General features: G+C 50.1%; 1 protein-coding gene across 4 annotated transcripts; it reads left to right on the top strand.

The window, feature by feature from the left end:
* Window positions 1-57,726: 57,726 nt before the first annotated feature.
* On the top strand, window positions 57,727-195,694 carry LOC140395290 (tropomyosin alpha-1 chain). Of its 4 annotated transcripts, none has more exons than XM_072482869.1 (9): window positions 57,727-57,977; window positions 87,948-88,073; window positions 135,208-135,341; window positions 146,499-146,616; window positions 147,671-147,741; window positions 149,295-149,370; window positions 150,647-150,709; window positions 157,005-157,074; window positions 165,101-165,387. In XM_072482869.1, exons 1-9 carry the CDS (start codon window positions 57,864-57,866, stop codon window positions 165,181-165,183), a joined length of 855 nt encoding a protein of 284 aa, XP_072338970.1. In that variant the 5' UTR covers window positions 57,727-57,863; the 3' UTR covers window positions 165,184-165,387. The 4 variants fall into 4 exon arrangements, with proteins under 4 accessions (XP_072338970.1, XP_072338969.1, XP_072338972.1 ...); XM_072482868.1 differs by lacking the exon at window positions 165,101-165,387 and adding an exon at window positions 193,711-195,694 and having other exon boundaries at window positions 57,735-57,977; XM_072482871.1 differs by lacking the exons at window positions 57,727-57,977; window positions 87,948-88,073 and adding an exon at window positions 97,197-97,429.
* Window positions 195,695-288,358: the final 92,664 nt, after the last annotated feature.

Below are 288,358 nucleotides of genomic sequence, written 5' to 3'. Positions count from 1 at the left end.
ACCCCAGCTTCAGGAGAGTCAGGGCGGTGTGATAGACCACTGCGTCATAACATCCACTTCCACTGCAGCACTGTAACTACATCCAAAACTGTTACGACATGGGAATGAAGTGTCCAGCACACTCCCAGCCTACACCCAGAGCAGCTCAGAGGAATCTCACAGCCTTTCGGTTCTTTTGGGACTGGTGGCACAATGGCGCAGTGGTTAGCACTGTTGCCTCGCAGCGCTGAGGATCCGGGTTTGATCCCGGCCCCGGGTCACTGTCCGTGTGCAGTTTTCACATTCTCCCAGCGTCTGCCTGGGTCTCACCTCCACAACCCAAAAGATGTGCAGGGTAGGTGGATTGGCCACATAAAATTGACCCTTAATTGGAGAAAAAAGAATTGGGTACTTTAAAGAAAGAAAATAGAGTATTTTGAGAATAAAAATCGTTAAAACCTTCTTTAAAAGACATTGATCAGCTTAAGTAAACATTTCTCATTCCCACCCACACTCAATGTTGCACAGTTGAACGACCAAATGACTCATCACCTTGGAATTCAAAAATAAAACCAACAATCGCTGCTGCCAATAGTCAAAGTTCAAAGGTTAGCAGATCGGCTCATTTTCCTGTCACCTTAAAAAGGCCAAGGGTTCTTGTGGTTAGTGAGGAGTTATTCACTCTGCATAGTTAGAGGATGTTGTCATTGTGAGACCTGGATTGTGAACAGCACGTCACATTGCACAGCCTGACTGCACTCGGAAGAATACATTCTCACGCAGCCCAGTCCCTCTCCAGAGCTGGAAGGTGGAATTAGACAGAATAATTATTTCTTACAACATAAGAATTAGGCGCAGGAGTAGGTAATTTAGCCTCTCGAGCCTGCTCCATCGTTCAATACGATCATGGCTGATCTCACCATGGCCTCAACTCCACCGTCCTGGCCGTAACCCTTCAACCCATTATTAATTAGAAATCTGTCTAACTTCACCTTAAAAATACTCACGGTTCCAGGTTCCACTGGAGTCTGGGGCAGCGAATTCCACTGGTTCACCGAATGGGCAACGATTCAAAAATAAACAAGAAAGGAGCCAGACAAACGCTTTACGCTGGATTGGGAACGAGGGAAATACTTTCATTTACATTAGTCATACATGGAGGGAAAACAAAAATTAATACGGAATGTAATCAAACAATGGAAAAATAATACACTGAAATACACAGAGACAAACCAGCTGGAGTCAGTTAGAATGAGAGGAGAGGTCAAGAAGGAGGGAGGGAGTGGGAGAAGCAAGAAAGGGTGAATGTGAGAGAGAGAGGGAGCAAATTGTAAGAGGGAGTGTGTGAGAGGGAGACTGAGATTAAGGGCAGGATTCTCTCAGCCCACGCCGGGTCAGAGAATCGCCGGGCCGGGCGCGATACACGCACCGCCGCCCCGACGCCGGTCCGCCGATTCTCTGGCGACCGGTGAATCGGCGCCGGCGCGGTCAGCGCGGTGCTGGTCGGGGGCTGCTCTACGCGGCACCCCCCCCCCCCGACGATTCTCTGCCCGGGATGGGCCGAGTGGCCGCCCAAAAAAGCCCGCGTCCCGCCGGCGCCGTTCCCATCTGGTCTTACCCGGCGGGACCTCGGTATCCATCCTGCGGGAGGGGCGGCCTGGTGGGGGGGGGGGGGTGGGGGGTCCGACCCCGGGGGGGTCGCTCCACCCTGGCCTGGCCCGCGATCGGGGCCTACCGATCGGCGGGACGGCCTTTTGTGGTGGGGGCCTCTTTTGCTCCGCGCCGGCCCCTGTAGCCCTACACCATGTTGCGTCAAGGCCGGCGCGGAGGACGCGACCGTGCATGCGCGCATTCGCGACAGTCGCAGCACGCATGCGCAGACCCGCGGCGCCCATTTGACACCGGTATCAGCAGCTGGAGCGGCCTGAGTCACTCCAGTGCCATGCTGGCCTCCTGTAGGGCAGAGGATCGCTACACATAGCGGTCCGACGCCACCGTCGTTAAACTCTCCAGTTTTTACAAAGGCATCAACACTCTGCTTTCAGATGGGAGAATCCCACCTAAGTGCTTGGAGTGAGAGAAGGAAGCAAGAGAGAGTGAGATGTAGTAACGGAGAGGTGGGCTGCAAGAGAGACTGAAATGGGGTGGGAAAATAGAAAGAGAGAGGATGATAGATAGTGCAAGGAGAGAGGGACAAAAAAGGCCCCAAACCCTCAACCCTAAAAGATATCTCCCCTCCTCCTATTCTGGTCTCATACACATTCCGACTTTAATAACTTCACTACCATTGGTTATGCTTTCAACTGGCAGGGTTGTGAGTGAGTTTTAAAATTCTCTCTCTGAAACTTTCTGCCTCCTCCCCCCTCCACCCCACCCCCGCCCCCATCACACCCGCAAGATACGTCTTTAAATCTTCCTCTTTGAGCAAGTGTTTTGATAAAGTGTATTTGAAAAGCTTTGCGATAGGCATCCAAATGGTGTGGGAATGGGAACGGCTGCACAAGCTAAATTTGGCCCGACTAGTAGACCAAATGAAGGACGATTTCGGAGGTGGGACGCGCTCCCGCTGTCACTAGCTGGGAGGGTGTAGACGGTGAAGATGACAGTCCTCCCGAGATTCCTGTTTGTTCTCCAGTGCCTCCCCATCTTTATTCCGCGGTCCTTTTTTAAACAGCTCAACAAAGTGATCTCTGGCTTTGTTTGGGCGGGCGAGACCCCGCGAGTAAGGAAGGTAATGCTTGAGTGGAGCCGGGGAGAGTGCGGGCTGGTGCTACCAAACTTCAGTAACTGCTATTGGGCGGCGAATATAGCCATGATCAGGAAGTGGGTGGTGGGGGAGGGGTCGGCATGGGAGCACATGGATGCGGCTTCATGTAAGGGCACCAGCTTCGGGGCGTTGATAACGGCGCCTCTGCCGTTTCCGCCAGCACGGTACTCCACCAGCCCCATGTTGGTGGCAGCCCTGAGAGTCTGGGGGCAATGGAGGAGGCATGTGGGAGCAGAGGGAGCATCGGTTTGGTCTCCAATTTGTAATAATCACCGGTTTGCCCCGGGAAGGATGGACAGGGGGTTCCGGAGATAGCAGAGAACAGGGATTGAGAGGATGAGGGGATATGTTTATAGAGGGGAGCTTTCCTAGCTTGAGGGAGCTGGAGGAGAAATTTAGATTGGCGAGGGGAAACAAATTCAGGTACCTGCAGGTGCGAGGCTTACTACGTCGGCAGGTTTCAACCTTCCCGCTCCTACCGCCAAGGGGGACACAGGACAGGGTAGTTTCCAGAGGGTGGGTGGGAGAAGGGAGGGTCTCTGGCATTTACAAGGAACTTATGGGGTCAGAGGAGACGCAGACTGGGGAGCTGAAGGGCAAGTGGGAAGAGGAGTTGGGAGGAGAGATAGAGGGTGGTCTATGGGCGGACACGTTGAGTAGAGTCAACGCGTCCACAACATGTGTCAGACTCAGCCTAATACTGGTCGTAATCAAGGTCGTTCATCGGGCTCACATGACAGTGGCCCGGATGAGCAGGTTCTTTGGGGTGGAAGACAGGTGTGCAAAATGTTCGGGAGGGCCAGCGAACCATGTCCACATGTTCTGGACATGTCCGAAGCTTAGGGGATTTTGGCAGGGGTTTGCTGATGTCATGTCCACGGTGGTAAAAACAAGGGTGGCACCGAGTCCAGAGGTGGCGATTTTCGGGGTGTCGGAAGATCCAGGAATCCAGGAGGAGAAAGAGGCAGACGTTCTGGCCTTTGCTTCCCTGGTAGCCCGGAGACGGAAACTATTAGCTTGGAGGGACTCAAAGTCCCCGAAGTCGGAGACCTGGCTATCGGACATGGCTAGCTTTCTCTGTTTGGAGACAATCAAGTTCGCCTTGAGAGGGTCACTGTTCAGGTTCGCCCGGAGGTGGCAACCGTTCGTCGACTTCTTCGCGGAAAATTAATCGTCAGCAGAAGGGGGGGGGGGTTAGTTTAGCTTAGAGTAGGGGGTTAATAAAGGTGGGACCTGTAAGGGAGGGAGATGGCTTTTGCACTATGTTTATAGATTCATGTGTATTGTTTATTTTGTTGGCGCTGTAAAACCAAAAAATACCTCAATAAAATGTTTTTTTTTAAAAAAGAAAAGCCTTGCTATTTTCTCAGTGTCAAATTTTGTTTGAGATGATGCCAGTGTTGGATAAAAGTTCATCATATTTCTTTCTTTTATATTCTGTACTTCTATTTCTCAAGCCCAGGATCTTGTTTGCTTCATTAAGCGCCCTCTCAATCTGTCCTAACAACTTCAATAATTTGTGCAGAAGTCAGGAAAGCAGAGGTTTAAGACTGACGTAAAGGCCCTGAAGCCTCTGAAAAGGTTGGACTGAGGAGAACGTTTAGAAAGACTGGTGGACTGGGTGGGCAGATGGCAGATCAACTTTCATAGAGAGAAGGGTGAAGTGATCCATTGCGAAGAGTAAAGAAAGGCAATATATAATGGAGGGTACAACTGTAAACGCACTGCAAGGGTGGTGGGACTTCAGTTCTGAGGATAGATGGGAGATGTTGGGACTGTTTCCCTCGGAGAAGAGAGGGCTGAGAGGAGTTTTCATGGAAGTGTTCAAAATCATGAGGGGTCTGGACAGAATAGACAAGCGAGAACGTTGTTCCCATTGGTGGAAGGTTCAAGAACAAGACACCAATTTCAGGTCATTGGCAAAACAAAGGAACAACAACATGAGGTAAATGTTTTACACAACCAGTGGTTAGGGTCTGGTTTGCATTGAGAAGTGCAACAATGTTATTCTTGCAAAGAGCCAACACAAATACACAACACAAAGTCAGAATGGCCTCTTTCTGTGTTATGTTAAGCGATGTTTAATAAAACAACAAAAAGCAAAAGCCACAACACGGCATATAGTTCGAAGGTTCAAACTACCAATCACGCCGGTTCCAGTCCAGCTGGCTTTTATAAGGTGAATGTGCGAGCCCGAGCTGGGCGGGGTACACCTATTAGAGGGGAAGCTCATTTTCCATGAGTCCCATGCTGAGGGGGTGCTGTCGGAGGCCCATCGGAGCACTGAGGATTCTGTGTCCATATCTGGTGCCAAGTTGTCCGTGTCCTGCTGGCCCAGGCATCGGTCTCTGGTGGGAAGTTCTCCTTGGCTAAAGGACGGCAGATAGGGTGGTCAAGGTACAGATTCATCCAATGTGGCTTCCACTGGGGCAGGCCCCGGCCAAGCGACAACAAAAAATTGCGAAGCGTTTCGGACCGCAGGAGACGCCACCGAACGGACGGGAGAGGAGCAGGATGGACCAGCATACACCTCGTTGAACATTACGTCTGGCCCCGCACCTGCACCGGGCACACACAAAGGGTGAAGGCCACATACTTTCTCAAGGTCTGTTCTCTTGTCCTGATCGTGTATGAAACTGGTCCCGTTCTTTCCACTATAGTCCCTGGACCCACTGGCTGACGTCCTCGAAATTCCAAACGTGAAGAACGTACCCTGGTTTAAAACCTCTGTCGCTCATCCTGTGATCATGATCCCTCTTCTGGAGAGCCTGCTTCCTTTCCAGCTTCCCGCCAAGGCTCATATAGTAATGACAAGGGGAGTCAGACGAGTTCACAGTGAGATGTTTATTCAGCTTTACAGTGGCACTCACGGGAGCGGAATACTCTGCGATCATTATCTCTGACCACGCTCCACACTATATGGATGTGAGGTTGGAGACAGGCCGCGCCTAGCACCCCACATGGAGACTGGACACAGACCTCCTGGCCGACAAGGCCTTCTGCCGAAAAACATCGCGGGCCATAGGCGATTACGTTAGTAACACCAAAATGGGGAGGTCTCACCCTCCACGTTTTGGGAGGCACTGAAGGCCGTGATTAGAGGAGAGATCATAGCCGACAAGGTAAGCAGAGATAGGGAAGAGAGGGTGGCCAGGCAGCAACTGGTGGACTCCATTCTGGAAGTCGACAGAAAATACTCTGAGGCCCCGACTGTAGAGCTGCCGGTGGAGAGAAAAAAGCTGTAAATGGACTTTAACCTGCTATCCACTAGGAAAGCAGTGTACCAACTCTGCCCGGCACGGGGGACCTTCTATGAACACGGAGACCAGGCTGGCTGCCTATTGGCTCACCAGCTGAGAAAGCAGGCAGCCACAAGGGAAATAGCACAGGTAAAGGAGAGGCAGACTGGTAACAGAACCATTGGACATTTGAGACCTTCTACCAGGCACTGTACACCTCCGAACCCCCCAATGGGGACACGGGGATGAAACAGTTCCTAGACAGACTGGAACTACTAGTTGTGGGGGAAGACAGAAGGAAGCACCAATAGATCTGGGAGAAATTATGGAGAGCATCAGCTGCATGCAGGCGGGGAAGCACCGGGACCAAACGCGTTCCCAGCGGACTTCTACACATAATTTGTGCCAGTCCTGGCCCCACATCTAAGGGTCATGTTTGCGAACTCACTGGCAAGGGGCACCCTGCCCCCCACGCTAGTGCAGGCCACAATTTCACTGATACCCAAAAAAGATAAAGACCTGACGGAATGCGGATCATACAGACCCATTTCACTGCTGAACGTGGATGCGAAAATACTCGCAAGGTCCTGGCCAAAAGGCTGGAGGGCTGTGCACCAGAGGTGGTCGCAGAGGACCAAACCGGCTTTGTCAAGGGTAGGCAGCTCACAGCGAACATCAGGCAGCTGCTGAACGTAATAATGACCCCCTCTGGGGAGAGAACACCAGAGGTGAGTCTCCCTGGATGCAGAAAAGGCCTTCGACAAAGTCAAATGGAACTACCTCCTCAAGGTACTGGAACGGTTTGGGCTAGGAGCGGGGTTCACCGCCTGGGTGAGGCTCCTGTACAACGCTCCCAAAGCGAGTGTCCGAACTAACACCACCAGCTCTAAATACTTCCAGCTGCAGAGAGTAACAAGACAGGGCTGCCTCCTGTCCCCACTCTTGTTCGCGTTAGCCATCGAACCCCTGGCGATAGCCCTGCAGGATGCAAAAAGCTGGAAGAGAATCCAGAGAGGAGACAGAGAGCACAGAGTCTCACTCTATGCAGATGACCTGCTTCTCTATGTCTCAAAGCATAGGAGGGACTGAAGGCAATACTGCAGACCCTGAAAGAGTTTGGAATCTTTCCGGGCTACAAACCTAACCTGGGCAAAAGTGAAGCATTCCCAGTGAACCCAATTGGGGAGGGGCAGAGCTGGAGAGGCTCCCATTTAAAACGGCCCAGAATAGATTCCGTTACTTGGGAATCCAGATAGCCAGGGACTGGACACAGAGCCACAAGTGGAACCTGACCAGCCTGGTGGAGGAAGTAAAAAAGGACCTAGAAAGGTGAGTCTCACTCCCACTCTCCCTGGCGGGAAGAGTGCAGACGATCAAGATGAACGTACTGCCGAGGTTCCTCTTCCTGTTTAGATCCATACCGATCTTCATCCCCAAGGCCTTTTTCCAGAATGTAGACAGTCTAATCATGGTGTTTGTGTGGGGGGGGGGGGGGTAAGAATCCGAGAATTTCCAAACCAACACTACAAAGAAGGAAAATCAAAGGGGGCTTGGCCTTACCAAACCTACAATACTACCACTGGGCAGCAACGGCAGAAAGAGTGAGGGGATGGGTACACGAACCCGGCACAGATTGGGTACAAATGGAGGAGGCATCCTGTAAAGAACGACCCTCCGGACCCTGGCTACAGCAGCACTCCCATCCCCCTCAACAAGATACACAACAAGCCCAGTGGTAGCGGCCATGCTGAGAACATGGACCCAGCTCAGACAACACTTCGCGATAACTAAAATGTCACAGATTTCCCCAGCCATGCTAGATACCACCTTCAAAAGATGGAGGCGGAATAGGGGCACACTGACGGTTGGGGACTTCTACGTAGGGCACAGACTGGCGACATTGGACGAACTGACGAGAAAGTGGAAACTAGCAAAAGGACAGGAAATGAGACACCTCCACATAAAACACTTTCTCCGCAAAGAGACAGTAGGGTACCCCGGGGGCCCAGAAACCACACTCCTAGAGGATCTGATAGCTCCCCTCCTTGCTGCCTGTGCCTATGTGGGAAAATATACGGACAGTTACTGGACAGAGCTTGAACACCATTGGACGAGACCAGACAAAAAGAGGAGGACGAACTGGGGACCGAGGTAGGGTGGGGTAGAGATAGGGTAGCGACGGAAGGAAAGTAGAGAGACCACAAAAAGAAGAGAAGAGGAGGGGGGTAACCCCCCCTTGAAAATAAAAACAAAGCACAGCTGAAGCCAACAGGGGGAGGGGGAAGGGACAGAGGGAGTACGCAAGGGATGGGAGGGGGGGGAACGGGATTGGGGAGGGACCATAAACCGACCCAGAGGGCAGCGAAATGTATATAGGACCAATTGAAAGAAAGACAAAATAAACCTCTTCTGTACAATAAAGTAAATTAATGTGGGTAAGAAAAATGTGATGTCTATATATACAATTGTTTATAAATATGAGAAATGCCAATAAAAAGATAAATATGGCACACACCTCCGGCCCGGTTACACATTACCGGGTCCTTACTCCTTTCTCCCGGCTACTACAGAGACCGACCTATTGTACAAATGCTGGTTAATTCCCGGTCCAATCAGGACGAGGGAACAATCATTCCCAGCTGGATGAACCTCATGCATGTCGCATACAAGTTATTACAGCTTGGGAACGATAAGGTCAGGCAGATCCTGAGGCGTCAGCCCTTCAGTTATTCTTCAGGCGTTAACCTAGTTTTGGTATGTGGCGTTGTTCGGTATTTGAACAAAAACCCTGCCAGTTTTATTTTGATGGACTCTTCAGCCTGTTTCTTCATGCCCTGTTTAAACATCTAGACTGCCCGCTCAGCCACTCCATTAGACGATGGGTGATATGGGGTGGTTCGGACATGTTTCACCCCATTGGCGCACTTAAAGCCTTTTAAAGGATCCAGAGGAGGTTCGCAAGAATGATCCCTGGAATGAAGAGCTTGTCATATGAGGAACGATTGAGGACTCTGGGTCTGTACTCGCTGGAGTTTAGAAGGATGAGGGGGGATCTTATTGAAACTTACAGAATACTGTGAGGCCTGAATAGAGTGGGCATGGAGAGGATGTTTCCACTTGTTGGAAAAACTAGAACCAGAGGACACAATCTCAGACTAAAGGGACGATCCTTTAAAACAGAGATGAGGAGGAATTTCTTCAGCCAGAGGGTGGTGAATCTGTGGCACTCTTTGCTGCAGAAGACTGTGGAGGCCAAATCACTGAGTGTCTTTAAGACAGAGATAGATAGGTTTTTGATCAATAAGGGGATCAGGGGCTATGGGGAGAAGGCAGGAGAATGGGGATGAGAAAAATATCTGCCATGATTGAATGGCAGAGCAGACTCGATGGGCCGAGTGGCCTAATTCTGCTCCTATGTCTTATGGTCTTATAAACAGCTGGAATTCCTCGCTGGTAAAGGGGATAACGTTGTCAGTGACAATCACCTCTGGAATCCCATGGACGCTGAAGGACAGGCAAAACTTGCCCATGATGATTTGTGAGGTGGTGGACGACATTTAGTGCATGTCATTCCACTCTGAGTGGGCGTTGATCAGCAGAAACATTGACCCCCCATTAAAGGCATGCAAGTGCAACCAGGGCATCCTGGCATTCCCAAGCGTGGAGCGAGGCTGAAAGAGGGAGCATCTGGTGTTCCTGGAAAGCCCAATGTTGCCACCAAACCCTGGTCACCACACGTAACTCCTGGAGAGCACCTTTACCTTGGAAACACCCGGGTGTCTGCCATGCACGTCCTGCTAGATGGTTCACTGACCTGACCATGGGATGACCATGCGGGCTCCCCACAGGAGGATGCCGTTCTCCAAGCTGAGTTCCTGCTGTTTTGCCAGATAGGCCCATAATTCCTCTGGGGGGTTCCCTTGTGGCCACCGTGTAGGACAACATGGCACAGTTTCACCAATGTAGGGTCCTTTTGGGTCCACGTGTGGATTTGTGTGGTCATCATGTTTAGGGTGTACATGAAGTTCAATGTCAACATGACCTTGTCCACAACTGGCGAGTACGGGGGTCTTAAAGACAGCAGGACTCAGATGAGGGCATCTGCATGGGCTCCTGGGTGATGTTCAAAGGTATTCCCGTACCCTGCCAACAGCAGGGCCCATCATTGGATTCTGGCCGCATCATCTTGTTTTCCTTAAAAGTCCAAGTAAGGGATTATGGTCCGTGAACTCTGTAAAGTGACGCCCATAGGCGTACTGGTGGAATTTTGTTACTGCAAATATCATGGCCTGCCCTTCCTTCTCAATTTGCGCATAACGGCATTCTGCATCGACCAGGGTTCTGGACGTGTAAGCTATTAGTCGTTCCGTCCCAGCGTCCCGGCAATGGACAACATTGTCCCAGTGCTGTATGGGGAGGCATCACATGTGAGGATGAGTGGCTTTGATGGATTGGGGTGCGTCAACAATTTGGATAACATTAATAATAATAATAATAATCACTTATTGTGATGAGTAGGCTTCAATGACATTTCTGTGAAAAGCCCCTCGTCGCCACATACCGTCTCCTGTTCGGGGAGGCCGCTTCACTCTGGTGAATGCTTCCACCTGAGGTGCTTTCCAACCCCATTTCTGGTTCTTCTTAATTGCACCTGCGGGGCGCCAGCAAGGTAGCCTGCTTTGGGATGAACTGTAATAATTGACGAGCCCCAGGAACGACCTCAGCTCTGTCGCATTCTCAGGTATCACGGCTTCCTTTATAGCCCGGATGTTTTCTTCCACTGGAGTGCAACCCGGCCTTCTCAATCTGGTATCCAAGATGGTGACCTCTTTCACCTGAAAAACTCCTTTACCCCTCTTCAGGCGGAGACCCACCTCGGAGAACCATCGGAGGATCTCTTCCGGGTTTCCCAGGTGTTCCTTCTCGATGGCTCCTGTAATGAGCATATCGTCCAGGTAGACAGCCACCCTGGGAAGCCCTTGGAGGATGTTTTCCATTACCCACTGGGAAACCGCACAGGATGATGACACCCTAATGGAAGCCGGGTCTACTCAAACAATCCCTGTGGGTGTTGATGGTGATGTGTTTTCATAGCTCCGTGTCTAACTCTAACTGCAGGTATGCATGGCTCATGTCAAGCTTCATGATCTAGTGATCCCCAACCAAGTTTGTGTACAGATCTTCTACCCGTGGCATGGGGTAGCTGTCCAAGTGGGAGGCCCTGTTTACTGTCATCTTATAGTCGCCACACAGACAAACAGACTTGTCTGGTTTCAGCACTGGAACCACTGACGCTGCCAACTCCATGGACCGCTCCAGCCAGCTCAATTCTTCATCCACTTTCATAAGCAAGGCGTATGGAACCAGCTGGGCCCTGAAATAGTTGGGCTGAGCCTCTGGGTCAACGCAGACTTTTGCTTTGGCCCCCTTTATTTTTCCCCAACCACTCCTGGAATACTTCTGGGTACTTTCTGAGGGCTTCGTACAAACCGCCAGTGCTCATGCAGAAGATTTGTTACCAGTCCAGGTGGAATCTTTCTAACCAGTCACAGCCTCGGAGACTGGGCCTGAGTCCTTGCACCACTACTAGCGGGAGCTAACTGACTGTGTCCATGGATAACCAGGATCATTGTGGTACCGATGGTGGTCAATGGTTCGCCAGTGTATGTTGCCAGCCGGGCCTTAGTATCACTCAAGCCCAGGTGCTGGATTCCCAAACAGAACCTATGGAATGTTAGTTGTCGGATAATAGAGACAGCAGCCTCCTTGTCAATTTACATGTCAAAGGGGTGATCATTAACTTGGAATGTTATTCTAATTGGGGCCAGTTTGGGGGCCGTAATGCAATTTACCTGCATTAACTGCATTAGGACAGCACAGTAGCATTGTGGATAGCACAATTGCTTCACAGCTCCAGGGTCCCAGGTTCGATTCTGGCTTGGATCACTGTCTGTGCGGAGTCTGCACATCCTCCCCGTGTGTGCGTGGGTTTCCTCCGGGTGCTCCGGTTTCCTCCCACAGTCCAAAGATGTGCAGGTTAGGTGGATTGGCCATGATAAATTGCCCTTAGTGTCCAAAATCGCCCTTAGTGTTGGGTGGGGTTACTGGGTTATGGGGATAGGGTGGAGGTGTTGACCCTGAGTAGGGTGCAGACTCGATGGGCCGAATGGCCTCCTTCTGCAAATTCTATGATAATCTATGATAACTCTTCTTCCTCAGGTGGGGCAATGTGCAAAGCCCTGGTACAGGGCACTTTGTCACCTGGCGAGGGCAATGCATTCGCTGTCGACTCTGGTACCTCGACGACCACAGTTCCTACGATCGCAAGTACAGCGGTGTTGTGGGTCCTCCTCATCATCCTCTAGGGAGTTGTCCTGGTGGGTGGTGGTGCCCTTGGCCATTGGGTCTGAACACGATGTTGTTTTCATGGTGGCTGCGCTATGTAAGTCCTAACTCGGTAGGGGGGGTGCTCATCAGAATGGGAGCCAGTCAACACCCGGTATCCATGGAACTCCTGAACCTCTTTTCCGTATTCTCGTGGGAGAGTGACAACTCTATGGTCCTTTTCACATTCAAGGCCGGCTCTGCTAACAGCTTCCTTTGAGTTGCCATATTGTTAATGCCACACACGAAATGATCTCTTGACATCTCAGGGAGGGATGGACCAGTCACACAGTCACAATGCTCAGCTAATTTGTGAAGGTGTGTCAGAAATTCCGTATCCGATTCCCCAGGAGTTTGCCCGGCCATATTTCATAGAATTTACAGTGCAGAAGGAGGCCGTTCGGCCCATCGAGTCTGCACCGGCTCCTGGAAAGAGCACCCTACCCAAGGTCAACTTGAACCAGTACCTCTGCAAAATCACCGACAGCTTAGTGATTCATGACAAGTTTGATGATTTCACTAAAGGTCCTCGAGTCCGGGGCTGCCGGTAGATGAGGCTCTTGATTAAGCTAAATGTCGGGGTCTCGCAGGCAGTCATGAGTATTATCATCTGTCGGTCATCTCCAACGATACCGTTTGCCTGGAAGGAGTCTGCATCCGATCGGTATCCTGGACCGATTCTACGTCTGAGCCTCGAGCTTTGCAAAAAGTGACATTTTCAAAATCCCGCTGACCCCACTCTTGTGCTGGGGTCAGGACGTCCAGAATCACAGCCGCTGTTTTCCTCCTTACCAGAATAAAAGCTCAGGATGCCTGAGAAGGTAAGTTCAATGATGTTTAATAAATCAACAAAAAGCAAAGGCCACAGCACAGCTTACAGTTCAAAGATCCCAACCGGGGCTACTGATCAGGATGGGCCCAGTCCGGGCCGGCTTTTATAAGGCAAATCTATGAGCCCCACAACTCACGCTCCCCATCCCCTCACACTCTCCACCCCACACACTACTTTTATAAGGCCACAATGGAGTCCACACCAAGTAGTCCATGGAAACTTTGTTTATTTACAATCACTATTATATACACTACATGGTAGATCACGACTGGGTCGCCTTGCTGGTGCCTAACTGCCCGGCTTTATATACCCTTATCGAGGGAGCTCATATTCTGCAAGGTTCACGGGGAAGTTAATTGTTCCGACCCCATAAGGTACTTACGAGTTATAACAACTCCCCATCCCTCTCGCACCCCCATCCCCCCAACACTCCCCATCCCTCTCACACTCTCCATCCCTCTCACACTCTCCATCCCTCTCACACTCCCCATCCCCCCAACACTCCCCATCCCTCTCACACTCCCCATCCCCCCCAACACTCCCCATCCCTCTCACACTCCCCATCCCTCTCACACTCCCCATCCCCCCAACACTCCCCATTCCTCTCACACTCCCCATCCCCCCACACTCCCCACCCACCTCACACTCCCCGTCCCCCCAACACTCCTCATCCTCATACCTCCTCACCCCCCCCCAGCTCTCCTTACTCCCTACCCCTCACACTCCCCACCGGCTCTCACCCCCCCCCCAGCACTCCTCATTGCCCAAACCCTCACACTCTCCACCCCCACACTCCCCATCACTCTTCACACTCCCCGTCCCCCTCATGCTCCCCATCCCCCTCACACTCCCCATCCCTCACTCCCCATCCCCCTCATGCTCCCCGACCCTCTCATGTTCCCCACCCCCTCACACTCCCCACCCCCTCACACTCCCCATCTCCCTCATGCTCCCCAACCCGTTCACACTCCCCATCTCCCTCATGCTCTCCAACCCCCTCACACTCCCCATCCCCCTCATGCTCCCCGCGCCCACATGCTCCCCATCCCCCACAGTCCCCTCTGTCATATCCCACACGGGACTATGGAGTTGGAGTGATATCTTCCCTGTGGTTCCCGCGGAGTACGCGCTCCCCCGCTGAGAGGCGGGGAACTCCATTCGGCCATGTATAAAAGGTCAGCCAGTGAGGCACTGATCAGAGAGAGACCCGGAAGGGATAGACCAGGGGGTGTATATAACGTAAATGTAAACAAACCAAAGTTCTTTATTCTTACTCAGTGTGGACTCCCCATGTCCTTACTAAACACACTTTACACTCCTCCCCCTTTACACTCCCACCTCCCCCTTCACACTCCCTATACCCTCATACACCCCTCCCCTTGGCACAGAGCTATCACAGGGAGATAGGTTGAAGGTCTTGCAATACCATCCTGCACCATGAGACGGAAGAACACATGAACAATACTGACCTCCCCATTGAACCCATCAAATTATAACATTCATTCTGGGAAAAAGCGACTGCTGCAGGCAGCCAATATTATTCAGATGGACAGGACTGAACATGCAGCATAAGGACAGAGTCAGCAGCAAAGATCCCTGGCTCTGACCTCCCCTGAAAGCAATGGGCAGTGTTCAATCGAATCCAGCTGGGACATGGACCAGCTCCATAAATGGAAGAATCTGAAGTACAATTGTGGCCTTGAATCTCAGACCCAGCAACCCTCCCACTAAACTCTGCCGAGAGAGTCACTTCACATTTCCACTCAGACAGCCGTGGAAAACATAGTCAAACTAGACATCCCGACTTCCGGTGACGGCTATGAGGGAGTAGGTCGCACATTTGGTGGCTCCCGTTTCGGTCGGACTATTGGACCTTTTCCCCCGACTTTTTTGCGTTTTTGAGCGCGGAACTGGAAAGCAACAGTACTCAGGCACTGGACCCATACAGAATTGTATGGACTTAAGAAGCCGGAGGGACCTAAACAGCAGAAGAAGTGGTCGAGTAAGGTCACAGTGGAGGCTGTGAGAGAGACCAGCATGGCTGGTGTTCAGAGCAAGGCACCGACAGCCCAGCCCACAATGGAGCAGTTGCTGCAGACTATGCAGGAGGGCTTTTTGGCTCTGAAGCGTGACAACTTGAGCCGCTACAGAAGTCGATTGACCGGATGGGAAAAAGGCTGGATGATCAGGCTGAGAAGCTCCAGCAGTTTCTCCAGTACGGGAGGGTTTAAACTAGTATGGCAGGGGGGTGGGAACGGGAGCAATAGGTCAGAAGGTGAGAGCATTGAGGGAGAACTAGGGAATAGGGACAGTGGGGCTCTGAGGCAGAGCAGACAGGGAGAAGTTGCTGAACACAGCGGGTCTGGTGGCCTGAAGTGCATATGTTTTAATGCAAGAAGTATTACGGGTAAGGCAGATGAACTTAGAGCTTGGAATAGTACTTAGAACTATGATGTTGTTGCCATTACAGAGACCTGGTTGAGGGAAGGGCAGGATTGGCAGCTAAACGTTCCAGGATTTAGATGTTTCAGGCGGGATAGAGGGGGATGTAAAAGGGGAGGCGGAGTTGCGCTACTGGTTAGGGAGAATATCACAGCTGTACTACGGGAGGACACCTCAGAGGGCAGTGAGGCTATATGGGTAGAGATCAGGAATAAGAAGGGTGCAGTCACAATGTTGGGGGTTTACTACAGGCCTCCCAACAGCCAGTGGGAGATAGAGGAGCAGATAGGTAGACAGATTTTGGAAAAGAGTAAAAACAACAGGGTTGTGGTGATGTGAGACTTCAACTTCCCCAATATTGACTGGGACTCACTTAGTGCCAGGGGCTTAGACGGGGCGGAGTTTGTAAGGAGCATCCAGGAGGGCTCCTTAAAACAATATGTAGATAGTTCAATTAGGGAAGGGGCGGTACTGGACCTGGTATTGGGGAATAAGCCCGGCCAGGTGGTAGATGTTTCAGTAGGGGAGCATTTCGGTAACAGTGACCACAATTCAGTACGTTTTAAAGTACTGGTGGACAAGGATAAGAGTGGTCCTAGGATGAATGTGTTAAATTGGGGGAAGGCTAATTATAACAATATTAGGCGGGAATTGAAGAACATAGATTGGGGGCGGATGTTTGAGGGCAAATCAACATCTGACATGTGGGAGGCTTTCAAGTGTCAGTTGAAAGGAATTCAGGACCGGCATGTTCCTGTGAGGAAGAAGGATAAATACGGCAATTTTCGGGAACCTTGGATAACGAGAGATAATGTAGGCCTCGTCAAAAAGAAAAAGGAGGCATTTGTCAGGGCTAAAAGGCTGGGAACAGACGAAGCCTGCGTGGAATATAAGGAAAGTAGGAAGGAACATAAGCAAGGAGTCAGGAGGGCTAGAAGGGGTCACGAAAAGTCATTGGCAAATAGGGTTAAGGAAAATCCCAAGGCTTTTTACACGTACATAAAAAGCAAGAGGGTAGCCAGGGAAAGGGTTGGCCCACTGAAGGATAGGCAAGGTAATCTATGTGTGGAGCCAGAGGAAATGGGCGAGGTACTAAATGAATACTTTGCATCAGTATTCACCAAAGAGAAGAAATTGGTAGATGTTGAGTCTGGAGAAGGGTGTGTAGATAGCCTGGGTCACATTGAGATCCAAAAAGACGAGGTGTTGGGTGTCTTAAAAAATATTAAGGTAGATAAGTCCCAAGGGCCTGATGGGATCTCCCCCAGAATACTGAAGGAGGCTGGAGAGGAAATTGCTGAGGCCTTGACAGAAATCTTTGGATCCTCACTGTCTTCAGGGGATGTCCCGGAGGACTGGAGAATAGCCAATGTTGTTCCTCTGTTTAAGAAGGGTAGCAAGGATAATCCAGGGAACTACAGGCCGGTGAGCCTTACTTCAGTGGTAGGGAAATTACTGGAGAGAATTCTTCGAGACAGGATCTACTCCCATTTGGAAGCAAATGGACGTATTAGTGAGAGGCAGCATGGTTTTGTGAAGGGGAGGTCGTGTCTCACTAACTTGATAGAGTTTTTCGAGGTCACTAAGATGATTGATGCAGGTAGGGCAGTGGATGTTGTCTATATGGACTTCAGTAAGGCCTTTGACAAGGTCCCTCATGGTAGACCAGTACAAAAGGTGAAGTCACACGGGATCAGGGGTGAGCTGGCAAGGTGGATACAGAACTGGCTAGGTCATAGAAGGCAGAGAGTAGCAATGGAAGGATGCTTTTCTAATTGGAGGGCTGTGACCAGTGTTGTTCCACAGGGATCAGTGCTGGGACCTTTGCTGTTTGTAGTATATATAAATGATTTGGAGGAAAATGTAACTGGTCTGATTAGTAAGTTTGCAGATGACACAAAAGTTGGTGGAATTGCGGATAGCGATGAGGACTGTCAGAGGATACAGCAGGATTTAGGTTGTTTGGAGACTTGGGCGGAGAGATGGCAGATGGAGTTTAATCCGGACAAATCTGAGGTAATGCATTTTGGAAGGTCTAATGCAGGTTGGGAATATACAGTGAATGGTAGAACCCTCAAGAGTATTGAAAGTCAAAGAGATCTAGGAGTACAGGTCCACAGGTCACTGAAAGGGGCAACACAGGTGGAGAAGGTAGTCAAGAAGGCATACGGCATGCTTGCCTTCATTGGCCGGGGCAATGAGTATAAGAATTGGCAAGTCATGTTGCCAATATAGAACCTTAGTTAGGCCACACTTGGAGTATAGTGTTCAATTCTGGTCGCCACACTACCAGAAGGATGTGGAGGCTTTAGAGAGGGTGCAGAAGAGATTTACCAGAATGTTGCCTGGTATGGAGGGCATTAGCTATGAGGAGCGGTTGAATAAACCCGGTTTGTTCTCACTGGAACGAAGGAGGTTGAGGGGCGACCTGATAGAGGTCTACAAGATTATGAGGGGCATAGATAGAGTGGATAGTCAGAGGCTTTTCCCCGGGGTAGAGGGGTCAATTATTAGGGGGCATAGGTTTAAGGTGAGAGGGGCAAGGTTTAGAGTAGATGTACGAGGCAAGTTTTTTACGCAGAGGGTAGTGGGTGCCTGGAACTCGCTACCGGAGGAGGTGGTGGAAGCAGGGACTATAGTTACATTTAAGGGGCATCTTGACAAATACAGGAATAGGATGGGAATAGAGGGATACGGACCCAGGTAGTGTAGAAGATTGTAGTTTAGTCAGGCAGCATGGTCGGCACGGGCTTGGAGGGCCGAAGGGCCTGTTCCTGTGCTGTACATTTCTTTGTTCTTTGTTCAGTTGGAGAAGTCAGTGGAGGAGCAGGCTGAATTTCAAACGGTGGCGGATGTGGAGATTCGGAGGCTGAGGGTTCAGCAGAAAGTGCTTCTGGAAAGGCTGGAGGATCTGGACAACAGATCTCGCCGGCAGAACATGAGAATCGTGGGCGTCCCGGAGGGGGCAGGGGGCTAAACGCTGCCGCATATGTAGAGGGTATGTTTCAGAAGTTGCTGGGGAACGAGGTGTTCCCGCGCCCGCCGGTGGTGGACAGGGCACACAGAGTGCAGGTGAGGCAGCTGCGATGAGGGGGTCCCCCACGAGCGATGGTGGTACGCTTTCACAGGTACCTGGACAAGGAACGGGTGCTGCAATGGGCAAAGAGCACACAAAGCTGTACTTGGGACAAGACCACCCTGCGTGTTTACCAAGATTTGAGTGCTGAGGTGGCCAGGAGGAGGGGAGGCTACAGGCAGGTGAAGGAGTTACTCTATAAAAAGGTGATATTTTGGCTGCTTTTTCCGGCATGACTGAGGGTTACATCTGAGGGTCAGCACCACTATTTTGAGGAACCCGAAGAGGTGATGTGGTTTACCTGAATGTTTCCTGTTTGGGCTCTTTGATTAGTTGGAGTTTGGCTGGGGGGAAAATAATAAAGAAAACAGTTAAATGGGTTGGGTTAAAATGGATGCTTCAGGGGAACTTTGTGCAATCTTTTTCTGTGTCTGTATGGGAAGGACTGAGAGTGCCTGTTATTTCTTATCTCCTTTTTTTTCTTGTTTAACTTGAATGGTGCTATTGTGGGGGTTGTTTATGACTTGTATAGAGTGTTTGCTTAAGTAGGGCTGATCTGGGGAAGTGGCATGGATGGGTCGGGGGAGAGGTGACTGGGAACAATGGGTGGGAGATGTGCTGGCGCCGAGGCTGGAAGCCCCAGGCTAGCTGAGTGGGGCTAGTCAACGGTAGCCAAGGTGGGGTGTGTGCATATAGTTAGATTAGAGCAGGGGTTAGGTGATAGGATGGTTTTGCTAGGGGGGAGGGGGGGAGTTGCTCTGCTGACGGGGATGGAAACTGGGCATGGCAACAGTGAGGAGGTCATGGGTGGAGCCGGTCAGGAGGCGGGCCAGATGAAGTGGGACACATGGCTGCGGGGCTGGCCAAGGAAAGGGGATGGCTGATCGGCAAAGTGGGGGGGGGTGAAGTGCTCCCCAACCAGGCTGATCACCTGGAATGTTAGAGGGTTAAATGGGCCAGTGTGTTTGCGCATCTGCGGGTTCTGAAGGTGGACATAGTCTTGCTGCAGGAGACGCACCTGAAAGTGGCAGACCAGGTTACATTAAGGAAGGGCTGGGTCAGTCAGGTCTTTTATTCGGGGCTTGATTCTAAGACGAGGGGGGTTACGATCCTGATTGATAAAAGGGTACAATTTGAGGCGGAGGGCACAGTCGCGGATGGGGGTCGCAGGTTCGTCATGGTGACGGGTGAGCTCGAAAGGGTGAGAGTAGTCCTGGTCAGTGTGTATGCCCCTAATTGGGACGATGTGGATTTTATTAGGAGGATGCTAGGGAAGATCACCGACTTGGACTTGCGAAGGTGATCATGGGCGGGGGCTTTAATACAGTCCTGGACCCGAGCCTCGACCGGTCATGTTCAAGAATGGGCAGGTTGCCAGCGATGGCAAAGGAACTGAGAGGGTTCATGGAGCAAACGGGGGGAGCAGATCCGTGGAGATTTAGCTGGCCGACGGCGAGGGAGTTCTCGTACTACTCCCATGTCCACAAGGTGTATTCCCGAATTGACTACTTTGTTGTGAGTAGGGACCTGCTGGCCAGAATGGTGGGGGCAGAATATTCAGTAATTGCCATATCGGACCATGCTCCGCACTGGGTAGACCTGCAGTTTTGTAAGGACAGCTTTCAGCGCCCACCATGGAGGCTGGAAGTTGGACTACTCACGGACAGAGGAGAAGGGGGGCTGGCGTTGCCGAACTTCAGCAACTATTACTGGGTGGCCAACATAGCGATGATAAGGAAATGGATGGTGGGTTGGGGGTCGGTTTGGGAGCGGATGGAAGCTGCTTCGTGCAGGGGCACTAGCTTAGCAGCCCTGGTTCGGTGTCTCTGCCACTTCCGCCGGCGCGGTACTCCACCGATAGTGGTGGCGGCTCTTCGGATCTGGGGCCAGTGGAACAAAGAACACAGAACAAAGAAAATTACAGCACAGGAACAGGCCCTTCGGCCCTCCCAGCCTGCACCGATCCAGATCCTTTATCTAAACCTGTCTTCTATTTTCCAAGGATCTACTTCCCTCTGTTCCCCGGCCGTTCATAAATCTGTCTAGATGCATCTTAAATGATGCTATCGTGCCCGCCTCTACTACCTCTGCTCGCAAAGTGTTCCAGGCACCCACCACCCTCTGCGTAAAAAACCTTCCACGCACATCTCCCTTAAACTTTCCCCCTCTCACCTTGAAATCGTGACCCTGTGTAATTGACACCCCTACTCTTGGAAAAGGCTTCTTGCTATCCACCCTGTCCATACCTATCATAATTTTGTAGACCTCAATCAGGTCCCCCCTCAACCTCCGTCTTTCCAACGAAAACAATCCTAATCTACTCAACCTTTCTTCATAGCTAGCACCCTCCATACCAGGCAACATCCTGGTGAACCTCCTCTGCACCCTCTCTAAAGCATCCACATCCTTCTGGTAATGTGGCGACCCGAACTGCACGCAGTATTCCAAATGTGGCCTAACCAAAGTCCGATACAACTGTAACATGACCTGCTGACTCTTGTACTCAATACCCTGTCCGATGAAGGCAAGCATGCTGTATGCCTTCTTGACCACTCTATCGACCTGCATTGCCACCTTCAGGGTACAATGGACCTGAACTCCCAGATCTCTCTGTACATCAATTTTCCCCAGGACTCTTCCATTGACCGTATAGTCCACTCTTGAATTAGATCTTCCAAAATGCATCACCTCGCATTTGCCTGGATTGAACTCCATCTGCCATTTCTCCTCCCAACTCTCCAATCTATCTATATTTTGCTGTATTCTCTGACAGTCCTCCTCGCTATCTGCAACTCCACCAATCTTAGTATCATCTGCAAACTTGCTAATCAGACCACCTATACCTTCGTCCAGATCATTTATGTATATCACAAACAACAGTGGTCCGAGCACGGATCCCTGTGGAACACCCCTAGTCACCTTTCTCCATTTTGAGACACTCCCTTCCACCACTACTCTCTGTCTCCTGTTGCCCAGCCAGTTCTTTATCCATCTAGCTAGTACACCCTGAACCCCATACGACTTCACTTTTTCCATCAACCTGCAATGGGAAACTTTATCAAACGCCTTACTGAAGTCCATGATTATGACATCTACAGCCCTTCCCTCATCAATTAACTTTGTCACTGCCTCAAAGAATTCTATTAGGTTTGTAAGATATGACCTTCCCTGCAGAAAACCATGCTGCCTATCACTGATAAGTCTATTTTCTTCCAAATGTGAATAGATCCTATCCCTCAGTATCTTCTCCAACAGTTTGCCTATCACTGACGTCAAGCTCACAGGTCTATAATTCCCTGGATTATCCCTGCTACCCTTCTTAAACAAAGGGATCTCCAGTCCTCCGGGACCTCACCCGTGCGCAAGGATGCTGCGAAAATATCTGTTAAGGCCCCAGCTATTTTGTCCCTCGCTTCCCTCAGTAACCTGGGATAGATCCCATCCGGACCTGGGGACTTGTCCACCTTAATGCCTTTTAGAATACCCAAAACTTCCCCTTTCCTTATGCCGACTTGACTTGGAGTATTTAAACATCCATCCCTAGCCTCAACATCTGTCATGTCCCTCTCCTTGGTGAATACCGATGCAAAGTACTCATTAAGAATCTCACCCATTTCCTCTGACTCCACGCATAAATTCCCTCTTTTGTCTTTGAGTGGGCCAATCCTTTCTCTAGTTATCCTCTTGCTCCTTATATACGAATAAAAGGCTTTGGGATTTTCCTTAACCCTGTTAGCCAAAGATATTTCATGACCCCTTTTCGCCCTCTTTATTGCGGGTTTGAGATTTGTCCTACTTTCCCAATATTCCTCCAAACCTTCATCAGTTTTAAGTCGCCTAGATCTTATGTATGCTTCCTTTTTCATCTTAGCTAGTCTCACAATTCCACCCGTCATCCATGGTTCCCTAATCTTGCCATTTCTATCCCTCATTTTCACAGGGACATGTCTGTCCTGCACTCTAATCAACCTTTCCTTAAAAATCCACATTTCAAATGTGGATTTACCCTTAAACAGCTGCTCCCAATCCACATTCCCTAGCTCTGCCGAATTTTGTTATACTTGGCCTTTCCCCAATTTAGCACTCTTCCTTTTGGACCACTCTCGTCTTTGTCCATGGGTATTCTAAAACTTACGGAATTGTGATCGCTATTCCCAAAGTAATCACCGACTGAAACTTCAACCACCTGGCCGGGATCATTCCCCAATACCAGGTCCAGTATGGCCACTTCCCGCGTTGGACTATTTGCATACTGCTGTGGAGGAGGCATGTAGGGGAGGTAAGAGCATCGGTGTGGACCCCAATCGGCGGCAACCACCAATTTGCCCTGGGGAACATGGACGGGGGGGTGTCGACTGTGGAGGAGGGGGGGGGGGGGGGAGATTGTGAGGATGGGGGATCTGTTCCTGGAAGGGACCTTTCCGAGCATGAGGGCGCTGGAGGAGAAGTTTGGGCTGGCGAGAGGGAACAACTTTAGATAGTTACAGGTGTGGGATTTTGTACGCAGACTGGTGCCGTCCTTCCCATGTCTCCCACAGAAGGGGAGGCAGGACAGGGTAGTTTCTAGGGGAGAGGTGGGAGAAGGTAGAGTCTCAGACATCTACAAGGAGCTAATGGGAGCTGAGGATACGCAGATCGAGGACCTGAAGCTTAAGTGGGAATAGGAGCTCGGGGGGGGAGATGGAAGACGGTGTCTGGGCAGAAGCCCTGAGCAGAGTAAACACGACCGCAACATGCACCAGGCTCAGCCTGATCCAGTTTAAGGTCGTGCACCGGGCCCACATGACGGTGGCCCGGATGAGCAAATTCTTCGGGTTGGAGGACAAGTGTGCTAGATGCGCCAGAGGGCCGGCTAACCATGTACACATGTTCTGGTCGTGCCCTAAACTCAGGGGGTATTGGCAGGGATTCGCAGATGTCATGTCCCGGGTATTGATAACTGGGGTGGTAATGAGCCCTGAGGTGGCAATCTTTGGGGTTTCGGAGGACCGGGAGTCCAGGAAGAGAGAGAGGCCGACGTTCTGGCCTTTGCTTCCCTGGTAGCCCAGCGACGAATACTGTTAGCATGGAGGGACTCAAAGCCCCCGAGGGCTGAGGCATGGCTATCGGACATGGCGAGCTTTCTTGGCCTAGAGAAAGTCAAGTTCGCCTTGAGAGGTTCGCTATTAGGGTTCGCCCGAAGGTGGCAGCCATTTATTGACTTCTTCGCAGAGGAGAAAGCGTCAGCAGGGGGCGGGGGGCTAGGGTAGAGTAGAGTAGAGTAGGAGGATATTGAGGCAGGTCCGTGCGTGAACAGAGCCGTGGTTTGCACTGTGTTTAATTTGTGTCTTGACTTCTTTTATTTTTGTACTGTACAATGTCACTTTTTCTATATGCCTAAAATACCTCAATAAAATTGTTTGTTAAAAAAAAACTAGACAACCCATTCTAAGCATTTCCCATCACATGAAGGCAATAGTTAGTACTCCAGGATATCCTTCTCAGCTAACAGCAGTGCACCATTCCAGTCAGGAGATGCACCAATCAGGAACACTAACAAGAAGGGTTGCCTTAAAGACTCCATTTTATGATTTGTGGTAAACACCACTAGTGTTATATTGTATCTATTACGGCACTCTCCGTATATTACAGGTGCGGCGGTAAATCCCTGCCTGCTGGCTCTGCCCAGCAGGCGGTGTATAAAAATGTACGCTCTCCTGCACTGCTTCCATTCAGGTTCCAGCTGTGGGAGGTACAACATCTTGTGCAATAAAGCCTCGATTGTTTCACCATTCTCGTCACGTGGTAATTGACGGTAGATCAATGTATTGCACAATGTTTTAAAAGATGGATCTCCAAATCAAGCCTGATCGCCTGCAGCTGAGCCCTCACGCAGCCAGCGCCACGTCTACCTTCAAGCACTGGCTAGCCTGCTTCGAAGGCTACCTCAGAGCAGCCACTGAAGAACCCTCGGACTCGCAGAAGCTCCAAGTCCTCTACTCGCGGGTGAGCCCTGAAATTTTCCCCCTCATCCGGGATGCGCCCACCTACTCAGAAGCGATGACGCTCCTAAAGGGACATTACGCTAAACCGGTGAATCAAATGTACGCCAGGCACCTCCTGGCCATGAGACGGCAACTCCCCGGGGAGACTCTGGACGATTTCTTGCGGGCCCTACAGATCCTCGGTAGGAACTGTGACTGCCAGGCAGTTTCGGCTGTCCAGCACACCGAACTGTTAATTAGAGACGCTTATGTCACGGGCATGAAGTCTACGTACGTCCGCCAGCGACTATTGGAAGGGGGTACGTTCGATCTTGCGGAGACTAGGCAGCTTGCTAATTTGCTAGACGTGGCCTCCCGTAACCTGGAGTCCTCCACCCCCGACCACGCTTGTGGGCATCGTGGGCCCCACCAGCTGCCGACTCCAGCTCACCGCAAGCCTGCGCCGCGCGGCAGCCAGCCAGCTCGGGGGGGCCCCCAAGTGCTATTTTTGTGGACAAAGCAAACACCCAAGGCAGCGCTGTCCGGCGCAGAGCACGGCCTGCAAGGGGTGTGGGAAGAAAGGACACTTTGTTACTGTCTGCCAGGCCCGGTCGGTCGCCGCTGTTTCCAGGCCTGGCATTTCTTTACCCCCCACATGCGACCCAGGGGCGCCGCCATCTTCCCCACCGCAAGCCACCTGCGGCACGTGGGCACCGCCATCTTTGATGCCGCCCGCCATGTGCGCCCTGTGGGCGCCGCCACCTTCTGCGCTATTTTGGACCGCGCCTCAGGAACCCTGCTCGTCTGGCCATTCGCCGCCTACTGCCACCTCTGCCACCGCTGATCAGCCTGGGACCTCCCAACATTTTCAGCAGCTCACCTCCATCACCCTGGATCAGTCTCGGCCCCGCAACCTCGCGACCGCTACGACGACGGTGAAGATCAACAGGCACTGAACATATATGATCCGAACTGATACAATGCTGACTTTATTAAAGAGTGCTGGGAAAGATCCCAGACTTAGACTCACGCAAGTTCATGATGGTGGGGGGGACTTTAATACGGTCCTCGACCCGGGGCTAGACCGGTCATGTCTCAGAACGGGTAGGCTCCCAGCAATGGCAAGGGAGCTGAAAGGGTTCATGGAGCAAATGGGGGCAGTGGACCCATGGAGAGCCAGAGAGCCAACGGGAAGGGGCTACTCGTTCTACTCGCATGTTCATAAAGTATACTCTAGGATTGATTTCTTTATGTTGAGCAGGGACTGTGTAGGGGAGGTAAAGAATATGGAATACTCGGCAATCACTATTTCGGACCTTGCCCCGCACTGGGTGGACCTGCAGGTCGATGGGGCGAATTACCAACGCCCGCAATGGAGGTTAGACATAGAATTGTGTTTTTCAAAAAATATGTTTATTCAGAATTTTCCACAATTTTCAACCAAACACTCCAGAAAGAAAGAAAAACAAAATTGTACATAGGAAACCAAACAAGGATACATTAATCCCATTTAACCAATAAATACAAAAGTGGGGAAAATGCCCCTTTTAACAAAAACATAAACCAACCCCCCCCCCCCCCCCCGGGTTGCTGCTGTTTCGACCTCCACCTAACGTTCCGCGAGAAAGCCTAGGAACGATTGCCACCGCCTGAAGAACCCCTGCACAGACCCTCGCAAGGCAAGCCTTATCCTCTCCAACTTAATGAACCCTGCCATGTCATTGAGCCAAGCTTCCACGCTCGGGGGCTTTGCATCTCTCCACATTAGTAGGATCCTCCACCGGGCTACCAGGGACGCAAAGGCCAGAATTCCGGACTCTTTCGGCTCGTGCACTCCTGGCTCGTCCGGTACCCCAAATAATGCTATCCCCCAGCTCGGCTTGACCCAGGTGTTCACAACTTTGGACATAGTCCTCGCAAAGCCCCTCCAAAACCAGGCATGTCCAGAACATATGGGCGTGATTCGCTGGGCTCCCCGAACATCTCAAACATCTGTCCTCCACCCCAAAAAACCTACTCATCCTCGCCCCTGTCATATGTGCCCGATGTACTACTTTGAACTGTATTCGACTGAGCCTGGCGCATGAGGAGGAGGAATTGACCCTGCCCAGGGCATCAGCCCACAGCTCCTCCTCCCACTTGCCCTTCACCTCCTCCACCGAGACCTCCTCCGCTTCCTGCAGCTCCTGATAAATCGCCGAGACCTTGCCTTTTCCAACCCATACACCCGAAATCACCCTGTCCTGAATCCTTCGTGCTGGAAGCAGCGGAAATTCCCTCACCTGCCGTCTCACAAACGCCCTCACTTGCATATATCTAAAAGCGTTTCCCGGGAGGCAACTCAAATTTCTCCTCCAGCGCCCCCAGGCTAGCAAAATTCCCAAAGTCCCATCTATAAACCGATCCCCCATCCTTTTAATTCCTGCCCAATGCCAACTTAGGAACCCCCCATCCATCCTGCCCGGCACAAACCTATGATTATCCCGTATCGGGGACCAAATTGAGGCCCCCACCTCACCCCTAAGTCGCCTCCACTGCCCCCAGGTCTTCAATGTCGCCGCCACCAACGGGCTCGTGGTGTACCTCGTCGGCGGTAGCGGCAACGGTGCCGTCACCAGCGCCCCCAAGCTAGTACCCACACAAGACGCTGCCTCTAGCCTCTTCCACGCTGCCCCCTCCCTCTCCATTACCCATTTACGGATCATCGCCACATTAGCTGCCCAAAAATAGCCACACAGATTCGGCTGCGCTCCAGAAACACCCTCTTCACCCTCGGGGTATTGCTCGCCCATACAAACCCCATAATACTCCTGCTTACCCGCTTGAAAAAAGCCTTGGGGGTTAGGATGGGCAGGCACTGGAACACGAACAAGAACTTCGGGAGGACCGTCATCTTGACCGACTGCACCCTACCCGCCAGGGAAAATGGCAACACATCCCATCTCCTAAAGTCTTCCTCCATCTGGTCCACCAACCGTGTCAAATTAAGCTTATGCAGAGCCCCCCAGCTTCTAGCTACCTGGATACCCAGGTACCGAAAGCTCCTCTCCGCCCTCTTCAACGGCAGCTCCTCTAGCCCCCTTTCCCGCATGCACTACAAAGAGCTCACTTTTCCCCACGTTGAGCTTGTAGCCCGAGAAGTCCCCAAACTCCATAAGGATCCGCATGACCTCCGCCAACCCCTCCACTGGATCTGCAATATATAACAACAGGTCATCAGCATACAACGACACCCGGTGTTCCTCCCCTCCAGGGACCAACCCCCTCCAGTTCCTAGACTCCCTTAATACCATGGCCAGCAGCTCAATTGCCAGCGCGAACAGCAAAGGGGACAGGGGACACCCCTGTCTCGTCCCCTGGTACAATCTGAAATATTCCGATCTCCGCCGGTTTGTAGACACGCTCGCCACCGGGGCCCTGTATAACCTGACCCACCCTATGAACCCTTCCCCGAACCAAACCTGCTAAGCACTTCCCATAGGTACTCCCACTCCACCCGATCAAAGGCCTTCTCCGTGTCCATAGCCGCCACCTCCTCCGCTTCCCCCCCCCACCGAGGGCATCATAATCACGTTCAGGAGCCTCCGCACATTCGCATTTAACTGCCTGCCCTTCACGAACACCGTCTGATCCTCATGTATCACTCCCGGGACACAATCCTCAATCCTCGTAGCGAGGACCTTCGCCAGCAACTTGGCATCTACGTTAAGGAGCGAGATCGGCCTATATGAACCGCACTGCAGTGGGTCCTTATCCCGCTTGAGAATCAGCGCCCAAGACATTGTCGGGGGCAGTCCCTTCCTCCCTCATCTCATTGAAGGTTCTCACCAGCAACGGGCCCAACAGATCCACATACTTCCTATAAAATTCAACCGGGAACCCATCCTGTCCTGGGGCCTTGCCCTCCTGCATGCTCCCTAATCCCTTAAGCAGCTCCTCCAGCCCCATCGGGGCCCCCAAGCCAGCCACCTACTCTTCCTCCACCCTCGGGAACCTCAGTTGATCTAATAACGGCCGCATCTCCTCTCCCCCCTCCGGGGGCTCTGACTTGTACAGGTCCCCATAGAAATCCCTAAATACCTCATTTATTTTAACCGCAATCCGCACCGTATTCCCCCCTATCCCTGATTCCTCCAATCTCCCTCGCCGCCTCCTCTTACGTAGCTGATGCGCCAGCATCCGACTCGCCTTCTCCCCATACTCATACACTGCCCCCTACATTTTCCTCCACTGAGCCTCTGCCTTCCCCGTGGTCAATAATTCAAATTCCGTTTGGAGGTTCCGTCGCTCCCTCAGCAGCCCCTCTTCGGGGGCCTCTGCAGAGCTCCTGTCCACCCTATCTCCCCCACCAACCTCTCCCTCTCCATCTTCCCTCTCCTCTCCCTGTGAGCCCTCTTTGAAATTAGCTGTCCCCTAACCACCGCCTTCAGAGCCTCCCAAACCACACCCACCTGCACCTCCCCATTATCATTGGCCTCTATGTATGTCTGAATGCACCCCCGGACCCGCCTACAAACCTCCTCATCCGGCAACAGTCCCACATCCAGGCGCCACAGCGGGTGCTGGTCCCTCTCCTCCCCCAACCCCAACTCCACCCAGTGCGGGGCGTGGTCCGAAATCGCTATAGCCGAATATTCCGTTCCCCCCACTCTTGGGATCAGTGCCCTACTCATCACAAAGAAGTCTATCCGTGAATAGGCCTTATGTACATGGGAGAAAAAAGAGAACTCTCTGGCCCCCGGCCTGGCAAACCTCCACGGATCCACTCCCCCCATCTGGTCCATAAAACCCCTTAGCACCTTGGCCGCAGCTGGCCTCTTACCCGTCCTTCATCTGGATCGGTCCAATGCTGGGTCCAGTAGCGTATTAAAGTCCCCCCCCCCCCCCATTATCAAGCTCCCCGCTTCCAGATTCGGGATCCGACTCAACATGCGCTTCATAAACCCTGCATCGTCCCAATTCGGGGCATACACATTCACCAGTACCACCCGGGTCCCCAGCAACCTGCCACTCACCATCACGTATAGACCCCCATTATCCGCCACAATATTCAGCGCCTCGAACGACACCCGCTTCCCCACCAGTATTGCAACCCCTCTGTTCTTCGCATCTAGCCCTGAATGAAAGTCCTGCCCTACCCATCCCTTTCTCAGCCTGATCTGATCTGCCACCTTCAAGTGCGTCTCCTGAAGCATAACAACGTCTGCCTTCAGTCTCTTTAAGTGCGTGAACACCCGCGCCCTCTTAACCGGCCCATTTAGGCCCCTCACATTCCATGTTATCAGCCGGATCAGGGGGTTACTCCCCCCCCCCCCCTCCTGCCGACTAGCCATCCCCTTTCTTAGGTCAGCCACGTACCCACGCCTCCCGCACACTCCAGTCTCCCAGACAGCAAACTCCCACCCCGACTCTCCCTTTTACCTCCAGCTCCCCTTCGGCCAGTACAGCAGCAACCCAGTTCCCCCCCCACCCACCCCCCCCCGCCCCCCGCCCCCCAGCTAGACCACCATCTAGCCCCCTTGCTCCCCCCATTGCACTCCCGTAAGTCAGCTGACTCCTGCTGACCCCGGCCGCTCCCGCCTTTGCCAACTGCCCCCTGTTTAGAATCCCCATCCCATCCCCCCCCTCAGGCCCCCCCGGGGCCCCCCTTCCTCAGCGCTGGAAAAAGCCCGCGTTTTCCACCTGGGCCGGCCCCGCCCGCTATGGCGCAGCTCCTTTCTCCTACAACCTCACCCCAGTTCCCCACGACCCAGGGCCTCCTGCCTCCCCTCCCCCCTTCGCTCACGGGGACCGGCCCCTGCAAAACAGTACCAATGCCCACAGACCCACAAAACCCACATATCACATCCACTCACCCCTTCCCACTCCCCAGCTTTCCCACACAACGAAAAAAATAAACCCAACCCCACATCAAACTCTTAGTTCGGGTATAAAGGTCCAGGCCTCATCCGGCGTATCAGAATAATGGTGGCGATCTTGAAACGTGACCCACAATTGCGCTGGCTGCAACAGCCCGAACTTCACGCCCTTTCGGTGGAGCACCGCCTTGGCACAGTTGAATCCAGCCCTCTTCTTAGCCAGCTCTGCACGCTAGTCTTGATAAATACGGATCTCCGTATTCTCCCACCTGCTGCTCCGTTCCTTCTTCGCCCATCTCAGGACGCACTCCCTGTCCATGAAGCGGTCACCACTACAGCCCTTGGCGGCTCATTGGGTTTAGGCCCCCTTGCCAGGACTCTGTGAGCCCCATCCAGCTCCAAGGGCCGCGGGAAGGCTCCCGCGCCATTAACGTGATCAGCATTGTGGCTACATATGCCCCCACGTCGGACCCCTCCACCCCTTCAGGGAGATCCAGAATCCGGAGATTCTTCCTCCTCGACCATTCTCCAGGTCCTCAAACTTTTCCTGCCACTTCTTGTGCAGCGCCTCGTGCGCCTCCACTTTCACCGCCAGGCCCAGAATCTCGTCCTCGTTTTCAGAGGCTTTCTGCTGCACCTCTCGGATCACCGCCCGTTGGGCCTTCTGGGTCTCCACCAGCTGTTCTATTGACGCCTTCATTGGGGCCAGCATTTCTGCTTTCAGCCCCGCAAAGCAGCTTTTCAGGAACTCCTGCTACTCCCGCGACCATTGCGCCCACGCTGCCTGGTCTCCACACGCCGCCAACTTACTTTTCCACACCCGCTCTCCTCTCTGCTCCAAAATCACTTTTTTTAATCGCTCCACTCCTAGTCCACTCCATACAATGCTGGGGGAACCTTACTGCTGCCTTCCCACACCGGGAATCATCGTCCAAGTGCCGCTGGGGCTCCACAAAAGGCCCCAAAAGTCCGTTCTTGGCGGGAGCTGCCGAACGTGCAACCTACCCAGCAAATGGAAGTCTAGACGTTGTTATGGGCGAGGCATTTTCAGAACCCCAAAATGTATCATGGAGTTCAACCAACCTCCCCCTTTAATGTATTTGTTGCTTTTCCTAGCACACGCCTTGTTCCCTAGGTATGGGATTACAATTATGGACACGTGGGTTTTTAAACACAAAACACTGTTTATTCCATGAACTCAACTTAACATCTTAAATAAACATTGGATTTCTTAACACCCCTGACTTCAAAGATAACTCAGAAAATATTGCAACAGTAAATAATTCCTCAAAATGTTCCTTCAAACATCCAAGAGACTTAACACCTTTAAACAGAATCACATCAGGTTAAAGGCTTTACTATTATGAGTTTAAATCACCCAAATGATCCAGAGATAGTCTTTATTGGCAGAGATCCAGCTCACTGCAAACACAGACACTCCCAAGCTCTTTTCAAACTGCAGTTCTCTGGAAACACACAGACACACACAAGCTCTTTTTCAAACTGAAACTAAAAACTGCAAAATGGCTGATCTAAAGCCCAGCTCCACCCACTCTCTGACAGCACTGTTTTCTTAAAGGTACATTGCTTAAACATCCATGCCTTATAGGTACTCTCACATGACAGACGTAGGATCGTTGTCGGAGGAGGGGATATGTGGGAGACTGCAGAAGTGTATGCAAAATTACTTGCAGGTGAATGATACGGGGGAGGTTTCAGCAGCGACCCTGTGGGAGGCGCTGAAGGCAGTAGTGAGGGGGGAGCTGATCTCAATTCGGGCTCACAGGGATAGGGCGGACAGAACAGAAATGGATAGATTGGTTAAGGAGATTCACCGGATAGACAAGGAGCATGCGGGGTCCCCGGGGGAGGACCTACTCAGGGGGAGACAGAGACTGCAGGCGGAACTGGGGGTTCTATCCACGAGTAGGGCCGTGGAACAACTTAGGAAGGCAAGGGGAGTGGTGTATGAGCATGGGGAGAAGGCCAGCAGATTGCTAGCGCAGCAACTCAGGAAGAGGGAGGCGGCCAGGGAAATAAATAGAGTGGCTGATGGGGAGGGGAGCAGAGTGGAGGACCCGTCAGGACTGAATAAGGTATTTCGGGACTTTTATAGTAAGCTTTACACTTCAGAACCCCCGGAGGAGCCGGAGGAGATGAAACGGTTCCTGGACGGACTAACCTTTCAAAAGTAGGCGGGGGACTAGTGGACGGGCTGGGGGCCCCTATTAGAGCGGAGGAGGTATTGGGGGGCCTAAAGACCATGCAGTCGGGGAAAGCCCCGGGACCGGGTGGATACCCAGTATAGTTTTACAAAACGTTCTCGGAGATAGTGGGACCGGTCCTGACTCGGGTTTTTAATGAGGCGAGGGACAGAGGGACCCTGCCACCGACGATGTTGCAAGCCACCATCTCGCTGGTATTAAAGCGGGACAAGGACCCGGATTCCTGCGGATCATACAGGCCAATCTCCCTGATCAATGTGGACGCCAAGCTCCTGTCCAAGGTCCTGGCGATTACAATTGAGGACTGCGTACCGGAGGTGATTGGGGACGATCAGACAGGGTTTGTGAAAGGCAGGCAGCTGACAGCCAACTTGAGAAGATTGCTTAATGTGATTATGATGCCCCCGACGGGCAAGGAGGTGGAGGTAGTGGTGGCAATGGATGCTGAGAAGGCCTTTGACCGGGTGGAGTGGGACTATTTGTGGGAGGCACTCGGACGGTTTGGGTTCGGGGAGGGACTGGTTAATTAGGTCAAACTATTGTACCAGGCCCCAAAAGCTAGCGTAAGGACAAACAGGATAATGTCAGATTACTTCAGACTACATCGCAGGACTAGACAGGGATGCCCACTCTCCCGGTTGCTATTCGCGCTGGCCATAGAGCCGTTGGCGATTGCGCTGAGAGCTGCAAAGGGGTGGAAGGGAATGACTAGGTGGGGGGTGGAGCACAGGGCCTCTCTCTACGCGGATGACCTGCTCCTGTACGTGTCGGACCCACTGGCCGGGATGGAAAATATACTGGAAACATTGAGGAAGTTTGGCCGGTTCTCAGGGTACAAATTAAATATGGCCAAGAGTGAGATGTTTGTGGTGCAGGCAAGGGGCCAGGAGAATAGACTGAAGGAGCTGCCATTTAGGCTGGAGGAGGAAAGTTTCCGGTACTTGGGGATACAGGTGGCACGAGACTGGGGCAGGTTACATAAGTTAAATTTGACTAGGGTGGTGGAACAAATGAAGAGGGAGTTTCGGAGATGGGATGCACTCCCGCTGTCACTTGCGGGGAGGGTGCAGATGGTAAAGATGACAATCCTCCCTAGATTCTTGTTCATCCAGTGCCTCCCGATCTTTACCCCATGGTCCTTCTTCAAAAGGACCGGCAAAATCATCATGAGCTTTGCCTGGGCGGGAAAATCCCCGCGGGTGAGGAAGGCGATGCTTGAAAGGGGCCGCAGCGAGGGGGGACTGGCATTGCCGAATCTGATCAACTACTACTGGGCGGCTAACATAGCCATCATAAGGAAGTGGCTGGTGGATACGGGGTCTATCTGGGAGCGGGTGGAGGCGGCTTCATGCAGGGGCACCAGTTTGGCAGCCCTGATCACGGCTCCCCTACCGCTGTCGCCGGCCAGGTACTCCACCAGCCTGGTAGTGGGGGTGGCCCTGCGGATTTGGGGCCAGTGGAGAATGCATGCAGGGAAGGTGGGTGCGTCGGTCTGGGCTCCAATTTGTAATCACCATCGATTTGCCTCCGGGAACATGGATGGAGGGTTTCGAACATGGCGGCGGGTGGGGGTGGGGAGGGTGGGCGATATGTTCCTGGAGGGGAACTTTCCGAGTTTGAGGGGCTTGGAGGAGAAATTTGGGCTGGAAAGGGGAAATTACTTTAGGTACTTACAGGTGCGGGACTTTGTATGCAGACAGGTCCCATCCTTCCCACACCTCCCGCCAATCGGGATCCAGGACAGAATAGTCTCTAGAGGAGAAGGAGGAGAGGGTAGAGTCTCGGATATTTACAAGGTGCTCATGAAGGGGGAAGAGCCCCAGACGGAGGAACTGAAACTCAAATGGGAGGAGGGGCTCGGCGGGGAGATGGAGGACGGGGTATTTGCGGAAGCCCTGAGTAGGGTAAACTCAACCGCAACATGTGCCAGGCTCGGCCTGATTCAGTTTAAGGTCGTTCACCGGGCTCACATGACGGTGGCTCGGATGAGCAAATTCTTTGGGGTAGAGGACAAGTGCGCTAGATGTGCGGGGGGACCAGCGAACCACGTTCACATGTTTTGGGCATGCCCTAAGCTTAGGGGGTACTGGGAGGGATTTGCGGGGGTCATGTCCCGGGTGCTGAAAACAAGGGTGGTGATGAGTCCAGAGGTGGCAATTTTCGGGGTTTCGGAAGACCCGGGAGTCCAGGGGGAGATAGAGGCCGATGTTCTGGCCTTTGCTTCCCTAATAGTCCGGCGGCGAATACTGCTGGCATGGAGGGACTCAAAACCCCCGAAGACCGAACTATGGCTTTCGGACATGGCGAGCTTTCTGGGTATGGAAAAAAATCAAGTTCGCCTTGAGGGGATCTGTACTGGGGTTCGCCCGAAGGTGGCAACCATTCATCGACTTCTTCGCGGGAGAATGAACGTCAGCAGGGGGGGGGGAGATTAGATTAGAGTAGGAGGGATAAATAGGCGGGTAGTGTCTGTGGGAGAGGAGCAGGTATGTGCATTATGGTTTGGTTGAAATGTTGGTTTTCTGTTGATGTTTGCATATTTCTGTAATCTGTAACTGTTTACAATGCCAAAAAATACCTCAATAAAATTGTTTGTTAAAAAAAAAAGATCAACGGGCACGAGACAACACGCTCCCGGTGTCGCAGGTGACCACATCGGCGCCCACATCACCACCAGGACTGAGGCGATCGCGGCGGAGGGTCAAAGCCCCCGACAGACTTAATTTGTAATGTTTTTGTCACCCCTGCCAGACTCTTTTTTAAAATAAATTTAGAGTACCCAATTAATGTTTTCTAATTAAGAGGCAATTTAGCGTGGCCAATCCACCTATTCTGCACATCTTTGGGTTGTGGGGGCGAAACCCATGCAGATACGGGGAGAATGTGCAAACTCCACACGGACAGTGACCCAGAGCCGGGATCGAACCTGGGACCTCGGTGCCGTGAGGCAGCAGGGCTAACCCACAGCGCCACCGTGCTGCCCCCGGACTCTTTTTTAACAGGGGGTGAATGTGGTAAACACCACTAGTGTTATATTGTATGTATTACGGCACTGCCCGTATATTACAGGTACGACGGTAAATCCCTGCCTGCTGGCTCTGTCCAGCAGGCGGTGTATAAAAGTGTACGCTCTCCTGCGCTGCTTCCATTCTGGTTCCAGCTGCGGGAGGCACAACATTTTGTGCAACAAAGCCTCGATTGTTTCACCATTCTCGTCTCATGGTAATTGACGGTACATCATGATTAAAGAGTCTCCAGAATGAGGCAGTTTGTGCAAAATATCAGCAAGGTGGCCCCCAATCTGTGAGGCACCCTTGTGATTCTGATACGGACTTTTGTCATTTAAGATTGATTCTGATCCTTGTATAGTCCTGACCTCCTGGGAGATAAATTATGCTGTTTGAGGAATATATGTTTACCTTTCTGTTTAGTTAAGGAGATAAGTTGGCTGTTGTCCTGAGACCCATTCTGGAATGATCACTCACTGACACCAAATCTGTGGAATGTTCAGATCATTGTAGTTTGTGTAAAGCAAGGGTAAAGGCCACAGAACTTAGGCCGTGATGTAATAACCTTTTGACTGAGGGATACAAATGCTGAATTGTAAAGTTAAGAAGAGTCCAGGAGTGGTCACTTTGTGACTGAGCTCAGTAAACAGACAGCATCGCTGTCTGTATCGCCTGTGAGTATCATCACTTACAAATGAAAGACTGTGTTTAGAACTCTTCTCTCTGATGTGCACCTCTCTGAGCTTACCTCTCTGGTGCTTTTAAACACACCCAAACTCAGGTCCGTGCGGAAAGATGCAGGGGAGGATAGCATTGTTCGGTAGGACTACTCCTTAGAATCCCTACAGTACAGAAGGAGGCCATTCAGCCCATCGAGTTTGCACCGACCCTTTGAAAGAGCTCTCCACCTAGGCCCACTGCCCCGCCCTATCCCCATAACCCATGCATTCATCATGACTCAATAGTACCGTGTATGAGATGAACATGGTGTTAAGGAGACATGGTGGCGCTGTGGCACTCTCACTGGACTGGTATCCCAGGCTAACGGGGGACAAGGTTCAAATCCATGGCCACGACCTGCATGTGCTTCCAGACCCACAGCAATGTGGTTGACTCTTCAATGCCCTCCACAATGGTGTGGCAATTCGGGATGAGTAACAAAATGTTGTGACACCCACATCTCATGAAAGAATTTTAAAAATTGTCCAAACATCTCCACCTCTTTAAGCTCTTGAATTGAATCTTATGCACATCCAACAGGTGACCTACTCTTGCTTCGAGTTCTGTTGTTCGTATGGGCAGGACACAAATTCAGAACACAATTTAAAATTGAAATTCTTGGGGTGGGATTCTCCGCGTTGACCCTAACACAGAATTTGTGGACTTTCACAAATCTGGCGCCACACCTGGACCCATTCTGCTACTGTTTAGAGGCTACACCATCGCCAAGTGTACACAATTGATTCCAATGAGAAACTCCACTGGATTCACCGGTTTCGCGATTGGCACTCAGGAGGCTGACATGCTGCAGCCGCATCTGCACACTGCACTCCCCACACACACCAACCAAGGTTCGCGGACGCAGAGCTCGAGACTCTCTTGGGCGTTGTGGAGGAGAGTAGAATGACCCTGTACCCCAGCACGGGAAGGCTGCCAGCCGCCGCCGTCCACTGTGCCTGGGCACAGGTGGCAGAAGCGGTCAGCGTAGTGGGCAACGTCATCCGGACCGGCCTGCAGTGCCGTATAAAACTGCACAATCTCCTCAGGGTGGCCAGGGTGAGTAGGCAGCACCGTGCCCCTGGCACCAACCCCCGTCCCACACACCCATTACACCCCCCCCTCCCCCACCTGGAGAACGGCCAACCCCCAATCTGCACACATGCCGGCACCCATGGCTGGGTGCCCTGGCCACTGAGGCCACCAGCTACCCACCCCCTGAGCTGCATGCTTTGGTCTGTCGAACACTGTTATCTGCTTCCTCCCCCCCCGCCCCCCCCCCCCCACCAACCCAGGAGAAGACCGCACACAAACCCCGGGAGTGTGAGAAGACAGGAGGGGAACCGCCGGACCTGCAGCCCTCGCCGCGGCTCAGCAGATGGCCCTGGACATGGTCGGCGGCCTGGAGGAAAAGTGGAAATCGGCCGCAGACGAGGAAGTGAGACCCTGCTTAGTTGTGGTTCCCCATGACACATGTGTCAACCATCTCCCAATACTAGCCCCACACCACCCTCACCTGCATTCGCAACCCCACATCACCCTCACACCATGCTCACCTTACACCACCCCCACACCAGCACCCCCACCCAACGTACTCACCGCCACTCCCCACCGGTCCGCAGTCTAATTATGCACCTTGTCTTGTGTCGTACACAGGTGGTACGGATCCATCTGGCGTCCCCCACCCCAATCCAGTGCTGTGAGCCAAGCAGTGATGGGAGCAGCTCGGACACCAGCCCTCCCATCAAGACTCAGGAGATCCTGGAGCTCGAGATGGAGAATGACACTGACTTTCCATCACAACTATCTCCAACACCCTCCATTATCCCAGAGACACTCATCTCGGTTGGGCATATTAGTGAAGAGGCTCCTGGGACACTATCTGGTGCTCACTACGCAGCTGATCCGGTACAGCATGCGGAACATAGAACATAGAACATTACAGCGCAGTACAGGTCCTTCAGCCTTCGATGTTGCGCCGACCTGTGAAACCACTCTAAAGCCCATTTACACTATTCCCTTTTCGTCCATATGTCTATCCAATGACCATTTGAATACCCTTAGTGTTGACGAGTCCACTACTGTTGCAGGCAGGGCATTCCACACCCTTACTACTCTCTGAGTAAAGAACCTACCTCTGACGTCTGTCTTATATCTATCTCCCCTCAATTTAAAGCTATGTCCCCTCGTGCTAGACATCACCATCCGAGGAAAAAGGCTCGCACTGTCCACCCTATCCAATCCTTTGATCATCTTGTATGCCTCAATTAAGTCACCTCTTAACCTTCTTCTCTCTAACGAAAACAGCCTCAAGTCCCTCAGCCTTTCCTCATAAGATCTTCCCTCCATACCAGGCAACATTCTGGTAAATCTCCTCTGCACCCTTTCCAATGCTTCCACATCCTTCCTATAATGTGGTGACCAGAATTGCATGCAATACTCTAAATGCGGCCGCACCAGAGTTTTGTACAGCTGCAACATGACCTCATGGCTCCAAAACTCAATCCCTCTACCAATAAAAGCTTACACACCGTACGCCTTCTTAACAACCCTCTCAACCTGAGTGGCAACTTTCAGGGATCTATGTACATGGACACCGAGATCTCTCTGCTCATCCACACTGCCAAGAATCTTACCATTAGCCCAGTACTCAGTCTTCCTGTTATTCCTTCCAAAATGAATCACCTCACACAGAGATTCTTTGGGAAGGAGAGAGACTCGCGGTTGGTGTGTTGCCTCCCAGGTGCCAGGGTGCGTGATGTCTCGGATCGTTTTCAGGATCCTTAAGGGGGAGGGGGAGCAGCCCCAAGTCGTGGTCCACATAGGTACCAACGACATAGGTAGGAAAAGGCATAGGGATGTAAGGCAGGAATTCAGGGAGCTAGGGTGGAAACTTAGATCTAGGACAAACAGAGTTATTATCTCTGGGTTGTTACCCGTGCCACGTGATAGCGAGTTGAAGAATAGGGAAAGAGAGGAGTTCAACGCGTGGCTACAGGGATGGTGCAGGTGGGAGGGTATCAGATTTCTGGATAACTGGGGCTCATTCTGGGGTCGGTAGGACCTCTACAAACGGGATGGTCTACACCTGGACCAGAGGGGTACCAATTTCCTGGGGGGGAAATTTGCTAATGCTCTTCGGGAGGGTTTAAACTAGTTCAGCAGGGGCTTGGGAACCTGAATTGTAGCTCCAGTATACAGGAGGTTGAGAGTAGTGAGGACATGAGTAAGGTTTTAAAGTTGCAGGAGTGTACCTGCAGGCAGGAAGGTGGTTTAAAGTGTGTCTTCTTCAATGCCAGGAGCATCCGGAATAAGGTGGGTGAACTTGCGGCATGGGTTGGTACCTGGGACTTCGATGTTGTGGCCATTTCAGAGACATGGATAGAGCAGGGTCAGGAATGGTTGTTGCAGGTGCCGGGGTTTAGATATTTCAGGAAGCTCAGGGAAGGTGGTAAAAGAGGGGGAGGGGTGGCATTGTTAGTCAAGGACAGTATTATGGTGGCAGAAAGGATGTTTGATGAGGACTCGTCAATTGAGGTAGTATGGGTTGAGGTTAGAAACAGGAAAGGAGAGTTCACCGTGTTAGGGGTTTTCTATAGGCCTCCGAAAAGTTCCTGATATGTAGAGGAAAGGATTGCAAAGATGATTCTGGATAGGAGCGAAAGCAACAGGGTAGTTGTTATGGGGGACTTTAACTTTCCAAATATTGACTGGAAACACTATAGTTCGAGTACTTTAGATGGGTCCGTTTTTGTCCAATGTGTGCAGGAGGGTTTCCTGACACAGTATGTAGATAGGCCAACGAGAGGCGAGGCCGTATTGGATTTGGTACTGGGTAATGAACCAGGACAGGTGTTAGATTTAGAGGTAGGTGAGCACTTTGGTGATAGTGACCACAATTCGATTATGTTTACTTTAGTGATGGAAAGGGATAGGTATATACTGCAGGGCAAGAGTTATATCTGGGGGAAAGGCAATTATGATGCGATAAGGCAAGACTTAGGATGCATCGGATTGAGAGGAAAACTGCAGGGGATGGGCACAATAGAAACGTGGAGCTTGTTCAAGGAACAGCTACTGCGTGTCCTTGATAAGTATGTGCCTGTCAGGCAGGGAGGAAGTGGTCGAGCAAGGGAACCGTGGTTTACTAAGGCAGTCGAAACACTTGTCAAGAGGAAGAAGGAGACTTATGTAAAGATGAGACATGAAGGTTCAGTAAGGGCGCTCGAGAGTTACAAGTTAGCTAGGTAGACCTAAAGAGAGAGCTAAGAAGAGCCAGGAGGGGACATGAGAAGTCTTTGGCAGGTAGGATCAAGGATAACCCGAAAGCTTTCTATAGATATGTCAGGAATAAAAGAATGACTAGGGTAAGAGTAGGGCCAGTCAAGGACAGTAGTGGGAAGTTGTGCTAGGAGTCCGAGGAGATAGGAGAGGTGCTAAATGAATATTTTTCGTCAATATTCACACAGGAAAAAGACAATGTTGTCGAGGAGAATACTGAGATTCAGGCTACTAGAGTAGAAGGGCTTGAGGTTCATAAGGAGGAGGTGTTAACAATTCTGGAAAGGGTGAAAATAGATAAGTCCCCTGGGCTGGATGGGATTTATCCTAGGATTCTTTGGGAAGCAAGGGAGGAGATTGCTGAGCCTTTGGCTTTGATCTTTAAGTCATCTTTGTCAACAGGAATAGTGCCAGAAGACTGGAGGATAGCAAATGTTGTCCCCTTGTTCAAGAAGGGGAGTAGAGACAACCCCGGTAACTATAGACCAGTGAGCCTTACTTCTGTTGTGGGCAAAATCTTGGAAAGGTTTATAAGAGATAGGGTGTACAATCATCTGGAAAGGAATAATTTGATTAGACATAGTCAACACGGTTTCGTGAAGGGTAGGTCGTGCCTCACAAACCTTATTGAGTTCTTTGAGAAGGTGACCGAACAGGTGGATGAGGGTAAAGCAGTTGATGTGGTGTACATGGATTTCAGTAAAGCGTTTGATAAGGTTCCCCACGGTAGGCTACTGCAGAAAATATGGAAGCATGGGATTCAGGGAGATTTAGCAGTTTGGATCAGAAATTGGCTAGCTGGAAGAAGACAAAGGGTGGTGGTTGATGGGAAGTGTTCAGACTGGAGTCCAGTTACTAGTGGTGTACCACAAGGATCTGTTTTGGGGCCACTGCTGTTTGTCATTTTTATAAATGACCTGGAGGAGGGCGTAGAAGGATGGGTGAGTAAATTTGCAGATGACCCTAAAGTCGGTGGAGTTGTGGACAGTGCGGAAGGATGTTACAAGTTACAGAGGGACATAGATAAGCTGCAGTGCTGGGCTGAGAGGTGGCAAATGGAGTTTAATGGAAATAGGAACACCCATGATGGGGGAGAGTCAGAGGACAGGCCAACCCCAGCGACTAGCTGATGTCCCAGACGGGCTTCTGGAACGGACAGTCCCATCGATTGTGGAGATGCAGTCGCAGAGCCAGGGGCTACCATGAGGGGTTGTCGGCGAGCATCCATGGGGGTGCGGGTGCAGTTGGAGGAGTCCATGGTTGGCATGGTACCGACCATGCGTAGCACCCAGACCAACATCGTACGGGTGGCGTCTGCAGTAGAGGCATTGGGGGCGACGGTTTTGGCTATGGATCAACATGGCCAAGGCCTGGGGCATTCTGTGCAGGCACTAGCCAAGGCCCAGGACAGGGTTGCCGGGCAGGAATCACAGCAGGCCGCCTCCACTCCTGCTGTACCATCTGGGGACCCACCGAGGCGTAGCGTTAGGGCCCGTAAGGCCAGAAAGTTAGACACCAGTTAAGTTAGCGCGGGTACAGTTTAAGTATAGGGGCTAGGGCACAAATCTGTAAGTATTCGTTCACATTAAACACCTGTTACCATTGTTACAACCTGCCTCAGTGATCCATCAGATGGATATGAGGGGTGGGCTGGTCTTGGCTGGCTACTGGCGGGGTGCGGTGGATGTGCGGGTGTTTTGGGTGGGCCCGGCTCCCAAACCCCCTATCCCCCCATGACCGTCCCCATCACCGTCAGCCGAGGGAATCGATGGGACCGTGTGATGAAATGGCCAGCTTGCATGCAGGGATCACCCAGGTAGACGGTGGAAAGTGTTACCATGGGCAGGAGTCAGACATTGTCAGACGATGTGGAGCACCACAGCTCATTGCAGAGCGGGTTGTCATCATCCTCCGTCCCATGGATCAGACCCACTGTCACTGCGAACTCAGGACCCCCAGCTCGTAGTGCGGCAGGTATGTATCATGGAGGGGGTGTGAGGCCCCAGGCCAGTACCCCCTCCAGTCGGTGAACCTGCAGGCGATCAGAACGTCCCATGCACGATGACCCTGGAGCACAGGTGCGGCCTCCCATGTCTGCCGAGGCCCCATGTCCTGCCCATCCTCCCCCTCCCCCACATCCTCCTCATTGGATGAGGACTGGCGTTCATCCTCCTCCTCCAGCACGTCGCCCCTCTGCTGCGCAATGTTGTGGGGGACGCAACAGGCCACCATGATGCGGGCAACCCTCTCAGCGTCATACTGGAGGGCCCCACCAGAGCGGTCCAGGCACCTGAACCACATCTTGAGGAGGCCGAAGCACCACTCGATCACGGACCTGGTCACTGTATGGGCGTCATTGTAGTGGATCTTGGCACTGGTCTGTGCCCTCTGGATAGGTGGCATCAGCAGCGGATAATCCCGGTCGGCCAAGAGCCAACCCCCCCCCCCACCTTCACCCCAGCCGGGCGTCTTGAACATGTCAGGAATCGTCGAGTGTGCCAGGATGAAGAAGTCCTTGCACACTGCGGGGGTATCGGGTGCAGAAGTGAATGAAGCGCAGCTGCACGTTCACTGAGTGGTACCCCTTTCGGTTTGTGTAGAGCAGCCTGTCATCTACAGGTGCTCGTCGGCGGACATGCATCCTGTCGATCACCCCCTGGATCCGGGGCATCCTGGCGATGGCAGCAAACCTTGCCGCCCGAGCATCCTGGTGGGCTCAGTTCACATTGAAGTGGATGTATTGTGTTGCCTGGGCATTTGGGCCTCCGTGACAGCGCGGACGCACCTATGCACCGAGGTCTGTGAGATCCCAGACATGTCCCCACTCGGTGCCTGGAAGGACCCTGTGGCGTAAAGGTTCAGTGTGACAGTCACCTTTACGGCCACTGGGAGCGGTGTCCTCCCCCATACTCCCGCAGTGCCAGGTGTGCCATCATCCAGCAGATGTTTCGCACTGTCTCTCTGCTCAGCTGGAGTCTTCGACGGCATGCCCGGTCCGGCAGGTCCTCGAATGACAGGCGCTGCTGGTACACATGGGGCCTCATGCGGTGCCTCCTTGGCACCTCCTCCTCAGCCTGTTGGGCGGCTCGCTCTCCATCCTGGGTCGCTGCCACCTGTTCCTCTGTGGTATGCTCCTCTGCTGCAGCTTCCTCCTCTTCAAGCAACTCCAGCTCGTCGATTTGGCTGAGGGAACAAAATATAACATCTCAAAGTTTGCAGATGCTACCAAGTTGGGTGGGAGGGTGAACTGTGACGAGGATGCAGGGATCCTACAGCATGATCTGGACAGGTTGGGCGAATGGGCAAATCAATGGCAGATGCAGTATAATTTGGATAAGTGTGAGGTTATTCACTTTGGAAGCAAAAACAGGAAGGCAGATTACTACCTGAATGGTTGTAAATTGGGAGAGGGGAGTGTGCAGCAGGACCTGGGTGTCCTTGTGCACCATTCGCTGAAGGTAAGCATGCAGGTGCAGCAGGCGGTAAAGGCAGCTCATGGTATGTTGGCCTTCATTGCGAGAGGTTTCGAGTATAGAAGCAGGGATGTGTTGATGCAATTGTACAGGGCCTTGGTGAGGCCACAACTAGAATATTGTGTGCAGTTTTGGTCTCCTTTTCTGAGGAAGGATGTTCTTGTTCTCGAGGGAGTGCAGCGAAGGTTTACCAGACTGATTCCAGGGATAGCGGGATTGTCATATGAGGAGAGATTGACTAAGTTGGGATTGTTCTCGCTGAAGTTCAGAAGAATGAGGGGGATCTCACAGAGACTTATAAAATTCTAACAGGACTAGACAGGGTAGATGCAGGGAAGATGTTACCAATGGTCAATATGTCCAGAACCAGGAGTCACAGTCTGAGGATTCAGGGTAAACCATTTCAGACAGAGATGAGGAGTCATTTCTTCACACAAAGAGTTGTGAGCCTGTGGAATTCATTACCACAGGAAGTTGTTGATGCTAAAACATTGAATATATTCATGAGGCGGCTAGATATAGCACTTGGGAAGAATGGGATCAAAACCTGAGTGAGTGAGACACATCCAGAGTGGGAATTGAAACTTGGTAATTTGATGCAGTGAGGTAATTCGGTGCAGAGTGGGAGAAGGTGCTTTTTCCCTACCATTTTGTTCTCTTTCTTCTGGCCTGTAACTGTTAATCTGCAGGGAGAGAACCAGAGAGCAGCCTGAGAAGGTAAGTGATTTTTTATTACCGTTTCAAATTGTGTGTCTGTGTGGGGGGTCGGGGGGGGACTGTAAGTGACATCACAGTAAAGCTGTGACCTGATTGGCTGGTTGGGAATCTGTTAAATTTGGAAAAAAAAATATTGCAAAAAAAATCTAATTGATTAACTAGATAGTGGAGTAACTAAACCTGAGGGCAGAGATTGGTATTTAGCATTTAATTTTACGGTAAAAGTCATCTAGCGTCAGGGCCATATAGTTAATTATAACTCAATCTAACAATAATTCAAGTGCTTATTTTAAATTAATTAATTAGTGCTTAAATGTCACTCAGCGGGGTGCAGTGCTCCAACTGTGAGATGTGGCAGATCTGTGACGCTTCCAGCGTTCCGGTCGACCACATCTGCAGCAAATATAACCAATGGCAGCTCCTCTGGAGCAGCAATTGGATGCACTTAGGAGCATGCAGGTGGCGGAAAGCGTCATAGATAGGAGTTATAGAGATGTGGTCACACCCAAGGTGCAGGCAGAGAGATGGGTGACCATCAGAAGGGGCAGGCAGTCAGTGCAGGAATCCCCTGTGGTTGTCCCCCTCTCGAACAGGTATACCGCTTTGGATACTGTCGGGGGGGATAGCCTATCAGGGGAGTACAGCAGCAGCCAGAGCAGTGGCACCACGCTGGCTCTGATGTTCAGGAGGAAGGGTCAATAGGTCAGAAGGTGAAAACATTGAGGGAGAACTATGGAATAGGGCCAGTATGGATCTGAGAAAGAGCAGACAGGGAGATGTTGCTGAAAACAGTGGGACTAGTGGCCTGAAGTGCATATGTTTTAATGCAAGAAATATAACAGGTAAGGCAGATGAACTTAGAGCTTGGATTAGTACATGGAACTATGATTTTGTTGCCATTACAGAGACCTGGTTGAGGGAAGGACAGAATTGACAGCTAAATGTTCCAGGATTTAGATGTTTCAGGCGGGATAGAGGGGGATGTAAAAGGGGTGGAGGAGTTAAGCTACTGGTTAGGGAGAATATCACAGCTGTACTGCGGGAGGACACCTCAGAGGACAGCGAGGCTATATGGGTAGAGATCAGGAATATGAAGGGTACAGTCACAATGTTGGGGCTTTACTACAGGCATCCCAACAGCCAGTGGGAGATAGAGGAGCAGATAGGTAGACAGATTTTGGAAAGGAGTAAAAGCAACAGGGTTGTTGTGATGGGAGACTTTAGCTTCCCCAATATTGACTGGGACTCACTTAGTGCTAGGGGCTTGGACAGGGCAGAGTTTGTTAAGAGCATCCAGGACAGCTCCTTAAAATAATATGTAGATAGTCCAACTAGGGAAGGGGCTGTACTGGACCTGGTATTGGAGAATGAGCCCGGCCAGGTGGTAGACGTTTCAGTCGGGGAGCATTTCGGGAACAGTGACCACAATTCAGTAAGTTTTAAAGTGCTGGTGGACAAGGATAAAAGTGGTCCAAGGGTAAATGTGCTAAATTGGGGGAAGGCTAATTACAACAATATTAGGCGGGAACTGAAGAACCTAGATTGGGGGTGGATGTTTGAGGGCAAATCAACATCTGACATGTGGGAGGCTTTCAAATGTCAGTGCGGAAGAAGGATAAATACGGCAAATTTCGGGAACCTTGGATAACAAGAGATATTGTAGGCCTCGTCAAAAAGAAAAAGGAGGCATTTGTCAGGCTAAAAGGCTGGGAACAGACGACGCCTGTGTGAAATATAAGGAAAGTAGGAAGGAACTATAGCAAGGAGTCAGGAGGGCTAGAAGGGGTCACGAAAAGTCATTGGCAAATAGGGTTAAGGAAAATCCCAAGGATTTTTACACTTACATAAAAAGCAAGAGGGTAGCCAAGGAAAGGGTTGGCCCACTGAAGGACAGGCGAGGGAATCTATGTGTGGAGCCAGAGGAAATGGGTGAGGTACTAAATGAATACTTTGCATCAGTATTCACCAAAGAGGACTTGATGGATGTTGAGTCTGGAGAAGGGTGTGGAGATAGCCTGGGTCACATTGAGATCCAAAAAGACGAGGTATTGGGCATCTTGAAAAATAGTAAGGTAGATAAGTCCCAAGGGCCTTATGGGATCTACCCCAGAATCCTGAAAGAGGCTAGAGAGGAAATTGCTAAGGCCTTGACAGAAATCTTTGGATCCTCACTGTCTTCAGGTGATGTCCTGGAGGACTTGAGAATAGCCAATGTTGTTCCTTTAAGAAGGGTAGCAAGGATAATCCAGGGAACTACAGGCCGGTGAACCTTACGTCAGTGGTAGGGAAATTACTGGAGAGAATTCTTCGAGACAGGATCTACTCCCATTTGGAAGCAAATAGACGTATTAGCGAGAGGCAGCATGGTTTTGTGAAGGGGAGGCCGTGTCTCACTAACTTGATGGAGTTGATAAGAGTTTTTCGAGGAGGTCACAAAGATGATTGATGCAGGTAGGGCAGTGAATGTTGTCTATATGGACTTCAGTAAGGCCTTTGACAAGGTCCCTCATGGCAGACTGGTACAAAAGGTGAAGTCACACAGGATCGGGGTGAGCTGGCAAGATGGATACAGAAATGGCTAGGTCATAGAAGGCAGAGAGTAGCAATGGAAGGGTGCTTTTCTGATTGGAGGGCTGTGACTAGTGGTGTTCCGCAGGGATCAGTGCTGGTATTTTTGCTGTTCGTAGTATATATAAATGATTTGGAGGAAAATGTAACTGGTCTGATTAGTAAGTTTGCAGACGACACAAAGGTTGATGGAATTGCGGATAGCGATGAGGACTGTCAGAAGGTACAGCAGGATTTAGATCGTTTGGAGACTTGGGCGGAGAGATGGCAGGTGGAGTTTAATCCAGACAAATGTGAGGTAATGCATTTTGGAAGTCTAATACAGGTAGGGAATACACAGTGAATGGTAGAACCCTCAAGTGTATTGACAGTCAGAGAGATCTAGGTGTACATGTCCACATTTCACTGAAAGGGGCAAGACAGATGGAGAAGGTAGTCAAGAAGGCATACGGCATGCTTGTCTTCATTGGCCGGGGCATTGAGTGTAAAAATTGGCAAGTCATGTTGCCGCTGTAACCTTAGTTAGGCCACACTTGGAGTATAGTGTTCAATTCTGGTCGCCACACTACCAGAAGGATGTGGAGGCGATTTACCAGGATGTTGCCTGGTATGGAGGGCATTAGCTATGAGGAGCAGTTGAATAAACTCGGTTTGTTCTCACTGGAACGACGGAGGTTGAGGGGCGACCTGATAGAGGTCTCCAAAATTAGGAGGGTCATAGACAGAGTGGATAGTCATAGGCTTTTTCCCAGGGTAGAGGGGTCAATTACTAGGGGGCATAGGTTTAAGGTGCGAGGGGCAAGATTTAGAGGAGATGTACGAGGTTTTTTTTTTACACAGAGGGTAGTGGGTGCCTGGAACTCGCTGCCGGAGGAGGTGGTGGAAGCAAGGACGATAGTGACGTTTAAGGGGCATCTTGACAAATACATGAAGAGGATGGGAATAGAGGGATACGGACACGGGAAGTGCAGATTTTAGTTTAGATGGGCAGCATGGTCGGCACAGGCTTGGAGGGCCAAAAGGCCTGTTCCTGTGCTGTACCTTTCTTTGTTCTTTGTTTGTTCTTTTGCTATGGGGAGAAAGCAGGATTAGGCTATTGTGTTGGATGATCTGAATGTTGGGAAAAACGAGGTATTCCCGCTCAATGAGCTGGGACAGGGGGGATGCCATTTACGGTAGCGAGGGATAGGTTTAGGTATTTGGGGATTCAGGTAGCGAGGGAATGGAAAGGACTCCAGAAGTGGAACTTAACGAAGCTGGTGGAGGAGGCCAGGGAGGATCTTAAGAGGTGGGATACACTGCACTTAATGTTGGCAGGGAGGATCCAAGTGGTGAAAATGAATATTCTGCTGAGGTTCTTGTTTATCTTTCAAGCTCTCCCGATCTTTATACCAAAGACCTTTTTTCGGAAAGTGAACACGATCATTTCAGATTTTGCATGGGCGGGGAAGGTGCCGAGGGTGGGGAGGACCCTGCTGCAGAGACAGAGGCAGCAGGGGGGGTTGGCGTTGCCAAACCTGCTTCATTATTACTGGGCGGAGAATGTGGACAAGGTGCGGCGGTAGTGGGAAGGAGAAGGGGTAGAGTGTGTTAGGATGGAGGAGGAATCTTGTGAGGGGTCTAGTTTGAGGGCTATGGTGATGACAACATTACCAATGGCTCCAAGTAGGTATTGAGGGAGCCTGATGGTGCAGTCCATGGTGAAGATATGGGACTGCATTCTCTGCAGCCCCGCGCCAAAATTGCGTTCGGCGCAGGGGCGGAGAATCCACTTTCATGCTGAAAATGGGCCCTGCGATTCTCCGGGTCCCGAGATTCGATGTGATCGTGGAGTACGCCGCGCGTCTGGGGGCCCATGAACAGAGGTCTGCCCAGCGATCCTCCGCTCCTGATCGGCTGAGTTCCTTACAGCGTGGAACTAACCTGCTATTGCCGGTCAGGTGCTAGCGTGGCAGCTGCGGACTCAGTCCGCGACCACCCTGGTGGGGGGCGGGGAGAACGGACACCAGGGGGTGGGGGGGGGCCTTAAAGGCAGCCAGGGGTTAGATCTGCGCGGTTAGATGCTCGGGCGCGCGGCCGATTGGGGGGGTCTCATTTTTGCATCTGGCTCCGCGGTCCGAGTCCGCCGTGGAGCTCGGCGCGGCCGCCGCCGTCCATATGTGCAGACTCCAAACCAGAAGTGTGGGGCCCCTATCCGCAGCTAAAGCTGCGGGAATCATTCCGGGTCCCTGCTAGCCCCCTGTAGGGCATTGAATTCGCTCATCTTTTTTACAAGAACCTCTGGAGCAAAACTCCAGCGTTTGTACGCCGGCGTGGGGCCATGGTACCATTTTCGGGGAATCCAGCCCATGGTATCAGTTGAGGAGGCATTTTAGGAGGGAGGGATGTTGGTGCTAATGCCACTGTGTGAGAATCATGGGTTTGAGTCGAGGGGGGATGGATAGTGTATACAGTGTTGTGTTATGCTGCTTCGGATAACACAGGCTGCTACTTGATGCAGTCTTAACTAAAGGATGCTCCAGACTCTGAAATGAGTTCAACGTGTTTATTGAACTATTAACACAGTTCACAAATGAGTTTGACTGTCTGCTAATCTAACTGTAGTAACTCAGTCTAACTGTACCAGCTTGCTCTAAGCCACGTGCTGGGGTGTGATGCTGCTGATCAACCCTGTCTAACTCTCTAGATGTCTGTCTGTGGAAAGAGGCAGGGTGTGAGTGCTCATCCCTTTGATAGTGTTTATGTCATGCCCCCTTGTGGTGATGCCATCTCTGAGTGTCCTGACTGCCCATTGGTTGTGTCCTATTCTGAATGTTCATTGGTTGCATGTTTGCATATCATGTCATACAGGAGGTGGAGGGAAGTGGGACTGGTCAAGGTGAGGGATTTGTATTTGGAGGAAGGGTTCGCCAGTCTGGAGGAGCTAAGGGAGAAGGTAGAGCTGCCGAGGGGGAGTGAGTTCAGGTATCTGCAGGTTAGGGACTTTGCACAAAAGGTCTGGAGGGGGTTCCCGAGGTTGCCGGGGTACACCCTGCTGGAGCGACTGCTGCTTCCGAATGTGGAAGGGGAGGGAGGAATTGGGGATATATACAAGTAGCTGGGTGTAGTGGCTTGGTTGGGTGACCTGTACAACTTCCTGTGGTTAGAGAAATAAAGTATGAGTTAAGGGGCTCAACAGAAGGGTTTGAGAAAAGGTGGGGAATGTTTGTGACCATGTTTGAAGAGCTCTTTGTCGCAGGGGGTGTGGGGAGGCGGGAGGATGAAAAAGGGGAAAAATCTGTACAGACAGTATAAAATACAGTTAATTGTTGGGAAGTATGTTTCCTGGGGTGTTTATTTGCTGTAACCTGTTTTGATGCATGTTTGTAATAAAATACATTTTTTTTAAAAATGGAGAGCAGGCAGGACTGTGGAGTTGAGGCCAGGATAGAATCAGCCATGATCACATTGAGGGTGTTAGGAGGCTAAATTGCCCACTCCTGTCCTAGGTCATGTGTTCTAAGGAGGAGGTGCTCTGGCTGATTTCGCAATCCAGCTCTTGGTCTATAACATTGTAGGTAGCAGCTGAGGAACATATCAGCCATGATAGAATGGTGGAGCAGACTCGATGGGCTGAATGGCCTAATTCTGCTCCTACACTTTTTGAACTTATGATGATGGCAGACGTAAACTCCCATGGAAGGTAGTATGGGCGGCACTTCACAGTCAGGTATTCTAGGTCCAGAGAGCAGTAGTTCACCCAGGGTCACCATGTCAGAGCACCAGGAGGAGTTGATGAAGAGGCAAGCCCCTCCACCCTTTACTTTGCCCGATGTCGCCGTGCGGTCATTTCAGTGTATTGAGAAGCCGACAAGTTGGATGGCACAGTCCGGTGAGGCAGGAGTGAGCTATGTCTCTGTGAAACAGAGCACACAGCAGTCTCTCACTTCCCTCTGAGAGGTAAGTCTAGCGTTAAGTTCATCCAGCTTGTTTTCGATCGCTTGGACGTTTGCCAGGAGTATGCTAGGGAGAGGAGACTTGAAACCGTGTTGTTGTAGTCTCACCTGCAGACCGCCACGTTTCCCTTACTTCCTTAGTCAGCGGCTGCTTCTGGATGGTCCCGGGAATCGATGGGAGAAGTCTGACGTTGTGGAAGGTAAGTGGTTGCATCTGGCGGGATCCCGGGCACTGATTTACTGATTTGGGGGTTGCCGGGGGGGAGGGGAGGGAGGGGGGGAAAGAGGGCAGGGCAGAGGCATGTTTGCGATCCGGCCGGGCCCCAGGGTTCCACGAGTACGGGTCTACCTTTCGCCGGACCTACCTTTCGGTCCTTGTGCGAGGTCTTCACCGTTTTGGGGGTGTTTAGGCCGGGTTTGGGTCACTGGCAGGCTCTTCCTGGGTCAAGTTGGGCCGTGTCACATGTTCGGTTCCAGCGTTGGTGGGCTAGTCAGGCCATCCTGGAATCGAGCATTGGAGTAGGCCCGGTCGGACCTCCACATCGATTCTCCTCTTCTCCATTTGCCGGTATGTCGGGGCGCTGGGCAGGCCTCTCTGGGTCGGGTCTCGTGGTCGGGGGCCGCTTCCTAGGCCGGGTTGGGCATTCCGGGAGCCGGGTCATTTTCCATGCAAGGTCGGGGTCAGGCTTCTGCGTCGGGCCTCTTCCGCTTCAGGAACATTCATTCATTAATTTTAGGAAGGACGAAGCCAGCCAGGTTGAACAAGCCTAAGATTTTGTGGCGATTACTGGGTTCCCCGTATCTAGGTGCCATCGACTTTACTCATGAGGTACTTCCAGCAACGACCATGGTACACTTGGTGCTCCCGCTTGAGGTGAAATTGCTTGGTCCTTTTTCACTCAATTTAATGGGGTGTTTGCTGGTGTGAGGTGCATGAGCACGGAGAAATCGTCCTGCTCCATTGGTGTGGCCGGTTTATGGCTTTACCAGATGGGAAATGTGACGAAAAAGAGGCAGCAGCCTGACCGAGAGGTTACTCGAGGTATGACAGAGGGGAAGATGGTGGAGGGATTTGGGCGCCGCTGCCCGTCCAGTGGCGCAAGGTTCTGGGGTGGCAGTGCCCGTCCAGTAGTCTACTGAGCAACTGGTGGACTTTCTGAATGAAAAATTCAAGCAGCAGAGGCAGGAGGCCTCAGAGAACAAAGAACAAAGAAAAGTACAGCACAGGAACAGGCCGATCTAAAGTAAAATCTTCTGCACTTCCGGGGTCCGTATCCCGCTATACCCATCCTCTTCATGTATTTGACAAGATGCCCCTTAAATGTCACTATCGTCCCTGCTTCCACCACCTCCTCCGGCAGTGAGTTCCAGGCACCCACTACTCTCTGTGTAAAAAAACTTACTTCGTACATCTCCTCTAAACCTTGCCCCTCGCACCTTAAAACTATGCCCCCTAGTAATTGACCCCTCTACCCTGGGAAAAAGCCTCTGACTATCCACTCTGTCTATGCCCCTCATAATTTTGTAGACCTCTATCAGGTCACCCGTCATCCTCCTTCATTCTAGTGAGAACAAACCGAGTTTATTCAACCTCTCCTCATAGCCAATGCCCTTCATACCAGGCAACATCCTGGTAAATCTCTTCTGCACCCTCTCTAAAGCCTCCACATCCTTCTGGTAGTGTGGCGACCAGAATTGAACACTATACTCCAAGTGTGGCCTAACTAAGGTTTTATACAGCTGCAACATGACTTGCCAATTCTTATACTCAATGCCAGGGCCAATGAAGGCAAGCATGCCGTATGCCTTCTTGATCAGTGACCTGTGGACCTGTACACCAAGATCTCTCTGACTGTCAATACTTTTGAGGGTTCTACCATTCACTGTATATTCCCTATATATTCCGGATTAAACTCCATCTGCCATCTCGCCACCCAAGTCTCCAAACGATCTAAATCCTGCTGTATCCTCTGACAGTCCTCGTCACCATCTGCAATTCCACCAACCTTTGTGTCGTCCGCAAACTTACTAATCAGACCAGTTACATTTTCCTCCAAATCATTTATATATACTACGAACAGCAAAGGTCCCAGCACTGATCCATGTGGAACACCACTGGTCACAGCCCTCCAATTAGAAAAGCATCCTTCCATTGCTACTCTCTGCCTTCTATGACCTAGCCAGTTCTGTATCCACCTTGCCAGCTCACCCCTGATCCCGTGTGACTTCACCTTTTGTACCAGTCTGCCATGAGGGACCTTGTCAAACACCTTACTGAAGTCCATAAAGACAACATCCACTGCCCTACCTGCATCAATCAACTTTGTGACCTCTGCGAAAAACTCTGACAAGTTAGTGAGACACGACCGCCCCTTCACAAACCGTGCTGCCTCTCGCTAATACGACCACTTGCTTCCAAACGGGAGTAGATCCTGTCTCGAAGAATTCTCTCCAGTAATTTCCCTACCACTGACGTAAGGCTCACCGGCCTGTAGTTCCCTGGATTATCCTTGCTACCCTTCTTAAACAAAGGAACAACATTGGTATTCTCCAGTCCTCCGGATCCAAAGATTTCTGTCAAGGTCTCAGCAATTTCCTCTCTTGCCTCCTTCAGTATTCTGGGGTAGATCCCATCAGGCCCTGGGGACTTATCCACCTGAATATTTTTCAAGACGCGCGACACCTCGTCTTTTTGGATCTCAATGTGACCCAGGCTATCTACACACCCTTCTCCAGACTCAACATCCACCAACTCCTTCTCTTTGGTGAATACTGATGCAAAGTATTCATTTAGTACCTCTGGCTCCACATATAGATTCCCTCCTCTGTCCTTCAGTGGGCCAACCCTTTCCCTGGCTACCCCCTTGCTTTTTATGTACCTGTAAAAAGTCTTGGGATTTTCCTTAACTCTATTTGCCAATGGCTTTTTGTGACCCCTTTTAGCCCTCCTGACTCCTTGCTATAGTTCTTTCCTACTTTCCTTATATTCCACATAGATTTGTCTGTTCCCAGCCTTTTAGCCCTGACAAATGCCTCCTTTTCCTTTTTGACGAGGCCTACAATATCTCTCGTTCTCCAAGGATCCCAAAATTTGCCATATTTATTCTTCTTCCTCACAGGAACATGCCGATCCTGAATTCCTTTCAATTGACAGAGGACCTGGCAATGGTGGCGGAGCCGCTTAGGGAAGCTATTGAGAGAGTTTGAGCAGAGGCTGGAGGTGCAGGATCTGATGCTCCAAAAGGTGGAGGAGTCGATGGAGGAGCATGAGGACTGGCTGGCCTCCTTAGAGGCAGATGGTGGGGGAACCGCCGAGAGAAATGGTGGTGCGGCTGCACCACTTTCCCGAAAAGGAGAAGATACTGAGGTGGACGAAGGATACGGGAAAGTGCACCAGGGAAGGAAACGTGCTGAGGAACTACCAGGACCTGGGTGGGGAGTTGGCCAAGCGGCGGGCCAGTTTCAATCGGATCAAGGCTGTCCTCTACAAGGAAGGATTGAAGTTTGGGGTGCTGTATCCTGTGGGACACACACCAGCATCGAGAGTTTTATTTTGACCCGCCGGAGGAGGCGAGACAGTTTATGAGGGACCATGGACTGGAAGGTGTGTGAGGACATTGAACTTTGGAGATGCTAATGTAAGGAATTTGGGTCTGCACGCTGGGCGGTTTGGTGTATTTAATGTGTCTGGGTGTGGAGTGGGTAAGTATGTTTTACTGTTCTTGGAGGAATTGCGGGTGAAGGGCGGCTGGAGGGGGGGGGGAAGAGGGGTAGGCGGCCGTCTCGTGTCGGGGGCCACGATGCTTGCTGATTGGGTAATTAATGGGAGTGAAGTGATGGGGTCGACCTGTGGAGGGAGAGGGGGGAGGAAGCTGACATGAATAGAGTTGATTAAGGAGAGATGGCGGCGGACATCTTGGGGAGGGCCCGAGGGTGAGCGAGGCATGGACCTAGGGAGCTGGTTAAAGAAGTGCTGTGGCAGATCAGCGAGGTGGGGCGGGGAGACACCCCTGACCCGATTGATTACGTGGAACGTTCGGGGTTTGAATGGCCCAGTTAAAAGTTCTTGCGTTTTGGCTCATTTAAGGGGTTTGAAGACGTGGTGTTTGTTCAGGAGACGCATCTGAAGCTGGGGGACCAGACAAGGCTGAGGAAGGGTTGGGTGGGGCAGGTGTTCCATTCGCGGTTGGATATGAAGGCAAGGGGGGTGGTGGTGCTGACCAAAAAGAGGGTGGCTTTTGAGGTGGGAGGTATTGTAAGTGACTTGGGGGTAGGTTTGTGATGGTGAGTGTGAAGCTGGAGGAGACACTGGTGGTGCTCGTGAATGTATATGCCCCAAATATAAGAAGTTCAGGTTGGAGCTGTCGCCTCTGCTAGTGGAGATGCATAATGAGTTGATGGTGAAGGGGAGCTTTCAGAGATTGGAAGCTCTCCAAATTGGACATGTTTTGGAGTACCTGAATCCTGAGGCCTGAGGCCTGTCCTAGAATCTTTCCCACCCACTATTAAGTGGACTAACCTTCCGTTAGGTAAATATTCAAGGACAAATGAGGAACTCTAGAGGAATTAAAACTATTCCCCACAAAGAGTTACTGTTGTAACTTACCCAAGACCCATGGGGCCAGGCTGATAAGGCTCACCTGAGTCTTGTGGAATACGAGCTACCCTGCTGAGGGCAGCGAGAGGGCAAACCGCAATATAAAAACCCCAGCCCAGGTGTGGGCAGGTAGTCCCTTCTGGAAATAGTGTACATAGAATCTTCATTCTTCTCCAAATAAATCTTTTGTTCCTTATGCTCCCTGTGTGGCCGCTTCTGTGAACTCAACAGATACAAAACCTTTTCGTCTCAAACTCCAACACAGTCTAATTAAACAAACCCGTTAATATTCTTGCCAAATAATTTGTGGAAAAAATTTACTTAAGCCAATGAAATCTGATGAAAACAAGATCAACCAATGCTGCAGATACTCGACAGGATGAGCATGGTCTGTGGATGGAGAAACAGTAGAGTAAATGTTTCAGGATGCTAACCTTTCATCAGAAGTGGTCGTTATTAGATATTTCAAGTGCTAAACAAATTATCGAGCCAGGGAAAAGTAGGATATAGGGGACAGAACAATTAATGAGAACTAACAGATTGGAAGGGTCATTGGGAAATCTTGCCACAAGGAGAATGCTCCAATTGCCCAGGAATGTAATAGACAAAGGTGGGAAATCTCTGGGTGTGTTGAGCAGCCTTTGTCTGTGTTTGTGGAACCCATTTCTTCATTCACCTGAGGAAGGAGCTGTGCTCCGGAAGCTAGTGATTCGAAACAAACCTGTTGTAAGACAGGTGTTGTAAGACTTCTTACTGGGCTCACCCCAGTCCAATGCCAGCATCTCGTTTAAACGAGCCTAATTGCTCATTTTAATACCCAGGATGCATTTCAGCTCACCAGCAGGAAATCCCTCTAAGTGTGGCCTTGGCAGGGAGAATTTCTCCGAGGCCAAAATAAATGGCAAAGTGCTTTTGGATAGCGGGATGTCTCTCGGTGCTGCAGCCGCTGGGAAACACCCCGCTCAACGCGCCGTGCAGCGGACTTCAACTTCAGTCTGCTGAATCGCACCCAATACTGCATTATGTAGCCATCAGTGTCTAAACCCATTCTCTAATTCCTTGTAGCAGTTTGATACAACTAATTGACCTGCTAAGACATTTCAGAGGGCAGTTAGCAGTTTGCTAACATCGGTGTGGGGCTGAAGTCACAGAAATCTAGACTGGCAAGTTTAATGTTTGGCTGCTGCCTAATGTTCTTACTTCCAGATGTTTTCCAAACGTTGATCATCATTACGTGAGCAAAAACGCAACGTGGGCCCTCAAAGGGTTAATGAAACATTAGCAAGTAACAAAAGTATTTGAGAGACAGCCGGCTTAATCTCACCGGCTAAACGTTGTCAATGCTCCTGAAGGAGCTGGGAGGTGTTCACTTCAAATCGCTTGGGAGGTGCTAATGAAGTTTGTCAAAGGAGATTGTGTAGATGTCAACACGTTCTCCCCTCTCAGAACCTGTTGGTGGGTTTTAAATACAGCAACATGACCTTCTTCAGAATAAACATAGCCCCAAATAAGGGCATTGACCAAGAACAGCTGATTACACCAGCTCATTCCAAAGTCAGTCATCAAATCGAAGGATCAGAAGCCAACAGGGAGAAAAGGGAACCTTTCCAAAAATGTGATTCCTTTCCGTTAAGGAATTTAAAGCAGAGTGAGTAGAGCCTGGGAGGTTCAGTACCTCTCACTCTCTCGCTCTGAGCCCTGCTCCACACAGGCTCTGCCGCCGCCACAAACTTTCTGAGAGAAACCTGCTCCTTTTTCGAAAGTCCTTCTTCCACCTGCACTTTTCCGGCCCTGCAGCAGCCATGGAAGCCATCAAGAAAAAGATGCAGATGCTTAAGCTCGATAAGGAGAATGCCATTGACCGAGCGGAGCAGGCAGAAGCAGACAAGAAAGCGGCAGAAGAAAAGTTCAAACAGGTGGGTTTAAGAAAAGGATTTGTGAAGAAAAAGATAGTGAGGGCACCGAGAGGAGAAGATAGTGAGGGCACCAAGAGGAGAAGATAGTGAGGGCACCAAGAGGAAAAGATAGTGAGGGCACAGAAAGGAGAAGATAGTAAGGGCACCAAGTGGAGAAGATAATGAGGACACCGAGGGAAGAAGATAGTGAGGTCACTGAGAGGAATAGATAGTGAGGGCACCGAGAGGAATAGATAGTGAGGGCACTGAGAAGGATAGATAGTGAGGTCACCGAGAGGAATAGATAGTGAGGGCACTGAGAGGAATAGATAGTGAGGTCACCGAGAGGAATAGATAGTGAGGGCACCGAGAGGAATAGATAGTGAGGGCACCGAGAGGAATAGATAGTGAGGGCACTGAGAGGAATAGATAGTGAGGGCACCGAGAGGAATAGATAGTGAGGGCACCGAGAGGAATAGATAGTGAGGGCACCGAGAGGAATAGACAGTGAGGGCACTAAGAGGAGATGATGGTGCGGGCACCGAGAGGAATAGATAGTGAGGGCACTGAGAGGAATAGATAGTGATGGCACCGAGGGGAATAGATAATGAGGGCATTGAGGGGAGAAGATAGTGAGGGCACTGAGAGGAATAAATCATGAGGGCACCGAGAGGAGAAGATCGTGAGGGCACCGAGAGGAATAGATCGTGAGGACACAGAGGGGAAAAGATAGTGAGGGCACCGAGAGGAGTAGATAGTGAGGGCACCGAGAGGAATAGACCGTGAGGGCACCGAGGGGAGAAGATAGTGAGGGCACCGAGAGCAATAGATAGTGAGGGCACCGAGAGGAATAGATAGTGAGGGCACTGAGAGGAAAAGATCGTGAGGGCACCGAGAGGAATAGACAGTGAGGGCACCGAGGGGAATAGATAGTGAGGGCACCGAGAGGAATAGATATTGAGGGCACTGATGGGACTAGATAGTGAGGGCACCGAGAGGAATAGATAGTGAGGGCACCGAGAGGAGAAGATAGTGAGGGCACCGAGAGGAGAAGATAGTGAGGGCACCGAGAGGAATAGATAGTGAGGACACTGAGAGGAATAGATAGTGAGGGCACCGAGGGGAATAGATAGTGAGGGCATCGAGAGGAATAGATAGTGAGGGCACTGATGGGAATAGTGAGGGCACCGAGGGGAATAGATAGTGAGGGCACCGAGAGGCATAGATAATGAGAGCACCGAGAGGAATAGATAGTGAGGGCACTGAGAGGAGAAGATAGTGAGGGTACCGAGAGGAATAGATAGTGAGGGCACCGAGAGGAATAGATAGTGAGGACACTGAGAGGAATAGATAGTGAGGACACTGAGAGGAATAGATAGCGAGGGCACCGAGAGGAATAGATAGTGAGGTCACCGAGAGGAATAGATAGTGAGGGCACCGAGAGAAATAGATAGTGAGGACACTGAGAGGAATAGATAGCGAGGGCACCGAGAGGAATAGATAGCGAGGGCACTGAGAGGAATAGATAGTGAGGGCACCGAGAGGAATAGATAGTGAGGGCACCGAGAGAAATAGATAGTGAGGACACTGAGAGGAATAGATAGCGAGGGCACCGAGAGGAATAGATAGTGAGGACACTGAGAGGAATAGATAGTGAGGACACTGAGAGGAATAGATAGTGAGGGCACTGAGAGGAATAGATAGTGAGGGCACTGAGAGAAATAGATAGTGAGGGCACCAAGGGGAATAGGTAGTGAGGGCACTGAGAGAAATAGATAGTGAGGGCACTGAGGGGAATACATAGTGAGGGCATCGAGGGGAATACATAGTGAGGGCATCGAGGGGAGAAGGTAGTGAGGACACCGAGAGGAGAAGATAGTGAGCGCACAGAGGGGAGAAGATAGTGAGGGCACCAAGGGCAAATTTAAATTAATAAATGAGTGATGAATAGGCTCCACACTCTGTCTCTGCTGTGTGCTCAGGTTGTCTATTCCCATGGTCAGCCACAGCTGGAATACTGGATTCACTGCAGTATGAGGGAAATGATTACATTCTTGGAGTTCTGCAGAGAATGGGCCACTAAACTGGTCATAATTTCAAAGGGACTGACTTGTGTGGTCAGCTGTGAAAAGCCTGTCAGTATTCAGGCTTACAGAGAGGTAAATGAGAGAGAACCTTGTTAATAGATATCAAATACTAAATGAAGAAGGAATGATTAATGTTGAACATATTTTATATGACTGTCAAGCAAGGGGACAAGAAGACGGAGCAGGTGCAGGACCAATGTGGAGAAACACACTGAGGATCGTTTGACATTCCCATAGAGAGATAAAGAAAGGAATCAAATAAGAGAAAAGACAAAATGGATCAAATCCGCAGGGGTGTTGACCATAATCCTGAGCTGGGTATGGTAGAGATGCTACATTTTGAACATTAAGGTTTCTGTGCTTACCCCTGGTACGAAAGTGAAAAAATGAAATATTTGCTTAATCTAATCAAAGGTACAGAGGCACTGTCGGTGAGAGGAGAGGGAAAGATGAAGGGGAATGGAAAACTGGAGAGAGAGAGAGAAATAACAGAGCAAGGGCGATAGAGAGAATGTGGATGGATGAGGAATAGAGCGTGAGAGAGTGAGAGAGAAAGTGAATAATGAAGAATACAAGACTAGGTCCTTCCCGCTCTTCACTGCACCATGAAGATGCCACAAATATCTAAAATGTTAGAAAAAGTTGCAAGAGTCCAAGTTTCAGGAATAGTGATACCCCGGTGTATGAAACAGACCGAGAGACGTTACTGAGAGACGTTACTGAGAGACGTTACTGAGTGACAGTGTGAGGGAGCTGGATTAACATCAGTAGAAATACAGTCAGTAACAAAGGGAACTGGGGGAAGAGGGGTTACAGAGTGACAGTGTGAGGGAGCTGGATTAACAACAGTAGAGACACAGTCAGGGCAGCACGGTGGCGCAGTGGGTTAGCCCTGCTGTCACACGGCGCCGAGGTCCCAGGTTCGATCCCGGCTCTGGGTCACTGTCCGTGTGGAACAAAGAACAAAGAACAAAGCAATGTACAGCACAGGAACAGGCCCTTCGGCTCCCAAGCCCGTGCCGACCATGCTGCCCGACTAAACTACAATCTTCTACACTTCCTGGGTCCGTATCCCTCTATTCCCATCCTATTCATGTATTTGTCAAGATGCCCCTTAAATGTCACTATCGTCCCTGCTTCCACCACCTCCTCCGGTAGCGAGTTCCAGGCACCCACTACCCTCTGTGTAAAAAACTTGCCTTGTACATCTACTCTAAACCTTGCCCCTCACACCTTAAACCTATGCCCCCTAGTAATTGACCCCTCTACCCTGGGGAAAAGCCTCTGACTATCCACTCTGTCTATGCCCCTCATAATTTTGTAGACCTCTATCAGCTCGCCCCTCAACCTCCGTCGTTTCAGTGAGAACAAACCGCTCCTCATAGCAAATGCCCTCCATACCAGGCAACAATCTGGTAAATCTCTTCTGCACCCTCTCTAAAGCCTCCACATCCTTCTGGTAGTGTGGCGACCAGAATTGAACACTATACTCCAAGTGTGGCCTAACTAAGGTTCTATACAGCTGCAACATGACCTGCCAATTCTTATACTCAATGTCCCGGCCAATGAAGGCAAGCATGCCGTATGCCTTCTTTTTTTTAAAATATGTTTTATTGAAATTTTTTTCCCAAACAACAATTTTTCCCCTCTTACAAAGCAAACGCAACAATAATACAGAAATTTTTAACAATACACAAGTAACAAAACCCCTTTATCTTTGACCTAAACTAAACTAAACCCCCCCTCCCCCTCCCCCCTCCCCTCCCTTCCCCCTGGGTTGCTGCTGCTGGTCATCTGTCTTCCCTCTAACGTTCCCCTAGGTAGTCGAGAAATGGCTGCCACCGCCTGGTGAACCCTTGAGCCGATCCTCTCAGGGCAAACTTTATCTGCTCCAGTTTAATGAACCCCGCCATATCATTTACCCAGGCCTCCAGACCGGGGGGTTTCGCCTCCTTCCACATGAGTAGGATCCTGCGCCGGGCTACTAGGGACGCAAAGGCCACAACGTCGGCCTCTTTCGCCTCCTGCACTCCCGGCTCTTCCGCAACTCCAAATAGAGCTAACCCCCAGCCTGGTTTGACCCGGGCCTTCACCACCCGCGAAATCACTCCCGTCACTCCCTTCCAATACCCTTCCAGTGCCGGGCACGCCCAAAACATATGTGCGTGGTTTGCCGGGCTCCCGCCACACCTCCCACATTTGTCCTCCACTCCAACGAACCTGCTCAATCTTGCTCCCGTTATGTGTGCTCTATGTAGCACCTTAAATTGAATCAGGCTAAGCCTGGCGCATGAGGAAGAGGAATTTACCCTGCTTAGGGCATCAGCCCACATACCCTCCTCTATCTCCTCCCCTAGTTCTTCTTCCCACTTTCCTTTTAGTTCGCCCACCGACTCCTCCCCCTCTTCCCTCATCTCTCGGTAAATCTCTGACACCTTGCCCTCTCCGACCCACACCCCTGAAAGCACCCTGTCCGCCGTATGCCTTCTTGACCACCTTCTCCACCTGTGTTGCCCCTTTCAGTGACCTGTGGACCTGTACACCTAGATCTCTCTGACTTTCAATACTCTTGAGGGTTCTACCATTCACTGTATATTCCCTACCTGCATTAGACCTTCCAAAATGCATTACCTCACATTTGTCCGGATTAAACTCCATCTGCCATCTCTCCGCCCAAGTCTCCAAACAATCTAAATCCTGCTGTATCCTCTGACAGTCCTCATCGCTATCCGCAATTCCACCAACCTTTGTGTCGTCTGCAAACTTACTAATCACATTTTGCACATTCCCCCGTGTTTGCGTGGGTTTCGCCCCCACAATCCAAAGATGTGCAGGGTAGGTGGATTGGAAACACTAAATTGCCTCTTAATTGGAAAAAATGAATTGGGTACTCTAAATTTTTTTTTAAAAGAGACACAGTCAGTAACGCAGGGTGCTGGAGGAGATGGGTTACTGAGTGACAGTTTGAGGGAGTTGGGTTAACATCAGTAGAGACACAGTCAGTAACACAGGGTGTTGGGGGAGAGGGGTTACTGAGTAACAGTGTGAGGGAGCTGGATTAACATCCGTGGAGACACAGTCAGTAACACAGGGTACTGGGGAGAGGGGTTACTGAGTGACAGCGTGAGGGAACTGGATTAACATCAGTAAAGACACAGTCAGTAAGTAACACAGGGTGCTGGGGGAGAGGGGTTACTGAGTGACAGTGTGAGGGAACAGGATTGACATGAGTACAGATACAGTTAGTAACATAGAATTTACAGTGCCATTCGGCCCATCGAGCCAACACCGGCCCTTGGAAAGAGCACCCTATCCCCATAACCCAGTAACCCCACCTAATCTTTTTGGACACAAAGGGCAATTTAGCAAGGCCAATCTACCTATCCTGCACATCTTTGGACTGTGAGAGGAAACCGGAGCACCTGGAGGAAACCCACGCACACACGGGGAGGATGTGCAAATGCCACACAGACAGTGACCCAAGCCGGGAATCGAACCTGGGACCTTGGAGCTGTGAAGCAACTGTGCTAGCCACTGTGCTACCATGCTGCCCCACAGAGCATTGGCGAGAGGGGTTACTGTGCGACATTGAGGGAGCTGGATTAACATCAGTCGAGTTAGTCAGTAACAGACAGCGCTGGGGTGAGAGCTTACTGAAAGACAGTGAGAGGGAGCTTGATTAACATCAGTAAAGATACAGTCAGTGACACAGGGTTCTGGGGAATGAGGTTAGAACATGGAATCCCTCTAGTGCAGAACAAGGCCATTTGGCCCATCAGGTTTACACCAACCCTCTGAAAGAGCAGTCCATCAACTCCTCCGCCCTATCCCCCCCACGTAATGATCATTAAGATCATTCTCTTCACTTTGGACAGGACTAGATCAAGCTGCATCCAGTTCTTGATGTGCCTTGTCGAGGCTGGCAGCGTGCCCAGGAAGTTTATTGCCAGCACAATTTCTTGAGGCACAGGCGGTGGTGCCAGATTCTTTAGAAGTGGGAGCCAACTCAGCACATTGGCTTTTGAGGTCTGTGTGCCTGGTCGATGCTGAAAGCTGTAGGCTGCCAACAACAAGGCCCACCACTATTCCTGGTGGAAGTGATTTGAGGTTTTGGCTTGTCTTCACAGAGGAGCCCCAAAAATGGGTTGTGGTCAGTTATTATGGTGAAGTGTTTCCCAAAGACATACTGGTGAAACTCCTTGACGACGTAAATTACGGCGAGGCCTTCTTTCTTGATCTATGCGTATTTCCGCTCGGCATCGGAGTTCTTGAGGCGAAGGTGATGGGCCTTTCTGAGCCGTCTTTCATTGTATGGGGTAGGACTGTCCCTGTTCCATATGGCGATGCATCGTACACTAGGATAATTCAGATCAAAGTGAACGAACAGTCTCGATGACTGCAGAGCCTACTTAACATGATGGAAGGCCTGCTCCTGTGGTTCCTTCCACTGCCAACACTGGTGCTTCTTTATGAGAAAGCGTGGTGGCACCAACGTGGTTGCCATGTTGGGTGTAAACCGACCATAGTAATTTACATTGGAAGGATTTCGGTACCGCCATGTTCTTTGGTGCCAGGACTTCTCATGGCTCTCACCTTGCCTTCAAGTGGATGCAGGCCTTTTGAGTCCACTTTGAACCCTAGGTACGTGACCTCACTAGTTTAGAATGTGCACTTCTCGCACTCCAATCGAATTCCAACATTGCTCAATCATTTCAGCACCTCTTCTAGGCCTCCTAGATGCTCCTCATCTGATGTTCCTGTCACTAAAATGTTATCCAGGTAGCCCCCAACCTTCAGGATGCCCTGGAGCAGATTCTCCATTGTGCAGTGGAATATTACACAGGCCAAGGAGATTCCAAAGGCCAATCTACTTTATTGAGCACAGCAAGAAGTCTTACAACACCAGGTTAAAGTCCAACAGGTTTGTTTCAAACATTAGCTTTCAGAGCACTACTCCTTTTTCAGGGGAATGAAGAGGTATGTTCCAGAAACATATATATAGACAAAGTCAAAGATGCAAGACAATGCGACCACAACACCACACAACCCTGCCATGGCAATCTCTGCATGACGTGCCAGATCATCGACATGGGTATCACCATTACATATGAGAACACCACCCACCAGCTACGTGGTACATACTCGTGCGACTCGGCCAATGTTGTCTACCTCATACGCTGCAGCAAAGGATGTCCCGAAGCGTGGTACATTGGCGAGACCATGCAGATGTTGCGACAACGGATGAACGGACATTGCGCGACAATCGGCTGGCAGGAATGTTCCCTTCCAATCGGGGAACACTTCAGCAGTCAAGGGCATTCAGCCTCTGATCTCCGGGTAAGCGTTCTCCAAGGCGGCCTTCAGGAAGCGAGACAACGCAAAATCACCGAGCAGAAACTTATAGCCAAGTTCCGCACACATGAGTACGGCCTCAACCGGGACCTTGGATTCATGTCGCACTACATTCATCCCCCACCATCTGGCCTGGGCTTGGGAAATCCTACAAACTGTCCTGGCTTGAGACAATTCACACCTCCTTAACCTGGGGTTACCCCTATCTCTGGATCTGTAAAGACTTAATTACATGCAAATGCTCACATTCTAAGCATTGTCTTGCATCTTTGACTTTGTCTATGTATATGTTTCTGGAACAGACCTCTTCATTCACCTGAGGAAGGAGTAGTGCTCCGAAAGCTAGTGTTTAAATCAAACCTGTTGGACTTTAACCTGGTGTTGTAAGATTTCTTGCTGTACTCACCCCAATCCAGCGCCGGCATCTCCACATCATGGCTACTTTATTGAATCAGGCCTTTAAGTGTGTTAATGGTCACATTCTTGAAAAAAGCCTCATCTAATTCTAATTGCAAATTGCTAATTGCTTGTGTACGTGAGGCTCCCTGCCGACTTCGCATAAAGGTCTTCAATTTGTGGAATTGATATTTGTCCTCTTGGACTGCCAGGTTTACAGTAAATTGTAGTCCCTGCAGAATCTGACTGAGCAGTCCGGTTTTAATACAGGGACGGTGGGGGCTGCCCATTCCGAAAACTGCATGGGTTTGATAATCCCCAATTCTTCCAGGCATTTAAGCTCGGCTTCCACTTTTTGGAGCAAGGCATAAGGGCTGGGTCTCGCCCTGAAGAACTTCCTTTTAGAATCAGTGTTGATGTAAATCTTGGCCTTACTCCTCGTCTGCAATCCAACTCGTTTTGGAAATACATCTTTTTAATTACACAAGACTTCCTGGAAAACACTGTCCGATATCTTGAAGATCTCCAAACAGTTCAACTTGATATGGTGCAGCCAATCTCGAAGCATGAGACTTGGCTGATGTCCCTCAACCATGATCATAGATAACTGGACATCTTGTTGTTGGTACGACACTGGTATCGTTGTTGCCCCCAAACGTTTCACATTTTCCCCTGTGTATGTTGTCAACTTGGCCATTGTGCTACTTATGTTTAAAGACTGTGCTCCTTCTTGAAGACATTTGATTGTTTGTTCGCTCACAACTCTGGCCGGTGCCCGGTGTCAACATCCATCTTTAGTGGTCTTCCATCTACCATGAGGACTAACTCAACTAGGGCTGTTTTATTCACTTACACCATTTTTAATCTGTACAATTCTGGATTTTCATTAGGATTCTTCTTCACTTTGTTCATTAGTCATTATTTATTTATTTTTTATTTGGCGTGCTCTGCCTGAGGCAGCAACATGTCTGGATGTGGCCCTTCCTATTGCACCGAAAGCAAATAGATTTTCTGCAGTGACACACTTGTTGAATCATAGAATCCTTAGTGCAGAAGGAGGCCATTCGGCGCATCAGTCTGCACTGACCCTCCGAAATAGCACCCTACATAGCCCCACTCCCAGCCCAATCACTGTAACCCCACCTAACCTGCACATCTTTGGACACTACGGGGAAATTTAGCAGTCAATCCACCTAACCTGCATGGCTTTGGACTGTGGGAGGAAACCGGAACACCCGGCGGAAACCCACACAGACACAGGGAGCATGTGCAAACTCCCCACATACAGTCACCCAAGGCCAGAATTGAACCAGGGTCCCTGATGCTGTGAGGCAGCCGCGCTAACCACTGTGTCAACATGCCACCTTTTATTTTGAGGGTGATCGCCACCACTTCTGTAGCATTCATCATAATGTTTGAGTTGACGGACCATTTTCTGTCCTGACCGCTGACTACGATCCTGCTCCTGGGATCATGGCTGAATTTCATCTGTGCCCGTTGACCTGGCTGCAAGCTTTGCAGCCATACCACCACAAAGCGCCTTGCCCTCTTGCACGCTTTGAAGCTTTGGCGCAAACTTCTCAGCAATTTGGTTGCCTTGGTTATTTCAATTGCCTTGTCTAGGGAAATCTTTGTCTCAGTCAGTAACTTCTGCTGCACGTTTATGTCGTTAATGCCGCATACTAAGCGATCGTTCAGTATGTCTCTCAGTGCTGAGCCGAACTCACAATGCTCAGCCATTTGCTGGAGTCTGGCATGAAGGCAGAGATCATCTATCCTGGGTCCCTGACAGCCAGGTTTAGCTTGTATCACTGTACCATGACGGAGGGTCTGGGGTTGAAGTGCTCCCTCACAAGCGTCACCAACTGGTCAATGATTTTGTGTTAGGAGCCACAGGGGACGTCAGATTTTTTATCAGATATTAGGTTTGAGGCCCACAAACTGTTAACATAATAACCTTTGTTTATCTTCCCCTGTGATTTCATTTGCTGGAAGGAAGTAACAGAGCCGCTCGATATATTGGCTCCAGTCTTTGGCCTCTTGGTCAAATGGGTCGGGATTCCCAATCATGGACATTTTTAACTCAGTTTTATGATGGCCTCAATGCTTATCGATTTTGCTGTTCTTTTTGAAGGCTACTCCCTTCCCCCTTAAATTCTGAACTAATGAAGACTTAGGATCGGGAATCGAACCCGGGTCCTTGGCTGTGAAGCAACAGTGCTAACCACTGTGCTACCATGCCGCCCTAGTAAATAGTGGGGCCAAATTTGACTTTGCTTAATCTACTGTGCGTATTACAAACTCTAGATTTTCATTTTTGGGGAGACAGTAACAGAGTGGTGATGTTACTGGTCTAGTATTCCAGAGGCCCAGCCTAATGCTCTGGGGACATCTGTTCAAATCCCACCAGGGCAGCCAGGGAATTTAAATTTAATTATTAAGTCTGGAACTGAAAACTAGTGTCAGTAATGGTGACCATGAAACCATCATCAATTGTAAAAATCCATCAGATTCACTAATGTCCATTAGGGAGGGAAATCTGCCATCCTTACCCGATCTTTCCTACCTGCTGGGTCACTGTCTGCGCGGAGTCTGCATGTTCTCCCCGTGCTTGTGTGGGTTTCCTCCGGGTGCTCCGGTTTCCTCGCACAGTCCAAAAGGTGTGCAGGTTAGGTGGATTGGCCATGCTAAATTGCCCTTTGTGTCCAAAATGGTTAGGAAGGGTTATTGGGTTAAGGGGATAGGGTTGAAGTGAGGGCTTAAGTGGGTCGGTACAGACTCGATGGGCCAAATGGCCTCCTTCTGCACTGTATGTTCTATGTCCTATGTACATGTGCTCCATACCCGCAGCAATGTGGTTGACACTTAACTGCCCCCTGAAATGGCCGAGCGAGAGACACTTGGTTCAAGGACAATGAGCAATGGGTAACACTTGCTGGCCTTGCCAGTGATACTCACATCCCATGAAAGAAAAGAATAAACAAAATGAATTACAACGTCTTCAATCTCTCTGATCCCCTTCCTGTTTTTGGGGGAGTGTGGGGAATGGTTCGGTTTAATTGGGGAAAGGTCATCACTCCACTCCCATTGGGCCTGATGTCAGCTCAGTATTCTGAAACGAAAGCTCTCACCTCCTGTTCAATCAGGACTGTGTATCAAACCCGTAACCTTCTGACTCTGGGGTCGGAATGCTATCAACTGAACCGAGGATGAATCCATTAACTCAATTAGCATTTACTTACTGTTCCCGTGAGACATTCCTGTCATTTCCTCGTGTTATAGAGCTGATCTGTTGAGCCCTTATTTGGTGCTGCCTGCCCGGTTAAATATGAGCCGGTCTCTTCCTGGGGCGGGGGGGGATTTTCTCGGCACTGACTGCGTGGTGCGGGGACCAATCTGCTCAATCAACCCAGGCAGTATTAATGAAAGGGAGATTCACAAAGTGAAACCATTCCAGACATTCCAATGTGAATTCCTGACTCAGGTTTTCCCAGATCAGAGACTAAAACACATCAGTCACCCAGCAGTTCTCAGCCCTCCAAGAAGTACATTGTGTATCCTATATTCTGTATGAGTGTGTGTGGGGGGGTATACATCTGTGCGTCTGTGTCTGAACTGACTGTTTGCATAACCTGCCGTTAAAGAGAGTTTTACGGACAAGTGGGAGACACATAATGACCTCAAACCCTCAGACAATTATTGAATCATATCGCAGAGGGTGGCTGTTCGGCCCACTTCATCTGTGCTAGCTCTGTGAATGATACCCAATTAGCCTCACTCCCTGCCACGGTCCTGCATTTCTTTCTAAAGCCCTCTTCTCTGGAAAAGGGAAGGCTGAAGTGGCATGATTGAGATCTTCAAGACTATGGAGGTGTTTGATAGGCTGGACATAGCAGAACAGGAACGGAAGGAAACCATTTAGCTCCTCGAGCTTTGTCCACACGATTCAATGAGATCCTGGCTGATCTGTGACGTGACTCCATATACCAGCACTTGCCTCAAATCCATTAACATCTTTGGTCAATAAAACTCCATCAGGCTCGGTTTTAAAATTGACAATTTATCTATCATTTATAGCTGATTGCGAAGGGAATTTCAAACTTCTACCATCGTTTGTGTGTCAAAGTGTTTCCTAATTCCACTGCTCAATAGCCTGGCTCTAATTCCTTGAATCTGTCGCCCAGTCCCAGACTCCAGAACCAACGGGAATAGTTTCTCTCTATCTATCCTATCTGTTCCCCAGAATATCTTGGAAGCTTTGATTAACCTTCTAAATTCCATTTTGTGTAATCTCTCCTCGTAATTTAACCCTTGGAATCCCAGTGTCATTCTGACAAATCTACATCCCATTCTCTCCAAGCTCAATATATCCTTCCTAAGGTGTGGTATCCTGAACTGCTCACAGTGACTCCAGGTGTGGTCTAACCAGGGATGTTCACAGCTGAGGCATGACTTCTAACCTCTCATATTCTAGTCCTCTAGATAAAAAGGCCAACATTCCAATAGCCTTTTGGATTTTCCGCTGTAGGGGAGGCAGTGGTACAGTGGTTCTGTCACTGGGCCAGTAATCCAGAGATCCAGGGTGATACCCTGGAGACCCGGGTTCAAATCCCACCACAGCAGATGGTGAAATGTAAAGTTAATGTCCAATGGCGACGATGAAACGATTGTCGATTGCTGTAAAAACTCATCTGGTTCAACAGAAAATAGGAGTCGGAGTAGACTTCGGGCCTGCTCTGCCATTCATTGTGATCATGGCTGATCATCCAACTCAGTAACCTGTTCCCGCTTTCCCCCCATATCCTTTGATACTTTTAGTCCCAAGAGCTATATCTAACTGCTTCTTGAAATGTTTTGGCCTCAACACGGGGAAAACAGGTAAACTCCACACAGTCACCCAAGGCTGGAATCAAACCCGGGGCTCTGGTGCCGTGAGGCAGCAGTGCTAACCAAATGGTCTACCTTGTATCCTCAGATTGCAACCCTTGGTTCTGGAGTGCCCCACCACGGGAACATCCTTCTTACATCTACCCTGTCTAGCTAGTCCTGTTAGAATTTTATAGGTTTCTATGAGATCCCCCCACTATTCTTCTGAATATTCAGCGAATATAATCCAAACCGATTCAATCTCTCCTCATAGGTCGGTCCTACCATCTCAGGGATTGGTCTGGTAATCCTTCTCTGCACTCCCTCTGGAGCAAGAACATCCTTCCTCCAATAAGGAGGCCAAAACTGCACACAATATTCCAGATGTGGTCTCACCAAGCTCCTGTATAATAGCAGCAAGACATCCCTGCTCCTCTCGCAATGCAGGCCAGCATACCATGTGCCTTCTTTTCTGCCTGCTGCACCTGCATGCTTACCTTCAGCGGCTGGTGTACGGGGACACCCAAATCTCATTGTACATTCCCCTATCTCAATTTATAGTCTTTCAGATCATAATCAGCCTTTCTCTTTTTGCTACCAAAGTGGATAACCTTACATTTCTCCAAATTCTACTGCATCTGCCATGCATTTGCTCACCCACTCAATTTTTCCAAATCAACCTGAAGCACCTCTACATCCTCCTCATGGCTCACCCTCCCACCTGGCTTTGTGTCATGTGTGAATAATGTTCTTTCGGGAAGGAAATCTGCCATCCTTACCTGGTCTGGCCTACATGTGATTCCAGGTCCACAGGAATGTGGTTGATGCTTAAATGTCCCCCCAAATGGCCTAATAAGCCACTGAGTTCAATGGCAATTAGTGATGAGCAACAAATGTTGACCCAGGCAGTGATGCCCACGTCCAATAAATTTAAAAGAAAATCTGTTCATGACATTTTAATGATCTGGATCTTTGGACTTTTCACCATTTAGAAAGTTCTATCCTTTTTAGTTCCAGATTTGACAACCATATGTTTACCTGCATTGCAATCTATCTGCCGCAGTTTTGCCCATTCGCTCGAAGCTATCATTATTTTTTCCATCTACACGACATTGTCAAATTTGGATATGTTAGACATAGAGAGCATGTTTCTACTTGTGAGGGAGGGATGAATATCAGATTGTCAGTATTCCAGTGAGAATGTGGAACTTGCTACCCCACGGTGTGGTTGAGGTGAATAAATGCATTTAAGGAGAAGCTGGGTAAATACATGAGGGAGAAAGGAATAGAGGACTTTTTAAAAAGTTAGATGAAGAAAGGTAGTTGGAGGCTTGCGTGAAGCATAAAGACAGGCATGAATCTTTCTGTGTTATAAATTCGACACAATTTAACACCAGGGAAAGTCTGACTATCACTTCCATTAGGTCTTCTTCCTGACTGTCGTCCACAGCAGCTAATCTCAGACAGGAATGGGCAGCTGCTGCATTGCAACTGAAGATGGCACTAAAGCCATCTGATGCCATTAGTCCGACCCAAGGGTCTCCTCGTTAGCAACTCAGTAGTCAGCAATCTCGCTAATCCTCTCAATTAAAGATGGCATCATTGGATAGTCATGGAATTAGCTGGGCTTTCAGAGGGATTTGGGATATCTACAACTGAGAGTAATGGGCCAAGTGTTCAGTATTAGAACTGCCTTGACTATGAATAGGATAATGGTTCCCCATGAACTATTACAAGCTGAAATTTAATCCAGACTTTCAAATTTAGAAGTTGCCTATTACGGGATTTGTTTGACCATTTCTTTTCGAACAAAAGCTTTTGAGGCAACCAAAACACAAAGAATGGGCTTTCTGCATCAAAGTAATGAGCGAATGGAATGTAGTGCATCAGGGAGGACCTCTTGCCAGCGGGAGGCCGGGAGATTTCTGGACCGTAGGGCCAGCTGGACGGCCCTCCATGCCGTCCCATTCTCCCTTTCTACCCGTCCGTTTCCCCGGGGGTTGTAGCTCGTCGTTCTGCTGGAGGCGATACCCCTGCTGAGCAGGAACTGGCGTAGCTCATCACTCATGAATGAGGATCCCCTGTCACTGTGGATGTAGACGGGGAAGCCGAACAGAGTGAAGATAGAATTAAGGGCTTTAATGACGGTGGCAGACGTCATGTCGGGGCATGGGTTGGCGAAGGGAAAACGGGAGTATTCATCGATCACACTGAGGAAATACGTGTGTCGGTCGGAGGAGGGGAGGGGGCCTTTGAAATCCACGCTGAGGCGTTCAAAGAGACGGGAGGCCTTCACCAGGTGCGCGCGGTCCGGCCGGTAGAAGTACGGTTTGCACTTCGCACAGACCTGGCAGTCCTTGGTGATCGTCCTTACTTCCTCGACGGAGTAGGGCAAATTTTGTGCCTTAATGAAGTGGTACAATCGAGTGACCCCTGGGTGACAAAGGCTGTCGTGCAGGGTCCGGAGTCGGTCTACCTGTGCGCTGGCACATGTACCTCGGGATAGGGCGCCTGGGGGCTCGTTGAGTTTGCCAGGGCGATACTTAATCTCGGAGTTATAGGTGGAGAGCTCGATTCTCCACCGCAAGATTTTATCATTTTTGATCTTGCCCCGCTGCGTGTTGTTGAACATGAAGGCTACCGACCGTTGGTCAGTGAGGAGAGTGAATCTCCTGCCGGCCAGGTAATGCCTCCAATGTCGCACAGCCTCAACGATAGCCTGGGCCTCCTTTTCGACGGATGGGTGCCGAATTTAGAAGGCAAGGAGGGTGCGGGAAAAGTATGCCACGGGCCTGCCTGCCTGATTGAGGGTGGCGGCTAGGGCGACGTCCAATGCGTCGCTTTCTACTTGGAAAGGAAGTGTTTCGTCTACAGCGTGCATTGTGGCCTTGGCGATATCAGCTCTGATCCGGGCGAAGGCCTGTTGGGCCTCTGCCATCAGGGGGAAATGTGTGGACTGTATGAGTGGGCGGGCCTTGTCTGCATAGTTTGGGACCCACTGAGCGTAATACGAGAAGAACCCCAGGCAGCGTTTGAGGGCCTTGGGGCAGTGGGGGAGGGGAAGCTCCATGAGGGGGCGCATGCTGTCGGGATCGGGCCCCAGAACTCCGTTCTGGACCACGTAGCCGAGGATGGCTAAGCGGTTTGTACGGAACACACATTTCTCCTTGTTGTATGTGAGGTTGAGGAGAGTGGCGGTGCGGAGAAATGTAGTGAGGTTGGCGTCGTGATCCTGCTGATCATGGCCGCAGATGATCACATTGTCTAGGTACGGAAACGTGGCCCGCAAGCCGTACCGGTCGACCATTCGGTCCATCTCCCTTTGGAAGACCGAAACCCCATTGGTGTCGCCGAAGGGGACCCTAAGGAAGTGATATAGCCGGCCGTCTGCCTCGAAGGCGGTGTATGGCCGGTCCGATTTACGTATGGGGAGCTGGTGATAAGCGGATTTCAGGTCCACCGTTGAGAAGACCCGGTACTGTGCAATCTGGTTAACCATGTCAGATATGCGTGGGAGGGGGTACGCGGCAAGCTGCGTGTACCTGTTGATGGTCTGGCTGTAGTCCACGACCATTCGAATTTTCTCCCCAGACTTAACCACTACCACTTGACCTCTCCAGGGGCTGTTGCTGGCCTCGATGACTCCCTCCTGAAGCAACCACTGGACCTCGGACCTGATGAAGGCCTTATCCTGGGTGCTGTACTGTCTGCGCCTGGTGGCGACGGGTTTGCAATCTGCAGTTAGATTGGCAAAGAGGGAAGGAGGTTCGACCTTTAGGGTCGCGAGGCCGCACACAGTGAGGGGTGGCAAGGGTCCGCCGAATTTAAGGGTCAGGCTCTGAAGGTTGCACTGAAAATCCAGGCCAAGGGTAAGTGCAGCGCAGAGGTTAGGGAGGACGTAGAGGCGAAAACCGTGGAACTCTACGCCTTGGACTGTGAGCGTGACCGTGCAGTACCCCCGGATCGCTACGCGATGGGATCCGGAGGCCAGGGAGATACTTTGATTGGTCGGGTGTACCGTAAGGGAGCAGCGCCTTACCGTATTTGGATGTACAAACCTCTCGGTGCTCCCCGAGTCCAGTAGGCAGGAGGTCACATGGCCGTTGACTTTCACGCTGGTTGATGCATTGGTCAGGGTGTGTGGTCTGGACTGGTCGATTACCATGGATGCGGGTCGTGGTTGATCGTCGGGTAGTGAGGCGGCCGTTGCGTTGGGGTCCTGAAACACTGTTGGTCTCCGTGTGCTGCGGGGTGGACAAGATGGCGGCGCCTAGAGGTCCTGGGGATCAACAAAATGGCGGCGCCCATGGAACGCACGTTGCGGGGGTGGAGCAAGATGGCGGCGCCCATGAAACGCACGTGTTGTGCGGGGGAGAAGATGGCGGCGCCCATTGCTCGCACATGGCCTGGGGAGGAGGGGAGGATAGCGGCGGCCATTGTCCATGACCGGGGGGGTGGGGGCGACCGCTGCCGCTGAGCGGGCCTGGTACGGGGAGAAGATGGCGGCGCCCATTGCTCGCACATGGCCTGGGGAGGGGAGGATAGCGGCGCCCATTGTCCGTGACCGGGGGGGTGGGGGGGGGGGGCGACCGCTGCCGCTGAGCAGGCCTGGCACACCGCTGCGTAGTGGCCCCTCTTCCCTTACAAAGGGCAGCGCGGGCCGGGCAGCATTGGCAGGGGTGTCTTTGTTGGCCGCAAAAATAGCATCGAGGCCCCCTGGAGATCACCGGCTGGCGCGTAGTGCAGGCGTACTGGGTGGGTAGCGCCCCTGCTGGGGCGGCTGCCTGTGGGGCCCATGAACCGTAAGAGGAGTGGGCCGCGCGGTTGGAGGCGTAGTACTGTACATTGCGCAGGGCGACCGTCATGGAAAACGCTAGTGTTTTAGTCTCTGCGGGGTCACACGTGGCCCCTTCTAGGAGCCGCTGCCTGATAACATCGGACCCAATCACAGTTACAAAAGCATCCCTCATAAGGAGATCTGAGTGCTCCTTTAGCTGTAATGTCCTGGCAGTCACAGTCCCGAACTAGTGGGATCAGGGCCCTCCAGGAGTCCTCGATTGACTCACCAGGTAGTTGAGTACGCATTGCGAGCACGTGTCTGGCGAAGAGCGTGTTCGTCTTCTGCTCATAACTCTCTTTGAGTCGAGTCATAGTGTCAGCGTAATTGGGCGCATCCTGGATCAGCGGGAAAATTTTAGAGTTGAGTCTGGAGTACAAGATTTGAATCTTCTGAGCCTCTGGAACAGGGGTCGGCGCCGCGTTGATGTACGCTTCAAAACAAGCTAGCCAGTGCTGGAAGTCCTTACTGGCGTCGCTTCTGTGTGGATCCAGCTGCAGTCGATCTGGTGTAATCCGGAGGTCCATCTTCTGAATCAGATACTGATAAATTGAGGCACGATCAATTTGGCTGGAGACGAAGCTGAATTCAAACTGAGGCTTTATTGGTATCTGAAGTATGGCCTCCTACAGCAGCTGACGAAATGGCTGCTAGCAGAAGGCCACGCATATTTATAACCCGACTCCTGGGCGGAGCTAGCATGCAGGGGCCCAGGTGAACCTGTAGGGCAGGTTCTACTAAACAACCCTTAATATAGGAACACAGTGGTTTACCACACCACATTGGGTGGTTTTGCAAGTAGAGCGGGGGGGGAAGGGGCCCAGCGCCCACAGTGGAGGTTGGATGTAGGGTTGTTGGTGGATGAGGAGGTGTGCGAGCAGGTGAGGGCTGCAATTCGGGAATACGCGGAACTAAATGATACGGGGGAGGTCACAGCCGCCGCGCTGTGGGAGACATTCAAGGCGGTAATCAGTGGGGAGTTTATCTCAATTCGGGCGCATCGGGAGAAGGAGGAGCGGGCGGAGATGGCAAAGCTGGTCGATGAGATCCTGAGGATGGACAGAAGGTATTTGGAGACCCCAGAGTCAGGGCCGTTGAAGGAGAGGCAGAGGCTCCAGATGGAGTTTGGATTAGTGTCAATGGGGAAGGGGGTGGGGCAGTTATGGAGGGCCAGAGAGGCAGTATATAAGTATATGTAGATTTCATGAGGTGAGCAGAATGCTGGCCCGCCAGTCGAAGAAGGAAGAGGCGGCGAGGGAGATTGGCAGAATAAACAACGAGATAGGTAAGGTGGTGCTGGACCAGGAGGGGGTGCATGGTGTGTCTGAGGTGTTTTACAGGAGATTATATGAGTTGGAGCCCCGGCAGGGGGGAGGGAATGCGGTGGTTTCCGGACGGGCTGGAGTTTCCCAGGGTGGAGGAGGAGTTGGTGCAGGGATTGGGGACCCCAATCGGGTTGAGGGAGGTGATGCAGAGTATGGGGGCGATGCAGGCAGGGAAGGCCCCGGGTCTGGACGGGTTTCCGGTGGAGTGGGGCGGGCCTGGGGCCACTGCTGGTGAGGGCGGTATAATGAAGCAAGGGTGAGGTGGGAGCTCCCCACTACATTATCACAGGCTTCCATCTCCCCGACAGTGAAAAAGGACAAGGATCCAGAGCAATGTGGGTCATACTGCCCGATATCGTTATTGAATGTAGATACCAAGTTATTGGCAAAGGTGCTGGCTTCACGAATCAAGGACTGCGTCCCGGGGGTGACAGACGAGGATCAAACAGGTTTCATGAAAGAGAGGCAGTTGTTGGCAAATGTGAGGAGGCTGCTTAATGCAATTATGATGCCTTCGGAGCGGCAGGAGGTGGAGGTGGTGGTGATGGTGGACGCGGAGAAGGCATTTGATCGGATGGAGTGGGAATATCTGTGGGAGGTGCTGGGGCGGCTTGGTTCAGGCAGAGGTTTGTGGACTGGGTCCAGTTGCTGGGACTGGGACCGGTTGCTGGGACTGGGTCCGGTTGCTGGGACTGGGTCCGGTTGCTGGGACTGGGTCCGGTTGCTGGGACTGGGTCCGGTTGCTGGGACTGGGACCGGTTGCTGTACAAGGCACCGGTCTCAAGTGTGCGGACGAACCAAGTGAGTTTGGAATATTTTGTGCTACATTCGGGTACGAGGCAGGGATGCCCGTTCTCCCCATTGCTCTTTGCATTGGCAACAGAGCTGCTGGCATTGGCGCTCAGGGTGTCGAGGAATTGGAGAGGGTTTGTGGGGGGTGGGGGGGGGGGGGCAATGGGTCGCGCTGTACACAGACAACCTGCTGTTATACATTTGGGACCCATTGGGTGGTGTTGGGGGCATTATGGGGATTTTGGCCGGTTCTCCGGGTACAAGTTGAACATGGAAAAGAGCGAGGTATTCCCGCTTGAGGCCAGAGGTCAAGAGAAGAGGTTGGGGAGCTGCCATTTAAGATAGTGGGGGAAAGTTTGAGATATCTGGGCATCCAGCTGGCGCAGGGTTGGGCGCAGTTGCACAAGTTGAACCTGACACGGTTGATGGAGCAGATGAAGGGGGACTTTAAGAGGTCGGATGTGCTGCCATTGTTGCTGGCAGGAGGGGTGCAGACAGTAAAGTGACGGTGCTGCCAAGGTTTCTGTTCGTGTTTCAGAACCTCCCGATCATTGTCCCAACAGCGTTTTAAAAAAAGGTCAATGCGCTGATTTCTGCGTTTGTCTGGGCCGCGAAGACCCTGCGGGTCAGGAGGGCTTTTCTGGAACGGGGCGAGGAAGTGGGGGAGGACTGGCATTGCCAAATATGATGAACTACTACTGGGAGGCAAACATTGCTATGGTCAGGAAATGGGTAGTGGGGGAGGGGTAGGCATGGGGTTGGATGGAGGCGGCTTCTAGCAGGGGAACAAGCTTGAGGGCGTTGTTAACAGAACCTCTGCCATTCTCGCCAACCAGATACTCCATGAGCCTAGTGGTGGTGTTGGCCTGAAGGGTGTGGGGACAGTGGAGGCAGCATTTGGGATTGAAGGGTGGACCGGTGTGGGCACCGATTTGTGACAACCATAGGTTTGCACCGGCCGGGGGGGGGGGGGGGGGGGGGGATTCACAAAGTTGAAGGACATGGAGGAAGAGTATGAGCTGCCCAGGGGGAACGGTTTTAGGTACCTGCAAGTCCCGGATTTCATGAGGAGAGATGTGCCATCATTTCCTGGGCTACTGCCCCTGGGGTTGCAAGATAAGATACTGTGGAAGAAGGAGATAGGGGAGGGGAAAGTGTCCGAGGTCTACGTCTACAAGGATCTGATGGATTGGGAGGGGACACTGGTGGGGTACATAAAGCATAAGTGGGTAGAGGAAGTACAGCACGGTGGCGCAGTGGGTTAGCACTTTGGCCTCACGGCGCTGAGGTCCCAGGTTCGATCCCGGCTCTGAGTCACTGTCCGTGTGGAGTTTGCACATTCTCCCCGTGTTTGCGTGGGTTTCGTCCCCACAGCCCAAAAATGTGCAGGGTAGGTGGATTGGCCACGCTAAATTGTCCCTTAACTGGAAAAAATGAATTGGGTATTCTAAATTTATTTTTAAAAAGGGAAAAAAAGCAAGTGGGAGGAGGAGCTGGTGGTGGTGAGAGAAGTGGAGGCCGGGACGTGGGCTGAGGCCCTGTGGAGGGTGAATGCATCCTCGTTGTGTGCGAGGTTAAGCCTCATTCAGTTTAAGGTAATCATAGAGCACATATAACGGTAACACGGATGAGTAGGTTTTTGGAGGGGGTAGAGGAGTGGACTGTCCGTGGAGGGGCCTGCGAATCAGGCCCTCATGTTTTGGGCATGTCTGAAGCTAAAGAGGTTCTGTCAGAGTCGAACGTAATGTCCAAGGTGTTTTGTGTGAACGTGGCCCGGGGTCCAGATGTGGTGACATTCGGGGTATCTGGAGACCCAGCAGCCCAGGGGGCAAGAGAGGCCGATGTTTTGGCCTTTGCCTCCCTGATAGCCCCGCGACAGATTTCACTTGAATGGAGGGACTCGGAGCCGCCGAAAGCGGGGGGGTGGGTGAGCAACCTGACAGAATTCCTGAGGCTGGAGAAGGTCAAGTTTGGTCTGAGGGGGTCGGTTTATGGGTTCGCTCAGAGGTCAAAGTCATTCACTGACTTCTTTAAGGAGGATTGTGGGGTCAGCAAAGGGGGGGGTGAGGAGGAGCGCGTTAAAATGGTGAAGGCAGGATGGGAGCAGGGGTGATGCTGCATAGCAAGGGGGGGGGGGGGGGGAAATGGTTGTTAGTTATTTCTAATGTTGTATAATTGTTTTTATGAATATGCCTGAATAAAATACTTTAAAAATAAATAAATAATTTGCACTTTTTCACTATACATGTGGTTGAAATTTACACTAGTGTTCTCAAACAAAAACAGAGAGCTAAAGAAAAAATACGACCAAAGAGATAAGTGTCTGGTGTATTTACATTGCAGTGACCAGCATGGTATAGCTATGGTCCGGGCTGTCCTTTTGTGACCTGAGGCAGTGGATATCCAGCGAGTACGGTAGCATAGTTGGGCAGCGCGGTAGCATAGTGGTTGGCATAGTTGCTTCACAGTTCCAGGGTCCCAGGTTCAATTCCCGGCTGGGTCACTGACTGTGCAGAGTCTGCACGTTCTCCCCGTGTCTGCGTGGGTTTCCTCTGGGTGCTCCGGTTTCCTCCCACAGTCCAAGAATGTGCGGGTTAGGTGGATTGGACATGCTAAATTGTGCTGGTGCACGTGGGCCCTTGCGTTCCTCGGTGCGTTGCGCAGATTTCTCCTCGCTGTGGTGTGCGTGTTCCTCCTCTGTGGGCATTACCTTTCGCAGTGTTAGAAACATGGTCGAACAGTTCACCAATACTCACTGTCAAAACTCACTGGCCTCTTGGACAAAGTATCACAGGGCACAGTGGAACCACACCCGAGCAAGGAACATACTTCAGCTCTCACCCAAAGTTACACACATAATTGTCTCATATTGTAAATAATTGTCTAGTATTGTAAATAATTGTCCGCTATTGTAAAATTTGTACTTGAAAAGTGGTCTCACCAATAAGTGAGAATCATAAAGAACATAGGAACAGGAGGAGGCCATTCAGCCCCTTGAGACTATTCTGCCATTTAGCTATAATCATGACTCATCTGTATTTTTAAAATTTATATATATATATAAATTTAAAGTACCCAATTTTTTTTTTTTCTAATTAAGGAGCAATTTAGCGTGGCCAATCCACCTAACCCTGTACATCTTTGGGTTGTGGGGGTGAAACCCACGCAGACACGGGGAGAATGTGCAAACTCCACACAAACAGTGACCTGGGGCCGGGATCGAACCTGGGACCTCGGTGTTGTGATGCAGCTGTGCTAACCACTGCGCCACCTTGCCGCCCTGACTCATCTGCATTTTAACTCCATTTACCTACCTTGGTTCTGAAACTTTAATGCTCTTGTTTGGCAAATAGATATCAATCTCAGCCTCGAAAATTTCAATTGATCCTCAGCCCCAGCAGTTTTCTGGAGGGAAAGAATTCCAGATTTCCACATCCCCGATTGCTTCCTGACATCACCCTGAATGTCTGAGTTGTCGTTTTAAGGCTGTGCCCACCCTCCCATTCGGGAGTCCCCACTGGCGGAAATAGTTTCTGCCTATCTACCCTATCAAATTATTTAATTATCTTAGAAAGCTCAATTAGATATTGAATGCCACAAGTATGCTAGAATGACCAGGGGTTAACTACCAAACCACCAGTACAGCAAAGAAGATTGGTTCAACCAGTACTAATCAAAGGTGCCTTGAAATGAGAAAAAAAGCTTTACACTTTTCCTATCATCAAGACATTCCAAAAGCACTTTACAACCAGTGAAGCACTTTAAATGTCTATTTACTGTTGTAATGTAGGAAATGCAACAGCCAATTTGCATACAGCACACAGTAAAGTGATAATGACCAGATTTTTTTGTCTATTTTATTGATGCTGATTGAGGGAGAAATATTTGCCAGGACATCGGTGGGAACTCCCCTGTTCTTCTTTGAACAGTGCCACCTTGGAAAGCAAACAAAGCCTGGCTTCAGCATCTCACTCAAAAGACAGCAGCTCTGGCAATGCACTTTTTGCTTTAGGGTATCTGCTTAGATTATGAATTGAATTGTATGGGGGTGGGGAGTGCACCACCAAACTCCCACCTCAGCTGATGAATCAGTACTCCTCCATGTTGAACACCACTTGAAGGCAGTACTGAGGGTGGCAAGAGCACAAAACGTACTCTGGGTGGGGGGGAACTCAATGTCCATCACCCGTGAGTGGCTCAGTGGCACCACTACTGACTGAGCTGGCCATGTCTTAAAGGACATAGCTGCTAGATTGGGACTGCGGCAGGTGGTGAGGGAACGAACAAACTTACTGGACCTCATCCTCTCCAATCTGCCTGTCACAAATGTATCTGTCCATGACAGTATCAGTGGGAGTGACCACTGCGCAGTCCTTGTGGATGTGAAGCCCAACTTCACATTGAGGATACCCTCCATTGTGTTGCGTGGCACTATCTCTGTGCTAAATGGGTTAGACTACATACACATCCATTGGTCTGTGTGGGCCATCAACAACAGCTGTATTCAACCATAATGTGTAACCTCATGGCCTGACATATCCCCCAATCTGCCATTGCCACCAAGCCAGATCAACCCTAGTTCAATGATGAATGCAATAGAGCATGCCAGGAGCAGCACTAGGCAGACGTAAAAATAAAATGCCAACTTGGTGAAGCTACAACACAGGACTACAAACATGCTAAACAGTGGAAGTAGCATGTTAAACACACAGTCTGGACACATTACAGTCATGGTTCAAACATGGACAAAAGAACTGAATGCCAGAGGTGAGGTGAGAGTGACTGTCCTTGACATCAAGGCAGCATTTGGCCGAGAGTGGCATCAAGGTGCCCTAGCAAAACTGGAGTCAATGGGAATCAGGGGGGAAGCTCTCTGCTGGTTGGAGTCACACCTGGCACAAAGAAAGGTTGTGGTGGTTGGAGGTCAATTATTTCTGTACCAAGGGATCTGTTCTGCAGGAGTCCCTCAGGATGGTACCTTTGGCCCAACCATCTTCAGCTGCTTCATCAATGACCTTCCTTCCATCATAAGGTCAGATGTGGAGATGTTTGCTGATGACTTTACAATGTTTAAAAAAAATAAATTTAGAGTACCCAATTATTTTTTTTGCAATTAAGGGGCAATTTAGTGTGGCCAATCCACCTATCCTCCACATCTTTGGGTTCTGGGGGCGAAACCCACACAAACACGGGGAGAATGTGCAGACTCCACACGGACAGTGACCCAGAGCCAGGATCGAACCTGGGACCTCAGCGCCGTGAGGCAGCAGTGCTACCCATTGCGCCATCGTGCTGTCTCTGCACGTCTTTTTGGGTTGTGGGGTGAGACCCAGTCAGACATGGGGAGAATGTGCTAACTCCACACGGAGAGTGACCCGGGGCCAGATTCAAACCCGGGACCTCGGCACCATGAGGCAGCAGTGCTAACCACTGCACCACCATACTGCGCTGACTGACTGAACAATGTTCAGCACCATTGGCGACTCCTCAGATACTGAAACAGTCCATGTCCAAATGCACATGACTTGGAAAATATCCAGGTTTGGGTTGACAAGTGGCAAGTAACATCACACAAGTGCCAGGCAATGACCATCTTCAACAAGATAGAACCTAACCATCTCTCCTTGACATTCAATGGGATTGCCATCGCTGGATCCCCCACTATCAACATCCTGGGAGCTTTTGATCAGGAACATAACTGGATCATCCAAAATAACATTGTGGCCACAACAGCAGGTCAGATGCTGGGAATTCTTTGGAGGGTAACCAACTTCCTGACTCCCCATAGCCTGTCCACCATCTACAAGGCACAATCAGGAGTGTGATGGAATACTCTCCATTTAACTGGGTGAGCACAGCTCCAACAACACTCTGGAAGCTCAACGCCATCCAGGACAAAGCAACCCGCTTGATTGGCACCCTTTGCACAAACATTCAATCCCTCCACCTCCCGCACACAGTGGCAGCCATGTGTACCATCTACAAGATGCACTGCCGCAACTCACCATGCCTCCTTCGTCAACACGTTCCAAACCCATGATGTCTATTGCCTTGAATGACAAGGGCATCAGACACAAAGCAACAAGACCACCTGCAAATTCACCTCCAAGCCACACACCATCTTGACCTAGAACTATCTCACTATTCGTTCACTATCACTGGGTCTAGATCTTGGATCTCCCTCCATAATAGCACAGTGGGTGTACCTATATCACATTGACTGCAGCGACTCAAGAAGGCAGCTCAGCACCACCTTCTCATGGGCAATTAGTGATGGGCAATTAATGCTGACCTAGCCAGTGATGCCTATATTCCAATTACTCTAGCTGCCACTCAATGGCATTGCTCACCTTCCTTTAGAGATCAGTGTGTATAAGCTCTCAGATTTGATCTTTCTCCACTAATGCTTGGTGGTGCTGAGCTGCCTTCTTGAGTCGCTGCAGTCAATGTGATATAGGTACACCCACTGTGCTGTTATGGAGGAAGGTCCAAGATCTAGACCCAGTGATAGTGAATGAATAGTGAGATAGAGAACCTCGTGGAGTAGTGCAATGACAACAATCTCTCCCTCAATGCCAGCAAAACTAAAAAGCTGGTCATTGACTTCAGGAAGCAAAGTACTGTACACACCCCTGTCAGCATCAACGGGACCGAGGTGGCTGCTTCAAATTCCTAGGGGTATACATCACCAAAAATCTGTCCTGGTCCACCCAGGTCGACGCTACCACCAAGAAAGCACAACACGCCTAAACTTCCGTAAGGAAACTAAGGAAATTCGGCAAGTCCACATCAACTCTTACAAACTTTTACAAATGCACCATAGAAAGCATCCTATCTGGCTGCGTCACAGTCTGGTATGGTAACTGCTCAACCCAAGACCGTAAGAAACTTTAGAGAGTCGTGAACACAGCCCAGTCTATCACACAAACCTGCCTCCCATCCATTGACTCTATCTACATCTCCCGCTGCCTGGGGAAAGCGGGCAGCATAATCAAAGATCCCTCTCACCCGGCTTACTCACTCTTCCAACTTCTTCCATCGGCACGAGATACAAAAGTCTGAGAACACGCATGAACAGACTCAAAAACAGCTTCTTCCCCGCTGTTACCAGACCCCTAAACAACCCTCTTATGGACTGACCTCATTAACACTATACCCCTGTATGCTTCACCCAATGCCGGTGCCTATGTAATTACATTATGTACCTTGTGTTGCCTTATTATGTATTTTCTTTTCTTTTCTTTTCATGTACTTAATGATCTGCTGAGCTGCTCGCAGAAAATACTTTTCACTGTACCTCCGTACACGTGACAATAAACAAATCCAATCCAATCCAATCAGGAAATGTTTTTTCCTGAAACGTGTATGAACATTGAGCATTTGCTCTGTCCACATGCATAACATTACTTGTCCAAATTAAACATCCCTTGCCATTCACGAGCCCAATCTCCCAAGATGTTAAGATCTGCCTTGAAGCAGTCGAATATCATCCACTGTCCAAACATTCACACAGCTTTGATAGCATCTGTAAAGTTGTTGTTCTCACGCTGTTGTTATGCTGTTGAGAACCAAGCTGAATATAAAAAGTACGAGATCTAAAAAAAGGATTCAGAAACACAAGCTGAGAGTATAGGACTAGATTAGCTGCTAACATAAAAGGGAACTCGAAAGTCTTTTAGAAACACTAAAATTATAAAATGGTAAGTTACAGGAAGGGTGATGCTGATTTGGGACTGAAATGGAGATCTCCCTATGCAAAGCGAGGGCAAGGCTGAGGTGTCTTTGCGAAGGGAGAGGATGCTGCCAATGTAGCAGTACAAATAGAGATGGTAGCGACATCGGATAGGGTCAAAATAGACAAATAGCAGGTACTTAGTGACATTGGAAATGTTCCAATTCATGGGGACAATGTCTGAATCAAAAGTTTTAGAACATATTTCCTGGTCTACTTTTAATTCCCTGAGGTGGAAACCATGTGCTTCTAGAGATTTGATTATCTTTAATCTCATTAGTTACTCTTTATATTGATTCTAGTTAGTTCCTTCCCTTAATGTATTTTTAATTTATCCACATCCTGTATTGTGAAGGGTGATACAAAATAGCCAATTAATAATACTGCCATTTCCTGATTTCCAATTAGTTGGAGTATACATTTAATATACAGTGTATATTATTTGGAGCAAGATTTATATATCGAACTCTTGAAATTCACAGTGTATGTTACAGTAGGGCACTGTGATCAAGTGAACAGCGTATTGTGATGGTTTGATATAGTATACATTAGAATGCATATATTATATATTACTGTAATGTGATGCCATACAGTGTATATTACAATGTAAGTCATGGTGTCTTAAAGAATGAGAATACAATTTAAAAATGGAAATTAAAATCTAACATAGATTAGAATCATACAGCACAGAATCAGGTTGTTCAGCGCACTGTGTCTGTTCCAGTTCTCTGTGAGCACAGCTCAGTTACTCCCACCCGCTGCCTCTACCCCTACCCCTGTCAATCTTTTCTTTTCTGTTGTAACCCACACGGGACCCACGGTGCCGGGCTGATTAGGATCCCAGTGAGTCTCGTGGAGTACGATCTTCCCCGCTGAGGGGGGGGTAGCCCCCTTATTAGCAGGAGGGGAAACCAGAGGGCTGAATTCTTCCGCCCTGCCCACCGCAAGGTTGCAACGGGCGGGACGCGGACCATGTTAGGTCCATTGACCACGGACGGGAATGTCCGGTCACCGGGAGGGCGTGGCCAGAGAATCCTGCCCAGAGTATTTAAACCCAGCCCGACTGTGAGTCTAAAAGATGTACATGTTACTCCAAGTCCACAGCAATGCACAGTAACTTCATTGAAGCCTCCTTGTGACAATAAGTGATTATTATTATTAATACAGTTGACTCCCACAACCCCTGAAAGGAGGAAATAAAACACCCTTTCATTATTTACATGCCTAGAGAAAACCTTTGGATTCCCTTATATGTTGACTGTCAGTCTCTTCTCATACTCTCTCTTTGCTGCTCTTGTTTCTATTTTCACTTACCTCCTAAACGTTCTATATTCAGCCTGGATCTCACTTGCATTATCAGCCTGACATCGATTACTTGCACTCTTTTTCTGCTCCATTTTACTCTCTAACAGTTTTGGTATCCAGGGAACTCTGGCTTTTCTTTCCCCACCTTTCCCTCTCGTGGGAATGGGCCTTGACTATGTCTCAGCCACCTCCTCTGAGAATGCAGCCCATTGTTCAATTACAGTTGTAACTGCCAAACTTCCACCCAAAATATTATTGTTTGTGTTTTGTAAAAGTTTAATCAATGTACAGACATTTAAATGATCCACTGAGAAAATAGAATTGTAGTATGCCCAATGGGGAGTTGTGGTGTTTTGGGACCAATTGTAATATTTCCAAATTTGCTGATGACACTAGGTGGGTGGGAATGCGAGTTATGAGGAGGTTGCAAGGAAGCTTCAAGAGGACTTAGACAGGCTAAGTGAATGGGCATGAACGCGGGTGATGGAACAAGATGTGAATAAGTGTGAAGTTATCCACTTTGGCAGAAAGATCAGACAGGCAGAGTATTTCTTAAATGGTGAGAGGTTGTGAAGTGTTGATGTCCAAAGGGACCTGGGTGTCCTTGTTCTTGAGTCACTAAAAGCTAACTTGCAAGTGCAACAAACAATTAGGAAGGTAAAGATGTTGGCCTCCACCACAAGGAGATTTCAGTACAAGGATAAAGATATCTTGCTGCAGTTGTATGAAGTCTTGGTGAGAGGCAACCCGGAGTATTGTGTACAGTTTTAATCTCCTTATCTAAGGAAGGATATATTTGCCACAGAGGGAGTGAAACAGGGGTTCACCAGACTACTCCCTAGACGGTAAGTATGGGGAGAGATTTAAGAAGCTTGGCCTGTATTCTCCAGAGCTTTGAAGAATGAGAGGTAATCTCATTGAAACCTACAAAATGCTTACAATGCGTGACAGGGTCGATGCAAGAAGGGTGTTTCGCCTGGCTGGGGTGGTTAATAGCCTGGGGATACCACCTCAGAATAAAGGGCAGGCCATTTAAGACTGAGATGAAGAGGAATTTCTTCATTCAGCGGGTGCTGAGTCTTTGGAATTCTCTACCCCTTGGGGCTGTGGAAACTCAATCATTGAGCATTTTCAAGTCAGAAACCAATAGAATTCTGAATACGAATTACACCGAGGAATATGGGGAGAGTGAGGGAACGTGGTGTTAAGGTAGATGATCAATGCATGAGGAATGAATAGCCTACTCCTGCTCCTGTGTTCCTTTGTGATCTTACTGGTCCTGTCCTTTCTCCCAAATAGGTTGAAGAGGAGCTGATGGGCCAACAGAAGAAAATGAAAGGTACAGAGGATGAACTGGACAAATTATCAGAGGGGCTCAAAAGTGCTCAGGAAAAGCTACAACAATCTGAGAAGACAGCTTCGGACGTGAGTCATTATAAATGGTGCAGCAGGCTTGAGGGGCCAAATGGCCTCCTCCTGCTCCTAATTTTGTATGTTTGTATGTCACTGCCCTTCTCCCTTAATGATTCGGAAGAGGTGATTTTAATCATGGAGCTGATACTGGAGCATCAGGGAATGTAGATTAAAAGGCACAATATCTCTTGGGGCAAGTACTTTAAAAGAACTATGACTGGGTGGGTTTTAAATAGAACAGATGAAATACAAATTCTGCTAAATCTTTATAAATTGCTGGTTCAACCTCAGCTGATGGGCTGTGTTCAATTCTGGGAATTAGACTTCAGGAAAGATGTTAAGTCTTAAAGAGTGTGCCGAAGAGATTGCACGGTACCAGAGACGACAAACTTTGGTTATTTGGAGATGTTGGTGAATGGGGGATTCTTCTCCTTCGAGTGCGGAAATTGAAAGGAGATTTAATAGAGGTGTTCAAAATTCCGAGAGTTTATGACAGACTATAAAGGGAGAAACTGTTGCCATTGACTGGAGGGTCGATAATCAGTGGGCACAGATTTAGGATACTTTGTAAAAGGACAGCAGAGGCTTTAATGCAGTGAGTTGTTATGATGTAAGTGGCTCTCAGGATGGTGGAAGCAGATTTCAGAGTCGCAGGGTGAAGTTTTTTTAATTAACGGGCAATTGAGAACAGAAAGCACAGAGGCAATGTCCGAGCAGGCTTGCTGTGGGGTAACATAGTGGCAGAAAAGCATTGGATCAGCTGAAGTTTAAAAGGCGATACAAGATAGAGATCTGGCCAGGAAAGAACTGGAATCGTTGAATCTGGAGATAACAAAGGCATTAAAGAGAGTTTCAGCAGCTGTGGGCTTGCATGGGCAAAGTTACAGACAGGGAAGTAGATGGTCTTTATGAGTCGGAATCTCAGTTTGAGCTGAGACAGGATGTCAAGATTTGAAATGGCTGGTTCAGCTTGAGAACATGGTTGGGGAGAGGGATAGTGTTTGTGTCAGGGACTGAAGATAATGGCTTTGGTCTTACAATGTCTTACAAGGAAATTAGGTGTCATCCATGGATGGATATTGGACAAGGAATCTGAAAGCACATTGGCAGTAGACAGGTCAGAGGGGTAGAGGAGGTACAGAGTTCAGAGAGAAGCTGAGCCCATGTTTGTGAATGGTTTCAATAAGGAGTAACTCATAGATGACTAAGAAGAGGAGATTCAAGACAGGGGGGGTGGATGTGCAGAGGTGGGAAGAGAACCATTGCCAGATAAGTTCTAGCTATGATTGGATGAAAAGAGTGGAATCCTACTAACTGAATACAGAGGAAATCTATTGGAGAAAGACGGGACAATTTTGCATATAACGCATATAACATCATTTGAGACTTTAAAAAAATATATTCACTCAAGCGGCATGGTGGCACAGTGGTTAGCACTGCTGCCTCACAGCACCAGGAACCCGAGTTCAATTCTGGCTCCGGGTGACTGTTTGTGTGGAGTTTGCACTTTCTCCCCGTGTGTGCGTAGGTTTCCTCCGGGTGCTCCGGTTTCCTCCCGCAGCCCAAAGATGTGCAGGTTAGGTGGATTCGCCATGATAAATTGCCCTTTGGTGTCCATAGATGTGCAGTTTAAGTTGGGTTACGGGGATAGGGCAGGGGAGTGTGATACTCTTTCAAAACGTCATTGCAGATTCGATGGACCGAGTGGCCTCCTTCTGCACTGTACGGATTCTATGATTCTTCTAAAAACCAGAGGCTCCTGGTTCACGTCCCACTCCAGGACTCAATGGTCACAGAAGATGCGTTCATAACGCAGTCAAGCAGTTATCAACTTGTAAATCCTTCCAATATACACTAATGGCACTGGTATGAGTGGGCCTAGACAGCCATAGGATAGAATGTAATTGGACCTTTGGCCATCACTATCCATAAATCCAGATACAACGGCGGGATTCTCTGATCCTGAGGCTAAGTGTTGACGGCGTTGGAAACGCCGTCGCGTTTCTCGACGGCGTCAACATGGCCTCAGGATCAGCAAGTCTGGCCCCTACAGGGGGCCAGCACGGCATTGGAGCAGCCCACGCCGCTCCAGCTGCTGATCCCGCGGGGCCCGCGCATGCGCAGTGGCACCGGTGCCAACGCGCACATGCGCAGTGGCTCCCTTCTCCACGCTGGCCCCGACGCAACATGGCGTAGGGCTAAAGGGGCGGAAGAAAGGAGGCCCCCAGCCCAAGAGGCCGGCCGACCAATCGGTGGGCCCGATCGTGGGCCAAGCCACAACGGAGGCCCCCCCGGGGTCGATCCCCCCCCCCCCCCCCCACAGGACCCTTCCACGCCAAGGTCCCGCCGGCTGAGAGCAAATTAGAACGGTGCCGGTGGAACTCGGGGGTTTTTTGTAACGGCCGCTGGGCCCATCCGGGGCCGAGAATCGGTGGGGGGGGGGGGGGCCATGTAGAGCGGCCCCCGACCGGCGGCACGCCGACCACACCAGCGTCAATGGCACCGATTCTCCGCTCTGCGGCCAATCACGTCCCGGCCCCGGGCTGAGAGAATCCCGCCGATTATGTATGGAAGGGTGAGGGGGAGGGGCATGAGCCAATCTGATTGGCCTGCTCCACCAGTCCCAGCAGCACCGCGATTACATCAGTGGCTGCTGCTAGGTCTGCTGGTGAAGAAAGGACCCCCAGGCCTGGAGCAGGCATAGCCAGAGTCTTGGGCATTGGAGCAGCCCACGCCGCTCCAGCTGCTGATCCCGCGGGGTCCGCGCATGCGCAGTGGCACCGGTGCCAACGCGCACGTGCGTTAGGTTAAAGGCAAGTGGTGGAGGGGGTGGGTTTAAGAGAGGGAGCAGGTAGAAAGGAAGGGGAGGGGTCTCATGCTTAAGGGAGCATGTACCACTGATTTCACTCCAGCACTGCCACTTTGGAGTTCAACTTGCCCCTGAAGAGCAAAACCTCCCCCACACTTCCTTCCCACACTTTAATCACTTGAGATAAAAACAAACTGTCCCACCCTGCTGATCGTGACAAACTTTTTATTCTCTGGGCAGCATATTATCAGGCTTAACATAGAATCATAGAAAGGTCAATTAAAGGCCACTATATGGTACCATGGACACTCTGCTGATGGGGGTTTGACGCCTCCGCAGTGTCAGGAGGCTGTCAGCTAAATATGAACAAGGGTCAGGAGGAGGGCATTCAGCCCCTCGAGCCTGCTCCATCATTTAGTAAAATCATGACAGATTTGATAGTAATCTCAAATCTGCATCCCGCCCATCCCCGATAACATATCATTCCTTTTCTTATCAAGAATCTATCCACCTCTGCCGTAAAAATATTCGAAGACTCTGATTCTACCGCCTTTTCAGGAAGAGAGTTTCAAAGACTCACAACCCTCTGGGAGAAAGAAATCCACCTAATTTCTGTTTTAATTGAGTTATCCCTTATTTTTAAACAGTGATCCCCTGGTTATAGATTCTCCTACAAGTGGAAACATCCCCTCCACATCCACCCTGTCAATACACCTCAGGGTCTTATCTGTTTCAATCAAGTCAACTCTTACTCTTCTAAACTCCAGTGGATACATGCCTAACCTGTCCAACCTTTCCTCATAAGACAACCCATCCATTCCAGGTATTAGTCTGGTAAACCTTCTCTGAACTGCCCCCAACACATTTATATCCTTCCTTAAATAAGGTGACCAATACTGTATGCAGCAGTTCAGATGTGGGCTTACTAATGACCTGTATAACTGAAGCATAACTTCCTTATTTTAGTATTCAATTTTCTTCATAACAAATTATAACATTCTATTATTCAGGCTCACTGGAGCGGCACAGTAGTTAGCACTGCTGCCTCACTGCACCAGGGACCCTTGGCGACTGTCTGTGTGGAGTTTGCATTTTCTCCCCGTGTCTGCGTGGGTTTACTCCGGGTGCTCCAGTTTTCTCCCACAATCCGAAGATGTGCAGGTTATGTGGATTGGCCATGATAAATTGCCCTCAGTGTCCAAAGATATGCAGGTTAGGTTGGTTTACAAGTTAGGGCGAGGAAGTGGGCCTAGGCGGGGTGGGCGTTCGGAGGGTTGGTGCAGACTCGATGGGCCAAATGGCCTCCTCCTGCACTGTAGCGATTATATGATTCTATTAGCTTTTCTAATTACTTGCTGTCCCTGTATCCTACCTAGTCTTTTGTGATTCATGCACTGGGGCACCCAGATCCCTCTGCATCTCAAAGCTCTGCAACCTCTCATCATTTTGATAGGGTTATTTTTTATTCTTCCTGCCAAAATGGAACAATTTCACATTTTCCTACATTATACTCCATTTGCCAATTTTTCCCCACTCATTTAACCTGTCCATATCCCTTTGTAACCTCCTCATATCCTCTTCACAATTTACTTTCCTACCTATGTTTGTGTCATCAGCAAATTTGGCAACCATCCCTTAAATCCCTTCATCCAAATAATTTATATAAGTTGTAAAAAGTTGAGGTCTCAGCACTGATTCTGTGGCACATCCCTCGTTACATCCTGCCAACCTGAAAAAAAAACTTTTATCCATGTTTCCTGTTAGCCAACCAATTTTCTGTCCATGCCAATATGTATGTTGCCCACTATACAATGAGCGTTTGTCCGGAATTCTCCAACTGTTGGGATTCTCTTTTCCAGCTGGCAGCGGACACCCACCCGTGGAAATCCCATTGACAAACAGCGGGAAGAGAGATTCCCGCCACTAGTGAACAGCGCACTGCAAAGAAACACGTGGCTGGGTGACCGGAGAATCCAGCCTTTATTTTCTACAATAACTGTCGATGTGGCACTTTATCAAATGCCTTCAGTACATCCACAGGTTTCCCTTTATCCAAAGCACATGTTACTTCCCCAAAGAACGTCAATGATTTGGTTAAACATGATGGGCGTCATTCTCCGACCCCCCGCCGGGTCGGAGAATGGCCGTTGGCCGCCGTGAATCCCGCCCCCGCCGAAGTCTCCGGTACCGGAGATTGGGCGGGGGCGGGAATCGGGCCGCGCCGGTTGGCGGGATCCCCCGCTGGATTCTCCGGCCCGGATGGGCCGAAGTCCCGCCCAGGAATTGCCTGTCCCGCCGACGTAAATCAAACCTGGTATTTATCGGCGGGACCAGGCGGCGTGGGCGGGCTCCGGGGTCCTGGGGGGGGGCGCGGGGCGATCTGACCCCGGGGGATGGCCTGGCCCGCGATCGGGGCCCACCGATCCACGGGCGGGCCTGTGCCGTGGGGGCACTCTTTCCCTTCCGCCTCCGCCACGGCCTCCACCATGGCGGAGGCGGAAGAGACTCTCCCCACTGCGCATGCGCGGGAAACTGACAGTGGCCGCTGATGCTCCCGCGCATGCGCCGCATTTCCGCGCCAGCTGGCGGGGCAACAAACGCCATTTCCGCCAGCTGGCGGGGCGGAAATCCCTCCGGCATCGGCCTAGCCCCTCAATGTTGGGGCTAGGCCGCCAAAGATGCGGAGCATTCCGCACCTTTGGGCCGGCGCGATGCCCGTCTGATTGGCGCCGTCTTTGGCGCCAGTCGGCGGACATCCCGCCGTTGGGGGAGAATTTCGCCCGATATTCCTTCCACAAAACCATGTTGACTCTGCCTGATTAAATTGGGTTTATCCAAGTGCCCTGTTATAACTTCTTTAATAATGACTTCTAACATTTTCCTTCTGACAGATGCTAGGCTAACTGGCCTGCGGTTTTCTGCTTTCTGTATCCCTCCCTTTTTGAATAATGGACTTACATTTGCTATCTTCCAGTCGAATGTGACCTTCGGAAGATTAAAACCAACGTATCAACTATCTCACTTCTTTTCAAACCCTAGGATGACGTTCATCAGAACCCGGGGCTTGTCAGCCAACAGCTCCAATAATTTACTCAGGACTGTTTCTCTGGTGACTGTAATTTTCCTGAGTACCTCCCTCTTTTCCATTTCCTGGTTTATAGCTGCTTCAGGGATTTTATGTATCCTCTATCCTTAAGACTGATGCAGAATACCTGTTCAATTCACCTGCCATCTCCTTGTTTTCCTTTATCAATTCTCCAGACACACTTTCTATTGGTCCACACTCACTTTGTTAACTCGTTTTCTTTTCACATATACATATAGAAACTCCTACTATCTGTATTTATGGGCACGATTGTACGGCCTCGTGATACCTGACTCAGTGACGCAATGAGGCCGTTAAATCTCATGAGGAGGCCTCATGAGGATGTGCAACGCTAGGGATGCCTCACGAGGTCTAACAGGATCCAGCGAAGCACTGAGATCTGGATCTCGCCCTCACGGAGCGGTATCCAGATTTGCATATTTAAGTAAGCTGTTAGCTTCACTTAAATATATCTGCACCAAAGTAACCCAAGGCCCAGGATTAGGAGACCTCACTGTGGCACCATATAGCACTAGTTTTCCACAAACATGGACCAAGTCTAACGGCACTTGGGGGGGGCGGTCTCGCAGGCAATCATGAGGCCACCGGGTGGTCGGGCTCTGGGAAGGGTGGTACCCTGGCACTCTGATGCCACCTGGGTATCTTGGTACTGCCAGCCTGGCACCTTGGCACTGCCACCACCACCCTGGCACTGCCTGGATGCCCATCAGTTCCCAAACTGGCGCTGGAGTCTGGCGACTAGCGGAATTTCACAGTAACTTCATTGCAGTGTTAATGTAAGCCTACTTGTGATACTAATAAAGATTATTATTAAATAGCACCCTGATCTTTTGCTGTATGATGAGCTAAGTCTAAGCTGAGCTTGTCAGTGCAGGAAGTGAGGTAAGTGCGGCCTCGGCGGGGAGGTCCCAGCAGAGGCCCCCCCAAAAAACAAAGTCCCGTTTGATAGCGGTGTCGTTCTCACTGCTGCCAGCTCCAAGAAACACCCGCAAGACACACCCAAAACAGGACTCTGTTTTTTTGTTATTATATTCCTGGCGGGTTTTCTCTAATGTTCAACTTTTTTGCTCCATATTAATATTTTAGTCATCCTGAGCTGTTCCTTATATTCTGTCCAATTTTCTGACCTTCCACTTGCCTTTGTACAATGTTATGTTTTTTACATTTAACCTCTCTAGTTAACCAGGCATGTCCATCCCTTGGACCTTTTCTTACTTGTTGGAATGTATCTTTTCTGCGCATTCTGAAATATCCCCTTAAATGTTTGCCACTGCATCTCTGTTGACGTATTGTGGTAGTCTGTGTAGAGGTATTACGGTACCTGGTAATGCTGGAACACCATTGGTAGATATTGTATGCTTTCTATTGGTCAAGCTGTATGGTAGCTCCGCCCTGCTAGGCAGGGTATAAGAACCCGTGCCGCCCCAGCAGCCTTCATTCTGTACCTGAGCTGTGGGGGGAAACATCTAGCTTATTAAAGCCTTCAGTTGGACTACAACCTCGCTTTAGTGGTCATTGACCGTGCATCAATTTAATAAGCTAGATTTAAAAGGATGGAGCTCCGAATCAAGCCGGAGTGTCTGCAACTCAGCTCCCACGCTGCGAACTCAGCGGCAATCTTCAAGCACTGGTTGGCATGTTTTAAAGGACATCTCGGAACGGCCGAAAACACACCCACAGGAGAGCAGAAAATGCAAGTCCTGCACTCGAGGGTGAGCCCGGAAATTTACACCCTCATCGAGGACGCGGAAGACTTTGATGCGGCAATAGAGCTGCTAAAAGGACATTATATCCACCCAGTAAACCAGGTCTACGCCCGACATCTGCTAGCAATGAGGCGACAAATCCCTGGGGAAATCGCTGGAAGAATTCTACCGTGCACTCCTGGTGTTGGGGAGAAACTGCAGCTGCCTGCAAGTTTTGGCGAGCGACCACACACATCTCTTGATCCGGGACGCTTTCGTGGCAGATATGCTGTCCTCCCAGATCCGCCAGCGATTATTGGATAAAGACACCCTAGGCCTCAAGGAGGCACGGGCCCTTGCCGGCTCCCTGGACGTGGCCTCCAGAAATGCCCGCGCTTACGTTCCCGACCGCGCGGCAGCCCCCTGGGCAGCGTGGAACCCCTCCGCAGCCAACCCCGAGACAGCCCCCATCACCCCACAAGCTTGTGCTGCAAGGCGGCCTTGCAACCCCGGGGGACCCCGCCAGTTCTGCCCGGCCCACGCATCCACCTGCAAGGGATGCGGTAAAAAGGGCCATTTTGTGGTGGTATGCCAGGCCCGTGTAGTTGCGGTCTCCGGTGGCGAATGCGGACCGCCACCACAAACCTCCATGGTCCCCGTGCGGCCAGCAGGCGCCGCCATCTTCCTACTCCAGGGCCACGTGCGGCCCCCGGGCGCCGCCATCTTGAACCATGGATGCCACGTTAGATGGATGGGCGCCGCCATTTTGTGCACCCCCAGCAATGTGCGACCAATGGGAGCTGCCATCTTGGATGGACCCCCAGGACTCCAACTCGGCTGACCACACACCGCCCGAAGAGAACACTGAACTGCTGCGATTAGCCTCGGTGACTCTGGGTCAGACCCGGCCTCGAACACTCTCAACTGCTACAACGACTGTACTCATCAATGGGCACGAGACGTCCTGCTTAATCGGCTCTAGGAGCACGGAGAGCTTCATACATCCCGACACGGTAAGGCGCTGTTCTCTCCTCGTCCACCCCGTTAATCAAACACACCCACAGGATAGCAGAAAATGCAAGTCCTGGGATATGTGATGCACGATCAATGACCACTAAAGCGAGGTTGTAGTCCAACTGAAGGCTTTAATAAGCTAGATGTTTCCCCCAGCAGCTCAGGTACAGAATGGAGTTAGAGTGAGTTAAGCGATCACAAAGGCTGACATCTCACCATCAGCTCCCAGTGTAAACTGGATCAGAGGCCAGAGGGGAGGGCTCCAGCTGGACGGAGAAGACAGTAGAATTAACCTACATTTTGACAAGGGGCTCCAGAAAGCACAATGAAGACAGCTAATTCTCGGTATGTGATAAAAAGCTGAAACTTTCTGCTGGGCTAAACTCTTTCTTTCTGCTTCCCTGACACTCCCCACTCCCCCGTTTCCCACTCATTCCCAAATAAGGACAAATGTTCCATATTTTAGGTTGGAAGTCCCCTCCCTGTGTTGTAATGGGGGCTACCCCCACCCCTCTGTTCCTATTGGTGTGAGGGAGGGAGCGGATCCTCCCTTCACGAGAGGCACACACTCAGTCAGAGAGGCAGAGTGAGAGCAGCTTTTCCCACATCCTCCAAACTCACCATGACCGGAGCCACTTCGCTGGAGTCAGTGCGGCGGAAGATCCAGACCCTGCAGCAGCAGGCGGATGAGGCGGAGGAGCGGGCCGAGGGGCTGCAGCGGGAGCTGGACACCGAGCGCCAACTCCGGGAGAAGGTCAGTGAGAGCGGCGGCGGGCTGGGCAGGGCAGGACTGGGAAGGCGGGCACGGGGACCCGGGGGAGGAGAATGCCTGACGGTCCCGCTCTCACAAAGCAGGGCGGTGGTCACCGAGCCAGCGGGGAGGTGGACCTGGGTCTTAGCGCCGCTGGGAAGAAAGGTGGAATGGGGTGGGGTGAGGTCACAACTTTCAAAGAAACAGCGAGAAAATCTAACTGTATACTGGGGAGTGAAAGAACGGGGAGGAGAGCTGAGTTGGAGGAGAAAGAGAAACTCTAAGAAACAGTTTTCCTTGAAACAACGGTTTTTAATTAATTCTGCTCATGAGAAATGTTTCCATTGAGTTTAAATCTTGTCAGAAACTTTTCAGTGTCGGAACTTGGGAAAGGTTCAAAAAGCTTTCAAACTTAAATGAAATAATGCATGGAAAGAGATGGATGGATTGCATCCAAGCATTTTAAAAGTTAGGTGAGAGATAGCAGATGCAATCTTACATCTTTAAAATTCATTAGGAAAGTTAATAGTCTTCGAAGTCAGAGGACTTGCAAGCAGCTAATGTGATTGTTGTATTTAAAAAGGGAGATGGATCGAATCCAGGGAGATCTGTGATACATTTTATAATTGTACATTGGTTTGATGTACTTAAAAACATATAATCGGTGTAGCCAATCCAAATTTTGAAAGGGAATGGTCATGCTTGAATGGTGTATTGAATTATACCAGTGAACAAGGGGAATGCAATAGATACAATATATTTAGACTTTCAAAAAGCCTTTGCTAAGGTTCAGCTGGGTTGACTTGGCAGGAATTTTCATATGGCAGTGTTTTCAGCCCTAATGCCTGACAGCCAGCAGGAATTGCATCTCTGCCAATACTGGCTGCCCTGCAGCCAATTCACATTCCAAGGAGTGTTAATTGTCTAGAGGTGGATTCTGCCCCTCTCGCAGGAGGAAGTCCTGCCTCGAGAGCTGCTGGCCAATCACAACAATGCCAGCAGTGTTGTGGTTAGGGGTGGGACTACAATCATTCCTCAGTCAAAAGTCCCAGTTTCCAAGAGCAGGTGGTCCCGCGACACGGTGAGCTGCGGCACAAGAGGTCTTGATGGAGAGGCGGGCGGGGGGGTGAGGCGGACATATAGACAGACATTGTGGTGTTGGGGAGCAGGGTGCCTAACGTGGGTCAAAGGAGGCCCCAGCAACCCCTTCTCATTCCCCACCCAAGACCTGAGCAGGCCTTTGATCTCCGCTTAACAACCTCAAGGGAAATGGCCCTAAAGTGGTTCTTAATTTTCCACTTAGAGCCTCAATTGGAGCAGCAGTGTGTGGGCTGGCCTAGGCCTCGCCCATCCCAGCTTAAATTTACAGACCGGTTTAACATTCGGACTTGGGCTAAGTGGCACATTCGTAACCAGTAATTCCAAATAACCATCTCCAGCAAGAAAAGGTTCAGCAGGGTATCACAGTGGTTAACACCGTGACTGTGTGGAGTTTTCATTTTCTCCGGGTGCTCTGGTTTCTACACAGATGTGCAGCTTAGGTGGACCGGCCATGCTAAATTGTCCCTTTAGAGTCCAATGGTTAGATGGGGTTGTGGGGGAGTGGGCCTCATTCTGCACTGTAGGGATTCTATGATTTCTGCATGGCATTGTGGCATTACCATTGTTAAATCCCCCACCATCAATATTCTGGGGGTTACCATTGACCAGAAACTGAACTGGAGTAGCCATACAATACTGGGGCTACACGAGCAGGTCAGAAGCTAGGGGTCCTGCAGCGAATAACTCACTTTCTGACTCCCCAAAGCCTGTCCACCATCCACAAGGCACAAATCAGGAGTGGGATGGAATACTCTCCACTTGCCTGTGGCTCCAACAATGCTTAAGAAACCCGACACCATCCAAGACAAAGCAACCCGCTTGACTGCTCCCCCTTCCACAAACATTCAAATCCTCCACCACCAACGAACAGTAGCTCCCGTGTATACCGTCTACAAGATGGACTGCAGGAACTCACCAAGGCTCCTTCCAAACCTATGCCCTCTGCCACCCTGATGGACAAAAGCAGCAGATATATGGGAACACCTGGAAGTTACATTCAAGCCATTCACCATGCTGATTTGGAAATATATCTCCGTTCCTTCATTGTTGCTTGGTCAAAATCATGGAACTCCCTCCCTAACCATGCTGTGGGTGTACCGACAACGGAGGGACTAAAGAAGTCGGCTCATCGCTACCTTCCCAAGGGCAATTAGGAAAGTTAAGTAGGAAATTAATGCCAGTAATGTCCGCATCCTGTGGGGAAAAATGGGCGCAATCTTCCCAAAAGGGAACAAAGTTCCCTAGCGAGCCCGCTTAGCCGCGTGTTTCCCGGCACTCGCAGTGCCGAGAAACACGGGGCTATTCAGGCTTTTAAGCGGCCTAAACGGGAACCGTGTGACCAAGGCCGCACATAGCCCCAGTTTTACAACGGGGAGCTCTGCTCGTTGAAACTCCCCATTGTATTGTTGGAGCCACAGGCAAGAGGTCGGGACGCCATTTTTAAATGGCATCTCGATCTCCGAGGCCCACAAATAAAACCCCTAATCTCCCCCTCAGCCCGAACAACAGGTGGGAGGGTGTCCCGGCGCGCCCCCCCCCCCCCCCAAAACAACCACGGTGGGATATCCTGGCCCGATCGCGCATGCATAAAATGCCAGCTTGGTGGTGCCCTGCCAGCTGGCAGTGCCACCTTGGCAGTGCCAGGCTAGCACCCAGGTGGCACTGCCAAGGTGCCAGGTTGGTGCTGCCAGGGTACACAGGTGGCACCAGTAGTGCCAGGACACCACCCTACCCAAAGGGCATGCAGCTGAGGCCCTCCGATCCCCTTGGGGACCCTCATGAGTGCCGTTCCATCTGATTCCCGTTTGTGGAGACCAGCACCAAAAGGTGGTCAACCGAGGCGAAGGGATTGAATCCCATATATATCTATATAAAAAGTTTGGGGTGAGAAGTTTACAGATTCCTCTCAGTAAGAGAGTGTAATATTCAGCCCTTAATGTCAGCACGTGTGGGGTCAGGAGGCAGCTAACTGAATGGATAGTAAACTGGCAAAAAAAAATGTTTTAAAGTAGCACTGTGACTTCACAGCTCCAGGGTCCCAGTTCGATTCCCGGCTTGGGTAACTGTCTGTGCGGAGTCTGCACATTCTCCCTGTGTCTACGTGGGTTTCCTCCGGGTACTCCGGTTTCCTCTCCCAGTCCAAAGACGTACAGGTTAGGTGGATTGGACATGCTACATTGCCCTTAGTGTTAGGAGGGGTTATTGGGGTGCAGGGATAGGATGGAAGTGAGGGCTTAATGGGCCGAATGGCCTCCTTCTGCACTGTGTTCTATGTTAAATATTTTGGTCGTAGTTGTCTGGTTTATGTGCAATGCACTTGCAGTTTTCCATGTGTCTTTCCTGTGTTAGTAAACGTGAATAATGAGATGTATGGGATATGTATTTATCTCCAAAGCAACATATTGTCAGTCCACCAGGGGTGTGTTAGTAACTAGCCATGATGGGGCCTTGCAACAAAAGAAATAATTTGTATAGAGCCTATCACAACCTCATACCAAGGTGATTTGCAACCAATGAAGTACTTTTTAAAAGTGTCGTCACTGCTGTAAAGTAGGAAATGCAGCAACCAATTCATGCACAGCAAGATCTCTCAAACAGCAATGAGATAATAATAATCACTTATTGTCACAAGTAGGCTTCAATGAAGTTACTGTGACAAGCCCCCAGTCGCCACATTCCGCCGCCTGTTTGGGGAGGCCGGTACGGGAATCGAACCCGCACTGCTGGCCTTGTTCTGCATTACAAGCCAGCTGTTTAGCCCATTGTGCTAAACCAGTCCCTAATGACCAGATACATTTGAGGTGTTGATTGAGAGATACATACGGATACCACTGCCTCCAGCCAATGAGATTGGTGTTGTTCACATGCAGGTAAGTCGCTGATAAAGTCCAGGCAGCCCCATTCTGGGGAATCAAAAAGCTTCAATGACCTCAGTCACTTTATTAAGTCTTCGAAATAAGTGCACTCCGAAACAATGACCTGTTGGCCTTGCTCCTATAGAATTTACAGTGCAGAAGGAGGCCGTTCGGCCCATTGAGTCTGCACCGGCTCTTGGAAAGTCCGGTCAACACCTCCACCCTATCCCCATAACCCCACCCAACATTAATGGCAATTTTGGACACTTAAGGGCAATTTATCATGGCCAATCCACCTAACTTGCACATCTTTGGACTCTTCTTTGTCTCTGGAACCTTCCAAGCCCTACAACCCTCTGAACTTCCTGCACTTCTCCAATTCTGGTTCCCTTCACGTTCTGATTTTGCCCCATGCAAAGCTCTGGAATTCCGCTCCTTGAGCTGAACATTCCCTGGTGAAGTCCAACCTTTGCCAATGTTTGTCAGTGTGGATGTTTTAATGGATCCATTTACAACAAATCCTCTTAAACCCCTGCTGAGAACAGAAGGATGAGAGGATTCTATATTTGGTTATCTTCTGACCATCAGCTCTTGTGTCCAAATCTCTGTGTGAGACTCCTCGCGCCCGAGTATCAGTCTCGTCTAACTGCCTTATCTTTCTTTTGCTCATAATGTCTTTTGACTATATGCAAACTGGCCTAGTGATCTGTTTGTGCCAGTGTTTAATGTTGCCCTTCCTGTTTGAACATTCTTTCTCTTTGGCAATGATTTATCATCACACTGACTGCTTCATAATCCTTTTAAGATTGGCAGACTTTTGAGTTACTTTTGAACAGCTAAAGCTCAACTGCATGTCTTCCCTTTACCCATCATCCCACATTTAATATTTTTAGCTGCTTTCTCATCCTTGCGTTCAGATCCCTCCCATGGCTTCACTCTGTCTACCTCCTGCAAATCTCTGAAAACTCTGCACTCTTCCAACTCTGGCCTCTTTGTGTCCCCTGCTCCCATCCTCCCCATCCCTGTTCCTGCCATTAGCAGCCATGCCCACCGGTCTGGTCCTGTGCTTTCTCTTGCTAAACCCCTCCACTTCTCTCTTTTAAGATTCACCTAAAAACTCACCTCTTTAATCATGTTGTTGTTCACCCATCCAAATATCACCTTCCTTGCCTCAGTCCACATTCATTCGATTGGGTTTCTGTGAACCATTTTTAGAATGGTTTTTCTATCATCGCTAAGTGAAATTTGTGTGCATTTTGAAGGAGCTGGCTGAATTGGAGTCATGGGTCAGTTGGTGGATCGTGTAGCACTGCGCGGGATATCATTGGAGCCATTATAGATAGTTATTTGGCTCATTCAGTCTTCAGCTCTTTTCAAAGAGCAGTCCAGTAAGTCCCATTCCTTGCACTTTCCAAGTATTTATCCAATTCCCTTTGGAAGGTTGCTATGAAGTTTGTGGCCACCACCCCATCAAACAGTGATTGGTTCGTGCAAGGCCAGAAAGTTCAGCAATTGCTCTCTTTACAGAAAAATGTGATTCGTGAGAGGAGTGCAGCTGGCCTGGACCCCGTGCAGGATGAAACTAACTTGGCACGGGTGTATTATTAACTTGGCACGGGTGTAGTATTACCAAGAGGTAATACTACAGGGAGAGATAACAAGGTCTAAGGGATATCAGGAGCGACAACACTTGAATATCATCAGGTGGGTTCAGCATTAGAGTGAATCTAGTAAAGTCTAAATCAGGATTACAGTGCATGTATCTGAATGCACAGGGTGTGGTAAATGCGATTGTTGAGTTGCAGCCTCAAATAGCCACATTGGAAATGTGATGCGGGGATAACTGAGACCGAGCTGAAAGAAGACTGAGGATTAATCAAATCTGGATGCAAGATGTTCAGGGAAGATGGGAAGGAAAGGGTGACAGTCTTTGATTCAGGGGAGCATTGTAGTGCTGGGGACCGAGAACGTCCCTGAGGGGTCACAGGCAAAATCTATTTGGCTTGAGTTAAAGAACAAAAAAGGTGCAAGTACATTGCTCCTTGTATGTAGTCTGCAGGGGAAGAGTGTAGAGGAACAAATTTACAAGGAAGTTACAGGGAAGTGCAAGAATTGTAGAGTAGTTATAATGTGGGACTTTGATTATCTGAACAGAGACTGGGCTAATAGAGGTGTAAAGGGCAGAAAGAGACGAGAGTTCCTAGATGGTGTTCAGGCAAGTTTTCTGCAGCAGTATTTTTCCCACTCTGAGAAAGGAGGCACTGCTAGGTCTTGTTCTTGGAAATGAGATGTGGCAAGTGGAACAAATGATCATTGTATCAAAAGGTTTAGGTTGGCTATGGAAAAGGACAAGGAACAATCCAGAATAAGAATCATTAACTGGAGGAAAGCCAACTTCAATGGGGTAACCCAGATCAAGTGGAATCAAAGATTAGCGGATGAAACCATAGTGGAACAACAGGCTACCTTTACAGTGGAGATGCGTCTGGCAGGGTCAAGGTATATTCCCATGAAGGGGAAGGATAAGGCAAACAATTCCAGAGTTCCCTGGATGACAAAAGACAGAACGATAAGATGAAGCAGAAAAAGTGTGATTATGACAGATGCTGAATACAGTTGAGAACCGGGCTGGGTTCTAAGAGAGTATTGTGCACCATTTTGTCTCCTTATTTGAGGAAAGGTGCAGTGGCATTGGAGGCAGTTCAGAGGAGGTTCACTAGATTGATTCCAGAGATGAAGGCTTTGTCTTTTGAAGAGAGATTGAGCAGTTTAGGCCTCTACACTAGAGTTTAGAAGAATGAGAGATCAAATGGAGGTCTATAAGATGATAAAAAGTATGGATAAAGTAGATGTGGAGCGGATGCTTCCTCTTGTGGGCAAACTAGAACGAGAGGTCATAGCCTCAGGATAAAGGGGAGCAAATTTAAAACGGAGATGAGGAAAAACTATTTCTCCCAAAGGGTCGTGAATCTGGAATTCGGTACCTAGAAGGCGGTGGATGCTGGGACAGTGAGTAAATTTAAGGAGAGCTAAGATTTTGAATTAGTTGAAGGGTTAAGGAGAATTGGTAAGATGGTGGAGTTGAGGCCATGATGAGATCTGCCATGATCATATTGGACGGTGGAGCAGGCTCGAGAGGTTAAATTACCTGCTCCTAGTTCTTATGTTGTAAGAAAGAATTATTCTGTCTAATTCCACCTTCCAGCTCTTGGTCTGTAGCCCTGTGGGTAACAGCACCTCAAGCACAAATCTGATTTTCATGATTAATAAGGGGATCAGGGGTTATGGAAATGAGAAACATATCAGCCATTATCGAATGGTGGAGCAGACTCGATGGGGTGAATGGCCTAATTCTGCTCCTATATCATCTTGTCTTATGGAGAAGTGAAAAAGCAAATAAGAGAAGCAGTGAGAGTATGAGAAGATACTGGCAGCTAACATAAATGGGAATCTTTGTCTTCTATCGGCATATGAACAGTAAGGGTGGTGAAAGTAGTACGGCTGATTCAGGATCCAAAAGGGAATTAAGGCATGGAGGCAGAGGCTTGGCTGAGGTGAAGAATATGCTGCCAAGGAATCATGATGAAAGGGGAAGTAATTCAGTCCCATGATGGATTTAGAATTGATTACGAGGTGGTATTGCATCAGCAATAATAATGTACTTAATATTGACCAGGACTAGATGCAATACTGAAGGAAGTGAGTGGTATTAGTGGAGACACTGGTTATAATAGTTCACATTCCTTAGACTCGGAGTTGGTGACAGAGGACTGGAGAATTGAAAACATTGCCTCCTCAAATAAAGGTGCAAAGGTATGCCCAGCAACTGCAGACCAGTCAATTTCACCTTGGTGGTGGGCACTATCATTCGGGACAAAATTGGTAGTCACTTGGAAAATTTGAGGTAATTAAGGAAACCCAGCATGGATTTAAGGGCAAATCATGTTTAATTAACTAACTTAAGTGTTTTGATGGTATAACAAAGAGGGTTGATGGGGGCAAAGCTGTTGATGTGATGTACATGGACTTTCAAAAGACATTTGATATAGTGCCAAACAACAGACCTGTGAGCAAAATTATAGCTCATGGAATAAAAGGGACAGGAGCAACACGCATATGGAATTGGCTGAGTGACAGAAACAAAGCGCAATTGTTATTTACCAGATTGGTGGAAGGTTTATAGTGGAGATCCCCAGAATTGGTGTTCGAACATCCTGCTCTTCGTGATTTTTATTACTAACCAAGACCCTGGTGTACAGGGCGCAATTACAAAATGTACAAATGATGTGAAACATGGAAATATTGTGAACTGTGGAGAGGACAGTGCGGAGCTTCAAAAGGACATATGATGGAATGGGCAGATAGGTATCAGATGGCATTCGATGAGGAGAAATGTGAAGTGATCCATTTTGATAGGAAGAACATGGAAAGACCTGATGGAGGGTAAAATTCTAAAAGCGATACTGGAGCAATGGGACCCGGGTGTGTATGTGCAGACATCATTGAAGGTAGCAGGACAGGGGGTTGCAGAATATGGTTGCTAAAGCATCAAGTATCCTGGGTTTTATCAGTAGGGACAGGGAGTACAAAAGTAAGGAGGTGTAATCTGTCTTCAACTGGAGTATTGTGTCCAATTCTGGGTACCACACTTTAGGAAGAATTTGAAAGCATTAGAGAGGGTTCAGAAAAGATTCATGAGAATGGTAGCAGGGATGAGGAACTTCAGTTTTGATGATAGATTGGAGAGGTTAGGAGTGTTTTCCTTGGAGAAGAGAAGGCTGAGAGGAGATTTGTTAGAGGAATTCAAAATGATGTGGGGTCAGGGCAGAGTAGAGAAACTGTTCCCATTGGTGGAAGGATGGAGATCCTGATGGCGTAGATTTAAGGTAATTGTCAAAAGAAGCAATGACGACATGAGGAAGAACTTGGTTACGCAGCGAGTGGTTAGGATCTGAATGCACTTCCTGGGAGGAGTGTGGTGGAGGAGGCAGATTCAATTGAGGCTTTCAAAAGGGAATTAGATCTTTATCTGAAATGGAGAAATGTGCAGGGTTATGGGGAAAAGGTAGGGGAGTGGGATGAGGTGAATTGCTCTTTTAAAAGAGCCAGCATGGAGACAATTGGCTGTAAGTGCTCTGATTTGTAGACAGTATTTAATGGAGGCAGCGGCAATCTGCTGCCAACTGGAGAGTCGGCGAGAACCTGGGTTCTCTTTTCAGGAGCTGGGAAATTAAGCACTTAATTGGCCTGCGGCGGGCCTTTCCCAGGATCATGGGCCCTGCCTGCTGAGAGCTGCTGGCCAATCAGAGGCTGGCAGCGCTATTGGACGCTATCTCCACCAGAGTGGGAGGCAGTTCTGCCATTAGGACATGCCCCCGAGGCCTAGTATTGTCGGAGGATCCCAGGCCAGAGGTTGGTGATTGTTGGAGGAGGTTTGTTCGGTGAGGGTCGTGGGGCGAGGTAGGGAAGGGGTCTTGGCAGCAAGTTGGCTTTCCCAATGGCTGAGTCCATCCATCAGGTGTACCCCCCACCCTGCAGAACCTTGCAAGAAATCTTATGAGTTCGCTTATTGTGCTCCCCATATGGGCGAGCTTCCACTGCATTAATTGCCCACGTAAGGGCCTCAATTAGTGGTATAATGGGTAGGACATCCCTGAGCTTCCCCATCCTGAGCTTAATTGGAGTGAAGTAGGAATATGGCAGGATACCCACCTGACACCCACCTACCCAGATTAATGCCCTCTGCCACAAAACCCATCACAGCAAGGGCAATAATTTCTACCCTATGGTTTTATTTGACCATTACGTAAAAACATTTATGCTTATATTGCTACTTTTATTTTCTCCCATTCACTTAAATCTGAGCCTGTTGTTCCATCATCAATGCCTTGTTCAATATGAGGCAGAACCACATCCTTCAGTGTGATCAGTACGACAACATGGATTGATTGCTACATCCAGAATCCCCAAAAGTCCCTGGAAAGACAAAATAAAGAGCAGGACCACCCTGGAGTTCCTCATGTCCAGAGCTAGTGGAGCCACGGGAGCCTTTATTCCCTGTTCCTTGTCATCAGCGAAACATGTGAGGGAGTGGGTACCTGATGCTGGGGGGGGGGGGGGGGGTGCAGGGGAAGGGGGTGGGTGGGTGCTGGGTGGCTGGTGGGGGGGAAGGGAACGGGTGCTGGATGACAGCTGGGCAGTGGGTAGTTGGGGGGGAGTGGGTGCTAGATGGTTGGTGGGGGCGTGGGTGGGTGCTGGATGATGGGGGGGGGAGGAGGAGCTGGGTAGTTGAGAGGGGGGAGGGGGTGGGTGCTGAGTGGTTGGGGGGGAGGGAGTGAGTTCTGCATGATTTAGGGGGAGGGAGTATGTTGGGGGGGGGGGAGTGGGTTCTGCATGATTAGGGTGAGAGAGTAGGTTCTGGGTGGTTGGGGGGGAGGGAGTGGGTTCTGGGTGGTTGGGGGGGGGGGGAGTGGGTTTTGGGTGGTTGGGGGGGGGAGTGAGTTCTAGGTGGTCTGGGGGGGGGGGGAGTGGGTTCTGGGTGGTTGGGGGGGGAGGGAGTGGGTTCTGGGTGGTTGGGGGGGAGGGAGTGGATTCTGGGTGGTTTGGGGGGGAGGGAGTGGATTCTGGGTGGTTGGGGGGGAGGGAGTGGATTCTGGGTGGTTGGGGGGGAGGGAGTGGGTTCTGGGTGGGTGGGGAGGGAGTGGGTTCTGGGTGGTTGGGGGGAGGGAGTGGGTTCTGGGTGGTTGTGGGGGAGGGAGTGGGTTCTGGGTGGTTGGGGGGTGGGGGGGGTGGTTCTGGGTGATTGGGGGGGAGGGAGTGGGTTCTGAGTGGTTGGGGGGGAGGGAGTGGGTTCTAAGTGGTTGGGGGGGAGGGAGTGGGTTCTAGGTGGTTGGGGGGGGAGTGGGTTCTGGGTGGTTAGGGGGGGTAGGGAGTGGAGTCTGGATGGAGGGGGGGAGGGAGTGGGTTCTGGGTAGTTGGGGGGGGAGTGGGTTCTGGGTATTTGGGGGGGGGGGAGGGAGTGGGTTCTGGGTGGTTGGGGGGGTAGGGAGTGGGTTCTGGATGGAGGGGGGTAGGGAGTGGGTTCTGGGTAGTTGGGGTAGGGAGTGGGTTCTGGGTGGTTGGGGGGGGCGGGGGAGGGAATTGAAAGTGGTTGGACGGGGGGGGGGGTTAGGGGTGATTGGGGGTGTGTGGTTGTGGCCTCGTATACACTACAGAGCTGGTGGGGGTGGATGGGGATAGTTTATGGGAGTGGGGTGTGCTGCATTAGCAGAGCTGCTGCCTTTCAAGTGAGTTGTTAAACTGAGGGACCGTCTGTTTCTCACATGGGCATTTAATAACAGGTTCGGGTCTGGGACACCGAGAATGTGGGGAGGGTGGGTTAGGGTCTGGGACACAGTGTGGGGGATGGGTTTGGGTCGGTACACTCTGATACTGTGAGGGGGGTGAGTTAGGGTCTGGGACACTGTCTGAGAGTGTGGGGGATGGGTTAGGGTCTGGGACACAGTGTGGGGGATGGGTTAGGGTCTGGGACACTGGGGGGGATGGGTTAGGGTCTGGGACACTGTCAGAGAGTGTGGGGGATGGGTTAGGATCTGGGACTCTGTGGGGGATGGGTTAGGGTCTGGGACACTGTGGGGGATGGGTTAGAGTCTGGGACACTGTGGGGGATGGGTTAGGGTCTGGGACACTGCCAGAGAGTGTGGGGGATGGGTTAGGGTCTGGGACGCAGTGTAGGGGATGGGTTAGGGTCTGGGATGCAGTGTAGGGGATGGGTTAGGGTCTGGGACACTGTGGGGGATGGGTTAGAGTCTGGGACACTGTGGGGGATGGGTTAGGGTCTGGGACACTGTCGGAGAGTGTGGGGGATCGGTTAGGGTCTGGGACACTGTGGGGGGGATGGGTTAGGGTCTGGGACACTGTCAGAGAGTGTGGGGAGTGGGTTAGTGTCTGGGACACAGTGTGGGGGGTGGGTTAGTGTCTGGGACACTGTCGGAGAGTGTGGGGGATGGGTTAGGGTCTGGGACACTGTGGGGGATGGGTTAGGGTCTGGGACACTGTCAGAGAGTGTGGGGGATGGGTTAGGGTCTGGGACACTGTCGGAGACTGTGGGGAGTGGATTAGGGTCTGGGACACCGTGTGGGGGATGGGTTAGGGTCTGGGACACTGGGGGGGATGGGTTAGGGTCTGGGACACTGGGGGATGGGTTAGGGTCTGGGACACTGGGGGGGGGTGGGTTAGTGTCTGTAACACAGTGTGGGGGATGGGCTAGGGTCTGGGACACTGGGGGATGGGTTAGGGTCTGGGACACTGGGGGGGGGTGGGTTAGTGTCTGTAACACAGTGTGGGGGGTGGGTTAGGGTCTGGGACACAGTGTGGGGGATGGGTTAGGATCTGGGGCACTGGGGTGGATGGGTTAGGGTCTGGAACACAGTGTGGGGGATGGGTTAGAGTCTGGGACACTGTGGGGGATGGGTTAGGGTCTGGGCCACTGGGGGGTGGGTATGGGTCTGGGACACTGTCAGAGAGTGTGGGGGATGGGTTAGGGTCTGGGACACTGGGGGATGGGTTAGGGTCTGGGACACTGGGGGGTGGGTTAGTGTCTGGGACACTGTGGGGGGGATGGGTTAGGGTCTGGGACACTGTGGGGGATGGGTTAGGGTCTGGGACACTGTGGGGGATGGGTCAGGGTCTGGGACACTGTCAGAGAGTGTGGGGGATGGGTTAGGGTCTGGGACACAGTGTGGGGGATGGGTTAGGGTCTGGGACACTGTGTGGGGGATGGGTTAGGGTCTGGGACACTGGGGGATGGGTTAGGGTCTGGGACACTGTGGGGGGGGGATGGGTTAGGGTCTGGGACACTGTGGGGGGGATGGGTTAGGGTCTGGGACACTGGGGGATGGGTTAGGGTCTGGGACACTGGGGGATGGGTTAGGGTCTGGGACACTGTGGGGGATGGGTTAGAGTCTGGGACACTGTGGGGGATGGGTTAGGGTCTGGGACACTGGGGTGGATGGGTTAGGGTCTGGAACACAGTGTGGGGGATGGGTTAGAGTCTGGGACACTGTGGGGGATGGGTTAGGGTCTGGGACACTGGGGGATGGGTTAGGGTCTGGGACACTGGGGGGTGGGTTAGTGTCTGGGACACTGTGGGGGGGATGGGTTAGGGTCTGGGACACTGTGGGGGATGGGTTAGGGTCTGGGACACTGTCAGAGAGTGTGGGGGATGGGTTAGGGTCTGGGACACTGTGGGGGATGGGTCAGGGTCTGGGACACTGTGTGGGGGATGGGTTAGGGTCTGGGACACAGTGTGGGGGATGGGTTAGGGTCTGGGACACAGTGTGGGGGATGGGTTAGGGTCTGGGACACTGTCAGAGAGTGTGGGGGATGGGTTAGGGTCTGGGACACAGTGTGGGGGATGGGTTAGGGTCTGGGACACTGTGTGGGGGATGGGTTAGGGTCTGGGACACTGTGTGGGGGATGGGTTAGGGTCTGGGACACTGGGGGATGGGTTAGGGTCTGGGACACTGTGGGGGGGGATGGGTTAGGGTCTGGGACACTGGGGGGGGGGATGGGTTAGGGTCTGGGACACTGGGGGATGGGTTAGGGTCTGGGACACTGGGGGATGGGTTAGGGTCTGGGACACTGTGGGGGATGGGTTAGAGTCTGGGACACTGTGGGGGATGGGTTAGGGTCTGGGACACTGTGTGGGGGATGGGTTAGGGTCTGGGACACTGGGGGATGGGTTAGGGTCTGGGACACTGGGGGATGGGTTAGGGTCTAGGACACTGTGTGGGGGATGGGTTAGGTTCTAGGACACTGTGGGGGGGATGGGTTAGGGTCTGGGACACTGTGGGGGATGGGTTAGGGTCTGGGACACTTTGGGGGATGGGTTAGGGTCTAGGACACTGTGTGGGGGATGGGTTAGGGTCTGGGACACTGTGGGGTATGGGTTAGGGTCTGGAACACAGTGTGGGGGATGGGTTAGAGTCTGGGACACTGTGGGGGATGGGTTAGGGTCTGGGACACTGGGGGATGGGTTAGGGTCTGGGACACTGGGGGGTGGGTTAGTGTCTGGGACACTGTGGGGGGGATGGGTTAGGGTCTGGGACACTGTGGGGGATGGGTTAGGGTCTGGGACACTGTCAGAGAGTGTGGGGGATGGGTTAGGGTCTGGGACACTGTGGGGGATGGGTCAGGGTCTGGGACACTGTGTGGGGGATGGGTTAGGGTCTGGGACACAGTGTGGGGGATGGGTTAGGGTCTGGGACACTGTCAGAGAGTGTGGGGGATGGGTTAGGGTCTGGGACACAGTGTGGGGGATGGGTTAGGGTCTGGGACACTGTGTGGGGGATGGGTTAGGGTCTGGGACACTGTGTGGGGGATGGGTTAGGGTCTGGGACACTGGGGGATGGGTTAGGGTCTGGGACACTGTGGGGGGGGGGATGGGTTAGGGTCTGGGACACTGTGGGGGGGGATGGGTTAGGGTCTGGGACACTGGGGGATGGGTTAGGGTCTGGGACACTGTGGGGTATGGGTTAGGGTCTGGGACACTGTGGGGGATGGGTTAGGGTCTGGGACACTGTGGGGGATGGGTTAGGGTCTGGGACACTGTGTGGGGGATGGGTTAGGGTCTGGGACACTGTGGGGGATGGGTTAGGGTCTGGGACACTGTGGGGGATGGGTTAGGGTCTAGGACACTGTGTGGGGGATGGGTTAGGGTCTGGGACACTGTGGGGTATGGGTTAGGGTCTGGGACACTGTGGGGGATGGGTTAGGGTCTGGGACACTGGGGGGGATGGGTTAGGGTCTGGGACACTGTGTGGGGGATGGGTTAGGGTCTGGGACACTGTGGGGGATGGGTTAGGGTCTGGGACACTGTGGGGGATGGGTTAGGGTCTGGGACACTGTGGGGGATGGGTTAGGGTCTGGGACACTGTGGGGGATGGGTTAGGGTCTGGGACACTGTGGGGGATGGGTTAGGGTCTGGGACACTGTGGGGTATGGGTTAGGGTCTGGGACACTGTGGGGGATGGGTTAGGGTCTGGGACACTGGGGGGGATGGGTTAGGGTCTGGGACACTGTGTGGGGGATGGGTTAGGGTCTGGGACACTGTGGGGGATGGGTTAGGGTCTGGGACACTGTGGGGGATGGGTTAGGGTCTAGGACACTGTGTGGGGGATGGGTTAGGGTCTGGGACACTGTGGGGGATGGGTTAGGGTCTGGGACACTGTGGGGGATGGGTTAGGGTCTGGGACACTGTGGGGGATGGGTTAGGGTCTGGGACACTGTGGGGGATGGGTTAGGGTCTGGGACACTGTGGGGGATGGGTTAGGGTCTGGGACACTGTGGGGGATGGGTTAGGGTCTGGGACACTGTGTGGGGGATGGGTTAGGGTCTGGGACACTGTCTGGGGGATGGGTTAGGGTCTGGGACACTGTGGGGGATGGGTTAGGGTCTGGGACACTGTGGGGGATGGGTTAGGGTCTGGGACACTGTGGGGGATGGGTTAGGGTCTGGGACACTGTGGGGGATGGGTTAGGGTCTGGGACACTGTGGGGGATGGGTTAGGGTCTGGGACACTGTGTGGGGGATGGGTTAGGGTCTGGGACACTGAGTATGGGGGAAGCAGGATCAATTATGGTTTCCAGAAGAGATTTGGAGAATTATCTGGAGAAATTTTCAGGCAAAGCGGGGAACAAGTGGGGAAAAAGGACGAGGTGAATTGCCCTTGGAGAGCAAGCAGGACTCAATGGGCCGCAAGATTTCCTTTTGTGCTGCGAGTATTCTTTAGTTTGAAGAGCATGGGCATTCTCCCAGTGTCCTGGCTAATAATTATCTCTTGGCAAACAAATATTGCCATGTTACTGTTTGTGGGACTTTGTGTGCTGATTGTTTGTCGGTTTTGCTTTATTGAAACACTGGCTGCTCCATTGGCTGTGAAGTGTGTTGGACTATCTTGAAGTCACCTAAAACCTTGCGGTAGAACCAGGTATTGCGGTACCTAAGAGGTGGATGACCATTGGTTAAACCCAGGAGTCTACCATTGGCTGTTGTACATAGCTCCGCCCTGAGAGGCGGAGTATAAGAACCGGTGCCGTCCCAGCAGTCTTCACTTTCTGTATCGAAGCTGCTGGGGAAGAGTTCTAGCAGATTAAAGCCTTCAGTTATGAATCACTTCGTCTTGAGAGTAATTGATTGCGCATCAAACCATTTATAAGTGCAGGTTCTGTCTTCACTTTTGTACAGTTCATCGTTAAAGGCTGGATTCTAAAACTATTGGAAAGCCTGTGTGCTTTAATTGCAGTGTGTGGGAGGGAGCTGGTGTCTAGATATTGTCTTTCTGCCTCAAGCACTGGTTAGCATTCAGCCCAGCCAGATGGAATGAAGTAATCACTGGCCTATTTCCCTACTCCGTAACCTTGGAGCCTCTCAACTTCCTTACCAGAGTGTTTTGACTCATTGTCAAACAATTTCTCAGGTTAGTTGAGAAATTAACCTCAATTAATTAATTTATCTTTATTATTAATTTATCTTTTATTATTGTCACAAGTAGGCTTACTTTAACACTGCAATGAAGTTACTTTGAAAATATCCTAGACGCCACATTCCGGTGCCTGTTCGGGTACACAGAGGGAGAATTCAGAATGTCCAATTCACCCAACAGCACATCTTTTGGGACTTGTAGGACGAAACCGGAGCACCTGAAGGAAACCCACACCGTCACTGGGTGAATGTGCAGACTCTGCACAGACAGTGACCCAAGCTGGGAATCTAATCTGGAAGCCTGGCGCTGTGAAGCAACAGTGCTAACTACTGTGCTACCATGCCATCCATTAGTGGCACAGTGTATAAGTGATCCACTCTTCTCGAGCTCCAGACAGCAGCAACGCAGTCTCTTATTGGCAGTTTACACGAGGCTGAGCATGTTCATTATTAGTTGTCTTCAGTTGAAAAGCGCATTTCTGATTTGTGACACTTTCTGCACAATAAAGATGGGCACTAAGGGGTGACGCCAGGAGGGTGGCGTATTATACTTGCCTCTCTTTCCCTGGAACTGCACAGCTTCCAACTTCATGTTGCTGGGACTTGCAGTTGGTGCATTTTCACAATGTCCCAAAAGCTCATCCAGCCCAATTCCGTCCTTTTCAAAGTGAACACTGTTCAAATGTAGCAACTAATTTGTCCATGGCAAGTTCCCATAATCAGCAATGAGATCATGACCTGATCATCTGTTTTAATCATGTTGGTTGAGGGGTAGATATTGACCAGGACACCAGAGAGAATTACCTTGCTGCCCTTCAAACATTCACCTGAGACCTCCATTTAACATCACATCCAATAGAAAGTGCCGCAATTCCTCGGTCTCGGATAATAAGCTCAAGTCTCTGGAGTGGGTCTTGAACCCACTAACTATTGATTGAAGTAAGTGTGATGTCCATTAAGCCAAGGATGCTATTAAAACCAATGAAGCTGCCGATGCCTAGATCAGTCTGGTTACTTCTCAATGTTTATCCAGGCTCAGTTATTGGCCTTTTCCATCTTGGCCTCATTCCAACTGTTGGAGGAAAGCTTGTATGCCCTTGACCACACTTCTGTCATCCAAACCCTGAGGACCAGGATTGTAATGGTTGTATTCTCGCGTAACAGACCTCACGACAAGTGACATGTGTGATGACTTTAGTTAATCCTTCAAAAAAAATTTCACATTTTGGTTGAATTAGTGTTTGACTGGCCTCCTAAACCGTACACACCCAATGAGGCCTTTCCTGTTTTGAACAATAGGGCTTCCTTCCTACCTCTCAAATCTGTGCAGTGAGGAGAGTAGCTGCACTAAGACCTTGTAATCTCCCCATTGAACAAAAGCTGGGAAAACTCAACGTCTTCACTTCCCCCTTGGACCCCCTCCCCCAACGGCCCCCCTACACCTTAGAAAAAAATACAGTTAATGGAAATAGAACAGCTGGTAGACACTTTGTATCGAGAAACCTGCATCGTTTAATCCATTTGTGGTGTTGGGTGCTCCTGAGGTACAGACAAACCAACACGGTTGCGATTGGTACAACGCAGTTTTATTCCAACTAGTTATTTACACATCTGACTTGGTACTCAGCACGTGGTGACTGTGTGAGTGTCTTCTTAATGAGGTCCTGGCCTTGTCCTGTCTCCAGATGGACTGGCCAGCAGGTGTCGTGTTTCTTGTCCTATACTGTGTCTGCTCTTGTCTGTGATTGGCTGTCGTGTTGTGTGTGCTAATTGGTCTGTTGGTCTGTCTATCATGATGTGTGTGTTGTGATGTGTGTTTGAATATCATGACACCATTGAGATGCATTTTCTGTTGGTATGTGTCTTGGATCTGCAGTGGAAGTTAGTTAAGCAGTTCTTAAGGCGGCTGAGGAAGGAGAGTATTTAGGAGATTATCTCTCTGGGAGGAGAGGGGCCAAATTGTTGTATGTATATTTAGGTTTAAATAGAATTTACCCCACCCAAAATAAAACATTGGGGAAAGGATACTTTCAATTGCCTTGTGCGCAATAAGCAACCAATGGTTGGTCAAAGATTTTGAAATAGTGGCAGTGCTGGTTTGCACGAGTCTGTTGACCACACCATGGTCTTCCCCTCCCCTCGCACTCCTATCACTAGGTACTGGCTCTGACCCCACCCCCACAACAGTTCGGTTGCTATCCCTGAAGTGCCAGGTTTGTGGGTGCAGTGACTGCTTTCCTCTTGAATCTGTGCAGTGGGTGGTCGCTGAGCAGTTGTAAGCAGAGAAGTTAAATTTCCGGTTGATTGAAAGCCTGTTGTTTAGACTTCGTTCAGATGCCCATTTGGACTGACCCACAAGATGATCTGCAGTGTACACTGCTGTAGGAGTCAAATCTCAGTTTGGGACAATACCTCTCTGAACCAGGTCCAGATCGAACTCTGGGCGCAAATTAACGAAATGGGAACAAAGTCCCATAGTGAGCGTGTTTGGCTGCATGGCGTCCCGGTGCTCGCAGCGCTGAGAACCACACTGCTATTTAACGGTTAGATAGGGGGGGCCTCAGTGTGGAAGGCTGCAAATAGTCTCACTTTTTTGAACTGAGGGATTCCACTCGCCGGAACTCCTCAGTGCAGCGAGAGATCAAGGACGTCCCGATCTCTGCAGCACCCAACACAACCCCCGAACCTCAAGCCCCAACATACTGAGGGTGTCCCTGGGAACCACTGCCCCCACAAAAAAAACACCTGCGCAGGACACCCCAGTCTGATCACCACTGTGCTGAAAATGCCAGCTTGGCACCTTGGCAGTGCCAACCTGTGCCCTGCCAGCTGACAGTGCCACCTTGGCACTGCCAGGGTGCCAGGCTGACTCCCTGCCCAGAGGGCAGGCACCTGGGGGCCTCCTATGCCCTGGGAGACCCCACGAGTGCCATTCTGTCTGGACCCCGCTTGTAAAGACCAGTATTGAACGGCGCTCGCCCGCAGTCTCCGAGGTGAAGGATCCCAATGCCTCGGGAAACTACGTATTGCATTGAGACTAGCAGTCTTGCTCTAATATGCAGATTTGCTAAAAAGTGATTCCACCCACAAATGGATGAGATTCACATTGCAACGTCACGCGAAATCGTGTTAGATCGCGCGAGGAATTGGAAGCCGGGTAGATCTTGGGAGCGGTGCCTCCCGGCTTCTATCGACCATGTTACACCGCGGTGCACTGCGTTTCTGCCGCAGCATGGTCATTCGAATGCATCTGTAATCTTTATGGTCGTGTAACCTGACAAGCTCTGCAATCATCTTGGGTGTTCCTCAGTCTGTTGATGTACCACAAGTACTTTCAGCCTATTCAATATAGGGGTTAATACACATGATTTGATTTTGAGCTCATTGTCGGCGATTTGACTTTCCCGATTCTGGTGCTTGAGGTTGATCAAACTCTTGACTCTTTGGCTATAAATTGATTTTGGGTTTGTGCTGCTGAGTATTCATACAGGACGTGGGAGTGAGTCAGCAACTGCTTGTGAGAAGCCATCTTAATAATGAGCTGACTTTGGAAAAAGAATCTGCCTCTGTATCATCAATGTCCAAATATGAATTCCAGCAGTCCGACCCACTTCCTCTTCAAATACTGTGTGGGCTGTGAATGTTCCAGCTGTTAAGATACAAAGATGGTTGTACTTGAAATGCTGGGAGAGTTTTTTTCCCTCCCTCAAGGACTTGCAATTCCTATAGGTGTGGTGTGGTTTATCAAAGATTTGCATTGGTGTCATGCCTTTGACTGTGTGCAAAGTACTTTACAGTCAGTGAAGTAATTTTGAAGCAGTTACTGCTGTAATATAGGAAAAAGTGGCAGGTATTTTCACACAGCAAATCCCACAAACAGCAACATAATGATTAAATAGTCATCTATTCTGATGATGTTAATTCAGGGATTAAAAATTGGCATGAGGAAAGCTCTCCCGCTCCTCTTCAAATAGTTGCAGAAGTCTTCGATATCCAGATGACAGGGTAGGACAGAATGGGGTCTCGGTTTAGTGCCTCATCTGAAAGACAGCCATTTGGGGCTCTACAGATTCTCCCATCTGTATCTTAAGTCCTGCTCATCCACCAGGTAAATGTGCAGTGGAGCAGCCTGTCATAATATACACAAGCATATTATGGTGCAGACACACACAAACACACTGATGGACATGCAGTGGGACCAATCAAAGAACAAAGAAATGTACAGCACAGGAACAGGCCCTTCGGCCCTCCAAGCCCGTGCCGACCATGCTGCCCGACTAAACTACAATCTTCTACACTTCCTGGGTCCGTATCCTTCTATTCCCATCCTATTCATGTATTTGTCAAGATGCCCCTTAAATGTCCCTATCGTCCCTGCTTCCACCACCTCCTCCGGTAGCGAATTCCAGGCACCCACTACCCTCTGCGTAAAAAAACTTGCCTCGTACATCTACTCTAAACCTTGCCCCTCTCACCTTAAACCTATGCCCCCTAGTAATTGACCCCTCTACCCTGGGGAAAAGCCTCTGACTATCCACTCTGTCTATGCCCCTCATAATTTTATATTCCTCTATCAGGTCTCCCCTCAACCTCCTTCGTTCCAGTGAGAACAAACCGAGTTTATTCAACCGCTCCTCATAGCTAATGCCCTCCATACCAGGCAACATTCTGGTAAATCTCTTCTGCACCCTCTCTAAAGCCTCCACATCCTTCTGGGAGTGTGGCGACCAGAATTGAACACTATACTCCAAGTGTGGCCTAACTAAGGTTCTATACAGCTGCAACATGACCTGCCAATTCTTATACTCAATGTCCCGGCCAATGAAGGCAAGCATGCCGTATGCCTTCTTGACTACCTTCTCCACCTGTGTTGCCCCTTTCAATGACCTGTGGACCTGTACTCCTAGATCTCTTTGACTTTCAATACTCTTGAGGGTTCTACCATTCACTGTATATTCCCTACCTGCATTAGACCTTCCAAAGTGCATTACCTCACATTTGTCCGGATTAAACTCCATCTGCCATCTCTCCGCCCAAGTCTCCAGACAATCTAAATCCTGCTGTATCCTCCGACAGTCCTCATCGCTATCTGCAATTCCACCAACCTCTGTGTCGTCTGCAAACTTACTAATCAGACCAGTTACATTTTCCTCCAAAATATTTATATATACTACAAAGAGCAAAGGTCCCAGCACTGATCCCTGTGGAACACCACTGGTCACAGCCCTCCAATTTGAAAAGCATCCCTCCATTGCTACTCTCTGCCTTCTATGGCCTAGCCAGTTCTGTATCCATCTTGCCATCTCACCCCTGATCCCGTGTGACTTCACCTTTTGTACTAGTCTACCATGAGGGACCTTGTCAAAGGCCTTACTGAAGTCCATATAGACAACATCCACTGCCCTACCTGCATCAATCATCTTAGTGACCTCCTCGAAAAACTCTATCAAGTTAGTGAGACACGACCTCCCCTTCACAAAACCATGCTGCCTCTCACTAATACGTCCATTTGCTTCCAAATGGGAGTAGATCCTGTCTCGAAGAATTCTCTCCAGTAATTTCCCTACCACTGAAGTAAGGCTCACCGGCCTGTAGTTCCCGGGATTATCCTTGCTACCCTTCTTAAACAGAGGAACAACATTGGCTATTCTCCAGTCCTCCGGGACATCCCCTGAAGACAGCGAGGATCCAAAGATTTCTGTCAAGGCCTCAGCAATTTCCTCTCCAGCCTCCTTCAGTATTCTGGGGTAGATCCCATCAGGCCCTGGGGACTTATCTACCTTAATATTTTTCATGACACCCAACACCTCGTCTTTTTGGATCACAATGTGACCCAGGCTATCTACACCCCCTTCTCCAGACTCAACATCTACCAATTCCTTCTCTTTGGTGAATACTGATGCAAAGTATTCATTTAGTACCTCGCCCATTTCCTCTGGCTCCACACACAGATTCCCTTGCCTATCCTTCAGTGGGCCAACCCTTTCCCTGGCTACCCTCTTGCTTTTTATGTACGTGTAAAAAGCCTTGGGATTTTCCTTAACCCTATTTGCCAATGACTTTTCGTGACCCCTTCTAGCCCTCCTGACTCCTTGCTTAAGTTCCTTCCTACTTTCCTTATATTCCACGCAGGCTTCGTCTGTTCCCAGCCTTTTAGCCCTGACAAATGCCTCCTTTTTCTTTTTGACGAGGCCTACAATATCATTCGTCATCCAAGGTTCCCGAAAATTGCCGTATTTATCCTTCTTCCTCACAGGAACATGCCGGTCCTGTATTCCTTTCAACTGCCACTTGAAAGCCTCCCACATGTCAGATGTTGATTTGCCCTCAAACATCCGCCCCCAATCTATGTTCTTCAGTTCCCGCCTAATATTGTTATAATTAGCCTTCCCCCAATTTAGCACATTCATCCTCGGACCACTCTTATCCTTGTCCACCAGTACTTTAAAACTTACTGAATTGTGGTCACTGTTACCGAAATGCTCCCCTACTGAAAAATCTACCACCTGGCCGGGCTCATTCCCCAATACCAGGTCCAGTACCGCCCCTTCCCTAGTTGGACTGTCTACATATTGTTTTAAGAAGCCCTCCTGGATGCTCCTTACAAACTCCGCCCCGTCTAAGCCCCTGGCACTAAGTGAGTCCCAGTCAATATTGGGGAAGTTGAAGTCTCCCATCACCACAACCCTGTTGTTTTTACTCTTTTCCAAAATCTGTCTACCTATCTGCTCCTCTATCTCCCGCTGGCTGTTGGGAGGCCTGGAGTATACCCCCAACATTGTGACTGCACCCTTCTTATTCCTGATCTCTACCCATATAGCCTCACCGCCCTCTGAGGTGTCCTCTCGCAGTACAGCTGTGATATTCTCCCGAACAAGTAGCGCAACTCCGCCTCCCCTTTTACATCCCCCTCTATCCCGCCTGAAACATCTAAATCCTGGAACGTTTAGCTGCCAATCCTGCCCTTCCCTCAACCAGGTCTCTGTAATGGCAACAACATCATAGTTCCAAGTACTAATCCAAGCTCTACGTTCATCTGCCTTACCCGTAATACTTCTTGCATTAAAACATATGCACTTCAGGCCACCAGACCCGCTGTGTTCAGCAACTTCTCCCTGTCTGCTCTGCCTCAGAGCCACACTGTCCCTATTCCCTAGTTCTCCCTCAATGCTCTCACCTTCTGACCTATTGCTCCCGTGCCCACCCCCCAATCAGCATACACAACACAGCAGCCAATCACCAGTGAGAGCACACGACTATAAAGACCGGGGACAGGAGAGTTCCCGCTCATTCTAGTAGCAGCCAGCTCGGAGTACAGAGCTCACAGCCTGCAACACAGACATTCACCATGTGCTGAGTGCATCATCTGGTTAGGACTAGGCAAGGGTCAACAGTTAAAGCTGGTATTGCATTTACCCACAGTCCAAGTATGTTTAAATAGTTAACCTTGTAATAAAATAGAGTTGCACCACTTCAAGTGTTGGTGACCTGTTTGTGATCCAGAACACCCAACACATCACAGTCCACTCAGAGGACCCAGCTAATGGGGGCATCCTGTTTTAACCTGTGTCATTGTGCTGTAGGAGATTTGGTAGATTTGTCTTTGGTCTGGGGAGTCAGTCATCTAAAGGGCTTGCCCTGGTGTGTGCTTGAGTCAATTATGAACCAAACTGATTGTTTGAACCCATAATGTTTCCCCTTTTAAATATCTGTTGTAGGAGAAGGAGGCATTTGAATGGATCATTGCTGATCTCTACTTGCCTGAGCTCCATATCCCTCTAACTTTGCTCAACAAGAATCTAATAATGTCAATCGTGAAAGCTCCAGTTGGACATCAGCATCCATGTCCTTTTACATTTGGATGATTCCAGATTTTTACGAAAAACATTTGGCATGTCGATGTACAAGCTTTCATGTATAAACATGCACATTTTTACTGTATGTGAAGGAAGTTTCTGGCTTCTCTCCGCACTGGTTGAACTCTAACTTTAAGATTGCGTCCCTTCGTTTTGTAGAGGTACGACAGAAAACACGAGAAATATTTTGATTTGGCAGCATTGGTGGAGAAATAAAAGGTTAACATTACAGGTTGATGTCATCAGAAGAGGAATTTCTCTCTCTCTCTCGGGAATATAAGCAATGTTTATGCAGCTAGCTCTGGTCATTTAACCCCCTAAGCCCTAGTATCGCTCTGCTTACAGTTGAAGTCAACCCCCTCCTACAAACCAAAAAGAAAAATCTCAGCAAACCCCCTCCTACAAATATCCCATTCGATATTAGCAATGATTGAAACATTGCACTTGGTTCAACCAGAATGTTTCAAGTCCCAAATCTTTATGATTCTCCAGCTTTACAGAAATATTCCCTGCATTCGAATCTGAAAGGATTGTTCTGTAGACGGCCTGGGTGAGCTATTAACAGGGTGACAGATTTCACTCATAATGCTTCCTTTTTAAATATCTATCACAGAAAGAGAGAGGCGTAATATAGCTTCTTTGTTCACAAGACCTCTACTGTGGGAAGCCCACCGAGCGTGAGTTTATGGTCGTGTTCTCACTGACCATGGGATGGTGCGAGGTGAAATGATTGCTGTTTTTTTTAAGGATTTGGAAGAGCTGAAAAATATAGACCACAACTGTCGAGACCAGCACACCTCTGAGGGACTGACGGTGGAGGGGGGGGGGAATGGAATTGAAAACAAAACTACAGAAACAATATTTCGGGTGTGGACAGCACGGCGGCACAGTGGTTAGCACTGTTGCCTCAGGGCACCGAGGTCCCAGGTTCGATCCCAGGTCAGGGTCACTGTCTGTGTGGAGTTTGCACATGGTCTGTGTGGAGTTTGCACATTCTCCCCGTGTTTGTGTGGGTTTCACCCCCACAGCCCAAAGATGTGCAGGGTAGGTGGATTAGCCATGCTAAGTTGCCCCTTTTATTAAAAAAAAAGAAACAATGTTTCGGCCAGTGGTCAGTCTGTTGAATTGGTTCACTCTGGAGATGGGGGAAACAGACTAATACATTTCAAATTAAATTTCAGGTAGAATAAGGTTTTGGGATATGGTATATTTGAGTAAATTTGAGCTAAGACACAATCAGTGAGTTTGGGAGAAGCGGGTGAATTTGGATCTATGATTACCAAAGTTCTCCTCCACTGGTGTTTTTTGTCTGCCTCTATTGTGGACTCACTGAGAAAGATGAATTGCTGCGGATTAGTCAGCAGCTCCACTGTTACTGTACCAAAACATGTCACGGGTGATAGAAAATGAGCTAGACGTCCTTTGGTCCTTCTTCCATCAAGTAGTTTCAACAACAATGAGGTAGCTTCTTGAAGGTTGAAACAAGCTGGAAAGGAGGCACAAATTAACAGAATTCCAGTTTTTCATGGAATCCGCAGTCTGCCTCGGTCCCTGTTGGTATTAATGCTGCAAACCAACAACCTCCACCCTTATTAATCCAGTCCTATCAGTGTAACCTTTGAGCCTGGCCTTGGTTTTCCAAAGTAATTATTTTTAGTTACAGCACTAACCCCAAAAGGCCTCTGAGAAACCAATCCTGTGTTTTAACAGCACAGGTTTGAACCAGGACAAATATTTCAAAGCCTAATCTGACCATGAGTACCAACCCTAGGATCTTCAAGATTCAGCCAGTTGTTGTCAAAGAATATGTAAGAGGTTAATCATTTAGCTTTATCCAAATCAGATAAACCAGTTCATTAGCCCTCCAGTCAAGCCTCTGTAATTCAGTAATGTTTGATCTTGATACCAGAGACTGACTAACGGAGTGGATGTAGGAATGTCTTGAGTTACTGTAACAATGGTTAAAGCCCATTGGAATGCCTCAAACTCTTGACTGTGTCTCTACACCGCCTTCCACAGAAATCTTTCTGAACACACTGCGTGAAAGATTATAATCTGGAATCATCTCCTTTATAAAGAGGCCTAAGAGCTTGCGTGATCTGCCCCAAATACTGGTGCAATTAACAGGCCTCCCGCAGTACAGAATGGATGTTCCTTCCCTCCTCTCTCTTCTCCCCTTAAATAAGCAAAAAAAAAAATCCTAGTGGAAATCATGTCGATTTATAGGTCAAAAGGTTGAATGCCAATTTAGATAATACAGGGGCCGTTTAACTTGGGTCGTCTTGGGAGCACTGCGGCCGAGAATTTGCATTTCAGGAGTTGAAATTTGGGAAACATTGGATGTTCTGTTGAAATGCTGTATGTAGTAAAGCTGTAAATTGCAGAGTTTATGACCGTGTGTTAAATTCCTTGACGGCTGCTTGTGGGATATGCTCTTTGTGTGAAGACCGCATAATGTAAAACAGGAACTTGACATAACAGTTAGCAACTCCAGCCTTTCCTCGGGGCTCTCCTGTCTAGCTCCACCTTCAATCTTTTTAAGAAAAAAAAATCTGCAAACGACAGAAACAAAACTGAACTTGTTCTGTTGCCATGGGGATGAAAGGGGCCTTTGCTGGGGAGGAGAAACCCCGTGAATCTACATCGTGCTATTTATCGGCTTGTCTGAGGGGAGGTGGGTGTGTGTGAGGGTGGGGGATGTCAAATTTTGAGTTGTGTTTTCAGTGAGTGCAAATACTCGGAGATCTGAAAGGGTCTGAAATTGAGGAAGTCTGCAGGAGAATCAGAACATTGGCAGCTAAGGAATGTGTGCCTTCTTGTTGCCTCTTTGCTCCCGTATCGTGTGGGTGCCAGATTAGTGCGAGCCTGCGTATCTGATCCTCTCGGTCCTCAGCAATATCTCACCCTCATTGAGCTGACTTTTACCATATAAGGAATAAGTTGAGTCCTGCCGGAGGGAGGAAAGGGCGGGATTTTGGTGCCAAGAACTCTCGGAAATCCTGCCGTTAGCTCTCTCAACTTTTGACGGTTGATTAATCCTAATAGAAATAGGTTAACATCCTTCCGCAGAAGTACAGCAGCTAATAAGGCAGAGATCATTTTGGAGGGAAGGTCACTTTAATGCAGTTTTAGTGTTTGATGTAAATTAGAGGCAGTCGCATCCCAGCTTGACTTATTTTTGTGTAACGCGGAGCTCCCACAAGAAGTGGGAATGCCTATGGCTGGCATTCGAGAGCAGTGTAACTCGTGAGCAGCAGACCCGTTCCCTGTGTGTCTGGGTCTGTTGTGGGCTGGGGGTGGGGGAGAATATTATTCCTACGGACGCAGTGCAATAGTGAGTCTAAAGTGCTGTGTGGTGAACGTATTGCAACTGCAATTCACCACTGTATTGTACTGTACTATGCTGATGCCCCTGTGGGCTCTGCCTGTGGCTCCGCCCCCTCAGCCTGTAGGCGGCACTCAGTACAGAGCAGTCGCAGGCAGGCACAGATCTAGCTTATTAAAACCACTGTTCACTTCTACTAATCGTCTCATGTGAATTGATGGTTGCATCATGCTGTAACCACACAAAACTGGTTCCCAGTCAGTCTGCAGGAATTTGATTAGAATTTGAGCTTCTGAGTTCTCATTGCCTCGGGAGTGGCAACATTTTACTGCGAGCTCACATTTATGTCGGAGGAGAAGGCCATTCAGCCCCTCAAACCTGGTGTATCATTCAATGAAATCTGTACCTCAACTACATTTATCCACTTTGATTCCATTTTCTTGGGATGTGGGCGGCACTGGCTTTGCCCTTGAACTGTGGCTTCTTTAGCCATTTCAGAGGGCATTTAAGAGTCAACCAGTGGTTCTGACTGGAGTCAGACCAGGTAAGGATGGCAGATTTCCCTCCCTAAAGGACATTAATGAACCTTGATAAGTTTACCAAACCAATCAATTCATCCACAATCACAGCAGCTTTGCATGTGGAAGCCACAGATATCTGTAGTCCTTTGTGATAATTGAATCATAGAATCCTAGAATTTACATTGCAGAAGGAAGCCATTCGGCCCGTCAAGTCGGCACCAGCACTTGGAAAGGGCACCCTACTTAAGCCTGCACCTCCACCCTATCCCAGTAACCCCACCTAACCTTTTTGGGGCACTTAAGGGCAATTTAGCATGGCCAATCCACCTAACCACATCTTTGGACTGTGGGAGGAAACCAGAGCACCCGGAGGAAACCCACGCACACACTGGGAGAACGTGTAGACTCCGCACAGACGATGACCCGAGCCAGGAATTGAACCCTGGGTCCCTGGAGCTGTGAAGCAACCATGCTAACCACTGTGCTACCGTGCTGCCTGTCACTGCTACCATGATGAATTGCTTCCTGGCTTCAATCTAACATCTAGGGGAGATTATTGGTCAAACTACAGAGGCTTGAGCATGACATTCCCACAGCTGACCATTGTCATTGTCCAGATGAGGTGTTGACTAAGGCCCTATCTGCACTAGTGAATGTGAAATATTTCATAGCACTATTTTCAAGAAGAACAAAATCACCCAACAGCTAATACCCTTCCACCTCCTCTAACCCTCTCTAACCTAAGGGGTTGAGTGAATATCAGGTAAGCTCTTCCTTTCTTTTAGTTTAATCCACAAGTTATCTAGGGGGGGTGGCAGGGAAGGCAGTGCAATGTTCCTCCTGCAGAATGTTTGAGGTGAGGGACGCTGTCAGTGTCCCTGCTGATTTCACCTGTGGGAAGTGCACCCATCTCCAGCTCCTCAGAAACCGCGTTAGGGAACTGGAGCTGGAGCTGGATGAACTTCGGATCATTTGGGAGGCAGAGGTGGTCATAGATAGAAGCTTCAGGGATGTAGTTATTCCGAAGACTAAAGACAGATGGGTGACGGTGAGAGGGGCTGGGAGGAAGCAGTCAGTACAGGGATCCCCTGTGGCCGTTCCCCTTAGTAACAAGTATACCGCTTTGGATACTGGGGGGGGGGGGGTAAACTTACCAGGGGTAAGCCATGGGGTACAGGTCTCTGGCACAGAGTCTGTCCCTGTTGCTCAGAAGGGAAGGGGGGAGAGGAGTAGAGCATTAGTCATTGGAGACTCCATAGTTAGGGGGATAGATAGGAGATTCTGTGGGAACGAGAGAGACACGCGGTTGGTGTGTTGCCTCCCAAGCGCCAGGGTCCGTGAAGTCTCTGATCGTGTTTTCGGGATCCTTAAGGGGGAGGGGGAGCAGCCCCAAGTCGTGGTCCACATAGGCCCCAACGACATAGGTAGGAAAAGGGATAGGGATGTAAGGCAGGAATTCAGGGAGCTAGGGTGGAATCTTAGAGCTAGAACAGAGTTATTTTCTCTGGATTGTTACCCGTGCCACGTGCTATCGAGACGAGGAATAGGGAGAGAGAGCAGTAGAACACGTGGCTACAGGGATGGTGCAGGAGGGAGGGTTTCAGATACCTGGATAATTGGGGCTCATTCTGGGGTAGGTGGAACCTCTACAAATGGGATGGTCTGCACCTGGACCAGAGGGGTACCGATATCCTGGGGGGGAAATTAGCTAATGCTCTTCGGGAGGGGTTAAACTAGTTCGGCAGGGAGTTGGGAACCTGAATTGTAGCTCCAGTATACAGGAGTTTGAGAGTAGTGAGGTCATGAGTAAGGTTTCAAGGTTGCAGGAGTGTACCGGCAGGCAGGAAGGTGGTTTAAAGTGTGTCTACTTAAACGCAAGGAGCATCCGGAATAAGGTGGGTGAACTTGCAGCATGGGTTGGTACCTGGGACTTCGATGTTGTGGCCATTTCGGAGACATGGATAGAGCAGGGACAGGAATGGTTGTTGCAGGTTCCGGGATTTCGATATTTCAGTAAGCTCCGGGAAGGTGGTAAAAGAGGGGGAGGGGTGGCATTGTTAGTCAAGGACAGTATTACGGTGGCAGAAAGGACGTTTGATGAGGACTCGTCTACTGAGGTAGTATGGGCTGAGGTTAGAAACAGGAAAGGAGAGGTCACCCTGTTGGGAGTTTTCAAGAGGCCTCCGAAAAGTTCCAGATATGTAGAGGAAAGGATTGCAAAGATGATTCTGGATAGGAGCGAAAGCAACAGGGTAGTTGTTATGGGGGACTTTAACTTTCCAAATATTGACTGGAAACACTATAGTTCGAGTACTTTAGATGGGACCGTTTTTGTCCAATGTGTGCAGGAGGGTTTCCTGACCCAGTATGTAGATAGGCCAACAAGAGGCGAGGCCACATTGGATTTGGTACTGGGTAATGAACCAGGACAGGTGTTAGATTTGGAGGTAGGTGAGCATTTTGGTGATAGTGACCACAATTCAGTTACGTTTACTTTAGTGATGGAAAGGGGTAGGTATATACTGCAGGGCAAGAGCTATAGCTGGGGGAAAGGCAATTATGATGCGATGAGGCATGACTTGGGATGCAGGGGATGGGCACAATTGAAATGTGGAGCTTGTTCAAGGAACAGCGACTGTGTGTCCTTGATAAGTATGTACCTGTCAGGCAGGGAGGAAGTGGTCGAGCGCGGGAACCGTGGTTTACTAAAGTATTTGAATCACTTGTCAAGAGGAAGAAGGAGGCTTATGTAAAGATGAGACGTGAAGGTTCAGTTCGGGCGCTCGAGAGTTACAAGTTAGCTAGGAAGGACCTAAAGAGAGAGCTAAGAAGAGCCAGGAGGGGACGTGAGAAGTCTTTGGCAGGTTGGATCAAGGATAACCCTAAAGCTTTCAATAGGTATGTCCGGAATAAAAGAATGACTAGGGTAAGAGTAGGGCCAGTCAAGGACAGTAGTGGGAAGTTGTGCGTGGAGTCCGAGGAGATAGGAGAGGTGCTAAATGAATATTTTCCGTCAGTATTCACACAGGAAAAAGACACTGTTGTCGAGCAGAAAATACGGAGGCATGGGATTCAAGGTGATTTAGCGGTTTGGATCAGAAATTGGCTAGCTGGAAGAAGACAAAGGGTGGTGGTTGATGGGAAATGTTCAGCCTGGAGTTCTGTTACTAGTGGTGTACCACAAGGATCTGTTTTGGGGTCACTGCTATTTGTCATTTTTATAAATGACCTGGAGGAGGGTGTAGAAGGATGGGTGAGTAAATTTGCAGATGACACTAAAGTCGGTGGCGCTGTGGACAGTGCGGAAGGATGTTACAAGTTACAGAGGGACATAGATACGCTGCAGCGCTGGGCTGAGAGATGGCAAATGGAGTTTAATGCAGAAAAGTGTGAGGTGATTCATTTTGGAAGGAATAACAGGAAGACAGAGTACTGGGCTAATGGTAAGATTCTTGGTAGTGTGGATGAGCAGAGAGATCTCGGTGTCCATGTACATAGATCCCTGAAAGTTGCCACCCAGGTTGATAGGGTTGTTAAGAAGGCGTACAGTGTGTTGGCTTTTATTGGTAGAGGGATTGAGTTTCGGAGCCATGAGGTCATGTTGCAGCTGTACAGGACTCTGGTGCGGCTGCATTTGGAGTATTGCATGCAGTTCTGGTCGCCGCATTATAGGAAGGATGTGGAAGCATTGGAAAGGGTGCAGAGGAGATTTACCAGGATGTTGCCTGGTATGGAGGGAAGATCTTATGAGGAAAGGCTGAGGGAATTGAGGCTGTTTTCGTTAGAGGGAAGAAGGTTAAGAGGTGACTTAATTGAGGCATACAAGATGATCAGAGGATTAGATAGGGTGGACAGTGAGGGCCTTTTTCCTCGGATGGTGATGTCTAGCACGAGTGGACATAGCTTTAAATTGAGGGGAGATAGATATAGGACAGATGTCATAGGTAGGTTCTTACCTCAGAGAGTAGTAAGGGCGTGGAATGCCCTGCCTGCAGCAGTAGTGGCATCGCCAACACTAAGGGCATTTAAATGGTCATTGGATAAACATATGGATGATAGGGGAATAGTGTAGATGGGCTTTAGAGTGGTTTCACAGGTCGGTGCAACATCGAGGGCCGAAGGGCCTCTACTGCGCTGTAATGTAATGTTCTATGTTCTAATACCGGTTATATGCTTGTTTATCGCATTGCTGTGTGTGAGACCTTTGTGTAAAAATTGGTGTCATTGCAATCGCAACTGAGCTTCAAGTACTTTAGTAGAATCCCTACAGTGCCATTCGGCCCATCAAGTCAGATCACCCTACCCAGGCCCACTCCCCACCCTATCCCCATAATCCCACCTAATCTTTTGGACACAAGGGAGGAATTTAGCATGGCCAATCCACCTAACCTGGATATCTTTAGACTGTGGGTGGAAACCGGAGCACCCGGAGGAAACCCGCGCAGACACGGTGGGGACGTGCAAACTCCACACAGTCAGCCAAGGCTGGAATTGAACCCGGGTCCCTGGCACTGTGAGGCAGCAGTGCTAACCACTGTTGAGGCTGTGATAGCTGCTATATAAATGTATGTTCTTTCACCCCTATGCAGCCAAGTTCGAATTCTCGGGTTTGTACTGGATCCCTCCATTTTCTTTACATTTTCCGCATTTCTACATCTAGCTTTAGGTTTGGAGTTAAATTATTTGTTTCGAAACGGTGAGCTGTCTGTTCATGTGGCTCATCACTGCCGTTGGGTAATGAATGATTTGTTTGCACCACATGTGATGCATGTCAATATGCGCCACTTATTGCCTGAATCACAAAGTTAGTATGTAGGTTCAGCAAGTGAGTGGAAAGGCAAATGGAATGTCGGTGTTTGTTGCAAGGGGAATGGAATATAAAAGTAGGGATGATTTGCAAGACAGATCTGGAGTACTAGATGCAGATTTAGTCTCCTTATTAATGAAAATACACAATGATGGAGTTTATCTTCGGGAGAAAAATTGGGCATGCTGGGTCTGTGTCCTTCGGAGTTTCATGGTTAAGCGGTGATCTTATTAAAACTAAGATCCTGAGGGGATTTGACAGGGTGAATGTTGAGTGGATCGTTTCTGTTGTGGGCCAGACCAGAACTAGAGGACACTGTCTATTCCCGTACCAGCTGAGGTTATTCATCAAGGTTACACTGGGTCAACAAAATACAGAAAACTTCACTTCCATAACCCGCTGCTGAGATTGGCCAACCTTGCCTCTTGCCTGAGGTGTGGTGATTCTCAGGTTAAATCACCACCAGTCAGCTCTCCCTGTCAAAGGGGAAAGCAGCCTGTGGTCATCTGGGACGATGGCGACTTTCCATTTTTTACAGCGGGTGTTTATGCTTCCTGGATGATTTGAGTGGTGGTGCATCTGAGGCGAACAGAGAGTGACCCTGTCCACCTTCCTCCAGCGGGCTGCTCCTTTACATTTTTATGGAGAATGATTAGTGGAGTCCTCAGTAGCATTGAACCATGACTCTCGACAGCCCAAAGTACCAGATAATGGGAGATTAACTTGCAAATAAATTGGAATTGTGTGCACTAGATCCTGGTTGTATTTAAACATTCCCAGCTATATATCTGGATGTCACTTTTTGCTTTGTTATTAAATCAATATTAACAAATTATTTCAGGACTTGACCTATCCAAATGTGTGAGACAATAGACTGGGGTCGTGCTGAATATCTGAATGAGGTTATGTACTGAAGGGTGAAAGGGATCTGGGAGCCTTAGTTGACGCAACATGACCAAACAATGCAGAATAACGATCGATAATAGGATCACAGAATCCCTACAGTGCAGAAGGAGGCCATTTAGCCCATTCAGTCTGCACCAGTCCCCCGAAAGAGTATCCTACCCAGGCCCACTTCCCTGTCTATCCCGGTAACCTCATCTAAACCGCACATCCTTGAACACTATGGGCAACTTAGCATAACCAATCCATCTAATTTGCACATCTTTGGACTGTGGGAGGAAACCGGCGCACCTGGAGGAGACCCACGCAGACACTGGGAGAATGTGCAAACCCCACATGGGCAGTCACCCAAGGCCGGAATTGAACCCAGGTCCCTGGCGCTGTGAGGCAGCAGTTCTAACCCGTGACACCTGTGAATCTGAAGCTATCCAATCAAACCGGTGGAATACAAATCAGTCAGTCATGATCAAAGTGTTCAATGTTCTGTCAGTCACACTGAGAACTGATTACTGAGACAGGGGGGAGATAGCGAAATGCTGGAGGGACAGAGATTGATTTCTAGTGTCAGAGCTTTGAGTTTCGAGGTGAACTTTGAGCTTTTCAGTCTGGAACAGCAGAGGATTTAAGATAATTAAGGGAATTGAAAAGGTAAATCTGAAAAACGGCTTTAAATTTAATTGAAAATATGAATTGAAAAATGGGCCTTTTACTCGTTTGTGCCAATGTTAAAAGTGAAATCAGCCCATTTTCAAAACTGGGTAATCAATGTTTCGAATCAACTCCTATATTGATCAGTGGAAGCAAAAAGCCATGAACCACGAAGAAGCTATGGGAGGAGAGTTGAGTTTGCTGTGGTGAATGACGTTGCCCATCATTACCATTCTGTGACCCTGTGTGTCGGTTCTGAGCCAGTGTGATGAGTAAACTGCCAGTGATGGAGAGGGAGGGTGGGGTTGGCGTGGTGGAGGTCTGTTTCCTCTTGAGGTGCAGCAACCAGGATGTTGGCTGCACACAGGTCATGCCCTTTAAGATGCCACATGTGCATGGCAGGGCAAAAAAAGGTGCCACAGTCTTAAATGAATGGGGTGTGTGCACCCAAAAAAAAAGTGTCAGGTTGTGGTTAGGAAGAGGAGTGTGGGAGAGTGTGTAACCTTGTTGATGCGCTGGTGGATTTTATTTAGACTCGATATCTGCTTAATAAGGAACAGATTAACTTGTGATTCCCCAGCTGCCTGTCCTGCCCTGGTAACTGTTGACTTTAGGTTTCAGAGTTGGGACACTCCTACAGAGTAAACATTGTTCTGCCCAGGGACTGATTGTTGAAACCGTGCCACGTGGGGAGTTGAAATCCCCTCTCTATTTGTGTTTGACTCTGAGCTGGCAGTGAGGGGGAGCAGATGGGATTCTCTCCCACATTTCTTGCATGACATCAATCACATCTCTCCACATTCCTGTGGGCTCCTGCAAATGCAAAGCAGCTCTATCAACCCACTACACGACACATGGACAGCACGTGCGAGTGTCTTAAAGCTACAGCGCCCTTTCTGGTGAGTTCTTCCAAGCACATGGTCCTATTGTCTATCTGCTTTTTCACCAAAGCAGTGACAAAAAGCAGACTCTCCAAAAGAGGTTGGAACAGTACAAGGCCTCACTCTGTGGCTGTGTGGTTCAAAGGAGGAAAAGTGGAGTTACGTTTCTAACAGAGGTTGGTGGAGTGGTAACTGGGAACCTGGTGCTGTTCCAACTGTATTAACCAAATTGCGACTCTGTCCCCTTCTACTGCCACTGTGGCTCACCCCCATCCTCACTGGTGTCCCATCTGTCCCTCTCCCTGTCTGTGCACAAGAGGCCAGAATTCGAGGAGCACCAAGGTTAAGCAGCAGTTGTAGAGCTGGGCAGATCAAAGAGATAGAGGGGCCATGGATGGATTTGGAAACGAGGATGAGAATTCTAAAATAAGGGTATTAATCAGCCAGGGGAACTGATTTGTGGTGGTGCTCTTCCCAGTATTTGATTGGCAGAAACCCCCTCAGCCAGTGCTGGATGTCGGGGGTGATGAAGTCAAATTGGATATAGTCAGCGTGAAGTACAAACTGTGGTTTCCAGATGATGTTGCCAAGGGGCAGTGTGTAGGTGAGAAGTTAGAGAGGGTCAAAGATAGATCTTTGGGGAACATCAGAGGGAATGGTGCAGAAGCAGGGAGAGAATCCATTGAAGATGATTCTCCGGATGGGTAAGAATGGAACCAGGTGAGAGCAGTCGCACCCCCGGCTGGACAACAGCAATGTGTCACAGGCTATGGCCAGGTCAGAATGAGGTGAATGGAATGCTCACTTCTTGCTCTCGGATATGGTATAGGATTTGATTATTGCTACTTCCCTGTTTGGCTTTGTTCCCTCGTCTCAATCTCCGTAGCGGGTTACAGAAGCGAAAGTTTCTGCATGTTGACCCAATGAAACAGGAGCTTTTACTTTTCATCAAACTGCCGTATAGCGGTGAAGAACTCGACAGCTCTAAGTCCATGAAAAACCCGGCACAGATGAACTTTGAATTCCGCCAATGTGCAGGGGAACGGGGTCAGACAGGGGAGTGGCACTAAGTCACGATGCTTGTTTGGCGAGCTGATGCAGACACGATGGGCCGAATGGCCACCTCCTCCATTGTACCAATTCTGTGATTCTCGATTAGCACACTGAGCCATTGGGAGTCACCAGTTCTGTTGGATTAGTAAGATTCCTTCCATAGTCCTTTAAGGAGATTAGAGGCTCCAATGCTGGATTGAAGAGAGGAATTGAAAAATTATGATCATTGCCTTCTGATTATGTATCATTATTCACTGGGGCGGGATTCTCTGTTTGCCGACCCCAAAATCGCGAAAAGCGATTGGACAGACAAGTTCCAATGCCAAAATTGTGGTGGGTGCTGAGTTGATGCCAAATTGCGATTCTCCGTCACCATGCCGGCGGAGTCAATGTGTGCTGGAATGGATGTAAAGTGGACACTGTTTGCATATCATTAGCGGGCCTGACCAGTATTCTCCGAGACCTACATGATGCTTCGCCTCTGATGGGCCAAGTTCCCGACAGCGTGGTTCACTTGTGCTTTTATAAATCGGGAGACTGTGGTGGCTGCTGAGGGTGGGGGGGAGAGGGTGGCTGCTGAGGGGGGGGGGGGGAGAGAGGGGGTGGCTGCTGAGGGGGGGGGGGGGGGAGAGGGTGGCTGCTGAGGGGGGGGAAGAGAGGGGGTGGCTGCTGAGGGGGGGAGAGAGGGTGACTGCTGAGGGGGGTAGAGAGGGTGGCTGCTGAGGGGGGGGGAGAGGGTATGGAAAGTGTACCGCTGGCCGGGGGGGGGGGGGGGCTTTTGCCAGGGCTGGGGAAGTAGCAGCAGGGGCTGGCCAGGAGGTGGGCTGTGGGGTCGGGTGGATGGGCACGGAACGCCATTGCCGTAGCCGGCAAGGCGGGCACTCCGCTGACAGCTTAGGACCACTGGTCGTATAGGCCCCCCCCCCATGCCCACTGGCTCCAACCTACCAGCTGTATGGGTGCATTGTAATGTGCATATGTGGCTGCAGCTTGTCAGCCTCCCGAGTGTCGATCATGGACCCGGCGAGTCCCACACTGTTTTCCATTTCAATCGATCGTGTCCCACGTGGCGCCGAAGCGAGCCCCTTAACCGTAGCGGAATAGGTCCAGGTGTGGCGCCAGTTTTGTTGTCGAGAAAGTCCACGAATTCTGCATCAGCGTCAACACTTAGTCTCAGAAGTGGAGAATCCTGCGGCTGGTCTTTACCATTGGAAAGTTTAACCAACATCTGAGCCCAGCAGAGGCTCTTTAGCCAATCGGTGTGGCTCTATAATCTGCACCACCTACAGTTGTGATGGTATTGTGCTATGAATTGGATCTAAAACTTGTCCCTTTGCCTTCTTTTCAGGCTGAAGGAGATGTTGCCGCACTCAATAGAAGGATCCAGCTGGTTGAGGAGGAGCTGGACCGGGCACAAGAGCGTCTGGCCACAGCCCTGCAGAAGCTGGAGGAGGCAGAGAAAGCAGCGGATGAGAGCGAGAGGTGAGCGATGTCAAACTATGTCACATTTCCTTCATCTGAGGGAGATCAATTACCACGGAATAATCTCCCAGGAATACCACAAAAACCTGCATTTAACATAATACACTTCACAAGAGGGTTTAAACATTGAAAATACATATGGCGGTTTTGGGCAACTGGCCAAAAGCTTCATCGGAGACAGGTTTCAAAGCAGGCAAGAGGAGTGGAGAGGATTAAGAAGAGCAAATTTACAAGCTGAGGACATAGGCAGCTGAGGACATGGTGATCAGCACTCAAGCAATTGAAATGGGGATGCTCGAGAGACCAGAATTAACGAGGGACAAGAATCATGGAGGATTGTGATACTGGGCAAGAGCAAGGCTAGAGGGATTTGTAAACTAGACAAAAATTCTCAAGGCATTGCTTTGGGCTGGTTTAGCACAGTAAATCGCTGGCTTCTAAAGCAGACCAAGGCAGGCCAGCAGCACGGTTCAATATCCGTCCCAGCCTCCCCGAACAGGTGCCGGAATGTGGCGACTAGGGGCTTTTCACAGTAACTTCATTGAAGCCTACTTGTGACAATAAGCGATTTTCATTAGCGGAGCCATGGTTGTCTGGTGAACAGAGGTGCGAGTAAGGATGGGGAGCAGAGCTTGGGATAATCTCCCAAGTTTATGGAGGGCAGAATATGGTAGAGCAGTTGGGAGTGCGTTGGAATTGTGAAGTCTAGAGATGACAATGAGGGATGAGGAATTCAGCAGCAGATATGCTACGGCAGGGTGGAATTTGGCAACATTAGAGGTTGAAATAGGTGATCTTAGTAATTCCACAAATAGGCGGTTGGAAGTTCATCTCCGGGTCAAACGTGACACCAAAGTTGCGAGGGAACAGAATTTGTAGCAGAGGTTGAAGACAATAGCTTCAGTCTTCCTGATATTTAATTAGGGGAAATTTCTTCTCTTGCAGTACTGTATGTCAGATAAGCAATCGGATAATTTAGTGACGGTGGAGGGATTAACAGGTTTTGATGAGGTAGATTTGGGTATTGTCAGTGTATGTGTGAAAGCGTATATTTTGTTTATGTAGGTGAGAAATGGGAGGGGGCCAGGATTAGATCCTTTGGTGGGGGGGGGGGGGGGGAGGAGGAGAGGGGGGAGAGAAGGCACGAGAGATAATGGCATAGGAGTAGGAAGAGACGCTATGACAGGTGATTCGCTGACTCCGATTAGATGGTTAAGAATGGAACCAGGTGAGAGCAGTCCCAGCCCCAGCTGGACAACAGTGGGAAGGTGTTGCCGGAGGTTGGTGTGGTCAGTGTGTCAAAGGCTGGAAACCGGTCAAGAAAGACAAGGAGGGGAAGTTTACCTTTGTCACAGTCACACGGGATGCTATTGGTGACTTTGAGAACAGTTTTGGTATTGTCATGGTACCAGACCGCACCCCCAATTTATATTAGGAAGCCCCAACAATATTTTTTATTTGTTAATTGTGAGGAAAGGATACTTCGCCCCAGGAGCTATTCCACTGACTTTTTTTAAGTTAAAACAATCTTTGTTATTAACACAGGGTTAACCCCATCGACAACCAAGAAAAAAACAGCTTTTCAATTATCAGTTAAACAATTCTTCCAAAAAATATAGGTCTTTGAGATTACTTTCCCACCCTCTGAACTTTCAATTAAGCAAAATTCACACACACACAGATTAAATGCCGCTTATTAATAACAGTAAGAAGTCTTACAACACCAGGTTAAAGTCCAACAGGTTTGTTTTAAATCACTAGCTTTCAGAGCTCTGCTCCTTCCTCAGGTGAGGAAGGAGCAGCACTCCGAAAGCTAGTGATTTGAAACAAACCTGTTGGACTTTAACCTGGTGTTGTAAGACTTCTTACTGTGCTCACCCCAGTCCAGCGCCGGCATCTCCACTCTCCATATCATGACTTATTAATAAAGTTAACACTCGGTTGTTTACAGATTATTTCATTGGTACAGAAGCTTTCAGAAGGCAGTCTGAGAAACACATTCCCTTCAGAATCCAGAGCAGAACTCTAAAAATGAAAGTTTTTTAAAAAAGCAACAGAGACCGGGCAGGGCTGAACAGCAAAACAAAAAACCGAACCAGCCCCTCCCCTGAGTGACATCACAGCCTGTCCAGCTGTTAACCCCTCAATCACAGCTTTGGCAGGGCGGCACAGTGGTTAGCACCGCTGCCTCACAGCATCAGGGACATGGGTTTGATTGTGGTCTGAGTTGTGTGGAGTTTGCGTGTTCTCCCCGTGTCTGCGTGGGTTTTCTCTGGGTGCTCCGATTTCCTCCCACAGTCCAGGGATGTGCAAATTAGGTGGAGTAGCCATGCTAAATTACCCCTAGTGTTCAAAGATATGCAGGTTAGGTGGGGTTCCGGGGATGGGGCAGAGAGTGGGCCCTTTCAGAGGGGCAGTGCAGAGTCGATGGGCCAAATGGCCTCCTTCTGTATTGCAGGGATTCTATGAAATTTTCCTGACACACAACCTGGATACTTTATCCCAAGTTATTTTAAGAACATTACTGCAATAGACACGCAATACAATATATATTTTTTTTAATCCTACATTCATCACCGTATTGTGGCAGGTGCAGAAGCTTGATTGGAGGCTTCTAATATGGAGTTCCAGGAAAGATGGTGAGCAGTTTGGAGGCACAAACAGCATCAAGTATTTTTGGAGAGCAAAGGGAGTTTGGAAATGGGACAGCAGTTTGAACAAAGGGAATTTGGAAATGGGATGGTAATTTTTAAGGGCGGTGGAGGTGAAGAGTTGGGTTTTTGAGGCGAGAGGTGGCGATGGAAGATTTAAAGGGCAGAGGAACAACACCTGAAGAGATAGAACATTGAGAATATTGTCTAACGTGGAGACCAGGAGGGGAAGTTGGGTGGTCAGTGGTTTAAAGGAGCAGGATGTGGGTCTCATGAATATTGAGCTTAAGAGAGTGCATGAAGGAAGACAGGAAAGAAACTAGAGAGTGATGCAAGTTCAGAGCTCGGACAGGACAGAGAATATAAGGAATCTGGCCTAGTCAGGTAGAGAAAGGGACAGATGCAGTAGAGGTAGCTGATTGGATGGGCTCATCATCGTGGCAAAGAAGTCCATAGGCTTCTCAAACTTGTTGGAGATGGTGAGGAAAGAATCCAGGCTCATAGTGAGCTGTTTTAGTAGACAAGAGCAGGATACGATGGTGAGTGCCTAAACCAATTGTCTCATCATATCAGTTCAAGTCGCTCAGCCTTAAGGGAGCAGAAATGAGGATAGTACTGGTGGAATGGCCAGGATGTGAGAGAGAACTGTTTCAGTGAATACTACAGCATCAAAGATGGAAATGAGGACAAGGTTGGGTGAAACGGTACCTTCAGAAATGCCAATGATGAATGGGGGACAATAGGCTAGACAGTGAGGGTTTTTAAAGTAAGTTCCTAACTCCCTACAGTGATAGAGTAAAGACTCCAAAGATTGAAGAATAGTGACCCAATGTTGGTCAACCCTGACCAGGCCTCCAGAGTTTAGGCTGCAGAAAGTTTGTCATTCAATGGCTTGATTGTGTGTGACCGATGTGCTATAAAGGAACTATACAGGGTATTTTGTTCTGAAAGCCCAAGGGCCGAACTGTGGACAAAGTGACTGTGACCATTTCCTTTCTATCGCTGCGGACTTTGAACTGGTTTCAAAAGGGTTTCGTGGAAGAAAGCTAGATAAAGACCTGATGGGGTAGGGGAATAGAAAGATAGACTGATGGGGTTGGGGGTGAAGAGGCGTGGAGGATGAATCATAGAATTTCCAGTGCAGTAGGAGGCCATTCGGCCCATCGGGTCTGAGCAGGCCCTTGGAAAGAGCACCTACTGAAGGATGAGAAAGCTAGTATTGATCAAATGGCCAATTCCAGTGGTATATGTTTGATGTAAGGAATTGCATGTGAACTGGTTTGGGGGCTGCATGGCTGAAATTCATTTTATTTTGGATCAAATGTCATTCTTCATATTCTGATGGGACAGTAAGTTCCTGGCGCATTCTTGCGCTTGACATCTCAAGATATGGAGTACAATTAGATTGGTAATTCCAAGGCTAGGGAGGATCATAAGAGGTGGGATACACTGCACTTAACGCTGGCAGGGGGGGTGCAAGTGGTGAAAATGAATATTCTGCCGAGGTTCTTGTTTATCTTTCAAGCTCTCCCGATCTTTGTACCAAAGGCCTTTTTTCGGAAAGTGGACACAATTATCTCTGACTTTGTATGGGCGGGGAAAGTGCCGAGGGTGGGGAGGACAGTGCTAAAGAGGCAGAGGCAGCAGGGGGGGTTGGTGTTGCCAAACTTGCTTCATTATTATTGGGCGGCGAATATGGACAAGGTGCAGCGGTGAAGGGAAGGAGAAGGGGTAGAGTGTGTTAGGCTGGAAGAGGAATCTTGAGGGCTATGGTGACGGCAGCATTGCCAATGGCTCCGAGTAGGTATTCGGGGAGCCCAGTGGTGCTGTCCACAGTGAAGATATGGAATCAGCTGAGGAGGCATTTTAGGGTGGAAGGGATGTCGGTGCTAACGCCGCTATGCGAGAATCATGGGTTTGAGCTGGGGGGGGGATGGATTGTGTATACAGGAGGTGGAGGGAAGTGGGGCTGGTCAAGGTGAGGGATTTTTATTTGGAGGAAAAGTTCGCCAGTCTGGAGGAGCTAAGGGAGAGGGTAGAGCTGCCGAGGGGGTGTGAGTTCAGGTATCTGCAGGTTAGGGACTTTGCACGAAAGGTCTGGAGGGGGTTCCCTAGGTTGCCGGGATACACTCTGCTGGAGCGACTACTGCTCCCGGATGTGGAAGGGGAGGGAAGAAGTGGAGATATATACAAGTGGCTGGGGGAGCAGGGGGGCGAGCGGGTGGTGAAGATCAAGGAGAAATGGAAGGCGGAGTTGGGAGGGGAGATCAATTGGGGAGTATGGAGTGTGGCGCGGTGTGAGATAAACGGGACCTCCTCTTGTGCAAGGATGAGCCTGATACAGTTTAAGGTGGTGCACAGGGTGCATATGACTCGGGCGAGAATGAGTAGGTTCTTTCAGGGGGTAGCAGATGAGTGTGAGAGGTGTGGGTGGGGGCCAGCGAATCTCACGCACATGTTTTGGGTTTGTGAAAAATTGGGAAGATTCTGGGCGGGAGTGTTCGCAGTCTTAGCCAGGATAGTGGAGGAGGGAGTGGACCCAGACCCTTTGGTGGCGATATTTGGGGTTTCAGAGAAGCCGGAACTCATGGAGAGGAGGAAGGCCGATGTCATGGCCTTCGCCTCTCTGATTGCACGGCGACCAATTTTGCTGAAGTGGCGGTCGGCATCATGCTGGGCTAGCGGCTTCTCCAGCGATTAGAGAAGATAAAGTATGAATTAAGGGGCACTTCAGGGGGGTTTGAGAAAAGGTGGGGGATGTTTGTGATCGTGTTTGAGGGGCTGTTCGTCGCGGGGGAGGGGGGGGGGGAAAAAGAGGAAAAGACTTTACAGACTGTATAGTTGAATGTTGGGAAGCATGTTTCCCGGGTGTTTGTTTGCTGTAACCTGTATTGATGCCTGTTTGTAATATTCATTTTTTAAAAAAAAGATTGGAGGACAGCACAGTGGCGCAGTGGGTTAGCCCTGCTGCCTCACAGCGCTGAGGTCCCAGGTTCGATCCCAGCTCTGGGTCACTGTCCGTGTGGAGTTTGCACATTCTCCCCGTATTTGCGTGGGTTTTGCCCTCACAACCCAAAGATGTGCAGGGTAGGTGGACTGGCCATTCTAAATTGCCCCTTAATTGGAAAAAATGAATTGGGTACTCTAAATTTTAAAAAATTGGGAATTCCATTGGTTAAAACACGTTTGGGACAGGGCAATACTTTGTACTTGTCCTCAGAATCTGCTGCTTATAGTCATCCTCAGAATCTGCTGCTTATAGTCAGACTATCTTAATACTATTCTTCATCAGATCACATTTATTCATAAACAATTTTATTGAGGTATTCTTGGCATATAAAACACCAACATTATACCGTAGTGTACAAAAAGCACATAAGACATAATGCAAGCATCGGCTCCCCTCTACGGCAAGAACCTGCCTAAGCAACCCCCTACTCTACGCTACCCTAACACCCCCCCCCGCCCCCCCCCCCCCTGCTGACGATTATTTCTCCGCGAAGAAGTCAATGAATGGGTGCCACCTCCAGGCGACCCCTGACAGCGATCCTCTCAAGGCGAACTTAATTTTCTCCAGCCTGAGAAAGCTCGCCATGTCCGAAAGCCATACTTCAGACTTCGGGGGCTTTGAGTCCCTCCATGCCAACAGTACTCGTCGCCGAGCTACCAGGGAAGTCAAGGCCAAGACGTCGGTCTCTTTCTCCTCCTGGGCTCCCGGGTCCTCCGAAGCCCCCAAAATTGCCACCTCCGGACTCATTGCTACCCTAGTTTTCAGTACCAGGGACATGACGTCCGCGAATCCCTGCCAGTCCCCCCTTAGTTTAGGACACGCCCAGAACATGTGGACATGGTTTGCTGGTCCTCCGGCACATCTAGCACATTTGTCCTCCAGCCCGAAGAATTTGCTCATCTGGGCCACCGTCATGTGGGCCCGATGTACAACCTTGAACTGGATCAGACTGAGCCTGGCGCATGTTGCGGCCGTGTTTACTCTACTCAAAGCGTCTGCCCATATGCCGTCCTCTATTCCCCCCGCTCCCCGAGCTCCTCCTCCTACTTAAGCTTCAGTTCTTCGGTCTGTGTCTTCTCTGCTCCCATTAGTTCTCTATAAATGTCGGAGACTCTCCCCTCTCCCACCTCTCCTCTGGAAACTACCCTGACCTGGATCCCCCCTGGTGGGAGACGTGGGAAGGATCGTACCAATCTGCGTACGCAATCCCGCACCTGCAAGTACCTGAAATTATTCCCTCTCGCCAGCCCGAACTTCTCCTCCAACACCCTCATGCTCGGGAAGCTCCCTTCCAGGAACAGATCGCCCATCCTCGCAATCCCCGCCCTCCGCTATAATTGGAACCCACCGTCCATATTCCCCGGGGCAAATCGGTAGTTACCGCAGATTGGGGACCAAACCGATGCTCTCACTTCCCCTATATGCCTCCTCCACTGGCCCCAGATCTGTAGAGCCGCCGCCACTATAGGGCTGGTGGAGTACCGCGCCGGCGGGAGCGGCAGAGGCGCCGCAACCAGGGCCGCCAAACTGGTGCCCCTGCACGAAGCAGCCTCCATCCGCTCCCAAACCGACCCCGTACCCACCATCCATTTCCTTACCATGGCTATGTTGGCCACCCAGTAGTAGTTGCTAAAGTTCGGCACCGCCAGCCCCCATCCCCTCGGTCCCTCTTGAGCATCGCTTTCCTCACCCGTGGGGACTTTCCCGCCCAAACAAATCGCAGGATAATTTTATCGAGCCTCTTAAAGAAGGACCGCGGGATGAAGATGGGGCGACACTGAAATATGAACAAGAATCTCGGAAGAATCGACATCTTCACCGACTGCACTCTCCCCGCCAATGACAGCGGGAGCACATCCCATCTCTGGAACTCGTCCCTCACTTGCTCCACCAACCGGGACAAGTTTAGCTTATGCAACTTACCCCAGTCTCGCGCTACTTGTATCCTTAGATATCTGAAGCTTTCCCCTACCAGCCTGAACGGCAGCCTCCCCAGCCTACTCTCCTGACCTCTCGCCTGCACTAACCACATCTCGCTCTTTGCCATATTCAATTTATATCCTGAGAACCGACAAAATTCCCTCTGGGATGATTCCATCCATCCCCGTCATTGGGTCTGATACGTATAACAACAGGTCATCCACATATAACGAGACTTTATGTTCCACTCCCCCCGGACCAGCCCTTTCCAGTCCCTTGAAGCTCTCGGAGCATTTGCCAGCGGCTCTATAACCAGCGCAAACAGCAGTGGGGAGAGGGGGCATCCCTGTCTAGTCCCGTGGTTCAGACTGAAGTAGTCAGATGTCGTCCTGTTCATCCTCACACTAGCCTCTGTGGCCTTATGTAGCAGCCTAACCCAGTCAATGAATCCCACCCCGAACCCAAAACGTCCCAATACCTCCCATAAATAGTCCCACTCAACCCGGTCTAAAGCCTTTTCGGCATCTATTGCTACCATTACCTCTGCCTCCCTGCTCTCCGGGGGCATCATAATCACATTGAGCAACCTCCTTAGATTGGCCACCAGTTGCCTGCCCTTTACGAACCCGGTTTGGTCCTCCGCAATTACGTCCGGTACACAGTCCTCAATTCTAGACGCCAAGATCTTGGCCAGTAACTTAGCGTCTGCGTTAATCAAAGAGATCGGCCTATCGGACCCACATGCCTCCGGGTCTTTATCCCGTTTCAGTATGAGCGAGATAGTGGCCTGCGACATCGTCGGGGGTAAGACCCCTCTGTCTCTTGCCTCGTTGAACACCCTGACCAGCACCGGCCCCACTATCTCGGAGAGCTTTTTATAAAACTCCACCGGGTATCCGTCCGGCCCCGGGCTTTACCCGACTGCATGACCTTCAGGCCCCCCCAGTATTTCTTCGGTCCTGATCGGGGAACCGAGCCCGTCTACCAACCCCCAGTTGCGGAGTGGGGTGGCAGATTTGTTATGGTTAGGGGTAAGCTCGAGGGGGTGAGTGTAGTCCTGGTCAACGTATATGCCCCTAATTGGGATGACGTAGATTTTGTTAAGAGGTTGCTGGGGAAGACCCCTGACTTGGACTCACGCAAACTGATCATGGGTGGGGACTTTAACACGGTTCTTGATCCTGGCCTGGACCGGTCCTGTGCAAAAATGGGTAGGGTGCCAGCGATGGCAAAGGAACTGAGAGGGTTCATGAAGCAAATGGGGGAGCTGACCCATGGAGATTTAGTCGGCCATCGGCGAAGGCGTTTTCATTCTATTCTCACGTCCACAAGGTGTATTCCCGAATCGATTTCTTTATCATGAGCAGGGACTTGCTACAGGGATGACGGGTGCAGAATATTCGGCAATTACCATCTTGGACCATGCTCCGCACTGGGTTGATCTGCAGATTTGCAAAGATAGCTTTCAGCGCCCACAATGGAGGCTGGAAGTTGGGCTGCTGGCGGACGAGGCGGTGTGTGAGAGGCTGAGGAAATGCACGCATAATTACCGGCAGGTAAATGATACTGGAGGAGTCTCAGCAGCGGTGCTCTGGGAGGCGCTGAAAGCAGTGGCGAGAGGAGAGCTGATTTCAATCCGAGCCCATAGGCACAGGTCAGACATCTCAAATTGGACCCGCTTGTTGATCAAGATCGCAACCCCCCTGGTCTTAGTGTCGAGCCCCAAATGGAAGACCAGACTAATCCAGCCCTTCCTTAATCTGACCTGGTCAGCCACTTTCAGATGAGTCTCCTGTAACATGACTACGTCCGCCTTCAAAACCCGTAAATGCGCGAACACACGCGCCCTCTTGACTGGCCCATTTAGCCCTCCAACGTTCCAGGTGATCAGCCTGGTCGAGGGGCACCTTTGCCGATCAGCCGTCTCCTTTCTTTGGCCAGTCCCCAAGCCATGTGTCGCGCTTCCTCTGGCCCGCCTCCTAGCTACCTCCACCCCTGACCTCCTCACTGTTACCATGCCCAATTTCCAACATCGTCAGCAAACACATAAAAACCAAAATACAAAAGCATGAAAAAAACATGCAGGCATCTCTCAGAAACAAGAGAGAAAGAATTAAAAGTTCCAACACTAGTCCAAAGGTCCTCAGCTCGGGACTAAGCCCTAGCCTCTTTGCAAAGTCCATCGCCTCCTCGAAATAATGGTGCTAGCCCTCATGCATACCCCACAGTCGTGCTGGATAGAGCAGCCCAAATTTCACCTTCTTATAAAAAATCTCTTTAACTTGCCTGTAGCCTGCCCTCCTTCTGGCCACCTCTGCGCTCAGGTCTTGGTAAACGCGCAGGGTGCTATTGTCCCATTTGTAGCTCCGCGTGCTCTTTTTCTCATTGAAGAACCTGCTCCTTATCCAGGAACCTGTGGAACCGGACCACCATCACTCGCCGCGGCTGCCTCACCTGCGCTCTGTGCCCTGTCCACCTCCGGCGGGCGAGGGAACACCTCGTTCCCCAGCAGCTTCTGCCACATACACGCGGCAGCATCCAGCCCCTCGGCCCCCTCCGGGAGGCCAATGATTCTTAAATTCTGCCGGCGAGACCTGTTCTCCAGGTCCTCCAGCTTTTCCAGGAGCATTTTTTGTTGGTCTCTCAACCTTCGAATCTCCATGTCTGCCACCGTTTGAAAGTCCGTCTGCTCCTCCACCGTCTTCTCCAGCTCCTGGATCTTCTCAGCCTGGCCATCCAGCCTCTTCTCCATTCAGTCAAACGATTTCTGGAGCGGTTCCAAATGATCACTTTTCAGTGCTGGGATGTTCTCCTGCATAACCTGCAACAGGTGCTCCATTGTCGGCTGAGCTGGCGGTGCTCGGGTCTGGACATCGGCCATATTGCTTTCCCTCACAGCCTCCCCTTTGCCCTTGCTTGCCCACTTCTTCAGCTGTTTGCGATCCTTCCTACTTAGTTCCATACATCTCTGTATGGATTCAGTGCCTGAGTGCTATTACTTTCCAATCCAGCGCTTAAAAGCGCAAAATAGTCTGGGGGAAAGGTCCAAAAGTCCGATCGGAGTGGGAGCCACCAAGTGTGTGACTGACTCCCTCATAGCCGCCACCGGCAGTTCCCTTCATCAGATTACATTTGACCCTTCATTGCATTGCTTGAGATCACACTGCTTAACAGAGAAAACAGGGAAAACTGTTCCCACTCATCGAGAACGAGAGGGCACAGATTCAAAGTCCTCGGTGAAAGAAGCAACACGTGGAAAATTTTTCCACACAGCGAGTGAAGGTCTGGAGCGCTCTGCCCGAGAGTGTGGCAGAGGCAGGTTCAATCGAGACATTCAACAGGGAATTAGTCTGTAATCTGAAAAGGGAGAATGTTCAGGGTCACGGGAAAAGGCAGAGGGGTGGGACCATGTGAGTTGCTCATTCGGAGAGCTGGTGCAGATGCAGTGGGCTGAATGGCCCCCTTCTATGTGGTAACAATTCTGCGATTCATCTGGGTTTTTTTTTATATGAGCTCAATGCTTGTGCTCCTATTGCTAGTTTATCTCATTCAGTTCCTGCTGTTTCACTCCTCAAGAGGTATGAAGGTAATTGAAAATCGTGCCATGAAGGATGAGGAAAGGATGGAGCTTCAGGAGCTGCAGCTGAAGGAGGCAAAACACATTGCAGAAGAGGCTGATCGCAAGTATGAGGAGGTGAGCACCAAAAGCCTACCTCTTAATGACATTTAGAACACTGCCCTCATTAACCCTGGGACCAATTGGATCCTATAACCAGTATCGGAATTGTTACGACACCTTGGGCTAGTGCATGGTCAGTTCCAGCCCCACCTGACCCGGAGTCAGTTCCAGCCCCACCTGACCCGGAGTCGCAACACAAGTGAAATTAACTTTTATTTTAAGATACCCGAGGTCTTCGGCTGTCCAATAACTACAATCACCAGGTTTGTAAATTTAGGCACAATTAACTTTTTATTAACAATAAATAAATAAGGGCAGCACGGTGATGCAGTGGTTAGCACTGCTGTCTCACGGCGCTGAGGTCCCAGGTTCGATCACGGCTCTGGATCACTGTCTGTGTGGAATTTGCACATTCTCCCCGTGTTTGCGTGGGTTTCACTCCCACAACCCAAAGATGTGCAGGGTATGTGAATTGGCCATGCTAAATTGTCCCCTAATTGAAAAAAATGAATTGGGTACTCTAAATTTATTTTTTAAATAAATAAATAGGCAACAAATACAACTGGTTAACTATTTTCTAATCTCACGGGCAGCATGGCGATTCAGTGGTTAGCACTGCTGCCTCATGGAGCCGAGGACCCAGGTTCGACCCCAGCCCTGGGTCACTGTCCGTGTGGAGTTTGCACATTCTCCTTGAGTCTGCCCGAGTTGTCCCCCACAACCCAAAAAAATGTGCAGGGTAGGTAGACTGGCCACGCTAAATTGCCCCTTAATTGGAAAAAAAATGAATTGGGTACTTCAAATTTTTTTTAAAAAGCAACAATTTTCTCATCTCTAACTCTCGCTCTCTCTCTCTCGCGCTCTCTCTCTCGCGCTCTCTCTCTTCTCGTGTTGTTAGAGGCGAGCTTGGTAATTTGGTTGGTGGTTAGGACTGTGCTGTGCCAGAATCTGATTCTACATTAAAGTGGAATTTGGCCTGCCAGTTCTGGTAGGAGGCCGTGTTTGAGGACTGCAAGTTTTTGTTGCCTGCTGCTACCTTGTTATTCTGAACTTTATTTACTCTCTACAGGTTGCCCGTAAACTTGTCATCCTGGAAGGGGAGCTGGAACGGGCTGAGGAACGTGCTGAAGTGTCCGAGATGTAAGTCCCTTGATGGGTGGAGTGAAACATTGTGTAAAAATGAGGTCCATTCATCAACATCAATCTCACCAATTCCATCTTCTAGTTCACAGCTGGATTTATATAATTGAATGCAAATCATTGCTGTGTAAAACTGGTTCATGAATGTTTCAGTTTTGACCTTTTTTTCTTTTATTATCTTTTAAATGAAACATGTGCGGGGGAGTATGGGTGGTGATTTAGGCAAGGTGGGGGGGGGGGCATAGATACATAGAAGATAGGAGGAGGCCTTTTGGCCCTTCGAGCCTGCTCCGCCATTCATCACGATCATGGCTGATCATCCAACTCAATAGCCTAATCCTGCTTTTTCCCTATAGCCTTGATCCCATTCTCCCCAAGTGCTATATCCAGCCGCCTCTTGAATATATTCAATGTTTTAACATCAACTACTTCCTGTGGTAATGAATTCCACAGGCTCACCACTCTGTGTGAAGAAATGTCTCCTCATCTCTGTCCGAAATGGTTTATCCTGAATCCTCAGACTGTGACCCCTGGTTCTGGACCACCCATCATCGGGAACATCTTTCCTACATCTACCCTGTCTAGCCCTGTTAGAATTTTATAAGTCTCTCTGAGATCTCCCCTCATTCTTCTGAACTCCAGCGAGAACAATCCCAACCTGGTCAATCTCGCCTCATATGACAGTCCCGCCATCCCTGGAATCAGTCTGGTAAACCTTCGCTGCACTCCCTCAAGAGCAAGAACATCTTTCCTCAAAAAAGGAGACCAAAACTGCACACAATATTCTAGATGTAGCCTCACCAAGGCCAATATAATTGCAACAACACATCCCTGCTCCTGTACTCTATTCCTCTCGCAATGAAGGCCAACATACCATTTGCCGCCTTTACCACCTACGGCACCTGCATACAACACCCTCAACCCCATGGCCGGTGATTTGGGCGGGGGCTCATGGCTGGTGATTTGGGCTGGAGTATGGGCTGTAAATTGGGTGGGGGGGGAGGGGTGGGGGGGGTGGGGGATGGGGTGGGGGGGGTGCATGGGTGATAATTTGGGCAGGAGGGTATGGGCGATGATTTGGGCATGGGGGTATGGGCAATGATTTGGGCAGGGGATATGGGTGTGTGAGGCATGGTCAGTGATTTGGGTCGGGGGGGGAGATGGGTGGTGATTTGGGCAGTGATGTGGGGGGCGGGGTGTGGGCGGGATTTGTTTTATCTAATAATATGACTAACCTGTTCACTTTAAATTTTGGGGATTGACGGCAGGCCTGAGGAGCATCTCTACACTTTTCCTGTTTCCATTCTAGACTATTCTTTGCCACCTTCTCTGGGGTATAGAGGAGGCCTCCCGGTCGCCGCGGGGGATAGAGGAGGCCTCCCGGTCGCCGCGGGGGATAGAGGAGGCCTCCCGGTCGCCGCGGGGGATAGAGGAGGCCTCCCGGTCGCCGCGGGGGATAGAGGAGGCCTCCCGGTCGCCGCGGGCGAAAAATGTTGTTTTGTTGTACAAAGTGTCATTGAATTCTCATTCTAGCTTGTGTCTCCTTTATGCAGGAAGTGCGGTGACCTGGAAGAAGAACTGAAAAATGTCACCAACAATCTCAAGTCACTGGAGGCTCAATCAGATAAGGTGAGGTTCTGCTTTTCCTATTCCCATTCTCTCAGATAATCGGGTTAAACAAAATGTTTGACAGAAGGCTGGCCTTTTCCCCTCTCCCTCTGAAGACAGAGGTTTTTGGAGCAGTGAGCTTAAGCAAAAGCACCATTTCTTCCAGGTCCTTCACTCTCTGTTCCAAAGCACATTCCAGCCAGTGAGGTATTCTTTTTCATTGTTTGTAAAGTTGATGATTTGTGGTGTATTGCTGTTTATTTTTTACTCTGGTGAAAATAAAAACAGTTTCTGTAACATTGACCAGGCTGATCTTAAAGGATTTCTTTCCTCTTCCCCTCTGCTGCATGATGGGAATTTTGAAATATCTGCAAACAATACTGCCACAATTGCACCAGAGTGCATTGTCTCCTGTGGTGAGATGGGTTAGGACAACAGGGTGGCACAGTACCAGGGACTCGGTTCAATTCCAGCCTTGGATGACCGTCTGTGAAGAGTTTGCCCATTCTCCCCAGGTCTTGTGGGTTTCCTCCGGGTGCTCTGGTTTCATCCCACAGTCCAAAGAGGTGCGGGTTAGGAGGATTGGCCATGATCAGTTGCCCTGTAGTGTCCAGGAATGTTTGGGGTATGGCTTTATGGGGCGGGGTGGACAGGAGAAAGGACATGGGTAGCGTGTTCTTTTGAAGGGTCTGTACAGACTCGATGGGCCGAAAGGCTTCCTTCTGCACTGTAGGGATTCTATGATTCTGTGGTCCACCCATTCGCAAATATCCAGCAATCCTTTAACGTTGTTCTTCTAGCCTCCAACCCATTGCACGTAGTCGCCTGCAGGTTGAGACCAATAGGATGGAGGCATTGTAGTTTACTTTGGTTACATCCCTTAATAACCAAAGAAGTCAGGAATGAAATCCGGAAGCACTTCTTCAAACCAAGAGTATTGGAAATCTAGAACACACCCCTGCCCAAACCCCACAAGACTGTGGGGGCTAGGGAAGGGGGCGTTCCATCTGAGTTTTCAAGTCTGAATTCCATAAATATTTGTCAGGTGAGAGTACTGAGGGACATGGATTGAAGGTGGGTGAATGGAATTGAGGTAGCGATTGATTATTCTAATTCAATGATGGGCAGTCTCGAGGAGTTGTGTGGACTCTTCCTGTTCTCATATTCCAAATGGGAATGACATGCTTCGAATTGCAAGAAAATAATGGAAATTCCTTGGTTTTCCAGTGATTGGGTTTAAGAGGATTATGATTACTATAATCTTGACTCTGTTACTAACGGAACTCTCTGTTGACAGTACTCGGAGAAGGAGGACAAGTATGAGGATGAGATCAAGATTCTGACTGACAAACTCAAGGACGTATGTATTAATCAAACTCTTCTTGTGTTGTGTTGCTCGAATTTAATGGAACCCTATTTTGCATTAATAAAATTTCTACAACCTTGGATGGTATAAATCTGGATGTGTTGAACTTTTTTCCCCCATTTTAAATGAACTTTTTTCATCAACCAATTGGGGTTAATCAGTAAAGTTTGGTGCTGTTATCTGCTGGTCACAAAGGTTTCTGAATGTTTACAGTTCTTATCTGCACAATGTTTATCGTTCTTTCTCTTCTATCCTCCACACAGTTTTAGGAGTGTTTTATCTGCAGAATGTTTTTTAAAAAAGTATTCTGCAAATTGGTATATTGCCTTTTTGCTATGTCATCAGAATTAGCATCTTCCGGTGATTAAGTCATTATTTAGCTTCACCTGTGTAAAATGTAACCTCCTGTTGTGCAGTTAGGAATATAAAGAGGACTTCCGGTTGCGGCTATGCGGAGCTAAGCCGCACGATTCGGCAGCTCCCGCTATCACGGACTTTCAGGCTCTTTAGAGGAGCCCCAATGGGAATTTTTTTGAAGACGACCCATGGGGAAGGGAAGAGCGAGGTCCCCCTTCAACTTTTATGGACCGGACCAGAAGTGAAACGGCCAAAAAAGCGGCATTGGAGCAGCGGGAGAAGCGAGGGAAGAAAAGCAAAATGGCGGTGGCCGGGGACAAAGCGGAATGCGGGCCGGAGCTGCAGGAGTTCATCAAGCGCTGCTTCGAGGAGCTGCGCAAGGAGATGCTGGCGCCTATGTTGTCGGCGATTGAAGGACATGGGATGACCCAGAAGGCCCACGAGGTAAAGATCCAGGAGGTGCAGAAAAGAGTCAGTGAGAATGAGGACGAGATCTTGGGCCTGGCGGTGAGAGTGGAGGAGCACGAGGCGCTGCACAAGAGGTGGGCGGGAAGATTCGAAGACCGGGAGAACAGGTCGAGGAGAAAGAACCTGCGGATCCTGGGTCTCCCTGAAGGAGTGGAGGGGGCCGATGCCGGGGCATATGCGAGCACGATGCTCGATGCGATGATGGGCGCGGAGGCCCCTTAGAGGCCGCTGGAGCTGGATGGGGCACACCGTGTGCTGGCGAGGAGGCCCAAGGCAAACGAGCCGCCAAGGGCGATGGTGGTGAGGTTTCACGGACAGAGAGAGGGTCTTGAAATGGGCCAAGAAGGAGCGGAGCAGCAGGTGGGACAATGCGGAGATCCGAATATACCCGGACTGGAGCACGGAGGTTGCAAAGAGGAGAGCGGGTTTCAACCGGGCCAAGGCGGTGTTGCACCGGAAAGGAGTGAGATTCGGAATGCTGCAGACAGCGCGATTGTGGGTCACACACCAGGATCAGCACCATTATTTTGAAACGCCTGAAGAGGCGTGGACCTTTATTCAAACCGAAAAGTTGGACTCAAACTGAGGGTTTGTGAGGGTGGGGGGGGGATGTTTGATGTTTGATGGTTGTTGTATATAGGGGGTCAATCACGCGCAGGAAATGCTACATGGGCTGGGGGAGAGAGACAAGGCCGCGACAGGAGCCGAGCCAGAGGGGGCGGGGTAGGCTTAGGAAAGCACAGGGTTTTTCCCGCGCTAGGGAAGAAAGGTGGGAGAGGGAATGGAGGAACGCACACTAATTGGGAGATTCCCACACGGGGAGGTCAATGGGACGGCGGGGGAAGCCGGGGTCAGCAGGTGTCAGCTGACTTACGGGAGTGATATGGGGGGAGCAAAAAAGCTAGACATGGGTCTAGCGGGGGGAGGGGAGAAGGGGGAGGGGGAAAAGGTTGCTGCTGCACTGGCCGAAGGGGAATGGGACACAGAAGAGGTGGTCGGGGCGGGGGTCTCCCGGCTGGGGGACTGGAGGGTGAGGGCGGCGCGGACACTGGACTGGCCTAGAAAAGGAGATGGCTAGTCGACGGGGTGGGGTGGGGAGGTGGGAGCCCCCCCAATCCGGCTGATAACGTGGAATATGAGGGGCCTGAATGGGCCGGTGAAGAGGGCCCCAAGTGTTCGCGCACTTAAAGGGACTGAAGGCAGACGTGGTTATGCTCCAGGAGACACATTTGAAGGTGGCGGACCAGGTCAGGTTAAGAAAGGGATGGGTAGGACAGGTATTCCATTCGGGGCTAGACGCGAAGAATAGAGGGGTGGCAATATTGGTGGGGAAGCGGGTGTCGTTTGAGGCCAAGAATATCATAGTGGGCAACGGAGGGCGATATGTGATGGTGAGCGGTAAGTTGCAGGGGACGTGGGTGGTATTGGTAAATGTATACGCCCCGAACTGGGATGATGCCGGATTCATGAAGCGCATGTTGGGTGCATTCCGGACCTGGAGGTAGGAGGCCTGATAATGGGTGGGGATTTCAACATGGTGTTGGTCCCAGCACTGGACCGCTCCAGATCGAGGACAGGAAAGAGGCCGGCGGCAGCCAAGGTGCTTAGGGGGTTTATGGATCAGATGGGGGGAGTGGACCTGTGGAGGTTTGCCAGGCCGCAGGCCAGGGAATTTTCTTTTTTCTCCCACGTGCACAAAGCCTACTCCCGGATAGATTTTTTTGTTCTGGGCAGGGCGCTGATCCCGAAAGTGGAGGGAACGGAGTATTCGGCCATAGCTGTTTCAGATCACGCCCCGCACTGGGTGGAACTGGAGCTGGGAGAGGAGAGGGACCAACGCCCGCTGTGGCGGCTGGATGTGGGACTGCTGGCAGATGAGGTGGTGTGTGGGAAGGTGAGGGGGTGCATCGAAAGGTACTTGGAGGCCAACGACAACGGGGAGGTGGGGGTAGTATGGGAGGCGCTGAAGGCGGTGATCAGGGGAGAGCTAATCTCCATCAGGGCTCATAGGGAGAAGATAGAGGGCATGGAAAGGGAGAGGTTAGTGGGGGAGATTTTAAGAGTGGACAGGAGATGCGCAGAGGCCCCTGAGGAAGGATTACTTGGGGAAAGACAACGTCTCCAGACGGAGTTTGATCTGTTGACCACCGGGAAGGCGGAGGCACAGTGGAGGAAGGCGCATGGGGCGACCTACAAGTATGGGGAGAAGGCGAGTCGGATGCTGGCACACCAGCTCCGTAAGAGGATGGCAGCGAGGGAAATAGGGGGAGTCAAAGATGGAAGGGGAGCCACGGTGCGGAGTGCGACGAAAATAAACGAGGCATTCAAGGCCTTCTCTGAGGAACTGTACAGATCCCAGCCCCCAGCGGGGGAAGAGGGGATGAGACGATTCCTAGACCAATTGAGATTCCTGAGGGTGGAGGAGCAAGAGGTGGCTGGTTTGGGGGCACCAATTGGGTTGGAGGAGCTGAGCAAGGGTTTGGGGAGCATGCAGGCAGGGAAGGCCCTGGGACCGGACAGGTTCCCGGTGGAGTTCTACAGGAAATACGTAGACCTATTGGCCCGATACTAGTGAGTATCTTTAACGAGGCAAGGGAGGAAGGGACCCTGCCCCCGACAATGTCGGAGGCGACGATTTCTTTGATCCTAAAGCGGAACAAGGACCCACTGCAATGTGGATCGTACAGGCCGATCTCGCTCCTCAACGTGGATGCTAAGTTGCTGGCAAAAGTGCTGGCTACGAGGATCGAGGACTGTCCCGGGGGTGATCCACGAGGACCAGTCGGGATTTGTAAAGGGCAGGCAACTACACACCAATGTGCGGCGGCTCTTAAACGTGATAATGATGCCATCCGTGGAGGGAGAGGCGGAGATAGTGGCAGCTATGGACGCGGAGAAGGCCTTTGACCGAGTAGAGCGGGAGTACCTCTGGGAGGTGCTGCGTAGGTTTGGGTTCGGGGGAGGGTTTATTAGTTGGGTTAAGCTCCTTTACAGAGCCCCGTTGGCGAGTGTGGTGACGAATCGGCGGAGGTCAGAGTACTTTCGGCTGTACCGTGGGATGAGGCAGGGGTGCCCCCTGTCCCCCCCTGTTGTTTGTATTGGCGATCGAACCCTTGGCCATGTCATTGAGGGAGTCTAGGAAATGGAGGAGGGTGGTCCGAGGGGGAGAAGAGCATCGGGTGTCGCTTTATGCGGATGACCTGTTGCTGTATGTGGCGGACCCAATGGAGGGGATGGTGGAGGTCATGCAGACTTTGAGGGAGTTTGGGGAGTTCTCGGGCTATAAGCTCAATGTAGGGAAGAGCGAGCTTTTTGTAGTACAGGCAGGGGACCAAGAAAGGGGGATAGGCGATCTACCGCTGAGGAGGGCGGAGGGGAGTTTTCGGTACCTGGGGATCCAGATAGCCAGGAGTTGGGGGGCCCTACATAAACTGAATCTGACTAGGTTGGTGGAGCAGATGGAGGAGGACTTCAAAAGATGGGACATGTCACCGCTCTCGCTAACTGGTAGAGTGCAGTCGGTGAAAGTGGTGGTCCTTCCGAAGTTTCTTTTTGTGTTTCAGTGCCTTCCCATCGTGATCACCAAGGCCTTTTTTAAGAGAGTAGGTAGGAGTATTATGGGGTTTGTGTGGGCAAATATGACCCCGAGGGTAAGGAGAGGGTTTCTGGAACGCAGTAGGGACCGAGGAGGGTTGGCGCTGCCGAACCTAGGGAGCTACTACTGGGCAGCAAATGTGGCGATGATCCGCAAGTGGGTGATGGAGGGAGAGGGGGTGGCATGGAAGAGGGTGGAGATGGCATCCTGTAAAGGAACGAGTCTGGGGGCACTGGTGACGGCACCGCTGCCGCTCTCGCCGTCACGAGCCCGGTGGTGGCGGCAAAGCTAAGGATCTGGGGCCAGTGGAGATGGCACAGGGGTGCAATGGGAGCCTCGGTGTGGTCCCCGATCAGGGGTAACCACCGGTTTGTCCCGGGGAGGATGGACGGGGGGTTCCAGAGCTGGCATCAGGCGGGGATTAGAAGAATGGGGGACCTGTTCATTGAAGGGACGTTTGCGAGCCTAGGGGCACTAGAGGAGAAGTTTGAGATACCCCCGGGAAATGCTTTTAGATACATGCAGGTGAGGGCGTTTGTGAGGCGGCAGGTGAGGGAGTTCCCGTTGCTCTCGGCACAGGAAATCCAAGACAGTGTGATCTCGGGTGTATGGGTCGGGGAGGGCAAGGTGTCCCCCTCCTCTTAAAAAAGGAGATGAAAGAGGAGGGGGAAGCATTAGTCGAGGAGCTGAAGGGTTAGTGGGAGGAGGAGCTGGGGGAGGAGATCGAGGAAGGTTTGTGGGCTGATACCCTGGGTAGGGTTAATTCCTCCTCCTCATGTGCCAGGCTCAGCCTGATACAATTTAAGGTGGTTCACAGAGCGCACTTGACGGGGGCGAGGTTGAGTAGGTTCTTTGGGATAGAGGACAGATGTGGAAGGTGCTCAGGGAGTCCGGCGAACCATGTCCATATGTTTTGGTCATGCCTGGCACTGGAGGGGTTCTGGAGAGGAGTGGCGGGAGCAATATCTCAGGTGGTGAAAGTCCGGGTCAAGCCAAGCTGGGGGCTAGCAATATTTGGAGTAGTGGATGAGCCGGGAGTGCAGGAGGCGAAAGAGGCCGGCATTCTGGCCTTTGCGTCCCTAGTAGCCCGGCGAAGGATCTTGCTAATGTGGAAGGAGGCGAAGCCCCCCAGCGTGGAGGCCTGGATAAACGACATGGCTGGGTTCATTAAGGTGGAGAGGATAAAGTTTGCCTTGAGAGGGTCTGCGCAGGGGTTCTACAGGCGGTGGCAACCATTCCTAGACTATCTCGCGGAGCGTTAGAGGAAGGTCGGTCAGCAGCAGCAGCAATCAAGGCGGGGAGGGGAGGGGGGAAGTGGGGGGGGGGGGGTTTGCCTAGGGGGTGTTTGAGCAAGAGAACACATGAAAGATTTGGGAAACTGGCATGTACGGGAGAGAGCCAGTGTACAAAGCTATGTAACATATCGCTTTACCATGTGTATATCTTGCTATGTGCGATTTCTTTCTGTTTTGTTACGAGGGGGGGGTTTATTGTTTGTAAGGGTGAAAAATTGTGTTAAAAAACTTCAATAAATATATATTTTTTTTAAAAAGGAATATAAAGAGCACGTAAACCAACAAAGAAATTGGGCCTGTTAATTTCCATATTAACCCTGGCAGTATATAGGTCAACCCCTCGGTTACCTGGTCTTCAATAGATTACACCGATCTCCTTGGCATGTAGCAGAGTGTGTGTTTTTGAATCCAGCCTGGATTTTATTGCACAATTCATTCTTGCCCAGCGGTGTCCCTATTTACAACCAATGCTGTTTAAATATACCGACAGTTATTCCTTCCGACTGTAATCTTTCCTTTTCCCCTTGATTGTTTTTTTTCTAATAACCCTGTTGATCTGGCTTCTGATTGCCAGGCGGAAACCCGTGCGGAGTTTGCTGAGAGGACTGTAGCCAAACTGGAAAAGACCATTGATGATCTGGAAGGTACAACATTTCTCATTGACTCAATAACTCCACCAGCCAGTTGCTTGTGTGCTTGTTTGTCTTTCTGGCTCTTGGTGTGTAATGACTTGCCATTTCTCGCACTCTCTTTCTCTTCCTCTCTCCTGCTCTCTTTATCCCCTCGCCCGCTCTCTTTCTCCCCTCGCCCACTCTCTTTCTCGTTTCCCGCTCCCCCCGATCGAAGGGGAAAGCTCAAATACATCAATGTCCTTTACAGACGGTGTGTGGCTGCTATCATTGTGGTTGATTGCCTGGCACTCCGTATAAATGGGCTGCAACATTGCCCAAAGGGAGAACCATTGGCTCTCTGTGACATGGAGTGTTAGTGAGAGGGAGCTTGTGGTGTGTGCCGGGGGGAGGATTTCAAAAGCTGGGGAATGGGACTGAGTGAATTGTAGAGAGCTGGAAAGGACTCAAAGGACCGAATGGCCTCCTGTGCCATTATGACCCTATGCAAGTGGCCAGTGGACACGGGTCATGGGCAGTGTGAAGCGATAATAAATTGATTTAGAATTGACTTATAATCCAATTGACTAACGAGATAGTGGAGTAACTAAACCTGAGGGCAGTGATCGGTATTTAGCATTTAATTTTACAATAAAAATCATCTAGCGTCAGGGCCACATAGTTAATTGTAACTCAATCTAACAATAATGCAAGTGTTTATTTTAAATTAATTAATTAGTGCTTAAATGTCACTCAGTGGGATGCAGTGCTCCAACTGTGAGATGTGGCAGATCTGTGACGCTTCCAGCGTTCCGGTCGACTACATCTGCAGCAAGTGTAACCAATGGCAGCTCCAAAGGACCGAATGGCCTCCTGTGCCATTATGACCCTATGCAAGTGGCCAGTGGACATGAGTCATGAGCAGTGTGAAGCGATAGTGGTCATGAGCAGTGTGGAGCAGCAATTGGATGCACTTAGAAGCATGCAGGTGGCGGAAAGCGTCATAGATAGGAGTTATAGAGACGTGGTCACACCCAAGGTGCAGGCAGAGAGATGGGTGACCACCAGAAGGGGCAGGCAGTCAGTGCAGGAATCCCTTGTGGATGTCCACCTCTCGAACAGGTACACCGCTTTGGATATTGTTGGGGGAGAATAGCCTATCAGGGGAAAACAGCAGCAGCCAGAGCAGTGGCACCACAGCTGGCTCTGATGTTCAGCAGGGAGGGTCAAAGCGCAGAAGAGCAATAGTCACAGGGGACTCTATAGTCACGGGCCCAGATAAGCACTTCTGTGGATGTGAAAGAGACTCCAGGATGGTATGCTGTCTCCCTGGTGCCAGGGTCCAGGATGTCTCAGAACAGGTAGCGGACATCCTGAAGAGGGAGGGCAAACAGGCAGAGGTCATTGTACATATTGGTACCGATGACATAGGTAGGGGCATGAGGTTCTGTAGCAGGAGTTCAGGGAGCTAGGCAGAAAGTTAAAAGACAGGACCTCTAGGGTTGTAATCTCGGGATTACTCCCTGTGCCAGTGGGGCTAGAAATAGGAAGATAGAGCAGCTAAACACGTGGCTAAACAGCTGGTGTAGGAGGGAGGGTTTCCGTTATCTGGACCACTGGGAGCTCTTCCGGGGCAGGTGTGACCTGTATAAGAAGGACGTGTTACATCTAAACTGGAGAGGCATAAATATCCTGGCCGTGAGGTTTGCTAGTGTCACACGGGAGGGTTTAAACTAGTATGGCAGGTGGGTGGGTACCGGAGCAATAGGTCAGAAGGTGAAAACATTGAGGGAGAACTAAGAAATAGGGCCAGTATGGATCTGAGGAAGAGCAGACGGGAGATGTTGCTGAAAACAGCGGGACTGGTGGCCTGAAGTGCATATGTTTTAATGCAAGAAGCATAACGGGTAAGGCAGATGAACGTAGAGCTTGGATTAGTACTTGGAACTATGATGTTGTTGCCATTACAGAGACCTGGTTGAGGGAAGGACAGGATTGGCAGCTAAATGTTCCAGGATTTAGATGTTTCAGGCGGGATAGAGGGGGATGTCAAAGGGCTATATGGATAGATATCAGGAATAAGAAGGGTGCAGACACAATGTTGTGGGGTTACTACAGGCATCCCAACAGCCAGCAGAAGATAGAGGAGCAGATAGGTAGACAGACTTTGGAAAGGAGTAAAAACAACAGGGTTGTTGTGACGGGAGACTTTAACTTCCCCAATATTGACTGGGACTCACTTAGTGCCAGGGACTTAGACAGGGCAGAGTTTGTAAGGAGCATCCAGGAGGGCTTCTTAAAACAATATATAGATAGTCCAACTAGGGAAGGGGCTGTACTGGACCTGGTATTGGGGAGCATTTCGGGAACAGTGACCACAATTCAGTAAGTTTTAAAGTGCTAGTGGACAAGGATAAGAGTGGTCCTAGGGTGAATATGCTAAATTGGGGGAAAGCTAATTATAACAATATTAGGCGGGAACTGAAGAACCTAGATTGGGGGCGGATGTTTGAGGGTAAATCAACATCTGACATGTGGGAGGCTTCAAATGCCAGTTGAAAGGAATTCAGGACAGTGATGTTCCAGTGCGGAAGAAGGATAAATACGGCAAATTTCAGGAACCTTGCATAACGAGAGATATTGTAGGCCTCGTCAAAAAGAAATAGGAGGCATTTGTCAGGGCTAAAAGGTTGGGAACAGATGAAGCCTGTGTGGAATATAAGGAAAGTAGGAAGGAACTTGAGCAAGGAGTCAGGAGGGCTAAAAGGGGTCACGAAAAATCTTTGGCAAATAGGGTTAAAGAAAATTGCAAGGCTTTTTACATGTACGTAAAAAGCAAGAGGGTAGTCAGGGAAAGGGTTGGCCCACTGAAGGATAGAACATAACATAAGAACTAGGAGCAGGAGTAGGCCATCTGGCCCCTCGAGTCTGCTCCGCCATTCAATGAGATCATGGCTGATCTTTTTTGGATTCAGCTCCACTTTCCAGCCCGAACACCATAACCCTTAATACCTTTATTCTTCAAAAAACGATCTATCTTTATCTTAAAAACATTTAATGAAGGAGCCTCAACTGCTTCACTGGGCAAGGAATTCCATAGATTCACAACCCTTTGAGTGAAGAAGCTCAGTCCTAAATCTACTTCCCCTTATTTTGAGGCAATGCCCCCTAGTTCTGCTTTCACCTGCCAGTGGAAACAACCTGACTGCATCTATCCTATCTATTCCCTTCATAATTTTATAAGTTTCTATAAGATCCAACGAGTACAGTCCTAGTCTACTCAACCTCTCCTCGTAATCGAACCCCTTCAGCTCTGGGATTAACCTAGTGAATCTCCTCTGCACACCCTCCAGCGCCAGAACGTCCTTTGTCAGCTAAGAAGACCAAAACTGAACACAATACTCCAGGTGTGGCCTCAATAACACCTTATACAATTGCAGTATTACCTCTTAAACTCCATCCCTCTAGCAATGAAAGACAAAATTCCATTTGCCTTCTTAATTACCTGTTGCACCTGTAAACCAACCTTTTGTGACTCATGCACTAGCACACCCAGGTCTCTCTGCACAGCGGCATGTTTTAATATTTTATCATTTAAATAATCCATTTTGCTATTATGCCTACCAAAATGGATAACCTCACATTTGTCAACATTTGTATTCCATCTGCCAGACCCTAGCCCATTCACTTAACCTATCCAAATCCCTCTGCAGACTTCCGGTATCCTTTGCACTTTCTGCTTTACCACTCATCTTAGTGTCGTCTGCAAACTTGGACACATTGCACTTGGTCCCCAACTCCAAATCATCGATGTAAATTGTGAACAATTGTGGGCCCAACACTGAACCCTGAGGGACACCACTAGTGACTGATTGCCAACCAGAGAAGCACCCATTAATCCCCACTCTTTGCTTTCTATTAATTAACCAATCCTCTATCCATGCTACTACTTTACCTTAATGCCATGCATCTTTATCTTATGCAGCAATCTTTTGTGTGGCACCTTGTCAAAAGCTTTCTGGAAATCCAGATATACCACATCCATTGGCTCCCCGTTATCTACCGCACTGGTAATGCCCTCAAAAAATTCCACTAAATTAGTTAGGCACGACCTGCCCTTTATGAACCCATGCTGCGTCTGCCCAATGGGATGCCTCGCTATTTCTTCCTTGATGATAGATTCCAGCATCTTCCCTACTACAGAAGTTAAGCTAACTGGCCTATAATTATCCACTTTCTGCCTACCTCTATCTTAATTAGTGGTGTCACGTTTGCTCATTTCCAATCCGCCAGGACCACCCCAGAGTCTAGTGAATTTTGGTAAATTATCACTAGTGGATTTGCAATTTCCCCAGCCATCCCTTTTAGCACTCTGGGGTGCATTCCATCAGGGCCAGGAGACTTGTCTACCTTTAGCCCCATTAGCTTGCCCGTCACTACTTCCTTAGTGATAACAATCATCTCAAGGTCCTCACCTGTCATAGCCTCATTTCCATCAGTCACTGGCATGTTATTTGTGTCTTCCACTGTGAAAACCGACCCAAAAAACCTGTTCAGTTCCTCTGCCATTTCCTCATCTCCCATTATTAAATCTCCCTTCTCATCCTCTAAAGGGCCAATATTTAGCTAAGCCACCCTTTTTTGTTTTATATATTTGTAGAAACTTTTACTGTCTGTTTTTATATTCTTGAGCAAGTTTACTCTCATAATCTATCTTACTCTTCTTTATGAAGGGAATCTATCTGTGGAGCCAGAGGAAATGGGTGAGGTACTAAATGAATACTTGCCATCAGTATTCGCCAAAGAGAAGGAATTGGTGGATGTTGAGTCTGGAGAAGGGTGTGTAGATAGTCTGGGTCACATTGAGATCCAAAAAGGCGAGGTGTTGGGCGTCTTGAAAAATATTAAGGTAGATGTAAGTCCCCAGGGCCTGATGGGATCTACCCCAGAATACTGAAGGAGGCTAGAGAGGAAATTGCTGAGGCCTTGACCAGAAATCTATGGATCCTCACTGTCTTCAGGTGATGTCCCGGAGGACTGGAGAACAGCCAATGCTGTTCCTTTGTTTAAGAAGGGTAGTAAGGATAATCCAGGGAACTACAGGCCGGTGAGCCTTACGTCAGTGGTAGGGAAATTACTGGAGAGAATTCTTCGAGACATGGACGTATTAGCGAGAGGCAGCATGGTTTTGTGAAGGGGAGGTCGTGTCTCACTAACTTGAGAGTTTTTCGAAGAGGTCACAAAGATGATTGATGCAGGTAGGGCAGTGGATGTTGTCTATATGGAATTCAGTAAGGCCCTTGACAAGGTCCCTCATGGCAGACTAGTACAAAAGGTGAAGTCACACGGGATCAGGGGTGAGCTGGCAAAATGGATACAGAACTGGCTAGGTCATAGAAGGCAGGGAGTAGCAATGGAAGGGTGTTTTTCTGATGGGCGGGCTGTGACTAGTGGTGTTCCGCAGGGATCAGTGCTGGGACCTTTGGTGTTCGTCGTATATATAAATGATTTGGAGGAAAATGTAACTGGTCTGATTAGTAAGTTTGCAGATGACACAAAGGTTGGTGGAATTGCGGACAGCGATGAGGACTGTCTGAGGATACAGCAGGGTTTAGATCGTTTGGAGACGTGGGCCGTGAGATGGCAGATGGAGTTTAATCCGGACAAATGTGAGGTAATGCATTTTGGAAGGTCTAATGCAGGTAGGGAATCTACAGTGAATGGTAGAACCCTCAAAAGTATTGACAGTCAGAGAGATCTAGGTGTACAGGTCCACAGGTCACTGAAAGGGGCAACACAGGCAGAGAAGGTAGTCAAGAAGGCATATGGAATGCTTGCCTTCATTGGCCGGGGCATTGAGTATACGAATTGGCAAGTCATGTTGCAGCTGTATAGAACCTTAGTTAGGCCACACTTGGAGTATTGTGTTCAATTCTGGTCGCCACACTACCAGAAGGATGTGGAGGCTTTAGAGAGGGTGCAGAAGAGATTTACCAGGATGTTGCCTGGTATGGAGGGCATTAGCTATGAGGAGCAGTTGAATAAACTTGGTTTGTTGTCACTGCAACGACGGAGGTGAGGGGCGACCTGATAGAGGTCTACAAAATTCTGAGGGGCATAGACAGAGTGGATAGTCAGAGACTTTTTCCCAGGGTAGAGGGGTCAATTACTAGGGGGCATAGGTTTAAGGTGCGAGGGGCAAGGTTTAGAGGAGATGTATGAGGCAAGTTTTTTTACACAGGGTGCCTGGAACTCGCTGCCGGAGGAGGTGGTGGAAGCAGGGACGATAGTGACGTTTAAGGGGCATCTTGACAAATACATGAACAGGATGGGAATAGAGGGATACGGACCCCGGAAGTGTAGAAGATTTTAGTTTAGACGGGCAGCATGGTCGGCGCAGTCTTGGAGGGCCGAAGGGCCTGTTCCTGTGCTGTACTTTTGTTTCTTTGTTCCAGTGCCATTGAAAGATTCCTTGATGGTCTTCAGTGACATTTGGGAGGGAGAATGGAGAAGTTGAGACCAATATATCGGGTCGGCTGGATAGAGTGTTGAAGGCGTGATTAATTTGGAGGACTATTAGGTGAAATAAAGGCCTTGGGACTGACTATTTTAGAAATGGGATGAAGGCTGCAATGTAATAGGAATGGTCATTTTGAAAAAAAGAGATGCTGTTGAAGCTTTCTGTCTTGCACGCATCAGGGCAGATGCAACCAAATTTCAAAGGGAGCAGCAGTTTATACTGCACAAGGAAAGGTGCAGATTGGTGAACAATCCCGAATGTGCTAAGAATTACATTGCTGTCAATGTGGCTCACTTTTACTTGCTCAAAGCTACAGGCATCCACATTTGAAAGGGGAGCGGGGGGGGCTACCTCCGCAGGCAAGGAACATGTCCAGGCATTGTGACTATATAAAAATTTACCAAAAGCTTCAGTTCCCTGGGGCATTCGTACGGCAATATTTTGACTACTCAATTTGCCAACCAAGACTCAATTTGCCAACCAATCAATACCCTTTTCATAGAATTTACAGTGCAGGAGGCCATTCAGCCCATCGAGTCTGCACCGGCTCTTGGAAAGAGCACCCTACCCAAGGTCAACACCTCCACCCTATCCCCATAACCCAGTAACCCCACCCAACACTAAGGGCAATTTTGGACACTAAAGGCAATTTATCATGGCCAATCCACCTAACCTGCACATCTTTGGACTGTGGGAGGAAACCGGAGCACCCGGAGGAAACCCACGCACACACTGGGAGGATGTGCAGACTCCGCACAGTCAGTGACCCAAGCCGGAATCGAACCTGGGACCCTGGAGCTGTGAAGCAATTGTGCTATCCACAATGCTACCGTGCTGCCCAATGAAAATCGCTTATTGTCACAAGTAGGCTTCATATGAAGTTACTTTTCTCATGTAGTTGCTCTCTTTGAGATTTGGTTTACTTGTGAATCTGTCCTGATGAGTACAGGGTGAAAAGCTTTGACAGCATGTCTCTTTGGCAACACTCGTGCTCTCCACTACTGTTTGGTATTTTGGAAGGATGAGACCAAATGGGCTGATAGACTTTCTTTGCTTGAACTTGTGAATATCTGAACCTATTGAGATACTTTGCTGACATGTTGCTTGTTTTTAAAATGAAGACAACCTTGACAAAAACAGGATGATCGTTTGCCACCATATCTTGTATAGGTTTGAGTTTGCCTTGGGAACATTATCCAAGCACCAAACCTACATGGTTATTTTGTTAATTTTTTTCTAAATCCGACATCAAAAGCTATTCCTGAAATGTCTTGTCTTGGTTTTGCTTTGATTTTCCTCCAATAATTTCTCCTTTTTTTTTTTTGTTTGTTTGTTTCCTTCATTTCACCTCGCCCTTTACTTTGATTTTTTTTTTTCCACCAAACATCTGTGTTCACCCCATTTCACCTCGCCCTCTTCATTGATTTTTTTTTCCACCAAACATCCATGTTCACCCCATCATCCCATGATCTCTTTTCATCATAATCACTCGGTCACTTCTTTTGAAACCTGGCTGGCTGCCCTCTGCCCTTCAACCTCCAGATGAACTCTATGCCCAGAAGCTGAAGTATAAAGCCATCAGCGAGGAGTTAGACCATGCCCTCAATGACATGACTTCTTTGTGAATGACCTTTTTAATTTTTCTCCAGCCCCGCCCCCCCCTCCCCCTCCTCCAGTCAGTTTAGCCTCGGAGCTCTTTTTACATCTTAATTTTCTTTGGCGAGTTCCTGTTAATTTGTAATTATTTGGCTAATTGCCTCAGGTCCTCCTTCTCTGTTACCCTTGCTGTTCAACTTCCTTCTGTGAAAATAAAGCTGGGACTCTCTTGCTGTCTGTTTCCTCTGTTTATATTTCTCTTCCTGGTATATTTTGCTTTCTTCTTGTCGGAAGTATTAAATTCGATGCGTCAACACCCAATGGGGTAACTGAATGATGAAAATACTATGGACTCACAAATTGATCACTCTGAGGCTGTCTGCATTATAACTGACTCCTCTCGTCTGCCATTTATAAAGAGCAGAAAGCTAATTCATTCTCCTGATTGAAGAAAGCACCATCAGCACATCTCAGAAGTCAAAATAATTTATTTTTCACCCAAAACTAAAGATTTGAATTTATACCATGGGTTATATTTCCCCCAGCAAGTTTCCAGCAGCAGTGCGATAATGAAGCGATTGTCTCTTTTTAATTATTGATTGAGGGATGACTATTAACCAGGATCATGATAACACAAGTGGATAGCACTGTGCGGAGTCTGCATGTTCTCCCCGTGTCTGCGTGGGTTTCCTCCGGGTGCTCTGGTTTCCTCCCACAGTCCAAAGGCGTGCAGGTTAGGTGGATTGGCAATGCTAAATTGCCCTTAGTGTCCAAAAAAAAGTCAGGAGGTGTTATTGGGTTACGGGGATAGGGTGGGAGTGAGGGCTTAAGTGGGTCGGTGCAGACTTGGTGGGCCGAATGGCCTCCTTCTGCACTGTATGTTCTATGTTCAAAGGAGGATTCTTCCAGGTCATCTTCGAAATAAGGTTCTGGGATCTTTACATTCAGAGGGCAGGTGGCGTTTAATGTTTAGTTCAACAGGGAGCACATCCTCAGGACTGCACAACCTTGAGCCCCCAATCTCCTGACTCGGAGATGAGAATGAGCCACGGAGAGAATTTCCATTTGCATCCAAGCAGATACTAGGAATAACAGGAGTAGGCCATTCTGTCCCTCGCGACTGCCTCGTCATTCAAGTAAGGTCGCGGCTGATCTGATTGTGGTCTTCGCTTCATCTCCTGCTGCCACCCCCCACCCTTGAATCCCTTGTCGATCAACAATCTTACTGACTCGGCCTTTAATATGTTCAAAGACCCAACCCCCATTGCTGTCAGGGGGGATGGGGGGTGAATTCCACAGACTTTTGAGAGGAGAAATTCCTCACCTGCGACGGAGTCCCTTATTTGTCCTCTGTTTCTAGATTTCCCCCACAAGAGGAAATATTCTCTCTGCATCTATGCCACGTAATAGAGCAGGTGGTCTCACGGCACGATGGGCTGCGGCACAAGGGAGTTGGGGGTCTTGATGGGGGAGGCAGACAGACATTGGGAGGGGGTGCCCAATGTGGGTCAAAAAAGGCCATTTGAAGGAGGCCCCAGCCACCCCTTTTCTCTTTTCTCTCACCCAAGACCTGAGCAGGCCTCTGAACTCCGCTCAACAACCTCGAGGGAAACGGCCCTGAAATTGTTACCAATTTTCCACTTAGAGCCTCAATTAGAGCAGTGGTCTGTGGGCTGGCCTAGGCCTCGCTCATCCCAGCTTAAATTTACAGACAGGTTTAACATTCGGACTTGGGCTAAGTAGCATGTATTCGGGACTAGCATCTCCAAATAACCATCTCCAACAAGAAAAGGTTCAGCTATGGAGTGATGCAGTGGCAGAGTGGTTAGCACAGGGACCCGGGTTCAATTCCAGCCTCGGGTAACTCTGGAGTTTGCACTTTCTCCCCGTGTCTGTGTGGGTTTCCTCTGGGTGCACCGGTTTCATCCCACAGTCCATGGACATGCAGGTTCGGTGGATTGGCCGAGATCAATTGCCCCTTAAGTGTCCAATGGTTAGGTGGGGTTTCAGGGTTGTGGGGGAGTGGGCCTGGGTGGGGTGCTCTTTCAAACGAATGGTGCAGACTTGACGGGTCAAATGGCCTCCTGCACTGGTGGGAATCTACGATCTAATCTATGATATTGAATTACTTTGAAATTTAGTCAGCAATACAGTATATTTCTGTGCTTAGCAAAACATCACAAACGGCAATAAACAGATTATTGCATTTATATTTGCAACAATATTGTTTGAGGAAAGGATATTGTACAAAATCATAGAATTCCTACAGTGCAGAAGGAGGCCATTCGGACCATCAAGTCTGCACCGACCCTCAAAGAGAACCCTAACTAGCCCCGATCTCCTGCCCTATCCCCGTAACTCCATCTAATATTTGGACACCAAAGGGCAATTGATCATGGCCAATCCGCCAAATCGGAACATTTTTGGACTGTGGGAGGAAACCGGAGCACCCGGAGGAAACCCACGCAGACACAGGGAGACGGTCACCCGAGGCCGGAATTGGACCCAGGACCCTGGTGCTGTGAGGCAGCAGTGCTAACCACTGTGCCATCATGCCGACATTGATCAGTCTCTACACTTTAAATAATGCTGAGATCTTCACTGACATCACCAAAATGGACAGGCGGGAATGAGATTGAGTTAAAAGACAGCTTCCCACAAGATAGTACTTCCATCTGCAATAACAGAAAATATTCCAAATATTCAACGAGTCGAGAATACATGAAGGGAAGAATGTACGGTTTAACACTTCAACCATGACTGTATGTCACTGCACTCCCTCTACATCATGTTTAAATTTCAGATTATGCCAGGGCTCGGAATTGACCTTTAAACCCACAACCTTTGTAACCCCAGATGTAAGAATGTGATGAATGAGCTGAGCTAATGACAGCTCAATGTATCGTGGAGATGAGAGAGACTCAAATACACACCGCACTGTACATTTTTAATCTTGGGATGAAAATTGGTGCTCTGATTGAATTTACGGAAGAAAAATTGCATTTGTATAACTCCTTTTGTGACTTCAAAATAATTTTAATGCCTTGTCATGGAGGGGAATATTTTCACACCGTAAGATCACAGCAGTGTTGAATGAGCCTGTTTTTGCATTAGGAATGGCCTACAACACCAATCGGTTAGTTCCTGGCTGGTCTTTGGTTCTTCCTTTTTATTCACTTTAGCTCCATAATTTCTCATCCCCTTCTCTATTAACCTCCTAGCTAACAAAGATCTATCCATCTCTGCCTCGAAAGCTTCAGTTCACCCCGGCATCCACAGCATTTTGGAGATTGAATTCCAGTTATCTTTGTGTTTGTGTTAGTGGGGAGGGGGAAATAGAGGGAGAGGGAATCTGCCAAATCTACACTGCACCTTCTCCAAGGCCCATTTACCCATCCTAAGATGCAGTGCACCAAACCAAAGGCAGTATTCTATTGACAGGCAGAGGGATCTAGGTGTACAGGTCCACAGGTCACAAAGTAGCAATGCAGGTGGAGAAGGTAGTCAAGAAGTCATACGGTATGCTTGTTTTCATAGGCAGGGGCATTGATTATAAAAATTGGCAAGTCATGCTGCAGCTGTACAGAACCTTTGTTAGGCCTCACTTGGAATATAGTGTTTGTTTCTGGTCGCCACACTACCAGAACGATGTGGAGGCTTTGGAGAGGGTACAGAAGAGGCTTATCAAAATGTTGCCTGGTATGGAGGGCATTAACTATCTGGAGAAGTTGGTTTGTTCTCACTGGAACAGGGGAAGGGGCGACCTGATAGAAGTCTACAGAATTATGAGGGACATGGACAGAGTGGATAGTCAGAAGCTTTTTCCCAGGGTGGAAGAATTAATTACTAGGGGACGTAGGTTTAAGATGTGAGGGGCAAAATTTAAAGCTGTACGAGGGAAGTTTTTTAAGCAGAGGGTAGTGAGTGCCTGGAACTCGCTGCCGGAGGAGGTGGTGGAAGCAGGTACGATAGTGATGTTTAAGGGGCATTTTGACACATACATGAATAGGATGGGAATAGAGGGATGCCGACCCTGGAAGTGTAGAAGGTTTAGGTTAGACTGGCAGCATGGTCGGCACAGACTTGGAGGGCCGAAGGGCCTGTTCTTGTACTGTACTTTTCTTTGTTCTTTTTAACACCAGGGAAATGCCCCTGCTCCTCTTAGAATAGTAATATGGAATATTCTACATCCAGCTGAGGGGGGGCACATCTAACGCAAAATATTGCACCTCTGACAGTGCAGCACCCTCTCAGTATTTCACTGCGGTTGCAGCCTGGATTAGGCACTCACGTTTTTGGAGTGGGACTTGGAATTTACAAACCCTTGACTCCGGCAAGAGTGCAACCCAATGGACTAAGACCAACACCCTAATCCCGAGCCTAAAGCTGCCTTTATTTGAATTGATGCTGGTTTAAGGATTCTCTCTGCTATTCGCATCTGACACTGGGAACGGCTATAACCTTCAGACCATTGCGGTTTGCTGGCTGCTATTAATTCATTTCACATATTCGCCCACATAATCAGAAGGGTTTTTGTTATAGGGCGAAATCTTCCTTGTTCATGCTGGTGGATCCACGTTGGGCCCCACTGCCCAGGTTTCCCGGCAGCGTGGGGTGGATTCAATGGGAAATTCCAGGAGATTTCTCATTTGATCAAATTTAACACATCAATTTTGTGGTCCTTCATCAAAAGTCATTTGAAAATTCATCGACACCGCAACAACCACACAATTAAATTGAGGGCCCCAGATTGAGTGGATAGGAAGGACCTAATCAGGAAGCATAAATTTAAAGTAATTGGTAGAAGGGAGTTGAGAATTAATTTCAGCCAGAGGATGGTCGGTGCCTGGAACGTTGCCTGAAAGACCATAATGTATAGGAGCAGAATTAGGCCATTCGGCCCATCATGTCTGCTCTGCCATTCAATCATGGCTGATATTTTTCTCATCCCCATTCTCCTTCCTTCTCCCTGTAACCCCTGATCTCTTTATTAATAAAGAACCTACCTATCTATCTGTGTCTTAAAGACACTCAGTGACTTAGCCTCTACAGCCTTCTACAGCAAAGTGTCCCACAGATTCACCACCCTCTGGCTGAATAAATTCCTCCTCATCTCTGTTTTAAAGAATGGTCCCTTCAGTCTGACTCTGTGCTCTTGTGTTCTAGTCTGTCCTAGTGGAAACATCTTCTCCCATCTACTCTATCTAGGCCTCTCAGTATTTTGTAAGTTTCAATGAGATCCGCCCTCATCCTTCTAAACTCCATCGAGTACAGACCCAAAGTCCTCAACTGTTCTTCATCTGACAAATCTTTCATTTCCAGGATCATTCTTGTGAACCTCCTCTGACCCTTTCCAAGGCCAACACATCCTTCTTTAGATACGGGGCCCAAAACTGCTCATAATATTCCAAACTGAGGTCTGACCAGACCCTTGTACAACCTCAACAATACATCTCTGCTCTTGTATTCTAGCCCTTTTGAAATTGAATTAGCCTTCCTAACTGCCGACTGAACCTGCATGTTAACCTTGAGAATCCTGAACTAGGACTTCTAAGCCCCTTTGTGCTTCTGATTTCCGAAGCCTTTTCCCATTTAGAAAGTAATCTATGCCTCTATTCTTCCTATCAAAGTGCATGACCTCCCACTTTTCCACATTGTATTCCATCTGCCACTTCTTTGCCCACTCTCCTAGCCTGTCTAAGTCCTTCTATAGCCTCCCTGCTTCCTCAACACTACCTGTCCCTCTACATACCTTTGTGTTATCTGCAAACTTAGTAACTCCGTTCCTTCTTCCAGATCATTAATGTATATTGTGAATAGTCGTGGTCCCAACCCTGACCTCTGCAGAACATCACTAGTCACCTGAAAAAGACCCTTTTATCCCCACTCTCTCCCCCTTCTGCCAGTCAACCAATCCTCTATCTATGCCAGTACCTTCCCCTAACACCATGGACTCTTAACTTATTTAGCAGCCTCCTGGCCGGCACCTTGCCAAAGGCCTTCTGGGAATCCAAATAGATCACATCCACTGGCTCGCCTTTGTCTAACTTCCTCGTTACCTCCTCAAAGAATTCTAACAGATTTGTCAGCCCCTTGACAAATGCGTGCTGATTCAGCCGTATTTTATCATGCACTTCCAAGTACTCCACAATATCATCCTTAAATATGGACTCTTAAAATCTTACCAACAACCGAAGTCAGGCTAACCAGCCGATAATTACCCGTCTTCTGCCTTCCTCCCCGGGGTGTTACATTTGCCGTTTTCCAGTCTTCTGGGACCCTCCCTGAATAGCTTTTGTGGCAACCAGCATAAACACTATGGGCTGAATCATCGACTTCTGTGCCAAATTTTCTATGCTGCCCTCGTCAACCATCTTGGTTAATCAAAGAACTCAAATCAAGTTAGCCCAGCACAATTTGACTTTAACACATCCTTAACAGCTTTCATCTATTAACTCACATTTTTTCAAACGTCAATTAATTGTGGCCCAGATATCCTGCCAGAAACATGTCAGATTCCACATGTATGACAACTCTCAGATCTACCCCTCTCTCAACTCCTGCACTTTTGCTGAATTGTCAGACTGTCTCCCTGAGTTTTCATACTGGATGATCATAAATTTCCTTCAACTCCAGGTTGGGAAAGGGGAAGTCAATGTTTTCAGTTACCGCTACAAGTTTCAGTTCCTAGCTACTGACACTCCCACTCCCTGGCAGTTTTATGGGATTGAATCTGACTGTCCACAGTCTTTGTGTGGTATTTGCCCCCGAGATGATGAGATCCTGTTCTCTGTGTCTGACCTGTGGAAATTTTCCAAGTAGGTGAATCCAGTGGGGAATAGAAGATTGCTGGTTGGGGTACAGTTCAAGAGAACTCTAGAGCGATTCCAACATCTGGGTTTAACCAAAGCCAGGTGTCCGTCCTGCCTGGAATTTCGCGGCTGGTAGATTAATGGGCTGCACTCGGCTTCACTCTGGGGTCCAGAATTAATCTGGTTCTTGCTGGTGCTTCTCGTCATCACTCAGTTCTGGCCAGGGTCTCTCTCCTGTAATGGGCATGGTTTGTTCCTCCATTTTGGGGGAGATGTGCGAGAGCCAGTGAAGGTTTCCACCTCCTCTGCTGGATGGTGTCATGATTGCTAACCGGACGTTTTCTGTCACCTCCCCTTGTTCTTTTTAACACCAGTTCACCCACTTAGCACCTTTTATCAAGTCACTGAGTGTAACTCTTAACGATACATGGGTTTCCTCCGGGTGCTCCGGTTTCCTCCCACAGTCCAAAGATGTGCAGCTTAGGTGGATTGGCCATGCTAAATTTCCCTTAGTGTCCAAAAAAGGTTAGGTGGGGTTATGGGGATAGGGTGGCGATGTGGGGATAGGGTGCAGGTAAGGGCTTAGGTAGGGTGCTCTTTCCAAGGGCCGGTGCAGACTCAATGGGCTGAATGGCCACCTTCTGCACTGTAAATTCTATGACTATCTATGTCTAGAGTACAGTAAGAAGTCTTACAACACCAGGTTAAAGTCCAACAAGTTTGTTTCGATAACACTAGCTTTCGGAGCGCTGCTCCTTCCTCAGGTGAATGAAGAGGCATGTTCCAGAAACATATATATAGACAGATTCAAAGATGCCAGACAATGCTTGGAATGTGAGCATTAGCAGGTGATTAAGTCTTTACAGTTCCAGAGATAGGGGTAACCCCAGGTTAAAGAGGTGTGAATTGTGTCAAGCCAGGACAGTTGGTAGGATTTCGCAGGCCAGATGGTGGGGGATGAATGTAATGAGACATGAATCCCAGGTCCCGGTTGAGGCCGCACTCGTGTGCGGAACTTGGCTATAGGTTTCTGCTCGGCGTCCTGAAGGACGCGTGACAACGCAGAATCACCGAGCAGAAACGGTGGCAAACCCAGAGGCCCAGACGAATGATCTGGGGTTGTGGGTTCAAGTCCCACTTTGGCAGCTGGTGGAACTTAAACTCAGTTAATTTAATGTGGAATTGAAAAGCCAGTCTCCATAATGGTGACCTTGAAACTAGCATCGATGGTCAAAACCCATCTGCTTTACCCATGTCCTTTTGGGAAAGGGTGCTCACATCCCACTAAAGAATAAAGGAAAAATAAATTCCTGTAGTTGAAGGTATCTGTGATTCCAGCTTCCCGCCCAAACCAAGGGCGAATGAACCTCTTGTCGTTCCTGTGTCACAGGCCAGGCTTAAACCTGTAAACTGCCTCATTTCTGGTGCACTGAATAGATATCACGGGGGAAACCATTAACCACCAATTAGGCCCCGACACCACCAGGATGCTTCAGCAGCGTTTGATTGTCTTCCTCCAAAAGGTTACAGATTCTGGGGATCAATTAAAGTTTCAAGCCTGAGGTGAATAATTTTTGTCAAGTGTTGTTGAGTGTATAAAAAGGAGGAGATAGTTTTAGACTTGCTGGAATAGATTTGAGAAGCTGAAAGATCCACTCCTGTTCCTATGAAGACGTCCGCACGTTGAACCCTTTACCTGTCAGCAGATAACGCTCATTCGTGTCGAGCTGGTAAAAGGCTTTCTTGTATGTTTTCTTCATTTTCTAAGTTGGGGTCTTTCCAAGTTCAAACTTTTCCTCCTCTGGTAGTGAATCCAGAACAAGGCATCAGAATCTCAAAATTAGAACCAGACCGTTTAGGAATGAAACGAGAAGCTGTTTTGAACACACAAAGTAATGGATATCTGAAACCATCTCCCCCCTGGGTGAGGCAATGATGTAATGATAATGTCACTGGCCTAGTAACTCAGAAACCCAGGCTAATGCTCTGGGGACATGGGTTCAAATCCCACCATGGGATAGGGAGCAACTGTTCCACTTCGATGAAAGGTCAGTTATGAGGGGACATATGTTCATGGTCAGGGGCAGGAGGTTTAGGGGATTTGAGGAAAAACATTTCACTGGAGAGTGGTGAATGCACTGCCTGGGAGGTTGGAAGAGATGGGTTGCCTCACATCCTTTAAATAGTATCTGGATGAGCATGTGGCACATCATAACTTTCAAGGCTATGGCCAAGTGCTGGCAAATGGGATTAGGTAGACAGGTCAGGTGTTTTCCATGCGTGGTGCAGACTCGATGGGCTGAAGGCCCTCTTCTGTGATTCTGCTTCTATGAGTGGAATTTAAATGAAATTAATAAAAGTCTGGAATTGAAAGCTAGTCTCAGTAATAGTGACCATGAAACTATCATCGATTGTCATAAAAACCCACCTGATTCACTGATATCCTCGTAAAAACCCACCTGGTTCATTGATGTCCTTAAGGAAGGAAATCTATTGCCCTTACCTGGTCTTCCCTACATTTGGCTCCAGATCCGCAGCAATGACTGAAATGGCCGAGCGAGCCAGTAGGGTTCAAGGACAATTAGATGGGCAGCCAAATGCAGGGCTTGCTGGAAACACCTACATGAAAGAATAAAGAGAAAAGGAATAGAAATTGGAGCTTTCGATAGGGAGATGAATGGAGTTGAGGTTGACTGTGATGTAATCAAATGGAGAAATTTATAAGTTCCTAAACAATGGTTTGCAGCATTGAGCCTGATGGATTATCGTATTAGCAGCTGGAAAATAGTGGGGGTTCTGGGATGAGTTTGCCAACTTGTTCCTCTGCTTAGTCATTTCAAATGGCTCATTTTGGACTCCCTCTGTGGCCTAGTCACCCAGGATGTGCCATTGCCACACGAAGGGGCTCCTCGGACAGTAGGCAAAGGCTCCCAGTTAGGAGGGAAATAATGCATCACTTTTCCCCCACAAAACTCAATGAAAATGTAGAGCACTAACCACCTGCCCGAACACTCTTTCTCTCTTCTCCCCCCCCCCCCCCCCCCCAAGGATCTGCAATAGTGGAGAAGGAGAAGGTGCGTCACCCGCCGGTGGAACCTTCCGGTGTGCGGTTTTAAAAGTGAAAGCATTTGCAATAAGCTGCTGACATTGCCAAAGTTCAACATAGCTTGCCAAACAACATTGTCCATGGACATAGCTGATTGTGACTCGATAAGTTAACAACCATCAGCCGTCTGCTGAAGTAAATAAGCTGCAGTTGAGTCAGCCAAACGTCTCAACGATTGCGGTTATTGTAGCAATAATTCATAATCTTTATTGTCACAAGTAGGCTTACATTAACACTGCAATGAAGTTACTGTGAAAAGCTCCTAGTCGCCACATTCCGGCGCCTCTTCGGGTACACAGAGGGAGAATTCAGAATGTCCAAATTACCTAACAGCACGTCTTTTGGGACTTGTGGGAGGAAACCGGAGCACCCGGAGGAAACCCACGCACACACTGGGAGAACGTGCAGACTCCGCACAGACAGTGACCCAAGCCGGGAATCGAACCTGAGAGCCTAGTGTTGTGAAGCATACGGTGCTAACCACTGTGCTACCATGCCGCCCACATATAGTAATACAGAGTCTGGTTACACCAACATTGGAAATAGAATTGTCAATTTGAGAAGACAGAGTGCTGCATCTGCACAAAGGATCATCTTGCCAAGAATATCGGAATAAACTAAACCAAGAAAACAGAGGCTGGAGGAAATGGCAGTCAATGCATAAGGTTGTCCAATAGCAACAGATCGATAAAGGGTCAGTTGAAACTCATGCACTCCGAAGCATGAGGAGATCCAGTGAAAATCCACAGGGCATCGTAGTCCAAGTAGCATTGCATGATGGTCAACGTGGACACCAGTCAGTGTTTTAAAAAAATTATTTTGCAGATGTGGGCGCCGCTGGCTAGGTCAGCATTTATTGCCCTTGAGAAGGTGGTGGTGAGCTGCCTTCTTGAACGCTGCAGTCCGTATGGTGTAGGTACACCCACAGTGCCATGAGGGTCAAGATTTTGACCCAGCATCCGTGAAGGAACGATGATATATTTCCAAGTCAGGATAGTGTGTGACTTAGAGAGGTGGTGGTGTTCCCATGTACATGCTGCCCTTATCCTTCTCGGTTGTAGAGATCATGGGTTTGGATGGTGCTGTCAAAGGAACCTTGGTGAGTTGCTGCAGTGCATCTTGTAGATGGTACACACGGCTGATACTGTATGTTGATGGTGTAGGGAGTGGATGCTTGTGGAAGGGGTGCCAATCAAGTGGGCTGCTTTGTCCTGGATGGTGTTGAGCTTTTTGTTGTTGGGAACTGCACTCATCCAAGCAAGTGGGGGTATTCCATCACACTCCTGACTTGTGCTTTGTAGGTGGTGGGCAGGCTTTTTGAAGTCAGGATGTGAGTTGCTCTTCCCAAACCTCCAGCCTCCGACCTGCCCTTGTAGCCACTGTATTTAAATGACTGGTCCAGTTCAGTTTCTGACCAATTGCAAGCTCCTAGGACATGGTTAGTGGGGGATTTAGCAATGGTAATGCCATTGAATGTCATGGGGAGATGTTTGGATTCTCTCTTGGTGGAGATGGTCATTACCTGACACTTGTGTGGCGCAAATGTTACTTGCCACTTGTCAGCCCAAGCCTGAATATTGCTGCATATGGGCATGGATTACTACAGTATCTGAGTTGCGACTCCTGCTGAACATTGTGCAGTTATCAGTGAACATCCCCAGTTCTGACCTTATGATGGAAGGCAGGTCATTGATGAAGCAGCTGAAGATGGTTGCGCCTAGGACACTCCCCTGGGGAACTCCTGCATTGATGTACTGGAACTGAGATGACTGACAACTACAACCATCTTCCTTTGTGCCAGCTATGACTCCAACCAGTGAATCATTAAACCATCAAAGGTCTAGTCATCAGCTGGAGTAATCACAGACCGTTATGGAGAACAAATCTCCAAAATCGTAAGTGTGTTGGTTCTAGTCACATTGCGGCACAGTGGTTAGCACTGCTACCTCAGCGGCAGGAAGCTGGGTTCGATTCCAACCTTGGGTGACTGTCTGTGTGGAGCTTGCACTTTCTCCCCTCTCTGCGTGGGTTTCCTCTGGATGCTCCAGTTTCCTCCCACAGTCTAAAGATGTGCAGGTTAGGTGGGTTGGACATGCTAAATTAGCCTTAGTGTCCATGGATCTGCTGGTTAGGTGGGGTTACAAAGTTGCAGGGGATAGGGTGGGGACCTGGGTAGGGTTCACTTTCAGAGGGTCGATGCAAACTCAATGGGCCAAATAGCCTCCTTCTGCACTATGGGTATTCTACGATTTCTATGACGTGCATTGAGAAATAGCCCATCATTGTGGTAAGTGTGAGAAACCAGTCATGTTAGGAAATAGGCCCATGCGTGTATAAATAATCAAATAGACCTTGGGCACATTGTCTAACTCAGATTGCAGATAGGCTTTTGTAAGATTTAACTTGGAACAGATCTCCCCGTTTTCGCAAAATTAGCGGGTATATTACATTCCAGTACTGTTGGGAAGGAACTGAATAACAGCATTTAAAATCAGTTCAATTGCAATGAGCTATTTCGTTTTGAAGCAAAATTCACAATGCAAGAGGACATGATCGCTAAGTGAAACCAGCAAACTGATACAAGGTCAACATTCAGGTTTAGAGGAATGTTTACTGAAGGCCTCAGCCAGTACTCTATAATCCACGGGAGAAAGTAGAGCAAAAACAGAAAATACTGAGACTGAGTACATTAGTAGAACAGTCATAGTACCATAGTCAGAAAATAATTTGGGGGCTACCATTTGGTGTTACTTCAGCCCCTGGAATTTTCCACGGGATGATGAACTAGATTTTGCAGGGAATTTGGGGAGTATTGTGCTATTTGGGTGACGTGCAGTTCCAAACAGGCCAACCCATGATAACCAGTTGAATAAGGGGCTCCAATGTTTGGAAAATCGTGGAGTTCAGGCGAAGGAGCACAAATGTGAAATATTTTAAAACTGTAGAGTATTTGGGTCACAGGGTACATCCCACCAAGAGTAAGGTTCAAGCAATAAGAAATTCCTCAATATCTCTGAGCTTTGGGCTTTGGGAATTAGTGTAGTAAATTAATACCAAAGTTGGCAACTTTATTATATCCATTGAACAAAGTCTAGAGGAAGCGTGTTCTGTGGTGCTGGACAAGGGAGTGGGACCAGGCATTCCAATTGTGTAAAAGTCAGTTTGTTGATGGTCCAGTGCTTGTCCAAATGATGCCTCTCCATACAGAGTTGGTGGTGTGATCGCTCGTGCTGGATAATGGTGAGGAGAGACCGATTGTATTTGCTGCATGCACCCTCCGTTTCCTGAGTGAAATTACACTTCGGATGTGAGATTTTTGTAGTAAGAAGTTTCATAATCAAAACTGATCTTAAGTCACTGACTGCTATTTTGAACCCAAAGTCTCCAGTACCCACTTAATTCCGAATGCAGAGATGGGTTTTGCTTTTTGGCTTGTTTGTCAGTACAACATTAAGAAGTCTTACACCAGGTTAAAGTCCAACAGGTTTGTTTCCAATCCAATCCTTCTGAAGGAGCAGTGCTCCGAAAGTTAGTGATTCGAAACAAACCTGTTGGACTTTAACCTGGTGTTGTAAGACTTCTTACTGTGCTCACCCCAGTCCAACGCTGGCATCTCCACATCACAGCAGTACAACATTAAATATAGAGAATCAGAAGATCATTATAATGCTGATGTGAAGTCTAAATTACCACCCCCCTCCGAGGTAGAGCCCAATGGGAAGATTATTTTTCTTTGCACAAGTGGATGAATTGCCAGTCATAGCAAATAATATTTGGTAGAACAACTCACAGGGACCCTACATTGCTACGACTAAATGGCTATGTCACGAATGGATGGCCAATACAGATGCTGGATTTAAAAATCGGGCCATATTTTCTGCGTGGGAAGGAGCTGTCTGTTGGTAAAGGTTGTTAATGTGGGAAGCCAGCACTGTCATTCTGAAGGGTACAGATCGTAGTTGCAATGTAATCTCATGATCAACACTTAAAACATGAGCTTGACAAAGAGGCTGATAAGCAACTATCTTTGGTGGCCTGGATTAGATAAGGACAGAAGACACTGAAAACAGTGTACTGTATGTCGAGCAGTCATAAAGAAGCTGCAATCGGTACCTTTTGCAATCATGGAAATGGCCAGTTAGTGTGTTGCAGAAGCTGCACGTTGATTTTGCAGAATTTGAAGGATACCCACTGGTAGATAGCCATTCCAAGTGGGTTGAGGAGTTTCTTATGAATCGGGCAATAATGAGTAAAACTCTGATATAAAATGTTTGTTTGCTGATTATGGGTTCCCAGAGGAAATTGTGTCCAATGGTTTGTTCGGGAAGAGTCGCAACATTTATGAGAATGAATGGCAGTTACAGTCTCGCCATCATCCTGTTTCAAGTGGAGCAACCGAGCGCTCAGTACAAATTGTTAAACATGCTCATGTTAAACAAATGTTAGATATAGATTGGCAAAAATCAGGGGCCACAGTATGAGGATACGGGATAAGCCATTTAGTACTGAGATGAGAAATCTCTTCACCCAGACAGTGGTGAGCCTGTGGAATTCGTGACCACAGAAAGCAGTTGAGGCCAAAACATTGTATGTTTTCAAGAAGGAGTTAGATATAGCACATGGGCGAAAGGGATCATAGGATTGGGAACCTTGGATAACGAGGGATATTGTGAGCCTAGTCCAAAAGGAAGCATTGTAAGGGCTAGAAGGCTGGGAACAGATGAAGCCCATGAGGAATATAAGGAAAGTGGGAAGGAACTTGAGCAAGGAGTCAGGAGGGCTAAAAGGGGTCACGAAAAGTCATTGGCAAATAGGGTTAAGGAAAATTCCAAAACTTTTTACACGTATATAAAGAGTAAGAGGGTAGCCAGGGAAAGGGTTGGCCCACTCAAGGACAGGGGAAGGAATCAATGCGTGGAATCAGAGGAAATGGGCGAGGTACTGAATGAGTACGTTGCATCAGTATTCACCAAAGAGAAGGACTTGGGGATGGTGAGACTGGGGAAGGATGTGTAGATAGTCTGGGTCACATTTGAGATCAAAAAGGAGGAGGTGTTGGATGTCTTGAAAAAAAAAAGTCCCCAGGGCCTATGGGAAGCAAGGGAGGAAATTGCTGGGGCCTTGACAGAAATCTTTGTATCCTCACTGGCTGCAGGTGAGGTCCCAGAGGACTGGAGAATAGCTACATTTTTTCCTTTGTCTATGAAGGGTAGCAAGGATAATCTAGGAAATTACAGGCTGGTGAGCCTTGCATCAGTGGTAGGGAACTTATTGGAGAGGATTCTTCGAGACAGGAATTACTCCCATTTGGAAACAAATGACATATTAGCAAGAAGCAGCATGGTTTTGTGAAGAGGAGGTCATGTCTCACTAACTAGATCGATTTGAGTTTTTCGAGGATGACTAAGATGATTGATGAAGGTAGGGCAGTGGATGTTGTCTACATGGACTTCAGTAAGACCTTTGACAAGGTCCATCATGGCAGACTGGTACAGAAAGTGAAGTCACACAGGATGAGCGGTGAGCTGGCAAGATGGATACAGAACTGGCTAGGTCATAGAAGGCAGAGAGTAGCAATGGAAGGGTGCTTTTCTGATTGGAGGGATGTGACCAGTGGTGTTCCACAGGGATCAGTGCTGGGACCTTTGCTGTTTGTAGTGTATATAAATGATTTGGAGGAAAGTGTAACTGGTCTGGTTTGTGGACGATACAAAAGTTGGTGGAATTGAGGGTAATGATGAGGACTGTCAGAAGATGCAGCGGGATATAGATTGATTGGAGACTTGTCGGAGAGATGGCAAATGGAGTTTAATCCGGACAAATGTGAGGTAATCCATTTTGGAAGGTCTAATACAGGTGGGAAATATACAGTAAATGGCAGAACCGTTAAGTGTATTGACAGGCAGAGGGATCTGGGTGTACAGGTCCACAGGTCAATGAAAGGGGCAACTGCAAATGGAGAAGGTAGTCAAGAAGGCAGATGGCATGTTTGCCTTCATCAGCCAAGGCATCGAGTATAAAAATTGGCAAGTAATGTTGCAGCTGCATAGAACCTTAATTAGGCCACACTTGGAGTATAGTGTTCCATTCTGGTCGCCACACTACCAGAAGGATGTGGAGGCTTTGGAAAGGATATAGAAGAGATTTACCAGAATGTTCCCTGGTATGGAGGGCATTAGCTATAAGGAGAGGTTGGATAAACTTGGTTTGTTCTCACTGGAATGACAGAGGTTGAGGGGCGACCTGATAGAAGTGTCCAAAATTATGAGTGGCATAGACAGAGTGGATTCGTCAGAAGCTTTTTCCCAGGGTGGAAGAGTTAATTGCTAGGGGACATGGATTTAAGGTGTGAGGGGCAAACTTTAGAGGAGATGTGCGAGTGGAGTACCAATACGGAGTCCTCCTCCTGACAACATGTTTAGAACATGACCTGGTCATCACAAAGGTCCTCTTCCGCCAGAAGGACAAGCAGAAGGCCTCATGGCAACTGTTCCAAGCAGTGGCACCTACTGGACCAAATCATCATCCGAGCAAGGAACCACAAAGATGTCCGTATCGCCCGTGCGATTGTTGGACTGACCACCAACTAATCCACTCTACCATCTATATCACTCTGGCCCCAAACTGGCAAAGGCAAAAATGGAAAGGCGCTCATCACAGACAGATACGCAGTCAACAACCCTCGAGACAGCACCTCGAGGGCCTCCTCAACCAAGATATCGCCTTTGACGCAAGTACTCTCGACACCATTTCCTGCAACACGCTACCCGCCACCATCTCAGTGCAACCTTCGCTCACAGTGAGGCCACAAAAGCCACCCGACAGCTGAAAAACAACAAGGTTTCTGCGCAGATGGATCCCTGCAGAAGCATTAAAATGCAGTGGAGAGACACACTTGACGAGAATCCATAACTTCATGACGCTTGTCTGGAAGGAAGAGAGCATGCCGGGTGATCTCGGAGGCGCCTTAATTGTGACCATCTTCACGAAAGGTGACCGGTCCGACTGTGGAAAGTACAGTGATTTCCCTAATCTCTGCCACGGGAAAGGTCATCGTGAGAATCCTCCTCAACCGCCTCCACCCAGTAGCTGAAGAGCTCCTCTCTGAGACTCAATGAGCCTTCCGCCCATCAAGAGACACCGTGGACATGATCTTCAGAGCATGACAAATCCAGGAAAAGCCTTATCAACAGTGAGGGGTTGTGGAACATCCTCCTCAAATTCGGCTGCCCGTAGAAATTGCTGGCCATTCTCCGCCTGCTCCATTATGACATGCAAGGCATGATCCTCACCAGCGGAACCATCACAGACCAAAACGTGTGCAAACCGCAGCCAAACAGATGCTCTTCTCCATCTTCCTTGCTACAGCACTCCACTCTGTCATTCTTTATAAATTTAGAGTACCCAATTCATTTTTTCCAATTAAGGGGCAATTTAGCGTGGCCAATCCACCCAGCATGCACATATTTGGGTTGTGCGGGCGAGACCCACGCAAACACTTGGAGAATGTGCAAACTCCACACGGACAGTGACCCAGAGCCGGGATCGAAATTGGGACCTCAGTGCCGAGAGGCAGCAGGGCTAACCCACTGCGCCACCGTGTTGCCCTTACACTCCGTCATTCTGAAGCGGAGACTTGAGCTAACCTACAGGACATCTGCTTAAAGAGTGAGCTATAGCAGAGTCTGAGGGATCTTAATATGTTAATTGGAAACTTTAACCCAAGAGGACAAGGGAGTAGGAGACTGGGCCGGAGTTTAATAGGACCAGAGAATGAAACTGTTGGGTGAGTCATCTGGTGAAGAAAAACCATGACATGCGGGAAACCACTGCAAACTCTGTCATCGAGCTGCAGTGCACAGACGATGCCTGTGTGGGCGCGCACTGAGGCATATGAGAGAATGGTCTTCAGACGAAACATCTGGAAAGCAAAGATTCTCCATCAGCCCGCTCCTGCTACACAAAACTGCATCGCCGTCGTCCTCCGACAGTCCTTCGAACTCTGGACAGTGTGGGTCATTTTCCATACCTCTGCAGCCCCCTCCCGGCATGAGCAAACATCAACAATGAAATCTAGCATCGGCGCCAGGGCAGCCTTTGGACCCCTGAGGAACAGAGTTTTCAAAGACCAAGACCTCAAATCCAGCACCAAGTCCATGGTCCCCACCCTCCTGTATATATCAGAAACATGGACAATGTGCAGCAGACGCTGCCTCCACAAAATCTTGCAAATCCACTGGCAGGCTAGGCATACCAATATGTACATGCTCTCCCAGGCCAATATCCCCAATATCGAGGCACTGGGCACGCTCGACCAACTGTGATGGCCAGGTGACATTGCCCGCATACCCGACACAAGTCTCCCAAAACAAGGGCTCTACTCCGAGCTCCGCAATGGCAAGCGATCACTAGGTGGGCAGAGGAAACGCTACAATGACACTGACAGCTTCCCTAAATAAATGGAACATCCCCATCGACACGTGGGAATCGCTTGCCTTAAAAATGTACAAACTGGAGAAGAAGCATCCGCAAAAATGGCAATCACTTCGTGCTTCACCCGGTGGAGCACGCGGAGGCCCAGCGTAAACAGTGGAAAGAAAGAGCAGAGCTTCCCACCCACCTCATCAAATACCACCTGCCAAACCTGTGGTAGAATCTGCGGATCCATGTCCATTCAGCCACTGCAGAACCCATCTCCACAGAGTGGAAACAAGTCATCCTTGACCCTGAGGGACTGGCCAAGAAATAAATGAAAAACAAGAAATGTATACAAGGTATATAAAGTTTGAATATCATTGAGGAAGGAATGTAAAAGCACCCCCTTTGTGGCCATTTGTGTAATATAGTCAAACCGGAATAAGCTAGTTTCAGTTGGCCCTTTACATGAGGGATACTGCCTCTTTTCAGTCTGGCAAAGATTTCACAATTGTCCATCTGTTGCTGACTAATGCCCTGAAAATGCAATAGTTTGGATGAGGCTTATTCCAGTTCCGGCGGAAAGCTATTACTGGATGAAGTCTTTCATGTTAATTGGGGTTGGAAGGAAAAGTCTCCGTATTAGAGATTTGGACCATTCTAGGAATATTAAGCTGGAGCCCACACCAAATGGAAACTAAATTTGTATTTGCCTTCTGCATTGCTCGTTGGAGGCAGTGGTGATGTCTCCAGACAGCTGAAACCTACTTATTGTTGGAGCAGCATGCATGACACTGGAAATAGTTAAATTAGGGACATCTGCTTAAAGAGTGAGCTATAGCAGAGTCTGAGGGATCTTAATATGTTAATTGGAAACTTTAACCCAAGAGGACAAGGGAGTAGGAGACTGGGCCGGAGTTTAATAGGACCAGAGAATGAAACTGTTGGGTGAGCCATCTGGTGAAGAAAAACCATGAAATGCGACTTGTAGTATTGTTTCATTCTGAGCCGTCAGCAGATTGGTTGCCAAATAGGGCAGCACGTGGTGCAGTGATTAGCACTGGGACTACGGCACTGAGGACCTGAGTTCGAACCCCGGCCCTGGGTCACTGTTCATGTGGAGTTTGCACACTCTCCTCGTTCACCCCCACAACCCAAAGTAGGGCAGCACAGTAGCACGTGATTAGCACTGTGGCTTCACAGCGCCAGGGTCCCAGGTTCCCTGCTGGGTCACTGTCTGTGCAGAGTCTGCACGTTCTCCCCGTGCTTGTGTGGGTTTCCTCCGGGTGCTCCGGTTTCCTCCCACAGTCCAAAGACGTGCAGGTTAGGTGGATTGGCCATGATAAATTGCCCATGATAAATTGCCCTTGGTGACCAAAAAAGTTAGGAGGGGTTGTTGGGTTACGGGGATAGGGTGGAGATGGGGGCTTAAGTGGTTTGGTGCAGATTCGAAGTGCAGAAGGAGGCCATTCGGCCCAATGTTCTATGTGAAGGTTAGGAGGATAATTGGGGAAAAAAATAATTGGATACTCTAAATTTATATATTTTTTAAAAAAGCTTGGTTGCCAAATCACATGGCAACACAGGTTATCACTGCTGCCTCAGATCGCCAGGGACCTGGGTTCAATTCCGGCCTTGGGTGACTGTGTGGAGTTTGCACATTCTCCCCATGTCTGCATGGGTTTCCTCCGGGTGCTTTGGTTTTCACCCACAATCCAAAATTGTGCAGGTTAGATGGAATGATGGGAGTGGGCCTAGGTAGAGTGTTCTTTCAGACGGTAGATGCAGACCCGATGGGCCAAATGGCCTCCATCTGCACTGTAGGGCTTCCATGGATATCCATTTTGTATTAGTAATGACACTGATGGCACTCCGTGATATGAAGGAATGAGTGAGTTATGTGAAAGAATGAGTTATGAGCCCCCAACTCTGACCTGTAAACTGATGTTTTCATTGGATTGTCAAGAGAGCTAGAACATCTGAGCCTGAACCCAGTCGAGACCAGCAGCGCACTGTTAGTGATGAAAGCAAATGAAAAACTTTGTAAATTGTCTTTCAAATGCATGTGTCTTCCTAAAGACCTTTATAACCAATTAAATCCTTTTGAAACTTGGTCACTATTAATACATAACATAGAACATTACAGCGCGGTACAGGCCCTTCGGCCCTCGATGTTGCGCCGACCTGTGAAACCACTCTAAAGCCCATCTACACTATTCCCTTATCATCCATATGTCTATCCAATGATCATTTGAATGCCCTTAATGTTGGCGATGAAGTGGAGGAATCACAGTAGCCAATTTGTGCTCAGCAAGATCCCATCAACAATTATGTTATACCAGCTAGATCTGTTTTAGTGATATTTGTTGCTGGATACATTTTGGCCAGAGCACCCTGTTCATCTTTGCAATAGTGACGAGGGATCTTTTGCACCCATCCAAGAGGGCAGAGAGAGCCTCAAGTTAACATCTCATCCAAAGGTTGGCACCCTGCCCCAATGCAGCACTCCGCCTGTACTGAACCGCAGTGCCTAGATTATGTGCTGAAGTTGAGTCAGACTTGACCATCGCAGCCTTCTGATTACAGAGGAAAGATATGGCATTGAAGAGATTGTGACACTATTGTGTTCCTGTATCTATTGAAATTTCATTCATCTAGTGTTAACTGAACAAAATTTGCCATTTTTGTTGCAGTTTCTACACATTCTCCCTCTCTTCAGTCTACGGACTCAAAATGTTAACTGTGTTACTCTCCTGGTAGATGCTGCCAGACCTGCTGAGTTTTTCAGGCATCCTCTGTTGTTGTTTTGGACTCCAGCATCCGCAGTATTTTGCATATTTTAGAACTACCGTGGGTGCTGATCAAGATCCAGGTTTACTGAGCCTGCCAGAATAGATCTGACATGATTTTAATACTTTCTTAGACTTTGTTAGTTAAAGTTGAGGTCTGAGTTATGTCTGAAGTCTGTTTTCACATTCCTTCTTTTTTGCTACTAGATGAACTTTGTATGAAGATATTCGAAAAGGGGTTTTCAGATCAGATGATCAATAGTCATAATACACTCCGCTTTCTAGAACTGCTGCTCTGATACCATCTAGAACTCTTAACTGCTCTTCAACTCTACGTACTTCTGTCTTTTTACACCTCCCTCCTTCTCTTCTTGGTCAAACAACTGAACAGTACTCTGAAAGATCTCTGCAGGTCTTACTGGATAAGCCTCCTCTTTTAGATTTGATTGTTCGGTAAGTTGTCTCTTTCCAAAACTACCATTCTCATCTGCTGCTCCTCCGACATAATGGTGCCTCACTATTCTAATAAACACCTTCACAATACTTGTTTTCTATTCTTGCAAACGTTGTGTGTGTCGCTAGCAAGGCCAGGATATGTGCCCATCCTTAATTGCCCTTGAACTGAGTGGCTTGCTAGGTGTCAATAGTAATTTCAGTCTGACACTAGCTGTTCAACTAGAGCTGTCTCATTCCATTTCCCTACTCTTTGTGTTCAACTAATTCCCTCTTAATGGCTGTGACTGATACATTTTCAATGTAAGAGAAGGAGGCAAAGAGCAGGTAACTATAGGCCGGTTAGCCTAACCTCCATTGTTGGAAAAATGTTGTAATCAATTGTTAAGGAAGTCATAGCAAACATTTGGAAAATCTAATCCAGCAGTGTCCGCATGGCTTCATGAAAGGGAAATCGTGTCAACTCCTAACAGCTTTGGGAGTGTAGATTCAACACCATACGGCCAGGTTGTAGATGATGGTTGGAGTGTGAACTTGTCGATTCAGGGGCCAGACTTTTTTTCAAGTGATGCTCTAGGTTGTCTAGTTTGTGCACACAATCTTCAGGTTGGATTTTAAAATCTGCTGAATCGAGAAATAAACTTTCACCAGTTGGTACTTGCCCATTAATATATCCTATGGTTGACGTTTATTGAAGTCATACCATTTCGCTTTTAAGTTTTCTCTTCAAATCCCCTGTAATTAAACTGAGCAGGTGATGCAGTCTGAACTTTTTAAAGCCATGTTCTGACCTTGTGGAATAGAAACACTCACTAAATTGGGGCTCCTGGCAAACTCACTGGCACACCTGGTGCACAACATTAGTCTTGCTGTTTTCTTGGCAATTGCAGCCTAAAATCCGATTACTCTGTGCTGCAGTTGTAACCCTGTTGTGCTACTTAATGCACAAAGTCTGGGAGACTGTTCAGCAGTGAGTTAGAGTGACCCGCCACCTCTTGTGAGCTGGGCTTTAATCCACATCATTTTGGAAGTCAGGTGATGAGCCTTTCCCATTTGTTGGTTGGTTTGAGTGTATGTAAAATTAATTTGGGTCCAATCGACACTACATTGGCATTCTCACTCGCCTCCGCTTTTTGATGCTTGGGGCTTGGAAAAGGTTTTAATGTGGGGGTGCTACAAGGTTGGGGTCTGATGCCTGGAGAAGTTTAGCACACTGGGCTAAATCGCTGGCTTTGAAAGCAGACCAAGGCAGGCCAGCAGCACGGTTCAATTCCCGTACCAGCCTCCCCAAACAGGCACCGGAATGTGGCGACTAGGGGCTTTTCACAGTAACTTCATTTGAAGTCTACTTGTGACAATAAGCGATTTTCATTTCATTCATTTAAATAATCCTTGCTGTACCTGCCTCGGGAATATGTAAGTGTTGATATTGGGTCTTTTCCTTAGCATCATTATCCATCAGAGTCATTGAGCCATACAGCACAGTAACAGGCCCTTCAGCCTACCATGTCTATGCTGACCATCAAATACCAATCTATACTAATCCCATTTACCAGCACTTGGTCCATAGCCTATGCCTTGGCCATTTAAGTGCTCGGCCAGATGCTTCTTAAATGTTGGGAGAGTATCTGCCTCCACCACCCTCTCAGGCAGCACGTTCCATATTTCCACCCCATTCTGGGTGGAAAAAACATGGCCTCAGGTCCCCTCTAAACCACTTACTCCTCGCATTAAACCTATGCCCTCTGACCTTTGACACTTCTGCCATGGGGGAAAGATTCTTACGATCTACCCTATCTACGCCTCTCATAATTTTGTATACCTCAATCAGATCCCTCTTCAGTCTCCTCTGCTCCAGGGAAAACAAACCCAGCATAGTCTTTCCTTGATGGAGTTGGATCGAACATGTCACAGCCAAACACTTGGAAACTACGTACTAATCTGCAATCACAACACAATATCCTCTTCCTCCTATAGTCTATAATATTGGATTTTTAAACCTTATTTCTTGGGTTACCCTGAGACGGTGTTGCTGCTTCAGTTTCCTGAACTGCACGATGCTGCTTTTAATACAAATGATGGACTGACTGGGACACTGTCTAACTCAGCCATATTGGTGCAAGATTTATGTCCTGTATATATCAGACAAATTTCCTTTCCTAAAGGACATTAATAAACAGTTGCGTTCTTAGCTTTATGGCCACTTATGGATGCCAGCTTTTTATTTCCATTTTTTTTGTCTCCAAGCCTGGTAGGATCTGAACTCCTGTTCTCTGGATTACTAAGCAAGTAACATAATCACTACTGTATCCATAATGATGTTTAAATTCTGCCTCGAGGTGCTTGACAATATAAAGTTGGAAGTAATGGCAAGTATTTAATGAGTTAATTAACGTACTGGGTGGGGGAGAGGGGATAACGAGAGATTTTCCAGCTGACTTATTCGATCTGTGTTAATAATCAGGGAGCGGGGATGAGGCACTTCTTGGAGGGGCTGAATTTCCCAAAGGTGGACGGGGAGCGGGTAGAAGGGCTGGGGGCACCAATCGAACTGGGGGAGATAGTGGAGGATCTGGAGTCCATGTAGTCGGGTAAAGCCCCGGGGCTGGACGGGTACCCAGTGGAGTTTTATAAAACGTTTTCGGGGATATTGGGGCCGGTGTTGATGAGGATGTTCAATGAGGCAAGGGAAAGAGGGGTGTTGCCCCCGACGATGTCACAGGCAATGATTTCGCTGATTTTTAAGCGGGACGAGAACCCGGAGCTGTGTGGGTCCTACAGGCCGATCTCCATGTTAAATGTGAATGCCAAGTTGCTGGCCAAAATCTTGTCCTCCAGGATTGAGGATTGCGTTCCGGATGTTATTGGGGAGGACCAGACGGGGTTTGTTAAGGTCAGGCAGTTGGTGGCCAATGTAAGAAGTTTGTTAAATGTGTTCATGATGTCCCCGGAAGGTGTGGAGGTAGTGATCGCAATGAATGCAGAAAAGGCTTTTGATCGGGTAGAATGGGACTATCTGTGGGAGATACTGGGACGGTTCGAATTCGTGCGGGGTTTTATCGGCTGGGTCAGGTTACTGTATCAGGCTCCTGTGGCAAGCATACGGACGAATAGGACAACATCGGACTATTTTAGACTGCACCGGGGGACGAGACAGGGATGCCCCCTCTCCCCACTGTTGTTTGCACTGGCTATAGAGCTGTTGGCAATTGAAAATGAATGAAATGAAATGAAAAAATGAAAATTGCTTATTGTCACAAGTAGACTTCAAATGAAGTTACTGTGAAAAGCCCCTAGTCACCACATTCAGGCGCCTGTTCAGGGAGGCTGGTACGGGAATAGAACCGTGCTGCTGGTCTGCCTTGGTCTGCTTTCAAAGCCAGCGATTTAGCCCTGTGCTAAACAGCCCCTTGCTCCAAGAGCCTCGAGGGGCTGGGGCGTGGGGGGTGTGGAGCACAGAGTCTCACTCTATGCAGACAACCTGCTTCTGTACGTTTCGGACCCAGTAGAGGGGATGGAAGAAATCATGAGGGCTCTAGGAGAATTTGGCCGGTTTTCAGGCTATAAGCTTAATATGGGAAAGTGTGAGATGTTTGTGGTCCAGGCGAGGGGACAGGAGAGGCGATTGGGGGAGCTGCCATATAGGTTAGTAGGGGGAAGCTTTAGGTACCTAGGCATCCAAGTGGCGCGGGAATGGGACCGGCTACATAAATTAAATCTGGCCCGTCTGGTGGACCAAATGAAGGACGATTTTTGGAGATGGGACGCGCTTCCGTTGTCTCTGGCTGGGAGGGTGCAAACGGTGAAGATGACGGTCCTCCCGAGATTCCTATTTGTATTTCAGTGTCTCCCCATCTTTATTCCGCGGTCGTTTTTTAAGTGGGTCAGCAGAGTGATCACTGGTTTCGTCTGGGCGGGCAAGACCCTGCGAGTAAGGAAGATAATGCTTGAGCGGAGTCGGGGAGAGGGCGGGCTGGCGCTGCCAAATTTTAGCAACTATTACCGGGCGGCGAATATAGCCATGATCAGGAAGTGGTGGTGGGGGAGGGGTCGGCATGGGTGCTTATGGAGGCGGCTTCATGTAAGGGCACCAGTTTGTGGGCGTTGGTAACTGTGCCTCTGCTGTTCCCGCCGGCACGGTACTCCACCAGCCCCGTGGTGGTGGTGGCCCTGAGAGTTTGGGGCCAGTGGAGGCGGCATGTGGGAGCAGTGGGAGCATCGGTCTGGGCCCCAATCTGTGATAATCACTGGTTTGCCCCGGGGAGTATGGGCGGGGTGTTCCGGTTACGGCGGAGAGCAGGGATTGAGAGGATGGGAGATATGTTCATAGAGGGGAGCTTTCCGAGTATGAGAACGTTGGAGGAAAAGTTTGGGTTGGCGAGGGGAAACAAATTCAGGTATCTGCAGGTGTGGGACTTCCTACGTAAACAGGTGTCAACCTTCCCGCTCCTACCGCTAAGGGGGCTTTAGGACAGGGTAGTTTCCAGAGGATGGGTAGGAGAAGGGAGCGTCTCAAAGACATTTATAAGGAGCTTATGGGGTCGGAGGAGACGCAGACCAAGGAGCTGAAGTGCAAGTGGGAGGAGGAGCTGGGAGGTCAGATAGAGGATAGTCTATGGGCAGACGCGTTGAGTAGAGTCAACACATCCGCAACATGTACCAGGCTCAGCCGGATACAATTTAAGGTTGTTCATTGGGCTCACATGACAGATGAGTCACCGGGCTACCAGGGAAGCAAAGGCCAAGACCTCAGCCTCTTTCTCCCCCTGGACTCCCGGGTCCTCTGAAACCCCAAAAATTGCCACCTCCGGACTCATTGCCACCTTAGTTTTCAATACCCGGGACATGACGCTCGCGAATCCCTGCCAGTTCCCCCTTAGTTTAGGACACGCTCAGAACATGTGTACATGGTTCGCTGGTCCTCCGGCACAACTAGCACATTTGTCCTCCAGCCCAAAGAATTTGCTTATCCGGGCCACCGTCATGTGGGCCCGATGTACGACCTTGAACTGGATCAGACTGAGCCTGACGCATTTTGCGGTCGTGTTTACTCTACTCAAAGCGCCTGCCCATATGCCGTTAACTACCTCTCTTCTCCCCCGAGCTCCTCCTCCCACTTAAGCTTCAGTTCTTCGGTCTGTGCCTCCTCTGCTCCCATTAGTTCTTTATAAATGTCGGAGACTCTCCACTCTCCCACCTCTCCTCTGGAAACTACCCTGACCTGGATCCCCCTTGGTGGGAGGGTGGGAGACGTGGGAAGGATGGTACCAATCTGCTTACGATATCCCGCACCTGCAAGTACTTGAAATGATTCCCTCGCGCCAGCCCAAACTTCTCCTCCAACACCCTCCTCCTCGGGAAGCTCCCTTCCAGGAACAGATCGCCAATCCTCGCAATCCCCGCCCTCCGCCATAATTGGAACCCCCTGTCCATATTCCCCGGGACAAATCGGTGGTTACCGCAGATTGGGGACCAAACCGATGCTCTCACCTCCCCTATATGCCTCCTCCACTGGCCCCAGATCCGTAGAGCCGCCACCACTATAGGGCTAGTGGAGTATCATGCTGGCGGGAGCAGCAGAGGTGCTGTAACCAAGGCTGATCTAAAGGAATGTTGACCCATTACTCCACTGTGTTCCTTGGAAAAACGAGCACGGATTCTGCATCAGCTTTTTTTCTCTTGCTGAAGACTGCATGTTTATGATTGGCAATGAACATAACTTCACTAATACCCCCAAACTATTTCCTGCTGGATACAGCCTCTTCCTCCAGCCAACAGACCTTTCCCCGCCCCGAAAGCTCCAGAAGCAAACTTTTCTTCCATTTACCCCAATTGAAAATACCTACCTTTCAACCTCGGAGCCTGCACTGGAGGTACCTGTGCAGTCGGAACAGTCCAGCTTATTGAAAGGATGGTCAGACCCAAAGCGCAGTACTGTGGTCAGGTACTTTTATGTAAAGACAGTCACTAAAACCTTTTAGCTCTGTATTTCCATGTGCTGCTTCCCAGGATCATTGTGGGTTCAATGAGATCCGCTCTCCACAAGGCTGCAGTACTGAATCCTTCACCCAGCTCAAAACTGACACCAAACAGATCAGTAGCTTGATGGTCCATTTACTTCCGTCACAAACACTTCACCTGGGATGGTCCAGGTTCTGGAATTCACTGTGGGGGTAGGATGATTTAACATCGATTGAAACTGTCTCTCTCTGCCCAGTGTAAAACATGCACTAGGAATCTAACTGAGGTTTACAAGTTGAATAATGCGGAACCAAGAGCAAGTACCAGGCTGCATTGTGGGTAACCTCCCAGGCATTAAAATCCCAATCTCCATATATTATCTGTTGTATCTTTGATTCTCTTTGTAAATCAAATTCTCAAAGTGTGGACCATTGGATTGATGGGGGAGGATAATGGTGCGATAGTCTGAATGGAGGCTTGTCCGTTAGGCAAACAAATATTCCGCATAATGGCCATCTATATAACTGGAACAATGGAGTACAGGTAATCCCTGAAACCCTTGTGCAAATGCTCTTGGACCCCAATATCCAATACCAAGCTTCACCCAATTTAACAATAACGCTGAAGATTTAAAACCAGTTTTAATTTATTGCCACGTCTACCATCCATTATATGAACTGCTATAGCCCAGTGAGGCCAGGACTTGAATGAAGCAGTCCTTTTGTAAATCCAGATTCATTCAAGGCGGCCAAATAATAATGTCTTCAATCTGAATAAAAATTCAAACTTTTTGATTAACGTCGAATAAACTTTGAGCTAGATGCTGCTCTACCCCACCCCCAATTAAAGATCACCAAGGATGATGAGAAGGTCTTAAAGTGCACGTGAGACAATGGGTATACAGAGATTGCCCTAGCTGACTGGTCCTGTTGGGTTTTTGTTGTCGCTGTAGGGAATTGATTCACAAATTCCATGCCTTTCTCAGTGTTGCTGACGTGTTTTTTTCCCCCTCTTTTGTAGAACAAGTTACGCGTGCAAAAGAAGAGAACATGGGTATGCACCAGGTCCTTGATCAAACTCTACAAGAACTCCACAACTTATAAAAAGAAAGCCTTAAAGAACGTAACTCCCAGTGACCATTGCCAGCTGACTGCTCGCGATTGAACATTCCATGCCATTCTCTCCCTCGACGAGCAACTCTCCACTCAATTCAGCCCAATTATTAAATGCTGACCAAAGTTTTTATTTTGTATTTGTAGTATTGTTATTGTGATAGTGGGCTCTTTCCTATTCCTCCCTCACGCATTCACACCATCTCTCTCCAGTAGAATAAGCACAATTCCCTGTATGTAAACTCTGCCCTGGTGCGCGAGACAAGAGCAGCTCCATCATTGTTTTATTTTTGAAATTCGCGAGGTGGAGCCTGCACCTTGTGAAATGTGGTCTTGTCAATGGCCTTAATTACTGCCCTCCATGTATTATGTTTATTATGCTATTAACCTTTTGTAATCGCTTGTTTTGTTCCTCATTCAGTGGGTGATGTCATTTAGTAGATCCCGGATGGGTTTCCCAACCATTCCCATCGCCAGATCTTCAATCTTTTCAGTTCCTTTGTAGCGAGAACACTGGGTGTTCTGCGGGCTGAGGCACAAAGATCTCTTCCATGTTCACTCCCCAGCTTTTGGGGGATCAGGTTTCCTTCCTTCCTGGGAAAATCCAGGTTCCTTTGAGACGTCGATAAGCAGATTAAAGCGATGCCTTAACTTTTAGGGCCTTTGTTTTCACTTAAACATTTCCTTCCTGCCCCCACCAAATGTGACCATCACATGGAGTACGCAGAACTGTTCCTGGGTAATTGTGAAGCTTTATCATTTGAAATCCATCATCATTATGTTTGCGGGTTGGGTGATGCCTCTTTGACTGTTTAGATTCTGTATGTTACTGTCGCACACTGGGCCCTTGTACTTATTGGATGGAAGGGTATACCCATTACAAAAGGAGAAACTGGAAGTTGATTTGGATTGGGGCTCCTCTCTTTCAAGTAACTCATTCAACATCTGTTTACAATCCCTTAAGGCCAGAAAAACAGACGCTTTTCTTAAACTTGTGATTTGTCAGCTAAAATGACTTGTGCTGTTATCATGGCCTGGGCTAGGTTACAATTCATTAATTCTTCCTCCCCATTTCCAAATATATTTTTAAACTCCTAAGCTGCATAAAGACACAAGCTTCCACATGTGTGGGCTGCTGAATTAATGAGGTGGAGAACTGTTCTGCGTACCCAGTTCGACAGCTGTGCCTCTTAAGGAAATCACTTTCAAATGTGCAGCAGGGTTAATATGATATTTCCATGGGCAAGTTTCTTTTACAAAAGGAAAGCCTGGAGTGCGAGTTCCAGTCGGACCATGCACAGGAACTCCAAACTCTTGCTTACTGAGTCTCGAATTGAATCTGAGGAGTTGTACTGCACAAGTAGATTTATTCTAAATAGCTTGGTGGATTTTACGTTTAAATGGATGGACCAGTCTGTGTTTGAGTTACTGCACCATTGCCTGCAGCTATGTTGAATGTCCTATTGGTCGAGTGCCAATCGCAGTCACCATAGTGACCATTGTATCACCTTGTTTAATGTACCATGGTTCCACTCCATTTAATTGGACCATCGGTTTGATTTTTTTTTTTTTTTTTGCTGCTCCAATCAATCGTGATGTTTGTGATCAACTGTAGCCTAAAAAAGTTATAAACTATTTTCCCCACCCCCCCATGAACTCCCCTGATTTGTAATGTTTTATACACATCGCATGCTCTAATGTTAGACCTTCAACACAAAAAAAATACACTATTAGCATCAAAAATAGCACAGGAACTGGATTAAAAGGGAATGTATGTTTTTGATTTTTTTTTGCACATCCAACACCGTTGCCATGGGGAATTATGACTTGATCTGCCTTTGCACTGGTGATGTTGACCAATGAGCAAATAAAATGACTCACTGCTGAAGAAACGCCAGAGCTGCAAGCTTTTTGTCTGAATATTTCTTGGTCTGCTGGCCTTGGTCTGTCTCTGTTATTCCTGGGTGATACATATCCTGAACACTAACCATGCAGAACCCTAGAACTGAGGTGACACAGCAGGTTTAACTGGAAAGAACAGGAGACCTTTCAACACCTCCAATGTGCTCCACTATTCAATCCTATCATTGCTGATCTGTACCTTAGCCAGCCATTTAAATACCATGCCTACAACAGCATAGTCGGAGGCTGGGAATTCTGCATCGAGGAACTCTCCCGACTTCCCAGAGCCTGTCCACCATCTACAAGGCGCAAGTCAGGAGTGTGACGGAATACTGTCCACTTAGCTGGATGAGTGCAGCCCCAACAACACTCGAAGCTCAATGCCATGCAAGATAAAGCAGCCTTTTGAATAGGCACCCCATTCATCACAATAAAAATTCATTCCCTGCACCTGCATAGTAGCAGCAGTGTGTACCATCTACAAGGTGCACGGCATGAACTCATCAAGCTTTCTTAGACAGCACCTCCTCGCTCTCAATCTTCTCGCAAGACTAGGGCAGCAGATGTATGGGAACATCATCTTCAAGTCCCACTCCCAAGTTGCACCAAATCCTGACTTCCGTTCACCATCGCTTGGTCAAAATCCTGGAGCTCCTGCTCTAACAGCACTGTGGGTGTACCTACACCACATGGACTGCAACAGTTCCATAAGGCAGCTCTCCAGCACCTCAAGAGTGCCTAGGTTTGGGCAATAAATGCTCGTCTGGCAAGCGACATCTACATGCTGTGAATGAATATGTTTTAAAATCAATAATCCTAATGTTATATATGTATATTCCCTGGAAGGTTAAGGTGATCTCAGTTGCCTGAACACTGATTTGCATTGACTGATTAATTCCAAATAAGGAGATTAAATCATAGGGCGGCATTGAATGAATTCACAGGATCACATAAAAATGCAGTGCAGAAAAGGCCGTTCGGCCCATCAAGTCTGCACCGCCGCATAAAAAGCACCTGATCTGCCAATCCTAATCCCATTTGCCAGCACTTGGCCCATAGCCTTGAATGTTAAGACATGCCAAGTGCTAATTCAGGTGCATTTTAAAGGATGTGAGGTAACCCGCCTCTACCACCCTCCCAGTCAGTGCATTCCAGACCGTCACCACCCTCTGGGTAAAAAAGGTTTCCCTCAAATCCCCCGAGCCTCCCACCCTCATCTTGAACTTGTGTCCCGTCGTAACCGACCCTTCAACTAAGGGGAACAGCTGTTACTTATCCACCCTGTCTATGCCCCTCATAATCTTGTACACCTCCATCTGGTCGCCCCTCAGTCTCCTCTGCTCTAGTGAAAACAACCCAAGCCTATCCAACCTCTCTTCATAACTAGGCAACATCGTGGTCAATCGCTTCTGAACTCACTCCAGTACAATCACATCCTTCCGAGAATGTGGTGACCAGAACTGCACACAGTACTCCAGCTATGGCCTCACCAATGTTCTATATAACTCCAACATGACTTCCTTGCTTTTGTAATCCATGCCACGATTGGTAAAGGCAAGTGTCCCGTATGCCTTTTTCGCCACCCTATTAACCCGCCCTCCTGCCTGCAGAGATCTATTTGCAGGACTTTGTTCCCCAGGACTTCCCAGTGTGGTGACATTCATAAAATATTTTTCACACAGAGGGTAGTGGGGATCTGGAACTCTGTGGTTGGTAGAGGCAGAAAGCCTCATCATATTTAGGAGGTACAGGAAAATCCCTGTTATCCGGAATGCTCTGGGAATGGGATGTGCCATTTAATCAAGTATGCTGACTAACTGAGATGTGAACTGACTTCCCTTTACATCGATTGAGAGAGATCCAGAACAACCACATGAATTGAGTGGCAGTACCAAGGGGAGATGGTGCTGCAGAGGCTGAAACAGGAGTGAGGGTAGGCCAATCGATGACTATTACTGCTGAGTCTGGCTTCCCCAATTCCAAAGAAACACACCCAACCTAGAATCCAGTTGATAGAGTACCAAAGAAGGGAAATGTTACTGTGCTTGGATATGGATGTGCAGTGCGGTAACCTATATGATTATGGACCATGAGCTGGAAAGCAGGACTAGCCTGGATAACTTCTCTGGCTGACATACATCCAGTGTATTCAATGTTCCATACATTTTCTATTTGTGAGATTCTCTGACCTTTTTCTCGGCAACAGGAGGTGGCCCAATGGTGGGCCCACCATTGGCTGGCGACTGGATCTTCTTGTCCCGCTGCTGTCAATGTGATTTCCCATTGAATCCACCCATGCTGCTGGGAAACCCACAGTGCGAGTGCGCCATTGGCGGGTCCAGAAGATAGAATCATAGAATCACTGCAGTGCAGAAGGAGGCCACTTGGTCCATCGGGTCTGCACCAACCCTCTTATAAAAACAATTCACCCGATGTTTGAAGAGGCGATAGGGAAGGGGGTGTTGCCACAAACTTTGGGGCAGGCAATGATTTCCCTGTTGCTAAAAAAAATAAGGATCCAACGGAGTGGATAGCCCCATATCACTTCTGAATGTGGACGCAAAAGTATTGGCGAAGGTACTGGCGGGTAGGCTGGAGGAGTGCCTCCCGAAGGTGATAGCTGAAGATCAGACGGGGTTCGTGAGAGGGAGGCAGCTCTTTTCAAACATTAGAAAGGTATTGAACGTCGTTATGGCACCGGCAGAGGGGAAGGAAACAGAGGCGGTTGTGGCATTGGACGCTGAGAAGGCGTTTGACCGGGTAGAATGGGGTACTTGATGGCAATTCTGGAGCGGTTTGGGATTGGACCAAGATTTGTGAACTGGGTAAAGCTGCTATATAAGGAGCCGAGGGCGAGTGTCCGCACAAACAACATCAGCTCAAGATACTTTTCTCTCCACCGTGGGACTAGGCAGGGATGACCTATGTCCCCCCTGCTGTTTGCACTCGCGATTGAGCCGCTGGCCATCGCATTAAGAGGTTCGGGGGTATGGAAAGGAACAGTGCGGGGGGGATAGAGCATAGGGTGTCCTTATATGCCGATGACTTGCTGTTATACGTGTCGGAACCGAGTGTGTCGATAGGGGGAATATTAGAGCTGCTTCGAGTGTTTGGGTCTTTCTCGGGGTACAAACTAAATCGCGACAAGAGTGAGTATTTTGTGGTGTCTCGGCCGGGGGTGGGGGTAGGGGTGGGGAGGCTGCCATTCCGTAGGTCAGGGACTCACTTTAGATACATGGGGGTGCAGGTTGCCCGGGAGTGGGGGGGCTCCGCAGATACAACATTTCTAGTTTGGTGGGGAGAGTGAAAGCTGATCTGGCAAGGTGAGATGGTCTCCCTCTGTCACTGGCGGGTTGGGTACAGACGGTTAAAATGAATGTGTTGCTGCGATTTCTGTTTATTTTTCAATGCCTGCCGATTTTCCTGCCAAAGTCTTTTTTCAGAGAGATTGAGGGAAGGGTTACTTCGTTCATATGGGGAGGGAAGGTGGCCAGAGTGAGAAAGGTGCTGCTACAGAGGGGAAAGCAGGCAGGGGGTTTGGGTCTTCCGAACCTGATGTATTACTACTGGGCGTCGAATGTGGAGAAGGTGTGGAGCTGGGTCAGAGGGGTTGATTCCCAGTGAGTCAGATTGGAAGAGAGTTTGTGCAGGGGGTCGGGATTAAAAGCACTAGCAACAGCGCCGCTCCCGATGGCCCCGGGGAAATACTCAGGGAGTCCGGTAATAATAGCTTCATTGAGAATTTGGAGGCAGTTTCGCCAACACTTCGGGTTGGGGGCAGGGTCAAGGAAAATTTGAACTGAGGGGAAGGATGGAGGGGTTCTACAATTCATGGGAATTATTCATTATGCACTTTCAAGAACTGGATAACATTGAACATTAGTTGGGGCCGGTGGGTGGGAGGGTTGGGGGGAGGGGGGCTGTGTGTGTTCATGGCGACTATGGGTGATCCCTAATTCCTTTTTGTCATTTGTTTGTGTGAACATGCGGGCTAATGTTTGGGGTTTGGTGGGAGGATGGGATCGTTGTTATTGATATGGGGATTGACATATTTGTTGCTGATTATTGCTTATTGTTGGTGGGTGTAAATTTGGGAGAAAATGTGAAAAAGGAGGAGTTTAAAAAAAAATTATTTTTAAAAATTCACCCAAGCTCACTCACCCGCCCTATTCTATTAACCCCTTAATCTAACCTACACATCTTTCTGGACACTAAAGGCAATTTAGCATGGCCAATCCACCTAAGCTGCACATCTTCAGACTGTGGGAGGAAACTGGAGCACTCAGAGGGTCCCAGGTTCGATTCCCGGCTTGGGTCACTGTCTGTGCGGAGTCTGCACGTTCTCCCCGTGTCTGCATGGGTTTCCTCCGGGTGCTCCGGTTTCCTCCCCGAAAGAAGTGCTGTTAGGTGAATCGGGCATTCTGAATGCTCCCTCAGTGTACCTGAACAGGTGCCGGAATGTGGCGACTAGGGGCTTTTCACAGCAACTTCATTGTAGTGTTAATGTAAGCCTCCTTGTGACAATAAAGACTGTTATTATTATTTCCAGGTCTTGCTTCCTGAATGACCTTGCCCATCAATTGCCCATTAATCCCAGGTCTGAAATTTCCAATTGACTCAGTAACTTTTTTAGGAAAAAATATTTGTCTCTTTTTTGGGAGTAAAGAGGCTGGCCTCTCCAATTTTGAGGCTATGTCCGGAGAAGTGTCTGATTTTACAACAAAAAAGTTGGCGCCGCCGACCGGTGAGGAGCTAGCATCCGCGCAACGCCCAAAGGTATAGCCTTCGTTATATAAATGCCTGGACAATGGCTGAGTCCATGGCCGCGCTCGGCGACGACCTGCAGCGGTCGCGTCATAAAACATGGCGCCGGCTGCGCGTGGACTCGACCTGCCAAATAGTGCCCCCCCTGGACAACCCCTCGCCACCCCCCCACCAGTCCCCCCCAGCCCTCGCCGAAGCCCCCCCCCCCCCCGCCCCGGTCGCAGCACAGCTCCCGTCCGAATGTGACGCCGCTGGATACAGTCCGCAGCCGCCACGCCAGGTTCACGAAAACTGAGAGCACATGTGTCTCGCGCCACCGGGAACTTGGCTCATCGGGGGCAGAGCATTGGGAGAGAGCTGTCAGGTAACGTCCTGAGGCCATAAACAGGGATTCTCCGCCTGATTGCCTATTACGATATTAGTGTCGAGCAGCAGAGAATCCCGCCCAAGATGTTTTCGTCAGTTTCCCATGGGATTCATTGGTAATTATCTTATACTTAAGGCACTTCTGGTGGCTGAGGCATTCCCTCGGCCCCTGAAGGTGGATAGAGCTCACAGAGCCCTCGCGAAGAAGCCCCGAGCGAATGAGCCGCTGAGGGCCATGGTGGTACGCTTTCACCATTTCCTGGACAAGGAACACGTTCTGCGGTGGGCCAAGAAGGAACGGAGCAGCGAGTGGGAGAACTGTGAGCTGCGCATTTATCAGGACCTGGGCGCGGATCTGGCCAACAGGCGAGCTGGGTTTAATTGGGCAAAAACGACCCTCTTTAAGAAGGGGATGAAGTTTGGGATGCTGTACCCAGTCCGTCTGTGGGTCACACATGAGGAACGGGACTTCTACTTCGAAACACCAGACGGAGTATGGACTTTTATTAAAGAAAAGAGGCTGGAGACGAATTAAAAGACACTGAAGCCTTGGAGAAGTACTGGGGCAGTGATTTATTGTGCTGGGCTATATAAGTATAAGTAGTGCTATGTGTAATAAGGGGCTGTTTGGATGGCTAAAGGCAACTTTGTCTTGCAGGGAGCTGGTGAGAGGGGGGATGGTCTTTGGGGTTGGTTCTGTTTTTTGGGGTGTTTTCTTTCTAAAGTGGCTGTTTCTTCACTGTTTTTTTCTGATGTTTGTTTACTGGGAATGTGATGCTTTTAATATGTTTGTCCAAGTGGGGGGAGAGGGGAGAGAACAATAGGGAGACAGACTGCTTGGCGCCAGGGGTGGGTACTATCAAGTCAGCATTGGTCAGCTGACTCTAGGAAGCTAAGTGGGGGGTGAGCAGGTGTTAAACTGGATCTTGACTTGGGGGGTTGGGTTTCTCGTGTTGTTGCTAGGTGGGGAGGGAGAGGGGGGAGCTGCTTTGCTGACAGGGGAAGAACTGTTACTAGGGGACAAATGGGAGGTCGCGAATGGCGAATGCCCGAGGGATTCTCGAGGAGACGGAGGGCGCGAGCTAGAGGCTGGCCTAAAAAGGGTGATGGCTAGTCAGCGGGGGGCGGGGAAGGGGGAGGGGCTACAAAAGGCACACCTAAAGGTTACAGAGCAGACGAGATTGTGAAAAGGGTGGGTTAGCCAAGTATTCCACTCAGGGCTGGAATCAAAGACCTGGGGGGAGCGATCTTGATCAACAAACGAGTGGCATTCGAGGCAGGGAGAATCGTGTCAGACAAGGGGGGTAGGGACATAATGGTGAGTGGGAAGCTAGAGGGGGTGCGGGTGGTACTCGTGAACATATATGCTCCGAATTGGGACGATGTGGAATTTATGAGGTAGGTTTTAGGTAAGATCGCAAACTTAGAGTCACATAACCTGATCATGGGAGGAGACTTTAACACAGTCATAGATCCAGAATTGGACCGGTCAAAATCCAGGACAGGGAGGAGGCCGGCAGCAGCAAAGGAATTGAAGCGGTTTATGGAACAGATGGGGGGAGTAGACCTATAGAGGTTTGCACGGCCAAGGGCAAAGGAGTTTTCCTTTTTCTCACATGTCCACAAGGTATTCTCTCGCATCGATTTTTTTGTTCTGAGCAGGGCGCTAATACCGGAGGTGGTGGATACTAAGTACTCGGCAATCGCAGTGTCCGATCATGCCCCGCATTGGGTGGATCTATGGGTTAGAACATAGAACATTACAGCGCAGTACAGGCCCTTCGGCCCTCGATGTTGCGCCGACCTGTGAAACCACTCTAAAGCCCATCTACACTATTCCCTTATCGTCCATATATCTATCCAATGACCATTTGAATGCCCTTAGTGTTGGCGAGTCTACTACTGTTGCAGGCAGGGAATTCCACGCCCTTACTACTCTCTGAGGAAAGAACCTACCTATGACATCTGTTCTATATCTATCTTCCCTCAATTTAAAGCTATGTCCCCTCATGCGAGACACCACCATCCGAGGAAAAAGGCGCTCACTGTCCACCCTATCCAATCCTCTGAAGATCTTGTATGCCTCAATTAAGTCACCTCTTAACCTTCTTCTCTCTAACGAAAACAGCCTCAAGTCCCTCAGCCTTTCCTCATAAGATCTTCCCTCCATACCAGGCAACATTCTGGTAAATCTCCTCTGCACCCCTTCAAATGCTTCCACATCCTTCCTATAATGCGGCGACCAGAATTGCACGCAATACTCCAAATGCGGCCGCACCAGTGTTTTGTACAGCTGCAACATGACCTCATAGCTCCGAAACTCAATCCCTCTACCAATAAAAGTTAACACACCGTACACCTTCTTAACAACCCTCTCAACTTGGGTGGCAACTTTCAGGGATCTATGAACATGGACACCGAGATCTCTCTGCTCATCCATATTAGCCCAGTCTTCCTGTTATTCCTTCCAAACTGAATCACCTCACACTTTTCTGCATTAAACTCCATTTGCCACCTCTCAGCCCACGCTGCAGCTTTTCTATGTCCCTCTGTAACTTGTAACATCCTTCCGCACTGTCCACAACTCCACCAACTTTAGTGTCATCTGCAAATTTACTCACCCATCCTTCTACGCCCTCCTCCAGGTCATTTATAAAAATGACAAACAGCAATGGCCCCAAAACAGATCCTTGTGGTACACCACTAGTAACTGGACTCCAGCCTGAACATTTCCCATCAACCACCACCCTTTGTCCTCTTCCAGCTAGCCAATTTCTGATCCAAACTGCTAAATCTCCCTGAATCTCATGCCTCTGTATTTTCTGCAGTAGCCTACCGTGGGGAACCTTATCAAACGCTTTACTGAAATCCATATACACCACATCAACTGCTTTACCCTCATCCACCTATTTGGTCACCGTCTCAAAGAAATCAATAAGGTTTGTGAGGCACGACCTACCCTTCACAAAACCGTGTTGACTATCTCTAATCAAATTATTCCTTTTCAGATGGTTATACATCCTATCTCTTATGAACCTTTCCAATATTTTGCCCACAACAGAAGTAAGGCTCACTGGTCTATAGTTACCGGGGTTGTCTCTACTCCCCTTCTTGAACAAGGGGACAACATTTGCTATCCTCCAGTCTTCTGGCACTATTCCTGTTGACAAAGATGACTTAAAGATCAAAGCCAACGGCTCAGCAATCTCCTCCCTAGCTTCCCAGAGAATCCTAGGATAAATCCCATCCAGCCCAGGGGACTTATCTATTGTCACACTTTCCAGAATTGCTAACACCTCCTCCTTATGAACCTCAAGCCTTTCTAGTCTTGTGGGTCCAGCTCCAGGCGATCAGGCTTGAGCGATGAATTCATCTTAAAAGTTTAGATTATTAAATTGATGTGCCATCAATTAACAGAAGACAAGTTGTGAACGAAACTGTGGCTTTAATAAGCTAAACAGAAAGCCTCCTGGCCTCTGATCCCGAACTGAGGCAGGGCCGGAGGTCAGCCACCTTTGTACCGAGCCCATGGGGAGGCGGAGCCATCAGGCAGTGGTTTACCACATTACATGTAGTACAGTAACAGTTTACCACAATACATATAATACACTAACAGTGGTTTACCACACCAGCCTTTCTGCTGCTGCCGCCACGGGGGATACAGGATAGAGTAGTCTCCAATACCTGGGTGGGAGAGGGGAAGGTTTCAGATAATTACCAGGAGCTTTCGGAGGCGGAGGAAACTCCGCTGGAGGAACTTAAGGACAAGTGGGAGGACGAGCTAGGAGGAGAGATAGAGGTGGGTCTTTGGGTGAATGCACTAAGCAGGATCCTCATCATGTGCCAGGCTTAGCCTGATACAATTTAAGGTAGTCCACCGGACACACATGACAGCGGTTAGGACGAGCAGGTTTTTTGGGGTCAAGGATAGGTGTGCGAGGGGCGCGGGAAGCCCAGCAAATCATGTCCATATGTTTTGGGCATGCCCGAAGCTTAGAGGGTTCTGGCAGGGTTTCGCTAAGGTAATGTCCACGGTACTAAAAACACGAGTCGTGCCGAGTCCGGAGGTAGCGATCTTCGGAGTGTCGGAAGAGCCGGGAGTTCAGGGGGCGAAAGAGGCCGACGTCTTGGCCTTTACCTCCCTGGTAGCCCGGAGACGGATCTTGTTAATGTGGAGGAACCCGAAGCCCCCGATGTAGAGACCTGGGTTAGTGACATGGCTGGGTTTCTCAGTCTCGAGAAGATAAAGTTTGCCTTAAGTGGGTCTATGGTCGGGTTCACCCGGAGGTGGCAGCCGTTCGTCGACTTTCTTGGGGAAAATTAAAATGTCAGCAGATGCAGTATTCCAAGGGGGGTGGGGGGGCGTGATCTACTAGCTGCATTGCGCTCTTGCTTGAGTGCAAGGTGGCTGGTGGATGCCGGAAGAGGCCTCTCGTGGGCTTCCCAGCAGCCTTCAGGCCGCACGGGATCTACCCAAGACCCATGAGGTGTCAGAATCGGAATCACGCCCAAAAGGGGCGTGACCAAACAGCGCACGCCCCCTGGAATGCGGGCAACTTGGCAGGGTGGCAGTGCAAGGGTGCCCAGGTGCCAGAGTGGTGTGGGGGTCCTGAAGAGGGGGGACACACAGGGACCCCATAGTATAGTATCCTCACTTGAGGGAAGGGGTAGTGCAGATGTGTGTGGGAGGTGACATCCTCCATGGGTGAGGGGTGTAAGCTCACTTCGAGTTTAGGATACCCTTTCTAAATAGTTCAGCTCCCCAGTGCTGAAAAAATTCTTGAGGGCTAAACCGGTGAGAAACTCCCCATGGCCCAAAAAAGTGACTAAGTATCGTCTGATCACGGTGGGAAACTCATAAACCCACCACAAATGAACTTAGAAATATTCCCATTCAATTCAGCCCAATACTATGAGCACACACAGATCAGTTACAGATCTAACATCCACAACATGAGCAAATGAACTCAATGCATGTGCTTGTACATGTGTGTATGTTTGTGTGTATATGTTTGTGTATATATATATATATATATAAGTGTGTATGTGTGTGTATATGTGTGTTTGTGTATGTGTGTATATGTGTGTTTGTGTGTGTATGTATGTGTGTATATATGTGTGTTTGTGTATGGATATGTATGTGTGTATATGTATCTGTGTATATGTGTAGTGTGTGTGTATATGTGTGTTTGTGTATGTATGTATGTGTGTATATGTGTGTTTGTGTATGTATGTATGTGTGTATATATGTGTGTTTGTGTATGGATATGTATGTGTGTGTATATGTATCTGTGTATATGTGTAGTGCCTGTGTATATTGTCATGTGAGAGTGCCTTTAAGAAATGGATGTTTAAGCAATGTACCTTTAAGAAATGCAGTGATGTCAGAGAGTGGGTGGAGCTGGGCTTTAGATCAGCCATTTTGCAGTTTTTAGTTTCAGTTTGAAAGAGTTTGGGCGTGTGTCTGTGTTTACAGTGAGCTGGATCTGCTGTGATCTCTGTCATGAAAGACTATCTCTGGATCATGTGGGTGATTTAAACTCATAAAAGTAATGCCTTTAACCTGATGTGTTTCTGGCTAAAGGTGTTAAGTCTCTTGGATGTTGAAAGAAATAACTGAAGGATTATTTAGTGTTGTAATATTTTCGGGGTTATCTTTGAAGTAAGGGGTGTTAAGTGATCCACTGTTTATTTAAAAGGTTAAGTTGAGTTCATGGAATAAACATTGTTTTGTGTTTAAAAATCATGTGTCCATAATTGTAATACTACACCTAGGGAACAGGCCTTGTGCTCGGAAAAGCAACAAATACATTAAAGGGGGAGGTTGGTTGAACTCCATGATACATTTTGGGGTTCTGCAAACGCCTCGCCCATAACAATATATATATGTCAATATAAATAATTCCCTTTATCCGATAGAGATTTGTTACACAGAAAATGCAATAGTATCTCTTTCAGAGAGGGATGTTAGAGTTTAACAGAAGTGTGTCTCTATCAGTGAAATATTGCAATTTGTGTTTTATTACATAGAAATGTGTTACATTGTTTCATAGTGTTTTATTAGCTGGAGCTCTGTTACAGTTTAATCATTTTATTGGACAGTTGTTAGAGTTTTATGTTTTTACTGTTCAGAATGGTGTGACAATATAAATTATAATTATAGAGTTCAATGAGTTCTGATTAAATATAACTGACTTCGTGCTTTAAAGTGTTTTAATAGTCGGAGCAGTATTACACAACAACTTGCATTTATGTGACACATTTAATGGAGCTTGTATTGCTATGAGATTGTGCAGGCGTCCGTGTGCATGTGTCTGTGCGTGTGTATGCGCATATGTATATATCTATGTGTGTATATATATATATATATATATACACACGTGTGTCCGTATGTATGTTTGTATATGTGTGTGTATGTATATGAGTGTGTATATCTGTGTGTATATGTATGTGTATGTAATTGTGTATGTATGCGTGTATGTATATATATGAGTGTGTGTATGTATGTGAACAAAGAACCAAGAAAATTACAGCACAGGAACAGGCCCTTCGGCCCTCCCAGCCTGCGCCGATCCAGATCCTTTATCTAAACCTGTCTTCTATTTTCCAAGGATCTACTTCCCTCTGTTCCCCGCCCGTTCATATATCTGTCTAGATGCATCTTAAATGATGCTATCGTGCCCGCCTCTACCACCTCCTCTGGCAAAGCGTTCCAGGCACCCACCACCCTCTGCGTAAAAAACTTTCCACGCACATCTCCCTTAAACTTTCCCCCTCTCACCTTGAAATCGTGACCCTGTGTAATTGGCACCCCCACTCTTGGGAAAAGCTTGTTGCTATCCACCCTGTTCATACCTATCATAATTTTGTAGACCTCAATCAGGGCCCCCCTCAACCTCCGACTTTCCAACGAAAACAATCCTAATCTACTCAACCTTTCTTCATAGCTAGCACCCTCCATACCAGGCAACATCCTGGTGAACCTCCTCTGCACCCTCTCTAAAGCATCCAAGTCCTTCTGGTAATGTGGCGACCCGAACTGCACGCAGTATTCCAAATGTGGCCTAACCAAAGTCCTATACAACTGTAACATGACCTGCCGACTCTTGTACTCAATACCCCGTCCGATGAAGGCAAACATAGTGTATGCCTTCTTGACCACTCTATCGACCTGCATTGCCACCTTCAGGGTACAATGGACCTGAACTCCCAGATCTCTCTGTACATCAATTTTCCCCAGGACTCTTCCATTGACCGTATAGTCCGCTCTTGAATTAGATCTTCCAAAATGCATCACCTCGCATTTGCCTGGATTGAACTCCATCTGCCATTTCTCTGCCCAACTCTCCAATCTATCTATATTTTGCTGTATTCCCTGACAGTCCTCCTCGCTATCTGCAACTCCACCAATCTTAGTATCATCTGCAAACTTGCTAATCATACCACCTATACCTTCGTCCAGATCATTTATGTATATCACAAACAACAGTGGTCCGAGCACGGATCCCTGTGGAACACCACTAGTCACCTTTCTCCATTTTGAGACACTCCCTTCCACCACTACGCTCTGTCTCCTGTTGCCCAGCCAGTTCTTTATCCATCTAGCTAGTACACCCTGAACCCCATATGACTTCACTTTTTCCATCAACCTGCAATGGGAAACTTTATCAAACGCCTTACTGAAGTCCATGATTATGACATCTACAGCCCTTCCCTCATCAATTAACTTTGTCACTGCCTCAAAGAATTCTATTAGGTTTGTAAGACATGACCTTCCCTGCACAAAACCATGCTGCCTATCACTGATAAGTCTATTTTCTTCCAAATGTGAATAGATCCTATCCCTCAGTATCTTCTCCTACAGTTTGCCTACCACTGACGTCAAGCTCACAGGTCTATAATTCTCTGGATTATCCCTGCTACCCTTCTTAAACAAAGGGACAACATTAGCAATTCTCCAGTCCTCCGGGACCTCACCCGTGCTCAAGGATGCTGCAAAGATATCTGTTAAGGCCCCAACTATTTCGTCCTTCGCTTCCCTCAGTAACCTGGGATAGATCCCATCCAGACCTGGGGACTTGTCCATCTTAATGCCTTTTAGAATACCCAAAACTTCCCTCTTCCTTATGCCGACTTGACCTAGAGTATTTAAACATTAATCCCTAGACTCAACATCCGACATGTCCCTCTCCTTGGTGAATACCGATGCAAAGTACTCATTAAGAATCTCACCCTTTCCTCTGACTCCACGCATAAATTCCCTCTTTTGTCTTTGAGTGGGCCAATCCTTTCTCTAGTTACCCTCTTGCTCCTTATATGCGAATAAAAGGCTTTGTGATTTTCCTTAACCCAGTTAGCCAAAGATATTTCATTACCCTTTTTAGCCCTCTTTATTGCGCGTTTGAGATTTGTCCTACTTTCCCGAGTGTGTATGTGTGTGTGTATGTGTGTATTTATATATGTGCATATGTATGTACAGATGTGCATGTATATATGTGTATATGTGTTCATATGTGTGTGTATGTTTATATATGTGTGTGTATGTATGTGTGTATATATATATGGGTGCATATGGACATATATGCATGTGTGTATGTGTATATGAATATATATGTATGTGTGTCTGTATAAACTGTATATATATATGTGTGTGTATATGTTTACATGTATGTGTGTGTATGTATGTGTATGTGTAGCGGTTAATTACCTCAGTTGGCTGGACGGCTGGGTTTTTTTTTAAACAACAAAATTTTTTACAATCCCCACCCATAACAAAAAGAAAAAACCCACAAACACAACAATCGAAAATAATACAAAACTTATACATTGGGTTTCCCCCATATATAGTAACCCCCCCATATGACATTCAAAGGTACCCTTGGGGAAGCCCCCCCACCCACCCACCCAAATACCCCCCCGAAAGAGTCCCCCCCCCCCCCACCCTTGGGTTGCTGCTGCTGCTGACCTCCTCCTAACGCTCCGCGAGATAGTCTAGGAACGGTTGCCACCGCCTGAAGAACCCCTGCGCAGACCCTCGCAAGGCAAACTTTATCCTCTCCAGCTTAATGAACCCTGCCATGTCATTTATCCAGGCTTCCACACTGGGGGGCTTCGCATCCTTCCATAATAACAAGATCCTCCGCCGGGCTACCAGGGATGCAAAGGCCAGGATCCCGGCCTCTTTCGCCTCCTGCACTCCCGGCTCGTCCGTTACCCCAAATAATGCCAACCCCCAACTCGGCTTGACCTGGACTTTCACCACCTTGGACATAGTCCTCGCGAAACCCCTCCAAAACCCATCCAGTGCCGGGCACGACCAGAACATGTGGACGTGATTAGCCGGGCTTCCTGAGCACCTCCCACACCTGTCCTCCATCCCAAAGAACCTACTCAACTTCGCCCCTGTCATATGCGCTCTGTGAGTAACCTTAAATTGTATTAGGCTGAGCCTGGCGCAAGAGGAAGAGGAATTAACCCTACTCAGGGCATCAGCCCACAGACCCTCATCTATCTCCTCCCCAAGCCCCTCCTCCCACTTGCCCTTTAACTCCTCTACCAAGGCCACCTCCTCTTCTTTCAGCTCCTGATAGATCACCGAAATCTTGCCTTCTCCGACCCATACACCCGAAATCACCCTGTCCTGAATCCCCTGTGCCGGGAGCAACGCAAATTCCCTCACCTGCCGCCTCACAAACACCCTCACTTGCATATACCTGAACACATTTCCCGGGGGTAACCCAAACTTCTCCTCCAGTGCCCCTAGGCTCGCAAACGTCCCATCTATAAACAGGTCCCCCATTCTTCTAATCCCTGCCCGATGCCAGCTCCAAAACCCCCCATCCATCCTTCCCGGGACAAACCGATGGTTCTCCCGAATCGGGGACCAAACCGAGGCTCCCACCTCGCCCCTATGCCATCTCCACTGCCCCCAGATCTTCAACGTTGCCGCCACCACCGGACTCGTGGTGTACCTTGTCGGCGAGAGCAGCAGCGGTGCCGTCACCAGTGCCCTCAGGCTCGTGCCCCTGCAGGACGCCATCTTCAACCTCTTCCACGCCACCCCCTCTCCCTCTATTACCCACTTACAGATCATCGCCACGTTGGCTGCCCAATAATAGCCGCACAGATTCGGCAGCGCCAGACCTCCCCTGTTCCTGCTACGCTCCAGAAACACCCTCTTTTTCCTCGGAGTCTTATTTGCCCACACAAAACCCATGATCTCCTACCTACCCATTTAAAAAAGGCCTTGGTAATCATAATGGGAAGGCACTGGAACACAAAGAGAAACCTCGGGAGCACCATCATTTTAACCGACTGTACCCTGCCCGCTAGCGAAAGTGGCAGCACATCCCATCTTTTGAAATCCTCCTCCATCTGCTCCACCAACCGCGTCAAATTGAGCTTGTGCAGGGCCCCCCAACTCCCAGCCACCTGGATCCCCAAGTACCGAAAGTTCCTTTCCGCCCTCTTCAATGATAGGTCGTCTATCCCCTTTCCCTGGTCCCCTGGATGCACCACAAAGAGCTCATTTTTCCCTACATTGAGCTTATAGCCCGAGAAGTCCCCAAACTCCCTTAGGATCCGCATGACCTCCACCATCCCCTCCACTGGATCTGCCACGTACAGCAACAGGTCGTCCGCATACAGCGACACCCGATGTTCCTCTCCCCCTCGGACCAATCCCATCCATTTCCTGGACTCCCTTAGTGCCATGGCTAAAGGCTCAATTGCCAATGCAAACAACAAGGGGGACAGGAGGCACCCCTGCCTCGTCCCTCGGTACAGCCGAAAGTACTCCGACCTCCGCCGATTCGTAGCCACACTCGCTACCGGGGCTCTATATAGCAGCCTGACCCAGCTATGAACCCCTCTCCGAACCCAAACCTCCGCAACACTTCCCAAAGATACTCCCACTCCACCCGGTCAAAGGCCTTCTCCGCGTCCATAACTGCCACTACCTCCGCCTCTCCCTCCACCGATGGCATCATAATCACATTGAGGAGACTCCGCACATTGGTGTTTAGCTGCCTGCCCTTTACAAATCCCGTCTGGTCCTCATGAATCACCCCCGGGACACAGTCCTCAATTCTCGTAGCCAGCACTTTTGCCAGCAACTTAGCATCCACATTGAGGAGCGAGATCGCTCTATGCGACCCACATTGCAGTGGGTCCTTGTCCTGCTTCAGGATCAGAGAGATCAGCGCCCCGGACATTGTCGGGGGCAGGGTCCCCCCCTCCCTTGCCTCATTGAAAGTCCTCACTAGCAACGGGCCTAGCAGGTCCACATATTTCCTATAAAACTCGACCGGGAACCCATCTGGCCCCGGGGCCTTCCCCGCCTGCATGTTCCCCAATCCTTTAACCAGCTCCTCCAACCCAATTGGCGCCCCTAAACCAGCAACCTCCTGCTCCTCCACCCTCGGGAACCTCAGTTGATCAAAAAATCGTCGCATCCCCTCTTCCCCCGCTGGGGGCTCAGATCTGTACAGCTCCTCGTAGGAGTCTTTGAATACCTCTTTTACTCTCACCGCACTCCGCACCGTATTCCCCCCGCTATCCTTAACTCCACCTATCTCCCTCGCTGCCTCCCTCTTACGAAGCTGGTGTGCCAGCATCCGGCTCGCCTTCTCCCCATACTCGTACGTCGCCCCCTGTGCTTTCCTCCACTGTGCCTCTGCTTTCCCTGTGGTCAACAGGTCAAACTCCGTCTGGAGGCTCTGCCGCTCCATGAGTAGTCCCTCCTCAGGGGCCTCTGCATCTCTCCTGTCCACCCTTAAGATCTCCCCCACCAACCTCTCCCTCTCCCTGCCCTCTCTCTTCTCCCTATGGGCCCTGATGGAGATTAACTCTCCCCTGACCACCACCTTCAACGCCTCCCAGACTACCCCCACCTGCACCTCTCCGTTGTCATTGGCCTCCAAATATCTCTCAATGCACCCCCGCACCCTCCCGCACACCACCTCATCTGCCAATAATCCCACATCAAGACGCCACAGCGGGCGCTGGTCCCTCTCCTCTCCTAACTCCAGCTCCACCCTTTGCGGGGCGTGGTCTGAGATAGCTATGGCCGAATACTCCGTTCCCTCCACTTTCGGGATTAGCGCCCTACTCAAAACAAAAAAATCTATCCGGGAGTAGGCTCCATGTACATGGGAAAAGAATGAGAATTCCCTGGCCAGGGGCCTGACAAACCTCCAGGGATCTACTCCCCCCCCATCTGGTCCATAAACCCCCTAAGCACCTTGGCTGCAGCCGGCCTCTTCCCCATCTTGGACCTAGAGCGATCCAATGCTGGATCTAGCACCGTGTTGAAATCACCCCCCCATTATCAAGCTTCCTACCTCCAGATCCGGAATCCGACCCAGCATGCGCTTCATAAATCCGGCATCATCCCAGTTCGGGGCATATACGTTTACCAGTACCACCCGCACCCCCTGCAACATACCGCTCACCATCACATATCGACCTCCATTATCCACTACAATATTCTTTGCCTCAAACGACACCCACTTCCCCACCAGTATTGCAACCTCTCTGTTCTACGCATCCAGCCCCGAATGGAATACCTGTCCTACCCATCCCTTTCTCAGCCTGACTTGATCTGCCACCTTCAAATGTGTCTCCTGAAGCATGACCACGTCTGTCTTCAGTCCCTTTAAGTGCGCGAACACTCGGGCCCTCTTAATCGGCCCATTCAGGGCCCTCACATTCCAAGTTATCAGCCGGATTGGGGGGCTGCTCACCCCCCCCCCCCTCCCCCTGCCGACTAGCCATCTCCTTTTCTAGGGCAGTCACGTGACCGCACCGCCCTCACCCTCCAGTCCCCCAGACAGCGGACCCCCGCTCCGACTACCTCTGCTATTTCCAGTTCCCCTTTGGCCAATGCAGCAGTAACCCTATACCCCCCCCCCCCCCCCCACCCGCTAGATCAGTATCTAGCTCTTTTGCTCCCCCCATAACACTCCCGTAAGTCAGCTGACTCTTGCTGACCCCGGCCTCTCCCGCCTTCCCATCGACCCCCCCAGTGTGGGAATCCCCCCTCCCCCTCCCCCCTGGCAGTCAGTGTGCGCTCCTCTCCAGTACCGCCCCCCCCCCCCCGACCCCCACCCCCGTCCTTCCCTAGCACGGGAAAAAGCCCGCGCTTTCCTGAGCCGGCCCCGCCCCCTCTGGTGCAGCTCCTTTTGCGGCCTTACCTCAATTCCCCATTCCCGGGCATCCCCTCCCCCTCTTCCCTTGTGGGGGTCTGCCCCTCCAACACCGACGCTCACACTCTCCCACAGTCTCCCCATCAAATCCCTTCACCCATCCCCATCCAGCACCCAACCAAGGGAACATTCCCAACACGTAGTTAAAACCATATATACAGCAAACATCCCCCCCACAACAACAAACCCTCAATTTGAGTCCAACTTTTCAGTCTGTATAAAGCTCCAAGCCTCATCAGACGTTTCAAAATAGTGGTGCCGATCCTGGAATGCGACCCACAATCGCGCTGGCTGCAGCATACCAAACTTCACCCCCTTCCGATGGAGCACCGCCTTAGCCTGATTGAAACCAGCCCTCTTCTTAGCCACCTCTGCACTCCAGTCCTGGTAGATTCGGATCTCCGTGTTCTCCCACCTGCTGCTCCGCTCTTTCTTGGCCCATCTCAGGACACACTCTCTGTCCATAAAGCGGTGAAACCTCACCACTACAGCCCTTGGCGGCCCGTTGGCCTTGGGTCTCCTTGCCAGAACCCGATGAGCCCCATCTAGCTCCAGGGGCCTCGGGAAAGCTCCCGCGCCCATCAGCGAATTGAGCATCGTGCTCACATACGCCTGAGCATCGGGCCCCTCCACTCCTTCGGGGAGACCCAGAATCCGAAGATTCTTCCTCCTCGACCTATTCTCCAGGTCCTCAAATCTTTCCGCCCACCTCTTGTGCAGCGCCTCGTGCGCCTCCACCTTCACCGCCAGGCCCAAGATCTCATCCTCGTTCTCCGAGGCTTTTTGCCGCACCTCTCGGATCGCCGCCCCTTGGGCCTTCTGGGTCTCCACTAGTTTCTCAATCACCTCCTTCATTGGCGCCAGCATTTCGGTTTTCAGCTCCTCAAAGCAGCGTCTGAGAAACCCCTTCTGCTCCTGCGACCACTGCGCCCATGCTGCTTGGTCTCCACCCGCCGCCATCTTGCTTTTTCTCCCTCTCACTTTTCGCTGCTCCAAGATCCCTTTTTTCACCTCTCCAATCCTGGTCCAATCCATATACTGCCAGGGGGGACCTTGCTGTCACCTTCCCACACTGGAAGCCGTCGAACAAGTGCCGTTGGGGCCCCTCTAGAGAGCCCAAAAGTCCGTTCCCAGCGGGAGCTGCCGAACGTGCGACCTCTCCAGGCATGGCCGCAACCGGAAGTCGACGGCTGGTTTATGATGTGGAGTGATGCCAATAGCATGGGTTCAATACCCCTACCAGCTGAGGTTATCTTTTTTTTAATGTAAAGTACTCAACTCTTTTTTTCCAATTAAGGAGCAATTTAGCATCGCCAATCCACCTTGCCTGCACATTTTTGGATTGTGGGGGTGAAACCCACGCAGACACTGAGAGAACGGGCAAACTCCACAAGTTGCCCCGATCTCTGTAAAGCTGGGCTTGCCGTGTTTAGACCCCGCCCCTCTCAGTGACAGTGTGAAACCTGCCCCCCTCCAAATAAATTTCTGAGTGTAGGTGGATTGTGATCTGGATCGTGCAGACCTCCGCGCCAGGAATCGCAACGCATTTCTCGCTGAAGACCACACTTAGGAATTTTGGGGGAGAATTATGGCCACAATGTAAGAAACCAGAAAACTAAGTCAAATCAATAAATAATTTATGGATTAACACACATGAAGGCAATTAGCCAAGTTCATGGTCGCATAAACAGGAAAAGGGCTCAGGTTACCGAGACGGTTCTCACACAGTCCGTAGTCAGGTTCCAAAGTGGCTTCATTATCCGGTACTGGTTGTAACCCACAAAGCAAACAGCAAGTAATTCACACAGGAATCCAACATCTTTCTCACTTCCACCCTAAAGCATCCACCTGTCATGATATGCAGACACACACATAATGATATACAGACAAGCAGCTAATGGATACAGAGAACAGGACATGACGAATAAGCTGGCAGGACATTCGGGTGGGATCTGACTATAAAAGACACGAGGCACTCACACTCCGCCTCTTTCCACTGATGAACATCTAGAGATTCAGTCAAGGGTGTTGTTACAATCTCACACCTCCACCACGTGGCTAAGAGCTAGTCTGGTTCAGTCAGACAGAGTAACCACACTTAAGTTAGAAGAGAGTCGAACTCACAGAGAACTGTGCTAACTGTGCTATTAGTTCAATAAACCTGATTGAACTAACTTCAAGGTCTGGAGTATCTTTCTGATCTAAGTTGCATCCAGTTGCAGACAGTGTTAGACCAGTGTACCTAACACGACATGATACCAGGAGACTACCAATTTAAGGTGGCTTACCTCAGTCCATTCCGTAATGACCAGCAAATGTATCCTGGCACCATGGAGAAGATTCAGGCTCCTCACCAACTCAGGACCTCCGGCAATCTCAGTGCCAACTGGCAGATATTCAAGCAAAAGTTTCTGCTGTGCATCGAAGCCTCAGACCTCGAGGGTGCGTCTGATGCAAGAAAGATCGCGCTTCTCCTCTCTCCTGATCAAGCCATCGAACTCTTCAACTCGTTTAACTTCACCGAAGGCCAGGACAAGACAAAGTTTCAGACCATCCTGGACAAGGTCGATAGTGAAGTGGACAGCAATGAAATCTTCGAGCGCTACATATTCAAACAATGTCTTCAAGGTAAAGGTGAATCTTTCAATGCCTTCTTAACTAACCTCCACCTGCTAGCGCTGTCCTGCAACTTTGGTGATATTGCTGACACCATGATCAGAGACCAAATCATGTTTGGATCCTCTGAGAGAGCAGCTCTTAAAAATCAAGCATATGATGCTGCCAGTCGCGATTGAAACTTGTACAGTGCACAAGCACGCAGAAATTCGGTATTCCCAATATAAATCGGCTGAAAATGAGAAACTTGCCTCCCACGAGGCAGTGAGTGTGCAGGCCATCTCCCGGATGGAGCGCCTCAGCATTGAAGACAGCGGCCATCTCGCGAGCTTTTCCCAGAGCCCCACGCATGCGCGATGCGAACGGGATAACGAAGCGGCCGACACCCACACTGCGTAGGTGCAGACGTCTGCCGACCGCAATGTGCATGTGCGACAACGTACACAGCGCCACGACGCCGACGTCATGACGTGCCCGAACTGCGGCAACGCCCACTTAAAGGGACACTGCCCTGCAAGAGGCAGGCGATGTTTAAACTGTGGGAAGCCTGGACACCATGCAGCCTTGTGCAGGTCTGCACCACCAGTCAGAGGCCAGCGCTCCCAATTCCAACGATGGCGCGTCCAGAATGTGCAACGACAATTACAGGATTCTGATCCTGGCAGTACAACGGATCCAGAGGATGAGTGCCTGGAGTCCGCCTACCGAGTGTGCATCATTACCACACGTGAACATGCCACACCTAACTCATCTCGCATTCAGTCCATCCTCACTGTGGATTCGGAGGACGAATGGCGTGCGGTGATACAGGTCAACCGCTGCTCTACCCAGTTCAAGCTGGACACAGGTGCTCCTGCCAACCTCCTCTCACAGGCAGACTGCAAACGCATCAAGAAGCCCCCCAAGGTCCTTCCAGCAGCCTGCCAGCTCCTGGACTATAACGGTAATGCCATCACGGCACTGGGGTCCTGCCATCTCCTCATCTCCAACCGGAGGACCCATGCACGGCTAAGGTTTGAAATTGTCAAGCCGGACAGGGCATTCCTACTGTGCGCGCATGCCTGCAAAAAGCTAAACCTGGTGCAGCGGGTTTATTCAATGACATCCTCCAACGTGGATCTTCAAGCTGGCATTGACGACATCCTCGCTCGGTATCCAGATGTGTTTAACGGGATAGGCACTTTGCCATATCGGTACAAGATCCTACTGCGACCTGATGCCAAGCCAGTGGTCCATGCACCACGCCGGGTCCCGGGTCCGTTGAAGGAGCGCCTGAAGGAACAGCTCAAGGAGCTGCCGCAGCAGGGGATCATTTCCAGGGTAACCGAACCGACTGACTGGGTCAGATCGATGGTGGTGGTTAAAAAGCCCTCTGGAGACCTGCTCATCTGCATTGATCCCAAGGATCTCAATAAGAATATAATGCGTGAACACTACCCCATCCCAAAGCGGGAGGAGCTCACCAGTGAGATGGCACACGCACGTTTTTTCACAAAGTTAGATGCATCGCATAGATTCTGGCAAATCCGGCTGGATGAGTCAGCGGAAGGCTCTGCACCTTCAACACACCATTTGGCAGGTACTGCTATAACCGTATGCCGTTTGGCTTTGTCTCGGCATCGGAGATATTTCATCGCATCATGGAGCAGATGATGGAGGGCATCGAAGGGGTTCGTGTGTACATGGACGACATCATCATATGGTCCACGACCCCTGACGAGCATGTTTCCTGTCTCCAGCAGGTATTCCGCCGCGTCCACACCAATGGCCTGAAGCTGAACAGATCCAAATGTTGCTTTGGCATGTCGCCACTCAAGTTCCCAGGAGACCAGATCTCTCAGCAGGGCGTGTGCCCCGACACAGACAAGGTCAAGACCATCGCAGCCATGGAGGTACGGAAGACAAGAAGGCGGCATTGTGCTTCCTGGGCATGGTCAATTTTCTGGGCAAGTTCATCCCAAACATGGCCTCACACACCACGGCCCTACGAAACCTAGTGAAGAAGTCCACTGCCTTCGAGTGGAAGGCGGCCCATCAGGCAGAGTGGTTGGAGCTGAAAGCCAAGCTCATCACTGCACCTGTATTGGCATTTTTCGACCCAGACAGGGAAACGGAAATCTCGACAGATGCGAGCCAGGATGGCATCGGTGCGGTCCTGCTGCAACGCGATCACACTTCATCCTGGGCCCCGGTTGCCTACGCATCAAGGGCAATGATGCCCACCGAACAAAGGTATGCACAAATCGAGAAGGAATGCCTGGGCCTTCTCATTGGCATTCTCAAGTTTCACGACTATGTCTACGGCCTGCCGACATTCACAGTCGAGACGGATCACAGGACCCTGGTCCACATTATCCACAAGGACCTTAATGAAACAACGCCTCGGTTGCAGTGCATCCTCCTCAAACTCAGAAGATACGACTTTGACCTGGTCTACACGCCTGGCAAGGAGCTCATCATTGCCGATACACTGTCCCGCTCCATCACCGTGCCTAGTGAACCACTGAACGTCATCCGGCAAATTGAGACACAAGTTGAGTCACAGGTGCAGCTGTGTGCTAGCACCCTCCCGGCATCTGAGGAGAAGGTGATTCGTATCGTGAGGAGACAGCCAAAGACCCCCTCTTGCAGCGTGTTTTGCAACACCTAGCCAATGGCTGGTGGAAAGGGCAGTGCCCTCAGTTTTTCAATGTGAAGGACGACCTGACGATGGTTGATGGTATCCTCCTCAAACTGGACCGGATTGTAATTCACACAGTCTCCAGAGCTTGGTGCTCCGTCAAATCCATGAGGGCCACCTGGGTGTGGAAAAGTGCAGACGCAGAGCCAGGCAGACTGTCTACTGGCCCAGGATCAGCCAGGACATCGCGAACATGGTCCTTAACTGTGCAACCTGCCAACGCTTCCGCCAGTGCAGAGTAAGGAGACACTTCAGCAGCATGAAATCAAAACCTCTCCGTGGTCCAAGGTTGGCATCGACCTCTTTCATGCAAATGGTCGTGATTACGTGTTAATCATTGATTACTTTTCCAATTACCCTGAAGTCGTGAAGCTCTCAGACCTCACATCTCGGACCATCATCAAGGCCTGTAAGGAGACGTTCTCCAGGCATGGCATCCCACTCACTGTCATGAGTGACAATGGCCCGTGCTTCAGCAGCCGTGAATGGTCTTTGTTTGCCCAGTCGTATCAGTTCAAACACGTCACTTCCAGCCCACACTATCCGCAGTCAAACGGAAAAGTTGCGAAAGGGGTGCACATAGTGAAGCAGCTCATCTGCAAGGCCGCGGATTCTGCGTCTGACATTCACCTTGCGCTGCTTGCGTACAGGGCGACCCCACTGTCCACTGGCATGTCGCCGGCTCAACTCCTGATGAACAGGGACCTGCGAACAACACTTCCAGCCATACACGTGCCCAACCTGGATCACCTCCCGGTGCTGCAGAAGGTGCAGCAACTCCGAGACCGGCAGAAACAGGGCTATGATGCTCATGCCACTGATTTGCCAGTGTTATCCACGTCAGACACTGTTCGGGTCAAGATCCCTGATGGAGGCTGGTCACCTCCAGCTGTCGTTGTTCGACAGGCTGCCCCCCGCTCGTATGTTTAAATTTCAGGAGTTTAAATTAATTTAAATTAATCTAGAATTGTGCAGTGTAGGTTAACAAGGGCTGTAACCCACTCACATAACTGGTTGGCAGTTAAGTGTCAGTCACGTTAAATCTACCTTGATCTAAAAGCAGGTGGGGGAGGGGGGGGGGGAGTCAACTCAGGCCAATTTAAAAAGAGCAACTTGTAACTCACTCCCAGTGAGTTCTCCCAGTGAGCCAGAGAAGATACAGCCAATGTGAGACAGCAAAGAGTAAGTGTGGGAATTTGAATCTAGGTGGGAATTCGAAGCTGGGTGGGGAGGAAGTGCTTTTTATCCCTGGTATGTGACTGGTAAGTAGTTTTTCTGTTTTCTTTTTCTTTTCATTGGTATATTTATTTATTTTTTCTTTGTTGTTTATTTTTTTGTGGAAATTGTAGTTGTTGAAGTTAACCAAAGGTTTAAGACATGGCAGGAGATCTCAGACACGTGTCATGCTCCTCATGTGCGATGTGGGAGCTCAGGGACACGTCCACTGTCCCTGGCTCCTTCCCGTGCAAGACGTGTGTCCAGTTGCAGCTCCTGTTAGACCGCTTGACGGCTCTGGAGCTGCGGATGGACTCACTTTGGATCATCCGCGATGCTGAGGAGGTCGTGGATAGCACGTTTAGCAAGTTGATCACACCGCAGGTGAAAGGTACTGAGGGAGATAGAAAATGGGTGACCAAAAGACAGAGCAAGAGTAGGAAGGCAGTGCAGGTGTCCCCTGCGGTCATCTCCCTGCAAACAGGTATACCGTTTTGGATACTGTTGAGGGAGATGGCTCACCAGGGGAAGGCAACAGCAGCCAGGTTCATGGCACCGTGACTGGCTCTGCTGCGCAGCTGGGCAGGAAGAAGAATGGCAGGGCTATAGTGATAGGGGACTCAATCGTAAGGGGAAGAGACAGGCGGTTCTGCGGACACAATCGAGACTCCTGGATGGTATGTTGCCTCCCTGGTGCAAGGGTCAAAGATGTCTCGGAGTGGCTGCAGGACATTCTGTGGGGGGGGGGGGGGGGGGGGGGGGGGGGGGGGGGGGAGGGGGGGGGTGAACAGCCAGCTGTCGTGGTGCACATAGGCACCAACGATATAAGTAAAAAACGGGATGAGATCCTACAAGCTGAATTCAGGGAGTTAGGAGTTAAACTAAAAAGTAGGACCTCAAAGGTAGTAATCTCAGGATTGCTACCAGTGCCATGAGCTAGTCAGAGTAGGAATGTCAGGATAGATAGGATGAATGCGTGGCTCGAGAGATGGTGCAAGAGGGAGGGATTCAAATTCCTGGGGCATTGGAACAGGTTCTGGGGGAGATGGGACCAGTACAAACCAGATGGTCTGCACCTGGGCAGGACTGGAATCAATGTCCTAGGGGGGTGTTTGCTAGAGCTATTGGGGAGAGTTTAAACTAATGTGGCAGGGGGATGGGAACCGATGCAGGAAGTTGGAAGGTAGTAAAACAGGGACAAAAACAAAAGGCAGTAAGGGGGAAAGTGTAAGGCAGAGAAGCCATAGTCAGAAATCAAAAAGGGTGACAGTACAAGGTACAGTGACTGAGGGGAGCTCAGTGAATAGGACCAGGAATACTAAAAGGAAAAAAATGGGAAGTAAAAACATTAATGGTAAGCGACGCGGCAGGTTGTTACATGAAGATATGGGTTCAACGACAAGGAAAATTAGGAGAAAAGTTAAGAGGAAATATAACTTAGGAGAGGTTACTGATCGAGGTGTTAAGATTCAGAACAGAGGTAAAAAAAGCCAACATAAGTGTACTTTCCCTGAATGCTCGTAGTATTCAGAATAAGGTAAATGAGTTGATGGCGCAAATCATCGTGAATGACTATGATTTAGTGGCCATTACTGAAACATGGTTAAAGGTTGGTCACGACTGGGAGTTAAATATCCGATGGTATCAAACTATTCGGAAGGACAAAGTGGATGGTAAGGGAGGTGGTGTAGCTCTGTCATTTAAGGATGACATCCGGGCAATAGTAAGGGATGACATCGGTGCTATGGAGGATAAGGTGGAATCTATTTGGGTGGAAATCAGGAATAGTGAAAGGAGTAGTCTATAGGCCACCAAATAGTAACATTATGGTGGCGCAGGCAATAAACAAAGAAATAACTGATGCATGTAGAAATGGCACTGCAGTTATCATGGGGGATTTTAATCTACATGTCGATTAGTTTAATCAGGTTGGTCAAGGCAGCCTTAAGGAGGAGTTTATAGAATATATCCACGATAGTTTCCTAGAACAATAGGTAATGGAACCGACGAGGGAACAAGCGGTCCTAGATCTGGTCCTGTGTAATGAGACAGGATTGATTCAGGATCTCATAGTTAGGGATCCTCTCGGAAGGAGCGATCACAATATGGTGGAATTTAAAATACAGATGGAGGGTGAGAAGGTAAAATCGCACTAGTGTTTTGTGCTTAAACAAAGGAGATTCCAATGGGATGAGAGAAGAACTAGCTAAGATAGACTGGGAGCAAAGACTTTATGGTGAAACAGTTGAAGAACAGTGGAGAATCTTCCAATCGATTTTTCACAGTGCTCAGCAAAGGTTTACACCAACAAAAAGGAAGGACGGTAGAAAGAGGGAAAATCGACTGTGCATATCTAAGGAAATAAGGGAGAGTATCAAATTGAAGGAAAAAATCATACAAAGTAGCAAAGATTAGTGGGAGACTAGAGGACTGGGAAATCTTTAGGGGGCAACAAAAAGCTTCTAAAAAAGCTATAAAGAGGAGTAAGATAGATTATGAGAGTAAACTTGGTCAGAATATGAAAACAGAAAGTAAAAGTTTCTACAAATATATAAAACAAAAAAGAATGGCTAAGGTAAATATTGGTCCTTTAGAGGATGAGAAGGGAGATTTAATAATGGGAGATGAGGAAATGGCTGAGGAACTGAACAGGTTTTTTGGGTCGGTCTTCACAGTGGAAGACACAAATAACATGCCAGTGACTGATGGAAATAAGGCTATGACAGGTGAGGACCTTGAGAGGATTGTTATCACTAAGGAGATAGTGATGGGCAAGCTAATGGGGCTAAAGATAGACAAGTCTCTTGGCCCTGGTGGAATGCATCCCAGAGTGCTAAAAGAGATGGCTAGGGAAATTGCAAATGCACTAGTGATAATTTACCAAAATTCACTAGACTCTGGGGTGGTCCCGGCGGATTGGAAATTAGCAAACGTGACACCACTGTTTAAAAAAGGAGGTAGGCAGAAAGCGGGTAATTATAGGCCAGTGAGCTTAACTTCGGTAGTAGGGAAGATGCAGGAATCTATCATCAAGGAAGAAATAGCGAGGCATCTGGATGGAAATTGTCCCATTGGGCAGACGCAGCATGGGTTCATAAAGGGCAGGTCGTGCCTAACTAATTTAGTGGAATTTTTTGAGGACATTATCAGTACGGTAGATAACGGGGAGCCAATGGATGTGGTATATCTGGATTTCCAGAAAGCCTTTGACAAGGTGCCACACAAAAGGTTGCTGCATAAGATAAAGATGCATGGCATTAAGGTGAAAGTAGTAGCATGGATAGAGGATTGGTTAATTAATAGAAAGCAAAGAGTGGGGATTAATGCGTGTTTCTCTGGTTGGCAATTAGTAGCTAGTGGTGTCCCTCAGGGATCAGTGTTGGGCCCACAATTGTTCACAATTTACATAGCTGATTTGGAGTTGGGGGCCAAAGGCAATATGTCCAAGTTTGCAGACGACACTAAGATGAGTGGTAAAGCAAAAAGTGCAGAGGATAATTTCTGGATAATTGGGGCTCATTCTGGGATCGGTGGGACCTCTACAAATGGGATGGTCTACACCTGGACCAGAGGGGTACCAATATTCCGGGGGTGGGGGGGGGGAATTTGCTAATGCTCTTCGGGAGGGTTTAAACTAGTTCAGCAGGAGCTTGGGAACCTGAATTGTAGCTCCAGTATACAGGAGGTTGAGAGTAGTGAGGTCATGAGTAAGGTTTCAAAGTTGCAGGAGTGTACCGGCAGGCAGGAAGGTGGTTTAAAGTGTGTCGTCTTCAATGCCAGGAGCATCCGGAATAAGGTGGGTGAACTTGCGGCTTGGGTTGGAACCTGGGATTTCGATGTTGTGGCCATTTCGGAGACATGGATAGAGCAGGGACAGGAATGGTTGTTGCAGGTGCCGGGGTTTAGATATTTCAATAAGCTCAGGGAAGGTGGTAAAAGAGGGGGAGGGGTGGCATTGTTAGTCAAGGACAGTATTACGGTGGCAGAAAGGACATTTGATGAGGACTCGTCTACTGAGGTAGTATGGGCTGAGGTTAGAAACAGGAAAGGAAAGGTCACCTTGTTAGGGGTTTTATATAGGCCTCCGAAAAGTTCCAGAGATGGAGAGGAAAGGATTGCAAAGATGATTCTGGATAGGAGGGAAAGCAACAGGGTAGTTGTTATGGGGGACTTTAACTTTCCAAATATTGACTGGAAACGCTATAGTTCGAGTACTTAAGGTGCGTCCGTTTGTGTCCAATGTGTGCAGAAGGGTTTCCTGACACAGTATGTAGATCGGCCAACGAGAGGCGAGGCCGTATTGGATTTGGTACTGGGTAATGAACCAAGACAGGTGTTAGATTTGGAGGTAGGTGAGCACTTTGGTGATAGTGACCACAATTCGATTACGTTTACTTTAGTGATGGAAAGGGATAGGTATCTACCGCAGGGAAAGTGTTATATCTGGGGGAAAGGCAATTATGATGCGATGCGGCAAGACTTAGGACGCATCGGATGGAGAGGAAAACTGCAGGGGATGGGCACAATGGAAATGTGGAGCTTGTTCAAGGAACAGCTACTGCGTGTCCTTGATAAGTATGTACCTGTCAGGCAGGGAGGAAGTGGTCGAGCAAGGGAACCGTGGTTTACTAAGGCAGTCGAAACACTTGTCAAGGAGGCTTATGTAAAGATGAGACATGAAGGTTCAGTTAGGGCGCTCAAGAGTTACAAGTTGGCTAGGAAGGACCTAAAGAGAGAGCTAAGAAGAGCCAGGAGGGGACATGAGAAGTCTTTGGCAGGTAGGATCAAGGATAACCCTAAAGCTTTCTATAGATATGTCAGGAATATAAGAATGACTAGGGTAAGAGTAGGGCCAGTCGAGGACAGTAGTGGGAAGTTGTGCATGGAGTCCGAGAGATAGGAGAGGTGCTAAATGAATATTTTTCGTCAGTATTCACACAGGAAAAAGACAATGTTGTCGAGGAGAATACTGAGATTCAGGCTACTAGACTAGAAGGGCATGAGGTTCATAAGGAGGAGGTGTTAACAATTCTGGAAAGTGTGAAAATAAATAAATGCCCTGGGCCGGATGGGATTTATCCTAGGATTCTCTGGGAAGCTAGGGAGGAGATTGCTGAGCCTTTTGCTTTGATCTTTGAGTCATCTTTGTCTACAGGAATAGTGCCAGAAGACTGAGGAAAGCAAATGTTGTCCCCTTGTTCAAGAAGAGGAGTAGAGACAACCCCGGTAACTATAGACCAGTGAGCCTTACTTCTGTTGTGGGCAAAATATTGGAAAGGTTTATAAGAGATAGGGGGCGAAATTCTCCCCCAACGGCGCGATGTCCGCCGACTGGCGCCAAAGACGGCGCCAATCAGACGGGCATCGCGCCGGCCCAAAGGTGCAGAATGCTCCGCATCTTTGGCGGCCTAGCCCCAACATTGAGGGGCTAGGCCGACGCCGGAGGGATTTCCGCCCCGCCAGCTGGCGGAAACGGCGTTTGTTGCCCCGCCAGCTGGCGCGGAAATGCGGCGCATGCGCGGGAGCGTCAGCGGCCGCTGTCAGTTTCCAGGCGTATGCGTGGGAGCGTCAACGGCCGCTGTCAGTTTCCCGCGCATGCGCAGTGGGGAGAGTCTCTTCCGCCTCCGCCATGGTGGAGGCCGTGGCGGAGGCGGAAGGGAAAGAGTGCCCCCACGGCACAGGCCCCCCCGCGGATCGGTGGGCCCCGATCGCGGGCCAGGCCACCGTGGGGGCACCCCCCCGGGGTCAGATCGCCCCGCGCGGGGGGTCGGAGAATGACGCCCAGGGTGTATAATCATCTGGAAGGAATAATTTGATTAGAGATAGTCAACACGGTTTTGTGAAGGGTAGGTCATGCCTCACAAACCTTATTGAGTTCTTTGAGAAGGTGACCAAACAGGTGGATGAGGGTAAAGCAGTTGATGTGGTGTATATGGATTTCAGTAAAGCGTTTGATAAGGTTCCCCACGGTAGGCTACTGCAGAAAATACGGAAGCATGGGATTCAGGGAGATTTAGCAGTTTGGATCAGAAATTGGCTAGCTGGAAGAAGACAAAGGGTGATGGTTCATGGGAAATGTTCAGACTGGAGTCCAGTTACTAGTGGTGTACCACAAGGATTTGTTTTGGGGCCACTGCTGTTTGTCATTTTTATAAATGACCTGGAGGAGGGTGTAGAAGGATGGGTGAGTAAATTTGCAGATGACACTAAAGTCGGTGGTGTTGTGGACAGTGCGGAAGGATGTTACAAGTTACAGAGGGACATAGATAAGCTGCAGCGCTGGGCTGAGAGGTGGCAAATGGAGTTTAATGCAGAAAGGTGTGAGGTGATTCATTTTGGAAGGAATAACAGGAGGACAGAGTACTGGGCTAATGGTAAGATTCTTGGCAGTGTGGATGAGCAGAGAGATCTTGGTGTCCATGTACATAGATCCCTGAAAGTTGCCACTCAAATTGAGAGGGTTGTTAAGAAGGCGTACAGTGTGTTAGTTTTTATTGGTAGAGGGATTGAGTTTCGGAGCCATGAGGTCACGTTGCAGCTGTACAAAACTCTGGTGTGGCCGCATTTGGAGTATTGCGTCCAATTCTGGTCGCCGCATTATAGGAAGGATGTGGAAGCATTGGAAAGGGTGCAGAGGAGATTTACCAGAATGTTGCCTGGTATGGAGGGACGATCTTATGAGGAAAGGCTGAGGGACTTGAGGCTGTTTTCGGTAGAGAGAAGAAGGTTAAGAGGTGACTTAATTGAGGCATACAAGATGATCAGAGGATTGGATAGGGTGGACAGTGAGAGCCTTTTTCCTCGGATGGTGATGTCTAGCACGAGGGGACATAACTTTAAATTGAGGGGAGATAGATATAGGACAGATGTCAGAGGTAGGTTCTTTACTCAGAGAGTAGTAAGGGCGTGGAATGCCCTGCCTGCAACAGTAGTGGACTCGCCAACACTAAGGGCATTCAAATGGTCATTGGATAGACATATGGACGATAAGGGAGTAGTGTCGATGGGCTTTAGAGTGGTTTCACAGGTCGGCGCAACATCGAGGGCCGAAGGACCTGTACTGCGCTGTAATGTTCTATTTTCTATACTGGAAGTCTGCAGAGGGATTTGGATAGGCTAAGTGAATGGGCTAGGGTCTGGCAGATGGAATACAATGTTGACAAATGTGAGGTTATCCATTTTGGTAGGAATAACAGCAAAAGGGATTATTATTTAAATGATAAAATATTAAAACATGCTGCTGTGCAGAGAGACCTGGGTGTGCTAGTGCATGAGTCACAAAAAGTTGGTTTACAGGTGCAACAGGTGATTAAGAAGGCAAATGGAATGTTGTCATTCATTGCTAGAGGGATGGAGTTTAAGACTAGGGAGGTTATGCTGCAATTGTATAAGGTGTTAGTGAGGCCACACCTGGAGTATTGTGTTCAGCTTTGGTCTCCTTACTTGAGAAAGGATGTACTGGCACTGGAGGGTGTGCAGTGGAGATTCACTAGATTAACCCCAGAGCTGAAGGGGTTGGATTACGAGGAGAGGTTGAGTAGACTGGGACTGTACTCGTTGGAATTTAGAAGGATGAAGGGGGATCTTATAGAAACATATAAAATTATGAAGGGAATAGATAGGATAGATGCGGGCAGGTTGTTTCCACTGGCGGGTGAAAGTAGAACTAGGGGGCATAGCCTCAAAATAAGGGGAAGTAAAAAAAGGACTGAGTTTAGGAGGAATTTCTTCACCCAAAGGGTTGTGAATCTATGGAATTCCTTGCCCAGTGAAGCAGTTGAGGCTCCTTCATTAAATGTTTTTAAGATAAAGATAGATCGTTTTTTGAAGAATAAAGGGATTAAGGGTTATGGTGTTCGGGCCGAAAAGTGGAGCTGAGTCCACAAAAGATCAGCCATGATCTCACTGAATGGTGGAGCAGGCTCGAGGGGTCAGATGGCCTACTCCTGCTCCTAGTTCTTATGTTCTTATGTTGTGCTTCTGGCTGATGGTTCTGTTGTGCGACGAAACAGACGGACACTGCGCAAAGTTGCCTGCCCGCAACCACATTCTTCTCCGTTTCCTTCTGTTATTTTGCCACCTCCTGACACTTCGACTCACGAGGCCACCAGTCAGGCTTCAATCCCGCCCATCAAGGCGCTGTCGTCCCCATCACCACCTCTCTGTCGGTCGACCAGGATCAGACACAAGCCACAGAGACTGGACTTATGAACATTTGTTCTGTTTGCTATGTTCTGTGTTCTCGCACTAGACAGCTGTGGTCACATGTAAATATGTTCACATCCACTGCATGTATAAATGTTAACATTGGCCTATTCTTGTAAATACGTTCACATATGTCATCCAAATATAAAAAAAAGGGGAGATGTCATGATATGCAGACACACATAATGATATACAGACAAGCAGCTAATGGACACAGAGAACAGGACATGACCAATAAGCAGGCCGGACACTCAGGGGTGGGATCTGACTATAAAAGACACGAGGCATTCACACTCCGCCTCTTTCCACTGATGAACAGCTAGAGAGTCAGTCAAGGGTGTTGTTACAATCTCACACCTCCACCACGTGGCTGAGAGCTAGTCTGGTTCAGTCAGACAGAGTAACCACACTTACGTTAGCAGAGAGTCTAACTCACAGAGAACTGTGCTAACTGTGCTATTAGTTCAATAAACCTGATTGAACTAACTTCAAGGTCTGGATTATCTTTCTGATCTAAGCTGCACCCAGTTGCAGCCAGTGTTAGACCAGTGTACCTAACACGACACCACCTTTTACTTTTTATTCTACTTATATAGTCTATCTAAAGGTTTATAGCTGAACTTCATCTCCAAGATTGCCACACTTTTGGTTGGATGTCGTCAGTTCCTTCTGGGATTGCCCACGGGAATCTCGTGTGAGGCCTGGCTGCATTCGGCAGCCATTTTGAGTGAGGCACGGACGTGATTTAGAAAATGGAGGAGCGGGTATCAGAAATACCGCACCTTCAGTACCCGGTCCTGTGTGACATCACAGTGTGTGGTGTGTGGTGTGTGTGTGTGTGGTGGGTTCGGGTGTCAGTGTCTGAATGCTGATTATGTTTCTGTCTATATAAGTGTGCGTGTGTGTGAATGTGTGTGTGGTGTGGGAGGGGGGGGGTTTGAGTGTCGGTGTCTGAATGCTGTTTATGTTTCTGTCTGTATAGGTGTGCGTCTGTGTGTGTCATGTGTGTGTGTGTGGGGTGGGGTGGGTTCAGGTGTCAGTGTCTGAATGTTGGTTATGTTTCTGTCTGTATAAGTGTGTGTGTATGTGTGTGGTGGATGTTATATTACTGGGTCTAGTAATATGTATCGTTACTAGTTGCTGCTGGTGCTGATGGTCTGATGGTGTGATCCTGAAGAAACCACGAGTCTTCAACTTAAGCAAACTAATTTAATAAAGTAACGATTGATTATATCTGAGTTCGACAATCTGCAGAACTATCTCTAGAAATCAAGTAATTAAATATGATGGAATGAAATGATTCACAAGGGCTGGTTTAGCACACTGGGCTGGTTTAGCACACTGGGCTGGTTTAGCACACTGGGCTGGTTTAGCACACTGGGCTGGTTTAGCGCACTGGGCTGGTTTAGCACACTGGGCTGGTTTAGCGCACTGGGCTGGTTTAGCACACTGGGCACACTGGGCTGGTTTAGCACACTGGGCTGGTTTAGCGCACTGGGCTGGTTTAGCGCACTGGGCTGGTTTAGCACACTGGGCTGGTTTAGCACACTGGGCTGGTTTAGCACACTCGGCTGGTTTAGCGCACTGGGCTGGTTTAGCACACTGGGCTGGTTTAGCACACTGGGCTGGTTTAGCACACTGGGCACACTGGGCTGGTTTAGCACACTGGGCTGGTTTAGCGCACTGGGCTGGTTTAGCGCACTGGGCTGGTTTAGCACACTGGGCTGGTTTAGCACACTGGGCTGGTTTAGCACACTGGGCTGGTTTAGCGCACTGGGCTGGTTTAGCACACTGGGCTGGTTTAGCGCACTGGGCTGGTTTAGCACACTGGGCTGGTTTAGCGCACTGGGCTGGTTTAGCACACTGGGCTGGTTTAGCACACTGGGCTGGTTTAGCACACTCGGCTGGTTTAGCGCACTGGGCTGGTTTAGCACACTGGGCTGGTTTAGCACACTGGGCGGGTTTAGCACACTCGGCTGGTTTAGCACACTGGGCTGGTTTAGCACACTCGGCTGGTTTAGCACACTCGGCTGGTTTAGCACACTGGGCTGGTTTAGCGCACTGGGCTGGTTTAGCACACTGGGCTGGTTTAGCGCACTGGGCTGGTTTAGCACACTGGGCTGGTTTAGCACACTGGGCTGGTTTAGCGCACTGGGCTGGTTTAGCGCACTCGGCTGGTTTAGCGCACTGGGCTGGTTTAGCGCACTGGGCTGGTTTAGCACACTGGGCTGGTTTAGCGCACTGGGCTGGTTTAGCACACTGGGCTGGTTTAGCGCACTGGGCTGGTTTAGCACACTGGGCTGGTTTAGCGCACTGGGCTGGTTTAGCGCACTGGGCTGGTTTAGCGCACTGGGCTGGTTTAGCACACTGGGCTGGTTTAGCACACTGGGCTGGTTTAGCACACTGGGCTGGTTTAGCACACTGGGCTGGTTTAGCGCACTGGGCTGGTTTAGCACACTCGGCTGGTTTAGCACACTGGGCTGGTTTAGCACACTGGGCTGGTTTAGCACACTGGGCTGGTTTAGCACATTCGGCTGGTTTAGCACACTGGGCTGGTTTCGCACACTGGGCTGGTTTAGCACACTGGGCTGGTTTAGCACACTGGGCTGGTTTAGCACACTGGGCTGGTTTAGCGCACTGGGCTGGTTTAGCGCACTGGGCTGGTTTAGCACACTGGGCTGGTTTAGCACACTGGGCTGGTTTAGCACACTGGGGCTGGTTTAGCACACTGGGCTGGTTTAGCGCACCGGGCTGGTTTAGCACACTGGGCTGGTTTAGCACACTGGGCTGGTTTAGCACACTGGGCTGGTTTAGCACACTGGGCTGGTTTAGCACACTGGGCTGGTTTAGCACACTGGGCACACTGGGCTGGTTTAGCACACTGGGCTGGTTTAGCACACTGGGGCTGGTTTAGCACACTGGGCTGGTTTAGCACATTGGGCTGGTTTAGCACACTGGGCTGGTTTAGCACACTGGGCTGGTTTAGCACACTGGGGCTGGTTTAGCACACTGGGCTGGTTTAGCACACTGGACTGGTTTAGCACACTGGGCTGGTTTAGCACACTCGGCTGGTTTAGCACACTGGGCTGGTTTAGCACACTCGGCTGGTTTAGCACACTGGGCTGGTTTAGCGCACTGGGCTGGTTTAGCACACTGGGCTGGTTTAGCACACTCGGCTGGTTTAGCACACTGGGCTGGTTTAGCACACTGGGCTGGTTTAGCACACTGGGCTGGTTTAGCGCACTGGGCTGGTTTAGCACACTGGGCTGGTTTAGCGCACTGGGCTGGTTTAGCACACTGGGCTGGTTTAGCGCACTGGGCTGGTTTAGCGCACTGGGCTGGTTTAGCGCACTCGGCTGGTTTAGCGCACTGGGCTGGTTTAGCACACTGGGCTGGTTTAGCACACTGGGCTGGTTTAGCACACTGGGCTGGTTTATTGCACTGGGCTGGTTTAGCGCACTGGGCTGGTTTAGCACACTGGGCTGGTTTAGCACACTGGGCTGGTTTAGCGCACTGGGCTGGTTTAGCGCACTGGGCTGGTTTAGCACACTGGGCTGGTTTAGCACACTGGGCTGGTTTAGCACACTGGGCTGGTTTATCGCACTGGGCTGGTTTAGCGCACTGGGCTGGTTTAGCACACTCGGCTGGTTTAGCACACTGGGCTGGTTTAGCACACTGGGCTGGTTTAGCACACTGGGCTGGTTTAGCGCACTGGGCTGGTTTAGCACACAGGGCTGGTTTAGCACACTGGGCTGGTTTAGCGCACTGGGCTGGTTTAGCACACTGGGCTGGTTTAGCACAATGGGGCTGGTTTAGCACAATGGGGCTGGTTTGGCACACTGTGCTGGTTTAGCACACTGGGCTGGTTTAGCACACTGGGCTGGTTTAGCACACTCGGCAGGTTTAGCACACTGGGCTGGTTTAGCACACTGGGCTGGTTTAGCACACTGGGCTGGTTTAGCGCACTGGGCTGGTTTGGCACACTGGGCTGGTTTAGCACACTGGGCTGGTTTAGCACACTGGGCTGGTTTAGCACACTGGGCTGGTTTAGCACACTCGGCTGGTTTAGCACACTGGGCTGGTTTAGCACACTGGGCTGGCTGGTTTAGCACACTGGGCTGGTTTAGCACACTGGGCTGGCTGGTTTAGCACACTGGGCTGGTTTAGCACACTGGGCTGGCTGGTTTAGCACACTGGGCTGGTTTAGCGCACTGGGCTGGTTTAGCACACTGGGCTGGTTTAGCGCACTGGGGCTGGTTTAGCACACTGGGCTGGTTTAGCACACTGGGCTGGTTTAGCGCACTGGGGCTGGTTTAGCACACTGGGCTGGTTTAGCACACTGGGCTGGTTTAGCACACTGGGCTGGTTTAGCGCACTCGGCTGGTTTAGCACACTGGGCTGGTTTAGCACACTGGGCACACTCGGCTGGTTTAGCACACTCGGCTGGTTTAGCGCACTGGGCTGGTTTAGCACACTGGGCTGGTTTAGCACACTGGGCTGGTTTAGCGCACTGGGCTGGTTTAGCACACTGGGCTGGTTTAGCGCACTGGGCTGGTTTAGCACACTCGGCTGGTTTAGCACACTGGGCTGGTTTAGCACACTGGGCTGGTTTAGCACACTGGGCTGGTTTAGCGCACTGGGCTGGTTTAGCACACTCGGCTGGTTTAGCACACTGGGCTGGTTTAGCACACTGGGCTGGTTTAGCACACTGGGCTGGTTTAGCACATTCGGCTGGTTTAGCACACTGGGCTGGTTTCGCACACTGGGCTGGTTTAGCACACTGGGCTGGTTTAGCACACTGGGCTGGTTTAGCGCACTGGGCTGGTTTAGCGCACTGGGCTGGTTTAGCACACTGGGCTGGTTTAGCGCACTGGGCTGGTTTAGCACACTGGGCTGGTTTAGCACACTGGGGCTGGTTTAGCACACTGGGCTGGTTTAGCGCACCGGGCTGGTTTAGCACACTGGGCTGGTTTAGCACACTGGGCTGGTTTAGCACACTGGGCTGGTTTAGCACACTGGGCTGGTTTAGCACACTGGGCACACTGGGCTGGTTTAGCACACTGGGCTGGTTTAGCACACTGGGGCTGGTTTAGCACACTGGGCTGGTTTAGCACATTGGGCTGGTTTAGCACACTGGGCTGGTTTAGCACACTGGGCTGGTTTAGCACACTGGGGCTGGTTTAGCACACTGGGCTGGTTTAGCACACTGGACTGGTTTAGCACACTGGGCTGGTTTAGCACACTCGGCTGGTTTAGCACACTGGGCTGGTTTAGCACACTCGGCTGGTTTAGCACACTGGGCTGGTTTAGCGCACTGGGCTGGTTTAGCACACTCGGCTGGTTTAGCACACTGGGCTGGTTTAGCACACTGGGCTGGTTTAGCACACTGGGCTGGTTTAGCGCACTGGGCTGGTTTAGCGCACTGGGCTGGTTTAGCACACTGGTCTGGTTTAGCACACTGGGCTGGTTTAGCGCACTGGGCTGGTTTAGCGCACTGGGCTGGTTTAGCGCACTCGGCTGGTTTAGCGCACTGGGCTGGTTTAGCACACTGGGCTGGTTTAGCACACTGGGCTGGTTTAGCACACTGGGCTGGTTTATCGCACTGGGCTGGTTTAGCGCACTGGGCTGGTTTAGCACACTGGGCTGGTTTAGCACACTGGGCTGGTTTAGCGCACTGGGCTGGTTTAGCGCACTGGGCTGGTTTAGCACACTGGGCTGGTTTAGCACACTGGGCTGGTTTAGCACACTGGGCTGGTTTATCGCACTGAGCTGGTTTAGCGCACTGGGCTGGTTTAGCACACTCGGCTGGTTTAGCACACTGGGCTGGTTTAGCACACTGGGCTGGTTTAGCACACTGGGCTGGTTTAGCACACTGGGCTGGTTTAGCGCACTGGGCTGGTTTAGCACACTGGGCTGGTTTAGCACACAGGGCTGGTTTAGCACACTGGGCTGGTTTAGCGCACTGGGCTGGTTTAGCACACTGGGCTGGTTTAGCACAATGGGGCTGGTTTAGCACAATGGGGCTGGTTTGGCACACTGTGCTGGTTTAGCACACTGGGCTGGTTTAGCACACTGGGCTGGTTTAGCACACTGGGCTGGTTTAGCACACTCGGCAGGTTTAGCACACTGGGCTGGTTTAGCACACTGGGCTGGTTTAGCACACTGGGCTGGTTTAGCACACTGGGCTGGTTTAGCGCACTGGGCTGGTTTGGCACACTGGGCTGGTTTAGCACACTGGGCTGGTTTAGCACACTGGGCTGGTTTAGCACACTGGGCTGGTTTAGCACACTCGGCTGGTTTAGCACACTGGGCTGGTTTAGCACACTGGGCTGGCTGGTTTAGCACACTGGGCTGGTTTAGCACACTGGGCTGGCTGGTTTAGCACACTGGGCTGGTTTAGCACACTGGGCTGGCTGGTTTAGCACACTGGGCTGGTTTAGCGCACTGGGCTGGTTTAGCACACTGGGCTGGTTTAGCGCACTGGGGCTGGTTTAGCACACTGGGCTGGTTTAGCACACTGGGCTGGTTTAGCGCACTGGGGCTGGTTTAGCACACTGGGCTGGTTTAGCACACTGGGCTGGTTTAGCACACTGGGCTGGTTTAGCGCACTCGGCTGGTTTAGCACACTGGGCTGGTTTCGCACACTGGGCACACTCGGCTGGTTTAGCACACTCGGCTGGTTTAGCGCACTCGGCTGGTTTAGCACACTGGGCTGGTTTAGCACACTGGGCACACTCGGCTGGTTTAGCACACTGGGCTGGTTTAGCGCACTCGGCTGGTTTAGCACACTGGGCTGGTTTAGCACACTGGGCACACTGGGCTGGTTTAGCACACTGGGCTGGTTTAGCACACTGGGCTGGTTTAGCACACTGGGCTGGTTTAGCACACTGGGTTGGTTTAGCACACTCGGCTGGTTTAGCGCACTCGGCTGGTTTAGCACACTGGGCTGGTATAGCACACTGGGCTGGTTTAGCACACTGGGCTGGTTTAGCACACTCGGCTGGTTTAGCACACTGGGCTGGTTTAGCACACTGGGCTGGTTTAGCACACTCGGCTGGTTTAGCACACTCGGCTGGTTTAGCACACTGGGCTGGTTTAGCCCACTGGGCTGGTTTAGCGCACTGGGCTGGTTTAGCGCACTCGGCTGGTTTAGCACACTGGGCTGGTTTAGCACACTGGGCTGGTTTAGCACACTGGGCTGGTTTAGCACACTGGGCTGGTTTAGCGCACTCGGCTGGTTTAGCGCACTGGGCTGGTTTAGCACACTGGGCTGGTTTAGCACACTGGGCTGGTTTAGCACACTGGGGCTGGTTTAGCACACTGGGCTGGTTTAGCACACTGGGGCTGGTTTAGCACACTGGTCTTGTTTAGCACACTGGGCTGGTTTAGCACACTGGGGCTGGTTTAGCACACTGGGCTGGTTTAGCACACTGGGCTGGTTTAGCACACTGGGCTGGTTTAGCACACTGGGGCTGGTTTAGCACACTGGGCTGGTTTAGCGCACTGGGCTGGTTTAGCACACTGGGCTGGTTTAGCACACTGGGCTGGTTTAGCACACTGGGCTGGTTTAGCACACTGGGCTGGTTTAGCACACTGGGCTGGTTTAGCACACTGGGGCTGGTTTAGCACACTGGGCTGGTTTAGCACACTGGGGCTGGTTTAGCACACTGGGCTGGTTTAGCACACTGGGTTGGCTTGTAATGCAGAACAAGGCTGCAGCACGGTTCAATTCCCATACCAGCCTCCCTGAACAGGCGCTGGAATGTGGCGACTAGGGGCTTTTCACAGTAACTTCATTGAAGCCTACTTGTGACAATAAACAATTATTATTATTATTATTACAACTATAAATACGAACTATACTGAGAGCTATCTAAATATACAACTGCTTACTAAACACTCCTGGGTAGAAAGAGACCAAGATCCTCTGGGAGCTGATATTTATACTGGATCTTGTAATGCCCTCTAGTGGTAGTGTTACAGCTAGATGTTATAATTAACCCTTTAGTTATATACACATATACATATCATTATAGTGAGTTTGTGTGTCATGTTTGAATGCTGTTTGTGTTTCTGTCTGTATAAGTGTGTGTGTGTGTGTGATGTGGTGTGTGTGTGGTGTGTGTATGTGCGTATGTGTGGTGAGTGTGCATGTGTGTGGCGTGTAAAAAAGGATAAAAGCAAATTATTGCGGATGCTGGAATCTGAAACCAAACAGACAATGCTGGAAACTCTCAGCAGGTCTGGCAGCATCTGTAGGGACGCTGCCACATTGCTCCCTGCAGATGCTGCCAGACCTGCTGAGATTTTCCAGCATTTTCTCTTTGTGTGTGGGCTTCAGATGTCAGTGTCTGAATGCTGTTTATGTTTCTGTCTGTATAAGTGTGTGTGTGTGGGGCGGGGGGGGGGGGGGGGGGGGGGCGCACGGGGGTGGAGGGGGGCATTGTACCGCCTTGGCCCAAATGCATATGCTTTACAGTGAAATCACCAACTATGTCAGGGATGAATGCTGCGACAGATGTTTAAAAAGTTTGGTTTCAGAATTTCTTTCCATTGCTGCTTGTGGCAGTTTTAATATTTTCACTGAAGCAACATGCTGTTCCGGGCGGGATGTCAAATTACAACCAGTGAAATAAAATGACTTAATCAGGGAGAGTGAGAATTCACAGGCTGCTGTCAATCCCACCTGATGAGTGTGCATTCTTTGCTGTCTCAGCAATGAATTTATAAAGACATGTTGACTGAAGCTGAACGGTAGGTCCGGAAAAACATATCATCAAGCTATATTTTAATCACTTGTGGAAATCAGATTGTGCCTGGATTCACTCCAGAGAAGGCTGTTCAGTAAGATATTTAATCAATTTCTTTGAACAGTTTCATAGCCACGATGAAAACCCTCTAATGGAGTGGCTATGAGAAGTTTAATTTTAATTTCCTGACAAGTGCTTTTTTTTATCTGGCTGGATTTAAAAGAAGTCCATCCCTCTCAGAGGCAATAGCAAAAGTGCCCAGATAGCTATAATTCACACAATTTTTAGTTCCACCAAATTAGGTGAAAACACAGATGCTCAACCCCCTGGGGAGGTGAAAGACCTCAGCGGAATTCTCCATTCCTGAGACTAAGGGCACGATCTTCCCAAAAGGGATCAAACTCCCCGAGTGAGCACATTTAGCCGTGTGTATCCCATCACTCGGAGTGCCGAGAAACACATGGCTATTCAACACGACTTGCTTTGAATAAGGGGCCGAAATGGGGAACGCGCGGCTGAGGCCCGTTTTTTACAATGGGAGCACTGCTCGCCAGAACTCCCCGTTGTAGCGCGAGATCGGGACTCCATTTTTAAATGGTATCCTGATCTCCATGGTCCCCCCCAAAAAATTCCCAACCTCTCTCCCCACCAGCCCAAACGCAACATGAGAGGGTCCCCCGCACCCCCCCATCCCCCACATTGGCAGTGCCAAACTGGCACCCTGGCAGTGACCCTGCCAGCTGGAAGCACCACCTGGGCAGTGCCAGAGCACCAACCTGCCCAAAGGGTATGCAGCCGGGAACCTCCGATCCCCTTGGAGACTCACACAAGTGCTGTTCCGTCTGCTCTCCGTTTGTGGAGACCAATTTTTATTTTTTATTTTTTTTATTATTACTTTTTCTGAGTTACCATGCCAGGGCTCAGAGTGTGGGTCAGGGACGAGCCCCTAATCCAGCTCCTCACCTGCTCCAAAAAACTAATTCAAATTGAATCCAATTCATGGTCCCCACAAGAGAGACATACCAGACCTGAACCAAAGGCTCAATCTACATTACACTTGATCTTAGCCAAAACCAACCAGCGCTCAACGGAGGTCCCCGAGGTAAAAGGATTGAATCCCAAAGCCTCAGGTACCTCGGGAATCTGCACTTTAGAGTAAGGCTTGCTGCATTGCTCTAATATTCAGATTTGCTAAAAGGTGATCCCGCCAATTGTGGGTGGGATTCCCCTTGCAATGTCTCGCGAGGTCGCATTGATCCCGAGAGGCATTGCGAGCCAGGTAGATCCCGGGAGCGGGGTCTCCTAGCTTTCACCGGCCACGCTGCACCGCGGCGAGCTGCTTTTCTGGCGCAGTGGCCGGAAGATCGCACCCTAAGTGTCGATGCAGGCGCAGGATTCGCGGAATTCAACGACAGCAAAACTGGCACTGCACCTGGACCGATTTAGCGACTGTTAAGGATCTCGCACTGGTGCCACGTGGAACATTGATATCAATGAGAAATGGTACCAGTTTCACCAGGTTCGCGATTGACACTCAGGAGGCTGACAAGCTGCAGATGCATATAAACACTGCACTCCCCACACACCAGCCCAGCCAAGATGGCAGCGAGGAGAGCAACACCCCGTTTCACAGACAATGAGCACAAGACTCTGCTAGATGACAAGGAGGAGAGGGGGGCAACCCTGTACCCCGAGCCGGGAAGGAGGTTGCCAGCCACCGCCGTTTGCCATGCCTGAACGCAAGTGGGAGAAGTGGGCAGCACCGTGGGCAACATCATCCAAACCGACCAGCAGTGCGGAAAAAACTGCATTACCTCCTCAGGGCGGCCTGGACGAATACTGTGCCCCTGGCACGAACCCCTGTCCCATACACCCGTAACCCCACCGCACCCCCACACCCAGAGGGCGGCCGAACACTCATTGAGGCATTTATAATTTTAACACTTTTCAACAATAATATCCAACAGAACATGCAACGAAATAACCATCATTCCCCCCAAACATAAACCTCAACCAGCATGGCTTATAAAAACACACCGCTAGCCCGTCCTGGCCCTCCTGCCATTGGTTTTCCTACCCTTGTTATAGATCTCTGAGACCTACCCCTCCCCAACTCCTGTTTTTGATGTCATCTTGTCCTGTAGCCTCCTTTGAGAGAGGCATGGAAAGCACGAGACCTGCCTCTGTACAAAATCCCTCACTTGCAGGATCCGGAACCCATTCCCACATGGCAACTCAAACTCTCCTCCAGCTCCTCCAAACTCGGAAAACTCTCATCAATAAATAAATAAACAAATCTCTCGATCGCTGCCTGCTGCACCTTCGAAACCCCTCGCCCAGCACCTCTGGATCGACACGATAGTTATTACACATCAGTGCCCTCAGCTACACCCCCTCCAAACGTCTGAGCTGCCGCCACTGTCCACTGTCCCCTCACCCTCAGGACTGCCACTACTTTTTTTTAGAAAATATTTTATTGAGGCATTTATAATTTTAACCTTTTAAATAACAGAGAGATCCAACACGTGCAAAAACCCTGCAATAACTCAGCCAACTCCCCCCAGCCCTAGACCCTAACTACCCATACATTAGATTCCCTGCCCTTATTCGTCATTTCCATGCCTCCCCTTCCCCCCACTCCTTCCACCCCCCACTGTTGACGGTCGATTCACCTTGAAGAAGTTGATGAACGGCTGCCACTTCCGAGCGAACTCCTGTGGTGAACCCCTTTGTGGTAAACCACGTTATTGTATTGTATTCACTGTGCTGTGTGGTACATGCCTGGGCTTATCCAGGCTGGCTCCGCCTTTGGCTCCTCCCAGTTCGGCTCCAGAGGCAGGAGGCTTGATGTTTAGTGTATTAAAGCCTCAGTTATGTTTATCACTCGTCATCTATTATTGATGGTATGTCAATTTAATACACTAAACTTTTAAAGATGGACTCTTCACTCAAGATGAACTCCTCACTCAAGCCTGATCGCTTGTAACTGGACCCACAAGCAGCTGATGCTACAGAGACTTTTGAACACTCGCTAAGCTGCTTTGAGGCCTAACTCGCATCTTTCAACGAAGACTTCATGGACCTCCAGAAGAAGCAGGTCTTCCACGCACGGGTGAGCCCCAAGAGTCTTTGTCCTCATCAGGGCGCCCCCTCGTACGCGGAAGCGATAACGTTGCTAAAAGGACACTACGTGAAATCTGTCAACCAGGTATATGCTCGGCACCTCCTCGCCACTGGGGAATCACTCACGGAATTCCTGTGCGCCTTGCGCATCCTCTGTCAAAACTGTGACTGCTGGGCGATTATCGGCTACCCAGCACGCGGAGCTGCTGATCAGGGACGCTTATGTCGCGGGCATGCACTCAAACTATATCCGCCAGCGTTTATTAGAAGGGGGGACACTTGGCCTCCCAGAGACAGTCCAGCTCTCCAACTCACTGGAGGTGGCCTCCCAGAACATGGGGGCCTACACCTCCACCCGTGCAGCACCCTCGTGGGCCTCGTGGGCGCAGCCATCAACCAACCCGGGCGTGACGCAAGCCTGCGCGCACAGCGGCCCGCCAACGCTGGAGGCCCGAAGTGCTACTTCTGCTGCCAGGGTACTCACCCCTGACAACGCTGCCCGGCACGGAACGCTACTTGTAACGGCTGTGGGAAGAAGGGCCACTTTGCAAAAGCCTGCCAGGCCCGACCCCCCACTAAATTTTCTAGGCCCATCAGTGCTGCCTGCTGCCGGTCGGGGCCACCCCCAGCTGCCGCGCCACCCGCCATGTCCGACCCGTGGTCGCCGCCATCTTTAATCTCAGCCGACACGTGCGACCCACGGGGGCCGCCATCTTGGATGCCATCTTGCACCTCGCCCACCACGTGCGACCCATGGGGGCCGCCATCTTGGGACCCCTCCGCTGCCTCCCGGGAACCCAACTCGCCCGACCGTACACGGCCGCCGCTACCGCCGACCGGTCCGCCAACTGTCATCCGACACTCGCCTCCGTCACACCGGACCAGTCCCGGCCGCATCAGCTCGCGAAGTCTACAATGACCGTCAGGATCAACGGGCTCGAAACGGCCTCCCTTTTCGACTCCGGGAGCACGGACAGCTTCATACACCCAGATACGGTAAGGCGCTGCTCCCTCCCCATCCTACCCGTGGCCCAGAAAATCTCCCTGGCTTCCGGATCCCACGCAGTGGAGATCCGGGGGTACTGTGTCGCGACTCTCACTGTGCAAGGCGTAGAGTACACCAACTTCAGGCTCTACGTCCTCCCCCATCTCTGCGCTGCCCTATTACTGGGGCTCGACTTCCAATGCCACCTCCAGAGCCTTACCCCAAAGTTCAATGGACCCCTGCGGCCCCTCACCGTCTGTAGCCTCGCGACCCTTAAGGTCGCCCCATCCTCCCTCTTCGCAAACCTCACCCCGGACTGTAAGCCCGTCGCTACCAGAAGCAGACGTTACAGTGCCCAGGACAGGACCTTCATCAGGTCAGAGGTCCAGCAACTCCTGCGAGAGGGGATCATTGAAGCTAATAACAGCCCCTGGAGAGCCCAAGTGGTGGTCGTCAAGACTGGGGAGAAGCACCAGATGGTCATCGATTATAGCTCGATGCGTACTCCCTCCCCCGCATATCTGATATGGTCAATCAGATTGCGCAATATCGAGTCTTCTCTACAGTCGACTTGAAGTCTGCGTACCACCAGCTCCCTATCCGCCCGGAGGACCGCCAATACACTGCCTTCTAGGCAGACGGCCACCTCTATCACTTCCTCAGGGTTCCCTTCGGCGTCACCAACGGGGTCTCGGTCTTCCAAAGGGAAATGGACCGAATGGTTGACAAGTACGGGCTGCGAGCCACGTTCCCGGACATAGACAACGTCACCATCTGCGGCCGTGACCAGCAGGACCATAATGAGAACCTCGGCGCTTCCTCCACACCGCCAAACTCCTGAACCTAACTTATAATAGAGAGAAATGTGTCTTCCGCACAACCCGCCTGGCCATCCTCGGCTACGTCGTGGAACACGGAGTCCTCGGGCCCGACCCCGACCGCATGCGCCCCCTCCTGGAACTCCCCCTTCTCCACTGCCCCAAGGCCCTGAAGAGATGCCTGGTGTTCTTCTCTTACTGTGCCCAGTGGGTCCCCAACTACGCGGACAAGGCCCACCCACTGATCAAGTCCACCACGTTTCCCCTGGCGACTAAGGCCCGACTGCCCTTCGATCATATCAAAGCAGACATCACCAAAGCCGCAATGCACGCTGTGGATGAGTCCATCCCTTTCCAAGTGGAGAGCGAAGCGTCGGACTTTGCTCTGGCCGCTACACTCAACCAGGCGGGCCGGCGCGTGGCTTTCTTCTCCCGTACCCTCCATGCCTCCGAAGTTCGACACTCCTCCGTCGAAAAAGGGACCCAAGCCATAGTAGAAGCTGTGCGACATTGGAGGCATTACCTGGCCGGCAGGTGATTCACTCTCCTCACTGACCAATGGTCGGTTGCCTTCATGTTTAACAATACGCAGCGGGGCAAAATCAAGAACGACAAGATCCTGAAGTGGAGGATCGAGCTCTCCACCTACAGCTATGATATCTTGTATCGGCCCAGGAAGCTCAATGAGCCCCCAGATGCCCTCTCCCGCGGTACATGTGCCAGCTCTCAAGTAGACCGACTGAGGGCCCTCCACAACGACCTCTGTCACCCGGGGGTCACCCGCTTTTTCCACTTTATCAAGGCTCGCAACCTGCCCTACTCCATCGAGGAGGTCAGGTCCGTGACCAGGGACTGCCAGGTCTGCGCGGAGTGCAAACCGCACTTCTATCGGGCAGACAGAGCACATCTGGTAAAGGCCTCCCGCCATTTTGAGCGCTTCAGCATGGACTTCAAAAGGCCCCTCCCCTCCACTGACCGTAACGTGAACTTCCTCAACATCGTTGATGAGTACTCCAGATTCCCCTTCGTCATCCCCTGCTCTGTCATGACCTCTGCCTCCGTTATCAAGGCCTTGCACAGCCTTTTCACCCTGTTCAGGTTCCCCGCCTATATCCAGTGATCGGGGCTCCTCCTTTATGAGCGACGAGTTGCGTCAGTTCCTGCTCAGCAAAGCCATCGCCTCCAGCAGGACGACCAGCTATAACACCCGGGGAAACGGACAGGTGGAGAGGGAGAACGCGACGGTCTGGAAGGCCGTCTTCCTGGCCCTACGGTCAAAAGGTCTCCCGCTGGCAGGAGGTCCTCTCCGATGCGCTCCACTCCTTCTGGTCGCTTCTATGTACGGCCACTAACCAGACTCCTCATGAGCGTATGTTCGCCTTCCCCAGGAAGTCCATCTCCGGGGTCTCGCTCCCATCCTGGCTGACAGTCCCGGGTCCAGTTCTTCCCCGCAAGCATGCGAAGAGTCATAAAACCGACCCCCTCATCAAGAATGTCCTGCTGCTCCATGCGAACCCCCAATATGCCTACGTGACACACCAGGATGGGCGTCAGGACACGGTCTCCCTTCGGGATTTGGCTCCTGCAGGCTCTCCGGCGACAATCACCACCACACCCCACCCTACACTGTCTCCCCCCTCACCTCCGCCCACCTCCCTCACGAACAGACTCCCGCAGGCCGTCGAGGACAAGCACCACCACCCCCGCCCATCCACCGCCCCCCACTTTGCCGACTCAACATCTGGGTGAAGAAGATGACAACACGCTCCCGGACGCGTGTGTCACCTTTAAGGCGAACTTCATTTTCATTAGCCTGAGAAACCCTGCCATGTTACTGACCCAAACCCCCGACTTTGGAGGCTCCCAGTCCCTCCATCCCAGCAGAATCCGTCTCCGGGCCACCAGTGAGGCAAAGGCCAAAACGTCGGCCTCTCTCCCTCCCGGGCTCTCGGATCTTCCGACGCTCCAAATATTGCCATCTCTGGGCTCGGAGTCACCCTCCCTTCCAAGACCTCTGACATGATATCTGAAAATCCCTGCCAGAATCCCCTCAGCCTCCAACACGCCCAAAACATATGGACATGGTTTGCAGGACACCTCCCACATCTGTCCTCCACCTCCTCAAAAAACCTGTTCATCCGGGTCACAGTCATGTGAGCCATGTGGACCGCCTTGAACTGGATCAGGCTAAGCCTGGCACACAACGAGGGTGCATTAACTCTCCTAAGGGCCTCCTCCCATAACCCAACTTCCAACTCCCCTCCCAGTTCTTCCTCCCACTTCCTCTTCACATCCGCAATTGGGACCCCTTCCCACTCCATCAGTTCCTTGTATATTTCCGACACCCCCCCCTCCCCAACACCTGTTTTAGACATTACCTTGTCCTGTAGCCGCCTTAGTGGGAGGCGAGGAACGCTCGGGACCTGCTGAACAAAATCCCCTACCTGCAGGTACCGGAACCTGTTCCCAGCCGATAATTCAAACTCCTCCTCTAGCTCCTCCAAGCTCGGGAAACCCTCCTCAATGAAGAGGTCCCCAAATCTCTCAATCCCTGCCTGCTGCCACCTCCTAAAGCTCCCATCCAGCCCCCCCGGAACAAAATGATGATTGTCACAGATCGGTGACCACGCCCCTCCAGTCTCGTGTGCTGCCTGCATCGCCCCCACACTCTCAGGCTGCCACTACCACTGGGCATGTGGAGTGCCAAGCCGGCGAGAACGGCAGAGGTGCCGTTAACAAAGCCTTCAGGGTCTAGCGGGAGGGGGGGGGGGGGGGGGGGGGGGGGGGTATAGGGTTGCTGCTGCACTGGCCGAGGGGGAATTGGACACAGAAGAGGTGGTCGGGGCGGGGGTCCCCCGTCTGGGGGACTGGAGGGCGAGGGCGGCGCGGGCACGGGACTGGCCGACAAAAGGTGATGGCTAGTCGGCAGGGGGGGCGGGGGGGGAGGCCCCCCAATCCGGCTGATAACGTGGAATGTGAGGGGCCTGAATGGGCCGGTAAAGAGGGCCCGAGTTTTCACACACTTAAAGGGACTGAAGGCAGACATGGTCATGCTCCAGGAGACACATTTGAAGGTGGCAGATCAGGTCAGGTTAAGAAAGGGATGGGTGGGACAGGTATTCCACTCGGGGCTGGATGCGAAGAACAGAGGGGTGGCAATATTGGTGGGGAAGCGGGTGTCGTTTGAGGCCAAGAATATTGTAGTGGACAATGGAGGTCGATACGTGATGGTGAGCGGTAAGTTGCAGGGGACGTGTGTGGTATTGGTAAATGTATACGCCCCGAACTGGGATGATGCTGGATTCATGAAGCGTCTGTTGGGGCGCATTCCGGACCTGGAGGTAGGAAGCTTGATAATGGGTGGGGATTTCAACACGGTGTTGGACCCAGCACTGGATCGCTCCAGATCTAGGACCGGAAAGAGGCCGGCTGCGGCCAAGGTGCTTAGGGGGTTTATGGACCAGATGGGGGGAGTGGATGCGTGGAGGTTTGCCAGGCCGCAGGCCAGGGAATTTTCTTTTTTCTCCCACATGCACAAAGCCTACTCCCGGATAGATTTTGTTGTTCCGGGCAGGGCGCTGATCCCGAAAGTGGAGGGAACGGAGTATTCGGCCATAGCCATTTCAGATCACGCCCCGCACTGGGTGGAACTGGAGTTGGGAGAGGAGAGGGACCAACGCCCACTGTGGCGGTTGGATGTGGGACTGCTGGCAGATGAGGCAGTGTGCGGGAGGGTGCGGGAGTGCATTGAAAGGTACTTGGAGACCAACGACAACGGGGTGGTGCAGGTGGGGGTGGTATGGGAGGCGCTGAAGGCAGTGGTCAGGGGAGAGTTAATCTCCATCAGGGCTCAGAGGGAGAAGATAGAGGGCAGGGAAAGGGCGAGGTTAGTGGGGGAGATTTTAAGAGTGGACAGGAGATACACAGAGGCCCCTGAAGAGGGACTACTTAGGGAAAGGCGAAATCTCCAGATGGAGTTCGACCTGTTAACCACAGGGAAGGCAGAGGCACAGTGGAGGAAAGCGCAGGGGGCGACGTATGAGTATGGGGAGAAGGCGAGCCGGATGCTGGCACACCAGCACCGTAAGAGGATGGCAGCGAGGGAGATAGGTGGAGTCAAGGATGGAAGGGGAGCTACGGCGCGGAGTGCGGTGAAAGTAAATGAGACATTTAAGGCCTTCTATGAGGAGCTGTACAGATCTCAGCCTCCAGCGGGTAAAGAGGGGATGCGACAATTCTTGGACCAACTGAGGTTCCCGAGGGTGGAGGAGCAGGAGGTGGCTGGTTTGGGGGCACCAATTGGGTTGGAGGAGCTGATCAAAGGTCTGGGGAGTATGCAGGCAGGGAAGGCCCCGGGACCGGATGCGTTCCCGGTTGAGTTCTATAGGAAATACGTAGACCTGTTAGCCCCGTTGCTGGTGAGGACTTTTAATGAGGCAAGGGAGGGAGGGACCCTGCCCCCGACAATGTCTGAGGCGACGATCTCTTTGAACCTGAAGCGGGACAAGGACCCACTGCAATGTGGGTCGTACAGGCCGATCTCGCTCCTCAATGTGGATGCTAAGTTGCTGGCAAAAGTGCTGGCCACGAGGATCGAGGACTGTGTCCCGGGGGTGATTCACGAGGACCAGACGGGATTTGTAAAGGGCAGGCAACTAAACACCAATGTGCGGCGGCTCCTAAATGCGATAATGATGCCATCGGTGGAGGGAGAGGCGGAGATAGTGGCAGCTATGGACGTGGAGAAGGCCTTTAACCGAGTAGAGTGGGAGTACCTCTGGGAAGTGCTGCGGAGGTTTGGGTTCGGGGGAGGGTTTATTAGCTGGGTTAAGCTCCTATATAGAGCCCCGGTGGCGAGTGTGGTTACGAATCGGCGGAGGTCGGAGTATTTTCGGCTGTATCGTGGGACGAGGCAGGGGTGCCCCCTGTCCCCGCTGCTGTTTGCATTAGCAATTGAACCCTTGGCCATGTCATTAAGGGAGTCTAGGAAATGGAGGGGGGTGGTCCGAGGGGGAGAGGAGCATCGAGTGTCGCTTTATGCAGACGACCTGTTGTTGTATGTGGCGGATCCAGTGGAGGGGATGGTGGAGGTCATGCAGACTCTAAGGGAGTTTGGGGATTTTTCGGGCTATAAGCTTAATGTAGGGAAGAGTGAGCTTACAGTCAGGAGACCAGGAAAGGGGAATAGACGATCTATCGTTGAGGAGGGCGGAAAGGAGCTTTCGGTACTTGGGGATCCAAATAGCTAGGAGTTGGGGGGCCTTACATAAACTTAATCTGACGAGGCTGGTGGAGCAGATGGAGGAGGACTTCAAACGATGGGACATGTTGCCGCTCTCGCTAGCGGGTAGAGTGCAGTCGGTCAAAATGGTGGTCCTCCCGAGGTTTCTTTTTGTGTTCCAGTGCCTTCCAATTGTAATCACCAAGGCATTTTTTAAGAGGGTAGGCAGGAGTATTATGGGGTTTGTGTGGGCGAATAAGACCCCGAGGGTAAGGAGGGGGTTTCTGGGACATTGGGACCGTTTCTGGGGGAGGTGGGACCTGTACAAATCGGACGGTCTGCATCTGGGTGGGACCGGAACCAATGTTCTCGGGGGTGTGTTTGCTAGTGCAGTTGGGGAGGGTTTAAACTAATGTGGCAGGGGGATGGGAACCGATGTAGGAAGTCAGTGGGGACAGAAACAAAAGGCAGGGAGGGAGAGTGTGTAAAGCATGACCAGAGAAAGCAGAGCAGAGAGCAAGGAAGGTCTACATTAAACTGCATTTATTTCAATGCAAGGGGCCTGACGGGCAAAGCGAATGAACTCAAGGCATGGACGGGCACATGGGACTGGGATATTATAGCTATGACTGAAACATGGCTAAGGGAGGGGCAGGACTGGCAGCTCAATGTTCCAGGGTACAGATGCTATAGAAAGGATAGAACAGGAGGTAAGAGAGGAGGGGGAGTGGCGTTTTTGATTAGGGAGAACATCACGGCAGTACTTAGAGGGGATATATCCGAGGGTTCGCCCACTGAGTCTATATGGGTGGAACTGAAAAATAAGAAGGGAGAGATCACCTTGGTAGGACTGTACTACAGGCCCCCAAATAGTCAGCGGGAAATTAAGGAGCAAATATGTAAGGAGATTACAGATAGCTGCAAGAATAATAGGGTGGTAGTAGTAGGGGACTTTAACTTTCCCAACATTGACTGGGACAGCCATAGCATTAGGGGCTTGGATGGAGGGAAATTTGTTGAGTGTATTCAGGAGGAATTTCTCATTCAGTATGTGGATGGACCGACTAGAGAGGGGGCAAAACTTGACCTCGTCTTGGGAAATAAGGAAGGGCAAGTGACAGAAGTGCTAGTGAGGGGTCACTTTGGGACAAGTGACCATAACTCCATTAGTTTTAAGATAGCTATGGAGAATGATAGGTCTGGCCCAAGAGTTAAAATTCTTAATTGGGGCAAGGCCAATTTTGATGGTATCAGACAGGAACTTGCAGAGGTAGATTGGGGGAGACTGTTGGCAGGCAAAGGGACGGCTGGTAAATGGGAGGCTTTTAAAAATGTGTTAACCAGGGTGCAGGGTAAGCACATTCCCTTTAGAGTGAAGGGCAAGGCTGGTAGAAGTAGGGAACCCTGGATGACTCGAGATATTGAGACTCTGGTCAAAAAGAAGAAGGAGGCATATGACGTACATAAGCAACTGGGATCAAGTGGATCCCTTGAAGAGTATAGAGATTGTCGAAATAGAGTTAATTGGGAAATCAGGAGGTCAAAAAGGGGACATGAAATTGCTTTGGCAAATAATGCAAGGGAGAATCCAAAGAGATTCTACAGATACATAAAGGGGAAAAGAGTAACTAGGGACAGAGTAGGGCCTCTTAAGGATCAACAAGGACATCTATGTGCAGAGCCACAAGAGTTGGGTGAGATCCTGAATGAATATTTCTCATCGGTATTCACGGTGGAGAAAGGCATGGATGTTAGGAAACTAAGGGAAATAAATAATGATGTCTTGAGAAGTGTACATATTACAGAGGAGGAGGTGCTGGAAGTCTTAAAGCGCATCAAGGTAGATAAATCCCCGGGACCTGATGAAATGTATCCCAGGATGTTGTGGGAGGCTAGGGAGGAAATTGCGGGTCCCCTAACAGAGATATTTGAATCATCGGCAGCCACAGGTGAGGTGCCTGAAGATTGGAGAGTGGCGAATGTTGTGCCCTTGTTTAAGAAGGGCAGCAGGGAAAAACCTGGGAACTACAGACCGGTGAGCCTAACGTCTGTAGTAGGTAAGTTGCTAGAAGGTATTCTGAGAGACAGGATCTACAAGCATTTAGAGAGGCAAGGACTGATTCGGGGCAGTCAGCATGGCTTTGTGCATGGAAAATCATGTCTCACAAATTTGATTGAGTTTTTTGAGGGGGTGACCAAGAAGGTAGATGAGGGCAGTGCAGTAGACGTTGTCTACGTGGAATTTAGCAAAGCCTTTGACAAGGTACCGCATGGTAGGTTGTTGCAGAAGGTTAAAGCTCACGGGTGAGGTTGCCAATTGGATTCACAATTGGCTGGACGACAGAAGACAGAGGGTGGTTGTAGAGGGTTGTTTTTCAAACTGGAGGCCTGTGACCAGTGGTGTGCCTCAGGGATTGGTGCTGGGTCCACTGTTATTTGTGATTTATATTAATGATTTGGATGAGAATTTAGGAGGCATGGTTAGTAAGTTTGCAGATGACACCAAGATTGGTGGCACAGTGGATAGTGAAGAAGGTTATCTAGGATTGCAACGGGATCTTGATCAATTAGGCCAATGGGCCGACGAATGGCAGATGGAGTTTAATTTAGATAAATGTGAGGTGATGCATTTTGGCAGATCGAATCAGGCCAGGACCTACTCAGTTAATGGTATGGCGTTGGGGAGAGTTATAGAACAAAGAGATCTAGGAGTACAGGTTCATAGCTCCTTGAAGGTGGAGTCGCAGGTGGACAGGGTGGTGAAGAAGGCATTCGGCATGCTTGGTTTCATTGTTCAGAACATTGAATACAGGAGTTGGGACGTCTTGTTGAAGTTGTACAAGACATTGGTACGGCCACACTTGGAATACTGTGTGCAGTTCTGGTCACCCTATTATAGAAAGGATATTATTAAACTGGGAAGAGTGCAGAAAAGATTTACTAGGATGTTGCCGTGACTTGATGGTTTGAGTTATAAGGCGAGGCTGGATAGACTGGGACTTTTTTCCCTGGAGCGTAGGAGGCTTAGGGGTGATCTTATAGAGGTCTATAAAATAATGAGGGGCATAGATAAGGTAGATAGTCAACATCTTTTCCCAAAGGTAGGGGAGTCTAAAACTAGAGGGCATAGGTTTAAGGTGAGAGGGGAGAGATTCAGAAGGGCCCAGAGGGGCAATTTATTCACTCAGAGGGTAGTGAGTGTCTGGAATGGGCTGCCAGAGGTAGTAGTAGAGGCGGGTACAATTGTGTCTTTTAAAAAGCATTTAGATAGTTACATGGGAAAGATGGGTATAGAGGGTTATGGGCCAAGTGCGGGCAACTGGGACTAGCTTAATGGTAAAAACTGGGCGGCATGGACTGGTTGGGCCAAAGGGCCTGTTTCCATGCTGTAAACTTCTGTGATTCTATGAGTCGGGACAGAGGAGGGTTGGCGTTGCCGAATCTGGGTGGCGATTACTGGGCAGATAATGTGGCGATGATCTATAAGTGGGTGATGGAGGGAGAAGGGGCGGCATGGAAGAGGTTGGAGATGGCGTCCTGCAAAGAAACAAGCCTGGGGGCGCTGGTGACGGCACCGCTGCCGCTCTCGCCGACAAGGTACACCACGGGTCCGGTGGCGGCAATGCTAAAAATCTGGGGCCAGTGGAGACGGCACGGGGGTGCAGTGGGAGCCTCGGTGTGGTCCCCGATCAGGGGTAACCATCGGTTTGTCCCAGGGAGGATGGACGGGGGGTTTCAGAGCTGGCATCGGGCAGGGATTAGAAGAATGGGGGACCTGTTCATTGATGGAACGTTTGCGAACCAAGGGGCGCTGGAGGAGAAGTTTGGGCTACCCCCGGGAAATGCTTTCAGGTACATGCAGATGAGGGCCTTTGTGAGGCGACAGGTGAGGGAATTCCCGTTGCTCCCGGTACAGGAGATTCAAGACAGGGTGATCTTGGGTGTATGGGTCGGGGAGGGCAAGGTGTCGGCGATATACCAGGAGATGAAAGAAGAGGGGGAGGCTTTGGTAGAGGAGCTGAAAGGTAAATGGGAAGAGGAGCGGGGGGAGGACATTGAGGAGGGGCTATGGGCTGATGCCCTAAGTAGGGTCAATTCCTCTTCCTCGTGTGCCAGGCTTAGCCTGATACAGTTTAAGGTAGTTCACAGAGCGCATATGACGGGGGCGAGGCTGAGTAGGTTGGGGTGGAGGACAGATGTGGGAGGTGCTCAGGAAGTCCGGTGAACCATGTCCATATGTTTTGGTCATGCCCGGCACTGGAGGGGTTCAGGAGGGGAGTTGCGGGAACAGTATCTAAGGTGGTGAAAGTCCGGGTCAAGCCAAGCTGGGGGCTAGCACTATTTGGAGTAGTGGACGCGCCGGGAGTGCAGGAGGCGAAAGAGGCCGGCATTCTGGCCTTTGCGTCCCTAGTAGCCCGGCGAAGGATCTTGCTAATGTGGAAGGAGGCGAAGCCCCCCAGCGTGGAGGCCTGGATAAATGATATGGCAGGGTTTATCAAGTTGGAGAGGATAAAGTTTGCCTTGAGAGGGTCTGCGCAGGGGTTCTACAGGCGGTGGCAACCGTTCCTAGACTATCTCGCGGAGTGTTAGATGAATGCCGGTCAGCAGCAGCAGCAACCCAGGGGGGAGGGGAGGATGTCTTGCGTGGGGGGGGGGGGGTTATTTGGGGGGAATTTGAGCAAGCAAATACATGAAGGATCTGGAAAACTGACATGTACGGGAGGAATCCAATGTACAAAGCTCTGTATCATATCGATTTACCATGTTCATGTCTTGCTATATGTGCTTTCTTTCATTTTGTTACGAGGGGGGGCGGGCTTTGTTTGTAAGGGTGAAAAATTGTGTTAAAATTCTAAATAAATATATATTTTTTAAAACAAAGCCTTCAGACTCATGGCCTTGTAAGATGCCGCCCCCACTCGCTCCCACACCGACCCCTCCTCCACTACCCATTTCCTAACCATCGATTATATTAGCCGCCCAGTAGTCATTAATAAAGTTCGGAAGGGCTAAACCCCCCTCCCAGCGCCCCCGCTCAAGAAGGACCTTCTTCACTCTCGGCGCTCTCCCGGCCCATATAAAACACGAGATCGCCGCGTTCACCTTCCTAAAATATGCCTTGGGCATGAAGATTGGAAGACACTGAAACACGAACAGCAAACTCGGGAGGACTGTCATTTTCACAGTCTGTACCCTCCCCGCCAATGACAGCGGGAGCACGTCCCAACTACGGAAGTCCCTTTTCATTTGCTCTAAACCTGCCCAAATTTAGTTTACGAAGCTGACCCAGTCCCTTGCCACTTGAATCCCCAGGTATCTAAAACTCCCTCCACCACTTTGAACGGAATCTCCCTCAGTCTCCTCTCCTGCCCCCTTGTCAGGATTGTGAAGACCTCGCTCTTGCTCATGTTTAATTTGTAACCTGAGAACCGGCCAAATTCCTCCAGGATCCCCATAATTCCTGCAATCCCCCCCAACGGGTCTGTTATATAAAGGAGCAAATTGTCCGCATAAAGCGAGACCCTATGTTCTACCCCACCTCTCACTGTCCCCCGCCAAATGCTCGATGCTCTCAGCGCCATTGCCAGAGGCTCTATGGCCACGACAAACAGTAGTGGGGAGAGTGGACAGCCCTGTCTCATCCCCGACACAGACTAAAATATTCTGATCGAAACCCGGTTTGTCCTTACATTTGCCACCGGTGCCTAATATAACAACCAGACCCAATCCACAAATCCCTGCCCGAACCCAAACCTTCCCAGGATCTCCCACAAATATTTCCACTCCACCCGATCAAAGGCCTTTTCTGCATCCATGGCCACTACCACCTCGCCCTCACCCCCCTCCACAGGCATCATTATTACATTTAGGAGCTGCCTAATGTTAGACGTCAGGTGTCGTCCCTTAACAAATCCTGTCTGGTCCTCCCCTATTACCTCCGGAATACAATCCTCTATGCGTGTGGCCAAGATCTTTGCCAGCAATTTTGCATCCACATTTAGCAGGGAGATTGGCCTATCCGACCCACAGCTCTCCGGATCCTTATCCTGCTTCAAAATAAGGGAGATCGATGCCTGCGATAATGTTGGGGCTCCTTTGACTCATTAAAAGCCTTTACCAGGAGCGGCCCCAACAGCCTGGAAAACTTTTTGTAAAATTCAATCGGGTAACTGCCTGGTCCCGGGGCTTTGCCCAATTGCATCGCCCCCAACCCGTCTATAACCTCCCCAAGCCTGATTGGGGCTTCCAAATCCTCCACCAACTCCTCGTCTATCCTCGGGAACTCCAGCCCTCCCAGTAATCGCTTCATACCCTCCACCTGGCTGGGGATTCCGATTTATACAATTAAACTCCCGAAACACATCATTCACCCCCCGCCGGATCCAGAACCACCTTCCTCAGTACCCGTCTAACAAACTCAACGTCATCCCAGTTTGGGGCATATTCATTTACCAATACCACGGCCATTACCTCCAACTTCCCACTGACCATAACATATCTACCTCCTGGGTCCGGTTCTATATTCCCCACCTCGAATGCCACCCGCTTATTAACCAAGATCGCCACCCCCCTCGTTTTAAAGTCTAATCCTGAATCGAACGCCTATCCAACCCATCCCTTCCTTAACCTAACCTGGTCCCCCACCTTCAGATGTGTCTCCTGCAACATAGCCACGTCCACTTTCAGTTGCCTCAAGTGCGCGAACACACGGGTCCTTTTGACTGGCCCATTCAGTCCCCGAACCTTCCATGTGACCAGCCTGGTCGGGGGGGACCCCTGCCCCCCTCCCCTGCCGATCAACCATAACCTCTCCTAGGCCAGTCTTCAGCCCATGTCCCGCACCTCCCCTGGCCCGCCCTTGGGCAACCACCGTCATCAACCCTCCTCCTCCTCCGCTTTGAAGGTCCCCTCGCTGTCAGCAGTATAATCACCCCACCCCACCCAACACCCCCCACTCCCACTCCCCCTCCCACCCTCCATCCCCCCACATTGATCTTCAGCTCACTCCCCACTTTGTTTCCGAGAACTAGCCCGCTCAGCTAGCCTGACAGCCCCCGCTTATGGTGCATAGCATCCTACCCCCCACTGATTCCCCTCCCCCCACGCTTAGTGCAAACAGTCAAAACAAAGGCAAGAAGTAAAAACAAACAAACAATCCCTCCCAAGATCCGAACACAGAGACCCACTCCTCACCTCTTACCAAACATTGTAAACCGACCTATCCCCAAACAGAATCAAAGAACGGCAGAAAAAAACAAAAGAAATCCAAACAACATAAACCCAAAGTTTTTCCCAACATATTTCACTTCTCCTCAATCAAAGTTTAAGGTCCTCCTTCTCCTGCCAGTCCATTCTCCTTCATAAAGTCCGCTGCCTCCTCCGCCGAGCCAAAGTACAACTCCCAGCCCCCATAGGTCACCAATAGGCAAGCCGGACACAGTAGTCCGAACTTTACGCCCTCCTTGTACAGGGCCAACTTGACCCTATTAAAACCCGCCCTCCTCTTCGTGAACTCTTCTCCCAGGTCTTGGTACACCCAAATTTTGACGTCTTCCCAAGTGCATCGCCTCACCTGCCTGGCCCACCTCATGATGCGTTCCTTGTCCAGGAACGGCCAGTCAAACGCACCTTCCCCAAGCAGCTTCTCCATCATCTTCACAACATACGCACCCGCATCCAATCCTTCGATTCCCTCCGGCAGACCCACGATCTGGATGTTCTGCCTCCGAGAACGGATCTCCAGGTCCTCCACTTACTCCAGCTGTCACTTCTGCTGGTCACGCAGCATCCCAATCTCTGCTGCCATCAAGGTGGACTGTTCCTCCTGCTCCCTCGCCTGCTCCTCCAACCTCTGGATTACCTGTTCCTGGGCCTCCAGTCTCGTCTCCACGCGGTCAATCACCGCCTTGATTGAGTCCACCGCCGGAGCCAGGTCCTCCGCACTTTCCTTCCGCTGTTGGCTGAACTTTTCATTTAGGAAGCTCACCAACTGGTCCATCGAGCACTGAGCCGGCAGGGCTGGACCCTGCCTGTCCGCCAGCTCTGCGTGCGTTGTTCGCTCCTCATTCGCCACGGCCACCTGGTTCCCTTTTTCCTGGGCACTTCTTTACCGCATTCATCCTCCTACAAAACGCCTTGGGGATAAAAATTGGGAGACATTGAAAAACAAACAGCAACATCGGGAGGACTGTCAATTTCACAGTCTGTACCCTCCCCGCCAGAGACAGCAGGAGTGCATCCCACCTACGGAAGTCCCCGTTCATCTGCTCCACTAGCCTACCCAGATTCAATTTGTGGGGCTGTCCCCATTCCCGTGCCACCTGGATACCCAGGTACCTAAAGCTCCCTCCCACCACCTTGAACGGCATCTCCCCCAATCTCCTCTCCTGCCCCCTTCCCTGGATCACAAAAACCTCACTTTTGTTAATTTATACCCCAAGAACCAGCTGAATTCCTCTAGTATCCCCATAATTCTTCCAATTCCCCCCAACAGGTCTGGTATATATAAGAGCAAATCGTCCGCATAAAGCGAGACCCTATGCTCCACCTCCCCTCGTACTATCGCCTGCCATACCTTTGAAGCTCGCAGCGCCATTGCCAGAGGCTCTATGGTCAGGGCAAACAGCAGTGGGGAGAGTGGACATCCCTGCCTCATCCCCCGGTACAGCCTAAAATACTCTGACCTCATCCGATTCGGCCGCACGTTTGCCACCGGTGCCTGATAAAGCAACCGGACGCATTCCACAAATCCCTGCCCAAACCCGAACCGTCCCAGGACCTTCCATAAGTACCCCACTCCACCCGATCAAAGGCCTTCTCTGCGTCCATAACCATCACCAACTCAACCTCGCACCCCTCTGTAGGCATCATGATAATGTTCCAGAGCCTCCTAATATTGGTCGCCAGACGCCGCCCTTTAACAAACCCCATCTGATTTTCCCCTATTACCCCTGGAACACAATCCGTGTGGCCAGGATCTTTGCCAGCAGTTTGGCATCCACATTTAATAGGGAGATTGGTCTATATGACCCGCAGTTTGTTGGGTCTTTGTCCCGCTTCAAAATGAGAGAGATTGACGCCTGCGGCAATGTCGGGGGGAGCACTGCCAACTCCTTTGCTTCGTTGAAGGCCCTTACCAACAGCGGTCCAAGCACCCCCGAAAACTTTTTTTTAAATTCCACTGGGTATCCGACTGGTCCTGGAGTCTTCCCCGGTTGCATCGCCTCCAGCCCTTCTATTACCTCCCCAAGCCCAATTGGGGCCCCAGGCCACCTTCGGAAACTCCAGCACTCACAAAACTCGCCTCATCCCCTCTTCTCCGGCTGGGGGTTCCGATTTATACAGCTTGCTGTAGAAATCTCGAAACACTCCACTCACCCCCGCCGGAACGAAGACCACCTTCCCCCCTGTATCTCTCACTTTCCCAATCTCTCTCGCTGCCTCCTGCTTCCTCATATGATGCAGCAGCAACCTGCTCCCTTTTTCCCCGTACTCATACACCGCCCCTCTCACCCTCCTCAGCTATCCCACCGCCTTGCCCGTGGCTAGGAGACTAAATTCCAATTGTAGCCTCTGGCGTTCCTTCAAAAGCCCTTCCTGGGGTCTCTGCATACCTCCTGTCCACCTGTAGGATTTCTCCCACCAGCCTCTCTATCTCCACCCGCTCCGCCTTCTCCTTGTGTGCCCAAATAGAAATACATTTTTCCCTGATAACTGACTTCCGTGCCTCCCAGACCATACCCGCCCCGACACCTCACCTGTATCGTTGATCTTTATATACCCACGGATGGCTTCCCTCACCCGCTCACACAACTCCTCCTCCGTTAACGGCCCCCCATCCAGCCTCCATTGTGGGCGCTGGGTCCTTCCTTTGCTCACTCTCAGGTCCAGCCAATGTGTGGCGTGCTCTGACACCACTATTCCCCCCGCCATGTGCTCCATGAACCCCCGGAGTTCCTTAGCCATAGCTGATACCTTCTCCAACCTAGGGCTCGACCGGTCCAGTCTTGGATCCAGGACCGTGTTGAAGTCTCCCCCCATAATACTCCGATGAGAATCCAGGTCCGGAATCCTCCCCAGCACCCGCCTCATAAATTCCACACCATCCCAGTTTGGGGCATAAACATTCTCCAATACTACCGGCATTCCCTCCAGTTTCCCACTAACCATGACATATCTCTCCCCCGGATCCGCCTCTATATTCCCCACCTCGAACGCCACCTGCTTATTGACCAAAATCACCACCCCCTTCGTTTTAAAGTCCCACCCCGAGTGGAATACTTGCCCAACCTATCCCTTCCAAAACCTGATCTGGTCCCCCACCTTCAGGTGTGTCTCTTGCAGCATGGCCACATCCGCCTTTAGTTGCCTCAAGTGTGCAAACAAACAGGCCCTCTTGACCGGCTCATTCAAACCTCAAACATTCCACGTGACCAACCTGGTCAGGGGGCACCCCGCCTTCCCTTGCCGATCAGCCATAGCGCCTCTTGGGCCAACCTCCAGCCTGTGCCCCGCATCGCCTTTGTCCCGCCCTCAGGCGCCCACCGTCATCAACCCTCCTCCTCCATTTTAAAGGCCCCACTCCTGTCAGCAGTACTATCCCCCCCAGATCCCACAGCTCCCCCCCCATTCCCCCTCCCCTTGCTAACCTTCAGCTCACCCCCCACTCTGCTTCCGTGAACTAGCCCACCGAGCTAGCCTGGCAGCTTCCGCCCCTGGCACCTAGCATCCTACTCCCCACTGATTCCCCTCCCCCCCCCCCCACTCAAATATTGGTGTCAACCATCAATAGGAACCGAAAAAAGAAACCAACCCCCCATCCCTTGACAAAGAACAAAAAAGAAAATCAGAACTGAAGCCAAAAACAAGGGGAAAAAAAGAAATGGCCCAGCAGCATCACAGCTCCTCCACAAGAGTCAAGGTCCACCTTCTCCTCAGTCCATTGTCTCTCATAAACTCCGCTGCCTCCTCCGAAGATCCAAAATACAGCTCCATAAGTCACCCATGGGCGCGCTAGGTACAATAGTCCAAACTTCATCCCCTTCTTGTAGAGGGCTACCTTGACCTTATTAAAACTTGCCCTTTCCTTGGCCAGCTCTGCACTCAGGTCCTGGTACACGCAAATCTCACTGCGCTCCCAGACGCAGCGCCTCGTCTGCCTGGCCCACCTCATGATTCACTCCTTATCAAGGAACCGATGGAGCTGCACCACCCTCGCCCTCGGCAGCTCGTTCCCCTGGAGCCTCCTCATCAACGCCCTGTGTGATCCGTGGACATCTACGACAGAAAGACCGGTGCCGCACCTGGACCGATTCCGCTACCGTTACGGGACTAGCACCAGAGCCACGTGGAATACAATCGATTCTAATGAGAAACGGTGCCGGATTTGCTAGTTTTGCGATTGACACCCAAAGGCTGATAAGCTGCAGCCGCATTTACACACTTCACGCCAAACACATACAACATCCCAACCAACAAGATGGCAGCGAGGAGAGGAGCCCCGAGGTTCACAGACAGCAAGCTGAAGACCCTCCTGGACGCAGTGGAGGAGAGGCGGATTACCCTGTACCCTGGCCCGGGAAGGAGGCTGCCAGCCATCGCTGTTCGTCATGCCTGGGTGCAGGTGGCAGAGGCCGTGAGCACCACGGGCAACACTGTCCTGACCGGCCAGCAGTGCCGGAAAAAACTGCACAACCTCCACAGGGCGGCCACGGTGAGTAGGCAGCATTGTGCCCCTGGCACCAACCCCCCATCCCACACACCCGTAACCCTATTCCCCCTCCCACCACACCCCCATGCCCACATCCAGGCCCACCCCCACTCCTCCCCGGCCCACCGTCTAATCATGCATCTTGCAGGACGTGCCGGAGATGGGGCGGATGCATCTGGCACCCCGCGCCCAGCCAGTGCCACAGCCAGAGTCCCCCTCACTGTGAACCGAGCAGTGATGGGAGCAGCTCGGACACCAGCCCTCCGCCCAAGACTCAGGACACCCCGGAACTCGGGTCGGTGGATGACACAGATTCCCTGTCACAGCTGTCTCCAACACCCTCCACCATCCCAGAGACACTCACCTTGATTGGGCACTTTAGTGAAGAGGCTCCCGGACAGTCCCATCGATTGTGGAAATGCAGTCACAGATCCAGGGACTACATGAGGGGTTGTCGGCGAGCATCCAGCACCTGCAGGCACAATTGGAGGAGTCCAACCGCGTGCAGCAGCAGGAGGTGGTGCCGACCATGTGTGCCACCCAGGCCAACACTGCATGGGTGGCGTCCGCGGTGGAGGCATTGGGGGCAACGGTTGTGGCTATGGATCAGCATGTCTAAGAGGTAGGGCATTCTGTGCAGGTGCTGAATAAGGCCCGGGACAGGGTTGCTGCCTCACAGGCAGCCATGTGCCAGAACCACCTGGACATCACAGATGCGCTTCTGAGCGTGGCTCAGTCACAGTAGGCAATGTCTGGGATCGGCAGCGGAATTGCCCAGGCACTGGCCGACGTGGTGCAGACACAGAGGGAGGTGGCACAGTCACTGGCTGATGTGACAAAAACCCAGAAGGTGGTCGCACAGTCACAGTCCCAGATGGCGATGGTCCCCTCCCTGTGCTCCATGGTCGCGAGCGCGTGGACACTGGTCGAGAACGTGCTGTGATAACCAATGCTCTTGTATTGGAGAATTACAAGGGACTCTGTGATCAGATTGAATTAAAGTATCTGACTTTAAAGAGAAATGCCGAGGAGTAGAGAAATGGATGGATCGTGCAGAGACCTTCTTGTTCAAGGAGACTGTCAATCGAGAAGGATTTCAGTTGGAGGAAGAAAAGAAAAAAAAATGGACTATATTATTATACCTGTTTGCGTGTGTTGTTTTTAGAAACGAAAAAGGTGAAAAATGAAACCATCTTGAAGTTGATGGTTTATTTCTTTTTCTTTGAGGGAGGTGTCATGTGAGAGTACCTTTAAGAAATGGGTGTTTATTACTGCAGTGATGTCAGAGAATGGGTGGAGCTGGGCTGTCTGTCAGCTTTTTACTTTCATTTTAGGCTGTTTGCTGCAGGGTGTGTTTTAGTTTTGTTTTCAGAGCTGGATAGCTGCAGTCACAGCCAGAAGGTGTATGAATTTCTCTCTGTAATCTCGAGTGTAAATCGATCGTGGTGATTTAAAACTAATAACAGTAGTGGCTTTAATCTGATGTGCTTCTGGTAAAAGGTGTTTTAAGTCTTGTGAATGTTAAAAGGAAAGCTTAAAGGATTACTTAGTGTTGTACTCTTTGAGGGTTGTATTTGAATTAATGGTTGCTAAGATGTTCACTATTTTAAACAGGTTAACTTGAGTTCATAGAATAAACATTGTTTTGCTTTAAAAAATACTTTTCCATTTCTGCTGTACCACATCTGTAGAGTGGGCTGCGTGCTCCCCATACCACAATCTAGTAAAAGTTGTGGGTCAGGTGAACTCCATGATACACTTTGGGGTTCTCTAAACCCTGGCCCATAACAACTGTTAAATCCTATTAACCTATCCTCTTACTTTGCCACCTGGTGTATGTATGGGCCAAGACAAATGCATGTGACACATCAATGGTTCCAATTTGCCTCGTAGTTTTTAGCTTGGGGAGTAGTTTCAATAAACTTATCCTGTTCTTTGTTTAACTTCGAAAATCTGTCCTTTTAAAAAAATTTTGAGTGCCCAATTAATTTTTTTCCAATTAAGGGGCAATTTAGCATGGCCAATCCACCTACCCTGCACTTTGGGTTGTGGGGGCAAAACTCACATTAACATGGGGAGAATGTGCAAACTCCACATGGACAGTGTTCCAGACCCGGGATCGAACCTGGGACCTCGGTGCCGTGAGGCAGCAGTGCTAACCCACTGCGCCACCGTGCTGCCTAAGAAAATCTGTCGGACTAATTCTTTACAACCTAAAGCGTAAATAGGGGAACTCTTACAGAATTAGTGAAACACATTCTCTTTGGGTTCACAAAAGAACCGTGTTATATTCAACTCTGGAGTGGGAAAATAGGGAAACATTTCTCATGCAGTCGTAACAATGGTGAAACAGCTTTCATTCCCAAAGAAAATCTTTCATATAGTCTGATAGAGTGTTGTCTGTGAAAGGCACATCAAACCAAACCAGAGCTTTGACAAAGGGTCATCTGGACTAGAAACGTAAACTTTTTTCTCTCCTTACAGATGCTGCCAGACCTGCTGAGATTTTCCAGAACTTTCTCTTTTGGTTTCAGATTCCAGCATCCGCAGTAATTTACTTATGTCAAACCATAACTGGGTCACTAATGTTCTTTAGAGAAGAGAATCTACTATTCTGTGTGGGCAGCACGGTAGCATAGTGGTTAGCATAGTTGCTTCACAGCTCCAGGGTCCCAGGTTTGATTCCTGGCTTGGGTCACTGTCTGTGGAGTCTGCATATTCTCCGTTTCCTCCCACAGTCCAAAGATGTGCGGGTTAGATGGATTGGATTCGTTTATTGTCACGTGTACTGAGGTACAGTGAAAAGTATTTTTCTGCGAGCAGCTCAACAGATCATTAAGTACATGAGAAGAAAAGGGAATAAAAGAAAATACATAATAGGGCAACACAACATATACAATGTAACAAAAGCACTGGCATCGGATGAAGCATACAGGGTGTAGTGTTAATGAGGTCAGTCCATAAGAGGGTCATTTAGGAGTCTGGTGACAGTGGGGAAGAAGCTGTTTTTGAGTCTGTTCGTGCGTGTTCTCAGACTTCTGTATCTCCTGCCCGATGGAAGAAGTTGGAAGAGTGAGTAAGCCGGGTGGGAGGGATCTTTGATTATACTGCCCGCTTTCCCCAGGCAGCGGGAGGTGTAGATGGAGTCAATGGATGGGAGGCAGGTTCGTGTGATGGACTGGGCGGTGTTCACGACTCTCTGAAGTTTCTTGCGGTCCTGGGCCGAGCAGTTGCCATACCAGGCTGTGATGCAGCCTGATAGGATGCTTTCTATGGTGCATCTGTAAAAGTTGGTAAGAGTCAATGTGGACATGCCGAATTTCCTTAGTTTCCTGAGGAAGTATAGGCGCTATTGTGCTTTCTTGGTGGTAGCGTCGATGTGGGTGGACCAGGACAGATTTTTGGAGATGTGCACCCCTAGGAATTTGAAACTGCTAACCATCTCCACCTCGGCCCCGTTGATGCTGATAGGGGTGTGTACAGTACTTTGCTTCCTGAAGTCAATTACCAGCTCTTTAGTTTTGCTGGCATGGAGGGAGGGATTGTTGTCGCTACACCACTCCACTAGGTTCTCTATCTCCCTCCTGTATTCGGACTCATCGTTATTCGAGATCCGGCCCACTATAGTCGTAACGTCAGCAAACCTGTAGATGGTGTTGGAACCAAGTTTTCCCACGCAGTCGTGTGTGTACAGGGAGTAGAGTAGGGGGCTAAGTACGCAGCCTTGCGGGGCGCCGGTGTTGAGGACTATTGTGGAGGAGGTGTTGTTGTTCATTCTTACTGATTGTGGTCTGTTGGTCAGAAAATCGAGGATCCAGTTGCAGAGTGGGGAGCCAAGTCCTAGGTTTTGGAGCTTTGATATGAGCTTGGCTGGGATTATGGTGTTGAAGGCGGAGCTGTAGTCAATAAATAGGAGTCTAATGTAGGAGTCCTTGTTTTCAAGATGCTCTAGGGATGAGTGTAGGGCCAGGGAAATGGTGTCAAGGTTAGGTTGGGTTACTGAGTTACAGGGATAGGGTGGGGGTGTGGGGCTTAAGTAGGGTGCTCTTTCCAAGGGCCGGTGCAGACTCGGTGGGCTGAATGGCCACCTTCTGCACTGTAAATTCTATGATTCTATGATTCCCACCTTGCCTGCTATGTGGCTCCATGCAGCTGATTCTTGAAGTCCTTTGAAGTGGGTTACCAAGTATTCCTTTGTAAAGACAATCACTGCACAGACCTACCAGCACCAGACAGGATTGGGCAATCTCCAACAATGGAGCATCTTAACCACCACATAACGGGCAGGATTCTCCGTTTCTGAGACAAGTAGGGCTGGATTCTCCAATTTTGAGGCTATGTCCAGAGCATGTGTCTAGTCATACGGCCAAAAGCTCGGCACCGCCCCTGCACCAATGTTCTGCCCGGTGGGGGGGCTAGCAGCCACGCCACGTAAAGCCTTACCTGTAGACAGAGAATTGTCGGGTCTGTGGCAGCGCGTGCGCACGGCGGCAACCTGCGGCGATCACGCCGTGCCTGGACCCGGCCTGGTAGATAGTGCCCCCCTGTACCCCCTCCTCACTGCCCGGACCACCCCCCCAACCAGATCCCCCAGTCCCCGCCGTAGCCCCACCGGCCAGCAGAATGGCTCCCCTCCCCAACTGTGGCGGCGCTGGACACAGGACACAGTCCGCAGCCGCCACGCGAAGTAGACAAAACCTCAGAGCACACACGCCCCACGCCGTCAGGAAGTCGGCCCATCGGGGGCGGAGCATCAGGGGAGGGCCTTCAGGGGGCGCCCTGAGGCCGTCCCAACGGCGTGTGGCGAACTCACCGATGACGCCGTTTTGGAGAGGGCGGAGCATCCGAAAAACAACACAGCCCCGACTTCGGCGTCAAAACGGATTCTCCAGCCAATCGCCGAATGCGATTTCGGCGTTGGCAATCGGGGAATCCAGCCCCACGTGTTGATGCCGGGGCAGGATTCGTCGACTTTCACAACAGCAAAACTGGCACTGAACCTGGATCGATTCAGCAACTATGGAGGGGCTATCACCGGCACCACATTGTCGTGTTGGGTGTTCTGATGCACAAATGATCCAACACGGCTGTAGATGGTACAACTCTGTTTTATTGTCTAATCAACGGTAACAACTAACTACTGGCTTGGGGACGTGCTTCACCAGCTAACCTGTGGACCCAGGTAGAATGAGCGGGAACTGTGGTGTTCCCTGTTTTATAGTGCGTGTGCTCTCACTGGTGATTGGCTGCGATGTTATGTGTGTGCTGGTTGGTCCATCTACCTGTCCATCAGTGTGTGTGTGATTGCACCATGATATGCTGATCTGGATATCATGACACACATGGAACGCAATCACTTCCAATAAAAATGGCGTGGGATTCACCGGGTCCGTGATTGACACTCAGGGAGCTGACAAGCTGCAGCCGCATATACATGAGACAATCCCCACACACACTCATCCCAGCCAACAAGATGGCATTGGTTGTGCTGGAGCGCACCCACACAGCTGATGGGTCGGCTGGGGCCAGAGGACACATAGGGAGGTGGCCTGGGGGGGAGACCCATATGACCCGTGGGCCTAAGTTCACAATGGGCTGTTATCGGTGTGCGCAACTGCATGGCTGCCTTGCTGTCTGCGACAATGGTATTCCGTGCCTTTCCACCTTGACCCCACGGCCCACCTCCTGGCCAGCCCCCACTATTCCCCCCAGCCCGGCAGAAGCCCCCTGGCCAGTTTCGCAACTGTCAGCAAACTATGGCGATGTTGGACACTTTCCAAACCCCTTCTTTCTCCCTCAGCAGCATTCAGTTTCATGACTTTTAAAAGCACAAGTGAACCACACCTTCGGGAACTCGACCCATCGCAGGTGGAGCATCGCGGAGGCCCCGGAGAATATAGGGTCAGGCCTGCTAATGACATGCAAACAGTATTTACTGTACCTGCATTCTGGACTGCATTGACACCGGTGTTGAGGTGACGGAGATTTGGCGTCAAATCGGTGCCCTCTGCAAATTTAGCTGAGGAACCTATTCTCCTCCCCATCCCGTTTTGCAATTTTGGTGTCAGCAATGGAGAATCCCGTCCAATATTTGTTACAATCCCTGTGGAGATGGATAACTTTTCAAAAAGAAAGGAATCCCCACGATACCAACAAAAAGAAAACCAATGGACAAGATTTCTCTTTCCAAAACTTGTACATTAACAAACTGACTAAAATCAGCATAACTAACACATTAGCATCTGAAGGACATTTCAATTAAAAAGATAACTATCCAAAGATGTGCAGGTTAGGTGGATTGGCCATGCTAAATTGCCCTTAGTGTCCAAAGATGCGCAGGTGGGGTTGTGGCGATAGGACAGGGGAGTGGGCCGAGGAAGGGTGCTCTATCAGAGGATCGGTATAGACTTGATGGGTTGAATGGCCTCCTTCTGCACTGTAGGGATTCTATGGTTCCATCACTTTAAATCGTTGATAAAACAAAGATACGCCTCAAGACGTTACAAGTCCTCGCATTGTTTCCTGTACAAGTGTGGCATGATGTGTAATCTCACAGTTTTTCTAACAAAGCACGTGTCTCTGAACCCTTTCTCACTTGGGCCACTATAGTCCTGATGGCCCACAATCCTCAGAGACCCCCTTCTCCAATCTGTCACCACTTCAACAGCAGAAATGGCTCTGATCCAATCCACAATCCCTCTTCTGAGCTGCTCATCCCCATGGCAATGCCAGGTCAAATGGGCATGTCTTAGAACTTTATAATGTTGTAATCAGGAAACCAATTAACCCTCTTTCAAAATACTCCCAGTCCACTTTGTTCTTAAAGAGTAACCACAAAAAACGAAACACAGGCTTTCCCAAGCCAATGGATCATCAGACATTCGAAGATATTATCATCATCCTGACTTGGAAACATATCGCCGTTTCTTCACTGTCGCTGAGTCAAAATCCTGGAACTCCCACCCTAACAGCACTGTGGGTGTACCTACACCACATGGACTGCAGCGGTTCAAGACAGCCGCTCACCACCACCTTCTCAAAGGCAATTAGGAATGGGCAATAAATAGCCAGAGACACCCACGTTCTATGAGCAAACTAAAAATGTTTTTTAATTTATTCATGGGACGTGGGCGTCGCTGACTGGCCCAGCATTTATTGCCCATCCCTAATTGCCCTTGAGGAGGCTTTTTAAAAAAATAATTTTTATTGGGGTTTTCACAAAATATCAACAACAGAATGAAAAAGGAACCCAATAGAATTAAATACAGAACAAAACAACCCGCGTGCCCCCCTCTCCCCTATACATAAATAATAAATTAACACCCCGAATTAACACAAAGCAAACATAGCAAATATATGCACCCCCTCAGATCCCCCAGTGTAAACAAACAAAAATAAAATAGAACCCCCCCCCCCCACCTTCCCCCCAGGTTGCTGCTGCTGCTGACCATCTTCTAACGCTCTGCCAGGAAGTCCAAGAACGGTTGCCACTGCCTAAAGAACCCTTGTATCGATCCCCTTAAGTCAAATTTCACCCTCTCCAATTTAATAAGCCCCACCATATCGTTGATCCAGGATTCCACGCTTGGGAGCATCGCATTCTTCCACTGAAGAAGAATCCTTCTCCGGGCTACTAGACAGGGCATTGGAGGGATACAAGATAGCCAGGAGGGAACTGAAGAAAGGGATTAGGAGAGCTAAGAGAGGGCATGAACAATCTTTGGCGGGTAGGATCAAGGAAAACCCCAAGGCCTTTTACACATATGTGAGAAATATGAGAATGACTAGAGCGAGGGTAGGTCCGATCAAGGACAGTAGCGGGAGATTGTGTATTGAGTCTGAAGAGATAGGAGAGGTCTTGAACGAGTACTTTTCTTCTGTATTTACAAATGAGAGGGGCGATATTGTTGGAGAGGACAGTGTGAAACAGATTGGTAAGCTCGAGGAAATACTTGTTAGGAAGGAAGATGTGTTGGGCATTTTGAAAAACTTGAGGATAGACAAGTCCCCCGGGCCTGACGGGATATATCCAAGGATTCTATGGGAAGCAAGAGATGAAATTGCAGAGCCGTTGGCAATGATCTTTTCGTCCTCACTGTCAACAGGGGTGGTACCAGGGGATTGGAGAGTGGCGAATGTCGTGCCCCTGTTCAAAAAAGGGACTAGGGATAACCCTGGGAATTACAGGCCAGTTAGTCTTACTTCGGTGGTAGGCAAAGTAATGGAAAGGGTACTGAAGGATAGGATTTCTGAGCATCTGGAAAGACACTGCTTGATTAGGGATAATCAGCACGGATTTGTGAGGGGTAGGTCTTGCCTTACAAATCTTATTGAATTCTTTGAGGAGGTGACCAAGCATGTGGATGAAGGTAAAGCAGTGGATGTAGTGTACATGGATTTTAGTAAGGCATTTGATAAAGTTCCCCATGGTAGGCTTATGCAGAAAGTAAGGAGGCATGGGATAGTGGGAAATTTGGCCAGTTGGATAACAAACTGGCTAACCGATAGAAGTCAGAGAGTGGTGGTGGATGGCAAATATTCAGCCTGGATCCCAGTTACCAGTGGCGTACCGCAGGGATCAGTTCTGGGTCCTCTGCTGTTTGTGATTTTCATTAATGACTTGGATGAGGGAGTTGAAGGGTGGGTCAGTAAATTTGCAGATGACACGAAGATTGGTGGAGTTGTGGATAGTAAGGAGGACTGTTGTCGGCTGCAAAGAGACATAGATAGGATGCAGAGCTGGGCTGAGAAGTGGCAGATGGAGTTTAACCCTGAAAAGTGTGAGGTTGTCCATTTTGGAAGGACAAATATGAATGCGGAATACAGGGTTAACGGTAGAGTTCTTGGCAATGTGGAGGAGCAGAGAGATCTTGGGGTCTATGTTCATACATCTTTGAAAGTTGCCACTCAAGTGGATAGAGCTGTGAAGAAGGCCTATGGTGTGCTCGCGTTCATTAACAGAGGGATTGAATTTAAGAGCCGTGAGGTGATGATGCAGCTGTACAAAACTTTGGTAAGGCCACATTTGGAGTACTGTGTACAGTTCTGGTCGCCTCATTTTAGGAAGGATGTGGAAGCTTTGGAAAAGGTGCAAAGAAGATTTACCAGGATGTTGCCTGGAATGGAAAGTAGGTCTTACGAGGAAAGGTTGAGGGTGCTAGGCCTTTTCTCATTAGAACGGAGAAGGATGAGGGGCGACTTGATAGAGGTTTATAAGATGATCAGGGGAATAGATAGAGTAGACAGTCAGAGACTTTTTCCCCGGGTGGAACAAACCATTACAAGGGGACATAAATTTAAGGTGAAAGGTGGAAGATATAGGAGGGATATCAGAGGTAGGTTCTTTACCCAGAGAGTAGTGGGGGCATGGAATGCACTGCCTGTGGAAGTAGTTGAGTCGGAAACATTAGGGACCTTCAAGCAGCTATTGGATAGGTACATGGATTACGGTTAAATGATATAGTGTAGATTTATTTGTTCTCAAGGGCAGCACGGTAGCATTGTGGATAGCACAATTGCTTCACAGCTCCAGGGTCCCAGGTTCGATTCCGGCTTGGGTCACTGACTGTGCGGAGTCTGCACGTCCTCCCCGTGTCTGCGTGGGTTTCCTCCGGGTGCTCCGGTTTCCTCCCACAATCCAAAGATGTGCAGGTTAGGTGAATTGGCCAATGATAAATTGCCCTTAATGTCCAAATTGCCCTTGGTGTTGGGTGAAGGTGTTGAGTTTGGGTAGGGTGCTCTTTCCAAGAGCCGGTGCAGACTCAAAGGGCCGAATGGCCTCCTTCTGCACTGTAAATTCAATGATAATCTATGATTAATCTAGGACAAAGGTTCGGCACAACATCGTGGGCCGAAGGGCCTGTTCTGTGCTGTATTTTCTATGTTCTATGTTCTATGTACTAGGGATGCAAAGGCCAGAATACCGGCCTCTTTCGCCTCCTGCACTCCCGGCTCCCCTGCAACCCCAAATATTGCGGGCCCCCAGCCCGGTTTGACCCTGGATCCTACCACCCTCGACACTGTCCTCGCTACGCCCTTCCAAAATTCCTTCAGCGCTGGACATGCCCAGAACCTATGGGTGTGGTTTGCTGGGCTCCCTAAGCACCTAACACACCTGTCCTCACCCCCCAAAAAACGGCTCATCCTTGTCCCGGTCATGTGTACCCTGTGCAGCACCTTAAACTGTGTGAGGCTGAGCCTCGAGCACGAAGAGGAAGAGTTCACCCTCCCTAGGGCATCTGCCCACGTCCCCTCTTCGATCTCCTCTCCCAACTCCTCCTCCCACTTACCTTTCAACTCCACCACCGAGGCCTCCTCCTCCTCCTGCATCACCTGGAAGTTTCCGAGATCTCTCCCCCCCCCCCCCCCCTCCCCCCCCCGCCCCGAGAGCACCATGTCCTGTACTGTGCGTGACAGCAGCCGCGGGAATTCCAACACTTGCCACCTGGCAAACGCCCTTACCTGTAAATATCTGAAGGTGTACCCCGGGGGGAGCCCATACTTCTCCTCCAGCTCACTCAGGCACGCGAACCTCCCGTACACAAACAGGTGCGCCAACCTTCTTATCCCTGCCCTGTGCCACCCTGAAAACCCTCCATCTATTCTCCCTGGGACAAACCGGTGGTTCCCCCGTATTGGGGTCCACACCGAGGCCCCAACTTCCCCCCTGTGCCGCCTCCACTGCCCCCAGATTTTGAAGGTAGCTGCCACTACCGGGCTCGTGGTAAACCTCATTGGAGGGAGCGGCACCGTTGCCAGCTCCTCCAGACTCGTACCCTCACAAGACGCCGTCTCCAGCCTCTTCCATGCAGCTCCCTCTTGCGCACCATCCACCCCTACTCCATTTACTTACCCCCCTTCAAGAGCCCATACGACAGACCCAACCAAAACAGTGCCCAACCCACCCTAACCACCCACACTGAACCAAAAAGAAACAAGAGCAAAGAACCCCCCCTCAAAATGTAACACACCAACAGCAATCCCCGACCACCCATCCCGACCCTCAGTTTGTGTCCAGCTTCTCGGCCTGAACAAAGGCCCACGCCTCCTCCGGGGACTCAAAATAATGGTGCCGGTCCTTGTAGGTGACCCACAGTCGCGCCGGCTGCAGCATGCCAAACTTCAGCCCTTCCTGTGCAGCACCGCCTTCGCCCGGTTGCACCCGGCCCTCTTCTTCGCCACCTCCGCACGCCAGTCCTGGTATATTCGGACCTCCGCGTTCTCCCACCTGCTGCTCCTCTCTTTCTTGGCCCACCTGAGCACACACTCCCGATCAGCGAACCGATGAAACCGCACCAGCACCGCCCGTGGCGGCTCGTTAGCCTTGGGCCTCCTCGCTAGCACTCTATGGGCCCCTTCCAGCTCCAGGGGCCCCTGGAAGGACCCCGCTCCCATCAGCGAGTTTAACATGGTGACCACATAGGCCCCCACGTCCGACCCCTCCAGCCCGTCCGGGAGGCCCAGGATCCGGAGATTTTTCCGCCTCGAATTTTTCTCCATCTCCTCGAACCGTTCCTGACATTTCTTGTGGAGCGCCTCGTGCGCCTCCACCTTTACCGCAAGGCCTAAGATCTCGTCCTCGTTGTCGGAGGTCTTTTGTCAGACCTCTCGGATCGCCACCCCCTGGGCCGTCTGGGTCTCCAGCAGCTTGTCGATAGAAGCCTTCATCGGCTCCAGCAGGTCCGCTTTGAGCTCCCTGAAGCAGCGCTGGATAGCCTCCTGCTGCTCCTGCGCCCACTGCATTCACGCTGCCTGGTCCCCGCCCGCCGCCATCTTGCTCTTCTTCCCTCGCACTTTCTTTGGGTTCACCACCACTTTCTTAGTCGCCCCGCTCCTGGTCCAAGCCATACACTGTTGGGGGAATATTGCAATCTTCTTCCCACACCGGGAAATGTCGAAAAAATGCCGTTGGGGGCCCTGAAAAGAGCCCAAAAGTCCGTTCCAAGCGGGAGCTGCCGAGCGTGCGACTTAGCTCCGCATAGCCGCAACCAGAAGTCGAGTAGGCTTTTAAGAGTCAATCTTTCTATGGATTTTGATTTCACAAGTCAGCCAGACCAGGTAAGGAGGCTGGATGGCCTTTAGGGAAGGAAATCTCACCTCCTTAACTGATGTGGTCTTCGCCATATTCCGAGTCCAAAATAATGGAAGAAAAACATGCTGTCAGCCTGTCAGGCATTCTCATTCTGCATAAAGATTATAATAAAGCACCGTTATTGGGTCACGTCTGTGCGGAGTCTGCACGTTCTCCCCATGTGTGCGTGGGTTTCCTCCGCATTCTCCGGTTTCCTCTCACAGTCCAAAGATGTACAGGTTAGGTGGATTGGATAAATTGCCCTTAGTGTCCAAAATGGCTCTTAGTGTTGGGTGGGGTTGCTGGGTTATGGATAGGGTGGAGGTGTAGGTTTGGGTAGGGTGCTCTTTTCAAGAGCCGGTGCAGACTCGATGGGCTGAATGGCCGCCTTCTGCACTGTAAATTCTATGATTCTATGATTAACAACAACCTGCATTTATGTAGCACCTTTAACATAGGAAAGCATACAGCCATTTGTGAGGATTATAAAATGATTGAGTGAAATATAACTTACCTTCTCAATTTTGAGGAGATCATCAAGCCTTTTCCTCGTTTACTACTAGGTGTAGTACAGACACGATCAAAACAGTATTGAATCTTTCTGTCACCTCGTATAGGCTAATTTTGACCCTTACTTTCCATATCTCACAGTTGGCATCAGAGAGGATGGAGAAATCGAGGCTGGTGGACTCCATTCTCGAGCTGGGCCGCCAGTATTCAATTGCCCCAACGTCGGAATTATAATAATAATCTTTATTAGTGTCACAAGTAGTCTTACATTAACACTGCAATGAAGTACTGTGAAAATCCCCTAGTCGCCACACTCCGGCGCCTGTTCGGGTACACAGAGGGAAAATTCAGAGTGTCCAATTCTCCTAACAAGCACGTCTTTCGGGACTTGTGGGAGGAAACCGGAGCACCCGGAGGAAACCCACGCACACCTGCAGAGGACATGCAGACTCCACACAGACAGTGACCCACATCAGGAATCAAATCCAGAGGGGTCGTGGGCAGTGGTGGAGATAGTGTGGGTGGAGGGCTGGGTGTGGGGGTGGTGACACACGTGCCATGGGAACCGCATCCCAGCGGGGTCTCACTTGCTCACCCGATGTCGACCTCCGCCCCGGCGACTGCCCTCTCTCCGGTCCCACCAACCAGGTGCAGTGCCCGCTGCTCTGCTCTGGGGAGCGCGCCCATCCTGGTGTTGGGTCGGCTAGGGCCAGAGGACACCTCAGGTGTTGGCCTGGGACATCCATACGACCCGTGGCCGTAAGTTCACAGTGGGCAGTCAGCGGCGTATGCAGCTGCATGGCTGCCTGGAAAACCGCGTCAATAGTGCCCGGCCATCCCAACCCCACCTCCTGGCCATCCTCCGCTACTCCCCAAGCCCTTGCAGGAGGCCCTCGGCCAGTGGCACGACTGTCAGCAAACTATATTGGACACTATCCGTAGCCCCTTTCGCTCCCTCAGCAGCCACGGTGTCTAATTCACTATTTTTAAAACCACAAGTGAACCTCACTGTTGGGAATTCACCCCGGTGGAGATGGAGAATCCCGGAGAATACTAGGTCAGGCCCGCTAATGATATGCCAACAGTGTTTAATGTACGTGCCGAGTGGAACGCATTGACGCCACTGTCGAGGTGACGGAGAATTGCAATTTGGCGTGAAACTGGCACCTGCCATGATTTCGGTGTCAAAACTGATTCTCCGCCCAGTCATGTTTCCCTATTCTGGCATCAGTCTACAGAGAATCCCGCCCAATATATTTGAGAAATGGGGGGCCCCTATATAAATTCTTGGGGAGCACCAGAGGTAGCAGTGCGGGAGATGGAACACAATTGTAACTGTGTGATATGCTAATAAGGGATCTTCCTCATGAGTACAGGAAGTAATGCAATTGATGTGTTGGGTGTTCTGGATCACAAACAGGTCACCAACACTTGATGTGGTGCAACTCTACTTTATTACAAGGTTAACTATTTAAACATACTTGGACTGTGGGTAAATGCAATACCAGCTTTAACTGTTGACCCTTGCCTAGTCCTAACCAGGTGATGCACTCAGCACATGGTGAATGTCTGTGTTGCAGGCTGTGAGCTCGGTGCTCTGAGCTGGCTGCTACTAGAATGAGCGGGAACTCTCCTGTCCCCTGTCTTTATAGTGCGTGTGCTCTCACTGGTGATTGGCTGCGGTGTTGTGTATGCTGATTGGTCCCACTGCATGTCCATCAGTGTGTGTGTGTGTGTGTCTGCACCATAATATACTGGTGTATATTATGACATCCCCCTTTTATATAACATGTGCCTGCGTGACAATAAATGTCGTGCAGTGAATGTACCTGACTATGTGTGTGCGTGTTATTTACATGACTATGTACATGAGGCTAATCTATTCTCATGGGAAGGTGCCTGGTGCAGAGAAATAGGGTGTCACACCAACAACAAAATGAACATTATATACAAACTACTGGAACGATGAAACAGGATAACAGAACAGATCAAAGAGTCCACCATTGTAAAACTCCTAAGTCAAGTCTTTGAGGTGGGCGACGAATTCTGATTGACCACCTCAAGGGTGGGTCAGGAGCCACCGGCTGAGGAACGGGCTGGGCCGCAGCAGAGTGAGGAGGATGCAGAGCATTCGGAATCTCCACATAGTCCAGGTTGGGGACAACAGGAGGGCGTGGCACCAGTGGAGGATCACGTAGTGAGCGTGGAATGAGACGAAGGGCACGCCGATTGCGGCGGCGAATGGAACCATCTGGTAGACGAACCAGGAACGAACGGGGAGACATCTGCCGAAGAACCACAGCAGTTACAGACCAGCCACCCTCCGGAAGATGGATGCGGACGTTGTCATCCGGCGCCAGAGCAGGGAGATCAGTCGCCCGAGCGTCATGCGCCGCCTTGTGTTGTGCACAAGACTGTTGCATCCGCTGAAAGACCGGTCCGGGACATGAATGGACGGCACCGTGGTCCTGAGGGTGTGACCCATGAGCAGCTGGGCTGGCAACAGGCCCGTGGAGAGTGGGGCCGAACGATAGGCCAGCAAGGCGAGGTAGAAGTTAGATCCTGCATCGGCAGCCTTGCAGAGGAGCCGTTTGACGATGTGGACGCCCTTTTCCGCTTTGCCATTGGATTGGGGGTGCAGGGGACTGGATGTCACATGCACAAAGTTGTACCTGCTGGCAAAGTTGGACCATTCCTGGCTCACGAAGCAGGGGCCATTGTTGACATCACGGTGAGTGGGATGCCATGACGAGCGAAGGTCTCCTTGCAGGCACGGATAACCGCTGATGATGTGATGTCGTGCAGGCGTACCACCTCCGGGTAGTTCGAAAAATAGTCAACAATCAGAATATAGTCCCTGCCGAGTGCATGGAACAGGTCAACTTCTACCTTAGACCACGGGGACGTGACCAACTCATGGGGCTGTAGGGTCTCACGTGGTTGGGCCAGCTGGAACCGCTGACAGGTGGGGCAGTTAAGCACTGTGTTGGCGATGTCCTCATTGATGCCGGGCCAGTACACAGCCTCTCAGGCCCTCCAATGGCACTTCTCCACGCCACGATGGCCCTCATGTAGCTGTTCCAAAACGAGCTGGCGCATGCTGTGCGGGATCACGATGCGGTCCAGCTTCAGGAGGACACCATCGACTACTGCCAGATCGTCTCTGATATTGTAGAACTGCGGGCATTGGTCCTTGAGCCACCCGTCCATCATGTGGTGCATGACACGCTGTAGTAGGGGGTCAGCCGCAGTCTCGCGGCGAATGTGGATAAGGCGTTCATCCGTGGCCGGCAGATTGGAGGCCGTGAAGGCCACATGGGCGTCAACCTGGCAGATGAACCCCTCTGGGTCACACGGGGTGTTGACTGCCCTGGACAGAGCATCGGCTATGATCAGGTCCTTGCCCGGAGTGTATAGGAGCTGGAAATCGTACCGCCAGAGTTTAAGCAGAATGTGCTGGAGGCGAGGGGTCATATCATTCAGGTCTTTTTGTATAATGTTGACCAGCGGGCGATGGTCTCGACAGTGAATTGGGGAAGGCCGTACACGTAATCATGAAATTTGTCGACCCCAGTCAACAGGCCCAGGCACTCCTTTTCGATCTGCGCGTAGCGCTGTTCCGTGGGGGTCATGGCACGTGACGCATATGCAACGGGGGCCCATGATGAGGCCTCATCGCGTTGCAGGAGCACCGCCCCAATGCCAGATTGGCTGGCATCCGTTGAAATTTTTGTTTCCTTCGTGGGATTAAATCATAGATAGATTTTACAGTGCAGAAGGAGGCCATTCGGCCCATCGAGTCTGCACCGGCTCTTGGAAAGAGCACCTTACCCAAGGTCAACACCTCCACCCTATCCCCATAACCCAGTAACCCCACCCAACACTAAGGGCAATTTTGGATACTAAGGGCAATTGATCATGGCCAATCCACCTAACCTGCACATCTTTGGACTGTAGGAGGAAACCGGAGCGCCCGGAGGAAACCCACGCACACACGGGGAGGACGTGCAGACTCCGCACAGGCAGTGACCCAAGCCGGAATCGAACCTGGGACCCTGGAGCTGTGAAGCAATTGTGCTATCCACAATGCTACCGTGCTGCCCCAATGCCAATACCGGGGCCGTGGTAAGCTTGGTCTTAAGCTCCTCCCATTTGCGCTCATGCGCGGGAAGCCATTGGAAGTCTGTCGTCTTCCTGACCAGGTTCCGGAGAGCTGTGGTATGGGAGGCGAGGTTGGTGATGAACTTCCCCAGGAAGTTGACCATGCCCAAAAATCAGAGGACCGCCTTCTTATCCGCTGGCTTCTGCATGGCCGTGATGGCTGCCACCTTGTCCGCATCCGGCCGCACACCCAACCAGGAGATGTGGTCCCCTAGGAACTTGAGTTCCGTCTGGCCGAAGGAACGTTTGGCTCTGTTGAGGTGAAGGCCTTGGTCCGGTATTTGTTTGAAAACGCGCTGGAGGCGACTGATATGCTCCTGCGGGGTGGTGGACCAAATGATGATGTCATCAACATAGACGCGCACACCCTCAATGCCCTCCATCATTTGCTCCATGATCCGGTGGAATACTTCTGATGCCGATATAATCCCAAACGGCACCCTGTTGTAGCAGTATCTGCCAAACGGGGTATTAAAGGTACACAGCTTTCTGCTGGACCTGTCTAGTTGAATTTGCCAGAATCCTTTTGAGGCGTCAAGTTTGGTGAAGATGTTGGTCCGAGCCATCTCGCTTGTGATCTCCTCGCGCTTGCGGATAGGGTAATGCTCCCTCATTATGTTGCGATTCAGATCCTTTGGGTCAATGCAGATCCGGAGCTCGCCGGAAGGCTTCTTTACGCACACCATGGAACTGACCCAGTCAGTTGGTTCCGTCACTCTGGAGAGCACTCCTTGGTCCTGGAGGTCCTGCAGCTGCTGCTTGAGGCGGTCCTTGAGGGGTGCTGGGACTCTGTGAGGTGCATGAACCACAGGCGTGGTGTGGTGTCTTGTTTGAGCAGGATTTTGTAAGTGCATGGAAGCGTGCCCATGCCTTCGAAAACGTTGCGGTGCTAGTCGATGATGGCATTGAGTTGCGCCCCGAAGTCCGCATCCTGGAAGGCAGACGTGTCCTCTGGAGAGAGAGCATGTACTCGTTGAACGAGGTTTAGGAATTTGCACGCCTGTGCGCCTAGCAGAGAGTCCTTCGAGGAGCCCACGATCTCGAAGGGAAGGATGGCTTTTCGCGAGTTGTGCGTCACTTCGAGTTGGCATGAACCGGTAGCAGGAATGACGTTGCCATTGTAGTCCACTAGTTGGCAGGTCGACGGAAGAATGCTAGATTAGCGGAAGCACCAGTGTCCAGGCGGAATCGTATCTGGGATCGGTTGACCGTCAGGGTGACACACCACTCGTCGTCTGGATCAATGCTGTGCACTGACAGCGGCTGGTGGTTTTGATTCAGGGACAGCCTGTTCTTTGTTATAACAGCGACTCGAAAAGGCTCCCTCGGGTCCTCGGTGTCATGGTCTGCGGGAAGTCGGAATCGGACTCGGTTTGGGCGTAGGTAACTGCTTGTTGCAAGGTTCTTCGGAGGTTTATTTCATTTCCTGGTTCAATTTGAGGCATTGTGCTGTCATTCCAGGTGAAGGAAGGTTGTTTTACAGCTTTAAAAGATTTTTTCTTTGATTTGGGACGTTTCCGCTTTAAATGGGCGTGGTCCAGGGCCTCTGAAGTCATGACGCGCGTGACAAAGTTTGCACATGCGCCGATCGTGGTTCCTTTACTGATGGCTGTTTTCGTGATTGTGCATGCGCGGCATCGCGCAACTGCGCAAGTGAAGTCCCTTTAGAAAGATGGCCGCCAACCAAAATCATTCTCTGCTCCGGGATTTTGGTCTTGAGGTGAGTACTGGCGCTTCTCTTACCTTTTCTGGCTGGTTGGAGTGTTTTCCTCACAGTATTTGTCCAGGACTGCCTGGAAGTCGCTCCTGTTTTGCCCCTTGGAGAACTTGAATTTTTATAAGATTTCTTCTGCTCTGGCACCGGCGATGGTGAGGAGAAGCTCTGTTTTTTCAGGATTGGCCAGGTCTTCTAGTTCGGCTGCCAGCAGGAAGATTTCAAACTGTTGCGGGAATGCCAGCCAGTTTACGCGGAGATCGCCGTGGCACTGGAGCTGCTGCAGAACCCGGATCTTGAACATCTTGCCTGGGTATCGTTGTTGGTTGTCACTGTACGCTGAGGTATGGCTATCTGGACTGAACCAGTTCACTCCTGGAACTGGTTCACTCACTGGAACGAAGGAGGTTGAGGGGCGACCTGATAGAGGTATACAAAATTATGAGGGGCATAGACAGAGTGGATAGTCAGAGGCTTTTCCCCAGGGTAGAGGGGTCAATTACTAGGGGGCATAGGTTTAAGGTGAGAGGGGCAAGGTTTAGAGTAGATGTACGAGGCAAGTTTTTTACACAGAGGGTAGTGGGTGCCTGGAACTCACTACCGGAGGAGGTAGTGGAAGCAGGGACGATAGGGACATTTAAGGGGCATCTTGACAAATACATGAATAGGATGGGAATAGAAGGATACGGACCCAGGAAGTGTAGAAGATTGTAGTTTAGTCGGGCAGTATGGTCGGCACGGGCTTGGAGGGCCGAAGAGTCTGTTCCTGTGCTGTACATTTCTTTGTTCTTTGTTTGTTCTTTGGTATCATGATGTGTTGGGTGTTCTGGATCACAAGCAGGTCACCAACACTTGAAGTGGTGTAACTCTAAAGGTTAACTATATTAACATACTTGGACTGTGGGTAAATGCAATACCAGCTTTAACTGTTGACCCTTGTCTAGTCCTAACCAGGTGATGCACTCAGCACATGGTGAATGTCTGTGTTGCAGGCTGTGAGCTCTGTGCTCCGAGCTGGCTGCTACTAGAATGAGTGGGAACTCTCCTGTCCCCTGTCTTTATAGTGCTTGTGCTCTCACTGGTGATTGGCTGCGGTGTTGTGTATGCTGATTGGTCCCACTGCATGTCCATCAGTGTGTGTGTGTGTGTCTGCACCATAATATACTGGTGTATATTATGACAGCAATGTCACATGATTTTACTCTTTTGTTGACCTCATGGCAAGATGAAGACACAGTCATCAGCTCCTAAGAGGATGGCAGCGAGGGAGATAGGTGGAGTCAAGGATAGCAGGGGAACTACGGTACGGAGTGCAGTGAAAGTAAATGAGGCATTTAAGGACTTTTATGAGGAGCTGTACAGATCTCAGCCCCCAGAGGGGGAAGAGGGGATGCAACGATTTCTAGATCAACTGAGGTTCCCGAGGGTGGAGGAGCAGGAGGTGGCTGGTTTGGGGGCGCCAATTGGGTTGGAGGAGCTGGTTAAAGGACTGGGGAGCATGCAGGCGGGGAAGGCCCCGGGGCCAGATGGGTTCCCGGTTGAGTTTTACAGGAAGTATCCGGACCTGTTAGCCCCGTTGCTAGTGTGGACTTTCAATGAGGCAAGGGAGGGGGGGGACCCTGCCCCCGGCAATGTGGGACAAGGACCCACTGCAATGTGGGTCGTATAGACCGATCTCGCTCCTCAATGTGGATGCTAAGTTGCTGGCAAAAGTGCTGGCTACGGGAATTGAGGACTGTGTCCCGGGGGTGATTCATGAGGACCAGACGGGATTTGTAAAGGGCAGGCAGCTAAACGCCAATGTGCGGAGGCTCCTAAACGTGATTATGATGCCATCGGTGGAGGGAGAGGCGGAGTTAGTGGCAGCTATGGATGCGGAGAAGGCCTTTGACCGGGTGGAGTGGGAGTATCTCTGGGAAGTGTTGCGGAGGTTTGGGTTTGGGGAGGGGTTTATTAGTTGGGTTAAGCTCCTATATAGAGCCCCGGTGGCGAGTGTGGCTACGAATCGGCGGAGGTTGGAGTATTTTCGGCTGTATTGAGGGACGAGGCAGGGGTGCCCCCTGTCCCCCCTGTTGTTTGCCTTAGTAATTGAGTCTTTGGCCATGGCATTAAGGGAGTCCAGGAACTGGAGGGGGGTGGTCCTAGGGGGAGAGGAGCATCGAGTGTCGCTGTATGCGGACGCCCTGTTGCTGTACGTGGCAGATCCAGTGGAGGGGATGGTGGAGGTCATGCGGATCCTAAGGGAGTTTGGGGACTTCTCGGGGTATAAGCTCAATGTAGGGAATAGTGAGCTCTTTGTGGTGCATCCAGGGGACCAGGGAAGAGGGATAGACAACCGACCATTGAGGAGGGCGGAAAGGAGCTTTCGGTACTTGGGGATCCAGGTAGCTAGGAGCTGGGGGGCCCTGCACAAACTTAATTTGACGCGGCTGATGGAGGGGGATTTCAAAAGATGGGATGTGTTGCCACTCTCGCTAGCGGGCAGGGTACAGTCGATTAAAATGATGGTCCTCCCGAGGTTTCTTTTTGTGTTCCAGTGCCTTCCTATTATGATTACCAAGGCCTTTTTTAAGCGGGTAGGTAGGAGCATCATGGGTTTTGTGTGGACAAACAAGACCCGAGGGTAAGGATGGGGTTTCTGGAGCGTAGTAGGGATAGAGGAGGCTGGCGTTGCCAAATCTGGGTGGCTATTATTGGGCAGCCAACGTAGCGATGATCCGTAAGTGGGTAATAGAGGGAGAGGGGGCGGCATGGAAGAGGTTAGAGATGGCGTCCTGCAAAGGAACGAGCCTGAGGGCACTGGTGACGGCACCGCTGCCGCTCTCTCCGACAAGGTACACCACGAGTCCGGTGGTGGCGGCAATGCTAAAGATCTGGGGGCAGTGGAGACGACATAGGGGTGAGATGGGAGCCTCGGTGTGGTCCCCGATCCGGGAGAACCATCGGTTCGTCCCAGGGAGGACCGATGGGGGATTTCGGAGCTGGCATCGGGCAGGGATCAAAAGAATGGGGGACCTGTTTATAGACGGGACGTTTGCGAGCCTCGGGGCGCTGGAGGAGAAGTTCAGGTTACCCCCGGGAAATGCGTTCAGGTATATGCAAGTGAGGGTGTTTGTGAGGCGGCAGATGAGGGAATTCCCGGTGCTCCCGGCACAGAGGATTCAGGACAGGGTGATTTCGGGTGTATGGGTCGGAGAAGGCAAGGTTTCGGCGATATATCAGGAGATGAAAGAAGAGGGGGAGGATTAGGTAGAGGAGCTGATGGGCAAGTGGGAGGAGAAGTTGGGGGAGGAGATTGAAGAGGGTCTGTGGGCGGATGCCCTGAGTAGGGTTAATTCCTCTTCCTCATGTGCCAGGCTCAGCCTGATACAGTTTAAGGTTACTCACAGAGCGCATATGACAGGGGCGAGGCTGAGTAGGTTCTTTGGGGTGGAGGACTGATGTGGGAGGTGCTCGGGAAGCCCGGCAAATCATGTCCACATGTTTTGGTCGTGCCCGGCACTGGATGGGTTCTGGAGGGGTTTCACGAGGACTATGTCCAAGGTGGTGAAAGTCCAGGTAAAACCAAGTTGGGGGTTGGCATTATTTGGGGTATCGGACGTGCCAGGAGTGCAGGAGGCGAAAGAGGCTGGTATTCTGGCCTTTGCGTCCCTGGTAGCCCGGCGGAGGATCTTGCTCATGTGGAAAGATGTGAAGCCCCCCAGTGTGGAAGCCTGGATAAATGACATGGCAGGGTTCATCAAGCTGGAGAGGTTAAAGTTTGCCTTGAGAGGGTCTGCGCAGGGGTTCTTCAGGCGGTGGCAACCGTTCCTAGACTATCTCGCGGAGCGCTAGAATGAGGTCGGTCAGCAGCAGCAGCAACCCAGGGAGGGGGGGGGCGAGGGGAGGGGAGGGGGGTGTTTCTTTCGGGGAGGGAGGTATTTGGGTGGGTGGGGGAGGTTTTTTTTCCCAGGGGTACTTATAAAAAGTATATGGGAGGGTTAATATGTGCGGGAGAAACCCATTGTATAAGTTCGGTATTATGTTTGATTGATATGTTTATGTTTTGCTCTGTTCTTTTCTGTTTTTCTTTTCTGTTACGGGGGGGGGTTTAATTGGATGAAAAAATTTTGTTGGAAAAACTTTGAATAAACATATTTTTTAAAAAAAAGATGAAGACACAGTACGGTGTTTCTGAATGTTTTCCTTAACTCAGCGGACACTGTAAATATTCTCGGCAGAATTTTCCTGCCAGAATGCGGACACCAGGCCTGAATCGGTGGCCTTCTACGACAGCAAAATTGGCGCCATTCAAAGATCAATCCACTGACTATTGAGGGGCAGCACCGGCACCACGTGGAACATGACTAATTCCAATGAAAAACGGTGCTTGATATGCCGGATTTGGGATTGGCACTCGAGAGGCTGACAAGCTGCAGCCGCATACAAGCACTCCATTCCCCACACACACTCATTCCAGCCAACAAGGTGGCAGCAAGGAGAGAGGCACCCCGATTCACAGCACAGAGCTGGAGACCCTACTAGATGCTGTGGAGGAGAGGCGGGCCACCCTGTACCTCTGGGTGGGCAGGCGATTGTCACACGCCGCCTTGCACGGGCCTGGGCACAGGTGGGAGAGCGCCGTGTGCAACACCGCTAGGACCGGCCAGCGGTGCCGCAAGAAACTGCACAACTTCTTCAGGGCGGCCACTGAGTGAGTGCCCCTGGCACAAAGCCTCATCCCATACACCCACAACCTCCCCTCACCTTGCCCATGGGTGACCGAACCCCCATCCTGCACCACCTGCCAGCACCCATACCAGATGCCATGACCACGAAAGGCCACCAGCAACTCACCCCCTGTGCTGCATGCGTCAGACTGTCTTTTTAAAAACAATTTTAACATTTAGAGTGCCTAATTCCTTTTTACAACTAAGGGGAAATTTAGCGTTGTCAATCCATCTACCCTGCACACCTTTTGGGTTGTGGGGGTGAAACCCACGCAGACATGGGAGAATGTGCAAACTTCACACGGACAGTGACCCAGGGCAGGGATCGAGTCTGGAGCCGTGAGGCAGCAGTGCTAACCACTGCACCACCATGCTGCCCGAGAGGGATGGGAGAGTTTAAGACAAAATCAAAGTTTTTAAAAATATATATTTTATTAAAGTTTTTCGATCAACCAAGAATTTTCCATTTTTACAACTTTGTAACATTATATACATTGATCGTTTTTAAAATAATATATTAACTAACGGCAAATGCCAGCACAAATAAAAAACAAAAAGAAATAGTAACATTGAGAAGATAAATATGAACAACAATTATGTAACAACACACAAAAAAAAAGCCCAAAGACCCGAATGCACCCTCCCCCCCCCCCACCCCCCCTCCCCCCTGGGTTGCTGCTGTTGTCTTTCCTATTTTCCATTATCGTTCTGCGAGATAGTCGAGGAACGGTTGCCACCGCCTGGTGAACCCCTGAGCTGAACCTCTTAGTGCGTACTTAATCCGCTCCAATTTTATAAACCCTGCCATGTCGTTTATCCAGGCCTCCACGCCTGGGGGTTTAGCTTCCTTCCACATAAGTAGAATCCTTCGCCGGGCTACTAGGGATGCGCAAAGGCCAAAACATCGGCCTCTCTCGCCTCCTGCACTCCCGGCTCATCTGCAACCCCGAATATAGCCAACCCCCAGCTTGGTTCGACCCAGACCCCCACCACCTTTGAAATCACTTTTGCCACACCCACCCAGAACCCGTGCAATACCGGACATGACCAAAACATGTGGGTGTGGTTCGCAGGGCTTCCCGCGCTCCCGCACCTATCCTCCACCCCAAAAAACCTGCTCAATCTTGCTCCCGTCATATGCGCCCTTTGTAGTACCTTGAATTGGATCAGGCTGAGCCTGGCACACGAGGACGAGGAATTTACCCTACTTAGGGCATCTGCCCACAGCCCCTCCTCAATCTCTTCCCCCAGCTCCTCCTCCCATTTTCCTTTCAGTTCCTCTATCATCCCCCTCGTCTTAGAGACCCCCTCGTCTCTCATTTCCCTGTATATATCGGACACCTTACCGTCACCCACCCATGCCCCCGAAATCACTCTGTCCTGGATCCCTTGCGCTGGGAGCTGAGGAAATTCCCTTATCTGTTGCCTCACAAATGCCCTCACTTGCATATAACGAAATGCATTCCCAGGTGGCAACCCGTATTTTTCTGTTAGTGCTCCCAGACTCGCGAACGTCCCGTCCAAGAACAAGTCCTTCAGTTTCGCAATTCCTGCTCGCTGCCAAGATTGAAATCCCCCGTCTATCCTTCCCGGGACGAACCTGTGGTTGTTCCTTATCGGGGACCACACTTTGGCCCCCGTCACTCCCCTATGTCATCTCCACTGCCCCCAAATCTTCAGAGTCGCCACCACCACTGGGTTTGTGGTGTACCTTTTCGGGGAGAACGGCAGCGACGCCGTTGCCAGTGCTTTTAAGCTAGTTCCCCTACAGGACGCCATCTCCAGCCTTTTCCACGCCGCTCCTTCTTCTTCCCTCATCCACTTACATATCACAGACATGTTAGTGGCCCAATAATAATCACTCAGACTCGGCAGTGCCAATCCCCCTCTATCTCCACTGCGCTGCAGGAACCCCCTCTTTACCCTTGGGGTCTTTCCGGCCCACACAAAGCTCATGATGCTCCTGTCCACCTTCTTAAAAAAGGTCTTTGTAATCAGTATGGGGAGGCACTGAAACACAAAAAGAAACCTCGGGAGGACCACCATTTTAACCGCCTGCACCCTGCCCGCCAATGACAGGGGCACCATATCCCACTTCTTAAAGTCCTCCTCCATCTGCACTACCAGTCGCGTCAAGTTAAGCTTATGCAAGGTTCCCCAGTCCCTGGCTATCTGGATCCCTAAATACCGGAAATCTCTTGTTACCCTCCTCAGCGGCAGCTCGTCTATTCCCCTGCCCTGTTCCCCGGGGTGCATCACTCTTCCCCATATTCAGTTTGTATCCCGAAAACTCTCCAAACTCCCTGAGTGTCTGCATTATCTCAGGCATCCCCTCCACTGGGTCCGCGACATATAACAGCAGATCATCCGCGTATAATGACACCCGATGTTCTTCTCCTCCTCTAAGTACCTCTCTCCACTTCCTGGAGCCCCTCAGCGCTATGGCCAATGGCTCAATTACCAACGCAAACAGTAACGGGGACAAGGGGCACCCCTGTCTTGTACCCCTATATAGTCGGATGTAGTCGGATTGTTGCCTGTTCGTAATCACACTTGCCACCGGGGCCCCGTATAGGAGCCGAACCCATCTAATGAACCCCTCTCCAAATCCAAATCTCTTCAGTACCTCCCACAGATAGTCCCACTCCACTCTATCAATGCCTTCTCTGCATCCATAGCCACCACTATCTCTGCCTCCCCCTCCGGTGGGGGCATCATCTTCACCCCTAACAACCTCCGTATATTGGTATTCAATTGCCTCCCTTTAACAAATCCTGTTTGGTCACCATGCACCACCCCAGGGACACAGTCCTCTCTCCTTGTCGCCATCTCTTTGGCCAATAACTTGGCATCTACGTTCAAGAGGGAGATAGGCCTGTATGACCCGCACTGCAGCAGGTCTTTGTCTCTTTTCAGGATCAGCGATATCATCGCCTCCGACATCGTCGTGGGTAGTGTCCCCTTTTCTTTAGCCTCATTGAAGGTTCTCGTCAGGAGTGGGGCCAGCAGGTCCACATATTTCCTATAAAATTCCACCGGGAACCCATCTGGTCCCAGGGCCTTCCCTGCCTGCATGCTCCCGATTCCTTTTATCACCTCCTCTACCTCAATCTGCGCTCCCAGTCCTGTCCTCTCCTGCTCCTCAACCTTCGGGAACTCCAACTGGTCTAGGAAATGCATCATTCCCTCTTTCCCTTCCGGGGGTTGGGCCTTTCTCCAGGCTGTCGTAGAATACCTTAAATACCCCGTTCACCCTCTCCGCTCTCTGTTACGTCCTTCCCTCCTCGTCTCTAACTTCTCCGATCTCTCTCGCCGCCCCCCTCTTCCTAAGTTGTTGGGCCAGCAGTCGGCTCACCTTCTCTCCGTATTCATACTGTACTCCCTGTGCCTTCCTCCACTGCGTCTCCACCTTACCCGTGGTCAACAAGTCAAAGTCCGTGTGTAGTCTCCGTCTTTCCCTGTATAGCCCTTCATCCGGAGTCTCCGCATATTGCCTATCCACCCTCAAGATCTCCCCAATCAGTCTCTCCCTTTCTTTACCCTCTTGTTTCCCCTTATGGGCCCTTATGGAGATCAGCTCCCCTCTCACCACCGCCTTCAGCGCCTCCCATACTACTCCCACCTGGACCTCTCCATCATCATTAACCTCTAGGTATCTTTCAATACATCCCCTCACCCTTCAGCATACCCCCTCGTCCGCCAACAGTCCCATGTCCAATCTCCAAAGTGGGCGTTGCTCCTTTTCCTCACCTAGTTCCAGATCTACCCAATGTGGGGCATGATCTGAAATGGCAATAGCCGAATATTCCGCTCCTGCCACCTTCGGGATCAGCGCCCTTCCCAGGACAAAGAAATCTATCCGGGAGTACATTCTATGGACGTGGGAGAAGAAGGAAAACTCTTTACTCCTCGGTCTAGTAAATCCACTCCTCCCATCTGCTCCATAAAGCCCTTAAGCACCTTGGCCGTTGCCGGCCTCCTCCCGGTCCTAGATCTGGACCGGTCCAGCCCTGGGTCCAGCACCGTGTTGAAGTCCCCCCCCATTACCAACTTTCCCATCTCCAGGTCCGGGATGCGCCCCAACATACGCTTCATAAAGTTTGCATCATCCCAGTTCGGGGCATATACGTTCACCAGCACCACCGCTTCACCTTGCAATCTGCCACTCACCATCACGTACCTGCCCCCACTGTCCGCCACTATGGTCTTCGCCTCAAACGATACCCTTTTCCCCACCAGTATTGCCACCCCTCTATTTTTCGCATCCAAGCCCGAGTGGAATACCTGTCCCACCCATCCTTTTCTTAATCTGACCTGATCCGCCAGTACCAGGTGCGTCTCCTGAAGCATGACCACGTCTGCCTTTAGCTTCTTTAGGTGCGCAAGTACCCTTGCCCTCTTAATCGGCCCATTCAACCCTCTCACGTTCCACGTGATCAACCGGGTTGGGGGGCTCTTTATCCCCCCCCCTCGTCAACTAGCCATCCCCTTTTTTAAACCAGCTCCTCACCCGGTTCCCACGCAACCGCTTGTCCCCCAGACGGCACCCTCCCGTACCGACCATCTCATCTCGTAACAGCTCCCCCTTCCCCTTAGCAGCAGCAGCAACCCAGTTAATCCTCCCCCCCCCCCCCCCCCCCCCCCCCTGCTAGATCCCGCTCTAGCTTGATTGCACCCCCCATATTGCTTCTCGGAGTCAGCAAACTCTGGCTGACCTCGGCTTCCCCCGTTTATCCTTAGCCTCCCTGCGTGTGAGGCCCCCTCGTTCCTACGCCCCCTTTTCCCGCCACAGTTTCCATAGCGCGGGAACAGAGCCCGCGCTTCTCTCTCGGCCCCGCCCCTAATGGCGCAGCTCCCTCTCTCCTTCCCCATCCCCTTCCCCACCGGCGCCCACATTTCTTCGTGTGTCCCCCCTTCGAGGGGAAAAAATTCCCCCATCTGATTTACAATTTCTTGCCACCACCTCGCTACTTCATTCCAAACATCCTTTCCCAAATCTAGTCCAACTTCTCCTCTTGAATGAATGTCCACGCCTCCTCTGCCGTCTCGAAGTAGTGGTGTTTGCCCTGGTGTGTGACCCACAGTCTTGCCGGCTGCAACATTCCGAATTTCACTTTCTTCCTGTGGACCACCGCCTTGGCCCGATTGAAACTCGCACTCCTTCTCGCCACCTCCGCACTCCAATCTTGGTAGACGCGGATCACCACGTTCTCCCATCTGCTGCTCCGTGTCATCTTAGCCCATCTCGGGACCATCTCCATTTCCTTGTAGCGGTGGAATCTCACCACTATTGCTCGCGGTATTTCCCCTGCCTTTGGTCTTCTCACGAGGACCCGGTACGCTCCCTCCACTTCCAGGGGGCCCGTAGGGGCCTCAGCTCCCATTAAGGTATGGAGCATCACACTCACGTACGCCCCAACGTCCGCTCCCTCTGCCCCTTCGGGAAGACCCCAAATCCTTAAGTTCTTCCTCCTCAAGCTATTTTCCAGGGCTTCCAATCTCTCCATACACCTCTTGTGTAGCGCCTCGTGCATCTCCGTCTTCACCACCAAGCCCTGTATCTCGTCTTCATTTTCGGCAGCCTTTGCCTTCACGCCACGGAGCTCCATCTCTTGGGTCTTTTGCGTCTCCTTCAGCCCCTCAATCGCCTGCAGCATCGGCGCCAGCACCTCCTTCTTGAGCTCCTCCACACATCGCCGGAGGAACTCCTGCTGTTCCAGGCCCCATACCAACTGGGTTCCCTCAGCCGCCATCTTGCTTCTCCCTTCCCTTCTCTGCCACTGCTCCAGTGGATCCTCCACAATCTGGCCACTACTATCACTTCTTTCCATC

The sequence above is a fragment of the Scyliorhinus torazame genome, chromosome 18, assembly GCF_047496885.1.
Source record: "Scyliorhinus torazame isolate Kashiwa2021f chromosome 18, sScyTor2.1, whole genome shotgun sequence".
NCBI lineage: Eukaryota > Metazoa > Chordata > Chondrichthyes > Carcharhiniformes > Scyliorhinidae > Scyliorhinus > Scyliorhinus torazame.
Note: the sequence above shows the minus strand (reverse complement) of the source record. Positions and strands in the feature narration are given on the sequence as shown.

Excerpts from the sequence above, each read along its gene's own strand:
- LOC140395290 (XM_072482868.1), top strand. The coding sequence starts at position 57,864 with ATGGAAGCCATCAAGAAAAAGATGCAGATGCTTAAGCTCGATAAGGAG. Across the intron at positions 57,978-87,947 it reads CAGAAGAAAAGTTCAAACAG|GTTGAAGAGGAGCTGATGGG; the intron begins GTGGGTTTAAGA and ends TCTCCCAAATAG. Across the intron at positions 150,710-157,004 it reads TGACTGACAAACTCAAGGAC|GCGGAAACCCGTGCGGAGTT; the intron begins GTATGTATTAAT and ends TCTGATTGCCAG.